General features: G+C 45.3%; 1 protein-coding gene, 4 long non-coding RNA genes and 2 other non-coding genes across 10 annotated transcripts; 6 read left to right on the forward strand and 1 right to left on the reverse strand.

Annotated features, from left to right (window-relative positions):
• The first annotated feature begins 3691 nt into the window (after positions 1–3691).
• Positions 3692–205194, forward strand: DOCK11 (dedicator of cytokinesis 11). Of its 4 annotated transcripts, XM_030306149.1 has the most exons (54): positions 3692–3900; positions 55842–55958; positions 56272–56361; positions 56776–56858; positions 58130–58199; positions 59056–59151; positions 71970–72104; positions 74851–75028; positions 75465–75544; positions 76908–76991; positions 80821–80961; positions 82146–82358; positions 89498–89620; positions 90876–90958; positions 94043–94165; positions 94366–94442; positions 96873–97057; positions 97151–97216; positions 98926–99018; positions 101938–102061; positions 105635–105756; positions 106464–106550; positions 108368–108457; positions 115252–115370; positions 117167–117236; positions 117319–117444; positions 118034–118105; positions 119413–119559; positions 123499–123582; positions 124421–124532; positions 125042–125080; positions 126713–126891; positions 133843–133959; positions 136427–136502; positions 137092–137201; positions 139234–139345; positions 145717–145783; positions 147609–147656; positions 149387–149529; positions 150895–151010; positions 153548–153685; positions 158339–158521; positions 160554–160667; positions 163154–163369; positions 163459–163516; positions 174422–174528; positions 181770–181892; positions 186759–186872; positions 187411–187557; positions 196682–196892; positions 197276–197466; positions 198302–198402; positions 199936–200074; positions 204706–205194. In XM_030306149.1, the coding sequence occupies exons 1-54, from the start codon at positions 3799–3801 to the stop codon at positions 204826–204828; spliced, it is 6264 nt and encodes a 2087-aa protein (XP_030162009.1). In that variant the 5' UTR covers positions 3692–3798; the 3' UTR covers positions 204829–205194. The 4 variants fall into 4 exon arrangements, with proteins under 4 accessions (XP_030162009.1, XP_030162011.1, XP_030162010.1 ...); XM_030306151.1 differs by lacking the exon at positions 118034–118105; XM_030306150.1 differs by lacking the exon at positions 125042–125080 and having other exon boundaries at positions 3693–3900.
• Positions 4274–8731, forward strand: LOC115507701. The gene is made up of 2 exons (XR_003966773.1): positions 4274–5260; positions 7065–8731. It is a non-coding gene; the product is annotated as an uncharacterized LOC115507701 (long non-coding RNA).
• Positions 24841–38487, reverse strand: LOC115507700. The gene is made up of 3 exons (XR_003966772.1): positions 38328–38487; positions 32192–32194; positions 24841–24851 (listed from the first exon to the last, which is right to left on the reverse strand). It is a non-coding gene; the product is annotated as an uncharacterized LOC115507700 (long non-coding RNA).
• Positions 34158–34230, forward strand: TRNAK-CUU. The gene has a single exon. It is a non-coding gene; the product is annotated as a tRNA-Lys (tRNA).
• Positions 63562–64762, forward strand: LOC115507699. Its single transcript, XR_003966771.1, has 2 exons — positions 63562–63600; positions 63834–64762. It is a non-coding gene; the product is annotated as an uncharacterized LOC115507699 (long non-coding RNA).
• TRNAQ-CUG lies at positions 146500–146572 on the forward strand. Its single transcript has one exon. It is a non-coding gene; the product is annotated as a tRNA-Gln (tRNA).
• A 12568-nt stretch (positions 205195–217762) lies between the features above and the next one.
• Positions 217763–220650, forward strand: LOC115506691. The gene is made up of 2 exons (XR_003966491.1): positions 217763–218161; positions 220033–220650. It is a non-coding gene; the product is annotated as an uncharacterized LOC115506691 (long non-coding RNA).
• Positions 220651–238985: the final 18335 nt, after the last annotated feature.

The raw sequence follows: 238985 nt of genomic DNA on the forward strand, positions 1-238985 counted from the left end.
CTTTACTATGTGAGTATAGTCATGTTCAAATCTTCCTCATCCTCAAGGTCCAGCTTAAATACTTCCTCCTTCAAGGAGCCATCCAGAGACCCTAATCAGGATGCGATGTCATCAGCCTCTTTCCCTCAAGCATGGTCTTTATTACATACTACCTTGTATCATAAAGACATTGTTTTTTTTCCTACACTTTTTTTTAATGTTTGTTTATTTTTTGAGAGAAAGCGAGTCGGGGAGGGGCAGAGAGAGGGAGACAGAGAGAATCCCAAGCAGGCTCGGCACCTGTCGGCGCCGAGCCCGATGCGGGGCCCGAACCCATCAACCACAAGATCATGACCTGAGCCACAGTTGGACGCTTAGCTGACTGGGCCACCCAGGCGCCCCTCACAAATACATTCTTTGCTAGACTTTCATCTTTTTCCTGAAGGCGATGGACAGTGTCTTTGATTCGTCCCGCTTTCTCCCTCAGTGCCTAGCATTAACGCTCAATGTTTGTGTAACTAAACAGAAGCCTGAAAGCGAAAAAGTGAAACCTACAGCCTCAGGAATGAGCGTGGAGCCTGAAAGATGACCAGATGGTGTTTGTGCAGGATCAGTGTGACAAATGCTCCTGATGGCTCACACGGTCCAGCAGAAACTGCCCCCTTGTCCGACAGCATCTCATACCACTCTTCTTCCTCTGTATTCCGGCCCCGCTGACCTTTTTATTTTGCTCCCGCCTTCGAATGCACCAAGTCCGCTCCCTTCTCCAGGCCGCAAGCCTGTTGTTCCTCCAGCTCTGGAAGGTTCTGCTTCTTGATCTCTGGTGGCTGCTTCTTCTCCATCAAGACTCACCTCTATGTTCACTTCTTCAAAGAGGCCTTCCTTGACCATCCATTCTAAAAATTTTTTTAATGTTTGTTTATTTATTTATTTATTTATTTATTTTAATGTTTATTTATTTTTGAGAGAGAGTGAGCGGCCGAGGGGCAGAGAGAGAGGGAGACACAGAATCGGAAGCAGGCTCCAGGCTCCGAGCTGTCAGCACAGAGCCCGACGTGGGGCTCGAACTCACAGACTGTGAGATCATGACCTGAGCCGAAATCAAGAGTCCGACATTCAACCGACTGAGCCACCCAGGCGCCACATCAACCCTGTGTGCTTTCTTTTCTTTTCTTTTTTTTTTTTTAATTTTTAAAAAATGCTTATTTGTTCTTGAGAGAGAGAGAATAAGCAGGGGAGGGACAGTGAGAGGGAGACACAGAACCGAAAGCAGGTTCCACGTTCTGAGCCATCAGCACAGAGCCCCATGCAGGGCTTGAACCTACGAACCGTGAGATCATGACCTGAGATGAAGTCAGACGCTTAACTGACTGAGCCATCCAGGCACCCCCAACCCTGTGTGCTTCCAATGGCTACAGTGGAGTCTGTAGTCGGAAGGATGCTTTTTGGCTGGAAGCAACAGAATATGCAACTAATAGTTGCATAAACCCAAACGGCTTACTTTTATCATGTAAAAAGGAAATCAGAGATGGGCAGTACTAGCGTTGGTTCAGCAGGTGCATGCTATTCAGATTCTGGATCGGCTTCTCTGTAAAAATCTTTCCTCATGGTTATAAAATGGCTGCCAAGAGCAGACGCATCATGAGAAAACACCCCTCTCAGAAAGGAAAGGAGACAGAGGTCTCCCTGCCCATCTCTTTTTATCAAGGGGGAGAAACTTTCTCAGGAGCTTTCTTCCCACACTTCTCTTTTATATGCCATTGGCCGAAACTGAATGGGAGTCAAGACCATTCTTCTAGTAAAGGAAAGTGAGATTATTACAATTTTTTTTTAAAGCAGTCACAATTCACTGGGCGCTGGGCCCACCTTCTCCAAGCCCTGTGGCTCTGCCCTATAGGGAAAGCAAATCCAGCCTCCCTTAGCAAAGAAAAAGCGCTATGGCTGTTGTGCAGGTAATCAACCGTGTGGGCCACGCAGGCATTCATGGAATGTAGGGCATGAATCCGTGATTGATCTACCTACACTCAACAGTGAACAAATGTTATTTTATTTTTTAAACATTTTTTTTAACGTTTGTTTATTTATTTTGAGAGACAGTGCCAACGGGGGAGGGGCTCGAACTCATGACACCGGGAGATCGTGACCTGAGCTGAAACCAAGAGTCAGAGGCTTAACTGACTGAGCCACCCAGGCGCCCCAACAGTGAACAAATTTTATATACACACTGTGCAAAGCCCAGACTGGTGATACAGTCACCTTTACAGGACTTGCAGATATCAGGCCCTCTCCCACTCTCCGTGTGTGCTTTATTGGGGCGAATGTGATGGCTGCTAAAATTGATGTGCTGCGAAGAGACTTGGCCTCTTCTGGGTTCACAGAAACCACCATCCGTGTCCTTGTTTTCATAACAAAGTCCTTTACGTAGGGGTCACTGTGATCTCCGAAGTGCAGAAAATGCCCCATGGCAGTGATAGGAACCTTCTCAGAAAGGCTGCAAGGGTCTTCAGTAAGCGTTGGTCGGTTTCAAACTCTGGACAAATGAAGTAACCAGACGGAAAATTGCCACGATCAGCAGGGCCTCTCAATTTTCACTTGGGGAAGCTTTTACAGGGTCCTCTGTACTTCAAGATTCCCATCCTTATTTCTGTCTTAAGCATGTTCGTTTGCATCTAGTTACAAGACATTCTTTGATTCTCGGAAAATAATTTCTTGGAAGGTGAATAGGATAAGGAAAGGAGTGGGCAATGAAGAGGGGATAGCTGCGCACGCACGCACGTGTGAAAGCTTCTAGAAGACCGGTAGGTCCCCCAGACTCCGGGCAATGGCCTTCCCAATACCAACCCCACCCCACCGCCGGCACACAGTCACTGCCGAACCAGCCAACCTGCCACAGGCTCAGGCCCCGCCACTCGGGTCCCGCCCGCCCCGGTGGGGGTGGGGTGGGAGAGTGGGTTCAGCCACTGCAAATTTCCACTCTCCGAAGCCTGCTCCCTCCCCGGGTCGGCCCCACGGGTGGGACCGCCCGGGTAAGAAAACGGTGTGTGTGGGGGGGTGGGGGAACCCAGGCGAGCAGCTCCGGCCAGAAAACCGCTCTCCCTCCTCCGCCTCGGGCGCGACCCCTCCCCGGCGCGGCACACAATAGGCGTCCGCTCCACGTTGTTTCCCAGCCCCGCGCCGCCTCGGCCCTGGGGGCTTGCGGGGTGGGGGGACGCCAGAGTCTCCCCCGCTCTCCTGCAGGCACTGCAACCTCTGGGGCGGGAAAGGAGCAGTGGGGTAGCACACACCCCACACTTGGAGATATTTCGTTACACCCCCCCCCCGCGCGCGCGCGCGCGCACACACACACACACACACACACACACACACACACACACGGAACACGAAGCAGCCAGATCTCCCCTCCCGGATGCGGCTGCACCAGCAAACCTCAGCTGCGGGCGGAGCCCGAGCGGCTGCCACTTCCCCCCTCTTCCCTCGTGACCCTCGCCCCCCCCCCCCTCCAGCTCTCCCTCCACCGGCACACACCCTTCCTCGCCGGACACACCCTCCTCCTGGGGCCGGTCGCGAGCGAGCTCGGGCTCTCCAGGGGAGGGAGCGGCCCCGCCGTGGGGCAGGACGCGGAGCGCGCGGGCGAGCCGGGGAGGGAAGGAGGGAGCGAGGGAGGAGCCGCGGCCGGGAGGGAGGAGCCGCGGGAGCCGCGCCGCCGCCGAGCTGCGATGTGGCCCGTCGGCCGGCGGGTAAACAGAAGAAGCAGCAGCGGCCGCGGCCGCCCCGGCCCGGGGCAGTGAGTGCGCCCGCCGCGACCTGCCCGCCGCTGCCATGGCCGAAGTGCGCAAATTCACCAAGCGGCTCAGCAAGCCCGGCACGGCGGCTGAGCTCCGGCAGAGCGTGTCGGAGGCCGTGCGGGGCTCCGTAGTGCTGGTGAGTGGCCGGGGCATCGGGCGCCCCGGGGGACGCGCTCCGGGGCGAGGGACGGGGTGGCTTTCCGCGCGCGGGGACTGCAGCGGCGCTCGCGGCGGCTGCCCGCTGCGCCCCGCGCTCCGCGCTCTCCGGCTCCGCTTCAGTAAGTTTGCGCACCAGCCGCCGCCGGCCGGGGTCTGAGTCCCCGGCGCCCGCTGACAGCGCGGCGGCCGCCCGGCGCCGCGGAGGCGTGCGCCCGGCCGGGCGCCGACGGGCGATCCGGGGCTCGGACGGCTGCGCGGCAGGCGGGCGCGCTCGGAACCGGGGCCCGAGCGGGGGAGGGGGTGTGAGCTAGGGTGCGGACCTCGCGCCGCCCTGCAGCCGGCACAAAGAGCCGGGGACCGGGGGGAGACGGGATCCCGATTCCCTCCTGCGGGCACCTGAGGCAGCCGCGGCGGAAGGATGCGATGAGCGTTTTGCACACACACACGCGCGCACACACACGCACACATCGTGTACACAAAAAAGAACCCCACCCAAAAAGCCCCGGGCTCCCAAGCTCGGGCGGGCGGTGAGAACAGAGGAAGCAGAGCGACTTCCTCCCGCCACGGGGGAGAGGGTGGTGATGGGTGTCGAAGGGGTGCTGCTGCTGCCGCGGAGGGGGGGAATTGCAAACAACGGGGTTCCGGGGCGAGTGCGCGCGGGGTCGGTCGCCACTGGGCGAGGGTGTCCCCTGGGACCCAGGAGCGCTCCGGAGGCAAGGAGATGGATGGGGCCGTGGGTTTGAAGGAAGATGGTGTGTGCCGGTCCAGGGATGGCGGACCTGGGGGTCAGACCCCACCGCTCACGGCTGGGGGTGCCTCTGAGCCGGCAGGGCTGGGGGATGGGGATTTGAAAGCGTGTCGACCCCTTGGGAGCCCTCCATTGCACCCTCAGCCTCATCTGGATTGCCTAGCTCGGATTGTCTGGCTCCGGAGGAAAGCGGACGGGTGCTAACGGGCACTTGTCCCTTCTGTTTTGAAGACACTCGTTGCCAATTTCCTGGGCTAGAGAGCAAACCCTTAAATAAGCCATCATACCGGTTAATTAGTGTTTGTTTTGTTACTTCGGGTTTTTGTTGTAAATTTTTTTTTTTTTTTTTTGGTCTCCTTTCCCTCTACCTTAAGCGTCTCATCTGCTGTGTTTAAATTTCAGCATTTCAGTGTGGGCTCTTTTTGTTAAAACAACTTATCATTGGAAGGGAACTTCACAGCTTTTCCTTGTAATTTTTCTGTTGATCTTGTAGAATCTGCGATAAAGCCAACATTAAAGGGAGGCCAGGGGCTTGATCCCAACAGTGGAGAAAGTTGACATTAGTGGGAGTTCTGGAGGAGGATCAAAGGTAAAATATGTACCTTTGAGATAAAGATCTGATCCCTAATAGCTACAACTGTGCAAAGCCAAGTGACTTTAAAGAAATCTCTCTATCGTGGCTGGACCCTTGAAAGTTTAATCCTGCTGTTTAGCAGATCTAAAACCAGACCTTTAATGTTGTTTTAATGGACTTGGCTTGTTGTGTGTCTCACTGATTTTAGAATGAGGTCCCGTTGGGGTCACATTGGAACCTCGATTGTCATCACAGCCAGTTTAGAGAGGAAGGCAAGCTGTGTGCAGGGCATTTATACCAGGGCTCTCATCTTGGGTGATTGTTAAACAAGTGATTCAATCTGCCTAGCACAGGAAACGCTTTCCTAAAATGGGGAAGAAAGAAAACCATGCTTGAGCAAGGTAGCTGGCCCCCTGCTGCAGGGTGTGAAGGGATCCTGTGATGTGGACAGATGGTCTCAAGAGAGTAAATGGGTCTCCGCACACCTCTACTAGGATTTGACCAGCATTTGACCTGCCACCCTCAGCAGCAGAACGTTAAAGTTAGCATTCTTGCCCCGGCTTTTAGGTTTTAAAAAGAATTTTGTGGGGCTCAGGGCATGATCTCGCGGTTCGTGAGTTCGAGCCCCGCATCAGGCTCTCCGCTGTCAGCCCAGAGCCAGCTTCGGATCCTGTCTCCCTCTCTTTCTGTCTCTCTGCCCCTCCCCAGCTCGCATGCACTCTTTCTCTCTCAAAAAATAAATAAGCCTTAAAAAAAAAAAAAAGAATTTTGTGTGGCACAGGTGCAGCTGTCCCTTCCTAACCATTGGCTCTGTGACAAAGCTGGAAAGACTGTTAGCGGGAGCAGATTCTTCTGGGAGCTGCTGCCAGCCTGGTTTACTTGGGACTGAGTCCACAGATGTTTACCAGGCAAGGCACAGGAACGATATTTATTTCCTACTCTGGTTTGTGATCCACGCTGAGATCTGGGGAGTCAGGAGGCGGGGGTGGGGGGACAGATTCTAGGAATCTAAATCAGTGACTATCTTTTGAGCCTCTACGTTCAAGCCATAGTGTGAGGTGCCCCCATAATTATAAGTGAATGTCACTGCCAGTTTCTTCATTTTTTATCAGTTCCAGCCCGGGGTTGGGTCTTCGTATGCGTCTGTCGCCCAGAGTATGTACACGGGTCAGTTTTGGATTATCCATAGCACCTTGGTGAATGCTGTTTCTAAGCAGTCCAGTCAATGAGGACCTAAGGAAACAGCCTTAAAGGGAGTGGACTTTCCTAACCGGCTCTTTCCTGGCCCCTGCTTTTCTGACACAAAGAGCCATTGACCAATGTTAGTAAGGCCACGGGTGGCTGGAGCACAAGTGGACCACGTTGCAGCTGCCGCCATAACTTCTGATTCTTTTCTGCTTTAAGCCCCAACGTGTTTATTAGGGACAGCTGAAGTAGGATTTACACTTGCTGCTATAAACCCCCGACCTTCGCGTTAGGGCTTCAGTGTGGCGTCACACACAGGAATCCCTCACGGGTAGTGCCGGTTCTGTTCTAGATCATTGCGGGAGAGGGACTATTGCAATAAAGCGAGGTGAGTGAAATTGTTGGTTTCCCAGTGCGTATGAAGGTTATGTCGACACCATACTGTAGTCTGTTAAGTGCGCAATAGCACTGTGTCTAAAAAACAATGTACGTACCTTAATTAAAAAAATACTTCCGTGGTAAAAAAAAAAAAAAAAAATTGCTGGCCATCATCTGAGCTTAGAGGGAGTTGTAATCCCCGATCACAGATCACCATAGCAAATAGACGATAATGGAGACGTTTGAAATATTGCAGGAAGTGACCGAAAGGCGACACGGATAAGAAGTGAGCACGTGCTTTTGGAAAAATGGTGCCCGTAGACTTGCTTGATGCAGGTTTGCAATAGATCTTCCATGTGTCAAAAATGCAGCATCAGCGAAGCACGATGAAGCGAAGTGCAAGGAAAGGAATCACGTCTCTGCTCCTAGGATTTCACTACGGAGCCGTTCCCATAGCACATCGCGCTTTCCTCTGGCGATCTCTCTCCAGAACTTGGAAAACCCTCCAAACTGAACAAATATACAGCATACATACAGTATTTCCTGTTCAGGTGTTTTTTGCTTTTTTTTTTTTTTTTTAACACAGTTTCGCCCTTGTTGGCTTGTGCTAACGTCATTCAGTTTTTGCTCACTGTTTGAAAAATTCGGAAGGCCTGGGCTATACAGAGCGTGTAGTCGTGGGTTCAAACTTTCATTCAGTTATTAGTGCTTCCGTGACTCTATTAACGGTGAAGCAGACAGAGAAAGAGACTGTTTTAGTTGCTGCATTTTCCTGTAAGTTTGACGTTTATATGAAGGTCAGTTTTAACCTGGGGAAAGGGATAATAACAGAATTAACCACTGGCAGAGATTTCCCAGGAGGGACTTGGGGAGCAGTATTATAACCTGAGAGTGTCTGTGATTAAGGGAGAAGTGTTTACATACACGTTTAAAATGCAGAGTTTTAACGCTGTTTCTGTTACATTTGGGGCTATAGCTATTTGTGCTAGCAGGAGTGGGGGCGGGGGGGGGGGGTGGTGGAAACAGGCATTTGTTAAACATGTTGTATTCTGGCTGCCCTTAAGAGGAGTCCCTGTGTCAGCCTGGGAAAGGCACCTGGTAGGTGTTTAAATACTGTTGGCCTACTGCTGGGGAACTGACCCTCAATTCCTTGTGCGGAGAAGGATCTGGAAAGAGTTGCTAGATATTACGAGGTGTAGCCGCTTGAGGCAGGATATTTCCCTGGCCGGCACCAGCTAGATTTCATATATAATAACTCTAGTAGAGGAAAACTCTCCAAAAGCTGAGAATTACTGAAGAGCGTCCGCAGCTGTTGACTCCCCCTACCCACCGCACGCAGCCACCTTGGCTCGGAATGTGTGTTAGGTTCGCATTTAGGGAAGGCCTGGAAACGAATCAGCCTTCCTGCTCTCTCTTCCCAGGGGAATCTGTGGAACGTACTTAATATAGGACCAAACAACTTAACACAGTGGAATAAAGCCGGTTGCGTTAGTTTTTTTGTTTGTTTTTTAAGTTTTATTTATTTTGAGACCAAGAGTGCAAGCGGGAGGGGGGAGGTTGGGGAGAGAGAGAGAGAGAGAGAGAGAGAGGGAGGGAGAGATAGATTCCCAAGTAGGCTCCTTACTGTCAGTGCTGGGCTGAGACAAACATGTGAAACAGATCCCTGGATTGATTCCTTTCCTGTTCTAATCATTGTTAAGCCTTCTTTTTTAAAAACTGTTTATTGCTTTGTGACACAGTAAATTCATATTTGTTGTAGAAAAGTTAGAAAAGCAGACGAGAGTAATCCTCTCATTACTCAGAGGAACTGTTAAAATTCTAGCATATGCATGTCAAAAGTCTTCCGTATATACGAAAGCATGTATATACGAAAACATGAAAAAATATCATACAAACTTTAAAATAATTTTTTTTTGCTTATTACTATTTGTGAACATTTATTTCTTCGCTTCAGCCGATATAAATCTACATAGTCATGTTTAAAGATTGCCAAAAATTCCCCTATGAGTGTATCGTAGGTAATCATCCTTTATTGCGTTATGTTTTGATCACTTCTCATTTTGTGGTGTTACAAACGGGAGTTGTACCCTACAGTGGCTACTGGCCACCTGTGACTATTTACATTTACATTTAGGGGCGCCTGGGTGGCTCAGTTGGTTGGGCGTCCGACTTCGGTTCAGGTCATGATCTCGCGGTTCGTGAGTTCAAGCCCCGCGTCGGGCTCTGTGCTGACAGCTCAGAGCCTGGAACCTGCTTCGGATTCTGTGTCTCCCTCTCTCTCTCTGACCCTCCCCCGTTCATGCTCTGTCTCTCTCTGTCTCAAAAATAAATAAACGTTAAAAAAAAAAATTAAAAAAAAAATAAATTAACTTCCAAAATTAGCTCTGAAATTGCACTTGCCACAGTTCAAATGCATAGTAGTCACATGTGGCTGGTGGCCACCACATAAGGCCGCTCAGACGTGGAACCTTTCCATCACTGCAGAAAGTTCTTTTGGACAGCATTGGTGTAAACATTAACTGGGGAACATCTTTGGGCAGGCATTTTCAAACTTGCTAGATTGTCCCTTTAGGAGAAATTTCCAGAGTTGGAATTGCGTGCTCAAACATTAGACACATTTTTAGTATAAAAAAACCCTCTGGGAGGGGTGCCCGAGTGGCTCAGTCGGTTAAGCGACGGACTCTTGATTTCAGCTCAGGTCATGATCTCACGGATGTGGGATCGAGCCCCGCTTCGGGCTCCGTGCTGGGTATGGCACCTGCTTAAGATTGTCCCTCTCCCCGAACCCCCACCCAACCCCTGCGCACTTTCTCTCTGTCACTCAAAAGAAATAAGTTTCTTAAAAATAGTAAATAGAAAGCCCTCTGAAAACAAACTGGTGGTTGCCAGAGGGGAGGTGAGTGGGGGGAAGGGTGAAACAGGTGAAAGGGGTCAAGAGTACATGTATTGTGAAGGGCACTGAGTAATGTATAGAATTGTTAAGTCACTATATTGTACGTATGAAACGAATATTACACTGTTAATTATACTGGAAGGTAAAAATTAATTAAAAGAAAAAGGAAAGTCCTCTGGAACATACTTTTTTTAAAATTTTTAAAATGTTTATTGAGGCTCCTGGGTGGCTCAGTCGGTTGAACATCCGACTTCGGCTCAGGTCATGATCTCACGGTTCGTGGGTTCGAGCCCCGCGTCGGGCTCTGTGCTGACAGCTCTATGCTGACAGCTTGGGGCCTGGAGCCCGCTTCAGAGAGTCTGTGTCTCCCTCTCTCTCTGCTCCTCCCCTGCTCACACTCTGTCTCTCTCTCAACAGTAAAGATTGATTAAAAATAAAATAAAATAAAATGTTTATTATCTATTTTGGAGAGCGAGGAGGGGGGAGGGTTAGAGAGAGAGGGAGACACAGACTCTGAAGCAGGCTCCAGGCTCTGAGCTGGCAGCACAGAGCCCGATGCAGGGCTCCGACTCACGAACCGTGAGATGATGACCTGAGATGAAGTCAGACGCTCAACCGACTGAGCCACCCAGGTGCCCCTGGACCGTGCTGTTAAATTGCTCTGCAGAACGTTGTCGCCATTTACTCTTATGTCAGAAAATGCCGGTGTTCATTTCCCCTCTCCCCCGTGCCAACACTGGTTATTAATATTTTTTAATCTTTGCAGTCCGATAGGAGGTAAATGGTACATCACTGTCCTAATTTGTATTTCTTTAGTTACTCTTGAACAGCTTTTCAAACGTTGATTAGCCATTCGTATTTCTTCTTTTGAGGATTTGAGTGAACCTTCTTACAGACTTATTTCCTTGTTTGTAAGTCTTGCAATAACGGTCTCAACCCCAAGATTCTGTTTCGATAAGTCTGGGGTGGGGCCAGGCATCTGTACTTTTACCAACTACCCAAGGTGATTCTGATGTGCACAGAAACGCTGCTCTAGACTCCTGGCCCCTGCGAGTACCCCTGACAAATGAGGACTTAGCTACTCCTTAAACACTCCCTCCCTGTTAGAGAGGGGTACATTAGAAAAGGCTCTTGAGCTGAAATTTACTCTAAGTTCCACCGTGGCCAGGCCTTCCCCTGCTGTTTGGAGCCGTACAGGCTATGTTTGCTTCCTCTTTCACATGACAACCCTTCAAATATTTGGGGACATCCACCATGTCATTTTTTTTTTTTTAAAGAGCTTTTTTTTTTAAAATTTTTTTTAACGTTTATTTATTTTTGAGACAGGGAGAGACAGAGCATGAACGGGGGAGGGGCAGAGAGAGAGGGAGACACAGAATATGAAGCAGGCTCCAAGCTCTGAGCTGTCAGCACAGAGCCCGACACGGGGCTCGAACTCACCGACCGTGAGATCATGACCTGAGCCGAAGTCGGCCGCCTAACCGACTGAGCCACCCAGGCGCCCCACCATGTCATTTTTAAACTCACTCTTCACCAAAGCCAAAGAGACTTCATTTCTTTTCCTCTGTTGCTCACGTGACTTGGTCTCGAGATTCTTCGCCGGACTGGACATCCTGTGGGCTCTTGTCCAACATGTCATTGTCCTCCTTAAAATGTGGGAGGCAAGAGCCCAGTCTCAAGAGTCAGACCTGGGCTTGAATCTGGCTTCTGTCACCTGCTTGTGACCAGATCAAGATCAGAGGCAAGTAACCAGATCTTGTTTTCCTTATCTGTGAAATGGGGCTAGATGGTTGTACCCACCTTGTGTCGTTCTCATGAACATTAAAGAAGGTAACATGTGGAAAGCGTCTCATGTCTAAGTGGTTCGTAAAGGTTTAGAAAAGGGGGCGCCAGTGGAGGTCTGACTCTTGATTTTGGCTCAGGTCATGATCCCAGCGTCCTGGGCTCAAGCCCTGCGTGCCCCCCCCCCCACACCTGCTCCCTGCTGGAGCTGAGCATGAAGCCTGCTTAAGGTTTTCTCTCTGCTCACGTGCACATGTGCTCTCTCTCTCTCTCTCTTAAGTGAAAAAATAAGGTTTAAAAAAAAGATCTGGTGGGGGCACCTGCGTGGCTCAGTCGGTTAAGCATCCGACTTCGGCTCAGGTCATGATCCCCCCGGTTCGTGGGTTTCAGCCCCGCGTGGGGCTCTGTGCTGACAGCTCGGAGCCTGGAGCCTGAATGGAGCCTGCATCGGATTCTCTGTCTCCCTCTCTCTCTGCCCCTCCCCCCCGCCCCCCCCATCCTCTGTCTTCTCAAAAATTAAAAAAAAAACAAATTAAAAAGATCTGGTGGAAACAAAGGTATTCTAGAAGAGTCTGTCACAGATGGGGGAGGGGGAAGTGTTTCTTACCCTTTCTGGATCCTAGCCAGGAAGTCAGGGGCTGTGTATTCATCTCTGTTCCCAGTGCCTCACATGTTGCCTGGGATGTGGGAAATATATTGGCAGCGGTATGTGGGATGGACAAGGTGTTAGGTGACTGGAGGCCAGGTAACTAGTTAAAATATAGTTACATAGTTCCGGAGAGAGATAAGAAAGGCTCACCTGAGGCAGTGAGAATGGAGATAAGGGAGAGGATGTAAGAAATGTTTCAGTGATAGAATCAACAGGATTTGGGGATTTTTCTTGAAGGGGGAGGATAAGAGGAGAGGAGGTGGAGTCCAGATAGTGCTGAGGTTGTTCAGCCTGGCCGAAGTGGGGGAAAAAGCGTGTTTGGTGGTAGGGGAAGGGCAAAGAAAATGAGCAACGTCGTCCTGAGAGGGCTGTCAGGACAAAACCAGATTTCAGTTGAGTCAGGTTGAACGTGGAGAGAACATTCTAGGGAATGGCTGAGCATGTAGCGTTGTGTTTTGGCAAAAGGCTAGGCCTTTTTTTTTTTTTTTTTTTTTTTAATGTTTAAGCTCTATGCCCAACATGGGGCTCGAACTTACAACCCCGAGATCAAGAGTTGCATGCTCTCCCGACCGAGCCAGCCGGGTGCCCGAAGACTAGGGTTCTTGAGGGCAGGGAAGTGTTCCAAATGGGATCAGGAAGGGGAGGAAGAGCCCAGGTTGAGATGAGATTGTAGGCAAGATTAGCTGATTAAAGAGGTTTGCACCTTTGGGGGTGATTAGGGAAGTGGGGGGGCAGGGCGTGGAGGAATGGTCTGGAGGCCAGCCCCAGACTTCCAGTTAGAACGGAGATGGGAAATTAGGTCACCCCCTGGGCGGCTCCCCCTCTGCGGGGGGGGGGGGGTTGAGTCGTGGGGATGAGGGGCTGCCTGGGATGTTTCCTGCCCTAAAGGGACTCACAGACCCGGAAGGGAGATTAGATGTATGCAAATAACCTAAATTGAGAAGGCAGAAGTTGGCAGCAGGCTAGAGATTCTGCCTTTGGTGTTCAGTTCTAGTGACTTCGCTGCCTTCCCCGCCCCACGTCCTTTTTTTTGTGATCCTTAATGTTTTTCAAGAGTTTGGCCCTTTCCGGGTTCAACAATGTTAAATAGGCCTTTGCTAATGAACACTGTTCATCTCTGTGGCCCTTGCCACGTTGATTTGACTACAGAAGCCTTTTATTTTCTTACGGGATCGGGGAAAGTCAATGGTAACGTTTAACTTTCAGAAATTCCTGTGTAGCGCACGAGTGTAATAACTCACCTTGGCACTCCTTTACTTGACCTCCAAGGGCTGGAAGGAATGCTTGCTACCTTCCCAGACCCTTAGTACTCCACGTCAGGAAACCCCCTTGCTTGTTTGTGGGAATTCAGTTCAAAGGAGTCATTTACCTACCTGGGTGTTACTTTCTTCCGAGATACAGAATCATTATTAGTAGGGCATGTTGAAAAGTTGTTAGTTTTTTTGTTTGTTTTTTTAACACAGAAAGGAAGGCCAGAAACCACGGGAGGGAGAAGGAGCTAGAGCGGTTTCCCCTTTTCTGTAAATCCAACGGTAATTTTATGATGCACATCTCTTTGGGATGTAGATCTCTTGGTTTCCTTCAGCCTTTGCCGGACGGGCAGAGGGGTTCGTGGGGGACATCGGCCTGCTGCTTTTATCAGCCTTTTTGATTCGTGCAAGGCTCCACCCTGGAAGCTCTCAGATCAGTCGCTGGGGCAAGGGGCCAGTCTCATTGAGCTCCATTGCCTGGAACCCAGGGCTTGTCAGAGCACAATGATTGCGAGTGGGATCTGGGAGGACACTGCCCAGGTTCAGAGTTCAGCTCAGCTGCTTACCAGCTGGGTCATCTTGGGTCAGTTACTTAGCTTTCTCGCCGCTTGATGACCCCTCTGGTGGGCTTGTTGAAAGGCTTAAAGGAGTCGTCACTTACGAAGCGTTTAGAGCAGGGCTTGCCCCGTGGCTCTGCCCAGTGCTTTTGGTTCTCATTAATATTCCCAGGCTTTACGGCGGGCAACGAGGCTTTTGTGTATCACAGGTCACCGGACAAAAGTAAACCGACAGATGGGAAGCGTGGACCCTGGCTTTTGTTTTTTTTAACTTCCTTGCTCCAAATGATGCCCCCAAAGGTAAGCTGCATGGCTCAGCCGAGACTCCTCCCCCTCCTGGAACGGTAAACTGGTAGACCTCTCTCCATTAGATTCTTGGCAATATCTGTTCCCAGTTGGATTTGGTCGTATTGAAGAGCCCAGTGGATGTGTGCGGGGGCTCTGGGTGTTTGGCAATTCTTGCCTTCAGACTAGACTAGTCTGATGAGTGAGTAGGAGGGCTAGTCATCTAGTAGGGAGGAGCACCCCGGCCTGTGCCTGGGGAGATGGTGCTCCCCTCTGGGGAACTCTGGAACTTGTGTGCGAGGGCTTTGGGAGAAGCACAGACCTTTATGACAGTGCGTTCAGAGTGGTTTACGCAGACGGATGGGGAGAGGAGAGTTGAGCTCTGTATGGGAAAAGAGAACTTCAGTACTCTTTCCTTTCCCTCTCAATACTTTATTGACACCCCTTTCACTCATTAATCTTCACTTTTTAAATTTTTTAATTTTTAATTAATTTAGTTTTTAATGTCCGTTTTTTAAAAACGTAAGTGAATATTGAAATTTGATTTTTTAAAAATATGTATCTATTCTGAGAGGTAGAGACAGCGTGAGCAGCGAAGGGACAGAGAGGGAGACACAGAGTCTGAAGCAGGCTCCAGGCTCTGAGCTGTCAGCAAAGCCCGATGTGGGGCTTGAACCCGCAAACCGCGAGATCATGACCTGAGCTGAAGTCGGATGCTCAACCGACTGAGCCACCGGGTGCCCTGAAATTCGAATTTAAGAGCCTTTTTAAAGATCTATTTTGGATATGTGTATTTTAGTGGAAACATGTTGAAGCCTCAGTGTCTCCTAAGAAATTAATGTACTTCAGGGGCGCCTGGCTGACTCAGTCGGAAGAGCGTGCAACTCCCAATCTCGGGGTCATGAGTTCAAGCCCCGTGTTGGGTGTCGAGATTCCTTGAATAAATAAAAACTTGAAAAGAAATGAATGTACTTTGTATTCAGCTACTTTGGTTTCGTGGTAGCAGGGTAAGTTCTATTAGGAATGGCGCGCGCAGGTTCCAGCACAGTCGATGGGATGGAAAAGACGGCAGCTGTTCCAGTGACATGTGGTTTATCTATTGTCTGTGCACGACCTCGAACAATCAGGCCTAAATTTGCTCTTAATGATTTCCTGCAATTGTGCTTCACCTTTTTTTTCATTGCCCGTTCGCGGGAAGTTGTATTTTTGCGTTTCTTGACAGCTTCTGTCGGATCGTATATGATTCAAGCTGCTGAGAAATGTCGGAATATTCTAAGAAGTGCCTCTGAGACAGAACATCTTTATTTGAAGTCTTTCAGTGAGGTGTGTCGGGAGGCCGGGGAAAATGCATTTGTATGATAATGCTTTCTAGCCGATGCCGAGACCTCGTATTTTAACAGCCCCAGGCTTACCAAGAGTTCAAAATGTTCTCATGCCCATGACTTCGCGTGTTCTTACAGGTCACTATTAAACATACACCACAGTTTGGCCACCCCTGTTGTGTAAGTGGGGGAAAGGGAGACAGGCTGTAGGCCGTCCGTATTTAAATATGTATTTTTTTTTTTTTTAATTTTTTTTTTTAACATTTATTTATTTTTGGGACAGAGAGAGAGACAGAGCATGAACGGGGGAGGGGCAGAGAGAGGGAGACACAGAATCGGAAACAGGCTCCAGGCTCCGAGCCATCAGCCCAGAGCCTGACGCGGGGCTCGAACTCACGGACCGCGAGATCGTGACCTGGCTGAAGTCGGACGCTTAACCGACTGCGCCACCCAGGCGCCCCTAAATATGTATTTTTTGACGTTTTATTTATTTTGGAGAGAGAGGGGGGACAGCGGGGGAGGGGCAGAAAGGGAGGGGCCAGAGAGTCAAGTGGGCTCTTCCCAGACAGGAGCGAGCCCCACGCGGGGCTCGAACGCACGAACCACGAGATCGTGACCAGAGCCAAATTCGGAGGCTTAACCGACTGAGTCCCCCCACCCAGGCGCCCCAGGCGATCCCTGTGGAGTAAATGACAGAACAGGTAATGAACTCCAGGTGTCTTGACTCCTTTGGTGTAATCAGGTAAGGAAGCACTAGCTTCTGGGCTGAATTCTCCCATAAATCAGGCTGTGGAAGCTCTTTTTGTGTGGTTTAGGTGCTGATCTCCTTCTCCTGGGAAGCAGTGTTTGTTTCTGAGCGAGCTTAGGTCTCCGTAGTGGGAAAGGAGGAGGTGAGGACAAAAACAAAAAAAGAGGGGTGGGGTTGTGATTGAAAAATGTGGGCAAGCTCCGTATAGATTTTTCCTTGCCAAAGTAAGCCTAAGGATTTTGAGAACCGTTTGCAATTGGCCGTTCTTCCGTTCTTTGCTATTTGAATAACTATATGGAAAAAAAAAATCTCCAGAACACTGGCTCTGCAGAGGTACCTGGGATCATATTCATGGAACTGTTTTATGATTTTTTTTTTTTTTTGCACGGGTTAGCGCTGCCCAAAAATAACATATGTATGTCTCTCCATGCCTTTGATATTAGTAGCTTAGTTTTCCCACTTGCGAAACGGCCAGCTTTTTACGCCTTGCAGGACCCGGTGTCCATGCTCCTTGTGTGCATGGAAGAGTGCTATTGGCATAACCAGTTTATTTTCGTAGGTTAACAAGTTTCTAATGCCTCACTGCGTTAAATGGTTTCCTAGAGACCTGAAGGAGGGAATACCACCTTGTAAAGTGCCTAACTTAACCACCAAGAAGTAACTTCAGTCCAGGAGGGCGCTGAATCAACTGTTGCAAAAATTGAACTGCATCATTATTAAAAGCTCCTGGGTGGTGGGGAGGGGGCGAGGGGGGGCACCTGGGTGGTTCAGTCCGTTAAGCGTCCGTCCGGCTCTTGATTTAGGCTCAGGTCATGATCTCACGGTTCATGGGATCAAGCTCCAGGTCGGGCTCTGCACTGATGGCACAGAGCCTGCTTGGGATTCTCTCTCCTCTCTGTGCCCCTTCCCCCATCACATACACACTCTCTCTCAAAATAAATAAACCTTAAAAAGAAAAAAAGCTCCTAGGGTCCAATCGCTCTCCCTCTGCCCAGAAGAGTGTTTCCATGATGCTCTATGGCTTGTGGAGCAGAGAAGGCTCTCCTCGCTAAGCTGACCCCATGGGAGAAGAGCTTCTCCACTGTCCACTACCAGTGACCGCCGTGACTGCCTCTGGAGGAATTTTGCTTCTGTCTTCCCGCTTGCAAATGAACATTCTGGCAGAATGCCCACCAGGAGAGCCAGGAGAGAATTCCGTAAGGCTCCTCACTTTGGTTCTGCAACTGAAGCCTGGCCCTCGCTCCCTGCCTCCCTCCCTCTCTCCCTCCCTCCTTCCTCTCTCCCTCCCTCCTTCCTCTCTCCCTCCCTCCTTCCTCTCTCCCTCCCTCCTTCCTTTCCTCCTGACTCCTGCTCTGCTGTCCACTGCTGGCTCAGCACCGTTCCAGGCTCAGACCAGCCTGGGCCTAAGCAGGGGACATCAGAGGATTCTCAAATCCAGACTTCAAGTTCTGGATAGGCCTCAACTCCTACGGGCTGCTGCTTCTGCTTGCTTGCTTGCTTTCTTTCTTTCTTTCTTTCTTTCTTTCAAGTTAAAAATTTTTTTTAATGTTTTTGAGAGAGAGAGACAGAGTGTGAATGGGGGGAGGGGAAGAGAGAGACGGAGACACAGAATCCAAACCAGGCTCCAGGCTCTGAGCTGTCAGCACAGAGCCCCCACGCGGGGCTCGAGCTCATGAACCGCGAGGTAATAACCGAGCTGAAGTCCAACGCTCAACTGAGCCACCTAGGCAGCCCGCTTCTGCCCTGTATTTAAAACTCATTTCCGGGGCGCCTGGGTGGCGCAGTCGGTTAAGCGTCCGACTTCAGCCAGGTCACGATCTCGCGGTCCGTGAGTTCGAGCCCTGCGTCAGGCTCTGGGCTGATGGCTCCGAGCCTGGAGCCTGTTTCCGATTCTGTGTCTCCCTCTCTCTCTGCCCCTCCCCCGTTCATGCTCTGTCTCTCTCTGTCCCAAAAATAAATAAACGTTGAAAAAAAAAAATTTAAAACTCATTTCCTGGTCCCTGGGTTTTGTCTTCTTCCTTGTCCTCTTTATGTCACTGTCCCGGTCATGGTGTCCTTGACTTACCCCATCCCCTGGATCTGAGCCCCTGCCTTGGCTTTCCAGCCAGTTGCCCAGTTGCTCTAGAAGTGAGTTCTGGTCTTCCTGCTGGTCCTGGGGAGGACTGTCCTCCCTTCCCTGTGACCCTAAAACAGCTAGAGCTGAGCACGGTGGGACCAGTGGACTGAAGGGCTGAGTGTCTGCTTAGAGAATTGAGGAGAGGCAGAGTGTCCAGGATGAGGCGGCCCAGCCAGTGGCCCTGCCAACGTTTGGACTAGACGCACGGCCGTCTTCATTTCCTATGGCTGCTGTGACAAATTGCCACAAATGTAGTGGCTCAAAACGCGAGTTTATTCTCACAGTTCTGGAGGTCAGAAGTCCTATAATCAGAAAGTCAGCAAGGCTTCACTTCGTCTGGAGGCTCTAGGGGAGAATCCATTACCTGGCCTTTTCTAGCTTCTAGAGGCTGCCTGCGTTCTTTGGCTCATGGCCCCTTCCTCCATCTTTCGGCCGGCAATGGCTGGTCGAGTCTTTTTGACATCCTGTCACTCTGGCCTCTCCTTCTCTGATTCTGACTCTCCCGCCTCCCTGTCTCACTTAGAAGCACCCTTATGATTACGTGGGTCCTGCCTGGATAATCCAAGATGGCTTCCCCAGCTCAAAATCCTTCATCACGTCTGCAAAGTCCCCTTTGCCATGTAAAGTGACAAAGACATGCGTTCCAAGGATTAGGATGTTGGACCTCTTTGGGAAGCCATTATTCTGCCTACCCCACGGGTCTTGCTGGAGGTTGAGGATCCATGTGGAGAACATGGATCCTTGAAATGGCGGAGGAGGAACAGAGATCTGCTAGATTGGTAAACTGTGAGCCAGGTGCAGACGTCTTCGCAGAATTCAAATGAGGAAGTACAATCCCTTTTGAGAATTTTGGCTGAAAGAAAGCAATACAGGTCTGCCGTCTGCGATTTCAATTTGGATGTTTTCTTAAATTCTTCATAATTAAAAAAAATTTTTTTCCCACACAAGACTCCCTCAGTCTGGAGTTCTTGTAAGTGGGCACCGCTCTCAGACTTGAGGTGTTTCAGGATACAGGCTGGCCAGACACTTAGGCACTTAGCCAGCTTAGGCCTATGGAATTTTCCACCCCCAGCTAAAGAGAAGAGTAGTGAGGTGTGTGTGTGTGTGTGTGTGTGTGTGTGTGTGTGTGTTTAAAAGAGAAAGAGATGATTTCAATCACAGAGAATAACTCTTTGGCTGACCACCCCCAAGACACTTCTCATGTGTCCTGTGTGAGAGACACTTCACTCCTCCCGAAGGTCAAGCTAGACCAGGCATGGCCTGCCTGCATATCCAAGGTAATTGCAGGACCCTTTTCCAGAAATGGGTTTCTAAAACACATGATTGGAGAAACAGAGAGGACTGGAAAATCTCTCTGGTTTCCTTCTGGTTTCGTGATGATTTCAACTGAGAGATAAATCGAAACTTCCTCTCTTCACCGAATCTAGTCGCTGCCATCTTAGAGATAGACCACAAAAACTCACTGGCTGATGGCGTTTTGCAGTGGCCCTTCTCACACCGTCAGGTAGAATATCCGTGAGGAGCTGGTGGCAGAGAGATTCACTGCTCTGAAGAAGCGCTCTATCACACATGGGGGTTGCATTTTCTATTTTTACATCAATTCTAATTGGCCACGGCTATATTTCTCTGAGGCCTGGCCTTTTTTCAGGCCCTTGGCTAACTGACCTGGCTGTAGTGCTTTGAAAAGGATGTAAAAGGTTGGGGAAACAGCCCCCCCTCCCAACGCCGATTTTGTTTAAAAATCTGTAGAGACAAAATATGCGTTAACTGTCCTTACTTTCTCTAGTTACATTCCCCGCCCCCCTTAGTAGGGAAACAATTCTAATTTTCCTTATCAGCCGTCTCAATGAAAACATTCAGATGTTCTCGGTAGCATGATCTTAAATTGTTTTTTCTAATGTGTTCCATACACTTCTATACCAATCTGTAAAATATGGAAGAGTATTAAACGGTAGTCCTGTTTAAATCTTCCTTAGAAACTGGTGTTTTCTCCAAATTAAAGGCCCTTTTCCCTTCAGCCTGGCTTCTTTTATTTTGTTTCGTATTATTTTACTGATTGACTACTTTTCTGCTTCAGGGGTTTTCCTTTGTTTTACTGGCCCTCACCTGAACCTCAGTGTGCATTCGATCAGTGAGCTTCGTGACACAGCCGATGCCTTAGCACTCTGGAACATCTGGGACTCTGGTGTATGCTAGAAGGAGCTAGAAACCAAGCATGTTGCCGGAGAGGGAGCTGGAGAGACAGAGACCGAGAGAAAGGCATGCTGAGCTGTGGAAGATAGCTGCCTTAGCCGAGAGAAAAGATAGATACTTGCCTGCCTCAGGTCATGCTAAAATCTCACGGGAAATGCTTTTAGAACAGTTGCTTGAACCGAAGCAGAGAATCTGTTTCCAATGATTTCTTGCTAAGGGATTAAATCTTAGGGCAAGGTACCGGGGGTGGAGGATGCCCTGCCGCCTTTCCGGTAAAGTGCATGGGTCTGGCTCCCTGGTCCGGCCGCAGCTCCAGAGCCGTCCCGCAGCCGGCCCTTTGCTGCTCCCTTCCACCATGCTGTGGGGAACCTCATTCCATGGTGGCCACGCTTCCACTCTCCCTTTCTCATCTGTTTCTCACCTCTTCCTTCCTCTTCTCCTCCGTGTTTGGCCACAAAGTGCTCTCCGTGGGACAGAGCCATGTTTATTTTTTTTAACCTTTTCTTTAGCCAAGGGTGGAAAATTCCAGAGGCCTGAGCTAGTGATGGCTGGGTGCCTTTTCTGGAAATCCAATGGCCTTGGATGCCAAGGACGTGTCGTGGAGCTACACATCTGGCCAGGGTGTCCCCGAAAATGTCCTGGCTTTGGGTTTAGTTCCAACTAAAAGAAGTGGAGGGTTTAGGAAATACTACAATTAAAAAAAAAAAAAAACCCAGAAATGGTGTAGTTATAGATACAGAGCCCAGTTTGCATCACTTTTTTTTTTTTTTTTTTTTTCTGCTGAGTTGAGCTGGGAAAGGGTGGCCTTTGGCTCAGTAGAGCTTCCAAAAGGGAAACCTTCCACAGGACAAAGTCCCTGTAGCTTACCTCAATGGAGGATTCTGCTCGGTTGGGGTAATTATTAGGTAGAGGCCACGTGTATTTCAGCGCAACCAGGTACATTTCAGAGTGGGTGCCTTGGGGAGCAGGAACATCCTTCCAGTCGACAGCGGGTGGACTCGAGGAAGCCTTATCCCATCGCCATATTTCTCGGCCCCTCCCCGGAGAAATCATCTAAGCAGGATTTCGTCCACATGTCCCCGGTGGTATAACGCGTCAGAGTGGATTCATTTTGACAGTAAGCAAAAACCGCTATTGTCTCGAAATAGCTAGAAACCGACCACCATTCTGCCGCCGCTCCGGAGAGCGTGAGGGAAGAGAATCACAAAATCCTCAAACCCAGAAAAATGCTACCTCTGTCTGCTTTGGCTCCACGTTACACTATAAACAAGCACCTAGATTTCCTAGTGGGCCTTCACGCCCCTTCCTGTGCACCAGTGGGGCCCATCCCACCTTTGAATTCTCTTCTCCCACCGCATCCCGTCGACTACGGTCTGAACATTGGCCATGCCAGACCCTTGCTGCTCCCCAAACGCACTGCCCCCCTTTCTCACCTCCATGCCTTTGTGCACGCTGATTTTTCTTCCTGGACTGCCCTTCCAGCCCCTTCGCTGCTCAAGGGACTTCTATCTGTCCTGCAGGGTTTAGGTCCGATGGCCATCTCCCCCCCACCACACACTCAGCCCCCCTCCCCCATTTGGAGCATTTTGTCTCTTTCGGAAATAAACACTAAAAAAAAAAAAAAAAAAAAGTCACTGGTGATGGCTTTTAGGGTCCACCCCGGTAATCCGGAATGATCAACTCACCTCAAGACCCTTGACTCAATCACTTGTGTAAGGCCCCCTTTGACATCTGCGGGTTCCAGGGATTGGGATGGGGGCAGATCTTGGGGTGGGTGGGGGGGCATTTCTCCATCCTCCCACACTAGTTCTTTGGTTTTAGAGGGAATTGATTTCCTTCTGTCCCATAACTATAGTTGTTGACCACTTCTTCTGTCCATTAGAATGTAAGTGCCATAAGGAGCTGGCAGAGAGTGAAGAGAGCTAATGCACGGTAGTCAAGAGTGCCGGAAGGGCCCAGCAATTCCTCTGACCATCTGCGTTGCCTTGGGCACACGACTGAACTTTGTGGAGATTTCTTGTGCTTGTTAGGCAAGTGGAAATAATGATAACAACCGCCGTGGGTCCTAATAGCAAAACCAACAACCCGCCCCCAAATTGAAACACCCCAAGTGTTCAAGAGTAAAGGGTTGGGCCAAGGTACATCTAAACACCGGCAAGCCATGCGGTCATTAAGGCGACATCTGTATTTATTACTGACGTGGAAAAACGCTGAGGTGGTGAAAAAGCATGATCGTATTTTTGTAAAATAGAGCATTACGCGACACGTGTGCAGTTAGTTGCTTCGTCACTCTGTGCCTCTGCTTCCTCATCTGTAGAATGGAGGCAGCGATAGTTCTGACCTCACAAGGTGGTTGTAAGGACTGAGTAAAATGACACAATAAAGCACGTAGAAAAACGTCTGGAACATCACAAGCACTAAATAAATATTATATTCAAAGAAAGCATTCTCAAGGTGGGCGTGAGAGAGTGTGTATATTTATAAGTGTGCATGTGTATCTATAATATTAACAGTACATATTTCTGGATGGTGGGACCATGAGTCCGTTTTATTCTTGATTTGTTTTCTGTGTTGAAAATGTTCATTTCTTTTGTATGGAGCATGTATTAGTTTTATAATCAGAAAAAGTAGAATTCCAGACAAGTTTCATACTTCCCTTTCAGGCTTGCTGAATTTATGTGTTCTATACTTACACGTGACTCGTGGGATCTGTTTATAGATCTCCTATTTTTTACTTAAAAATTTTTTTTCAGTTTATTTATTTTGAGAGAGAGAGCAGGGGAGCGGCAGAAAGAGGAGAGAGAGAATCCCAAGCAGGCTCCCCTACTGTCATCCCAGAGCCCAATGTGGGGCTCGATCCCATGGACCCATGGGATTATGACCTGAGCTGACACCAAGAGTCAGATGCTTAAGCGACTGAGCCACCCAGGCGCCCCTGTTTCCTATTTTTTAAAATAAACTTTGAGAGGCAGAAATGCCTACCTTGACTTTTCTCCCCCTTTGCTGCCATTAATAATATTAATCACTAGAGGGACTTAAATTTCGAGTAAAGCTAATTAATAGGCGACGTGCATTGACGCTGCAGAGATTTCTGGTTGCAGTGCTCCTGATTTTGCACATGCCGTATCTTTGTTCTTTCATTAAAAAATAATCGTAGACTTCTTGTGGCTTTCAGAACAAATGGATGGGAGAATTACTGATAAATCAGGAGCTCCGAAATGGAAGGTCTCGCCTCTGACATTTAAGATAATTAGATTACGGTGCGCAGCTTGGTGAACCGGGTCTTTTTTCGCTCTGTACAGTGTGCTTTTCTTCTTCCACCAGCATGCACATCCCCGAGTTAATTTCTTTCTCGTGCCTTCTCTCCTTGGGTCTTCTTCCCCATTACTTCTTCCCGCCCCCACTCTGGTCATCCTATAAAACATATGTAAACATCGATGTGTTGTATTTAAACTGGGTTTTGAGTATTTCTTCTTCATAACTTAAAAAAGTAGGACGGTGGGAGGCACGAGTAGGCAGAGCACAGGATTTTCGAGGCAGTGAAACTGTTCTGTATGACACTTAAACGTAGATGCATGCCGTTGTGTATTTGCTAAAACCGTGGTTTGAACTGTGGACCTTGGGTGATGATGATGGGTCAGTATAGGGTCATGGATGGTAACAAGTGTACCTCTCTGGTGTGGGATGTTGATAATGGGAGAGCAGTGTGTGTGTGTGTGTGTGTGTGTGTGTGTGTGTGTGCGCGCGCGTGCGCGCGCGCGGCGGTATATGAGAACGGAACTCTCTGTACTTTCTGCTCCCTTTTGCTTTGAACCTAAATCTGCTTGAAAAAAAGATGGTCTATTTTTTAAAAAGTGAGACTCAACGAAATCTTGTATTTTGCGTTTTGTAAGAAATAAACTTAAATGTAGGCCTTTGTGTTTCTGTGGACCATTTAGTTTTCTGCCTGTCAGTGGTCCTAATATTTTTCTTCACATCCCCGGTAGTTCTGGAAGGTTTCCACTGCCAGCTCTCGTGCCAGCTTGTTTGGCATAATTATGAAGACTAGCAAATGTGGATTTGAACACTTTGAAGGCTTCGGATGAAAAGTGCTGGGTAAAAAGCAAAGCAATTTTATCATTAGAATCGGGGAGTAGGAGTCAGAAATGTTAAGGTCGACCTCACACTGTGTGACCCCGGAGGGCATGGCATCTCTGAAATGGGTCTTGAAGCACCAAAATCGAGGCGAAAAGGTACCTGCTCATCCGACTCAGGACAGCTGTGTTTGCTCTGAAGCCCACGTGCAAATCAAATCATTTAGCATATATTAGGAGAATCTGATTTTTGAATAAACTTGATTGGGATCCTTTGGCAAGGCAAAGAATCCTTTTGTAATGCAAATGAACACCCACTGATTTATATCTTTTGGAAGGTAGGATTTAATGGTTTAGGTTTTTCTAGCTCCTGTGCCACTTAAAATCAAATTGTTTTGGTGCCTGGAAGAGAAGAATGGCTCTGGGAAGTTGCATTAACTCCTTCAGCCCCGAGGAAGCCAGTTAGTCAATTACTGTTTCTGGGAACTAAATAATACCCTTGTCACCTGAAAGATTTAAAATAGCCTCTCTAAGTGGCTCCTTAGCCTCTGGAGGAACATGACTCATTCCTTCATTGGAATCTGAAAGAAGTCCAAGTGTCCGAAGACACTTGGGGAATGCACTGGAATTATACTTGTAAACATCAATGCTAGAAGTTTTAAATATTAGGAAACCAATATGATATGGGTTAAAAGTTGATGGTTGGAGTCGGTATATTAGGATGTGGCCAAAAGAGCAAGGAGTCGGTATATTAGGATGTGGCCAAAAGAGCAAGGGGTGAATTGGCAGTCCTTTCTAGAATGTTCCTTGGGGAAATCCTTGCTGGCCAAGTGAAGAGCCTTGAGCTGCTGAACTCTGGGTAGCATAGATTGTCTTCTTCTTTTGTCCAGGGACTCCACCACCCCCCTCCATCCCGACCCCCTGCGTTTCTGACTGCTCTGTGTTTATACATGGCCTCATAATGGTGTTCCTGCCAGCTTTACTTAGGCTTGCCCCCCCCCCCCCCCCCCCCCCCCCCGCCCAAGCAGCCTTTGGATTCATCTTCTGCACATGACCAGTGGAAGGAAACCAGTAGAAGGAGTCCTGCATTAGTGCTGGGAGATAAATTGCATTCCTGCACCTCTTAAAACCCACGTTCTCCACAATATAAAATGGGGCTGGGGAGGGTGCGGTTCTCCAAGACTGGGTTAGCCTTTGCCTTTCATTGACCTCAGTGGATGCCACTTAATGGAAAAATATGATCAGGGTTCACCCTATGGAATCATTGCTTAATATTGTAGATGACTCATTGGAGCTAGTGTGTTAGAAAATCACTTCCAGATGTGTAGCAGAAGCTTTTCCAAAAGGAAGCAATAAACTCTGGAAAACTGGGTTAGTTTTCTTTTTTCTTTTTATGATCTTAGGGCCAGAATCAAACCTTCCTGTATATGGTCGGCCAACATATACTTGGAGTTCTGAGTAGCGTGATGCATCCAGTTCACTTGCTTTTAGACGGATTCTCTTTATTTTTCTATTTGTTATTTATGTTTTTCTTTGAAAGAGAGCACGGGCGACCGCCTGTGAGCTGGGGAGGGGCAGAGGGAGAGGGAGAATCCGAAGCAGGTTCCATGCTCAGTGCGGAGCCCGATGTGGGGCTCGATCCCATGACTCTGGGATCTTGGCCTGAGCTGAAATCAAAAGTCGGACGCTCAACTGACCGAGCCCCCCGGGTGCCCCGAGATTCTCTTGAAGTGGATTTTTACCAGTGTTTGATTTCTGGAGATTCTATCTGCATGGATATCACTCCAGCCAAAAAATTCACTGGCTTCTTCTGGTCAGTGAAGTTTCAGTTGGGCCCTCTTAAAAGAGGTAATGTGCTGTCATCTCCTTGGAGGCACCAGATGACAGATCTTGTAGATCACGCGACGGAGTCAAAAGGAAAATATTTGTTAAGTACCACAGCCTGGAGCCCTTAGAAAGGCTGAGCCTGCTCCAACAAGGTGTTCCTGGTAAATAAAATCTTATGTTTTCCGTCCTGCTTGGTTTTTTTTCACAATTTACCTAATACCGTATTGTATTTGTAGCTCTTTAATGAATCAAAAAATGTCTGTCTGCACGAGACTAGGATCAAAACACGTCTGAAACTTGAGAAGGCCATCAAAACAGGCAAAGATCATAACCATTACTGTTCAATCGAAACTTATGTCCCCGTTCTTTTTGTTTCTTTTTGTTTTGTTTTGTTTTTTTAATTTTTTTTAACGTTTATTTACTTCTGAGACAGAGAGAGACAGAGCATGAACGGGGGAGGGGCAGAGAGAGAGAGAGGGAGACACAGAATCTGAAGCAGACTCCAGGCTCTGAGCTGTCGGCACAGAGCCCGACGCGGGGCTCGAACTCACGAGCCGTGAGATCATGACCTGAGCCGAAGTTGGACGCTTAACCGACTGAGCCACCCAGGCGCCTCAAGTCCCCGTTCTTTTTTTTTTTTTTTTTTTTTTTTTAATTTTTTTTTTTCAACGTTTATTTATTTTTGGGACAGAGAGAGACAGAGCATGAACGGGGGAGGGGCAGAGAGAGAGGGAGACACAGAATCGGAAACAGGCTCCAGGCTCTGAGCCATCAGCCCAGAGCCCGACGCGGGGCTCGAACTCACGGACCGCGAGACCGTGACCTGGCTGAAGTCGGACGCTTAACCGACTGCGCCACCCAGGCGCCCCAAGTCCCCGTTCTTTTTGAAGAGTTAAAAATGCTTAGGGATTGGTGAAGCTGCCTCAGTGAGTCCCCTAGCGGTTAAGGGCCTGGTCGTCAGCGTTAAAGGGCGCCGCTTGGAATCCTGACCGTATTAGTTTTCTGTTGCTGCACAGCATCTTGTCCCAAAGCGAGCAGCTCAAAATAACTTATTTCAGAGTTTCTCTGGGTCAGAAACCCGGGCAGGGCCCAGCTGGAGTCTTTCCTCCCAGTCCCACAGGTGTTGGCAGGGGCGTTATCACCTGGAAGCTCAGGGGCCTTCTCCAAGCTCCTTCAGGTTGGCGCAGTTCGGTTCCTTGTGGTTGTAGGACTGACTGGTCCTGTTTTCTTGCTGGCTGTCAGCTGCAAATGGGGCTGGCTGGCAGCTCATAGAGGATGCCTTCAGGTCCTAGCCGTGTGGGCCTTTATTAGCATGGCATTCTGCTTCTAAAAAGCCAGCAGGGGGGCGCCTAGGTGGCCCAGTCGGTTGAGTGTCCGACTTCGGCTCAGGTCATGATCTCGCAGTCCACGAGTTCGAGCCTCGCGTCGGGCTCTGTGCTGACAGCTCGGAGCCCGGAGCCTGCTTCGGGTTCTGTGTCTCCCTCTCTCTCCGCCCCTCCCCGGCTCGTGCTCTGTCCCTCCCTGTCTCTTAAAAAATAAAATAAAACGTTAAAAAATTTTCTTTAAAAAGCCAGCAGGAGGGGGCACCTGGGCAGCTCTGTCGGTTGAACGTCCAACTCTTGAGTTCGGCTCAGGTCGCATGATCCCAGGCTCGTGGGATGGACCCCGCCTCGGGCTCCACGGCACGGAGCCTGCTTGAGATTCTCCCCCTCTGCCCCTCTCCCCTGCTTGCACACTCTCTCTCTCTCTCTAAAAAATTAAAATAAAAAAATAAGTAAAAAATAAAAAGCCAGCAGGTGATTCACTCTCCAGGAAGGGCCCAGTCCCTCTTCTAGGGATCACCTGATTAGGTCAGGCCCACCTAAGATCATCTCCCTTTTGATCAACTCCAAGTCAATTTATTACTCATGGAATCAGGGGAGTGCCACCTCCTAATCCTCACAGGTTCCACTTACATTCAAGGGGAGGGGTTTATACAGGGCAAGTAGACCGCGGGCAGGAATCTTAGGGGGCATCGTAGGATTCGGCCTACCCCATTGACTGTTAACACTCCTTTGGTCAAGTTACCCAGTCACACTCAGTCTCCCTTTTCTCACTGATAAAAATCTGAGTAATGATCGTATTTTCCACCTCCTAGGATTATTGGAAGAGTTCAGTGAGTTGTTAACACCGGTAGTTGAATTTAGCACAGCACCCGGGGCTTAGCAAGCTTTCAATAAAGTGTTCCAACTGTGGCAGAGAAGGGGCACCTGGGTGGGGCTCAGTCAGTTAGGTGTGTGACCTCAGCTGAGGTCACGATCTCCTGGTTCGTGGGTTTGAGCCCCGCTTGCCAGCACAGAGTGCACTTCGGATCCTCTGTCTCTCTGTCCTTCCCCCACTCACACTGTCTCTCCCTCCCTCAAAAATAAGTAAACATCAAAAAAAAAAAAAAAGAATTGTGGCAGAGAGGAGCTACTTTTCCTTTTCCCTTTTCCACCCCCCCCCCGCCCCCATAACAAAGTGGCTTTGTAGGTAGAGCATGTGAACGTAGGCTAAAGGAGTTGAGGGTTTTATTTCCCTAACGACGTAAGTACAAAAAGGGATTTCCTAAGAATAAAAGTTACTGAACACAAATTTCTTTTTAATTTTATTATTTTTTTTCTTAGAGAGCGAGCATGAGCAGGGGAGATAGGCAGAGGGGGGGAGAGAGAGAGAGAGAGAGAGAGAGAGAGAGAGACACACTTCTAAGTAGGTTCCACCCTGTGGATGGATCATGACCTGAGCCAAAATCAAGAGCTACAGGCTCAAGAGACTGAGCCACTCAGGTACCCCTTGTATTACAACAATTTTTTAAATGTTTTGCTTATTCTTGAGAGAGAGCACGCGGGGAATTGCAGAGAGGGAGGGGACAGAGGATCCTAGGCGGGCTCCTCGCGGACAGCAGGGAGCCGGATGCGGGGCTCGAACTCACAACCGGTGACGTCATGACCTGAGCCGAAGTCAGGCGCTCAACCGACTGAGCCACCCAGAGAATGAATTTAATGAGTATCATATAGTGCTATGAAGACATTTCAAGCTAACATTCTAACAAAGAATTCAAAGTCAAAAAGTTAAACACAGGGGCGCCTGTTTTGGAAGGTGGAGGCCTTCCTTCCGATATCCTTCTGACTTGATTCAGAAGTGGAGACCTATTTCCTAGTTTAAAGTAAAAGTTTCAGATCTTATTCTACTTAGGAAACAATGGCTTGGTAGACCAGTGATCTAGAATTGAGAATGCCTTTGGTGACAAATGCTTACTCGGTAGAGCAGGAAATCCCAATTTACAGGCACGCCCTGGGTTTCTACCCTTTGGAGCGAAGGTATTCAACAGTTCGGCGTCAGAATAGTCCTGAAACGTAGACTTCATTTATTCCCAGAAGCTACTGAAGCACAGCCGTATCAGGGGACTTGACTATGGTTTCAGGGTCCTCCCTGGAAGAAAATGAGTATGTGTTACTTCTTCTCACTGTCTGTAGAAATTGGCCATACATCAGAATTCGTGCGAAAATAAAATCCCACGTGACAAATAAACAGTAAAACCTTGGTTTCTGAGCACAGTTTGTTCTGGAAACGTGCTTGTAATCCAGCGCAGTTGTGTATCAAAGCGAACGTCAAGAACCATTGGCTCAGTTGTGATCACGTAACTACGCGTATTGCAAGACATCGCTCGTTAATCAAGTTAAAATTTATCAGAAGCGTTCGCTCCGTTGCAGAACACCCGCAAAACAAGTTATTCGCAATCCAAGGTTTTACTGTAGTTGTTTAGAAGCCCCATGTTGCCGGTGGGAGTTGGGGAGAAGGGGGGACGGGGAAAAGAAACAAAGGGCAGAGATACAAGAAAGGCGATGCGTACCATTGCGAAACAGTGGGAATGACTTGTGGAGAGTTTGATTCTTCAGGGTGGAACTGAACTTGGATGCTGCTTTTCACAACAATGCCTTAAATGTCCCAGTCCGTTCCGTGGTAACAACTCTGCACGTGTATCTCGTGTGTGAGAGGTTTGGAAGGTTGAGGATGTGTAGTCCGGAGCCAACCAGTGAAAGGATAGCTTATGAAGTGCCTGCCTGGTAGAACTAGGGAACCTTAAAAGTCTATAGGATTCCGGGGCGCCTGGGTGGCTCAGTCGGTTGAGCATCGGGTTCTTGATTTCGGCTCAGATCATGATCTCCTGGTTTGTGGGATCGAGCCCTGCGTCGGGCTCTGCACTGACAGTGAGGAGCCTGCTTGGGATTCTCTCTCCCTCTCTCCCTGCCCCTCCCATGCTCTCCCCCTCCTCTCAAAATAAATAAATAAACTTAAAAAAAAAAAAAGTCTACAGGATTCCGTGTCCCCACCATCCCTGCTGCCCCGACAAGGCTTACCTATCACACACCGCGTGAGTTCCGACTCTCAGCATACAAGTGTCAGGGAGAAGCCACGTTGGGGGAGGAGTAACGAGTTGTCACCTCATTGAGAGGCCCTCAGTTCCTGTTCCTGTACCCACCCGAGAGAAGTCTAAAAAGACGTATAAGGCTAACGCATTTTATCGTGTACCTTCTTTAAAAAATAAAGTGGATTAAAAACTTTTATGTACCCAAGGACACCATCGAGAGGATGAAAAGGCACCCCACCGAGTGGAAGAAAAAAAATTGCGAAGCCTCTATCGGATTAACACGGGGAACGGATGGTTTGAACATGCTCAAAGAACTTGCAGGAACAGTTCACCCAAGAAGTGGGCGCCGATGGCCCATAAGCATAGGAAAAGATAGTCGATGTCAAACTAAGTATGGGGTAAATGCAAATCAAAACCACAAGGAGATCCCTCTTCACTGATAACAAGTGTTAGAGAAGATGTAGAGAGATTGGAACCCTTGGGCACGGCTGGTGGGAATGTACCAGTGGTCCGGCCGCTGTGGAAAACAGCATGTCAAGTTGCCCAAAAACTTAAATTTAGAATTCCCGTATGATTCGGCAACTCCATTTCGAGGGTCTATACCCAAAAGAAATGAAGGCAGGGGCTCGTACAGCAGCGTTATTCACGGGAGCCAAGAGACTTAACTACCCAAATGTCCATCCGCAGATCTCCGAAACATGGTATATATGTACAGTGGAATTTTTTTTAAAGCATTTATGGATTTATTTTGAGAGAGAGCGCGCGCGCAGCATGTCGGGCGCTGGGTTCAATCCCACGAACCTGAGCTGATCGTGACCTGAGCTGAAATCAAGAGTCAAGACGCTTAACCGACTGAGCCACCCAGGCGCCCCTGTATAATGGAATATTATTCAGGCTTTGAAGGAATGAAATTCTGACACGTGCCACGACACGGATGAACCTTGCAAACGTCATGCTAAGTGAAATAAGCCAGACGCGAAAGGACAAGTGTTGTGTGTTTCTATTTCTGTGGGGTACCCGGAACAGGCAAATTGAAAGAGACAGAAGGCAGATTAGCTGTTACCAGGGCCTGGGGGTGGGGGTGGAGGGTGGGAAGGAGGAGTTGGTGTTGCATTGATGAAAAAAATTCGGAAATGGAGGGCGGTGACGGTTACAGAGCGAAATGTTTTGGGATGATAACAGTAATACTTGTGTGTGCTTGAAGACTTTGGGGGAAAAACGAAAAAGGAAGGAAAAAAATCCTCATGCCGCCACGCCGAATGCATCAGTTTTTCATGGTTTCATTTGACCGTATTTACTCTCTCCTTGTCAGTACAGATGACACTCCCTTTCTGCCACTTCCCAAATAGGGGGTACGATAACACCCAGTTATCCTCCGGCGAAATGTCAGTGCCTTGAACAACCCCATGGTGCGCATTCTGCGGAAAGCCGGTCTCAGTGCAGTGGTTCGTGGGCCATGACCACACTGTGGGACCAGCTCCTGGCCAGGGCACAGGGACCTCGGGTCAGCAGGTGTGGCTTCCAGCTACCTTTTTTTAACTGTTTTTTTTTTTTAATCTTTATTTTATTTTTGAGAGAAAGAGAGCCAGACAGACAGAGTATGAGTGGGGGAGGGGCAGAGACAGACGCTTAATCTGAAGCAGGCTCCGGGCTCAGAGCTGTCAGCACAGAGCCCGACAAGGGGCTCGAACTCATGACCCGCGAGATCATGACCTGGGCCGAAGTCGGACGCTTAACCGACTGTGCCACCCAGGCGCCCCCAGAAGGGCTTAAAGTCCTTGGACTTCCCTCCTGCTACACCGTCAGCCCCACAGCGCATCCCATTTATCCATCCATTGAAAGCCTCCTTATATAAGAAACGGTGAGGGTTCTTAAACTGCCCCCAGGGTCTTCCAGAAGCAGCTTTGGCCTCTGGTCCTCGAGGGACAGGAAGATGCCCAGGCTTTGCCAGCGGCTTTATCTCCGGTTTGCTCGCTGACCACCTTGCTCCCAGCTTCAAAGTGGCTCCTCTCAGGTTGTATTTACAAGGTAGCCGGGGCAAGCCTTTGAGTTGGCCAGAGGCGGCGGGTTCTCCAGTGGAAAGCCAGTGTGTTCTAGAATTCCAGGAAGCTCACTGGGCTAGACCCGGATTGCTCCCACGGAGAAACCTCTGACAGTCGGTCGCAGGCCAGGGGAACAGGCCCAGTAATTAGCCGGGCGGGGAGCAGGGGAGGGGGGGGGGGATGGGGTGACCGAGACAGAAAGCTTTTGAGCATGTCACTGGGTGCTGCTTCCATTCTGCAAAGAGGCTTATTTGCTCTTTGCAAATAAGTATGGGTTTAAATATCCCATATTTAAAGAATATTCTTTAAATGCAGGATGAAAATGGCATTGGAGAGAGCACACTTAAATGGCAAGAATTCTTTCAGTGGGCCCATCCTTTGCCTATATATAAAGTAGACAAGCAGTAATTCTGTTTTGCCAGAATTCTCTTGTTGGGAAATATGTAAGCAGTGGCTGGTGAAGTAATTACACTGATCTTCCTCCTTTAAACACAGCAGAATTCAACAGGCAAACAAGTGCTCTCCTTTGAATAGTCCCCACTGTAGGAGGCCACACTCACTAACGTCATTGCTCAAAACACAGGGAATGTTTCTCAGAACGAGTTTATGGGTCGAGACGATCTCCAGCCTTTACCCTGTAGCCCCATCTCACACATGTTTATTTTCTTCGTGTATGCATTTTTATTATTAGATGAGAGTCTGCGTTTTGGTAATAGAGGGAAAGAAAGCTATTGTTTACAAAAACCCGACTGCTGGGGGCGCCTTGGGTGACCAACTCTTGGTATTGGCTCAGGTCGTGATCTCGCAGTTTCGCGAGTTTGAACCCGGCATTGGGCTCTGCGCTTACAGTGCCGGAGCTTTCTTGGGATTGTTCCTTTCTCTCTGCCTCTCTCAAAATAAATAACTTAAAAAAAAACCCAAACACCTCACTTTCAATGGTTTGTGTTTCATCAATACTATAATACAATCTGCCTTTTTTTTTTTAACCAGTTGATACAGGTCCAGTCACGTTTTTTTGTTTTTGTTTTTGTTTTTTTAATTTACAGAGGAGAGAGAGCATCTTAAGCAGGCTTCATGTTCATCCCTGAGCCCAACACAGGGCACGATCCCAAGACCCTGGCTGGGATCATGACCTAAGCCCAAATCAAGAGTCGGACGCTCAACTGAGTGAGACACCCAGGTGCCCCAGATCTAGTCACTTTAAAAGGTTCACTTTCTGGGCACCCGACTGGCTCAGTCGGTAGAGCATGTGACTCTTGATTTCAGGGTCGTGAGTTCAAGCCCCACGTTGGGTGTAGAACTTAAAAAAAAAGAAGAAAAAAGTTGGCTTTCTTAGGCTGAGCTTCACATTCTCTATCGAAATCCCTAGAAAAAGGTGTTTGTAAATATTTTATTTAGTTTTGAGACAGAGAGGGGCGAGGGGCAGAGAGAGAGGGAGACAAAAGACCTGAAACAGGCTCCTTGCTGGCTCCACGCTGACAGTAGAGAGCCCGACGCGGGGCTCAAACTCAGTAATGGTGAGATCATGACCTGAGCTGAAGTCGGATGCTTAACCAACCGAGCCACCCAGGCGCCCCCAAATCCCTAGAATTTTTAACACTTTGTGTGAGAACTCAGAGAAGGATTTACTTCCTACTTTTGGAGTAGTGTGTCACACACATAGCAGGTGCTCAATTAAATGATTTATGGGTGGATGTCGCTTGGAAATCAAAGGGATTTTTGAATACTAATCCCACATTCTCTATATTCTGGCATTTCTCTTATGTTGTTTGGAAGACATTAATGATCAGAAATTAACGGTAGGGGGACTCCCAATTTGAAAGAAAAATATGGCAAAGAGGTAGAGGAATGCCAAAATAGTAACAGTGATCATCTACAGACGGTGGGATTCTAAGTGACTTTTATTTTCTCTCTTTATTTGTGGATGAAAAATTCTTCGGTGAACATGCATTTGCTTTAGAATTACGCAAACCAATAAATCTTCTATGAAAATAAAGCAACCTGTTTATATGAAGTTAGGAAGCCAGTGTATTTTTTTTATTTTTTATTTTTAATTAACTAATTATTTTTTGTTGTCAAGGTAGCTAACATACAGCGTAGACAATGTGCTCTTGGCTTCGGGAGTAGATTCCCGCGATTCCTCACTTACATACAACACCCAGTGCTCATCCCAACCCACTTTCTCCGCCCCCCCCGCCTCCCACCCCCATCAACCCTCAGTTTGTTCTCTGTGTATCTAAGAGTCTCTTATGGTTGGGCTCCGTCCCTCTCTGTTTGTAACTATTTTTCCCCCCTCCCCTCCCCCATGGTCTTCTGTTAAGTGTCTCAAGATCTCCATATGAGTGAAGACATATGGTATCTGTCTTTGTCTGACTGACTTATTTCACTCAGCATAATACCTTCCATTTCCATCCATGTTGCTGCAAATGGCCCGATTTCATTCTTTCTCATTGCCAAGTAGTATTCCATTGTATATATAAACCACATCTTTATCCATTCGTCACTCGATGGACATTTAGGCTCTTTCCACGATTTGGCTATCGTTGAAAGCTCTGCTATAAACATTGGGGTACACGTGCCCCTATGCATCGGCACTCCTGTATCCCTCGGGTAAATTCCTAGCAGTGCTATTGCTGGGTCATAGGGTAGGTCTATTTTTAATTTTTTGAGGACCCTCCACACTGTTTTCCAGAGTCGCTGCACCAGTTTGCATTCCCACCAACAGTGCAAGAGGGTTCCCCTTTCTCCACATCTGTAGTTTCCTGAGTTGTTCATTGTTGGTAACCACTTTTTTCCTACCCTTCCCCCATGGTCTTCTGTCAAGTTTCTCAACTTCCACATATGAGTGAAAACATATGATGCATGTCTTTCTCTGACTGACCTATTTCACTCAGCATAGTACCTTCCATTTCCACCCACATTGCTGTAAATGGTATGATTTTATTCTTTCTCATTGGCAAGTAGTATTCCATTGTATACATAAACCACATCTTCTTTATCCATTCATCAGTTAATGGACATTTGGGCTCTTTCCATAATTTGGCTATTGTTGAAAGTGCTGCTATAAACATTGGGATACATGTGCCCCTGTGAGTCAGCACTCCTGTATCCTTTGGGTAAATTCTTAGTAGTGCTACTGCTGGGTTGTAGGGTAGTTCTGTTTTTAATTTTTTGAGGAACCTCCACACCATTTTCCAGAGAAGCTGTACCAGTTTGCATTCCCACCAACAGTGCAAGAGGGTTCCCCTTTCTCCACATCCTCACCAACATCTGTCGTTTCCTGAGTTGTTAATTTCAGCCACTCCAACCGGTGTGAGGTGGTATCTCAGTGTGGTTTTGATTTGTATTTCCCTGATGATGAGCATTGTTGAACATCTTTTCATGTGTCTGTTGGCCATCTGGATGTCTTCTTTGTAAAAGTGTCTATTCATGTCTTCTGCCCATTTCTTCACTGGATTATTTGTTTTTATGGTGTGGAGTTTGGTGAGTTCGTTATAGATTTTGGATACTAACCCTTTATCTAAGATGTCATTTGCAAATATCTTCTCCCATTTCGTCAGTCGCCTTTTAGTTTCATTGATGATTTCCTTTGCTGTGCAGAAGCTTTTTATCTTGATGAGGAAGGCAGTGTCTCTTAACCTTTCTTGGGTTATACTTTGGAGATTCTGAAAGCTCTTGGAACCTTTTCCTACAGAAATGTATGTATAGCGTTTTCCGTGTAATTTCAGAGTTTCACATCCCATCCAAGGATCACTTAAGACCCCAGATTAGGAGCCTATTTAGGAATGGAGAAAGTGGCACCCCGAAAGGGGTTGACTGCCAAAAAATGTGGAATGATGTGGTGTTATATGTGCATTCACATCCGTGTGGGGACATCTGTTTAAGTAGGAGAGCCCTTGCGTCAGGCTATGCAAATCCACCAAGACGCCACTGTGTGAGAGAGGGGATTTTCCATTCGTGAAACCTCACGTGTCTGTTCTGGGGGTCACAGGGAACTAACAGGCAGTCAGTCAAAGCCTTGAGGGTGGGGCTGAGAACCCAGCCTAGGCGAGGATTTGTATCCCTGTAAATGAAGCCCCTGAACTCTGAGTCAGGATTTTCTCCAGCAGCAGCAAAGAAAAATAAGCAGGGGGTTTGATCCAGGATTGCGGAGTGGCCCTGGATATCGTTTTGAATGACAAGGGGTTAGTGAGGGGGCTCTTGGCCACGGGGTCCAGGTTGAATTGAAAATGAAAGCAAGATGGGAATGCACTGTCCTATTGACGGGATGGGCGAGGGTTATGCTAGTCTAGTTGAAGAATGGACGGCAGGGGTGGTGGCGGTAAGGTACAGGGAGTCTTTCCTAGGAAAGACATAGCTTTGTCATGATGATGGTGGTTCTGCCACATGCTGTGGGTACAGGTCCATGGAGACAAGGTTGTTCTAAGTCTGAGGGCTCAACGGTGGCTCTTGCGTGGGCTGAGGGTTGGCATTGCAAAATGGGGGCACTCCATTAAGAGCGTGGGGGTGTGCTTCTTGCTAGTGCTTCTTCTGGGCATGTGTGACATGGCTTTAGGGGAGGAAGCTAGAGAATACACCTGTGGGTACCCTCTGCTCACAGGGTAAGTGGGGGCTGAAACCCACGCACCGTGAGATCGTGACCTGAGCCAAAGTCGGATGCTTAACCGACTGAGCCACCTTGTACGTGAAAATTTCGTATATGACCTTATGAGTTTCCCCAAAGAGAAAGTGATGAGTGATGATTCATGTTAAGGTGTTCAATAGCAGGGCTCCTTGGGACAGCTGCTCAGAAGTGTGTATTTCAGTGAGTAGTTTGCAGATTGCGTTTGACGTCATGAAAAATTGGAAGAGGCAGAAAATCTCAATGCTCAGGGTTAGAAAGATATTGCCAATGGATTCATGGTTTGTCATTCAGTCATTCAAGATATACTTTTGGGGTGCTGGGGACAGAGCAACGAATGAGACTAAGCGCGGAGCTCCTTAAAAATTAAAAAAAATTCTTTTAACGTTTATTTATTTTTGAGAGACAGAGAGAGACAGAGCATGAGCAGGGGAGGGGGAGAGACAGAGACAGAGAGGGAGACACAGAATCTGAAGCAGCCTCCAGGCTGTGAGCTGTTTGTTAGCACAGAGCCCCACACGGGGCTCGAACTCACCAACTGTGAGACCGTGACCTGAGCTGAAGTCGGACTCTCAACCGACTGAGCCACCCAGGCACCCCCTAAAATTTTTTTTTTAAGTTTTTAAAATTTATTTTGAGAGAGAGACAGAGAGAGCGAGTAGGGGAGGGGCAGAGAGAGAGGGAGAGACAGAATCCCAAGCAGTAACGGGGGGGGGGAAGGGGGGGCCGACACGGGGCTCAAACCCATGAGATCATGACCTGAGTCGAAACCAAGAGTTAGACGCTTAACCAAATGAGCCACCCAGGCGCCCCTAAGCACGGACCTTTAATTCTAGTCGGGGGAGAGACAAAAGAGGACGTTAATGTTTATTTAAAATTTTTTAATGTTTGTTTTTGAGAGAGACACAGAGAGAGAGTGTGTGAGCAGGGGAGGGGCAGAGAGAGAGGGAGACACCGAATCCAAAGCAGGCTCCAGGCTCTGAGCTGTCAACACAGAGCCCGACGCGGGGCTCGAACCCACGGACCGCGAGATCATGACCTGAGCCGAAGTCGGACGCTTAACCGACTGAGCCACCCAGGCACCCCTGAAGGGGTTTAAACAAAGCAGTACTGTGATCCAACTTCTGTTTGGATCAAATTAGCCATTGAAAAGGTGTTGGGAACAAATTAAGTGCAGATTGGCAGCTGATTTTTTTGTCAAAATGAAATGTTTAGGCTAATTTGATGTCTGCCATGTGAGGAGGACGTCTTGTAAGCATTTCTCTCTCTAAGGGAAAATCTCTTTGCATAAATAGAACTCTCTCTTTATTTTCCTTAATAGTTTTGTATGCAGCTCTAATGAGTAGTTTTCCATAATTCAGTGTATTGCTCCTGGAAAATGTAGACAATGGGGCAAATTTTCAGCCTATGCTGTCATTTTATGGATTAATTTCCATTAGCGCTGACCTTCTGGCTTTCCGTGCATAAATATGAGTAAAACATCTGTTCGTGTCATTCCCCTGCTTCAGGACCTCTGTTGGCTCCCCATCACCTACACCAGGAAACAGTCCAACTCATTGCCTTGGCGCACATAGCCCTTCAGAAACGTGCCTTTCCAGCCCATCTCTGCCATTTCTCCCCGTTCTGTCCGTCCCCAGACTCGCTGAACACGTGCTTTTATTCCTCCATGCTATTTATTCACCTTCTCTTCTTTTTTTTATTCTTATTAAAATTTTTTTAAGTTTATTTATTTATTTATTTATTTATTTTAACGTTTATTTATTTATTTATTTATTTATTTAATTTTTTTTTTAACGTTTATTTATTTTTGAGACAGAGAGAGACAGAGCATGAATGGGGAAGGGGCAGAGAGAGAGGGAGACACAGAATCCGAAACAGGCTCCAGGCTCTGAGCCATCAGCACAGAGCCCGACGTGGGGCTCGAACTCACGGACCGCGAGATCGTGACCTGAGCTGAAGTCGGACGCTTAACCGACTGAGCCACCCAGGCGCCCCAACGTTTATTTATTTTTGAGACAGAGAGAGACAGAGCATGAATGGGGCAGGGTCAGAGAGAGGGAGACACAGAATCTGAAACAGGCTCCAGGCTCTGAGCCATCAGCCCAGAGCCCGACGTGGGGCTCGAACTCAACGGACCGCGAGATCGTGACCTGAGCCGAAGTCGGCCGCCTAACCGACTGAGCCACCCAGGCGCCCCAGGTTTAGTTATTTATTTTGAGAGAGAGAGAGAGAGAGAGAGAGAGAGCACGTGAGCACAAGCAGAGGAGGGGCAGAGCGGGAGAAACGCAGGCAGGCTTCCGCCTGGCAGCGTGGAGCCCGATGTGGGACTCGAACTCATAAACCGCAAGATCGTGACCTGAGCCGAAACCAAGAGTCAGACGCTTAACTGACTGAGCCCCCCCGGGCGCCCCTGCTTATGCTCTCTTCTTTGCCCGTGATGCCTTTATTCATCTTGTCCGCCACGGGCATTTTTATTCGGTGTTTCGAGGCTGAGCGCACACGCTGCCTCCTTTCTGAGCCCCCTTCCCCAGTGGAATTCCTCTCTCCCTTCCTTGTAGCCCCACAGCAGTCTCTGTGTCGCCCGTCCGAGCCTCTGCCCTGTTGTATTTTAACTCTGTTTCAAGGGGTCTGTCTTTTCCCCAAGCCTGTGAGTTCATGAAGGGCAGGACCCACATCTTGCCCACCTTTGTAGCCCATTGTCTGGCACGCAGTTGATGCTCAGTGACTGTATAGGACGAAGCTGTGTGTCTTGTATTTCTGTGCGTAAGAGTTCCAGAAGAGCCCTCGGGGCGTGGTGGGGCAGCTAGCCTCACTTCTGCAACGGGCCAGTCGGCGGAATCTATGGCCGGAGTGTAAGATCCCCACACATTGACACTTAACCATTTTCTAATAGGGAGCAACATGGTGGGTATACTGGGAACTCATCTCTTACCAAATACTGGAGGGATTTTTTTAGGTATAAGGAACTGAAACTGGGTATGTTATTTTTTTCTCTTCTACTTTTCTTTTTAAAACTTTTTTGGTAATTTTTTTTTTAAATGTTTTTTGTTTATTTTTGAGAGACAGAGCATGAGCGGGGGAGGGGCAGAGAGAGCGAGGGAGACACAGAATCGGAAGCAGGCTCCAGGCTCCGAGCCGTCAGCACAGAGCCCGACGCGGGGCTTGAACTCGTGAATCGCCAGATCGTGACCTGAGCTGAAGTTGGACGCTCGACCCACTGAGCCAACCAGGCGCCCTTGTTTTTTTAATAAAAAAAAAAACAAAAAAAAAAAACTTTAAGTAGGCTCCATGCCCAACACGGGACTTGAACTCACAACCCCAAGACCAAGAGCCACATGCTTTACCGAGCCGGCCAGGCACCCCTCGCTTTCTTAATAGCTTTGTTCAGATACAATTCACATACCATACAACTTACCCATTTAAAATGTGTAGTTCAGGGTGGGGGTTAGGCAAAATGGGAGAAGGAGAATGGGAGGTACCGGCTTTCAGTTATGGAACGACTAAGTCATGGGAATAAAAGTCAGCACAGGGAACATAGTCAATGATATTATAATAGTGTTGTTTGGGGACAGATGGTAACCACACTTGCGGTGAACATAGCATACGGTATAATCTTGTCAAATCACTGTGTTGTATACCTGAAAATAACATAACATTGTATGTCAACTGTACTCAAAAAAATGACAGAGAAAGAAAAAAAAAACTATCAACAAATGTTTAAAAACGTAAGTGCCCAACACTAGGTGAATCGCCTGAATATTTTGCAGTTATGAGAATTCTGCTTTGCAATACTTTTAAGTGACGTGGAAAATGCTCAGGCAACGATGTGAAGTGAAAATGTGGGACACAAATTTTACATGAAATAACTATCCCATGTGTGTGGTGGATCGCAACTATTTACAATATGCGTAGGAGAAAACACCTACAAAATTACAAAAAATATCAACAGTGGGGGAAGAAAGTGTATATTTTCAAGGCTCTTAGTGCACTCACAGATATGTGCGACCATTACCACGATCAATTCTAGAACATTTCTTCTTTTTGTTTTTTAATGGTTTTATTTTTGAGACAGAGAGACAGAGCATGAGCAGGGGAGGGGCAGAGAGAGAGGGAGACACGGAGTCTGAAGCAGACTCCAGGCTCCGAGCTGTCAGCACAGAGCCCGACGCAGGGCTCGAACTCACGAACAGTGAGATCATGACCTGAGCTGAAGTCGGATGCTTAACTGACTGAGCCACCCAGGTGCCCCGGAACATTTCTGATCATCTCAAGGCTATTTACTTAAGACCTTCAGAAAACCTTTCACAGCGGGGTGCCTGAGGGGCTCAGTCAGTTGAGTGGCTCAGTCTCAGTTTCAGCTCAGGTCACCGGCTCACAGTTCTTGGGATCGAGCCCCACGTCGAGCTCTCTGCTGACAGCACGGAGCCCGCTTGGGATTCTCTCTCTCCCTCTCTCTCTGTCCCTCCCCTGCTTGCATGCTCTCTCTCTCTCAAAATAAATTTTTAAAAATGTTAGAAAAAAAAAGAATGCAAGATATGTTATACTTGTGTTTATAAAACTCAGGAAAAAGTCAAGGATATTTCTTTTTTGTTTTAAGTTGGAAGTGGGCACCAAGATCCAAGGCAGGTTATATTTGTTGATGGTCACAAAATGAAGACGATCTAATTTCTCCTGGCATGAATGGATTTTCTGCCATAACTCTTCTTGTCCCTGTGAACTTGTTGAACTCTTTGATTTACTAGAAGGAAAGCCATTTTGTATAACGAAGGCCCATTTTCCCCGTCAACCGAGGCTTGCTAAAGAACAGAAACAAAAGGCACTTCTTGTTTTAAAAAGATACTTTGCCACTCAATTTTTTCAAGCCTTTCTCTTCATTTTTACCTCTTTTTGTCTTTGAGTCCTTTAAATGCTTCTTAGCACAAAGTGAACACAAGAAGTCAGGGGTGATTGAATTCAAATCAGTTTTCCTGTCAGCCAACCAGTGGAATAAATTTAGGATTAGTGGTTAAAGTGAAGTTATGGAGGGGGCCGCCTGGGTGGCTCAATCGGTTAAGCGTCCAACTTCGGCTCAGGTCATGATCTCACAGTCTGTGAGTTCGAGCCCCGCGTCGGGCTCTGTGCTGACGGCTCAGAGCCTGGAGCCTGCTTCGGATTCTGTGTCTCCGTCTCTCTCTGACCCTCCCCCATTCATGCTCTGTCTCTCTCTCTCTCTGTCTCAAAAATAAATAAACATTAAAAAAAATTTTTTAAATGAAGTTATGGGGAAGATAGACTATTTTGAAATTCTGTTTATTCATTTGGAGATAATCTAGATCATTTGCATAGTATTTGAGTTGGCTGTAATGAAAAACACTTGTTAATGGAGTTTGAAGTAATCATATAGTATATATACAGACTTATTTCGTTATTAAAAATTATGTAAATTCTTTGTAGGTTTTTAAAAATAGTTCTTGAGTTTATATAAATAGCTAAATAGACTTGGAAAAGGGAAGTAATTTGACATTTAGAAAGGTTTCCTCCCTCAGGCGCCTGGCTGGCTCAGTCGGTTAAGTGTCTGACTCCTGATCTTGGCTCCGGTCGTGATCTCACGGTTCGTGAGTTCGAGCCCCGAGTCAGGTTCTGTGCTGACAGGAAGGAGCTTGCTTGGGAGGCTCTCTCTTCTTCTCTCTCCGTGGCACGTAGGGCTGGACACTTAACCCTCTCCTGCTCGCTCTCTCTCTCAAAATAAATAAACTTTAAAAATAATGAAGAAATAAAACCTTAAAAACTACAAAAACATAAAAAGGGTTTCTCCCTATGCAGAAACCCTAAAAAGGGGGGAAAAATGAGTTTTCGTTTTCCTCAGTGTTTCTCTGTTGGATCTAAATACCTTTAAAGTCTCACTTTGCCGATTCTTAGCACATTAAGTTGTTCCTAAATTAAAGCCGAGCTCTGGAAATTCATTCTGAGAGTGGTATAGCTTTCCTCGTGTGCTGCCATTTGGGCTTGGAAGGCATACACGCAGCATCGGTCTCTTTGTATCATTCAGCTGGTTATCCCTCATGAACCACAGAAGCTTCTGGCTTTGTAGCTCTCAAGGCTCTCGGTCAATGTCTTACTGTTCTTTTTTTGTAATTTGATTCTTACCCTCTTGACGTTGGATCTGCCAATTCCTTTCCCCCAAGTAAAAGACCTGAGGTGCTAAAATCCCTACTCATGGATGGCAGATGCTAAATTGGGAGCAGCGGCTCGGAAATGCAAAACTCCTCATCCAATTACCTGGCCGGCTCTCTAAGCCCGTCTTGCTCAGCATCATCCAGGCAACGAGAAGGCAAGATCGCCCTTTGGTAAAAATGATCGCATAGTTTGAGTAAGCTGTAGCAAATCCTCAAACGCAAAGCCTGTCCAAGGAAATGAAACACGGTGGGGAGGTGTGTTGTTTTTGTTAAGTTCGCCGCACGTAGGTTTACGATGTGTGTCGTGGGGAAGGGCGCCGGTTCTGGGCTCCATTGGATAGTAGGTTTGAATCCTGTCTCGCCAATGTGCGACCCTCGACCTGCCTGAGCCCCCATTCTCCTCATCTGTAAAATGGGCATAATAAGAGAAGCTCCCTTGCAGGGTTTTGGAAAGAATTCCATGAGATAACAGATAGAAAAGGCTTCACTTGGTATACGGTCATGCTCAGTGTAAGTGACAGAGAAAGTACGAGGTGTGGTTCCGCCTTCTAGGTGTTTATAATCTTGCCAAGGAGACAAATAATCAAAGCGCCCACAAAGCAGTTCCGTGCTATATGTGAGTGAACGCCACCAGTGGTTGGTAAAGGCAGGAAGGGCTGTAGGCAAGAGAGGTTGGAGGTTGGGCTGTCACAGGAGTGACGCGAACCAAGGTGTGGACTAGGGATAAGCACGGCCCAATGGTCTCGTGAAAAGTGACAAATCTTCCCTTAGTTGTCTGCTTTAAGAAAGGTCGGTGTCTTGAATGCAGTTTGTATGTGGGTTTTTGTGCCAAGATTTGCCCTGAAAAACAATCTTCATTAAAATATGTTCATGTCTATTTTGCCAAGCTGGGTTGTGCTAACTGGAAGGATGGCCTTCCCTCCCCCAGCATCGTTGCCAGATTATGTTAATACAAAGCCTCTTCGGTACTTGCAGTCCCTTTTGGGAAAGAGGGCAAGAGACGTGCTGGGAAAAGGTAATCGTGTGATTTCGGAAAGACAAGGTCATAAAAAAGTCAAACCCTCTCTTCGAACCTTACGAAAACATTTATCACAAACGTGGTTCCTTGGGGCCTTGTGGGGGCCCCCCAGAGATCTCTAGTCTCCGTCGGTGGCACGTTGTCACTTCTGTTTTGCCCGCCGCTCATCCTGGCACACCACCGTTGACGGTTACCCAGTCTCTGACCTTACAGAGTTTATCAACAGAAGTAGAAGACCAGAGGAAACCGTCGGAGACCACATCCACCCACACAGGGAAATTCTTCTGATGGATTCGAATATAAATATATAGGCTTGCACGCTTGAGTGTGCAAAAACACTTGTGCAGTTGCTTTGTTGGAAGATGGGGCTGTCGGAGGGTATGACAGATGCACGGAAGCCAAGCGGGGTTTAAATTACAACAGCCTCTGCGATCAACTTGAACGTCTTGGGTCTATCTCCCCTCCCCCCGCCCACCACTGCTAAACGGTGAACTTCTCAAGGGCAGGGTCTGGTTCTTTTTCATCTCTGCATTACCAGGTGCTAGCACAGGGCCTGGACCTTGGCAGGGGACCCGATAGATGGTATGTCGCAAACTCACTTTTCTTTTCTGCATTGCCGGAAGTTACATGCCCCCAGTGGCCATTTTGAGTGCAAAGTGTTATTTTAAGATATTCTCTGTGGAGAAAGCACTCCAGACTCTGCTACCAGTGTCTCAAACAAAAGGGGAGCTGAAAGCCTTGGTGGGGGGAGGGGGGGGAATCTGGAGAAATTCCAGAGGGAGGGAGATAGAGGAAGGATGGGAAGGAGAGATTCATTGACTAATGCCCTCTTTTTGAGTAGGTTCTTCTTGCCTGAGATTGTTTTTGAGAAGAATATGTTCATTTAAAAAATATTTTTCTTAATGTTTAGTTATTTTTTTGAGGAAGAGACAGAGAGAGAGAGAGAGAGAGCGAGAGCGAGCGGGGGAAGGGTAGAGAGAGGGAGACACAGAATCTGAAGCAGGCTCCAGGCTCCGAGCTGTCAGCACAGAGCCCGACATGGGGCTCGAACTCACAAACCGTGAGATCATGACCTGAGCCAAAGTCGGACGCTTAAGTGACCGAGCCACCCAGGTGTACCTGTTCATTTTTTTTTTAAGTTTATTTATTTATTTTGAGAGAGACAGAGACAGCGCGAGTCGGGGGGCGGTGCAGAGAGAGGAAGAGAGAGAGAATCCCAAGCAGGCTCCTTGCTGCCAGCGCAGAGCCCGATGCGGGGCTCTATTTCACGAAACCGTGAGATCATGACCTGAACCGAAACCAAGAGTCAGATGCTTAACCGACTGAGCCACCCAGGCGTCCCAAGAAGAATATGTTCAGATGCCATCGAAACGGTAGTGTGATCACAGTGCCGTGGAAATGGGCTTCTGACTTTTGGGCTAAGTCATTGAATTTCCTAAACTAGTTGCTGTTATCTGTGCTCCTTCTTGCACTGAAACTTAACCTCGGAGAGTGGGGTGGTTAGTGGTGGTAATGGGTTTTGAATTCACCCAGTACTCCGCTGCTAAACTTTCTGGTCTCCCTCCCAGTGTGCTACAGGAGGGATTCTGGGAAGCCAGAAGACTTGCAGAAGAGACATTACATTCTTAGAATTCTTAAGGAGAACCGGTTGCTAAAGTAAAAGATTTACCAGTAAACTAATGACCTTTGGTTTAATATCTAAGCAGAAGCAACCCAGGCTGATTTCACATTGTAGACAGAGATATATTATGCAATTATCATTGCTTTTTAAATAAAATGGAAATTATGTGGTTACATTTCTAATGATAATATAAAGAGGCTTGCTAGTGACGTGAGCTCTTAAATACATGAGTGGTTGTATTATAGAGAACAAGCTGGTGGTTGCCAGAGCGTGGGGCGGGGGCGGGGGGGTGGTTGGGGCATGGGTGAAATAAGTAAAGGGGATTAAGAGCATTCCAGTTATAGCATAAATACCTTAGCGATGGAAGGTACAGCATAGGGAATATAGTCGGTAATATTATAATAACATTGTGTGGTGACAGATGGTGACCATACTGACTAATGTCTGCAATTGTCGAATCACTATGTTGTACACCTGAAACTGATATAACTTTGTATGTTAATTTCATGTCAGTTAAAACAAGTACATGAGTGGTTGGATGGTTGAATATATACATACACGTATATATATGTACGTATTTATTTTAGGATTACAAGCATGGTTTTATTTTTTTTTTTATTTATTTTTTTTTTTAATTTTTTTTTTCAACGTTTATTCATTTTTGGGACAGAGAGAGACAGAGCATGAACGGGGGAGGGGCAGAGAGAGAGGGAGACACAGAATCGGAAACAGGCTCCAGGCTCCGAGCCATCAGCCCAGAGCCTGATGCGGGGCTCGAACTCACAGACCGCGAGATCGTGACCTGGCTGAAGTCGGACGCTTAACCGACTGCGCCACCCAGGCGCCCCACAAGCATGGTTTTATAATGATACATACATAGTTAAGATGATGAAAGGTCAGTCACCTCATATAGTAGATGTAGAGGGAACCACCACAAAATCATAAAATCTAAGTGGTTAATGCTGTCAGTGACACCCAATAAGGAGCCGTTGTTTCCTCTCTTTGGACCAGGAAGTAGACGGTAACCAAATTTGTATTGATGAATTTCCTTTCTTTCCTGTTCTTTCTTTCTATGTTAGAAATCAGAAAGTCATCTCAGGTTGGGGAATCGTACATTTCTTTACAGTTTTAGGGTTTACACCATGGAAGTCTATTCAGATTTGGTCCTAAGTAAGCCTGGGAAAGTGTACTGTGTCCCAAACCGTACTACAAAGATTGATATTTTAAATTTTATTTTATGAGTGGGACACCTGGCTGGCTCAGTCGGTAGAGCATGTGACTCTTGATCTCGGGTCGTGAGTTCAAGCTCAAGCCCCACGTCGGGGCTAGAGTTTCCTTTAAAAAAAAAAAAAAATCCAGAAAAAATTTTATTGTATTAGAGATTAGAAAAATACGGATTTATTTTCCTTCATGGGGGTGACATACGGCTTACTGTTGGAATAAATATTTCAATGAAGGAGAGATGCGATTTGAAGAAAAATATGAAATATAGGGTAGTGCAGAAGGTGTGCCAAAGTCCTGAAGATTGTGTGTGAACGAGTTGAATTTGGAGAACACTGCTAAAAGGAGAATCCGGAGTTGGGATACCTGGATTTGAATCCTGATTCTGCCACTAGATGTAGATGGCTGAACTTTATTAAGCCTCTGAGGCTGTTTCTCCACGTATGAAGTTGAAGTGATGGTATTTTCCTTGTCTACCTGGCAGGTTGTGGTAAGAAACCGGTAGAATGTGGAGTACCTGGGTGGCTCCGTCGGTTGAGGGTCCGACTTCGGCTCAGGTCGTGATCTCGCGGTTTGTGAGTTCGAGCCCCGCGTCAGGCTCGCTGGGGTCAGGGCAGAGCCGGCTTCAGATCCTCTGTCCTCCTGTCTCTCTGCCCCTCCTCCAGGCATGAGCTTGCGCCCTTTCTCTCTCTCTCTCAGAAATAAATAAAACATAAAAAAACAAAAAAACAGGTAAAACAATAAAATAAAAATTTAATAATATTGGGTGCCTGGGTGGCTCAGTCGGCTGAGCATCTGAGTTCAGCTCAGGCCATAATCTCACGGTTCGTGAGTTCGAGTCCCGCATCGGGCTCGCTGCCGTCAGCGCAGAGCCTGCTTCGGATCCCCTGTCCCCTTCTCTCTCTGCACCCCCCACCCCCCACCGCCTTCTCAAAAAAAAAAAAAAAAAGTTACTAATATTACTAGCAAGTTATTTCAAGAGAGCTTCCAAATCAGTGAGTGAGAACTTTCAAAGGCAAACCGTTTTGGGTTTTTTTTTTTTCTTTTCTTTATGGTGAAAACGGAGTAGGTTCCAAATTTAGGTTGACGGTTTTCCTGCCACTGCTTACGAGGAGAAGGCTGAAGCATATGCTTGCTTCTCTCCAGATTGTAGGAAGGCTTTTGCCTTTCCCTTAACGCCGCCACAGAACTGTGCAGAAATTCGCGGTGGGACCTCGCTATTCTCTGAATGCTTATAAAGTACCGTTGGTTAAAACCCGGTTTTCTTGCGTTCTGAAAAAGCGCCTTCTCTGACCATGAGCGCACACACTGGCAGGAAGGAAAAATTCCGAACCTGCGAGAAAAGACCCTTTTTGTGTGTGAGGGAAGCTTTCTTAAGGGAAACCCTGTTAAGTCTAAGAGTCAAATGGTAAAAGCTGAATAGCAAAAGTTAGACCGGGGATACGTTCTAGACCACAGGGCAGAGCCACCATGAAATCAGGATAATGCTGAGAGTCAAAGGTTTTCCTTGTCTCTGATGCCAAGAGAGTTCACAACTGAATTCTACTGGAAGAGGACGGAGGGAGCGGTTCTTTGGGGGGCTGACTCCTAATGTGGCCTCTCTTTCACTTCCAATTTGAATTGTGCTTTTAACAAGCCTGTGGGAGGGGGTGGGGGAAACATGAGGATTGGAGGCCTGGTGGGGGGGGGGGAGGTCAGGTCAGTCCTTCCTTTTTTTCTTCTTGAAGAGACGAAGCCCCACTCACAGCCCCAGATCTTCCGTTAGGGTAAGCTTTGTGGGACTCAGAATAGACACCCCAACTTTTTCTACAATCCAGCTACCCCCTGGCAAATGAAGCAGGAGAATGCTTCATGCAGTGAGGTCATTTTTTTAATGTTTATATATTTGTGAGAGAGGGAGAGAGAGACACAGAGCATGAGCCGGGGAGGGGCAGAGAGAGAGAGGTGGGGGGAGACACAGAACCCGAAGCAGGCTCCAGGCTCTGAGCTGTCAGCCCAGAGCCCGATGCGGGGCTCGAACCCATGAACGGCGAGATCATGACCTGAGCCAAAGTCAGACGCGGAACCGATGGAGCCACCCAGGTGCTTCAGTGTAGTTGGTTTGAAATGAAAAGTGAAGCCTTGTTCCATAACATGAATTCATAGCCTTCAAAGCCTAGGGCATGCTGTAGGCTTCAGGTCTGGAAGGCTTATTTTATACTGAACGTTTATTTTTTTTTTTAATTTTTTTTTAATGTTTTCATTTATTTTTTTGAGACAGAGAGAAACAGGGCATGACCCGGGGAGGGGCAGAGAGAGAGGGAGACGCAGAATCGGAAGCAGGCTCCAGGCTCTGAGCCGTCAGCACAGAGCCCGACGTGGGGCTCGAACTCACGAGCTGTGAGATCATGACCTGAGCCGAAGTCGGACGCTCAACCGACGGAGCCGCCCAGGCGCCCCATATACTGAACGTTTAAACAAGTGATTCATTTTGGACCTACGCTTTTTTCCCATATCGCATTAGGAAGCGTTTCCACAACTGCATTAGGAGGCTGAAAGAAGGTTTTCTTTCTTTCTGTGTTTTTCTTTTTCCTTTTTCAGAGTTACTTGGAGCAGGTACTTGTGAAATTATTGTACAGAGAGATTAACAGATGCCAATTCAACAGGTTAAACTTTGAAATTTGAGGACTGTTTTTGCAATCTGTATTGAGCGGATAGTTGGCAAGCAAGACGAAAAGCAAGACTTGGCAATTATTGTCAGCGCCTCAGGCTTGCCTTCCTTTTTTTAAATATAATTTTAAAAAATTAATTTATTTATTTTGAGATAGAGAGAGAGAGCACGAGCAGGGGAGGGGCAGAGAGAGAGGGAGACACAGAATCCGAAGCAGGCTCCAGGCTCCAGCTGTCCGCACAGCCTGATGCGGGGCTCAAACCCAAGGACTGTGAGGTCATGACCGAAGCCGAAGTTGGATGCTTAACCGACTGAGCCACCCAGGCGCCCCCATCTATTTATTTTGAAAGAGAGAGCACAAGCTGGGGAGGGGCAGAGAGAGAGAACCCCAAGCAGGCTCCACACTGTCAGCACAGAGCCCGATGCGGGGCTCGAACTCACGAACTGTGAGATCATGACCTGAGATGATATCAAGAGTCGGGCACTTAACCACCTGAGCCACGCAGGCTCTCCAGGCTTGCCTTCTTAGATGGGGCTTTATTCACTTAACTTCTCTGAGTCCTTGATCACAGACTCTGAATGTTCGGCATGGAAGTTGCCGTCCCTTTCCTTTACCTGGGTCTGTGAAAACGTGGTAGATATAGGACAGGGGGGTCCAATTTTACTATCAGAAAATCTGAGTTCCCGAAACAGGAATTGTTTCTTCTGTTTCAACTCATTTTGTACTAGTATTCACAGACGTGATAGGGGATGATCAACTTGACTTGATCTTATGGGTCTACAAGTTCAAATTTAAGACGACGTAGATCTTTGTGACGATCTTCCCCCCCACCCAGGTTTACTGAGGTCTAATTGAAAAAGAAAATTGTATATTCTTAAAGCGTAAGGTGTGAAAATTTAGCATACGTATAGATGGCGAAATGATTACTACCATCAAATTAGTTAACACATTTATCACCTCGCATACTTTTTAAAAAATGTTTATTTATTTAGAGAGAGACAGAGAGAGCCCAAGCGGGCAACAGGGGAAGAGAGAGAGAGAGAGAGAAGGAGGAAGGGAGGGAGAGAGCAAATCCCAAGCAGGCTCCACTGTCAGCACGGACAGAGCCCCGTGCCTGATGGCGGGGCTTGATCCCACGGACCGTGAAATCAAATCATGACTTGAGCCGAAATCAAGAGTCAGACTCTTAACCGACTGAGCCACCTCGGCGCCCCTTGCATGCTTGTTTTTGATGAGAACGCTTAAGATCTGGTCTCTGAGTAAATTTCAAGTATGCGATATAGTATTCATAACTATAGTCACCATGCTGTGCATTATAGCTCCAGAATTTACTCATCCTATAACTGAAGTTTGCACCTTTTGAGTGATATCTCCCTATTTCCCTCATCCCCCAGCCCCAGCACCTACCACTCTACTTTTTTTTTTTTCAGATTTCACATATAAATGGCACCATATAGTATTTCTCTGTTGTTGTCAGAAGAGAATAATGAGAACCCAGGTACTAATCACCCATCTTTACCGTCAACAGTGATCAAGTCTATGTCCTCCTTTCGGGTCCTACCCCAATGGGAAGGTTTTTTATCTTAATTGAAGTATAGTTGACTCACAACATTTTGTTAGTTTCAGGTGCACAACGTAGTGTTTTGGCATTTATATACGTTATGAAATGCTCACCATGATAAATGTCGTTACCGTCTGCTATTAAATAAAGTTTTTACGATATCATTGACTGCATTCCCTGTGCTGTAATTTTCTTTTTTTTTTAAAAAAAGTTTTCTTTTAACATTTACTTATTTTTTTTGAGAGACAGGACATGAGTGGGGGAGGGGCAGAGAGAGAGAGAGACCGAGAGACCGAGAGAGACAGAGAATCGAAAGCAGGCTCCAGGCTCTGATCTGTCAGCACAGCCCGACCCGGGGCTTGAACTCAGGAAGCACGAGATCATAACCTGAGCTGAAGTGGGACGCTCAACCGACTGAGCCACCCAGGCACCCCTCTTGTGCTGTAATTTTCATCCGCTTGACTTCATAACTGGAACTTTTGTACCTTTTAGTCCCCTTCACCTGCCTTACACACCTCTCTACCTTCTTCCCCTCTGGCAACCACCAGTTTGTTCTCTGTATTTACGAGTCTGTTTTTGTTTTGTTTTCTTAGACTCCACATAAAAGTGAAATCGTATGATATTTGTCTTTCTCTGACTTATTTCACTTAGCCTAATACCCTCTAGGTGCATCCATGTTATTGCAAATGGCAAGATTTCATTCTTTTTTCATGGCTGAGTAATATTCCACACACACACACACACACACACACACACACACACACACACACACACACCCCATATCTTCTTTATCCAAGATACCATGCAGTTTTGTCCTTCTCTGTCTGGCTCATTTCCCTTATAACGTCCTCGAGGTTCATCCTCGGTGTTGCAAATGGCAAGATGGCCTTCTTTCTCGTGGCTGAATAATATTTCACTATATGCATACATCACATTTCTTTCTCCGTTCATCTGTTGACAGACGCTTACGTTGTGACTTGGCCGTTGGGAATAACATTGCTGTAAACGTGGGAGTGCAGATGTCTCTTTGAAATACTGGTTTTGTTTTCTTTGGATAAAGACCCAGAAGTGGGATCGCTGGATCATATGGTAGTTCTGTTTTTAATTTCGTGAGGCACTTCCATACCGTTTTTTTTTTTTAATTTTTTTTTCAACGTTTATTTATTTTTGGGACAGAGAGAGACAGAGCATGAACGGGGGAGGGGCAGAGAGAGAGGGAGACACAGAATCGGAAACAGGCTCCAGGCTCTGAGCCATCAGCCCAGAGCCTGACGCGGGGCTCGAACTCACGGACCGCGAGATCGTGACCTGGCTGAAGTCGGACGCTTAACCGACTGCGCCACCCAGGCGCCCCCCATACCGTTTTTTAAGGATCTTTTAGATTTGTTGAATAGGATGCTCTTTGGTTAAAGTGGTTTAAACTTTCTAAGGACTCTCATAGAGGAAACTCTGAGATGCTCCTCAGATATGGAACTGAGATGCAGCTGTGACTTAATTGTGAACCACGTATAAAAACTGTTCTCATTTATAGCAGCATTACTTGCAATAGCTGAATTAGGCCAACAGTCCGTGTCCATCGACTGATGAATGGATAAAGAAGCAGCAGAATGTGTGTTTATATATATGGAATATTATTCAGCCATAAAAAGAACGAAATTTTGGGGCACCTGGGTGGCTCAGTCGGTAAAGCGGCCGACTTCAGCTCAGGTCATGATCTTGCGGTCTGTGAGTTCGAGCCCCGCGTCGGGCTCTGTGCTGACAGCTCAGAGCCTGGAGCCTGTTTCCGATTCTGTGTCTCCTTCTCTCTCTGACCCTCCCCTGTTCATGCTTTGTCTCTGTCTCAAAAATAAATAAATGTTTAAAAAAAAAAAAGAACGAAATTTTGCTCATTGCGACGATATGGAGGGAGCCAGAAAGTATTATGCTAAGTGAAATAAGTCAGTCAGAGAAAGACAAATACCGTATGATTTCATTCATAGGTGGAATTTAAGAAACAAAACTAACGAACAACGGTGAAAAAAAAAACAAAAGAGACAGAGGCAAACCAGGAAACAGACTCTTAACCATAGAGAACAAACTGATGGTTACCAGAGGGGAGGTGGATGGGGTAGGTGATGGGGATTCAGGAGGGCACTTGTCTTGATAAGCACCGGGTCTTGTATGCAAGTGTTGAATCAGTATATCGTTTACCTGAATCTAATATTATACCGTATGTTACCTAACTGGAATTAAAAACAATTTTTTTTAATGTTTATTTATTTTTGAGAGAGAGAGCGCGTGTGCGCGCACACGCATGAGCGAGTGGGGGAGGGCCAGAGAGGGAGGGAGACAGAATCCGAAGCAGGCTCTGGGCTCTGAGCTGTCAGCACAGAGCCTGATGTGGGGCTCGAACTCACAAACTGCGAGATCATGACCCGAGCCGAAGTGGGATGCTTAACCCTAACTGAGCCACTCAGGCGCCCCCTTGCCTAAGTGGAATTTAAATAAAAACTTAAAAAAAACAATCTTCTCAAAGGAGTCTGTGGATGTAATATGTTGGAGACTGTCTCTAATGCTGTGTACACAAATATAAATATAACTCCGATTCCATTTTGACACTAACTCTCAGTATAGCTTATATTCAAGTTTTCTTTATGTAGTTTTTCTAAATAAAAATTTTTAAGTAATTTTAATTCGATTCGAGGAGAGCAGTATTATTAGAAAGGGGAAATCTGTGCCCTCAAATAGGCAAAGAGGTAAAGTAGATATTATATCCCACGGCGATACGTTCAGTGAAGAAAAATAGGATAGAAGTAAGTGGTGGGGTCCTCTTCCAAGTTCAGTTTCTCGCGTGTTAGTATTTTTATGTATTTCGTGTTTTTTTAATTAAAAAAATTTTTCTGAGAGAGTGTGCAGGTGCGCGCAAGTGGGGGAGGGGCAAAGAGAGACTCTCCAGCAGGCTTCACGCTCAGCACGGAGCCCGATGTGGGGCTCGATCTCATGACCCTCAGATCATGACCTGAGCCGGAATCAAGAGTTGGACACTTGACCGACTGAGCCACCCAGGCGCCCCTCTTTGTGTACTTCTGAGGGGAGGAAAGGCTGGGTGAGGTAGAAAGAACGGAGCTTTTGTAGTCCCAGACCTAGGTTCGAATCCTAGCTCTGACGGCAGACTAGTCATGTAGCGTGGGTCGCGTGCAAAGAGTCCTTGTCCGTAAGACGGTGACAAAGATTAAGCTTATTTCTATTCATTCACTCATTCATTCATTCATGAGTAAACTCTACCCCTAATGTGGGGCTCGATCTCATGACCGCTGAGATCAAGAGTTGCATGCTCCACTGACTGAGCCAGCCAGGACCCCCAGGCCAAGCCTATTTCATAGGGGGGTCATGAGTATTACGTGCGAAAACACAGAGAAGGCATCTGGCACAGTGGCTGGCATATAGAAAGGGCTTGGTAAATGCTAACTTAGTATTGCTCTAATCAATAAGTCCTATCCTGGATTTCTCAGTCACCCACCCTGCTCCTTGTAACCCTAGCCTCAAGCTGGGGCCCTCCTATCAGTAGCCAGGTCACCTGGAAGTCCCGACAGGGACCCACTGACCGTGCCACCCAGAACCTCATCCTTTTGTGCCCTTCCCGGTGGATCGAACACCTCCCTCCGATACCCAGGCTTGCCCTGGCCGTGCCTGCACCAGGCACACGGATGCTGATACCCTCTCTGCTTCGGTCACCCAGTGAGCAGAGCCAGTTCAACAAAAATCGATGGACAGCCTTCCAGATATACCAGGTTTTGCTTGACCTTACATTTTTGGATGGCACGTGGATAAACAGAGGACAGTGCTCTCTCTCCAGAGCTCTTGACTTCAGCAGAGAGACGTGTGTGTGTATGTATGTGTTTGGTGTGTGTGGGTCTAGTTATGGAGTTTATTCACTTACGTCTGTTGTGAAAGTGTCCAAGTGCCTATTATCATCAATAATCCCTTCTTTAATGAAGTCAGGTGTCTTTGGCACACGGAGAGGAACTTATCTCTTGTGAGTTTGACCATATTAACTTTTATTTTTGTCTCTTATTAAGGAAAAGACCAAAATTGTTGAGCCCTTGGACTATGAGAATGTCATCACCCAACGGAAAACCCAGATTTACAGCGACCCCCTCAGAGACCTGCTTATGTTTCCGATGGAAGACATATCTGTGAGTTCGCAAGCACTTTTTTCTTTTTTTTTTAATCTGAGAGAGAGAGAAGGCGCGAGTCGGGGAGAGGGGCAGAGGGGGGAGGGAGAGAAAGAGAGAGAATCTTAAGCAGGCTCCATGCGGAGCACCGTGCTCAACATGGGGCTCGATCCCATGACCCTGGGGCCGTGACCCGAGCTGAAATCAAGAGTGCGAGGCTCAACCGACTGAGCCCCGCCCCCCCCCCAGGGGCCCCCACAAGCACTTCTTTAAAGGAAAACCCTCGCACTTTCCAAGCTAATTCTTACGGCAAGAATGTTCCTTTGCCTTCTAGATCTCGGTGATAAGCCGTCAGCGCAGAACAGTGCAGTCCACTGTACCAGACGATGCTGAGAAAAGAGCCCAGAGTTTGTTTGTCAAAGAGGTAAGACGCTCAGAGTCCACAGAGTAATTATCACACTGAAACAATATCCTTCCTTTACTGTAAACGGGAAATAAAATTACTATAACTCGGCAGATCTCCATTGCGAGTCTAGAGGAGGCGAGAGAGGGGATGCAGCTTAAAGACCGTGCCAAATGGCATGGGTTCTTGGTTTTTCTCTTTTGGATTTGAACACCCTCTGGACTTGGAGTGACAGTTGTTCAAAAGGCTGTACGAATTGGGATTTACTGCTGCCAGTTGGGTGAGGGAGACCGTGTTCATCCCCAGAGGCAGATCCCAGTGCCGACATCTTCCAAATGATTTTTGAAAGTCTGTCAGCTTACAGCGAGACTTTAAGAAGCTGGATATGTGTGTACTTTTTAATGTTTCCAGTGAAGGATTTCTGTTTTCTTTCAGTGTATTAAAACCTATAGCACAGATTGGCATGTGGTAAATTATAAGTATGAAGACTTCTCCGGGGACTTTCGAATGTTGCCATGGTAAGTGGAGAATTCAACGGAGACTCTTCGAGAGGAGAGTTGCTCAGCGGTTTACCTTTTTTCTAACCACTTTTGAAGCTTCTCAGTCGTGATTTGTAATAAGGCAAAGCCGTAAGCAACCCGCGTGTTTGGTAAACATACTTTGGATAACTGAATATGTGTTTACTTTGCTCATTGAAATTCTTTCAACAAGTAGGAGTTTGCCTTTTGGCCTAGATGCATCTTAGAATCATCTTTATTTGATTCTGGATAATGCAGTGAGCGCTTTCCAGTGGCGTCAAGGAAAATGCTAGAAGGTACTTGGCTTAGTTCAGTGACCCCAGACATTCTCTTTCTTTTCTTAAAGTGTATTTATTTATTTTGAGAGAGAGAGAGATTGAGAGAGAGAGCGTGTGCATGAGGGCGTGCGAGTGGGGGAGGGGCAGAGAGAGAGATGGGGGAGAGAGAATCCCAAGCAGGCTCTGCGCTGTCAGCACAGAGACTGACGCAGGGCTCAAACTCACGTTCCGTGAGATCATGACCTGAGCCGAAATCGAGAGTCGAAAACTCAACCGACTGAGCCACCCAGGCGCCCCAAAAGCGTATCTCTCTCAGTTGAGTTGACTGACCGCCCTGAGCATACTGGCCCAGGAATCAGTTCAGATCTTCCTTGTTAGAGTTCAACTCCTCTTTCTGCTACTTACTAACTGGATCACCTTGGGCCGGTCACTCAGTCTCTTTGAACCTCCCTGCTCGCCCTTTCCTCATCTATACTACTACTGACCTCGTAGTCTATCTGTCCTACGGGAAATGTTTTCAAGAAATAAGCTGTCGTGTAGCCCGTTGGGGTCTTCAGAAACACTTTCCTAGAGGAGAAAACAGTCCTCAAAATGTCCTTTAAAATCGAATCCCAAGATGGACGACCAGTCCAAGTTCCTACAGCAGACAGAGGGAAGAGCCAGGATTACACCGTGTTGCTTTCTGTCCCGGCGAAAGACAAGGTTCTGCCACCACTGACAGATTCTGACACACCATCTTTGACGACTCTGCTGTCCCTGACAAAATATCTGGCCTCAGCTGTCGCTTTGCGGCTGGCTGTGCCTGTGCGAGTCCGTATACGAAAGGTAACATACGTTGAGTCAGAGGGGAACATCTGAGTTTGGCAAGGGGGACAGAATCCGTCCTCCTTGTGTCTTGGCATCTTCTTGGTTGTAAAGGAAAGTCTGCTCGTCTTGCTTTTATTTTCCTCTCGGTTCTCGTCAGCACCTGACATAATTCTCTTGCGTTTTCAGCAAGTCTCTGCGACCAGAAAAGATACCCAACCATGTGTTTGAGATTGATGAGGACTGTGATAAAGATGAGGTAAAGATGGGGGGCCCCCCTGCACTGCTTTCCTCAAGGTCGCTTCTGCCGAGAGAGACTTCCTTGGGAAAAGATGAGGGACAGAATGGTTTTTGAACGATCTGCGGCCAGCTTTCAACAAAAATTGTTGTTGTTGTTGTTGTTTTTACCAATTGTTGCATTTCCAAATGGAGTTTAGGAAAGATCAAGTGAAATGGGCTGGGATTTGACCGTAAACATGTTTCCCCACCTGTGGGACGAGCTCGTGGAGTTGGTTTTCTCCGTCTGGGCACGCGGTGTGATGATTCATCTGGACTCTTCTCCCTAATAGATCCCTCATGGGACAGATGGCCCGGATATCTGTGACATTTTTTTAAAGTTTATTTATTTATTTCTGAGAGAGAGCTCGAGTGCGCAGAGGAGGGGCAGAGAGAGAGAGAGAGAGAGAGACAGACAGACAGACAGAGAATCCCAAGCAGACTCCCCACTGTCAGCGTGGAGCCCAACGCAGGGCTCGAACCCACGATCCATGAAGTCATGGCCTGAGCTGAAGTCAAGAGTCCGATGCCCAACCGATCGAGCCACCCAGGCGCCCCTCTGTGACACTTTGAGGTGCAGCTTGACTGTTCACTTAATGCAGAAGACCTTGCCAGTAGACAGCTCCCAGGATTCAGTAAATACCGAGTACCTACTGCATACACGGCACAAAGCCTTTCATTCCCTGGTTTCCAGTTTCCAGTTTAATCGGGTACCTTTGCCGGGGTGGGGTGGGGGCTTTATGCTTTAATTAGCAAATGGGGGCAGGGCCTAGTTTGTGTCCCCCAAATGTTTGATTGGACGGCTGGCCGTTTCACTGATGGTTTCTGCCCTGTTTCAGGATTCGTCTTCGTTATGTTCTCAGAAGGGCGGTGTGATAAAACAAGGCTGGCTGCATAAAGCAAACGTAAATAGCACCATCACAGTTACCATGAAGGTAAGAAGTGCTTCTTATATTATTTCATCGTTGCAAGGATATTGTCATGAGGAGCCTGTGTAGGAGAAAAATATTTCTTTTAAAAAAATGTTTCCAGTGAGCCCTATAGCCAAAACAAAACAGAACAGAAGAAAACTTTACTGAGGGGATCCTCACAGAGGTATCGGATTTTCTTTTATTTTGTTTTTAATTAAAAAAGAATTTTTTTTAATGTTTGTTTTCGAGAGAGAGACAGAGACAGAGACAGAGACAGAGAGAGACATAGCATGAGCAGTGGAGGGGCAGAGAGGGAGAGGGAGACACAGAATCTGAAGCAGGCTCCAGGCTCTGAGCTGTCCGCAGAGAGCCCGATGCGGGGCTCGAACCCACGAACCGCGAGATCGTGACCTGAGCCGAAGTCAGATGCTCAACCGACTGAGCCACGCAGGCTCCCGCAGAGGTACTGAATTTTTAAAAATCTGCAACCTCCAGGATAAATTTAGAAGTGTGACTTTTTAAAGAAATGTAATTATTCTGAGTCAGGAAGTTGAAGAAGGAGGCTGTCATTCAAACTATACCTCAATTAAAAATAAGAGAAATTTAAAGAGGAGGCTGTCAGCTGAATGAAGATAAAAGCTTTGAAACAAAAGGGCATCGCAGGTTCCTGTTCTGGAAATGAAGGTAATGAATGGAAGGGCAGGGTAATCCGTTTATTGAGCAAATACTAATTTGGTGCAGATTATATGCTGGTCACTGAGGGGAAATATATGGACGCCTAAGAGGAGGTCCCCGGCCTCCAGTGGTGTCCAGACTGGATAAGAAGCCTAGCAAATTTACGACTCTACAAAGCGGTACCTTAGGGCTGTCAGAGAATCGCAGCGTTTTGTAGTTTGGCCCGAACAGCGAGTTTGAATACGGGCTTCGTACGAGATAAAGGTAGAAACAGAGGGAGAAAATTGGGCACGGTCTTGAATGCCTGGGGGCTTGAAGTTGGCTTTTGTTCCAGGGGCTGTGATGAGCCGTCCAAATCCAGAGGTTAAAACTAACAAGGTCCTTGGTGAGTCTGAGCAGAAAGGCAAAGTATTCTCTGATAACCAAATATAAGTGTTCGTTCAGATATTCGATATAAGATCATGTGGTTTGCTGAGGATAATTCACCCTTCCATTAAGTATCGGAGGTCACATCATGGTTCTCCCCTTTCGTTTTCAAGCCCCGAACATGATGAATCCCAGTTGTAGGATTGCTTCCTGCGTGTCCCCTGCACCTCACCAGGGGCCTTAGCGCGTGGCGATGAATCCATGCATCGAGGACTTAATATGTTCCAGGCGCCATAACGGAGTGTTTTGTGTTCTGTATCTCATATAATCCTTGTGGCGGCCCTATGAGAGAGGTCCTCTTTTCATTCTTAGGGTACAGCTGTGGAAAGTGAGCCACAAAGAAATTTAGTGGTTAACCCAAGGCCACACGGCCCCAGATGTCCAGACATGGGACTGGAACCTCGGCGGGCAATCGCCCGAGCCTGTGCTCTTAAACAGCGCACGATCAGCGCTTACTAGGATTCTTTGCAATGGTGAATTACTCTAATGCCTTTAAATTGTAATTTGCTTTACCTTCAACTTTTCTGGAGCCCATATACTACACATCAAACTGCAGTTGCCTGTAAAAAGTACATGCTTTTAATTTTCCTCCGTAATTTGTGAAGCACAGACTGGTTGATGTGGTAGGCAGAATAAGGCGCCCCCCACCCCCCGAAGACGGCCACCTCTTAATCCCCAGAAGTTGTAAATGTTTCCTTACGTGGCAAAAGGGAGTTAAGATTGCTAATCAGCACATAGGGAGAGTAGCCTGGGTTATCCAGGTGAGCTCAGTGTAATCACAGGGTCCTTAAAAGTGGAAGAAGGAGGCAGAAGAGGGACAGGGAAAGGGTAGGGGGGAACGGAAGCAGGGTTAGAGAGAGATGCTCTCTTGCCGGCTTGGAAGATGGCGGAAGGAGCCACTGGCCAGGAAATGCAGGCAGCCTCTGGAAACTGGAAAGGGCAAGGAAATGGGTTCTCCCCTAGAGGTTCTAGGAGGGAACCCAGCTCTGCTACACCCCTCGATGTAGCCCAGCGAGAGCCACGTCAGACTTCTGACCTATAGAACCGTGAGAGAATACGTTTGTGTTTTTTGAAGCCCGTACGTCAGTGGTGATTTGTTGCAACGACAACAGAAAACTAATTCAGGCAAGTGGTCCAAGATTGATGGTTTAGCATCTGTATTATCTATCCCCGAGGTTGCAAAGTCCACCACTCACAGGGGCCGGGCAGGGACCATAAATTCATGAAGCGGGTGGTGGGACTGAGGCAACTTGGTGACCACATGGCCTGGCTGAAGGGGACAGCTGCTGCTTGTCTCCAGCTAATTGTTGGGCTGTTGTTGCTGAGCGAGGCTCTTTATGTTGCCTCTTTTTTCACCCCAGCTGCTCATGTTTTGGCCACTTCTTTCTTTCTTTCTTTTTTTTTTTTTTTTTTAGTGAGCTATAATTCACATAGGCTAAAAACACTTCTTTTTCAAACTTCTACCACACAGTAGGCCAAGAAAGGAAAAGAACAATAAACCGAAGTGACATATGTGCTACACAGCTCTTAAAACAACAACAACAACAACAACAACAACAAACGAATAGGGAATAATTTGAAATCGGCCATAATGAGATTTGGGAATTGTGCCGGGTCACGGATTTCACTGATCCAAGCTAGTCTCCATTATGGATGCTGGCCTTCCATTTTGGATTTCTGGGAGCTGAATTACACATCCCGTGTTCTTCCGGTTTTACTTCCTAAGCAGTAGTATTGGATTTCAGGATTCATCACAGCTAGGGTGGGCAGAGACGAAGGGTCGGCCAGACTCCATTAAAGGTGTCTGAGGGGTTTTGCCAAGATATTTTGTTGTTCCTGTGAGAATTGTGTTTTAACTGTTATTTAGTTCAGCATCATGAAAATTGGTTGAAACTCGTAGCGTTTACCGTGCCCTCTCTATGGAAGCAGAGGGCTTATGGAGAAGGGTCATGGGGGAGGGGGGCGGCGTTGGGTGTAGGTAGCAGGTTCGTAGTGGTCAGACTGGAACCTGGAGTGAGGGCCAAAGTGGAAGTCTGGGCCTGTGAGCTGCGGCACCCTGGGGGCCTGAGGCTTGCACCCTTAGGTGGCGGATCAGACACGTTCTTCCTGGTGCGGGCCTGGACTGGCTCAGACATAGGAGAGAGTCTAAATCTAAAGATGGGGTGAGCACTGACCCAGCTCTTGGAGAGTTGGCAAAGGTCGAGACAGAGGCACTGAGGCAAAGGGCTGACAGTTCATGAGCCATTCTGAGAGGAAGATCTCTTCTGTATGTGTTTTTGTTATGTTAGCCTTTGAAGTGAAGAATACTAATGAGTCTCCTAAGCAAACGGGAAGATGAGTGGGGCATGTGATTATCTGAGTTATTTTCCTCATACCGGAGGCAGTTTCACCATCGGTGATCCGGGCTCCCCGGCCGGCTAGCACGTCTAGTCCGCACCGGCGAGAAGCTTTGGCGGCTTTAGCGATGAGCACCACAGGCCTAGAGCTTGCAGGGTTGAGAGCAAAGAACCTTTTCTGTCACACAACTCAAGCTTTGATAGCCCCTCCGACTGACAGGAGACTCACCAGGAAGCTCCAACAGAAGGATCTTGGTATGAATCATGACTCATTAGCCAATAACAGCCTATGGGAGCCATGTGCCTTCCCTTCTATTTTATCTGTGCCTCCTTCGTGTGCTGTGGCTTGACACTGGCCTGCAGATTCCACCGGGATCGACACGGATTAAAGTTAGAGCAGCTTGGTACCTCTCCGGGTGACGTGTAAATTTAAGGGGCTTTATTCATCTAAAAACTTCTGGGTTTTAAAAATTATGTAAGTTAGTCCTTTGGCAACTTTGAAATTATGGACGACAGCTGTTTTTATAAGCAAGCTCGAGTCCTTTCCCTGGATTTAAGTAGTCTCCGCGCCCAGTGTGGGGCTTGAACTCCCGACCCTGAGATCAAGAATCAGATAGCCTACCGACTGAGCCTCCCAGATGCCCCCTTTTCCCGGACTTTTTGACTATCAGAAGTAAGGGAATCTAATGGCAAGGAAGGGAGAGATGGAGTCATGAGAGAAGGTGGAAAGAAAAAAAAAAAAAAGGAAGGAAAGAGGGTTAGAAGAAACTCAGCAAGGTCCAATAGATAAAAGGGAATCAGAAGACTCCTACTTTAGGGGCGCCCGGGTGGCTCAGTGGGTTAAGCGTCCAACTTTGGCTCGGGTCATGATCTCACAAGTTCGTGAGTGTGAGCCGTGCATCAGGCTCTCTGCTGTCAGCACAGAGCCCGCTTCAGATCCTCTGTCCCCTCTCCCTCTGCCCCTCCCCTGCTCATTCTCTCTCTCTCTCTCTCAAAAATAAATAAACATTAAAAAAAGAGGCTCCTACTTTATAAGGTCTTTTTTAAAAATTTTTTTTTTCAACGTTTATTTATTTTTGGGACAGAGAGAGACAGAGCATGAACGGGGGAGGGGCAGAGAGAGAGGGAGACACAGAATCAGAAACAGGCTCCAGGCTCTGAGCCATCAGCCCAGAGCCCGACGCGGGGCTCGAACTCCCGGACCGCGAGATCATGACCTGGTTGAAGTCGGACGCTTAACCGACTGCGCCACCCAGGCGCCCCTATAAGGTCTTTTGAGAAAGCAACCACATGATCTGTCATGTGACATAAATAAGGTAGCTAAAGTCATTCATATATAGGCTGCTTCAGAAAGTTAATCCTCCCTAGCGAGCTGCTAGACAGTTTTGCAAGAACATTCAAGTTGATAGTGATGGGCTCTATGGAAAAGGGGCCGGTGAAGGAGCTAAGCTGATTTCTTCATATGCGAAGACTAGGAGACTCCCTATTTATGGAATAAAAATGTGCATTTTCCCCAACACACGCCATGCCTCCAGCTCAGGTTGGTTAAGATCGTGTCTATATCATTTTCTGCCGTTGTCATGATTTTCCCCGAAGTGCTGGCTGAGCCTCTCCGTTGTTGGCTGGGATATTAGTCGTGAGGAGCCCAGGCTGCAGGAAAGCTGGTCATGATGTGCATTAGGGCACAAGTCACAGTTCTCGGTGCCTGATCGCTTCCTTTCACCGAGGAGGCTGCTGGCGTCGCGCAGCTCTCGGGGGTTGTCTGTTCGCAGCGACTATTTTACTCAGAGCTTATGATCTGCTCTGCTCTTGGTGTTCATGTTAAAACAAGACAAGCCTTGTCATCGGTGATTAATTTCCTCAATTTGTACTTTCTAGTTAATGAGAACACACCCCACTGCCACTCTTCAATTCCTGGAAAAGTTTTGGAGAATAGTTTAAGATAGCATTGAGAATAAATGATCTCTTAGACAGAAACGCCAATCTTGACAGAAACCTGTTCATTTACATTCTCTCTCAAGTAACCGCTAGAAACATCTGCTTTTTTCAGCTCCTTTCCATATCGGTGGAGGCAGTTTAATGTGGACTAGATAGCTATGATGTTGGACTTGACCTTCCGCTGGTATTTAGAGCTATTTTTCCTAGGGGATATAATGATCTATGGAATAGGGAAGAGTCTGATCTTGAGGGTGGTTTTTCATAAAAAAAAAAAAAAAAAAAAAGGCAGATTCTTGGCCAACCCCTGGGACACCCACCTTTATGCCTCTTCTTGGCTCAATTTGGTCGCATTCCTCTAGTTCCTCCTCCCCATTCTTAGCAATTAAACGTTGAAGTGTCTTGGTATGTTATCGGGGTTGTAAGTTCAACTGCTTGATGTATGACTCACTTCTGCTGCCCCCTCCCCCTTTTCTTGTTTGCACAAAAGAGAGCCATTTGTTATATATCCAGAGTCAAAAAGTCCTCACTTATTCTTTGACTGTTACAGGAGGGTTTTTTTCCCTTCTGTGTTGAGAGAACAACAGATCGAGGGAGTTCTACCCAAGAAAGAAAGCACATACGATATTAGAAGAATTTCTGGGAGGCCAAGGTCACTATGTTTATTAGAACAAACAGATTGTAGTCATTTTATGGGTAAGGGATTTCTCACTAATTTGGTTAAAAAAAATTTTTTTTTAATGTTTATTTTTGAGGGAGAGAGAGTGACAGAGCATGAGCAGGGGAGTGGCAGAGAGAGAGAGAGAGAGAGAGAGAGAGAGAGACCTAGAATCTGAAGCCGGCTCCAGGCTCTGAGCTGTCAGCACGGAGCCCGATGCGGGGCTCGAACTCACGAGCTGTGAGATCATGGCCTGAGCCGAAGTCGGATGCTTAACTGACTGAGCCACCCAGGCGCCCCTCAAGGTGTTAGCATTGCAAAGGGTAGAGAAAAGTTTCACATGCAGAACTTAAAACCTATTCAGGGAGATGAGACACCCAATAAAAATGGCATACAGGGTGCCTGGCTGGCTGAGTCTGTAGAACGTGTGACTCTTGATTGCGGGGTGGTGAGTTCGAGCCCCACATGGGGCGTTAGAGTTTACTTAAAAAAATAATATATTGTTTAAAGGTGGTACAGAGACCAAGTGTTCTGTGAGTCTAGCTCACTGTGATCTGAAGTCACAAGAGGCTTTTTGAAGGGGGTAGGGCCTCAAAGGAAGGAAATCAGGAGGTGGGTGTTGGAGGCAATATATGTACAGAGCAGGTGTGTTAGGGGAAGTTGGCTGGTCATGGGAGGACAAATTTCATTGGATCCATTGGTGTCGCCCTGTGCCTCAGTTTCCCCTCTGTAACATGAGATGATAATAGTAATCCTCATACAAGGTCGTTAGGACGATTAAGTGCTATATAATATGAGGAAAGCACTTAGCCAGAGACTGTAAGGTAGTAACCCCTCCACAGATGTCAGCCATTTGTATTGTTTTAGATTATTTAGATTTAGATTATTAGGAGGATTGTGGGAACACCTTGGATGTGGGATCGGTCATGTGCGCCCTACCCTGTGGGTGATTGAGGGTCGCCAAAAATTTGAGCAGGGCCGTGAACCACTGAAATAAAGCTGATAAAGTAACCCGTCCGCAATGAGAAGGGCGGATTTGTAGACCTTTCCCACTAGACTTCGCTTCAGACTAAATAGTTAAAAAAAGTCTCCGGTGCCCAGATATGGTGGAGTTATTAAAAAAAAAAAAAAAAAAAAAAGCTATTTGACTCGTAACCAGTTTCCCAGAGGGTAGACCTATGTGATGTATTAAAAGCTGGTAGGACTGTAAAATGATAGGGTGAAGAGAGATAGGTGATATATTAGGTTGCCAACGTACCGGTAGGGGTTCTTCCCCAGGATTATGCTCCTGACATTCTGGTATAATTAACTGCAACTTGGTTTTCTGATAAGTCCTGGGGTTTTCTTCTCTATTGTTTCTGTCGTCTTGCTCTCCTGCCTTCTCCGCTTCCTCGCTGCCCCTTGTCTTCTGTTCTGAGACATCAGTCAAGTAAGCTTCTCCAGCCCCGTTCCCACCATCGCTCCTGGCCCACCTACTTTGCCTACCTACTTTGCTAAATCGTTCAGAGCATTCTTTCTCAGGGCTCCTGGTTCATGTAATCTAGCAGTAAAGAAATTACCCTCCAGGTAACGCACGTAGGTGAACACTCTTGAGACTTGGTGTATCGCATGATAAAAGGCTCTCCTGACCTGAGGATACTTCGTGCTCGAACTTTCCTACCCTCCATCTTTGATTCAGCTGAGTGACAGAAAGCCTTTGTTCTGGCTCCAGAAAGGGTCATGTGGTAAATGTTTAAAAGGTTGTCATCCAGACAGCTCAGGGTTTTAAGGAGACTTGGCAAGACTCGATCCCAGAGAATTACCTCTTTTGGCTTCCTTTCTGTGTTACTCTTCTGGGTGGTCTGAGTGGGCCACTGGTAGGATCCAGGCTCCTCACTGAATAAGGTGGGGCAATTTTCAGCTGTGTCCACCATCTAGGAAAAACAATAAAGGCGAGGAGGAGGAAGAATACGGACATTACAGAGAAATACCATTCTATTGGATGCAACCATTGGAGAATCTGTACTGGGGAATGAATTACTCATTCATTCATCATTTCTTTTGCAAACTTGTATTGGGTCTGCAGGTGCCGTTGTAGGTACTGGGGATGTAGCAATGGATGAGATGTGGGCCTTAGCAGACCAAAAGTGCCAGGCAGCAAATAAATAAACGGATGAAGAAGATATATTTGGATAGCGATCGCTGATTGAAAAAGATAGAATGTTGTGCCATCACGAGGGCAGGTGGTCCTCTTAGAAGTGACAGAGTGAACTGTGTGGATATGGGGAGGAAGAGGATTCCAGGCCAAGGAAACAGAAAGTGCAAAGACCCAAGGGCACTTGCGTGGGGTGTTTGAGGAACAGCAGGTAAGCCGGTGTAGCTCGAGTAGCATAATTAGAAATAAAGCCCAAGAGGTCATCTGAGGCCAGATCACGTACATCATCGTAGGCTATGGTGAGGGCTTGTGGTCTTCGATGGGAAGCCATTGGAGGGTTTGGGCAAGACTTTCTTTGTCATCCTCCTAGCCTTCTGATTCTAGTTCTTTTTTGTTTGTGTGTTTATGTATTTTTGAGAGAGAGTGCAAGCAGAGGAGGGGCAGAGAGGGAGGGAGACGGAATCTGAAGCAGGCTCCAGGCTCCGAGCTGTCAGCACAGAGCCCGACGTGGGATGTGAACCCACGAGATCATGACCTAAGCCGAAGTCGGACATTTAACCGACTGAGCCACCCAGGTGCCCCTGATTGTAGTTCTGTCCTTGACTTGCCTATGTCAACTTGAGTGAGCTCTTGGTCGCTCAGTTTGCTGTTAAGTAAAGTGTGGCTAATTAGCTTATTATCTCCAGTGACATTAAAAGAATTAGCTGTTGGTTACAAAGGACTTGAGGGCTGCAGAATGAGAGGTATGAGACAGAGTAATTGCCACTGTTTGATGTAGTCCTTATTTTATTTTATTATTTTTAATTACAAAAATTTTTCATATTTATTTATTTTGAGAGAGAGAGCACGAGCAGGGGAGGGGCAGAGAGAGAGGGAGAAAGAGAATCTCAAGCAGGCTCCGCACTGTCAGCACAGAGCCTGAGCCGGGGCTCGATCCCAAGAACCGTGAGATCATGACCTGAGCTGAAACCAAGAGCCGAACACTTAACCGACTGAGCCACCCAGGCGCCCCGATATAGTCCTTATTTTAACAGCTCCCCAGAAGTTGAAACCCGACACAGAGCCCAGACTCTTAGGATGAGAAGAGATCTTCCAGATCTTTCAGATCTGTCGTTGCAGAGCCTGATTTCCATAGAAATGACTTAAAATTCCTTCCTGTATCAATTGCATTTCGAGCCCGTGAGAAATTGCTTGGAGAGGGTGGCCCCTACCCTAGGAAGGCTGCCGTGTAACTTGTTCAGTTTCGATACAATTATTTGTAGATTGTGAAAAAAAAAAAAAAAATGGTCGTATAGATCCCGTGGCCGGATCCCATTTTACAAGTGAGGAAGCCGAGAAGCAGAGTCTTGAGGACAGCTTCATGCTGGTGAGCAGGCGTGCTGGCCGAGAATCAAGGTCGGAGGATTTGCAGGCATCTGTTTTCTCCCCGGATTCATGAGCTACCTACCTCAGTACCCCCATTTAGACGTAATTGCAATGTTACAGGAAGTGATTTACTGTAATTTCAGATCCCTTTCCCTCTCTATTGTAATGATGTGCTTTGCTAATATTGGAAGTGGCGGCTGCCACAAAACGTCTTTGCTTGGTGAGGCAGCTGTACGTGAAAAAAAATTTCGCGGGCTATAATTTGACTCCGTACCACAAGTGTTTTGCTCTGTGTTTTCCTTTCCCTTGCCACTCTCTTTGTTGCTGGCTATGGACTCTGCAAGTGGATTCTACTCGAGTTTTAGGTTTGAATCACAGGTCAGAAAGCTTTGAAACAGGGGTGTTTTGTTCCTTTGGGCACAGTGTGTCGTTTTAGGTTGTCTGGTCTCATCATTTTCATTTATTTATTATTTTTAAAAATTTTTTTGTTAAAAGTTTTTTAAATGTTTGTTTTTGAGAGAGAGAGAGACACCGAGTGTGAGTGGGGGAGGGGCAAGGAGAGAGGGAGACACAGAATCCGAAGCAGGCTCCAGGCTCCGAGTTGTCAGCACAGAGCCCCATGCGGGGCTCGAACCCATGAGCTGTGAGATCGCGACCTGAGCCGAAATCGGAGCTTAACCAACTGAGCCACCCAGGCGCCCCGATTTTTATTTCAGAGAGAGAGCACATGCAGGGGAGAGGGGCAGAGGGAAAGGGAGAGAGAATCCTAAGCAGGCTCCATGATCAGCATGGAGCCCGGGCTGGTAGGGCTCGATTCCACGACCCTGGGATCATGACCTGAGCCAAAATCAAGAGTCAGATGCTCAGCCGAGCCACCCAGCACCCCTGGTCTCGTCATGTAAATAACAGATATGAACCATTGTCATGAAAATAAGCAAACATATACAGTTGACTTGAACAGCGCAGGGAAGTGGGGAACGGGTTAGGGGTGCCGACCCCCTGCGCAGTGGAAAATCCCTATGTTAAGTTTTGGCTCCCTGAAAACTTAATTACTGATAACTCGTTGACCTGAAGTCTTATGGATAACATAGCCAGTCAGTTAACACATGTTTTGTATGTGATATGTATTATATACTGTATTCTTACAATAGACAAAAGAAAATGTTATTAAGAAAGTCATAAGGAAGAGAAAATACATTTACAGTATGGTAATGTGTTTAAAAAAAAAAAATCCATGTGTAAGTGGACCCGGGCAGTTCAAAACCACGTTGTTCAAGAGTCAGCTGTGTGTATGTATTTGTGTGCGTATAAAATCAGCACTGTGATTAACGTTTTCCTTATATATGAATCTAGGTTTCTTCAGCTATAGCTCCTGTAAACTTAAATGTAGGCGAATGAAATATGAGAAGTATACATCCTCATATTGTGAGATCACGCACACACACTTTCTGTACCTTCGTAGTAATATTTGCTTGATTGGCGTTGCAAAACAAAGTGATAATTTTCTGTTTGGACTCCTTTGCAAACCCACATGGCCGCTCCCTGAAATAGAAGCCGTAGCATTTACCAGTCTAACCTGTTAGGGTGGGTGTTCCTCGAACTGGTATATTTTTGTCATTCGTTCTAAAATCAGTGATACTGAAACAAGTCGAAATTAATTACGAGCGTATTATTTCTCTTCATTGATTTTCCTAAAAAGAAATGCCCCTTAAAATGTATATATATTTGCTTATTCATGCTATGGAAAAATAAATTGTTGGCATTTCAAATACTTGGCCAGAAGTTGTCATTTTCGAGAATGATCTTGCCAAATAATACTCTTTCCATAATTAAAGTTCTTCAAATAGTCTGAGACTGTACTGGATAATGAGATGGGTGATTGGAAGTGGCAAGCTTAAATCTTAAAGCCAACTTCTGTAAGGCAAGAAGCATAAGAAAGTGCTTCCTCAATAATCGCCAAGAGCCTGTGTCCCAGCCTCTTTCCATTCCCACCCCTTCCCACCCTGGAATGATGTTAGATCCAGCATCCTGGGGAATTTTACCAGAACAGATGCTTGACACAGTCTCCAGGCTGTGGCTTATTAAAAGAAGCATAGGCTCATCAGAGAGCTCCAAATCCCCCCTTCCACCTCTTTGATCAGGTCTAAGGCTTCGTAAGGGAGCCTAGAGGGCCAGCAAGAACAAATCTGACTGTCTACCTCCTTCTCCCCGTTCCTGTGGGTTTTGCTGTGAGTTGGTAGTGAAAGGTTCCTCCGTAATTGTTGTGAATGCCTGATTGCAAATCACAATCCCATTGGGCTTATTGACTCAGATCTCAGCATTCTGGGCACTCGGGGGACAACTGGGAGGCAAGCAGTGACTCTCCCTGTTTCCCTGCAAGTACATTCTAGGCTGGGCTTCCAGAAATGAGGACATGGAACAATATAGGCGAGTCCACTAAGGTGTACAGGTGAGATGAAAATACATCATGGGGGCTATGTGTATGTATATACATTTTGTATTTTTATGTTTTCGCCGTACATGTCTGTCTTTTTTCTTCAAACTTCCAGAATATTTTTGTATTTGTGCTTGGATTTGTGGTGATGTGAACGGAATTATGAGAACCCACTCATGGTTTTGCAATTAAATGGGGGAAAGGACGCTACAGTGAAACGGACAGTGAGCCAGATACAAAAATGCTTTATAGACTTGACTTTTTAAAAAGCTTATTTTCAGTTATTTTGAGAGAGAGAGATAGCAAGCAAGCAGGGGAAGGGCAGAGAGAGAGGGAGACAGAATCCCAAGCAGGCTCCGCGCACTGTCCGCACAGACCCCCTCCCGTGGGGCTCGAACTCACAAACCATGAGATCATGACCTGACCCAAAATCGAGAGGTGGGCGCTTAACTGAGCCACCCAGGTGCCCCAATGCCTTGTCAACTTTAAAGTGTTAAAACAGGGGCGCCTGGCTGACCCACTCAGAAAAGCACGTGACTCTTGATCTCGGGGTTGTAGGTTCGAGCCCCACGTTGTGTGTAGAGATTCCTTAAAAATCTTAAAAAAAAAAAATAATAATAAAGTGTTAAAATGTGTTAAAAAACAAAAAAAACAAAAAAAGGTCTTCTCTAGATTAACTGAGAGGAAATCCCTTGGCTTGAACTTTCTCATCTTAAGAAAGTGAAGATAATTGTAATTCCTGATAACTTCTCAGAGTTGTCTGAAGATTGTCCAGATGTAATGACTGTGGCAAGCCCTTCAAGGTTTTTAGTTCGAATAAGCTGTTCAAATGCATTGTATATGTAACAAATGTATCATTGCTGGGTTTTCCCCTTGTAGGTATTCAAGAGACGGTATTTTTACTTGACTCAACTTCCTGACGGTTCATATATTCTCAATTCCTATAAAGATGAGAAAAATTCAAAAGAATCTAAAGGTTGCATCTACCTGGACGCCTGCATCGACGTTGTTCAGGTAAGGCTATAGACGTTATCTTTTCTTCTCTTTCTTCTTCTTCTTTTTTTAAAATTTTTTTTTTTCAATGTTTATTTATTTTTGGGACAGAGAGAGACAGAGCATGAACGGGGGAGGGCCAGAGAGAGAGGGAGACACAGAATCGGAAACAGGCTCCAGGCTCCGAGCCATCAGCCCAGAGCCCGACGCGGGGCTCGAACTCACGGACCGCGAGATCGTGACCTGGCTGAAGTCGGACGCTTAACCGACTGCGCCACCCAGGCGCCCCTCTTCTTCTTTTTTTAAATGTTTATTATTTTTTGAGAGAGAAGGAGAGCCCACGCATGCCTGCGCACGTGCGCGCGCACACACACACACACACACACACACACGCACTCGCCAGGGAGTGGCCGAGAGAGGGAGACAGAGGATCAGAAGCAGGCTCTGTACTGATGCGGGGCTCGAACTCACGAACCTTGAGACCATGACCTGAGCCAGAGTCGGGCGCTTAACCGACTGAGCCAGCCAGGCGCCCCTCCTTCTCTTTCTTGAAGAGGGTTATCAATCAACTATTAAGAACGTCAGCATTTTCCTGTCTTGGCCAGTGGCATCTCCATCCACCAAAACATTTACACTAGGAACCTGTTCTCGCTCTGTGCCAGTATTCAGTCGGAGTCTGGCTCCGAAGTGCTTCTTGATCTCTTCCCTTCTTTCCGTTCCCTTCCTCTGGTTCTCCTTTTTTGTCTGCTCTTGCCTGGAGTCTTGCCTTCCTGCCTTCTGATTTGTTATCTTGTGGCAGCCCATCTTCCTCAGACATAGATAGGGTCCTTCACTTGTCTACTTAAAACCTCTTGGTTCTTGATTTATTATCTTGCAGTGGGAGAGCTGAACCTCTTACTGTGACCTTACAGGTTACAGTGATTTGGCCTCACCCCGCTTTCTAACCTCATGCCCCCTGCACCCCTTATACAGCTCATGTTATGCTTTACTCCGCTCGTGTTGGGATTAGAGGGACTGTCTCTTATTCATGTCTCTGTCCCCTGTAATAATTAGCAGCGTTGTGGACTGAGTAGAGGCTTCGCAAGTGTTTGCTGATTTGAATTACTGAGGGGGCATGGACAAAGAGGCAATGGGAGACAGGGCAGACAGATGGCGTAAGTAGGAAGTCGATTGGTCAAGAGATGGAGCCATCACTACAGAGCCAGCTGATGAAGAGGCAGGAGATGCTGGTTCAGTGTCCTCATCCTGCCTGAATCTTATTATCAATCCTACTTACTATGAATTCAACTCAAATGAGATTGTCATGTGGATCGAATAGAAAACACTTTAAAAAATAACAAGATCTGGGGCACCTGGGTGGCTCAGTCGGTTAAGCATCTGGGTCTTGATTTTGGCTCAGGTCACGGTCTCACGGTTCATGAGGTTGAGCCCCATGCCGGGCTCCGCGCTGACAGCATGGAGCCTGCTTGGGCCTCTCTCCCCTCCCCGCCCCCACCCCCCCCCCCCCCCACCACCCCCCCCCACCCTCACCCCCCCCCCCGCCCTGCCCCTCCCCAGCTTGCACATGAGTCTGCATATGTGTATGTGTGGGTGTGTGCACGTGCACGCTCCCTCCCTGTCTCTCAAAATAAACATTTAAAAAATATATAAAGATCTATGTAAATAAAAGTTACCTATATATAGAAAGCTACAGCTTTCTTATCTTACTGGAATAAAGAAGGTACGTGATTCCTAGATTTTCTCGATTAGCTCCAGTCCAGATTGACCGCCCTTTATAATGTTCCCAGCCGCTGCTTTCTCCTTGCATTTATGATTCCCCCTCCCAAATATTTTCAAATATATAAATCTTGATGATTTGCTACCGCCGTTTGATTTCATGCTTTGCTATACTTTGAAGATGAGAAGGAGGAACTTTGTTGGTTCCTTCTTGAATGATGACCACGTGGTGGAAAATGACTGATTCATGAACCTTTCTTGAAATTAATGCTGAGGTAGTGGGGAGCGGGGAGAGTGTGTCATTTCTTTTGTCATGACAGAGAAGGTGGTAATGTAAAAGAATGTGTCATCATGTTTGAGGAGAGGAGGAGGCTTTTATTTTCCTTCTGTGCTAGTATTCAGCATAGGTCATTCCCATAATTTTTACCGAGAGCCACAATTTAATGTGAACCAACCATAGTCTTCGTTTATGCTATTGTGATGCATTTCATGTTATGCACAGTAACGTGAATTAGGTATCGAAACCTCGTTTTCTGGTGTGATATAAAGCAAGTGCCAGGTTTATTTCAAAGCACATCGGAGCTTGTTTCCAAGGGCTGATTTTGAAAATCTGTAAATATGCAAGAAAAACTTTAAGCAGGGTAGGAGCTTGTTTCCAAGGGCTGATTTTGAAAATCTGTAAATATGCAAGAAAAACTTTAAGCAGGGTAGAAAGAATGAAAAACATTTGCTTATTTTGATGCTGGTGGTTCGACTGTCTAGATGGGAAAAGGCCTTAAGTGATAATCCTCAGTCAACAAGTCATGTCTTATGCCAACTTTGTGCATGTAGCACTGTGCCCAGTATAGAGGGGAATAAAAATGGCACATTTGACATGGTCATTCATCGTCTGGGAGTTTCTATTTCTTGTTGAAAGAAGCAATTCTTTCATGACAGTATTGACGTGCATATGTGCTGAGCAGAGGTAAAAAATAAACTAATGAAATCTAATATTGAAAAGGTAACTAACTGGACACATGCTTTTTCTTTTTCTTTTCTTCTTTTTCTCTAGTGCCCCAAAATGCGCCGTCATGCATTCGAACTCAAGATGTTAGATAAGTATAGCCATTATCTGGCTGCTGAGACTGAGCAGGAAATGGAGGAATGGTTGCTAACTTTGAAAAAGATTATTCAGATCAATACCGACAGTTTAGTGCAAGAGAAAAAGGAGACGGTAGAAACAACACAAGGTCAGAATTTTTAAATGATTCATTATCGAGGTAGAGCTCTTATCTTTAATCCATGGGAATGTCCTTTGTGTAGGGTAAATACAGAACTCTTAATCTTGAAGGTTGACCTACTTCCTCATTAAAAGTGACTATGGAGGTTGATAGATGTTCTTTCTTTCTTTCTTTCTTTCTTTCTTTCTTTTTTTTTTTTTTTGTTTTGAAGAGTTGATGTTTCACGGGCTCTGACACATGAAATATCACCAGACTAAAACGGATAGGGAATTCATGGCAGATTGTCAAAAGTCCATTAAAGTTTTCCCCATGCTTTCATAATCAAAATTCTTTGCAGTAAATCTAGTAGGAGAGGATGGGGTGGGAGAGATAGTTAGGATATTCTTCTTAGGTGATTAGTAATGGTCTGCATGGTTTGGAACATCTGCTTTTAATGAATTTGCAGAAGATGAAACTAGCAGCCAAGGAAAAGCCGAGAACATCATGGCCAGCTTGGAAAGGAGTATGCATCCGGAACTGATGAAGGTACATCTTTCTTATGGCAACTTGCCTTCAACTGAGACAGTGCAGGATTAGCTATTAGTTTTAATGCTGGATTCCATTTGGCAATGTCATTTCTAAGTTAAAAACCACAGCAAATTAGTGAAACAGGTAGAGATTGTAAGAGAAAAGTTACACTCCGACAGTTGGATTTACAAGGGCCTGCTAACGGTGTAGAATATCTTTTTTTTCCCCCCCTAGATGGCAGGAGGTACTGTTAAATTTTTGTGACTTTATTAATGTCACTCATGAAATAAATATTCTTCGTTCAAGGGGTATTGATGCATATTGAACGTGATATTCAGTCGAATGATCTGCATCTGTGAATTTCATGTGAAAATCACATATTCTGTCTGTATGTAAATACATACATACGCGTATATGAATAATTTCATCAGAGAAAGATTTTGGTGACCAGACATCATTTGTGTTAATTACTCCACTCTTTGAAGTTTGAAATGAGCTAACTTGGAAAGTGTAGAGGCGATTATCATACCTATCTTAGTAGGTTACATATTTTACTCTGTGGACTCTATACCATAGTAGAGCAGAAGCTTATACCCCATTTATTCATTTAAATCCTCGTTAAACCTGTTGATATTTTCACTTGATTCTTCTTCTTGGACTACTAAATTACATAAGCTTAGAAGTTATTTTTTTCTACTTGAAATTTACGCTTCTCTTAAAAGAAAAAAATTTCCCTTCTCTTAAACTTCACAGCAATTTTCCAAAACTTAGGAACACGCTCGTGAGCCCCTGATCTAGGTTTTCTGTGATTTTGTAGATTTTAATCTATCCTTTCGGAGTCTTTGACATTCCAGGCTATACAGCCCGTTATGTTTTTCCTCAAGCGATGGAATCGGAATTGTATATGATATCCCATGGCTAGCACCGTGGGTGTGGAGAAGATAGTGTTTTGTCATTCGTTTTTCTTTTGCATTCAAATCTCTCATATTCCTTTTTTGTACTACGGTGGGTTGATCAAGATTCTTGATGTTATGAGAGGCACATAGAAGGTATAAGAACCTGATCTATAGCTTATCATGGGTCATAGCAATGGTGACTCTCCACCCAGCACACGCTTTTTTATCTGCATTAAGTTATATGGAACTGGGAAATAGTATATTTTTTGAAGCTCTGTCAGAGGGTAGTTTCACAAACTAGGTATTTTTTAAAAATAATCTCTACACCCACCACGGGGCTTGAACTCACGACCCCCAGATCTGGAATCGCACGCTCTCCCAACTGAGCCAGCCAAGCGCCCCACCTAAACTAGATATTTAAATGTTATTTAATACTGTTTTGAAGGAAATGAAGTAACGTTCGGTGTGTGTATTTTTAATTTTAGTACGGCAGAGAAACTGAACAGCTAAATAAACTCAGCAGAGGGGACGGAAGACAGAATCTCTTTTCTTTTGATTCGGAAGTCCAGGTATCAATGACCTATTTCTTTAAATAATCAAAGAATCATCGCTTAGTCAGGTAAACAACATCTGTGAAATGTTGAAACCATTGATGTTTTGTACCACCGGGTCATACCTGTTGTTCTGTATTTGTCATGTTCACTTTGAACAAGTAGCTTAACAGCTAACTTCCTCAAGAGGACTGTCACATATGCAAATAGTTTGAGACTGAATACACGTGTTTGGTTTTTTTTCCCCCCTCCTTCCCTATATTCTTTTTAGTTCATCTCACTCCTCAAAAGAGATAAATTAAAGAACCCTTGAAGATGGTGCTGGTACTCTTTTAACCCATTAAATACAAGTGTGATCCAGAGACAGCAGATCTCTGCAGTATAAAGAGGTCCTATGAGAAATGTGGTTGATTTTCCACTCTCGATGTTCATGTCTGGCTTGATCCCACTTCAAGGGGAAATTAGTGCAGGGATGTGCAGGTTTACGGGCAGTCGCGTATTTTAACCTCTTTCGTGAGAGCGAGGCACTTTTTGTACTAAGATCTGTGCACTTCATGTTTAATTCCGTATTTTCTCATTCAAAGGCTGATTTGTTTAAATGGAAAAACCCGACAGTGTGTAAGTGTTACAGATATATTTCTTTTTTAAAAAATTCGTTTATTTTCAGAGAGAGAAGAGAGTGGGGCAGGGCGAGGGGGAAAGACAGAGAATCCCAAGCAGGCTCCACGCTCCGCGGGGAGCCCGATGCGGGGCTCGATCTCATGACTGTGAGATCATGACCTGAGCTGAAACCAAGAGTCGGACGCTTAACCACCTGAGCCACCCAGGCGCCCCTACAAATGTTTTTCTTAACATACTTCACGAGAAAATGGAATTATTTGGGGAAAGACGGATTCTTTTTCCACTTTTTTCTAGTGAGATTTATAATGAAAATTTTGGGATTTTTTTTTGAAATCGAAAAGTTTGCATTACATAAATAGCATTTATGTTTTTTTCTCAGTGAAAATAGATCAGAAAAATATAATTTGGGGAAACTGATTTTGTTTCTGCTTCGCACGGTTTTTTAATTTTTTTTTTTAATTTGACACGGGAAAAGTATATAGTCTATCAATAATGCAGGCATTTTTCCTTAATAAAAATACCATATGAGAAAATAATTTTGGAGGAAAAATTTTAAAACAGGTTTTATCTCCTTTTTTCTTTCTTTTTTTTAAAAGTTTATTTATTTATAAATGTTTATTTTTGAGAGCGAGCACAAGTTGGGGAGGGGCAGAGAGAGAGAGAGAGAGAGAGAGAGAGAGAGGGAGACACAGAATCTGAAGCAGGCTCCAGGCTCTGAGCTGTCAGTGGAGAGCCCGATGTGGGGCTCGAACTCACAAAACCGTGAGATCATGACCTGAGCCGAAACCGAGCGTCGGATGCTTAACCGGCTGAGCCACTCAGGCACCCCTCTCCTACTTTTTTTCCGTAGCAATATTAGATTGCTTGTGTAAGTTATGTGATTTAAATAAAAAGGGGGGGTACAGTAGGACCTTCGGAGTACTGGTTCTTAGATACTCATTCAGAAAGTTGCTGATTCCAAACAAGCCTGTGCCTTTCATAGAGCCCCGCCGACTCCCCCCCACCCCCCGCCACACGATTGGGCTCTAATTGGACATGTCAGGCTCTTTCCTTGTATACAAAGAAGCCAATTGACTGTGGTTGAAACTCAATCCAGTATCTTTAAAAAATTTGTGGTGTAGTGTTTTTGTGGTCATGGAACTGAACTCAAGCCTAAAAGCAGTTATCAGTGAGCTACAATCGTCGGTGAAGAATTCACCATTGCAGTGACATTTGGACGCCCAAAACGGTTGATTGTAATGTAGGGAAGGCAGTGTCCTTGCAGAGAAATCTGTGTCGTATGTGTTGCGTCCCTTTTCTGGGTGAAGTGCCATCAGCCTATGCTATCAGCCTTCTCTTTTGACCCCAGTACGATGTCTTGAGAGAGACTCTCTACCACCGACCTTAGAGCATAAAGACAACCTCGGCAGACCTGGGGGAAGGCTCTGTGTCCCAGCGTCTGTACTTGAAGGCCTCAGAAGGGAAAGGATTTGGGGGCTGGGGTGGTTTGGTCCAGTTTTCCTCACATTCCGCTGTCTCAGGAAGATAGAAAGGAGAGCAGATAAATGGGCGGAAATTAGAATTGATCTCCATGGCAATGACTGGCCTCAGCCGGCTTTACAGATAAGTGTTCAAGAGGGAACTGTCTAGTCCCACACATTTGTGCTCGGTTTGTAGATAAATAGACTCGGGAGGAAAAGGGTGCTTTCAGGTACGAATGTTATATGTAGGCCCGTTGAAGGAGGATTTTTTTTGGTCAGTGATGCCGGCTAGGTCAGAAGGGCTGTGATTATCCAAGATTCTTCCGGCACAATACCTGTTTTGGCTTGAATTACGTAGGCAATTGAGAAAAAGCCTTGGGTTCCTTGGCTTGAGCTATCCATATTGGCAGTATATTCTACTCCGATTCACCGAGTCCTTTCCGCCTCCCCGGTCGCCGATCTTCTGGTATAGTGAGCTGTGCCACAATCCATGCATCCCCTCCCGTTGGTGAACACAACGTTAAATCTGTTCGGATATTCAGAACAAACGGACGGACTCCGATCGCCTGAGCTGTGGGAGCCGAGGAGGAGGATTCTAGGAGTTTCTTTGAGGAGGGACAGATTCCTCCCTTGCCGAGAGGAATTCCTTGACTCCCAATATCTGTTTTTAAAACTAAAAAAAAAAAAAAAAATTTGAAATACCAGTAATTTAAGAAAAGTCTCTCTCTCTCTGGCAGCCAGGGTACAGCCCCCAGCTCTGTGAGAAGCTGAGCTCATTGTTTGTCACTTTTCGAAGCAGACGCCTCTCCCTCTGTTCGTCATTTAAACGTAGGTGGTCCCCAGGGTCTAGTTACCACTGACTCCTGAATTCACATCTCCAGCCCAGACCCCTGCTATTTTCCCAGCCACTTAGTAACCTCACTCCAACCGAACACATCCCACACTGAGCTCACCGTCTCTACTCCCCCTCCCCCCATATCTGCTATTCTTTTTTATTCCGCAGCTGAGTTCCTAACAGCACAGTCAATTAGGGACCACCGTGTTATTCTGGATGCCTCGCATGTCCATTCGTGGCACGTTTGCCCCCCTGCACACCTCATAAAAGACAACAAAAAAAAAAACCTCTATCATCCCGGAATGTATGTTTTGTGGGGAAGGCCTGTCACCACTAAGTACATACAAAAAAAGTCGTGTTAGCAAACTTAAATCAAGGAAAGGGAGTGTATAGACTGCCAGAGTGTGCAGTTCTCTATAGGGAGTGAAGGAAGGTCTCTGTGGAAATGCCAGTTGACCGGAGACATGAATGAAATTAGGGAGTAAGGCATGCATCTAACTGACAGAACAGCAAGTGCAAAGGCCCTGAGGCGGGAGTGTGCTTAGGGTCTTGGAGAAATAAACAAGGAGGCCAGTGTGGCTGGAACAGAGCGTGGGGGTGGGGGGGAGGCAAGAGTGGTGGGGGATGGGGTCAGAGGAGTTGGGGGAGGTAGGGACTCACGTCCTATAGGGCTTTGTCGGCCGTGGTACAGACCTGTAACTTTTCCAATGCCTTAGATCAGAGTCTCATCATCTCCCTCTAGGATTTCTCTGTCGGTGTTTGAACCTTAGTGTAAGAGCTCTACAAAGGCTTACCGAGTGAAAAAAATAAAATAAAAAGTTCAAATGAAGTATGAATAGAAAACTGTAGGATTCTGCGGTTTTTACTTAAAGACCTATATTCCTATGAATCCTCTTTTTAACAAAATGACTTCTTCTCCTCTGTTTTGTAGAGGTTGGACTTTTCAGGAATCGAGCCTGATATAAAGCCATTCGAGGAAAAGTGCAATAAACGTTTCCTGGTAAACTGCCATGATTTAACTTTCAATGTCTTGGGTCAAGTTGGAGACCATGCAAGAGGACCAGCCACAAATGTATGTATGACTTGTCCTTCCACCTCCCCTAAAGCAGGGCATTGAGGAAATGCTGTTTTTGCTTTGTCACTAGAACGAATTTATGGGATGAAAATTCCATTGCTATACGCTATGATAGATTTGACACGGAGGCATTTCATGTCATTTGGCATCTCTCTTTTGCCAAAATATGAATATGGTCTCGTCTTGAGAGGATTCCCGAACGTCTTGACCTATTCAAAACAGCAGATAGAGTAGGGTGTTGACGTTCACAAGGGACAGGTCCCCAGAACCTGGAAAATCCTCCTTGTTGCGAATTCTCCCAGAGAATAGGACTTCTTCTGTGACCTGGCTCATCACGGGGTGTCCCCAGGCGGGGATACGGATGCTCTGCAGTCAGCTAGCCTCACTCGTTCTCCTCGAGTGAGTTCATTTTGTTCTTCACCGAAAACTGTAATTAGCAGCTGTCACGGATCATTTGAGTTACTCAGAAATACTTGCAACTGTAAATGTTAAATCACCAAAGAGACGGCGTTTTCTGTCCATCTTTAGTTTTTGGTTCTGGCTTTGTCTTTGAAAAGTATCCACAGTGAGGATTTAGTCCCTTCCAAAGTAGCTGCAAGGCACCAGCAGACTTTGTGTGGATAAAGGGTTAATCTTTATGCCGTTTGGCACAAAATCGCTCTTTGTGACCGGCTTTCAAATGCCATCTGTAGGGAGGAATCGTGGCCTTCCCAAACTGCTGACGGGGCAAAGCTTTTGTCAAGTAATTTGATGTTGATGGATATTAGCACTTATTAAATGTATCATCAAGTAAGCGGTAGCATAACAAAAGGGAAGATTTAGGTCTATTCTACAATATTGGCATTATTTTTCAGTAATGTCAGTAAACCTACCGAGAATTACATTTTATTCATAGAGCAATTGGCGTGCTTTAAATGTGCCTTCGGAGTTGGACGCATTAGAAAAAACCTACGACTTGTAAAATTATTTACGCCTGACAAAAGTGAACATTTGATAGCCTGTTATTTTAGAATACTCTTTCTTATATGCAAACGAGCCCGAAAGCCATCGTAGCTGTTCTACTCAGAAAAGAGCCGTAATCACCGCGCCTCGAGGAATAAAAACATTGTTTTGTCGTGTGTCTTCCCTCCCGCACCCCACTGAAAGGTCTTCCCTTCAACATGCCCTTGTTTTCATTCCAGGTTGAACCCTTTTTTATCAATCTCGCTTTATTTGATGTGAGGAACAATTGTAAGATTTCAGCTGACTTCCACATAGACCTGAATCCCCCGCCTGTCCGTGAAATGCTGTGGGGTGCTTCTGCGCAACTGGCCGCCGACGGACACCCGAGAAGCTCTTTACCAGAGTCTTTTATTCATGGAATTGCAGAATCCCAGTTACGCTACATAAAGCAGGTAGAGCGCGATCTTCTAGCGTTCGGAATAAGAAACGGAAAGCCCCTTGGGTGGTTTCATCCGCTCACACGATGCTTTCGTGGGCGTCTCTTGTAAAGGTGTGTGTCTAGATGTTTTCCCCTGGGGACTGACGTTAGAGGGACAGGATGGAAACCAGCATGCGCCGGTAGTGGGTCAGCGAAGTCACCTTTTCAGCGGGGCCGTGACGGGAGTCTCAGAGGAAGTATCCTGTGAGCTGGAGAACGAAGGTGACACGGACAGGCACAGACACACGGCCACACTCGGGCACACTTCTGAGCAAGGCAGTAGGTGCCTGAAAGGCCAATTTCTCTGAAGAAAGAAATTGACCCGGCGATCATCTCCTGTCCCTAATTCCCATTTACATTAGGAGTAGGTAGCTTGTGTTTGCTTTTGGTTTTTGTCTTGGTGCGCAGTCTTTATTTCAGAGATTTCTTAAGACACCATTAGGTTTTTCCTTAGATTTTGTTTTGTTTTTTAATTTTTGAGGGAGGGAAAGAGAGACAGAGATTGCAAGCGGGGGAGGGGCAGAGGGAGAGGGGGACACTGACAGCAGTGAGCCCGATGCGGGGCTCGAACTCAAAAAATCATAGGCTCATGACCTGAGCTGAAGGTAGACGCTCAACCAACTGAGCCACCCAGACGCCCCTTCCTCAGATTAAAAAAAAATTTTTTTTGAGTTTTATTTAAGTAATCCCTGCACCCAGTGTGAGGCTCGAACTCACAACCCCGAGATCAAGAGTCACGCGCTCTTCTGACTGAGCTGGCTTTGTGCCCCCACATTAGATTTTTCCTTAGGACGTGAGCAGAGGTCACCCCCTTGCAGAAATTTAGGAACTGTGTACAGAACTTTATAGAACAGAGGATAACACTGTAGCTGAAGCCTGACTATGGATCCAAGAATGGAGTTCCCAGCAGACTCCATGAAGAAGAGGAAATTAGGCAAGGAAGGGAAGGTGCCCATCTGAATGAAACTTCGGCCACCATCAGGGCAAGTCTTGTGATGGTCACAGATTGGAGGCTCTGTTTCTGGAAGGTTCGAGAACAGCCTAGGGGTTCCATGTGTCTATCTGGCTACACCCCTGGCTGAGGTGCCATTAAGGTCAGTGTCCCTCAAATTCCTGGCCAGCCAACCCCCCTACAGCAAAAGGTCCCCACAGATTCCTCCAGAAATTATTCCTGTCGGTGGCTTGGCGGTGGATGCCCCAGAGCCAGTCTCCCATGTTGTCTGGAATCTGGAAGCTTCATTTGTGAGCTGGCAGTGTTCATGCTGACCCCACATGAATAGGTAGTTTTAATGGAGCATAAAGGGTCTTTATAACGAGGAGTTCTGGTTGCAGAGCAACGGGAGGGAGCTGCTCATGTCACATATGTAATGCTGTGCCCTTCTGTCCTGTCTGGTGCAAAGAAGCCCCTTCACAAGGAGCCTGACGCTTCCCTGCCATTTTGACCTCTGACCAGACTGGCAGCCATGAGAGGTTAGGCAGAGCAGAACTGATGGTCTTCCTTCTCGACTTTTGCAACTCAAAGGAAAATAGAATGTAGCATAGAGTTTAAGTTTCTGCTTTCTTTTTTTCAACGTTTATTTATTAGAGAGAGAGAGAGAGAGAGAGAGGGAGAGAGAGAGAGAGAGAGAGAGAGAGAGAGAAAATGCGAGCGGGGGAAGGGCAGAGAGAGAAGGAGACACAGAATCTGAAGCAGGCTCCAGGCTCCGAGCCGTCAACACAGAGCCTGATGTGGGGCTCGAACCCACGAACTGTGAGATGATGGCCTGACCCGAAGTCAGACACTCAACCACCCAGGCGCCCCTAAATTTCTTTTTGTTAATGTATATTTATTTGGTTTTGAGAGAGAGAAAGACAGAGCATGAGTTGGGGAGGGGCAGACAGAGAGGGAGACACAGAATCCGAAGCAGGCTCCAGGCTCTGAGCTGTCAGCACAGAGCCCGACTTTGGGTTGGAACCCACGAACCGCGAGATCATGACCTGGGCCGAAGTCGGACGCTTAACTGACCGAGCCACCCAGGTGCCCTTCTTTTTTTTAATGTTTATTTATTTTTGAGAGAGAGAGAGAGAGAGAGAGAGAGAGCGAGCTCGAGTCAGGGAAGGGCAGAGAGGGAGAGGGAGGGGGAAAGAATCCTAACCAGGCTCCACACTTTCAGCGCAGGGCCCGATGTGGGGCTCGAGCTCATGAACCATGAGATCATGACAGCTGAAATCAAGAGTTGGAGGCTCAATCGACCGAGCCAGCCAGGCGCCCTCTGGGTCACTCACGTCCTTAAAGGCTCTTATAGTAGTCCATTGACATACCTAACCAGGATATTTGTAATTTGGGGGTATCGTAAATAACACTGCTTTGAACGTCCACGTGCACACGTTAGCTCGCTTGCTGAGTTATCTCCTTAGAATAAATACGAGGCATCCGGGTTTCCTGGGTTCAGGATTATCCTCACTGGTACAGATTGCTGCATGCTGGGGGAAGACTTTATGTGTACAGTGAACTTCCCTCTTTGGGCTTTCCCCACGTTGCCTCTTAGTTTGTTGCTCAGATTATACTTATCACATATGTGAACATATGTTCACTACTGCAGCATATGCTTCTGAAAGAGATTGAGCAAGCGACACCTAGATGGCTCATAGGTCAGGAAGAAAAGCAGCAGGTTTTTTTGTTTTTGTTTTTGTTTTTTTTCAATATCTCTGGTATGCCAGAATTTTCCATTGGGGTCTCATGCAATCATCACAGTCTTGTGAAATAGTATCATTACTGCTGTTGGGGAGGTGAGGGAAGGACAGATCGGGAGGTGAAGTAAGCTGGCCACCATAACGTGGTCACAGAGTGGGGAAGGCAGGATTGGAACCAAGGTCGGGCCGAAAGACCCCAATCGACAATGTCTGGAACAACGTAAGTAAGGGGCTGCCGCCTCTAACGCAGTGGTAGGAGACGCATTCGGAACGCAAGGAGGGTTCAGGGGTCAGGAGTTAACGGAGAGGGGGCTGCGCGGAAGATGTGGGGCTTGACAGAAACCTCAGGAATACATGAGAGGTGAGAAGGGGACAGCGATGGGCAGTGGCCCTAAATGGCTTTATCGTCTTGCACCCTTTTCAGGTCAGCTGATGATGATACCAGGAGGCGGTCATTTACTCCAATTAGTTGAACATTCTATTTTGGAGAAGTTCCCCCCCCCCCCCCGACTTCTTCCCATTTACGACTAGGAAGCCGTGCTGTGTCAGAGAGAGACTGGATGTTAGCAGATCGGAGCCCAAATCCCAGCTTGTCGGTTCTTGAGCAGTAACAACAAGTTAAGCACTTCTTGGCGCCATTGTGTTTCTCTTGCTCCTTTACGGAGTCCCTTATTTTCACCACACCCCAGCAAAGTAGGTGGGTACTGTGACCATATCCATTTTACAGATGAGCACACTGAGGCACAGAGCCCTCCAGGAGTAGCTTGCCCAAAGTCCCAGAACTTAGAAGATGAAGGAAAGGACCCGAAGCTGGCTCTGGCCAGTTTCAAAGGCCAGGTTTTTACCCCTGTACTGTACTGCTTCCGTGTCACCCTAGAAAGAGGGAAACTACCCAGTTCCCCAGGCATTTCCAGAAAGGACTTTTGGGCAGCTCCGTCCCTTCCAGCAGGGCTATTCAGATGGCAGCATTATCTACAGGAAGAGGCAGCTCCCAGGGTTTGGTGGACGGTGGGTGTTTGGGGGCCATTCTAGGCCCTCCATTGCCATCTGTTCATTGCAGGGGCTCAGATACAGGGGATGGGGTAAGTCAAGGACACCATGACCGGGACAGTGACATAAAGAGGACAAGGAAGAAGACAAAACCCAGGGACCAGCAACTTTGGGTTGGGGTTGTGGGGGAGATGCTGACTCGTGGGGGCCTGCCTCCCTGTGGCTGTGTGGGCTCCCCCCCTGGCGGGGGGAGCAGTTGTTGGGCTGGTGAAAGGGTACGGACTCCCCCCTCCCCCAAAGCCTTGCCGTGCTATGGGGTATGTAAGTGCCGGGCACTGGGATGGGGGGACTTGACCCATTGTTTAGAGGGAGAGGGGCACTGAAGTGGGTTAGAATTACCCTGGGGCTGGGGGCCGGCACACCCATGCCTCCTTGGTGGGAAAGGATGGCTGGGCCAGAGGCCTTGTCTACAAGGGCCAGACTCGCAGCCCATATGGCATTCCCGGGCACTCTCTGGCTACCCTTCTGTGTTCTGGGGACAGGGAGAGGGCACCTCGCTCTCTGAAAGCACCTTGCTCTTCGCCACTGTCAGAGTTTTCCAAATTCTAATACCCCTTGCTGGCATCCGTGTGGGAAGATGCTCAGCGTCCTGGGAAAGGAGAATAGCAGGTGCTCAGTGAACGTTAGCTGTCACAATAACCAGTATTGCTGTTCTCATCCGGCCTCGTTGTGTGAGATGTTGGATGCGTGCGCTCCAGGGCTGAGGCAGCATAGCCTGGGCTATATGTATAGTCTGGAAGCCGTGGTTGCCAGGCTCCTGTGCCCACTCACCGCATGCACTTGGATAAGCCTCGTTTTTTCCCTCTGTAAAATGGGTATATCGTAGTGCCTGCATTCAAGGGTTTTTCTGAAGACTAAGGGATATAACGCACAAAAGCCATCCGGGACAGCTAGGTGACAACCGGGAAGGGTGAGACTGCACTCAGTGTGGTGTTGAGCATACGTTCTGCAAGGTCAGCAGGGGCTGGCTGCCAGGCGCCTCTCCACGCCCGAGCAGCATGTTCCTGGGAGTACCAGAGATCCAGGGGCGCCTGGGTGGCTCAGTTGGTTAAGCGTCTGACTCTGGTTTCGGCTCAGGTCGTGATCTCAACGGTTCGTGTGTTCGAGCCCAGCTTCGGTCTCTGTGCTGACAGTGCGGAGCCTGCTTGGGATTCTGTCTCTCCCTCTCTCTCTCTCTCTCTCTCTCTGCCCCTCCCCTGCTCGTGTTCTCCCTTTCAAAATGAATTAAATTAAAAATTAAAAAAAAAAAAAGAAACCAAGTTCTGTGACCTTGCAGTGCTTTGGGCCACTTTAGTAGTGACTGGGTACCTAACGTGCAGTACGTGGAAACCATACAGGAAATCTTTGGAATAGCTATTACCATCCTTGTCCCCATTTTGCAGATGAGAAACCCGAGGCATAGACACAGGACGTGACTTGCCTAAACCTATAAATTTTTTTTTTTCAACATTTATTTATTTTTGGGACAGAGAGAGACAAAGCATGAACGGGGGAGGGGCAGAGAGAGAGGGAGACACAGAATCGGAAACAGGCTCCAGGCTCCGAGCCATCAGCCCAGAGCCCGACGCGGGGCTCGAACTCCCAGACCGCGAGATCGTGACCTGGCTGAAGTCAGCCGCTTAACCGACTGCGCCACCCAGGCGCCCCAACTTGCCTAAACCTATAAATGGTGGAGCCAGAATTTCAACCCAGGATATTTGACTCCCAAGCAGTTTTTAACCACTTCCTTCCCTGCTCGAGGCTTGGGAATTCAAAGGTGAATCTGCCGTTCTTAGGGTCCTTACAAGTCGTTGGATTTGCGGGGGAATGACTGGGGGTCTTACACTGAGTTTTCTCCTCTTTGCTGTATGCTGTAGAGTGTTCTCTCCAGAGCAGATGAGATAATGTGTCTGAGATGTTTTGAAAACTGGAACGCATGATCTTAACACAGTTGGTAACATACCAAGTAGCAAAATAAAACTTGGTAGAGTCCCAATGATGGCTTTTTCCATTTGAATTCATTTGCGCGGCGCTCCTTGGAACAACAGACATAACCAACTAACAGGCTGTTTGGCAGATAATGTATTTGGAAGGAGCTGAGCTGGACAGCGGATGACATGGTCGTTTCACATGTATTCATAGGAAACGTAAGGGGCGCCTGGGTGGCTCAGCTGGTTGAGCCTCTGACTTCGGCTCAGGTCATGATCTCACGGTCCGTGGGTTCGAGCCCCACGTCGGGCTCTGTGCTGACAGCTCGGAGCCTGGAGCCTGCTTCAGATTGTGTCTCCCTCTCTCTCTGCGCCTCCCCTGCTCATGCTCTCTCTCTGTCTCTCAAAAATAAACATTAAAAAAAATTAAAAAGAAAAAAGAAAACGTACGTAACTTTGGTCGCGTCTGCATTCGTGTCCTCAAATGGAGCGTGCAGGAGAAAACGACATTTTGGATCCTCTGTCCCCACATTGAAAGCTGGAGCTCTTTAACTGCAGTGAAGTATTTTATTTTCTTCCTCTCAGCTGCAATTAGTATTAATTGTGAATGAATTGCTCTGGAGTTACGCACAGCTACTTTTGAAAAGGCATATCCAGTTCCACTTGAGAAGTGCACACTATTTTAGCACATGCCGACGAAGCCGAACAATATGCGCTGTCTTAATTAGGCCGAAGAATGTACCTTGCAGACACAGCCAGACACAAGAGGCTAAGCCACAATGGTGACAGCTGCCCCTCAGGGACTACTAGATGTGAAGTTGGTGACAAAATAGAAAACCTGAGGGTGCCTGGGTGGTGCGGTCTGTTAAGCATCCAACTCTTTTAAAAATTTTTTTCATGTTTATTTTGGGGAGAGAGAGAGAGAGAGACAGAGCATGAGGGGGGAGGGGCAGAGAGAGAGGGAGACCCAGAATTGGAAGCAGGCTCCAGGCTCCGAGCCATCAGCACAGAGCCCGACGCAGGGCTCGAACTCACGAACCGCGAGATCATGACCTGAGCTGAAGTCGGACGCTTAACCGACTGAACCAGGTCCCCAAGCGTCTGACTCTTGATCTCGGCTCAGGTCACGATCTCACACGGTCCGTGAGTCTGAGCCCCGCATCGGGCTCTGTGCTGGCAGCGCGGAGCCTGTTTGGAATTTTCACTCCCTCTCTCTCCCTCTCCCCCACTTGTGCCCCCTCTCTCTCTCAAAATAAACAAACATTAAAAAAAATTTAAAAATAGAAAATCTGTTTTGAAAGAAGTATTGGCAGTTTTAGAAACTGTATGAAAGGAAACGCTGTCTATTTTCAGGGTCCTGGACACGACCCTGTGTTGGATGTCAACATGCTATGCTAAACACACTACTAGGAACCATTAGCCACGCAACTATATGTATGAAGTTACATAAAAACATCTAATGGAAGCCATTTTTTTCCCCCAGGGAATTTTCTCGGTGACGAATCCACATCCTGAAATTTTTCTAGTTGCGAGAATTGAAAAGGTGCTCCAGGGAAACATTACACACTGTGCAGAACCCTACATCAAAAATTCAGACCCAGCAAAGGTATTTATAAAGATCGTTTGCGAGTGTTTCAGCCTAATATAAAAATTGCGTTTTACTGGTGTTTTTAACGGTATTGTTAACGAACCCTCAAGAAAACCTCATTCTCTCAATACACAGTATGTTCTGGAAATACTGTATGCTATGTGAGTATGCATGCTAAGCTTGAACGTGACTTTTGTCCGTTTTATGTTCTGTTTACTTGACAGTCTGATTTCTGGTTGCTTATCAAAGTAAGAGCTAAAGGCTTTTAGGCGACATCTGTTCATTGACGCCGTATCCTTGGCGATAGCTGTTCTTTATTTCCAGCCCTCACATACAGCCCTAGAATGTCAGAGCTGGGAAGTCCGGCCCCGCAGTTCCCAAACGCACTGAAATTTCCTCCTGTCTGTGATACGAAAAGAAAGACAGGAGAAGGAGTTCAACGCAGGAAGCTGAATGTATTCAGTTCGAGGGGCTGCCCTTTATTCTGAGATTTTTGTTCTTCCTACGTTTGAAACATCACGCCGATGAGTCTTTTCGTGAAATGTTGGCATTTGAAACGGTAGCGATGGTTTTTACTGCTGGGTGTCTTCGGATGGCATGTAATCATCCAAATGTCTGGATCACGAAATCCGCACTTTGGCAATCGGCGACGTGGTCCTTTCCCCTCATTTTATAAATGAGAAAACGGAGGCCCAGAGAGGGGAAGCGTTCATGGCACAGCTCATTAGCTGTGCTAATTTGTGTGTTTGGGGGTGGGGGGGAGTCTCCAGCATTTCACAGCCTGTTGAGACTCTATGGGCCGTTAATCTTTTGTCATCTCCTAGTGCCTGTGCAAACAGCAGCTCCTTGCCTAACTAAACTGATTGCATTGACTCTTGGTCACTCGGCTTTTATCTTGGGAGTAGAAAGGTCAACTGTATTGAGAACAAACTTCTCCCAAGAATAATGAATGTCTGCCTGCTCGTGTGTGAAAGGAAACACACATTAGACCTGCTCAGAATTTCCCCACTACGGGTCTTTGGTACAAAATGTGCCCTACATCTATTTCCATCCAATGAGAAAACACAAAACTTTTAAGAAAACGTTGGTCCTGGAAGGTGGGTAGCATTGTGACGCGTGTTGTGTCTTATTTGTAGCACCTTCCTTATCTCTTTGGCTGGACTTTGATGTTTTCCACCAGTAAGCGGGGGTGGGGGGGGGGTGTGTGATTTTTCGCGGCGAGTCTCTGGTAGTTTCAACAAATATGAGCGTTTCTTCTTATTTCTGACCTTAGACGGCGCAGAAGGTGCACAGGACAGCAAAGCAAGTATGTAGCCGCCTCGGACAGTACAGAATGCCCTTTGCTTGGGCTGCCAGGTTTGTGCACATATAATCCTGACCTTTCTGTTCGCCCTCCTGTGTAAAGTTCAGGGTTGTGGTCCTTGCCGGCGGCATTTAGCAGTTGGTCTCTGCCAACCCGGTTCTGTCTCGGGACGCTCATGGTGTGTCCTTCATCCGTCCGGGGCTGCGATGACAAATCATTGGAGACCGACAGTAGGCTTCAGCAACAAAACATTTCTCTCTCACGGTGCTGGAGGCTGGGAGTCTGAGATGAAGGTGCGGACAGCCGACTTCTCCTTTGTCTTGCCGTAGCGGAAAGGAAGCGAGCTTGCTTTCTGGTCTTTTCTAAGGGTGCTAATCCTATTCACGAGGGCTCCGCCCTCGGACCTCATCACCTGCCCCGGGCCCCTCCTCCTAGTACCCATCACCTTGGGCTTTCGGTTTCCACCATGGGAACTTGGGCGGGAGGGCGCAAACGTGAAATCCATAACAGGATATACGAACTCTTTCTCTTAAAATTCGCCGTGCATTCAAGACCCTCTCGTTTCTTCATACGTCCGTGCCTCAGGGAAATCTTCTTTGGCTGGGGTTCCTGAGCTGACGGACCCCACTTATTATTTATTTATTTATTTATTTATTATTTATTATTTATTGCATTTCAAAGCAGAACTTATTTGCTAAACTAAGGGAATTGTTTGCCCCAGAAAACCAGCAATTGTAGGGAATTTTGTACGGCGTGCCCACTATTTCACAGTTGGCTAGGTTTAGGCTTCGAAAAGCTATCCTGGGGTATTTCTGGAAAACGTACTAAAAATCAGAAGGCAAGAGAATGCGGTTAAGTGCAAGTGTGTAATTAATGAATCGACTTGCTTTTCTGGCTCTTCACGGGTAGTGTATCTGAAAGCACGTTATCTATACCTTCTGTCGTATGGGAGGTCACATTAGTTTTCCCCCCACATCTTCCAAGTCTACGTACAGTGACGATTTCACATGTGTTTGTTGCTTATCCCCCCTTTGAAATACAAGTTCACTGGCTTGTTTGAGGTACAGCCTGTACAGCTCCCTGGAACTTCTGGGGGAAGGGAAGGGCACCGTGTTCTGAATAATTCAATCAATTATGTTCAGTGGGTGTTGGGAAGTAGCAGAAGGGTAGGAGATTCTAAGTTAATTAACCCTTCTGTCGCTATTTATAATCGCTTCATTTTGGGGAAGGTTTCAAAACGTTTTGCGTGTCGGTAGACGAAAAGGCACATGGTCCTTGCTGCGCAGACTGGTGAAGAAAAAATGACAGCCGAGGTTAGGTGAATGGCGAAGAGGAGCAGAGGTTGTGGGTCTATTTAGGCATTATAGAAGGTGAAGCATGGCTTGTAAATCTGCACGTCCTTAGTGGTGCTGCAGCCTGAGAAGTCACTTGCTGCCGTGGTTAGTATTTATAGTTAGGCGTTAACCCTGCACAAGACAGTGGTCTAAGTGCTTAACGTGCACCTTCCTAAGAGGGGGGTACTGTTATTCCTACCCTGGAGATGAGGAAATTCGGGCATAGAACTGAAAAAAAACAAACAAAAAAAAACCCCCCAAAAAACCCTTGGGGCACCTGGATGGCTCATTCGGTTAAGCGTCCGACTTCGGCTCGGGTCGTGATCTCGCGGTCCGTGAGTTTGAACCCCGCGTCGGGCTCTGTGCTGACGGCTCGGAGCCTGGAACCTGCTTCGGATTCTGCATCTCCCTCTCTCAGCTCCTTCCCCTGTTCACACTGTGTCTCTCTCTCTCTCTCTCTCTCAAAAATAAATAAGGATTTTAAAAAAAAATTACCGAAAAATCCTTGTCCGGCTTCCCACAGCATGTAGCAGAGTAGGACTCAGCACCCACGGCCCGTGACCTCCGCCCACTCCGGCCGTTTGATGCCGTTTTGTCAGGAGGAAAATTAATTCAAAAGTCTTCAAAGTTGGGAGCTCTGATCCCCAGTTCTGATGAGGAATGACCCTCTTTTTTCCTTCTGGAATTGTTTTGCTTGTCAACAGCAGCAAAGACTCACTCTAAAGGCTTGCCTGGGATTTTAACAATATATGATAAAGCCCTGTTTACTGAAAATAAAGGAGGTATGCTTAGAAGTAGGAACAGTAGTTAATGCCTAGAACCGAATCTTCAGAGGCTCTGCCAAGGGGAATTATGTTTCTGGTTAGGGCTGCTTCAGTCGGGCTGGGTGCTTGTACATTACTTTTCATTTTAGTAGTAAGTCACTGCTTACAAACTCTATAGACCTTTTGTAAACTTTGTAAATAGATCTTAAAGATCTAGTTTTTTTTTTTTTTAAATGTTTATTTATTTTAAGAGCGACAGCATGAGCCTTGGTGGGGGGCGGGGAGTGGGAAGCAGAGAGTGAGGGAGAGCGAGGGAGACAGGGCATCGCAAGCAGGCTCCAGGCTGGGCTGTCAGCACAGAGCCCGATGAGGGGCTTGAACTCACGAACCGGGAGATCATGACCTGAACTGAAATCAAGAGTCGGATGCCTAACAGAGGTGCCCCAAAGATCGAATTTAACGGTCCTCAACTTTGAGATACTCTTTACCTTTGATTCCAAGGCACACATTTTATATATCCAACTTGATGAATTTTCACACGTGTTTACCGTCCTGTAACTACTGCTCCAACCAAGGTCTAGAACGTGTCCATCATTTCAGAAAGTTTCCTCACACCCCTGTCCGGTCTGTCATCCCACTCCCACCAGTCAGCCATCGACCGATGGTTATCACTACCGAGGGCTTTTTTTCTACTCGAGACCTTCACGCAAACGGAGTCGTGCAGAATGTACTCTTGCGTTTGGTTTCTTGTATGAATACCCCACCGTTTAGCCATTCGCTTGTGGATGACTCTCTGGACCGTTTCCTTTTGGGGCTATAACAAATACATCTGCTCTGAACATTCATGCACCATGCGGAAATATGCCCAGAGTAGCGGCATGGCAGGATCAGAGGGCAGGTGTGTGCTCAACTTCATGAGAAATGGCCGAGCGAGTTTCCGAAGTAGTTTTACCATTTTGTACACATACCAGCATTAAGTGTCTCTTCGTTTCTCAGTACTTCAGAATTAAAAAAAAAAAAAATTCTTTTGCTGTTTTAGACCCATTTTCAAAGATACTCAAGGTTCTCTGGATCTGGATGGGAGGTTTTCTCCTTTGTATAAACAAGACAGTAGCAAGCTTTCAAATGAAGACATTCTCAAGTTACTCTCAGAATACAAGAAGTAAGTGTGTTATTGTAGTAAATCAATACAATAGTTGGATCATAATTTCTTAAAGTGGTAAATGTGAGTCATATATGGGAGAAGCTGAATGCTTTGGAGCATTTTTGCATTTGGAAGCATTTGGAAGTTTGCATATAGGGCAACCGGTGCATTCCGTAATCATAGATCTTAAGTATAAAATATTCTCATTTTTCCCCTAGGCCGGAGAAGACTAAATTGCAGATTATTCCTGGGCAGCTAAACGTCACGGTAGAATGTGTTCCTGTGGATTTATCAAGTAAGAATTCACATGTTACAAATAAACCTTAAAGGGCTATGTTTGAATCTCAGGGTTTTTGTCTTTTCAATATATTTCTTAAGGTTTACGTGGTGCATTAAGTTCCTGGGGCTGCTGTAATAAAAAACTACAAACTGGGTGGCTTAAGACGACAGATTTATTCTCTCCAGGTTCTGGAGGCTAGATGTCAAAGTCAAGGCATCAGCAGGGCTGTGTTCCCCCTGAATGCTCTAAGGAAGAATCACCAGTCAGGGGATGTAGGGCCTGCCCTAATTCAGTATGCCCTCATCTCAACTAATGACATCTGCAGAGACCCTATTTCCAAATAAAGTCACATTCTGAGGTTCTGGTGGCCATGAATTTTGGGAGGGACACTAGTCCATCCAGTACACATAGTGGACAGTTAACAGATTCGGAAGAGGATGAAGTTGATTTTGTCAGATGCAGTTTCATATATAATATATAATGTTGTGAGTATTCCCTAGTCAGTTTCTGTTCTGTGCCTTGGATAAGTGTCCCCAACGAAGGGATCCAAAAGGAGGAGAGTTTCTTTTCCTCTCTAAAGCCAGCAATTTCAGATCTCGGGAGAAAAATGGACAGAAGACAGAAAAGGCACTTGGTAAGAAATAAAATGGAGTGGCTAAATAAGAACCGGGAAAATGTTCAAATCTTAGTACTAATGCCCCGAATGCAAATGAAAATCGCAAGATGCTTTTGCTCCTCTGTCAAATTTACGAGAATATTTAACGTGAGACTATCTAATGCTGGCTAGGTTTTAGCCAGGCACCCTCACCTACCGTGAGGAGGACTACAGTGTGCAGGAGTACAGGAGTACAGGAGGCAATCGACATTCACCGATGTCCGTAACTAAGGCATTTTGATTCTGAGCTGCTATCTATCCATTCATTCACTGAATCAGCATTTATTGAATAAACACTTATTGCATAGCTACAAGATGCCTTGCAATTATGGGGATTAAAGTCTAGAAGGAGTGACTGACACTAAGTAAGAAAACAAACGAGCGACTCGAATCTGTGATTGGGGCGGACTGCGTTAGGAAGGGGGGCCAACAGGGGCCTTCCTTCGGCTCTGGAACTGAAAACATAAACCACTGTACTCTTAGGTGTTCTTTTCCGTGTTGTTTATATTGGAGGGAAATTGGAAACAACCTAAGAGTCCAGCACTGTCAGTGTGGTTAAGGCAGTTACGGTCCACCTATACCAGGAGACTTTATGTAGCCCAGAGAAATGATGTTTATAAAGAACTCACTGGACAAAACGGTACATCAAATGCTAAAAATATCCCAGGGTAAAGTTCTGTACATACAGTAGGATTTTTTGTATTATTATACAGAACATGCATGGAGAGGAGACTAGAAGAAAATACGCCAAAATACTAACAGTAGTTATCTTGGGATAGTAGAGTGGTCACTTGTTTCTGTGTGCCTTTCTTCTGTATCTCCAGAGAGTCTGTTGTAAGTATCACAGTAATTGGAGGAAACCATACCCTCATCATCTATGACTCTTCCTGGGTCTCCCTGCTCTGTCAATACCTCTGTGCAGCAAGGAGAAACCATCTTAGGACTCCGTCAGTATATGAATCCCCTCTATTCTGATGGCTACTTCAATTTTTGTTTAAACGTTTATTTATTTTTGAGAGAGAGAGAGAGAGAGAGCATGAGCAGGGAAGGGGCAGAGAGAGAGGGAGACACAGAATCCGAAGCAGGCTCCAGGCTCCGAGCTGTCAGCACAGAGCCCGACGTGGGGCTCGAACTCACGAACCGCGAGATCATGACCTGAGCCACAGCTGGATGCCTAGCGTATTGAGCCACCCGGGTGCCCCGTGATGGCTACTTCAGTAACCCAGGCTGCCGCCCTTTTCTGAGCCTTTGGGTATTTCACCTTCGGGAGTGTTGAATTGATCACTGGTAGCACATCCCAAGATCTGTTGTTTCCAAAGGCCTCCGTTATTTCCTGGGTGAAAATTGCACCTGCACCAAGTTTTTCAGAGTGACTATCCATGAGCTAATTGGAGACCTACATTTGCTGTTAGTTCCCCGATACCAATAAAAATTTGCAGTGAAAGCTAAATTGCAGCCATAGGAGGAGAAATGTAATGGATTTCTCTGCAGAGTTAAATTTGTCAAAATTATGATGTGTTATATTTGGCAAATCATTCCACATTGAGAAGGAACTAGCAATCCGTGTCTGGTTTGGATGGTTCCACTCAAATCAGGCCCAGGCTATGCCATCTTGTCCTTCTGTGTTCTTACAGTGGTTGTAGGACTTTTGTCAGCCGCTCAGAAATCTGTTAAATCGCTCTTTGGGAACACAGTCCACGTATATTTTTATCAATGCAGTAATGTGTCCGTCATCTCAGTTGTTTTCTCTTTGCCTGTTTTCTTTTTTTTTTTTTTTTTTTCCGATACAGATTGCATTACTTCCTCATATGTGCCCCTGAAGCCTTTCGAAAAGAATTGTCAAAATATTACCGTGGAGGTCGAAGAGTTTGTTCCAGAAATGACAAAATATTGTTATCCGTTTACTGTTTATAAAAACCATCTGTATGTCTATCCCTTGCAATTAAAATATGATAGCCAGAAGACATTTGCCAAGGTAACGCAGCGTGAACTATACATTTTGGAGTGTAACATGTTATTTACCGTTCTCCGGTTCCAGGACTCATTTTGAATGATTAATCCTTTCTAGGCGAGGAACATCGCAGTCTGTGTAGAATTCCGGGATTCAGATGAAAGCGACGCTCGCGCTCTAAAGGTTTGTTCACGATCTTGATAAGCGTGCACTTTTAGGAATGATAAAGACCATGGTACTTGGTGGCTAAGTTTAATTCGTTTAAGCGCCATAAGGAAAATGTGCTAACGTGACAAAAGTAGTATTGCCTTTTCTGCCCTCGCACCTTGACTGCGAGGATTAAATATTAAGAAATAACAAAACGAGGTAGGAGCATATGTAGCTTTGAAAAACGGGGGAAGCTTCATATACCAGGTTTTTGCCTTTGCTCCACTTTGATTTTTCATGGCTCTGATGTGCAATCACAAGGTCATTTTCTCCTATGACCTGACAGTTTATAATGGTATCATCAGGGGACTATAAACTCCTTTCTCCTTGAAACCTGAACAGTCTTTGAGCAAACAGAAGCACAGCATGAGTGCTTTGATCTGAGATAGGACTTCTTCTCTGTGACCGGCCAAATGGTGCCTCCGTATTATCTGACAGAGCAATCCTTAAATACCTATCACTTCATAGCGCCTTTACGTTTTCACTCTTTAGCACATTCATCAGAGGCCTGAGAGAGAAGTCTGAGAACATCTAGCCGTCACGAATTGTTTATCTGGCTCCCTGCTTCTCTAGCTTGAGCCTAAATCAGACAGATGGATGGCTAGGCTTCGACTCAACCCTCCTGGGGAAAGAGGCTGGAGGCCCCTAAGTCGTTGAATGTTTAATAACCCCTGCCTTTGAAAAGAGGTGGTTTTTGTTGTTCTTGTTTTTTGTTTTGTGCGTTTTTTTGTTTTCTTGTGGGTTTTTTGTTTTTGGGTCGTTCCCCCCCCGCCCCCCCCCCCCCCCAGAAACCTAGGTTAAGAATTCGCTGGCTCAAATTAGGTATATTTTCTCTGATTTTCCTTTCACTGCAGATGAGAATAACTATTCCTTTTCTCCCCCATGCAATATCCTTTCGTACACTTCAAGATTCTTACCTTACCTCTCGGCAGTTCCTGCAAATCGCCTTCCCAACCGTGTTTAAAGGAGAATTGGCAATGCATTCACACGGGGTCTCAATTTCATTTCATAGCTGGCCTAGAGGCTGGCTCTGAAGTGACAGGGTGAAGCAGTTAGGCCCTATGGAAGTGAAAAACTCACACCAGAAATGAAATTTGATCTTTTCGTGGAACCGTAGAAAGCCTCGCATTTATTTTATTGGTATAACAGAAAGCTGGTGACTTTTAAAATGTGGCTCATAAAGTGAGAGAACAGTGAGCTCGTCTGTAGCCTCATGTATCTGCTAGTGTGTGTGTGTGTGTGTGTGTGTGTGTGTGTGTTCTAACCCCTCACCTTGCCCACCACACAAGGAGCATTCAGCAAATACTGCTAACTGGCTTAGGGGGAGCCTCTTCAGTTAAGATAGCAAGTAGCATCAGAGAATGTAAGCTTTCCAGATCTGGTTTCAGAGTGTTTCCTTTCCACATGATTAGCCATATTTGACTCCTTGCCATCGACGAATTTGGAAGTGCGTTTCTTTGATGGCCGGAAATCCGGAAGCACCCATGCAGCCAAGTTAGGTGATGTCTGGGGGTGATCGCTGGAGTGCGGATAAATGATTCGGAGTTTACAAGTTCACGGTGAAAACTGAGTGGGCTTGGCCGTGGCCTTGTGCTCACAGATGCCTCTGACTGGATGTGGTTCCATTGCATTATGTTTAAAGACCTTCTCACCGAGATTGGTGACTCGGTTTCCTTCTTTTGCAGTGTATTTATGGAAAACCTGCAGGATCTGTTTTTACCACAAATGCTTACGCTGTTGTCTCCCATCACAACCAAAATCCAGAGTTCTATGATGAGGTAAGAATGCATTTTTCTGATGTTTATAAAACACGGTGGTGGCTCTTCTTTTTTTTCATTTCCATCATCTTATCTGCCGTTGCAATCCCTTGTCCTATGAAAATAGAAAGTGTCACACCAAGATGAAGGGCCACTGCCTGCTTGGTGCCCTTTGATGACGGTAGAAGATTTGCCCGCAAATTTGAAGGGACTCTGGCGCAAGGTAACGATGTAGGAAGCAAACACGAGACTAGAGCTAGGATCGTGGCCCTGGCTTTGACAACAACTGGCTCCATGACCTTGAACAAGTCACTTCCCTTTTCTGAGTCTCCATTGCCTCAGCTTTAAAATAAGAAATTCAGGGGCACCTGGGTGGCTCAGTCGGGTAAGTGTATGACTCTTGATCTCGGCTCAGGTCATGGTCTCACGGTTCGTGGGTTCGAGCCCCGTCTCAGGCTCTGTGCTAACAGTGCGGAGCCTGCTTGGGATTCTGTCTCTCCCTCTCTCTGCCCCTCCTTTCTCTCAGAAGAAATAAATAAACTTACAAAAATAAAATAAGAAATTCAGAACAGATTTTGTTCAAGGCCCTTCTAGATTTTTCTTCCTGTGGTTTTGCATGGGGTTGGGGGTGCAGCCTCTCTGTAAGTGAAAGGCTTTGGGAGACACAGCAACACTTGAGGGCCACCAGAATCCCGCTGGCTGCTCTAATGCCTCAATACAGTGTAGACAGTGGGACCTATACCGTCTCCCAGGCTCTGTGCCCCGCTCCCCAGACTACCTCTCCGGCCCTGTCTCTGTCTCTCTTTCCTTCTCCACCTCTACATCTCTGTGTACCTCCCAGAGTCTCCCTTAGTGTCTCTGTCACAGCCTCTTCTAGTCGGCATGTCCCTGGCTTATCCAAATCTGCAGACTGGATTTGACTCCTACGTGTCTCCACGAACCTGGATACAGGCGGCGGCTTTGTGGGTTAGCCCCCCAGGGAGAGGGGAGGCCCGTATTTATGTGCAACAGACCATTAGATACCCAGATGGCGTGGACGCTGTGAATAGGCACGCTCTGGCGACATCTACCTATGACAGAAATCAGTTCTAACGCCAAAACCACGCCTTGCATGAATGATAATTCGGCCAGATGTCCCACCCCGAGCTGTTTTAATTTGGCCCCCTCTGTAATCAACGCCAGTCGCTGCAGAAAACTTGATCAGGTAGAAGTAATCCACGTTATTTTTAGGATGCCAGAAAGAAGTAGGCTTTTCAGTCATCCAGTCTGTCTTGACCAGGACCGGGAGAGGGAGAGGGAGAGGGACATTGCATGTGTTCTGTGCAGGTAAATGCACGTGCGTCGAATCAGTTAACCCGTAATTTGTCGCCGACATACTCCTGGGAGGCTTTGCACATATTTGGTTGGGTCCTGATTGGAAAATCACTTGAGGTTGGGGGTTTGTATTAAAGTCTTCATTTGAAAGGGCGCCTGGGTGGCTCAGTCGGTTGACCGTCTGACTCTTGATTTTGGCTCAGGTCACGATCCCAAGGTCATGGGATCGGACCCTACACTGAGCATGGAACTTGCTTAAGATGCTTTCTCCCTCTCACTCTCTGCCCCTCTCCCTCACTCATGGTGCTCGCTCGCTCTCTCTCTCTCTAAAAATAAAATAAATCTTAAGAAAAGAGTATTCATTTTTAGGATTAAATTCACGTGTCAAGGGTGACAATTGTTCTTTCTTTCTTTCTTTTTTTTTTTTTTTCAACGTTTATTTATTTTTGGGACAGAGAGAGACAGAGCATGAACAGGGGAGGGGCAGAGAGAGAGGGAGACACAGAATCGGAAACAGGCTCCAGGCCCTGAGCCATCAGCCCAGAGCCTGACGCGGGGCTCGAACTCACGGACCGCGAGATCGTGACCTGGCTGAAGTCGGACGCTTAACCGACTGCACCACCCAGGCGCCCCTCTTTCTTTTTTTTAAAATTTATTTATAGGTGCACCTGGGTGGCTCAGTTGGTTAAGCCTCTGACTTCAGCTCAGGTTGTGATCTCATGGTTTGTGAGTTCAAGCCCCGTGTCAGGCTCTGTGCTGGCAGCTGGAGCCTGCTTCACATTCTGTGTCTTGCTCTCTCTCCCCTTCCCTACTCACACTGTGTCTCTCAAAAATGAATAAATGTTAAAAAAATAAAAGTAAAATTTATTTATTTAGAGAGAGACAGAGACAGTGTGAGTGGGGGATGGGCAGAGAGAGAGAGAGAGAGAGAGAGAATCCCAAACAGGCTCTGCCCTGTCAATGCAGAGCCAGACGTGGGGCTCGAACCCACAAAACCATGAGACTGTGACCTGAGCCGAAAGCAAGAGTCAGACGCTCAGCCAACTGAGCCACCCAGGTGCCCCTACAATTGTTATTTCTTTAAGTAAACTTACATTTTGCTTCAAAAGATATTTATGTGAACTGTAATTGGTGCATACCATAATACCACAGTGACTTTTTGCAGGTTTATTTGCAAAGCTTAATCCACCCCCCCCACCCCACCCCCCTCGCATAAAGGAAGACAACAATTTAGAGAAAAGAAGACTTTCGAATTCAGTACACATTTTGGATAGATTGTATTCACTGGAGCAGATTGAGTTACATAGTATCCCTGGGCTGTGGTTTTGATCCAGTGTTTTAGAAAATCCTGCTGCAAAGTTCAGTCCGGGAGAATCCACTGACCTCTCCAGCAAAAGTAATAAATCAGCCCTCACAACGCAGGAGAATACTGTTTTCAAGTTGAAAGGGACTGGACAAGCCTTGAAAGTATGTTTAAACAGTATCTATTATTTGGTGACTTGGCTTGTCATTTAAAAAAATACGTCATTGGGAAAGTAACGATGCAACTGAACTAAAGGTCTGACAGTCCGGCTTGACAATTAAAAATGAAACAAAATGCTGTGTGCGATTTTGCTGTCATTGCAGATTAAAATCGAGCTTCCCATTCACCTGCATCAAAAGCATCATTTGCTCTTCACGTTTTATCATGTAAGTTGTGAAATTAACACAAAGGGAACAACCAAAAAGCAGGACACAGTTGAAACTCCAGGTGCGTGTATTCTTTAAAAGTGTCTTTCTACGGCTGTTTGAGATGGAATTGTCTAGAATGCAACAGGCCTCTTTTCCTCAGTCTGCGAACCACTTCTTAAAAAGCAGATTTCGGAGTTAAAAGGTTCATCGGTATGAGATGAATTGTATGTTCATGCGACCACCATTTCTACCACATGTCGCGTACAAATGCTTGCCTGTGTGCTTGGAGTCCTGGAAGTCACGTAAAGTGACACATACAACATAAAGTCATGCTTCTCGTGCGGGGACACATATTGTGATAGGCAGTATTTGTGCTATTTCTCTTATGTAGAATGGCCCAGCAACCAGAACTTTCCAGTTCGGCTCCCTGAGGAAGTGGGAGGTGAGCCCAGAGCTGGGGACATTGTTGAGCTTGAGGGAGATTGGGGACCCCCCTGGTTCTAGTGAGAACAGAACAGATGCCATGAACTGGAATAAACTCTAGTAGTGAAGCCCCAGTCCTGGTCCCATTCGGCAAGGCTGGAGGTAAAGCAGTAGGAAGCTTCTTTAGGAGACCATAGGGGCCCTGTAAACATTGTGTGCCACCCCCACTGTATAGATGTCAGCATGCTCTGGGATTCAGATCCAAGCTGGCCTGGATCGGCCTTAAACTCATTCATTCATTCATTCGTTCGTTCACCAACTACGTCTGCATGTTTATTATGTGCAAGAAAGACATTGTAGTAGGTACTGTGGAGAACCAAACATAGATCGCGTCTTAAGGGGGCGTATGGTCTAGCCGGGGAAATGAGACCTGTGTGGACAACTACAATACAAGATCAAAAGTAGTTACTGAGAAAGTGGTACGATGTGATCTCAGAGAATATTGAGTTACTACTTCAACTGGTGGAGGGACGAGTGGCTGGGAATCTGGGAAGGCTTCCAGGAGGAGATGGTGTTTGGGTGAGGCCTTAGAGGGGCGGGGTTGAGATTGAGAATGCAGTGATGGTAGGAAGGTAGCGGATTCGAGGATAAAGGAGCAGCCTGTACAGAGAGAGGCGGACTGTTGAGGGGTATGGCCAGGAAACCACACATAGTTCAATACCACGAGAGCACAGGGTGTTGGGAGGGGGAGCCACAGGATGTCGGGTTGATAAGGAGGCGTCAGATCGTGGAAAGCCTTGAATGCCAGGCTGTGGATTTTAATTGCATTCTGTCACCAATATGGAAATACAGAAGGGTTGTAAACACCAGGAAGAGCTGTTCTGCGGGAAGTCCATAGAAATCGCAGTTTGTTCAGGGCAGGGACCTTGAGGGTCGAGAAGAAATCTGGCGGAAGAGTAGGAACCCAAGGCCGTGCATCTCTTGAAAGACAAATGGCTACTTCCTTGTTTCCATCCTAGACAGCAGTGGGCAAGGTGCTCGGTGGAGCAGGAGATGGTTATTCTGTGGGCCACTCGTCACGTGTTCCTGCCCATCCTTAAGTGGCTCCACGCCTTTGGGCCAGATGGCGTGTGCTTGACATCGTACCTTTCCAGCTTCCAAGCGCTCTATATGCGTTTTCGCTGAGAGACACCCTTGGTCGTGCTTTTGATTAATTCACCGTGCGGAAGGTGTTGCCTAAGCAATTCCATAGAGACAGAAAGTAGATTAGCGGTTGCCAGGGACTGGGGAGAAGGGAAAATAGGGAGTAGCTTCTAAGAGGTGTGGAGTTTCTTTTCGGCGTGATGAAAGAGTTCTGGAATGAGTAGCAGTGGATGCCCAGCTTTCTGAAATAGACTAAAAATCATTGAATTGTGCGCTTTAAACGGATGAATTGATAGGGGAGGCGGGGAGAGGGGAAAATGGGTGATGGGCATCGAGGAAGGCACTTGTTGGGATGAGCACTGGGTGTTGTATGGAAACGATGAATCACGGGAATTTACTCCCGAAACCAGGAGCATACTAGATACACTGTATGTTAGCTAACCTGACAATAAATTATATTTAAAAAAAAAACAACGGATGGATTGTATGGTATCTGAATTCTAGCTCACTACAAATTTCTGTGGGGAAAAGTTTTGCCCAAGAACAAGAAAGAGATTTTCCTATTTTCTGGACTGGAAGCCTTTTGTCTCCTGTCCAGTTTTCGGTTAATTACTCTGACAGAGTCCTTTTGAATGGTTCTTGCACTCATGTTACTTTCCTGTGTTCTTTATAGGAGAACAGCTCTGGGTAAACCATTTCTGAAGCTGTACTAGTAAAGATCCCTGCGGGCGTGTTTCAGAGTCTGAGAAAGCCATTTAGTCTACTTAGAGAAAGCAACATATTTGTCTTCTTTTAAGAATTAAAGCATTTGCCAAATTAAACACGTGAATGAAAACATTCTAACCAGATTTGTGTTGACTTCTGTGTTCACAGTATAAACACGCGCACACGCGCACACACACACACACACACACACACGCTCACGCAAAGAATTTTAAAGAATCAGAAGGCAGCGGCTTTAAAAAGTGCTCTCCAGCCAACACCCTGTCTCGTATGCCAGGACTGGGTCCAGAGCAAGCTTTTTTACCGCCGAGTTATAAACACTTGAAGCCCAGAGTAATCTCTATAATGGAAATACTGACACTGTTCAACCTGAGGAATACAGATGGCTCTGACTCGTTTAGCTAGAACATGATGAGTTCTTTAATAGAAATCCAAGAGGCTTTCTTGAGTAGAACCGTTAAGAAATATAGAGACTGGGAAAAATCTCTCAGTGGATGCAAGTTGTAAACACTTATGCACTGGCTGCATTTTCCTCCTCCTGTACTCAGGAAAACCGCCCAACTGAGTACTGCCTTGTATGAATACGGACTGCAACCTTGGCTTGTGACCTTGATTTTTCCGTAGTCCCCTCCTGTTGGATTGCTGTCAGAAACTTTGGAACTTACTGCTGGTGGTCTGAGATTGTCCCAGACACAAGACTCTGTACTTCTACTAAGAATGGATGAGAGAGGTCTGAGTCCTTTTAAAAAAAAAAAATAAGTCTAGGGGTGCCTGGGTGGCTCAGTCGGTGAAGCGTCCGACCTCAGCTCAGGTCATGATCTCACAGTCTGTGAGTTCAAGCCCCGTGTCGGGCTCTGTGCTGACAGTTCAGAGCCTGGAGCCTGCTTCGGCTTCTGGGTCTCCCTCTCTCTCTGCCCCTCCCCTGCTCTTGCTCTGTCTCTCTCTGTCTCAAAAATAAATAATCATTTAAAAAATTAAAAAATAAGTCTACCACAAATTATCCCCCAAAGGGTAAACATAACGGTCCTGATGCACTTTTAAAAACTTAAAAGTATTTTTGTATATTATTACCTCTCTTTGCTCTCTCCTAACTATGAGATGGAAAGATTGTGTGTTGTTCCCAATTTATAGTCCAGGAAATTGAGTAAATAAGTCATTAGTGGCCAGGCTGGGATTAGGAAGCCATCCAAATGCATTGTTCCTTCCCGGGTATTCGGGCGCCCAACACCTGGACTCCCACATATGGACCCCACCCCCACCGCAGGAAACATCGCCACCCTGCCCTGCTCCCCAGCAGTCAGAGATTTGTGGAGCTAATTGCATTTGCGATTTCGTTTCTCACGGTTGATTATTGTGTTGGCAGTTGGCTTTGCCTGGGTACCTTTGCTGAAGGATGGTAGAATCATTACATTTGAGCAGCAGCTGCCGGTTTCAGCCAATCTTCCTCCAGGCTACTTGAATGTGAATGATGCAGAATCAAGAAGGGTAGGAGAATAACTGTCTTTGTTGAAGTAATCACAATGTCGCGTTTAAAAAGTAGAATGCTGGGGCGCCTGGGTGGCACAGTCGGTGAGCGTCTGACCCTTGATTTTGGCTTAGGTCACGATCCTAGGGACGTGGCAACGAGCCTCGAGTTGGGCTGTGCACTGAACATGGAAGTTCCTTAAGATCCTCTCTCTCTCTTTCACTTTCTTTCGCTCTCTCCTCTTTCTCTCTTTCTTTCTATCCTTCCTTCCTCCCCCCTTCCTCTGCCCCTCCCTGCACTCACTCACTGGCTCACGCTGTCTCTCTCTCTCTCTCTCTCTCTCTCTCTCTCTCTCTCTCTCTCTTTCTCAAAAACATGAAAAGTAGAATGCTGTATTCTAGAGGATAGCTTCACAAACTGTGGTCTGAGGACTGGTCCACAAGAAAGATAAGTCAGGAAAATCAGTGTAAAACTTTGATAGCAAGTTGACCCAGGTTACCTTGTGTCTGTTGATTCTAATAAGTTTCAAAAGCTGGGGCTTGAAGTTTGTACATCATCTTAAAATACTCCTTTAGTTACTAGTTCATTTTTATTGTAATTTATAAAAGTGTCAGCCTGCCAAAGATTGGAAATTCAAAATGGTTTAGGATCCATTTACTCTAAAGGCAGACTGTTTTCTCCAGGAATTCCCTATGTGTGAAACTAACACATTTGTTTCTGTTCACAGCAATCTAATGTGGATATTAAGTGGGTAGATGGCGCTAAGCCTTTGTTGAAGATTAAAAGCCACTTAGAGTCTACCGTTTATACTCAAGTAAGTTGCATCATGTGAATTTCGTCAATTTTGCTATTTGAATATTTTTTTAAAGTTCTTTGTTTGGTTGTTGTTGTTTTTTTTTTTTCCCTAGTAATCTCTACACCCAATGTGGGGCTTGAACTCAGGACCCCAAAGTCACCAGCCACATGTTCTTCTGACTGAGCCAACCGGGAGCTCCTGAATCCATTTCTTGTTTAAAATAGACTATGTTCGATTCCTGCAGCCTCAGAGAAGTTGTGGCCTCAAAGACTTTCTCATTAGCAATAACATCGTTCTTAATTGTAATAGCTCAAGTTGTATAATCCCTGTCAAATCCCCAAATCCGTTTATTCCCATTAATGGATTCATGCCTTACAAAACTCTGAAAGGAAGGTTGGAGGCTATCATCACCTTTTTTAAAAAATAAATTTAAGTTTTGGGAACAGTTTGGGATTTGCAGAAAAATAGGGTCGTACATACAATTCCCATATACCCTGTGCCGAGTTTCCCCTGTTACTAACCTCTTACATTAATTAGTATGGCACAAGGGCACTAGGGTGGCTCAGTGGGTTGAGCGTCCGACTTTGGCTCAGGTCACGATCTCCTGGTTCAGGAGTTCGAGCCCCACATCAGGCTCGCTGCTGTCGGCCTGTCAGCTCTGTAAAGAGCTTGCTTTGGGTCCTCTGTCCTCCTCTCCCTTGCCCTCCCTTGCTGTGCTCTCCCCAAAATAAATAAATATTTAAAAAAAATTAGTATGGCACGTATGTTCTAATTAATGAACCAGTAGTGATCCGTAACCATTGACTAAAGTTTGTATTTATTCAGATTTCCTTCTTTTTTACCTATGGATTCTATCCAGCGTAACATATTACATTTCGTTGTCACGTCGTCTTAGGCTTCTCTTGGCTGGGACAAGTTCTCAGACACTCATTGTTTATGATGGCCTTGTCAGTTTTCATGAGTAGTGAAGTTTTGTAGGATGCCCCTCTGTTGGAATTTGTTTGATGTTTTTCTCATAGATAGACCGGAATTGAACATAGCAATTTGAAGTCAGTGGATCATGGATGGCTAGTAGTTTACCCTTGTCCTTGGCATCCATGAAATTACAATCAAAATATCTGTTGGAGGTTCTCAAGCACAGTTTGGAAATTCACCGATGAGGAAGATGAAGTCCACGTTCCTTGGTGTGGCCTATAAGGTCCTTTTCGGTATACAATATCTAGATTCCACATAGGACGGCTGGATACTTGCTGACCAAATTGCCACGATCGCTTGGGCATTGAATGCCTGAGACTATTATTATCTGGTAACTCCCTGCTGATACCTTTTCTTCACCTATCAGTCCAGACCTCTGTTCCTACTCATTTCATTAAAATCTAGAAGCAGCCCGGGGCACCTGGCTGGCTCAGTCAGTCAAGGATCCGACTCTTGATCTCAGCTCACGTCTGGATCTCAGGGTCGTGAGCTCAAGCTCCGCATAGGGCTCCACACTGGGCACGAAGCCTGCTTAAGATGTAGAGGCTGCCCAACCCGACAGACCACACCCGTCAAAAAAGGAATTAAATGAACATTTGGCTAGCTGCGCAAAGATTGTGGCCTGCCCGGTATGCGTGGGTCCACGCTCACTCCGCCCGGTTTTGCTGCTTTTTGTGATGGCCGAGGGGACCACGGGACACGGGCACACGTGTCGGTGACTGCAGCTGCCGAATCTGGGAGTCAGAAGACCCAGATCGACCAGCTTGTGAGACGCGGATGCGGGGGGGACGGAGCGTTAGAGCGCCTGTGTTTGAGGGTGATGAATCAGATTTCTATGGCTGTGTCCATCTGTTTTGCAGGATCTACATGTCCACAAATTCTTCCATCATTGCCAGCTGATTCAGTCGGGCTCCACAGAAGTTCCGGGGGAGCTCATTAAATATTTAAAGGTAAATGAACAGCAGCTTTCGGCGGAAGGTTTGTTTCTCGTGTCTTTCTCGTTGCCACGTTTTGATGGGGGGGGGGGGGGGGGGGGGGGAAATGAAACGAACACCTTAAAAGAGTTGCTACATTAGGAAGAAACTGTTACAGCCAGACTCTGTCGACATATTTTTTGAAAATCTCATGAAAATGTTTACTTCAGTTCCATAAATCGGTTTTCTTGGCTCTTTTCTCTTCCTGCTGACTGCCCGGTGAAGGTGGCTCCTGCCGTGGGGAAAAGGGTCAGGACACATGGGAGCGCGTCCCTTTTGCTGGGAGTAAAATGGACGATTCCTGTGTCTGTGGGTGAAAGATGATATCGGCAGGGTCCACTGAAGACCGAAAAGCCCAGTTTCCGCGTGTCGCGTGGGAGAGAGTCTTAAGAAACACCATATTTTATTTAAATGTCTTGAGAACCCAAGGCTCTGTTTATTCCCTAACACGGTGGGACTGAACTGTACATCGTGGGACCTAGCTGGCAGGGACTGTTTCTGGTTACTCCTTTCGTAGGTCAGCCATGGAAAGTCTGGGGCATTTTTATTTTATTGATTTGTTTTTAATTTTTTAAATATTTATGTATTTATTTGGGGAGAGAGAGCGCGCGAGCGAGCAGGCGAAGGGACAGAGAGAGAAGGAAACAGAATCCCAAGCAGGCTCCGCACCATCAGCACAGAGCCCGATGCGTGGCTCAAACCCACGAACCGGGAGATCATGACCTGAGCCAAAATGAAGAGTCGGACACTCAACCGACTGACTCACCCTGGCACCCCAGGAATTTTTATTTTATTTTATTTTATTTTATTTTATTTATTTATTTATTTTTTTAATTAAAAAAAAATTTTTTTTAACCTTTATTTATTTTTGGGACAGAGAGAGACAGAGCATGAGCGGGGGAGGGTCAGAGAGAGGGAGACACAGAATCTGAAACAGGCTCCAGGCTCCGAGCTGTCAGCACAGAGCGCGACGCGGGGCTCGAACTCACGGACCGCGAGATCGTGACCTGAGCCAGAGTCGGTCGCCCAACCGACTGAGCCACCCAGGCGCCCCATGGAATTTTTATTTTAAATTTTTTTTTTTTCAACGTTTATTTATTTTTGGGACAGAGAGAGACAGAGCATGAACGGGGGAGGGGCAGAGAGAGAGGGAGACACAGAATCGGAAACAGGCTCCAGGCTCTGAGCCATCAGCCCAGAGCCCGACGCGGGGCTCGAACCCACGGACCGCGAGATGGTGACCTGGCTGAAGTCGGACGCTTAACCGACTGCGCCACCCAGGCGCCCCTATTTTAAATGAAATCTCTACAGGATTTCCCTTTGGATGTATGTTATTACTTAATGATGTTCTCAAGAGACCAAAACATTTGTCTCTTTTTTTTTAAAATTTTTTAATGTTTATTTATTTGACAGAGAGAGAGAGAGAGAGAGAGAGACAGCGTGAGCAGGGGAAGGACAGAGAGAGAGGGGGGGACACAGAATCCAAAGCACGCTCCAGGCTCTGAGCTGTCAGCACAGTGTCTGGTGCGGGGCTCGAACTCCACAAACTGTGAGATCACAACCTGAGCCGCAGTCAGATGCTTAAGTGACTGAGCCACTCGGGCGCCCCCAAAAATGTTTGTTTCATTTCAGAGACGTAGTATGACATGAGACCACAGGTATGGGTTCTGGAATCGTTTCACCGAGCTTGTGTCCCAGATCTGTCCCCTATTAGCTCTGTGATTGACCTTGGCCAAGTTACTGAACTACTCCAAGCCTTGGTTTCTTCATCTGTCACACAGGGATAACCTGTGATGCCAACTCATAGGGTGGTTGTGGGGCTTAAGTGAGATAGGACATCCACCATATCGTAATCACTCGGGGTACACATATTTCTTGAGTGCCTTCTATGGGTCAGAGACATCATTCTGAGTGTTTGGAATATAAGGAAAGAAAGCAAACAATAATCCCTGTTGTCAAGCGCTTACTTTCTTGTGGAGGCAGATGGAAAATAAGTAAATGAGTGTGTTTTTTTTTTATTTTTTTTTTTAACGTTTATTTATTTTTGAGACAGAGAGAGACAGAGCATGAACAGGGGAGGGGCAGAGAGAGAGGGAGACACAGAATCGAAAGCAGGCTCCAGGCTCTGAGCCATCAGCCCAGAGCCCGACGCAGGGCTCGAACTCACGGACCGCGAGATCGTGACCTGAGGTGAAATCAGACGCTTAACCGACTGAGCCACCCAGGCGCCCTGAGTGTGTTATATATATGTACATAAATCTAAATATATATAAATATGAGCAGCTTGCTTGGTGTGTCCAGTGGGACTTCCAGAGTGTGAGGACATCATATTGGAGGAACTAGGCAGCTAAGGCCTCCTAAGCCGTGATGAGGAGTTTGAATTATCCCTTAAGTAGAGGTGGGAGCGTTGCAGGGCTTTGAACAGAGGAGTGACATGGCATGATTTGGGTTTGTTTGTTTTTTTTTTTTTTTTTTTTTTTAATTTTTTTTTTTTTCAACATTTTTATTTATTTTTGGGACAGAGAGAGACAGAGCATGAACAGGGGAGGGGCAGAGAGAGAGGGAGACACAGAATCGGAAACAGGCTCCAGGCTCCGAGCCATCAGCCCAGAGCCTGACGCGGGGCTCGAACTCACGGACCGCGAGATCGTGACCTGGCTGAAGTCGGACGCTTAACCGACTGTGCCACCCAGGCGCCCCTGTTTGGTTTTTTTTTTAATGTGTATTTTTGAGGGAGAGACAGAGTGCGAGTAGGGAGGGGCAGAGAGAGAGAGGGAGACACAGAATCGGAAGCAGGCTCCAGGCTCTGAGCTGTCAGCACAGAGCCCGACGCGGGGCTCGAACCCACAGACCGCGAGATCACGATCTGAGCCAAAGTCGGAGGCTTAACTGACTGAGCCAGCCAGGTGCTCCTGTGATTTGGGTTTTTTTTTTTTTTTTTTTCAACTTTTATTTATTTTTTTGGGACAGAGAGAGACAGAGCACGAACGGGGGAGGGGCAGAGAGAGAGGGAGACACAGAATCGGAAACAGGCTCCAGGCTCCGAGCCATCAGCCCAGAGCCCGATGCGGGGCTCGAACTCACGGACCGCGAGATCGTGACCTGGCTGAAGTCGGACGCTTAACCGACTGCGCCACCCAGGCGTCCCAGATTTGGGTTTTTAAAGTATCATTCTGCCTACCATATTGGGAAGATACTGTTGGAAGGGTAGAAGCAGGGAGATGGTTGATAAACGGTGGCTATTATTCTTTAAAAAATTTTTTTTTTTTTTTAATTTTAGAGACAGAGAAGAGAGTGAGAGTGCCTGAATGGGGGCGAGAGGCAGAGGGAGACCTCAGGACAGAGCCCAACATGGGGCTTGATCCCAGGACCGGGCCAAAAATCAAGAGTCGGATGCTCAACCGACTGAGCCACCCAGGTGCCCCTGTGGTGGCTATTATTCTTAATTATCATAAGCAGTATAACTGTCATCCAGCTTTCAAATCCTTTCCTCGGGTAACGTCTAGAAAGCCAGCTCTATGTACGAATGCTTCGTCTGTTAAGATCTTTGGCTTTTCTTCCAGGGGGGAAGCTCCATAAAAGTTTTAGCAGAATGGAATGGAGTAGAGCATCATTTTCATATACTGGTATTCTTAAAATGGAGTAAAAGAAACGCACTCCTATTTGTATTTTTAAGGGTGTGGAATTTGTGATATTTATGTGACCTTTGCTCGCCCTCTAGTGGCAGTGAGTGAAATGCCACACGATTGCAGAAAGAGCGGAACTCCTGTATGGACCGTTTGCACTGAAAGGGCGTCTTGAGATTTTTTTTGATGAGGAAACTGAAGTCCAAGTAGAGGGGATTTGCCTGTGGTCACTCAGCTAGTCGGTAGCAGAGCTGAGCTCAGCCTGCGACACGTGTGTCTTAACTCCTGGTCTCATGTTCTTTCCATCAAGCCTTGCTGTCTGTTGTCCCTGTAAATGGCCTTGTTTTACCAATTCACTTAACATCTACTTATGTATGGAATATTTCCCCCGATGCTGCGAGGCTTGCAGAGAAGAATAACTGAGGGTCATCGCCCATCTTAAGACCATTTGGAGAGAGAGGACATACATAAATGAAATGACAATATAAGTCATCAGTACAAATGAGAGTCGAAAGCAAGATATGGTAGATATCAAGTGCATGGTACAGGTTGGTGTGCTGAGGGCTCAGGGAACTTAGGAACCACTGAGACTACAGGCCTCCCATCTTAATTGGTTCCTTATCTTATTTAAAATTTTTTTTAAATCTTTTTTTGAGAGAGAGAGAGAGAGAGACAGTGTGAGCAGGGGAGGGGCAGAGAGAGAGGGAGACACAGACTCCCTCTCCAGGTTCCAGGCTCCGAGCTGTCAGCACAGAGCCCGACATGGGGCTCGAACTCACAAACTGCAAGGTCATGACCTGAGCCGAAGTTGGACACTTAACTGACTGAGCCACCCAGGCGCCCCTGTTGGTTCCTTATTTTATTCATTGATCTCGTCATTCACCAAATCCTTACTGAGCACTTCGTATGGGCCAGATATTGATGAGGGCACTAGGAATATAATGGGGAACGGTTCAGACTACATACCTGCTCTAGTTGGGGTAGAGAGAGTATAAATGAGTAATTTTAGGTCAAGATAAATGCTGTGAAGCAAAGAGAACAGGTTAACGGGGTCCGACGTGACAGGAGCGCGTTCTAGACGGAGTTGTCACGGAGGGCTGTCTCAGGAGCTGATGCCTCAAGCTGAAAAGAAATAGGTGAGAGGAAGACAAGCATAGGTGATAAAGCCATGGCAAAGGAGAACAGAGTATTGCAGCAGATGTAAACATCTCGCGATGGCATGTTTGAAAGACAGAAGGAAAGAAAAGACGGTGTAGCTGGAACGCAGCGAGCAGCTGGAGGGGGCAGGTGGCATGAGAGGAGCTTGTTGGGGTACATCTAGGAATGGGGGGCCCTTGACAGCCTTTTGTTCGTGGTTGTTCTGTTTGTAACAAGGGGGGAAAAGAGCACTCTAGCGCTGTTGCATCGAGAATAAATGACTGAGGAGCGATACTGGATTAGTTTTGCATTGACTGCCCATCTCTCTTTTCTACCTGATGTGATCGCACTTGCCCTTTAACTCTCCTCCTCTCTGAAGCCTTATTGAAGACTCCGTTGTTTCTTCCTTTGTGCGTTTTGTATAGACCGCTATTTGTACACGTTGCCATTCGTATTGCAGATTTAGTCCCAGGTCTTTACCCCCCCTCCGGCCCCCCTCCCCATAGACCGTGAACTGCTTGATGGTGGGAACCAGGGCTTTTTTTGGTGTGCTTGGCATTTGGAAGTTCATTCACAATGCCTTTGTTGAATGAGTGGGATGAGCGGCTTCACCGAAGTAGGGGTTGAACTTGACTTGGAAAGGTGGCTGGGATGTGGCCACAAACTGAACAGAAGCACCAAGGCAGGAATGCATATGATCTACTCGCAGAGCAACCAAGGTACCAGTTTGGCCTTGTGAAGAATGTGGAAAGTGTTAAGGCTAAAAACACAGGTTAGGTCTCAAGTGATCTTGAACCCCAGGCCAGGGTTTCTCAACCTTGGCAATATTGACACTTTGGACAGGTTCATTGTCGTACGTGGCTGTCCGGTGCACTGTCGGATGTTTAGCAGCATCGGTGGCCCGTGCCTGCTAGGTGTCAGCAACCCCCAGTTGTGACAACCCCAAATGTCTCCAGACACGGCGGGACGTCCCGTTGGGGGGCAGAGTGGCCCCTGGATGCCAAGCACTGCCCTAGGTCATGGGGAGGCATCCCAGACAGGAGGTGATCTGCTGTAACCCAGTCGGAAGGAGATGAATTTGGAGATGAGAGGTGGGTGTGTGGGGAGTAAAGAGAACCTGTAGAGGCCTCCTAGGAAACGATTAGACTCTTTTGATTATAGGTTCAGAGGGGGTGATAGCAAGCAAGGCTGGAAGAGAGGGGGCAAAAGGAAGGAAAACCTGGAAGGCTAGGCTATGTACGGGGGCCTGGGAAAGAGAAAGAATGAGTTCCTTAGGTACAGAGACTTGTCCCCTCCATCTCTGTATTTCCCACAGCACGAAACCTTGGAGGGAGGTCAAAACAGTGAGACTTGTTTTCGCCTTCTGGTTGGCTGGTTGGTTAAACGATCGAGTGAATGCCTGAGTGAATGAAGGAACGCGGAGAGAAGGGAAGGAAGAAGAAAGAAATTTTACAGATTCCGCTGCTTGCGTCGTTTCTACGTATATGTGGGCACATGGCTTCTTTTTGCCGTTAACGCACCTACCGCCAGAGACAGGGTGTTACAACTTGGAAGAAATGTACTAGGAGGATGTCTGAATGTCGTGCGGCCTCGGTTTCGTGGGCGGGGCCAGTGGAAAGCTGATTATGTAGAGAAGTGCACTTGATTGAATCTCCCTTCTCAGCCAATTGACTGGTGGTCCCCATTCTGTCAAACACACTGCCTGCTGGGACGTGTCGGTTTACCGAGACTCAGGCGTCTTTGTTCCAAAACCCGCTTATCCCAGTCATACTTTTTTATCTTCAGTAAACAAAATATCTAATGCGAAATAAACTAACAAAATCTGAGTGCCCAAATAGAGATGTGGCTAAAGTAGCTAACCAAAGCGCCCTGTCTTACAAAGCTCACGTTTACATGAGCTTCTATTCTAGTGAGTACATCTCTCATGACTTGATTTTTTGTTGTTTCACATTGACAAGTTACGTCCTATTTCTGTTTGTTTTCATAACTAACAATGGCTTATTTTAGTGTTTGCATGCCATGGAGATCCAAGTGATGATACAGTTTCTGCCTGTAATTCTTATGCAACTCTTCCGAGTTCTCACAAACATGACCCACGAAGATGACGTTCCTGTCAACTGTACCATGTGAGTTTCAGCCCTATAATACAGAGAAGCAACTCTTGTTTCTTTTTGTGTTTCTGCATTTTAAATACAAATTTATCTTCCAAACGAGAATGCAAAAGTCAGAAATCTAATATCTGTTCTCTCTTGTTTCATGCTTCTCAGACTGGGGGACCTTGTATCCCCAGGGATAGATGGTACCAGAAATCAAAGGACAAACTGAATGTGTTTTCCTCGACCAGGGGTTCTCAAACTTTACTGCATGTTAGAACCACCCAGGGAGCTTTTAAAGATGTGTGTGCCGAGACCACATTCGTACCAGTGAAACCAGAATATCTAGGGATAGAACTCAGCGTCAGCAATTTTTTTTAAAGTTTTCTAGGTGATTCCATAATGCAACAGAGTTTGAGAACCATTGCCCTAGACCAGCGTTGTCCTATAGAACTTTCTCCAGTCATGGAGTTGTTCTACATGTGTGCTGTCCAATATGGTAGCCATTAGCCATTTAGCTACTGAGCACTCGAAATGTGGCTAGCGTAACTGAGGAACTGAGTTTTCTTTAATTTACATTTAGTTAACATGCAGTATAATATTGGTCTCAGGAGTACAATTCAATGATTCATCACTTACATACAATACCCAGTGCTCATTCCAACAAGTGTCCTCCTTAATGCCCATCACCCATCTAGCCCATTGCCCACCCACCTCCCTCCGTCAACCCTCAGTTTGTTCTCTATATTTAAGAGTCTCTTATAGTTTATTTCCCTCTCTCCTCTACCCTCGCCCCTTCCCCTATGTTCATCTGTTTGAGGAACTGAATTTGTAACTGTAGTTCATTTTAATTAAATAGCCACAAGTGGCTAGTGGCTCTCATGTTGGACCGAGTCGCCCTGAACCATGAATTTTTACTGAAAAGGATAAAGGATTATTATTTTTTTATAGAAACAAACAAGGATCTATGGTAGAGTTGAATGGAAAATGCACTGAATTTTGAAACGAACATGGGATACTCCAAAGAATTGAGAGCTCAGTGCTGGATGCTTCTGGCTTTGCTGCTTCTGCCGTTTTGCCACGACCTGTCCCAGCGGGTCTTAAGCTACGGCCCTGCACAGCGTTTGCTTTGCTCTGCCGTTGGGGCTAGTTTGCTTGAAAACTTAAGAAGCATTATTTTAGTCCAGTGGTTGTCCAATATGGCTCCCGCACCAGCACCATCAGTATCACCTGGGAGCTTAGGGGAAAACAAAAAACAAACAAACAAACAAAAAATACTGCTCATCGTTGAACTTCACCCCAGAGCTACAAAGTCAGAAACTCTGCAAGAGGGGCTGAGCAATGTGCCCTCTAGGTGATTCTGATGCACGATAAAGTTTGAGAACCACTGCTAGTCTCGTATATGGATTTTATATTTACTTCTCATCCCAGGTCCTGTCATTACACCTGTCTGGTCTCTCTCTTCCTTTTTCCCCATCTGTTGCCGTGCTTTCCATCTTTCTCTTCCTTTCCTTTTACTCCCTGGAGGGGATTTCAATATTTACGGCACCCGAGGTCTTCTACCCTATAGAAGCTATGACCATGCTTGAAACGCGTGCAGAACAGAAGCGAGGCATCTGGGTTGCCCAACTACAATGCCCTTGTTTTGACCCAGGAAATGTTGTGCAAGGCCCCGAGCAAGTTCGATGCCGAAATCTTGGTCGGACCATCTTAGGACATCCTATGCAATCCTCTGACTTTGAATTCTTCAGGCAGTGTGGGGGTCTTTGGGGGGTTAGATACTCCAACTGTGGTAACTCACATGCTGATTTCTGTGAATGTGTTTGCAGGGTTCTCTTACATATCGTTTCAAAGTGCCATGAAGAAGGCTTGGATAATTATTTAAGATCCTTTATCAAGGTTTGTGGAATAAGCTTTCTCTGGGAGCAGTGTATTTTATGTGAGGATTCTGACTTAGGGCTGCATTTTCCTTCATTTGTAGTATAGCTTCCGACCCGAAAAACCGAACGCGCCTCAGGCCCAGCTGATACATGAAACTCTGGCCACTACGATGATCGCAGTGTTGAAACAGTCTGCTGACTTTTTATCGATAAACAAACTGCTAAAGGTAAGGAACCAGGACACAAGGAACCATTTCGGTTCTAGTCTTTTCGTCATTTGCTCGTGTGACCCTCCCCCCCCCTTTTTTTTTTTAGTGTTTGTTTATTTTTGAGAGAGAGAGCAGGGGAGGGGCAGACAGAGAGGGTGACAGAGAGAATCTCAAGCAGGCTCCACGCTATCCGCACAGAGTCCGATGTGGGGTCGAACTCATGAACCCCGAGATCCTGATCTGAGCCAAAGTTGGACGCTCAACCGAGCCACCCAGGTGCCCCATCTGTAGAGAATTTAAGAGCAATCATAAGACAGACTAAAAGTTGGTTTCCTCTCAGCACCATGTGTAAGCAAATCCAAATAAGGTCTGTGATAAGATGCCCCTACCCACACGGCAAACATTCCCACCACATGCCCTTTGCACCTCACCGGCTGGTGCTGAGGTGGTACAATATTACCTTGTGCAACTTCGATGGTGAATTGCGATCACTTTAAAATGTTAAAGTTCAGAGATAAGATCCATACTGATTTGTCGAACTTTGCTGAGCTTCAGGATTTGGGTAACTATTAAAAATTGATTTTATGTATTTGTTGGTTTATTTTAGTACTCGTGGTTTTTTTTTGAAATTATTGCAAAGTCTATGGCCACATACTTGTTGGAAGAGAATAAAATTAAGGTAAGTAGGCTAAGAATAATCTATGTTTGAAAATATTTATTTATTTTGACAGAGAGAGTGCACGAGCAAGGCAGGGGTAGAGAGAGAGGGAGAGAGAGAGAGAGAGAGAGAGTCAGCGCAGGGTCTGGCGTGGGGTTCGATCCCATGAACCATGAGATCATGACCTGAGCCGAAACCAAGAGTCAGACATGTAACAGACGTAGCCATCCAGGTGCCCCAAGGATAATATTTAGCATAGGCAAAGAAGGCTAATCCTGTTCACAGGTAGCAATGATGCACAGATCCTCTTATACCGAAGGGCTCTTAGCCCTTGACTTTGTCAGTTTTGCCTAAGAAAACAAACCAAAACCAAACACCAATGGATGTATTGCATGAATCTGAGGTCTGACAGTTCATACGTTTTCAAAGTCCTCAGAGGCTTGTTCACATGCATTCTTTCCTTTTTGTTATTTGCCATGTAAAATGCATTTTCTTTGAAGCTTGCCTTTTATCTTGTAGCTTAGAAATGTCTATGTTGAAACATTCATTTGGAGACCAAGTACCAGATCAGAAATCACCTCTTAGAAAGGTCTGACGCATGTATGACGTTCAAAACACCTTCTGTAATAGATGTGTTTCTGGAATGTGGCATATACATTGAGTTGTATTTTTAGATTCTCATAAAAGTACAAAGAAATTTTCTTAGTTCTAGCAATTACAGAGTCGAGATTTGTGAAATGTAAATATTCACCTATTTACCGTTTTCGTCAGACTTTTCACAGAATGGGTTTGCTGAAATTGTGTGTCAGGAAAAAAAAATGGGATGAAAATCTGGGATGTGGGTAGATCTCAGGAACATAATTCCAAAGTTGTTTTTTTTTTATTCTTAAAAAAATTTTTTTTAACATTTACTCATTTTTGAGAGTAAGAGGGACAGAGCATGAGTGGGGGAGGAGCAGAGAGAGAGAGAGGGAGACGCAGAATCCAAAGCAGGCTCCAGGCTCTGAGCCGTCAGCACAGAGCCTGATGCGGGACTCGAACTCACGGATCGTGAGATCATGACCTGAGCTGAAGTCAGACGCCCAACCGACTGAGCCGCCCGGGCGCCCCCAAAGTTGGTTTGTTGATGATTTCAGTCAGTTCATTATAGTTCCTCTAAGGATCTGAAGTGTATGTTGAACTAGTGATGTCATCTTTAAGTTGGGAGAAAAGTTATACTCCAGTTAAGAAAAGCCACATTTATATCTAGAATGTGTTTGAAAATAAAAATAGCAATTGATTTAAACCTTTTGCAGCTCTGACTCTTTGCTATATCTGTTTGATTTAAGCTTCCCAGAGGCCAGAGATTTCCAGAGGCATATCATCATGTCTTACATTCATTGCTTCTTGCGATAATTCCCCATGTGACTATTCGCTATGCCGAGATTCCCGATGAGTCCAGAAATGTCAATTATAGTTTGGCTAGCTTCCTGAAGGTGAGTTAAAGGCAGCCAGAACATGGTAAGCAGATACTCTTCACCAATATGGTCTTTTAAAGCCAAAGGAGAAAACTACCCACTTTCTAGAGACTCAGCTAGGTCTTTGTAAAATGCGGGAGAAACTTTTGACTGAATTCATCCATCAGTTTAGTAAAACAGCCAGGTTTGATCCCTCCCCCCCCCCACACACACTGAAATGCCTAATTAATTAAATCAGAGGTCCCATACAGGGGTGGCTTAGCCAGAAGGCATGTTTTGCTTGTTTCACGGGATGTTTTTTCAAATATATTAATTTAAGTGCCTTTAGACGAGGCGTGTACTTTCTAGGTTGCCACAGGCCCCACCACTCCTTAGTATACCCTTGACTCTTTATGCATTTAAATCACTTCTCTGACCCCTGTCGGCCTTTGAGTTTGCAACTCTGGAACGAAAGCAACCTGTTTGCTGATGTAACCGCAGTCTACATGTTATTAATCCACGTGAGGGAAGATTGTTCATTTCGGTCAGCGAGATGATTCTGTTTGAGAGATACCAGAAACTCCTATATGGATGAAGAACCACGCATTTATCACTGTTCTGGTTTATCGTAGTTCTAGTTTTTTGGTACGTAAAGGGCAGTGCTAGAATGTAATTGTTCTATAAAGTGGGTGACAATATTTGAGTTGTTGCAGAGAAGGGGGCACGGGTTTGTAAATGCGCTTACTGTTTGCTTGCTCCTTTCTACTACCCCTCTTCTCCCAGCCCTTCCTCATATCTCAGCCTCACGTAAAGAACCTCACAGTCGAGACTCCATCCAAGCAGTTTTCGTGTCTGACGTACCCTTGTTGTCCATTTTTTTTTAAATGTTTACTTATTTTTTTTTCAACTTTTTTTTTTTTTTTATTTTTGGGACAGAGAGAGACAGAGCATGAACGGGGGAGGGGCAGAGAGAGAGGGAGACACAGAATTGGAAACAGGCTCCAGGCTCCGAGCCATCAGCCTAGAGCCCGACGCGGGGCTCGAACCCACGGACCGCGAGATCGTGACCTGGCTGAAGTCGGACGCTTAACCGACTGCACCACCCAGGCGCCCCTAAATGTTTACTTATTTTGAGACAGAGAGAGAAAGACAGCACGAGTCAGGGAAGGGGCAGAGAGAGAGAGAAAGAGAGAATCCCCAGCAGGCTTTGCACTGTCTGTGCAGAGCCCAACATGGGGCTCAGTGTCACGAACCTTGAGATCATGACCTGAGCCGAAATCAAGAGTCAGACGCTTGACCGACTGAGCCACCCAGGCGTCCCCACCTATCATTTTAAAGTAAATTGGGGCGCCTGGCTGGCTCAGTCGGTCGAGCATCCGACTTCAGCTCAGGTCACGATCTCGTGGTCCGTGAGTTCGAGCCCCGCGTCGGGCTCTGGGCTGATGGCTCAGAGCCTGGAGCCTGCTTCCGATTCTGTGTCTCCCTCTCTCTCTGCCCCTCCCCCGTTCATGCTCTGTCTCTCTCTGTCTCAAAAATAAATAAAACGTTAAAAAAAAAATAAATTAAGGAGGATGCTATTTGAAATGTAAACTCTCAGTTTCTCCCATGGGGTTTAAACTTGAAAGCTACTATGTAAAGGGAATAAATAGAACACAGTTGATGTCATAGCTGTATTTACTTTATTTGAGTCACCATTTGCCTGTCTTCTCTGTGAAGATTCAGAGACAGGCTGTCTCAGAAGTCACATTTCTTTTTATTTTATTTTATTTTATTTTATTTTATTTTATTTTATTTTATTTTATTATTTGTTATTTATTTTTTTATTTTAGAGAGAGAGAGTGGCAGAGGGAGATAGAGAGAGAGAAAGAATCTTTTAATGTTTATTTTTGAGAGAGAGAGAGAGAGAGAGGGAGACACAGAATCCGAAGCAGGCTCCAGGCTCTGAGCTGTCAGCTCAGAGCCTGACACGGGGCTTGAACTCATGAACTGTGAGATCATGACCTGAGCCAAAGTTGGACGCTTAACCGACTGAGCCACCCAGGCGCCCCTGAAATCACATTGCTAATACGTATTCGAAGTAAAGTGTGATGACTATTACTTGGAAAATAGAAACAAACTACAGTAGCAAGACCAGAACAGGAGGGTTTATGAGCAGGAACTATGACCAGGGCTGAGAAGAAAAGTTCTTCTAGAAGAGTTGAAGGTGTTGCATGTAGAGGAGGGTCCACGAGCAAAGACGGAGAGATACGCGTGTTCCAGAATTGTTTAGGGATGAGCAAGCCTTGTGCGGCAGAGAGTTTAGGATGCAAGGCATTGAATGTCCGGCTAAGGAGTTTTGGTTTTGATCTGTATGCAATGGAGCAAGACCAAAGATTTTTTGTTGTTCACCCGTCCTTTACATGCCCCTGTGCTACGTCTTACTGTGCTGTATTTTAATTATTTATCTTGTCTGTCTTTACCCCTGGACGGGGGTGAAGACCATGTCATATTCACGTTCGTATTTCTCTAGAACACTGTCGCAAGCACAGTGAGAAATGAGGTGCAAACAGAGTGGGTTCCTTCTGTTTCACAGGAATAGGCTAGGCGCTAGGGAGAACATAAAGAGAAAGAGAGTCTTCCTGTTGTCCTATGTAGGTAAAATCACAGGGAAATAATGAGTACAAAACAAGCTAGCGTAGAATATAAATGCTTCAAGGGGCTTGTGGGCCGGGGTGGCTAAGGAGGATGGGATTTCCCTGGGACATTGAGGAATGGGTAGGATTCGGCAGAAGAGTGCTGGAGTTACTAGCCAGGCCTGGCATGATGAGCAACTAGGAGAATGACCCGCAGGCAAGTGTGAACAGCTATTAGGCCTGTCACGGAGGAAGGATGTTGTTTGTAAACCCAAGTTAGGTAACGTATAGTATAATAATGGTTTCAGGAGTAGAACTTCGTGATTCCTCACTTACAGACAACACCCAGTTCTCATCCCAACAGGTGCCCTCCTTAGTGCCCATCACCCACCCAGCCCATTCCCCACCCACCTCCCCTCCAGCAGCCCTCAGTTTGTTCTCTGTATTTAAGAGGTTTGCCTCCTTCTCTGTTTTTTATCTTATTTTTCCTTCCCTTCCCCTATGTTCATCTGTTTTGTTTCTTAAATTCCACGTGAGTGAAGTCATATGATATTTGTCTTTCTCTGCCTGACTTCTTCCGCTTAGCGTAATACATTCTAGTTCCACCCACGTCATTGCAAATGGCAAGATTTCATTCATTTTTATAGTTGAGTGATATTCCATTGTATATAGATACCACATCTTCTTTATCCATTCATCCACCCGTCGATGGTCATTTGGGCTCTTTCCATATGTTGGCTATTGTCGATAGTGCTGCTATAAACATGGGGGTGCATGTGCCCCTTCAAAACAGCACACCTGTATCCCTTGGATAAATACCTAGTTAGTGCAATTGCTGGGTCGTAGGGTGGTTCTATTTTTAGTTTTTTGAGGACCCTCCATACTGTTTTCCAGAGTGGCTGCACCAGTTTGCATTCCCACCAGCAGTGCAAAAGGGTTCCTCTTTCTCCACAGAGGAAGGATGTTTTAATAGGCCAAGACTTCACGGAACACAGAGAGAACCTTCTCTTTGGGTCTGAAATGTTTACATAGTCAAACCCCACTTTTCGTCGCTAGCTGACCACCATATACTTCACTTAGAGCTTTTCAGATTGACCAAAATGAGTCCCTGTAGCTCAATAGATTACATATATATGTGTATGTATATATGCATACGTATTTGTGTGTATACATGCATATATATGTATATAAAGATATATGCATTTGTGCATGTATGTATATGTACATATATACACATATATGGAAATACTTACATATATAAGAAAATTGTACAGTTGGGACCCAATTCCAACAATCAATCACTTGCCTTTTATCATGACAGACTTCTAGAATTATGTCACTGTTCATTTTGTTTTGGTTTCTATAGCGCTGTTTGACACTAATGGATAGAGGATTTGTTTTCAATTTGATAAATGACTATATATCTGGATTCAGCCCCAAAGATCCTAAGGTAAGTTATAAGGACGTATAACAGCTGTCAGACATCAGAGCTTGAGACCAAGAGTGACATTTATTTTCTGGAGGGTTTGGAACTGCTGTCTTTGTTTTTGTACTTTGCGGATATCTGTACCTCAACGCAGGGGATATTGGATGGTGTTTTGGGAGTCCCCAAGACCACCCACACGCTCAGTGGTTAACTAGAAAGACTCATGGGACTCAACATATACTTAGGGCGGTCTTAGTCACGGCTGACCTTCATTAGAGTGACGCAGTAAGGCTGCTTAGCTGGAACAGTAAGATCAAAACCCAAGTGGAGTCCTTGGCAATTCTCATGCAGGCTTCCCCGAGTGCCTTCCCTCCTGTGAAGGTCACACGGAGTCTCTCCAGCCCTGAAAACGCAGCCTCGTGCGTGCCACATTTCTGTTCAGGGAAGCCCAGTTGAGACTGGGAGTTCAAGTTTTTTTTTCTTGGGGGCTGGTCATATATTGGAGACTGGTCAACCTTCCAGAGTCAGGAAAGGAAAAAAAAGCAATAAATCACATTGTTTGTACAAATAGAGCAGGCTGGCAGAGAAGGCACGACCTTATCATGTAGGGAGCATTTCAAAATCCAATTTCCCAAATGCCAGCCTGCAACCAACCTTGCAAGCAGGCATTATTTATTTATTTATTTTTTTAAGGAGAGCAGCCTTGGGCCTGCTGTGTTAACTCTTTCCTACGTAGGCCACATCTGAAGGTATACTTAAACCACTGAACACTTCCGTTTTGGAAACTAACGCTCTGTGTTTCGTTATTAAAATAGTACGTGTCGACTAAACAGGAGTTCGTGTATAATTTCTTTCCCTTTAGGTTCTGGCTGAATACAAGTTTGAATTTTTGCAAACAATTTGCAACCATGAGCATTACATTCCTCTGAATTTGCCAATGGCATTTGCCAAACCGAAACTCCAGCGAGTGCAAGGTACGTGTTTGCATTTTCCATCACTTGAGAACGTGTTTTTCTTTTCTTTTCTTTTTTTTTTCTTTTTTTTTTTCTTTTTTGGCTAGTGCTAGCATAGTGTAATGTTTTCTAGGTAAACCTGTGAATTTAAAGGTAACGTCAGAATTGTTAGCTACGTGAGGATATGTTCATTTACAGTATCTGCATTTTCTTCATAGCGTCAGTGATAGTATTCATAGTGTGGAGAGATCAGGTGTATTACATAGATCGCTGCTTAAACAGAGATGTCAGATACTAGTCAAATTGCTTTCTGTAGTAGTGTTTGGACTCTTAAATGAGACTAAATTAAGAAAAAAAAACATATGAATGCATTTCCACTGCAAGGAACGTATAAAGGCAGAGTGGAATAGTAATATGTATGTATTAAATGTTATCTCCGTTGCTAGTTTTATTGAATGCTTTGTTGTGTAGCACAATTCTTATGTTACTATGTTTTTTATTTGTCCCTTTTCTTTTCATATATTAATTAGATTTTTTTTCATTTGCGGTGGACCGTTTGACTTCAGTAGGTAGGTTTAACTCGGTTCACTCTAAAGTAGTTAACTGTCTTGAAAAACCATTGATTTGATGAATGGCTTAAGATGGACGGGGGGGCTTTGTTTGCTTATTCACATTCTCCCTAGCCACACACAGTGAGGCTTTAAGCTAACGTACTTAGAAAACCTAGGAGGTGGTGTATGAGGCAGTATATTTGTTTCCTCTTAAAATAAGCTTGAACACCGATTGCTTGCAAACAAGCTCCTGCTCAAGCCAGCAAGGGGACCGGAGGGTGTATCTATTCTTTGAGCCAGTGCCCTCTGTCCCAGGCTTCCCTCCCTCCTCTCCGACCCTGTCTAATGACTGCTTGGTGACAGTTTTGAAGGTGTGGATGAAACTACCTGATTGGATTTATTCAAAGCACTGAAGTGAAAAACCTACTGCCGTTGCAAAATCTCCCCACATAAAGCCCCCCCCCCCGCCTGCTCAGTTATTCTTGGCCCTCGTGCGTAGAAAGTGGTGGGGGTTCACAAAAGAGGGTGACCAATGGCAAGAAGAAAATCAGCTGCCTTGGTCTCCAGGGGAGTAGCTGCTGAGCAGTGGTTTCAGTCATTGAATTCTAGCCAGCGTAAATGAAGGCAACATATTTAAGAAACCAAGCATCCCCGTTCAACCACTCCCGTGTTAGATTCTGAGCATGTGTGGCTCGAATACTTCCCCGTGATTTATTGGTAGCTATGAGGAAGTCCGAGAACAGAAGGGGTGGACGTATCATCAGGATTTAGGATTGAATCTGACTACTCACAGCACTTACTATGTCCTAACTGAATACATAGCATTATATTAACTGCTAAAGAGGAGGCCAAAAAGAAAAAAAAAATAGAAAACCTATCCTTCAGCTTTATGGCCTCATTCAATTCAAGGGTAGGGTAGAGGAGAGGAAATACAGATTGTAAAAGTCTACCGTAGAAATTGCTAAACTTGATCACGATCCCTTGTGAGTAGTTATAAGGCAAGTCCCAACCAAGATATGGGCAGCGGGGATTTAAAATGGACTGAGGTCCAAAAGGGAGCGAAAGACCTAGTTCGAAGTGATTTTATGAAATCAAAGGTCTGTATTTGCTGATGAAGGGGGGTTGACATGCATCCAGGCCGGGATGGAACATCTACTAGAATAGTCGATAGTTAATCCCATTAGAACGATTCAGTTGTCTTTGCCTTCTTTTTCCTACTTTTGACAAGTGTAAACAGATCAGTAATTCAAGCATTGTTGTATGGAATCGGTCCAATTTGTAGTTGTAACTAAAGCTCTTCAGATCAAAAGAAATGTGTTAAGACATTGCCAAATATAGTATTCTTTCATTCTGGGTTCTATCTTAAGATTCCTAAGAGTTCAACAGAATGTAGGACAAAGAAATCTAGGGACTCTCTTACCCACTGACGTGATCATTAAGGCTATCACATACCCTAATTATGAGTGCGCCTGTCTTGTAAAAATTTTGCATGCTCCTTCTGTATGACAAAAGAATTGTTCACGTTTGTTAATGGCAAAATGATAGCTCTTGCGAGCATGACCACGTGTTTGCTAAGTAATAAACGCAGTATTTTAATGTTAAAGTAATTACTGTTTTTGTAAACGGGCTTTAAATTTCATTGTACTGCAGATTCAAATCTTGAATACAGTTTATCAGATGAATATTGCAAGCATCACTTCTTGGTCGGTTTACTTCTGAGGGAAACCTCCATTGCTCTGCAAGACAATTACGAGATCAGATATACAGCTATCTCTGTCATAAAGAATCTTTTGATAAAACATGCATTTGACACTAGATACCAGCACAAGGTAAGGATGTCCGTATAATCAGTATCGCATTAGTCAATTTCTGCCGAGATAATTACATTAAAGATGGAGTCTTCAGTAAGGAACGTAATATGAGCATTGGCGAACTTACTTTTGTAAGTAAGATTTGTCTCAGTATGGTTAGGTTTTAAAAATACTGTTCATTAGGAGGTTGCCTGGCTGGCTCAGTCAGTAAACCATGCCACTCTTGATCTCAGGCTTTTGAGTTCAATCCCCACATTGGTGTGTGGGTCCTCCTTTTTTTGTTCTGTCTTTAATTTTTTAATGTTTGTTTAGTTTTGAGAGAGAGAGAGAGACAGAGCGTGAACGGGAGAGGGGCAGAGAGAGGGAGACACAGAATCCGAAGCAGGCTCCAGGCTCTGAGCTGTCAGCACAGAGCCCGACGCGGGGCTCGAACTCACAGACCGCGAGATCATGACCTGAGCCGAAGTCGGATGCTGAACCAATTGAGCCACCCAGGGGGGCGTGGAGCCTACTGCAAAAAATAAATACATAAAAATAAAATAAAGTACCGTTCAGTTAACTATTGGAGAAAAACATTGGTTTCTCAAATCGTGTATAAAGAACAACATAACTGCTTCATGAACAACATAACTGCTTATGATTGGTACGTAAACTAATGATTTTTAAAAAATCATACACGGTTATGGCCACGTGCGTTCTTTCAAATATATAACTTAATATATGTGCTCAAGTCGGTTATATTATGGATTAAATGATTAGTAGTAAGACATGTTAACTATGTCAAATATGAAGTATGGACAATGAAGATTTTTCTTACTGAAAAAATGTGGATGTGGCTATAAACCTTATATATACATTACACCTTGTCTATGTGTGAAGGCCATAGCTGTAGTTGCTGTTGGCTGTACCTTTAACAAGTATTCTCTGCTCTTATTACCATTAAACCCCATGGGCTTAAAAAAGTAGGTTGCAGGGGTGCCTGGGTGGCTCAGTCGCTTAAGTGTCCGACTTCGGCTCAGGTCATGATCTCGCAGTCTGTGAGTTCGAGCCCCGCCTCGGGCTCTGTGTTGACGGCTCAGAGCCTGGAGCCTGCTTCGGCTTCTGTCTCCCCCTCTCATGCTCTGTCTCTCTTCCTCAGAAATAAATAAACATTAAAAGACATTTTTTCTTAAGTAGAGTGTGAACTCTATGGATTTAGAGTGACCTAACTTATATACCTGGAATCAAATGCCTCAAGGTAACATCCTACTGTTTCGTGATTGATAATTTGTCCCACTGCCATTTTCAATGATGGAGCTAGAATGTATTATGCTAAGCTAAATAAGTCAATGAGAGAAAGACAAATACTATATGATTTTACTCACATGTGGAATTTAAGATCAAAACAGATGAACATAGGGGAAGAGGGGGGAAGAGAAGAGAGGGAAACAAACCACAAGAGGTTCTTAACGATAGAGAACAAACCGACGGTTGACGTAGGGAGGTGAGTGGGGGATGGGCTAAATGGGTGATAGGTATTAAGGAGGGCACTCGTTGTGATGAGCCCTGGGTGTTGTATGGAAGCGGTGAAACACTGAATTCAAGTCCTGAAACCAATATTGCAGCGTATGTCAACTAATGAGAATTTGAATAAAATTAAATAAATAAGTAAAAATTTAAAAAAAAAACATTTTTTTAAATAAAAAAATAACGTGTCCCTTTGTTTTCACGTTCAAATACAAATAAAAGTTAGGAAATCATTTATTATTATAATCACTTTGGAACGCTGCCTCGGAGATAGGGCTTATTCTTTTTCTACAGTATTCCCATTTGTTCTTAATAAACAGAAAATGCCTGGGGCGCCTGGGCGGCTCGGTCAGTTCAGCCTGCGACTCTTGATCTTGGCTCAGGTCACTGTCTCACAGTTCGTGAGTTCCAGCCCCATATCTGCGCCATCAGCACAGAGCCTGCTTGGGATTCTGTCTCGCCTTCTCTCTGCCCCTCCCCCGCTTGTGCATGCGCTTGCATGTTCGGTCTCGCTCTCAAAATGAATAAACTGAAAAAAATAAATAAGTAAATAACAGAAAATGCCTGCCGGCTCCGTTCCGCTTATACTTCTTTAATTACAAAGGTTTTTTTGTTTGTTTGTTTCCTATCGATTTTGCTAATTCTCTATGTGATTCTATCTGAAAGTAAATTTAAACTCAGCTTTAGATTCTATCTTAAAGTAGGTTTAAACTCGGCTTTAAGATGTGGTTTGTTACTGCGGTTTACGTTGGTTTGGGGCACCTTATAGCTATATAGTAACATCTGCCCACTTAGTGCGCTTCACTCCATTTTGTGCCATTTTCTTTTTTTGTGAATGTTGATGGTGACGTCACGCGAGTTAACCAGTAGAATGCATCTAAACGGACAGATCTCTCAAACGTCAGCCATTCCACCCAGACTTTGTCAAGCCTTTAAAACTGCCAGTTACCCCCGCTGCTGATGCCTAGTAGTACAGAAGAGAATCTTGTGCAGTGTGGAAGAAAAGGTCTTTAGCCATGATTTCAAAGGATTCGCGGGAAAAGTACAAGATGAACTTCCCCTCCCAGGAGCAGGAAGCTGTGTCATATTTACCCCTACCTCTTCAGATGAAAGTGAAGGAACATGGGATATCACTTGTGTCTTACCTCGACGTGGGATTTCAAATACTGTCACCTATTTGGACATTATTTCCTTTTTAAAATTCTGAGAACAGTATACGTACACACATACACACGTAACTATTGTTACCTGTAAGTAAGTTCAGCACTATGCCCCTTTGAGTATTTGAGGTTTTGGAGGAGGGGAAAGGTTGAAATGCTAAGCTCATTACCCTTTCAGGAGCTTCTAAAGCCCTCTTCTCTGTGTTCAAAGGCTTTAAACAGCTATTAAAAGACTATGAAATCCTCTCCAGTAGAACTTTGCTTCATGGGCCTGGTTAGCCAAAGCTTCAGTTCCTTTCTCTGTTGGGTCCAAAGAATTCACGGGTGGCCTGAGTCAGGGGTCATTTGTCAAAGACATTCAAGTAAAACGTATTCACCATTAATGATGCCAAGGTGAAGATAGAGGGGGAAGCGTTAGGCTCCCATAACTTTTTTAAATGTGTGTGTGTGTGTGTGTGTGTGTGTGTGTGTGTGTGTGTGTGTTTCAAGAGAGAGAGTGTGAGCAGAGAGAGAGAGAGAGTCCCAAGCAGGCTCTGCTCTGTCAGCACAGAGCCTGACGTGGGGCTTGATCTCATGGACCTCGAGATCATGACCTGAGCCAAAATGAAGAGTCAGATGCTCAACCAAATGAGCCACCCAGGCGCCCGTAGGCTCCCATAATTTGGGGGGGGGGGTCTCCCAAAGTGAGCCCGAATAAATACGCAGTCAAGGAAAAAAAAATGCTTCCAACGGAAAGGCTGCTTTGAGGTCCCCTTGTCATACTTGCTACTCCTCTTCCTCTCCTCCAGTGAAATTTTCAAGATGTCACTGGTCCCTATTCTGTGCTACTCGTAAACGGCGTTGGGAGATCTGCCAACTTGTTATAATTACTACGAGACCTCTTTCCTACTCAGAACAAAAACGTCCAATGATTGACGTTTGTATCTGTTCCTGTACCCACTGCAAATGATGCTGACACCTAAGAGGATTGCAGTGCCTACCTGAGCTGTGGGCAGATTGTTTTGCTGTACTCCCTCCTCCCCCGCCCCCCCCCCCACCTTTTTTTAAGTAATCAATGTACATGGTTAAAAAAATCAAAATGCTTCTCTCCATTCCTTATCCCCATGCCCCAGTTCATCTCTCCAGCAGTAGCTACTGTTGCCAGTTTTATCTACATAGTTCTACTTTGTGCATGCACAGGCATATATGTATATGTATATATGTGTGTATGTATAATTGGAAGCCATTATGCGTTTTTCTGTTTTTATTTAATAATACATCCTGAAGAGTCTTAAAAAACCTGCATATTATTCCACCACATGGATGGATATACCTTATTTTATTTATTTTTTAAGTAGGCTCCACACCCAACGTGGGCCTTGAACTCACAACCCCGAGATCAGGAGTCTCACTTTCCACCAACTGAGCCAGCCAGGCGCCCCTGGATAACACCTTACTTTAAACCATCTTCTAGGGGCGCCTGGGTGGCGCAGTCGGTTAAGCGTCCGACTTCAGCCAGGTCACGATCTCGCGGTCCGGGAGTTCGAGCCCCGCGTCAGGCTCTGGGCTGATGGCTCGGAGCCTGGAGCCTGTTTCCGATTCTGTGTCTCCCTCTCTCTCTGCTCCTCCCCCGTTCATGCTCTGTCTCTCTCTGTCCCAAAAATAAATAAACGTTGAAAAAAAAAAAATTTAAACCATCTTCTAGTGCTAGATTCTTAGGTTGTTTTTTTTGTCTTTTGTGCGGGCAAGGCTTAATATGTTTTACACTGACTGTACGTTTCCCTGTGTTCCTGTTCCCCTGAGAGAATTGTAATTATCTCCTTCCCTAGTGATCACTCACTATCCAACCAAAGTGGACTCGCATCTAGAAGCTATAATAATAGCAGCTGAAATTTACTGAGGACTTGCTGCATGTCAGACAGTGTGTTAAATACCTCATGAATTAATACTATTATCCCCATTTTACCAAAGAGAAAACTGTGGTTCAGTGACTTGATCACAGCCTAGGAACAGGAGACCTGGAATTCACATCTGTCTAAAATCCACAGTCTGGGGCCCCCTGGGTGGCTCAGTCAGTTAAGTGTCCAACTTCAACTCAGGTCACGATCTCATGGTTCTTGAGTTCAAGCCCCGCATCGGGCCCTGGGCTGACAGCCCAGAGCCTGGAGCCTGCTTCTGATTCTGTGTCTCCCTCTCTCTCTCTGCCCCTCCCCTGCTGGCGCTCTGTCTCTGTGTCTGTCTCTCTCTCAAAAATAAACAATAGAACATTTAAAAAATGTTAAATCCACAATCTATGCTCTTAGCCACTAGACCGTACTACCTGTCAGATCCAAAGTGGGACACTGAAAAACTAGAGAACTGCCAAAAAAGAGTGATCATGATGGTGAAAAATCTTGAGACCAAAGTTATGTGAAGAATGAAGGAGGGGCGCCTGGGTGGCTCCTCAGTCAGTCAAGCATCTGACTTCAGCTCAGGTCATGATCTCCCGGTTCGTGATTTCGAGCCCCCTTGTCAGGCTCTGTGCTGACAGGGCAGAACCTGCTTAGGATTCTCTCTCTCTCTCTCTCTCTCCCTCCCTCCCTCCCCCCTTTCTCTCTCCAAATAAAAAGAAAAAACTTAATAAAAAGTAATAAGGAAAGTAACTAGGGCCATTTGGCCATGCCAAGGATGAACGAAATGATTTCGGGGTAACAGTCTTTAAATACTTAGAGAGTTGCCATGTAAGAGTGGAAGCATCCTTACTCTTTGTCGCTCCAAAGGGCAGAGCTATACCTACCGGGTAGAACTTACAAGGACTAAATCAGCTAAACGGCCTTTCTGACAGAAGCCAGGAAGAGGCTGGCGTGTTTAAGGAGAAGTGTAAAAGTTAACCATTTGTCAGGGATGCGGGTAAGAGCCGTTCCTGTCTTGGACTGCACTTGGACTAGATCATTGGTTCTCAAACCTCCGTGCACATCAGCATGGTCTGGGACAGGTTCCCAGAAATAATGAACAATATGCAACATTGTTCAAACTCAAGGAACCATGAGATACTGTTACTCTGTATTCCGTAGGTTGACTACTGAGCCCTCGAGGCCTTACCTAAGTCTCCAGACAGACGTCCCAAAGTCATGAAATGCGGAGGGCAACTTTTATGCCGTTGCAACCACAGTTTTTGCTGACTTGAGTACATCTTGGATGAGGAATGTCTAGAGCTGAGAAAAGCAGTAAATACATTTTCATAAGAGGGGCGCCTGGGTGGCTCAGCCGGTCAAGCGTCTGACTTTGACTCAGGTCATGATCTCATGGTTCGTGGGTTCGAGCCCCACATTGTGCTGTCCCCTCTCAGCAAAGAGCCCACTTCAGGTCCTCTGTCTCCCTCTCTCTCTGTCCCTCCCCAGCTCAAACGCGTGTGTTATCTCTGTTAAAAATAAACATTTATAAAAAATATATATTTTTATAAGAGGTACCACATTAAGACTACTAGTGGCCTGTGGATAAATAAATATATTTATTTACAAATATATTAATCTCCCAAGTCTTCCAATTGACTCAAGAGGCCAAGATCACATTATATATGTATTTTAATGTGTATTTATTTTTGAGAGAGAGATGGAACATGAGTGGGGAAGGGGCCGAGAGAGAGGGAGACACAGAATCCAAAGTAGGCTCCAGGCTCTGAGCTGTCAGCACAGAGCCCGACGTGGGGCTCGAACTCATGAACTTCGAGATCATGGCCTGAGCTGAAGTTGGATGCTTAACCGACTCAGCCACCCAGGCACCCCCAAGATCACATTATCTTCATTGCTTTGATCAAAACAAAAAAAAAAAATGTTTCTTTAAGGAATAGAGTAACTCACTATTTTTCACTTCTTCTGTTTGTTCATCCATTCAGCTTAACGTGTATTGACCATCTTTTCATCTGGCCAGGCACTGGGGTTGAAGCAGTGAACGAGACAGGCACAATCCCTGTGCTCATGTAGACTCAGCCCTCCCCAGCTTCAGATTCTGTGCCTCCCTCTCTCTCTCTGCCTCTCCCCCGCTCAGGCTCTGTCTCTCTCATAAATAAACATAAAAGCAATTTTTAAAGAATAAACTTTTGCCCTGTACTTTATGTAGTTACGTTTGAAGGAGGTGATTTGACTCTGTATCATGTGTAAATCCAAATACCAAGAAAGTTCGGCGGTAGTTAGTTTTGAGACCGTGAGTACAAACAGACTCCTGCTTCCCTAATTTGTTGAGGATATTAGCCCCCTTTGAGCCTTAAAACTGATAGACGGGGCCAACTTTATTTGTGATGTATGCATATTGCCTGCCTACTAAGCTTTTGGTCATTCTTTTCCAGAACCAACAAGCCAAAATAGCACAGTTGTACCTCCCGTTTGTTGGACTGCTCTTGGAAAATATACAGCGATTAGCTGGTCGAGACACTATGTACCCTTGTGCAGCCGTGCCCAGTTCTGTAAGTAGCAATGTGTTCCCGCTGATGTTTTATCCTGTTTTATTGAATGCGTTTAGAATTGGGGTCCTGTGCTCTGTGGTCTCTGTCTTCATCATCCCTTTTCATTCCATTTTTTGACTTCTGCATACTTTTTTTCTAGAGCAGCGCTCAAACTTTAACGTGCCTACGATCACCTGGGGGATTTGTTATAACAGAGATTCTAATTCAGTAGGCCTGGGGTGGCGTTTGAGGCTGTGTATTTCTAAGACCCTTTTGGCTGCCTCTGGCCCAAGGACCCCACTTTTTTTTTTTTTAATTTTTTTTTAACGTTTATTGATTTTTGAGACAGAGAGAGACAGAACATGAACGGGGGAGGGGCAGAGAGAGAGGGAGACGCAGAATCGGAAGCAGGCTCCGAGCCGTCAGCCAAGAGCCCGATGCGGGGCTCGAACTCACGGACCGCGAGATCGTGACCTGAGCTGAAGTCGGACGCTCAACCGACTGAGCCACCCAGGCGCCCCTCAAGGACCCCACTTTGAGTAACAAGGTCCCAGAGAGTACCAGGAATCCCTTGTACCCAGTGTTGGTTGTTAAGATTTGTTATTTGCCTTCATATATTTATTCAACTGGAAAACTGAATGAAAAGGTTCCTCCTTTCCCAAATGTTAGGCACCAGGGGTTAAACCATATTCCTTTGCTTCTCCCTTCCCAGGACAGCCTTCCTTCGTTTCTTCTTTAAAATTTTTTTTTTTTTCAAATTTTATTTATTTTTGGGACAGAGAGAGACAGAGCATGAACGGGGGAGGGGCAGAGAGAGAGGGAGACACAGAATCGGAAACAGGCTCCAGGCTCTGAGCCATCAGCCCAGAGCCCGATGCGGGGCTCGAACTCACGGACCGCGAGATCGTGACCTGGCTGAAGTCAGACGCTTAACCGACTGCGCCACCCAGGCGCCCCATTTTTTTTTTTTTTAATTTTTTTTTTTTTTTCAAATTTTATTTATTTTTGGGACAGAGAGAGACAGAGCATGAACGGGGGAGGGGCAGAGAGAGAGGGAGACACAGAATCGGAAACAGGCTCCAGGCTCTGAGCCATCAGCCCAGAGCCCGACGCCTTCGTTTCTTCTTGATGAGCTGCTGTTTGCTCAGCCCAATTGGTCTGTGCTTTTTCTCCCTTTAGAATCTTAGCATTAAAAGGAACTTTGGAGGGTGGTCAGTCTCCCATTTGGCAAAAGAACGTTTTACCATTGTGATAATTAAAACTGTCCTTCTCACGTTAGGCCTGAAAGGTTCTCTGATCTACTTGTCCTGGTTTTGCATTCTTAGAGTTACGTAGAACACATCTATTCCCACCTCCACATGATACCCCTTACACAAGTGCCTTCTAAGTTTTTCTCCAGGCCAGATATCTCCACTTCATCATGTGTCATTCTAAAACCCTTTACAATCTTGGTTACACGTTTCTGGATATGCTCCATTTTACTGATCACCCTATTAAAATGTGGTGCTCAGGGGCACCTGGGTGGGTCAGTTGGTCGAGCGTCCAACTCCTGATTTTGGCTCAGGTCACGATCTCGCGGTTCGTGGGATCGAGCCCCGCATCAGGCTGTGCGCTGACAGTGTGGAGCCTACTTGGGATTCTCTCTCTCCCTCTCTCTCTGCCCGTCCCCTGTACGCACTCTTTCTCTCTCTCCCTCAAAGATAAATAAACTTCGGGTAAATAAATAAATAAATAAATAAAATGTAGTACCCAGAACTGTACGCTTTTTAGCCATTAAGTCCTGCCCTGTCCCCGCTCCGTGTTCCACAATGGCCCAAGATCACCCTCACGCTTTCAGTAGCCGTGTCATTTTGTTCGGTGGCAGGTTAAACCGTGTCCTTCACAGCTGCCTTTGGAAGCCACCCCGATCAAATGTCCTAGTCGCTTTGTCAAGCCGGCCTTGGGTTCCTGAGAAAGCTGCTCGTGAGCCTCCCCGATGGCTTGATTACCTATAGCTTATTGCGGAAATGGGCTCCGTGCAGGTGCCACGTTTCGGTGCCTGGGTTCCAGGCTGCTCTTTCTTCACAAACGCAGTAACTCCTGCCCAGGCTCACGCCACAACGTTGGACAGTGATGTTGGGAAATATTTTACTTCTCTCTTCTTTTCTTCTGTGGCTCAAGCTCACCTAGGGCTTCCGGTCACGCCCGCCCTGCCAGCATCGCCCCTGGTACCAAGGAAGAGAACTGAACCGAGACTAGACTGCAGTCAGTTATAGCTTTTACCAGCCACCCAGAGTTCAAGTACCCGGCCAGAGGCCACGCTGGCCACAGTATGCTAGTGTCCCATTTTAAAGAGGTGTCCCCTAAATACCAATAGCGATACCTGACTCGGACTTCCACAGTGAGCTTTGTTTCAAGTTAGGGTCCCATCTCCTTCTGTTCATTCCGATTTCTCTCCTCCTCGTGGGCACGTTTGTTTAAATGACCTAGTTCTCACGCTGTGTTACAGGCATCCAGGGATGAGTTCGCCTGCGGCTTCACTTCACCTACAAATAGAGGGAGTCTGACCGCTGACAAAGACACGGGTACTTCAGTCCTTTAAAGATGATACATCGCATGGCTGTTTAGAAATGCACCCTGTGCTTCTCTGGGGTGGTTTTTTTTTGGGGGGGGGATATTTCATAATAAAAACTATACATAGCATGATCTCTACTGAAGTTTAATTCAAATCTGACTCACACTGGCGGCCACTCTTTTTATTTAAGTTTCCTTATCTCAGCTTGTTGAAAATGGAGCTTTGGGAGACTGACAGAAGAGGGGATAATGAGAAAAACACTGCCTTCCAATCCTCTTATCTGTCTCCAGGCTGGGACAAGACAGTTCCCTTTTCTGGGCCCAAGTCTCTTTATCCGTAAAATTATCTCTAAAATTGTGTGGCTTTCACTTATTACTTGCAAGGAACTTCTTGTAGCTTCATACATAGTAAAGTATTTCAAGAGGTAAAGAAAAATGTTAGGCTTAGGGCATTTTGATACAATATAGAAATTTTACCTTTTAGATGACCAAGATCTATTCCCTAACATCTATCTTTATTTTAATTAACCAAGTACTTACTTTTAAAAATGTTTTTTGACCGTTCTTCCTGTTGGTGATAAGGACTCGGCTTTTTTCCAGCTTATGGGGCTTTTCAAAATGGACATGGGATTAAGCGGGAAGATTCAAGAGGTTCCCTCATCCCGGAAGGAGTAACAGGACTTCCAGATCAGAGCGGAACTGTTGAAAACGTAAGAACCTAAATATATGGGATAACCCTAGTAACACGTTAGGCGACGACAGTCTTTCTTTTTATGTAAGTAAAAGGCTTTCGACTCTCCTGTAGTCCATCCTGGACCTGTGAAAAGCATCCCATAATAATTCTTGGACGTTGTGGTGGTTCCTTCCTATCGTGGCAGCTGCTACTTGGATATTTAAAACTGTTTATGGAGGAGAAGGCATTCATCATTAAGAGTTCTGACTTTGAATACCTCCTTGAATCCTCACACACCGTAACCTGTTCTAGATAGGGCAGGTTCAGGTTTAAAATATCGAATGCACCTTGCCATTTAAATCCCTTCCTGGCAGGGTTAATTCAGCCTTTCGTGCTTTCGTGGTAGAGTCGTTAACATGGGAGCAAAACAGATTAGGTCCTCAAATTGATGATCTCAGTGTCCCAGCATCACTTAATCAGAATACAGTCTCTAACATTAAAGTTTGGGGTATGTCTGCCTTGAACCAGAAGAAACCTCATTTTAGACCAATACAGCCTTGTCACACTGCTATGTAAGATCGTAGAATCATATAAAATTAGGGTTAGAATAAATTCCAGGGCGCCTGGGTGGCTCAGTCGGTTAAGCGTCCGACTTCAGCTCAGGTCATGATCCCGTGGTTCGTGGGTTCGAGCCCCATGTCGCGCTGTGTGCGGACAGCTCAGAGCCTGGAGCCTGCTTTGGATTCTATGTCTCCCTCTCTCTGCTCCTCCCCCACTCACGCTCTGTCTCTCTGTCTCAAAAATAAATGAACATTAAAAATAAAATGAAAAAAATAATAATAAATTCCAACTCAATTTACAAATGAAAGCTGGGGTCGTGACACAGCTGTGGCAGGCCAGATCTGAACCCGGGTTTTCTGATTCGAGCAATGTTTCTCCTATACCACGGCATTCTTGGTGGGCATCAGAATAACCTGGGGGGCTTAATAAAAACAGATGGCTGGGCCTCACCCCCAGAATTTCTGATTCAGCCTGGGATGGGGCCTGCCAATTTGTACTTCTAAGTTGCCAGGTGATGCTGATGCCGCTGGCTGGGAACCCACCCCTTGAGAACCACTGGAATATACTTCCTTGAGCCTTGGGGTAAATAGTATTTTATTCACAAAGGTTCCCATTTCACGTCATTTAGAATTATGTCAACAGGCGCTGTCACGGGTAAGGCAGATAAAGGACAAAGAGGTTAAAGAGACTTGTGAATAATCTTTGGATTATTAATACTCTTATTCATATAAATCCCCGAACAAGTCAGATCTTGTCATGCTTAACAACTGATATTTTAACAAAAGTCATTAAATAATAGGAACATCGCTACTCTGTAGAAGTTCTAGTTTTGAAGCATCACTGGGTTCTCCTTGGTGTAATTATCGTGTATTATTAGCTCTTTTTTAAAACTAGAGGTTTCCTGGCCTATTATTTGTAGGGTGGGTTTTAAGAAACTCTGAAAGATTCAAATGAAAGCGTTTCTATGCTTCCATATACCTTAGTTAAGTTCCTCCATGCAAAAGCTGTTTTTCCTGGAAGAGCCACATCTGATTATTTAAATGTTTTTACTACTGCTAAAACCCACAGAACTTCTGGGAACAAAACAGGGTGTTCATGGCTATTCTGTTGGTGAAGACCGCAGGGTGATTTCTAGTGCTAATATTCTACGCAGTAGCAGCAAAGATTCGGCTCATGCACCTTCTAAGTATGATAAAAAAAAAAAAACAACCTGGGGGTTAGGTTTAGAATCTTCCCAAACAGGACTGCGGATACAAGCAGTTATTGAGTTGGGGTGCCTGGGTGGCTGAGTCGGTTGAGCCATGATCTCACAGTCGTGAGATCGAGCCCTGTGTCAGGCTGAGAATCTGCTTAAGATTCTCTCCCTCTCCCCACCTCCCTCTGCTCTTCCTACCCCCTCCAAACAAACAAACAAACAAAACCAAAAAGCCCGCAAATGGTTGAGTTCAAGGCTGTGGGAAACTACAGTACCGATATTGTTTCACAAAAGTCCTGTCTTTGTGTTGCAGACCCGACAGGGCTCTACAAGGAACAGCATATCCCAGTATAACCGACTGGATCCGTATGAAATCAGAAGCCTCTTAATGTGCTACCTGTATATAGTAAAAATGATTTCTGAAGGTGAGTTGCCAGCAGATTAAGCACGATCTCTCCTACCCACCCACCCTCCCAGGTTCGTGCAATGAATACTTGATCGTCATCGGTAGGCAGAATACACGCACCGTAGAAACACATCTTCGGAGACCCTGACCTTTACGTGTTGGCTGTATTTTTAATTTCACATAGGATCGTTTGGGCCATACGGGTTTGATTCTTTGAATTAATTTTTTTCAATTTCAAGTTTAATTTCTAAGATGAGACCATCGTTTTAGACGTGCTCAGTGTGTTTCTTCAGGCAGCACTTATAACGCATTAAATGACCGATGTAAACAGAAGGAAACCATAATAAGCGGAAGTCATATTTAATACTTTAGCTTTTATTTGACCCAGGATTTGGAACACAGAAGCAAACAAAAAGACAGGAGGGGGTTTTCCGAGGGGAACGAATGCCGGTGTTATCTTCACAGAACCGCTGTATCGCACTGGACCGTGTCGAGTTCTTTTTCAGCCTCCGTTTTGTTGTCCCTCGGTGTTCTGTTGTATTATTTGCTGGTATGACCAGTTCTTTATATGATAGGGTAACCAAAGGATTTTCATAAACTGCATGTCCTCTGGAAATAAAATCAGAAGGTTATCTTATTCCAAAATACCACGTTTATTTACACAATTCCTTCCCTTCTTCCTTTTCTCAGTATTTTTACTAAAAGACCTGTATGCAGGAATGAAGAACATAAAAGCACCTGGGTTCTGATTATTATTATATCTTACTTATTTTCTATTTTTTGCTTTATTCTTAGTCAATATTACTTTAAATCTTCTTTTATAATAACTTAGGATATAAAAACACGAAATAATTTGATAGCTACCTAGCCAGAGAGACATTACAAAATAACTAGAGGGGCGCCTGGGTGGCTCAGCTGGTGAAGCGTCCGACTTCGGCTCAGGTCATGATCTCACGGATGGTGAGTTTGAGCCCCGCGTCAGGCTCTGTGCCGGCAGCTCAGAGCCTGGAACCTGCTTCAGATTCTGTGTCTCCCTCTCCCACTCACACTCTGTCTCTCAAAACTGAACGAACATTAAAAAAATAAATAAAAAATAATAACTAGATATGGGGTACCTGGATGGCTCCAGTCTGTTAAGCATCTGGCTTCGACTCAGGTCACGATCTCACAGTCTGTGAATTCGAGCTCCACACAGGGCTCTCTGCTGTCAGCACAGCTCTCTGCTGAAGCTGTCTGCTTCAGATCCTCGGTTCCCCTCTCTGCCCCGCCCCTGCTCGCGTTCTCTCATGCTCAAAACAAATAAATAAAGCATTAATAAAAATAGCTAGATATGGGGCACGGGCACCTGGGTGGCTCAATCGGTTAAGCATCGGACTTCGGTTCACGTTAGGATCTCACGGTTCATGAGTTTGAGCCCCGCATAGGGCTCTCGATGTCAGCACAGCGCCCACTTCGGATCCTCTGTCCTCTTCTCTATGCTCCTCCCCTACCTGCTCTCTCTCAAAATAGTTAAGTAAATAAGTAATCCTAAAAATAGCTAGATACTAATAACAAATACTAGAATATATTAATCAAATAACAAAACAACTATAATCCTTAAGTTCTAAGACTATATGATTTAGAATAAAAATCAAAGATTATACTGAGACTATATAGGATGTCTTCCCTTGTTTTGGTAAAGAAATCAATAAAGGGAGATCATTTTCAATGCTGGCGGTATTTCATTCTAAGAGATAATGGATCGGTTAAACAACTACAGCCACAGCTCCCTGTTTTTGTTGTCCTGCAAGGCAGAAAGTGGGCATGTGCGGATAGTGACTGCGGCTGTGTGCGGGGCTTCTGTTCAGGGTAATGACGATATTCTAACCCTGGGGGGATGGTTTTACATCTCTCTGAAAATACTATAAACTGTTGTCTTGTGCACTGTTTAAATGGGCCGTGTTATATGGCACATGAATTTTCTCAATAAATGTTTAAAAAAAAAAAAAAAAAAAGGCCCAAAATACACATGAAAAAAAAAAACCCACGAAAACAAAAAAAAAAAAAAAAAAAAAAAAAAAAAAAAAGAAAAAAAAAAAAGTCGTTGAATACCACCCCAGCCCAGGGAAAGTAAGATGGGGGCAGGGGGAGGAAGAAAAGGAGGAGGGGGAGAGGTACTGATGACTGGTTCTTCTCTCCTCCACTCTGGTAGCCAGTGACAAGCTTCTGGCTGCCTTTTTAAAGTCATGGGTAAGACCATAACTGCTTTGTTTCTTGAGAACTTCATAGTTCTTGCTTCTCTTGTAAACGTTGACCATGCTTGTTGAAAATCTGTGGTCTTTGTTCGTTAGGTTTTTCTTTCCTCTGCTCTTGCTTTTTGATGTTTAAAAGCACATTCCTCATAACTCGTATACGGTCTGTGTCGTATCTCCTCTTTATCTTTTGTACGTGTAAAGTCCTATTCATCCTGTTCTGAAAAAAATCCGCTTCTGGATCTTTCTCAATGGATGTATCCTAGTTACGTTGTCTTGCCTGGTAAATATTTTAGTCAGTCTATGTACATTTAAGTGTTGAACTCTCACAAGTCCACACTCTTCAGGTCCTCTCTTGGCTTTCGATTCATAAACAGTAGCAACTTAAGTTCAACAAAAAAGACAGTAGACCTCTACATTTTTATATGGAGGTCGAACACTTCTAAAGAATGAACGTCGTTCTCTCTTTGTGGCTGTATTTGATTTTGATTCACTGGCAATAATTCACCGTTTTGATGTCTTAGTCATTTGCCCAACTTGTTTTGTTCTTGTTGTGCATATTATTTCCTGAGAGATGGAATCAGAGTCAGGGGTAAGAAATGGAATCAGAGTCACGGGTAGGAAACGGAATCAGAGTCAGGGGTAATCAGTTACACAGTCTGAAGTGACAAGAAAATTGTCCTCTTGTTAAAGAAAAACATTTTTCTTGAGAGGACGAGGGGAGGTTACTTCTCCCTTTTTTTGGACTGTACCCTGGCTTTTCTCTGTATTCTGATGCTTTGGGTATCATCTTGAGGCTTGTTGGCACCATACCCTGCACCTGTAGGTTCATTAGTGTTCTTCACAGTGAATCGTTCAGTGGATTGTTCATTGGAAGCTGTCTGGTTCCCGCCGTCTCTTACAGGAAACCCAGTGCGGCGTTGCACATCACTAGCCATTAATCTTCTTTTCCCACCACTTTTTCCGCCAGAGTCAACAAGAGGTACATTTAAAGGGGAATCTTCCTTTGTCTCTATAAAAGAGGAAAAGATGCTACGTCTAGTATAAGTAGGCATATTTTCCTCTGAAGTTTCAGACACCAATTGAACAGGTGGGTTTTCTGAGGCAGAAGGACTGGAAAGGGCCCAGAAGAAGTCCATCGGACTTTTGCACTTCTGTGTGAAGGTCCTGTGTGTTGAGATGTGTTTCCTTTTTGGCCGGCCGAACTTTTCTTCCTGATTGTCCGAACCCTCGTGAAATCCATACCCCTTTTGAACATTGGGTGTAGGTGTTAAAATTAAACTTTCAGGGGACTTCGGGTTGGCACTGCTCTTTAAGGTGGACTTACTGCCTTGAGAAGAAATCCTCTCAGGAGAGGTCTCTGGCACCTCAAAGAGGTCCTGACTGTAAAACGGGACCGGAAACTTCGAACTCTCTTGCGATTCCTTTTGAACTCCGGATTTCGGCTGGGCGGTATCTGATTCCTGTGTCAATCTCATGGGCAGATGCACCCGAGCTCCTTGACCAAACGCCCTGTCCGAAGGAACTGGCAGAGTCGCTTGAGTACAAGGAATTAAGTCCTCGTCGCTACTGAGAGAAGAGTTACGCTGTTGCTCAGTCATTCTCAGTTTTGCAGAAAGCCTTTTGTTTTCTTCTCTTAAGTTATTCCTTTCTGCGGTAAGCTCTACAATAAAGTGAAGGTTTTGTTGCTGGATCCCATAAAACTCATGCTGCAGTGTGTTCCTGTAGGTCTCGTTTATTAAACAGCGCTTGCATTCTTTCGAGTTTAACTGGTCTCGCAAGTCACGAATGGTGCTGTTGAGGACTTTCTGTTGCTCGGTCAGCTCTTTAATTTTAGCTATGGAGCCCGACCACCTTCTGTCAGCCAATCGCTCTTTCCTCAAACTGGCTAATTTTGCCTGTAAACGGCGTAGCTCTTTGTCATGGAGCTCTCTGAGCCTTAGCCAGGTCTTTTTAAATTCGTCAGACGACAGATCACATACACTAAGCTGTAATTTCTCTTTTCCCGAAGGTTTCTTGCCACCTCCCCTGTTTCCTCTCCCCGCGTTCCCTCCCTGCATCATGTCTCACCGATTTGGGATTTAGAAACGGTTGAGACGGGCCAACGGCTTGACAGCGCCTTCGCGGCCGCCCACAAAATGGCGGAGGGGCTGCTGGCTAGAACTAGGCCGCGGCACGATTGAGGCCTTCACCCGTTTTACAGACCTTCTCCGACGCTCTCTCGGGGCACAGGGCTGGCACAGGGGTGGCTCACGACTGGACAGAAAGTTCTGGTGTTCCGGTGGAAAGGGGGCACCAGACTTTCGGTGGGAAAATCTGGTGCACGGCAGCGGGAAGATGGCGCCTCCACGCTGCCTCTTTGAGGAGAGGCCGGAAACCCAGTGGCTTCTGGGTTATCTGCGCTTCTGTGAGCGGAGACGCAACCAAACGCAGGAAGCGGGGGAGACCGGAAGTCACTGCTGGGATTATTTTTTTTTAAACAAATCTAATTTGACCTTATTTTAGCATTTTTATTCTTGAGGATCCGTGTTTTGTAGTCACTGGAAACTGTCAATACTCATGGTCTTAAAAACAGTTGGAACTAAAGGCAAAATCCCTACGTTCCTCCCTCCTCCACCCCCCTCCCCATAGCCGACAGGGCCAAGTCTTTCATCCCTATCTTGCCCAGGTTGTAGCTGGGCTGGCAATTTTGTCGTTTGCCGCTTTGGCCACAACCTATACGATTTTTACGTTGAGAAGAAGAGCTAGGGCACTATTACAGCTGAGTAGCCTAGAAAAGGAATGGAGAGGGGCACCTGCCTGGCTCAGTGGTAGGTAGAGCTTTGCCACTCTTGATCTCGGGGTTGTGTTTCCAGCCCCACCTTGGGTGTAGGGATTGCTTAAAAATAAAATCTAAAAAAAATAACGATAAAAAATAAAGGAGAGTTAAGTGGCGGCAGCCTTTCGTCTCCTCTTCCCCCTCTTCCCCCTCTTCCCCCTCTTCCCCCTCTTCCCCCTCTTCCCCCTCTTCCTCCTCCTCGTCCTTCTTCTTCTTCTTCTTCTTCTTCTTCTTCCCCTTCCCCTTCCCCTTCCCCTCCCCCTTCCCCTCCCCCTTCCCCTCCCCCTTCCCCCCCTTTTTTTTAAATCTCCCTAAGTAGCTCTTTGGAAGTAAAGAAAGCAGGCCAAAAGAGAAGTATATGCGATAGGTTGTAGGGAGTTTTATATCTGAAACAGTTTGATATATTTGCGTGGACCTATGGTTAAAAGATAAACAGCATATTTTTAAGAGTTTATTTGAGCAGAAGTTGACTAGAATCAGGTAGCATTCAATCTAGCAGATAAAATTCCTGAGGAACTATACAAAATGAAAGCCTTTTATAGGCGAAAGGGAGCTGGAACAAGAAAGTTTACACAAGGAAAGAAAATGGGTTGCTTATTGCAAAGTCACTTTTTTTTTAGGGGATGCTAGGGCTCCATCAGGCAGATTGCCTTACTAGTGCTGACCAGATGATTCCTAATTGACCAGTTTAAGACTCCATTCCTGGGAGAGCCCAAACTGTTATTGTCTTGGTTTGGTGATGTGGGGCTTAGCATAAGCAACTCCATTTTCAGCCTGTTGTTTTTTTTTTTTTAACTGTGTGTGTGTGTGTGTGTGTGTGTGTGTGTGTGTGTATTTACATATTACCAGGACTTCAGAGTTTATAATGCAAAGACAAAGAGGAAGAAAAAAATCTCTCTCCCAAAGCTTAAAGTTCTCAAACTTTTTGGTTCACAGAGCCCTCTGAGTAGCAGGCAAAGGTATTTGACCTTCCCTTGGAGAAAATACACATAAGTACACCCCGTTGCATAAAATCTGAAGAAGTCCATTAAAAACCCTAGCTCTGTTTCCCTTCCTCTGTCTCAGGAATGATATGAAGATGAGTATCGGCTGTACAGAAGAATATTTACAAAGCAAATAAAAATAATCGTTAGAAGAGTTACAGATTAAGCAATACATTTGGGATTATTTCAAACAAATACAGTGTGTGCATTGGGCAATGAGATGGGAGGGAAGGCTCTAGATGAAACAGCTGGCTGTGGGTGGATGGTTGTTGAAGCTACGTTGTTGGTACTTTGGGGTGCACTGTACTCATTGCTCTACTGATTTCAAGATCCACCACCTTATTTATTTCATTTTCAGATACTCTCTTAACTTACTGGAATAAAGTATCTCCTCAGGAGCTCATAAACATTCTCATACTTCTAGAGTAAGTCCTGTTCATTTATTTTCATAAATTTTCTCCTTATTCGGGGGATAAAATAATAACCTTTGTTTCCCAACAGCTTAATTGCTAATAATGTAGGAAATACGCGACTCTTTTGGCAACATCAAAGCTAGCAATACAGGCTCTTCACACAGATAGGAGAAAACATGGCGGTGGAATGCTTACGCCACCATAGAAATTAGCTAAGAGATAGACCGTCTTTCAGCCCAGCAGCAGTCCTTCTGTGATCTGGAAGAGTAGAGATGGCCTCAGCTGTCCGAAAGCATTCATTTGGAGTAGATGCTGGCTTAAGGGAGCAGCTTCAGTGACTGGAATTTGGAATTTGTACTCTTCTGTAGAGCTGAGTAATTCTACCAATGTCAGAACCGTGTGTGTATGTATATATACGTATATGTATGTACATATGTTATGTGATATATATATATATTACATGTATATATTCATATACGTATGTGTTATGTTGTGTATTATATGTATATATACATACATGTGTATATATCGTATCATATATATTATGTGTATATATGTATATAATGCATTTCCATTCCAAAGCTGTTGGGGGAAAATTCAGTCTTGCTTCCTAGTTCAAGGTGGGAAGTTGCCCTAGATTGTTTGCTGAGCTATTTGTACATCCTTACTCAACGCTAAAAGAAAAATTAGAATGAATCAGAAGAAATTTTCAAATAGCACACGGGGGCACCTGGCTGGCCCAGTCGGTAGAGCATGCGACTCTGGATCTCAGGGTCGTGGGTTCGAGCCCCACGCTGGGCGTAGAGCTTACTTTAAAAATAAATAAATAAGTAGCGCACATAAGTGATGTTTTTATGTGCATGTCTTTCAAAACAAAGAGAGGATAATCCACGCACGTTTATTAAAGGCTTTCAAAATTTTGCAGAAGATGTCAGCAAACAAAATGGTAGTTAAGGTTTTTGAAAAAACTATACTGGGGCACCTGGGTGGCTCAGTCGCTTAAGCGTCCGACTCTTGATTTCAGCTCGGGTCATGATCTCACAGTTTGTGAGGTCGAGCCCTGCGTTGGGCTCTCGCTCCCAAGCTGTCAGCGTGGAGCCTGCTTGGGATTCTCTCTCCCTCCCTCTCTCTCTGCCTCTCCCCTGCTCGCGCGTGCTGTCTCTCTCTCTCTCTCAAGATAAATAAACGTTAAAAAAAAAACCATACTGAAACATTTACTAATGAAAATACATGATGTTGGGGGTTTGCTTTCAGAAAAATACAGGAAGTAGGGAGAGTGGGGGGAGAGCAGGGACACTTCCAGAGTAGAGGTTAAACAAGAATGGCCATAAGTTAATAACCGTTGGAGCTGGTGGGTGCTGGGTATGTGCGAGTTCAGTATGCTGTCCTCCCAACTTACGTATGTGTTTGAGATTTTAAATAATAGAAAGTATTCTAGTGTCATTATAAAAATATACCACTTGCTCCAATTTTTAGGGCGTAAGAAGCTTCTCCTTAGGTATTAATGGCTATGCCAGAGATCTTTGCTATGAAACGTTAACAGAGCACAATGTAGAATCATCACTTACATTGACAGGTTTTTTAAATGTCGTTAGAATTGTATGTGGAGGCATGGAGCTTTTTGGTGCTAATGTAGTTGTAGCAAATAAATCTAGAAAGATACAGTATCACAAGCCCACAAGTAGTTATGTGTACATGTCTGTATACCAAAACATATTATTGTAATATGGTTTAAATGGGCCACTCTTTGTAACACCCGGGTTTTCAGCTATGATGTCTTAAAATGTAAAGCGTGGTAGTATCTTACTAACGTGCTATTTTTTTTTTTTCCTTCTAGAGTATGTCTGTTTCACTTTAGATATATGGGGAAAAGAAACATAGCAAGGTAATTCCCACTGCAATTTCCACTTTTTTCCTTCTATTCCAACAGAGGGCAGTCTTGATCATACCATGTAAAACCTAGATTGTTTATTTTGAGTTCACATGAAAGTGCCCATGATGTATGGAATATATCTCAACTCAAAGTGTAAATTAAACTAATGCGGACTGATACATTTTTTAAGTTTTCCAAAGGGTAGTGGTTAGCCCGATACGCAGAGTTTCTGTTCTAATTCCTAGAACAGATGCTTGTCTTTTCTGGAAGAGGTGAGACGGGGCTTAGATCCAGGAGAAGGCAGGAAATCATGAAGTGGGAACAGCTGTAAGATCTGTACTTATAGCAACAACCTGTTAATATTGACTTCGGCTACTAAGGTACATAGAAATCCCCAACAGTGATTGGGACGTGCATTCTATGTTAGTTATTTTCTTCTTTTTGTTACCTAAGTCTTAATGAGATAAATACTTTAGAAAATGTTTGAGGGACCCTAAGGAAAAGATTACTTATTCCAATAAGATGCATTTTAGAGGTAGAGTTAAGAAGCTCAGAGTTCTTTTTTTAAAAAAATTCACATTCCGGGGCGCCTGGGTGGCGCAGTCGGTTAAGCGTCCGACTTCAGCCAGGTCACGATCTCGCGGTCTGTGAGTTCGAGCCCCGCGTCAGGCTCTGGGCTGATGGCTCAGAGCCTGGAGCCTGTTTCCGATTCTGTGTCTCCCTCTCTCTCTGCCCCTCCCCCGTTCATGCTCTGTCTCTCTCTGTCCCAAAAATAAATAAACGTTGAAAAAAAAAATTTAAAAAAAAAAAAATTCACATTCCATGGCACTTCCAAAAACTACAGAGGCACTTTGGATGGAGTTTATTGCTAACTTTCGGGAACATCCTAATAGTAGGTAATTCAGGTGACAGTTTCCACTGTCTTTCCTGGTAACTTGGAGCTGGCGTGGTAACTACCACCATGAGCTTTCACCTCTAAGCTTCTGCCAATTCTCACAGTTTACTAGAGGACAGTCAAACTCCTTTTCTTTCTTAGTTCCCCTATGACCCAGCTGTAGTTGGTGGTTTTTTTTTTTTTAACGGAATCTTAAAACTGAAGGAAAACAAAAATTGGCACATCCATCAATAGACATGTTTACAGAGTAAAAATTTCTGATCCAGATTGAACTCCAGTCCAGAAACAGAGTAGATTGGCCTTCATTCTCGCACACCTAACCCCAGGAACTCTCCCCACCGCATTTCAATTCTGAGTATCCCCTCTCACTGTTTTCTCGGACTTCTGCCCTTCCTCACCTTTTGGGAAAAGACGGAATCTTACTGCAGTGTTGACCACTTGACTCTGAGGTTTCTGAGAAGGAGGGAAGTAAGAAACTTTTTTTCTAAGTGCTTTAATTATATGCTCATAGTAAAAGCTCTTTTAAATACACTTCAAGGGGTACCTGGCTGGCTCAGTCTGTAGAGCATGTGACTCTTGATCTCAGGATTGTGAGTTCGAGCCCCACGTGGGGTATAGCAATTACTTAAAAATAAGATCTTTAAAAAATAAAATAAATAAATACACATTAAAACTCCATACAGTTTCCAGTGATGATGCCTCATTTAAGCCAAGTAATAGTTGATAGAATATTGAACATAGTACACTGTTTATGTGGAAACCAAATCAGTTGTTAGTTTAAAAAAAAATCGAACAATGAGATCTATTATTAGAGTACTCCCTTTCCTAACTTTAAAATTTATTTTAGGGTGCATGATGCCTGGCTGTCAAAGCACTTTGGGATAGACCGAAAATCACAAACCATGCCAGCCCTTCGAAACAGATCAGGAGTAATGCAGGCCCGGCTTCAGCATCTTAGTAGCCTGGAAAGTTCATTTACACTTAATCACAGTAAGTAGAAACGTGGGTAGGATACCCGTTTGAAATACACATGTAATGCGATTTAACCTTACAGCAATTCTAGCTTAAATCACCAGCACGACTGGAAATGACTTTACGTTCGTGGATATATTTGCATACCTCTGTGATTATGTATAATCCTTTCATCATACCTGGATATCTAATAAAATATTGCATGGATTTCCAGCGATTTTAGGTAATGGTGAAAAACCACCATTAGTTCAGTATTAAAGAAATGAGCTTTTTCCCACTGAATCGCTGTTCTCATCATATTATTTTACACTGGATATCCTTCATTCCTATTGTTAAACTTCAATGCAAATAGTGGCATCTTTTTTTTTAAGGATTTTTTTTAAGTTTATTTATTTATTTTGAGAGAGAGAAAGAGCATGAGCAGGGGAGGGGCAGAAAGAGAGGGAGAGAAGGAGAATCCCCAGCAGGCTTTGCACCATCAGCCTGGAAAATGGCATCTTAATATAATAGTATATGTAATATCTGTTTAGTATATAGAATGTCTGTTCATTCAGTGATTTTTAAGGGATTACACATACTGAGCTGACTGCAGAAATCAAAGAACTGTAAATACTATTTTGACAAAGGTATATTTCACACGTGTTGGAATGTTGACGAGGAGAATCCGACCAGGAGAGAAATGTTGCCCCATCTGGGGAAGCCGGAGGGTTCTGTAAATAGACGTGATCCTCTGAAGAGCAAATATTAATAAAAAGTCAGAGAGAAAACTTTCATTTCCATACAGTCCTCTGGAGGTCACAGAAAAGGAAGCCAGCAACGCTGGCTTCGTAATAAGGACTAATAATAAAAACAAATATCCTGAGCAGATGGAACCTGAGCTAATAATAGACTCAAGACCTTTAAAAAAAAAATGCAAGTTTTACAGCCTTCAGCTTTGCTCTCATCGCTTGTAAAAATATAATGGACCTACTTCCGTTGGCCCAGATGCTTTGTTTTCCTTCTGATTTAGAAACAACGGTAGGAGGCTGTATGTGATGTAGCTGATTGTCTATTTCTCATTTTTGCGCACATAATTTCCTGTGTCATTCCTAGTTACATCACCGCAGTTCATCACTGAAATCTTGTCTCCGAAGAAGGGGGCACGCAATTCGGTGTTGCAGAGCTCTGGATACGGAGTTGAAGTTAGAATTGGCAGAGTTGACGAAGCAGGAGCGTATTTGATTAAGGGATAGATACAGCAAGACTCGTTAGGTCTGCAGGCGTCAAGAGCGTCTTTTCTTCTCGCTTGTCTCTCTCTGAGTCTTCGGGGGGAGCAAGAAGCATTCAAAACTGGCACGCGCGTCTCTGCGTTGGGCAGGTTTCATTTACTTTTTTTAATCTTAGGTTCTGCGACCACCGAAGCGGATATTTTCCATCAGGCCCTTCTTGAAGGCAACACTGCTACCGAAGTGTCCCTGACAGTTCTAGATACCGTCTCGTTTTTCACCCAGTGCTTCAAGGTAAAAATGAAAAGTTAGAATTCAGTTGGTGTCATTGCAAAGAAAACAATATACGCGAAGTAATTAGTCAGAGGAAGCAGAGTGCAGTGAAAAAGCCCCGAAGGAACAGTCTGGAAACTCGCGTGACAGACCTTGTTTGCCCGGCTCCTGCGTGACCTTGGGAATTCACAGAGAGTCACTTTCCCCTGGCCGTAGAGGGAGGGGTTGGGGCTGATTTGCCCTTCAGCTTCCTTCTGCCGCTTAGATTCTGCTGTTTGATTTTTGTGTGTTTCACAACCGCTTTCCATCACACTTTTATGAAGAACGCGTCCAGTCATTTTTAGCTCGGCTTGGGATCGAGTCGGTTTGCCCAAATACCCAGCACGGTGAGGTGCTCTGCCAGGGCTAGGTGATGTCCAGGCAGGCTGGCTGGCTTCCCTAGCCAGGCGCCTTGTGCTTTTTCTCAGATGTCCGCCTCTCAATACAAATCGTCGTTACTGGGATTTTACAAAAGGAGAAGGTAAAAAGCAGTGATCTTGCAGGGTTGTGGAGGGAGTAAAATGAGATAATGACTAGGAGAGTGCTTTGAAGAGTAAAAATGACCTAACTGTAACATAATGTAACTTTAGCGGGAGAACTCAAAATTGAAAAATCTTGCCTGCTTTCCCCTGAGTTACACAGACCGATTCTTTTCTCCCCTCTTCTCTCTGTAATTCAGTTCATTGCTTCAGCCCTCCAGATTGATTATGGAAGCCTGGCCTGGGCTTTTCAGGTCAGGGATTATGATCCTTGAAAATGGAATGATTATGATCCTTGAAAATGGAATTAGATACTAATAAGACGTAGGCTACAGAATTTCTTTATCAAGGATTAGGTTTGTTCTGATTTAAAATGCAGATACTTCTTATTTGACAAACATGTCTTGGCCCAGAGGTCAGGCACCATCTTAAGCACTTTACAACTATTAACTTACTTTTTTATTGTGGGGCCGGGGGCGGGAAAGGGGAGTGATTGCAAATGAGATCCAGGGTGGGGTTTTTTTTGAGGTGATGAGAACGCACTAAAATTGGATCGTGACGGTTGAACAGCCCTGTAAATTTCCTAAAACTAAGTAAGTCATGTATGTAAGATAGGTCAGTTTTATGGGGCATAAACTGTAACCCAGTAAACTCAAACATACAAACACGAACCCGCTTTTACTCCTTAGAATAGCTCTATGATGTAGACAGTTATTATTCCCCTTTTAATGTTTATTTATTTTTGAGACAGAGAGAGACAGAGTATGAATGGGGGAGGGTCAGAGAGAGGGAGACACCGAATCTGAAGCAGGCTCCAGGCTCTGAGCTGTCAGCACAGAGCCGGACGCGGGGCTGAAACTCACAGACCGCGAGATCACGACCTGAGCCGAAGTCGGATGCTCAACTGACTGAGCCACCCAGGCGCCCCATTATTCCCCTTTTAAAATGAGGAAACTGGGGCTCACGGGGAAAGTGATGTCGCCTAGCTGATCAGTGGCAGACTCAGGATTCAGATCCAGGCCAGTCCTCACAAGAATCCCTGCCTCAAAGTAGTGCACTAAGGAAAGAACCAGAAAAGTCTTATTAATTCAGGGATTCTGGCTCCTGATGTCACCATCAGTTAGCTCTGTCACCATTTGGTTTATTATTTTGTGTTTTTTGTTGTTACTTCGGGTCAGATTGTAACTCCCTAATTCGTTTCTTCAGGGATGGTCGGCCTAGAGAAGTCAGCCAATGCTTTAAAAAAAAAAAAAAAAAAGAAAAAAAGGTTCACAAACCCGTAGCTACTGCTCTACAGTTTGTTGTTTCTTTTATGCCTCTGTTTGCGAGGAGTAAACATTTTACAGAGTCTGTTCAGTTGTCGTGCCCCTTATGATCTCTCTTCCTGAGAGGTTTGTCCCCAGTAGCCAAACACATCTTCTACTAAACATACTTTTAAAAGTAAATTAGATAATAGACTTTTAAAATAGAAATGATATTGTCCGTAATTCTTACATTATTTAGTCTTCCCCGAAGAAATACAAAGCCTGGTTGCCTTGTGTCCATTTTTAATTTACTGATTCCTTCATTGAGAAGCAGTATGGTTAATATTGCGTAATATTAAGAGGTTAAGAGGGGCGCCTGGCTATTTCATTCTGTGGAGCACGCAACTCTTGACCTCGAGGTTGTGGGTTCAAGCCCCACGTTGGGTGTAGAGATGACTTAAAAAGAATAAAATCTTTGAAAAAAAAATATTAACAGGTTCACAGAAAATATTCTTCCCGTACTAGTTCTGTATTTGCGGTGCTACATTGGAAAAATCATTTTTTTCATCTGTTTGAAATGGCGGAATTAAGTGTAAACGTGGTTTGTGTGGTATTTCAGGATTTCCAACTTGAAAGACAGCACAAATGTCTCTAAGTTGTATTAAGCTTTTTCTTTTTCTGAAACTTTCAAGCAGTGGCTTGATAAACAGGTGTAAGTAAAGTTGGCTCTCTCATTGGGGGACGGGCAGCATAAACTATTTCTGCAAAATGTACTTTTGTTGTTGTTGTTTTGCAGAGTCAGCTTTTAAATAATGATGGCCACAACCCATTAATGAAAAAAGTATTTGATATCCACCTGGCTTTTCTTAAAAATGGACAGTCTGAAGTGTCACTGAAACATGTTTTTGCCTCACTGCGAGCTTTCATCAGTAAGGTAAGGAGAAAAGCTTTATAGCTGCTGGCGGGCTCCATCTGCCGCATGAAAGAAAGAGGGCAACGGTGATCGTTGCAATGACATCTACAAGCCTCAGATAATGAAGCTATGAAGTACAGAATAGCGAAATACACAAAGAGGACCCACCCAAAACCCCTTACAATCTGAACGTGCTTTTTGCTTTTTTGTTTTAAATTTTAATTTATTTCAAAACTTTTTTTAATGTTTACTTATTTCTGAGAGAGAGCCACAGTGCGAGCAGGGGAGGGGAAGGGAGAGAGGGAGACACAGAATCCGAAGCAGGCTCCAGGCTCCGAGCTGTCAGCAAAGAGCCTGCGCGGGGCTCGAACCTGAACCCACAAACCGCGAGGTCATGACCTGAGCCGAAGATGGACGCTTAACCAACTGAGCCACCCAGGTACCCCTATTTATTTTTTTGAGAGAGAGAAACCGTGTGTGCCCATGCACGTGTGGGGGAAGCGCAGAGGGAGAGAGAGAGGGAGAGAATCTTAAGCAGGCTCCACACTGGGCACGGATCCCGGCGCGGGGCTCCATTTCAAAACTGCGAGACCATGAGCTGAGCCCAAAATCAAGATCAGATGCTTAACCGACTAAGCCGCCCAGGCGCCCCCATGCTTTTTGAGTTTTATTTCACCTTGTCATTCCTTCCCGTTTTCAGCAGGCCCCTTTGAAAAGTATTGTTTTCAAATTACCAACTTTGCCAGTGTTTCTTCCGGTTTGCTTCTTTTGAAACTATTCTTGAGACGCTGAGGATCTAGAAGTTCTCAGTGCACTTACGTCCAAGCACGCGGAAAGGAGAGACCAAGTTTTATAGCCCCAGGGTCTCGCATGATATCCTGCAAACGGTCGGCACTCAGTATGCGTTCAGATGAATGAATTCTGCCTTTCCGTGCTAATTGTGTCTGCGGGCTTTACATTTTCAGGCTGCTTACTCATCTCAACAAAAACCTCAGACCAGGCTTTTAGGAATAAATACGACAGAAAGAGTTAGCAAAAAATTGATTTCTTGTCTGTTTTTGGTAGCTTGTAAACATAATCAAAAGCATCATAAACCAGGATGGAGTTAAAATTATGGAAAGGCACAGCCTAGGCTTCCACTCTGGTATGTAAAACTCCAACAAGACCAAGAAATTCAATTAGTTGATTTGTGTAGTGGAACAGCTAAGCATGGAAAACTTTTTTTTGCCATCATTCTTTGTATGGAAGCTTATTGCGTTTGGTTGATGGAGAACTTAGGTGGATTTGAAGGTTGTTTTTTAATTGCCACTCCTTAATATAATTTTTGAATAAAGAAGTATCCGGAGAATTGAGTTCAACAGAAGCACATTATAAGGAATTAAGGGGAGGAAAAAAAAAGAAAGAAACTAAGGGGAAGAGATTCAGAAATATTTCATTGACCAAACAGTTACTGGATAGGTAGTTACTGGTGTTGGATACTTTGTCAGGGCTTGGATACTAAGTGTCAGGATACTGGGATACTTGGATACTAAGTCTAAGGGCTTATTGTCCAGTAGAGAGAAACACACACACACACACACACACACACACACACACACACACACACGAATGAATACCATTAGAATAAAAGAAGTCTATATAGGGAACGGAGGGCTGGCTGGAGGAGGAGAAATGTTCTAATTTGGCGGAAGTTTCCCCGTAGCAGTAGCGATAGAACTTAGTATGGACTGAGCAAGAGAGGAGACTGAAGAGGTAAATGGGGACCAGATGGTTATGTACTCATCCTAGGGACTAGACTTCCTCTTTTAGGCATCGGGAAGCATGGGACCAACACAAAAAGATTTGTGTTAAGAGCAGATCGGTGCCAATGGGGAAAAACTCTCTCAAAAGTAGTGTGGACGGTGGATTGGTGGCAGTACTAAATAAAGGTGGAAAGACGACTTACTACAATAAGCTAGGAAAGAGATGAGGACCTAAATTAAGGCAGAGATGGAGAGTCAGAGGCAGACATAAAACATGGGAAGGAAATGGAATTGATAGGATTTGGTCATCAGCTCACCGATGGGATGGTGGAGTAGGGTGGGTGATGTGAAACATAGAGAAAAAACTACATTTGGGGTAAAAGCTCATGAGTTCTGTTTTGTTTTAGGCCATCCAGTTAGAGCTGTTAGGACTGGCAGTTGAATATATGGATCTTTGCTCTGGAGAGTGATCTGGGTTAGAGAGCTAGACTTGGAGTCGTCTGTCTGTCCGTCCGTCCGTCCATCCATCCATCCATCCATCCTGTATTTACCAAACACCTCTCGGTCTGGCACTGTACTAGGTACTAGAGATACAGTGGTGGAGATACAAAAGAAACATAGTCTCTGCTCTCATGAAGCTTTTAGTCTAGTGAAATAAACAAGTAAATTAACTGGTAATTATAAGTTCTAGGAAGGAACCGAAGGTGCTAAGATAGAGAATAAGGATTTGTGGGAGATCCCTTACTTTAGATAGGCTTATCCCTTTTAAAATGAGACCTGAAATACAAAAAGGGGCCAGCTGTTTGAAAAGCTCAAGGAAGAACACTCTAGGGAGAAGGACATGCATAGGCAAAGGCCCAGAAGCTCTGGGAACTGAAAGGCCCAGTTTCACTGGAACATAGTGAACTAGGGAGATCAGCAGCATAAGAGTGGTAATTAAAGCCATGGGAGTGGTTTAATTTCCCCTGGAGAACATGTAGAGGAAGAACCCTCCCCCACCCCCAGCAACCCCCCAGCCCCCCCCCCCCCCACACACACAAAGGTCAAGAGCAGTACATGGGAGAAAAACAACATGGAAGGGGCTGGAAAAGAACTCAATGGAGATGAGAGGGGAACAGTCACAGAAGTAGGAAGAAAGGCAAAAAAGAAGGATATCCTGGAAGCCAAAGGAGAAAAAAGTTTCAACGTCATTATGAGGTATGGAGCCGTCTAATAAGGTAAGGAGGAAGGGAAATCCATTGGGATTGGCAGTTAGGAGGTCATTGATGATTTTGGCCATTGCCCACTCAAAGAAGTGTGATGGAGGTAGAAACTAATGATAGGGGATTAATTACACTACTCCCATGCCCTCCCTTACACCTTTGTTTTCATACTAGAGTATCCTGCCCAGCAATATTTGGTCTAATCTGGTGAAACTGTTGATGAGATTTCCCAATTGCCAATCAGAAAACGTTCATTAAACATTCATTATCCGCATAGCATTGTACTCGGTGTTAAGGTGATTACAAAGAAATAGATTCTTGGGGCTCCTGGGTGGCTCAGTCGGTTAAGCATCCACCTTCAGCTCAGGCCGTGATCTCACGGTGGTTGGATTCAAGCCCCGCGTTGGGCTCTGTGCTGACAGCTCAGAGCCTAGAGCCTGCTTCGGATTCTCTGTCTTCCTCTCTCTCTGCACCTCCCCCACTCACACTCTGTCTGTCTCTCAAAAACAAATAAACATTAAAAAAACAAGAAGAAATACATTCTTGGGGCACCTGCCTGTCTCAGTCGGTGGAGCATGTGACTCTTGAATCATGAATTTGAGCACCACGTTGGGCATAGAGATAACTTAAAAAAAAAAAAAAAAGGTTCCTATAACATGGGTTTAAACTCAAGATTCCCAAGGAATAATTTTGAAAGGGTGGCCCTCTAGCTTCACACTCCCTGAAAAAATCCATTGTGTGCTCTCAAAGCAACTTCCTGCTTGCTTAGACATGTAAGCATGGGAGATTGTAACAAGCCTATGTTATGATGAATAGTTTATCTTCCACAAAGCAGCCTGAATACATTTTCAAAGTAATAGCCACTTGGCTGTTTTGAAGATTGAGCATAACTTTTGTACTCTCTTTCTAACGCCACAATGTATCTTACTCAACAACTATTTATGAGAAGACTCACTTGCGTATGTTTGTGGGCGTATACTTTGCCTATACCCCAGTTTGTTAAAAGATCAACTTTACTTGCTGATTAGATTCCCACTATAATTTTCTCAGCATTTGGGAGTTCGGAACATAAGGAACTCTTTAAATACACAGCAAAAGAGTAAATAATGCAGACTGTCTTTCCCATTTTCAAAGCCCAAACTGAGACCCATCAATCATTCATCATTCAGCCATTCATTAATTTAATACGTACTATCAAGAGCCTACTTATTGGGGCGCCTGGGTGACTCAGTTGGTTAAGCCTCTGACTCTTGATTTTAACCCAGGTCATGGTCCCAGGGTCATGGGATCAAGCCCCGTGTTGGGCTCCACGCCCCGCGTAGGGCCTGTTTGGGATTCTCTTCCTCTTCCCTGCTCTGCCCATCTCCCGTGCTCGCACATGCTCTCTCTCTCTCTCTCTCTCTTAGAAAACACAAAAATAACCCAAAAACCAAAAACAAAAGAGCCTACTTATCGTCTTTTCCAGACCATCGTGAGCTCTTCTCGGATCTGTAGCATTTACAGTCTGCCCTGCACATTTGTGTCGTGACCTGTCCGCTGACTTGAATTGTTCTATTATTAATGTGTGCCAGTCTCCGGTTTCTGGAGCAGAGCCCTGACCTTAGTTTGGTTTTGTGTCCTCGAGGCACTCGGTACAGTTGTGAGTGAGAAGATGGAAGGCGTTGGATGGGTGAGTGATTTGGGGGGGAGTGGGTTTCCGGATACTTACTTCCGTTTTTCCTGCTCTTTAGTTTCCCTCCGCGTTTTTCAAAGGAAGGGTTAACATGTGTGCCGCATTTTGCTACGAGGTTCTCAAGTGCTGCACCTCGAAGATCAGCTCAACCAGGAACGAGGCATCCGCGCTTTTGTATCTTCTGATGAGGAACAACTTTGAGTATACCAAGAGGAAAACCTTTTTGAGGACCCATCTGCAGGTCAGTGAACACCAAAGCTCCTGTTCTCTCTTCTGTTCCCTCTTTAGCCTCTAGATCGAGGCCTGGCGATACTCGGTCCACGACGGTAGCGGTTAGCCACCTAGGTCTCCCCTGAGTGCCTGACCGTGCCGTCAGCGTAGAATACACGTTGGTGTTGGACGGCCGAGGGCACAAAAGTAAAATATCGCCGTTGTTTTATGCTGACCTTACGTTGACGTGATAGTTTGGACATAATTGGGTGAAGTAAAACCTATTAAATTGCACCTATGTCTTTTTGCTTTTTAACGTGGCCACTGGACGCTTTAAAATTACGAATGTGGCTCACATATTTCTGTTGGGCAGTGCTGCTCCAGAGTGTAGATGTGAAGAGCCCAGACTCTGGGGCGGAGTCCCAGATTCCCACTCACTGTGCGACCTTGAGCAACTGCCTGAGTCTCTCAGTGCCTCGGTTTCTTCATAGGTGAAATAGAGGCAAGCGTCTGTACCTCCCTCATAGGGTTTCATGAGGATTAAGTGAGATAAGGAAATACCACACCGAATATTAGTTGGAGAACATGACCGGTGAGAGCCCGTACGTTACGGTAACAGGTCTTTTAGTTTGTTTTTCACGTTCCAGCATGCCCAGTTTGTAAAGGATGAGAGACGGCTCAAGGTTTAGTGGAAAGCATGGGTTTTGGAAGCAGACCTACCTGGGTTTAAATCCTAGTTCGGCTACTTGCTTACCATGTGACCCTAGGCGAGTTACTCCGTCTGCCTTTAACCGTGTGCCTCATCTGTGAAACGAGGCCAACTCAAACAGGTATTGTCGTCACCCCCCTATTACGAATGGGGAAAGTGAGGCACAGAAGGGTTCCGTAGCTTCCCCACAGCCACACGGTGAATAATTGATAGAGTCAAAACTTGAAGCGAAGGCAGTTTGACCCTAGAGCTTGTGCTCCTTGTTCCCACAAAGCCCTGCTTCCCGGGAGCGGCCATCGACAACTTAACGTGAATCATTTAGGTAATCATCCAAGGGAGCTTGAGAGATTCAAATCCCCATCAAAGGCCCTTCCGTCCACTGCTGTCTAAACTAGACAGACCCCAGCGAGAAGCCAAGAAGGGAGCCGAAGCCCTGGAGTTGGGAGTGTGGCACACGGAAATAGACCAGCGAAAGGCGGGCGAGAGGCCGTCAGAGACAAACGTCATTTGTTCCCGGCTTTGCCGGAGCTACTCCTTAGCAAAGCGTGTTTACAGTGGGGGTCTGACCGCCCCCGTTAGCAGTTCATGATTTTGAAAACCGTTTTAGATCTAGCTGTGCTATGAGTTTGGAACAGCCGTTCACCTCTAAACCAAGAAACGTCCCAATAACGTTTGTCACTGGGATCTTTGGAGCTGCTCTTACACTAGAAGAATTTAAACCCCTCACGTATGAAGAAACTCGATTATGATGGAACTGTGAGGCATTTTAAAAAACCTTTTTAAGTGTATTTATTTATTCTAAGAGAGAGGGCAAGCAGGGGAGAGGCAGAGAGAGAGAGAGAGAGAGACAGGAAGAGAGAGCATCCCAAGCAGGCTCCGTGCTGTCAGCACAGAGCCCAAGGCAGGGCTCGATCTCACAAACCGTGAGAACATGACCCGAGCCAACATCAGGAGTCCCACGCTTAACCGAATGAGCCACCCAGGCACCCCGGCGAGGCATTTTTAAAAGAAGCGTTTCAGGGGCGCCCGAGTGCCTCAGTCAGGCATCCAACTTCGGCTCAGATCCTAATCTCGAGGTTCCAGCCCCACACCGGGCTCTCTGCTGTCCGCGCGGAGCTCACTTCTGGTCCTCCGTCTCCCTCTCTCTCTGCCCATCCCCTGCTCATGCTCGCTCTCTCTCTCTCTCTCTCTGTCTCTCTCTCTCTCTCAAAAAGAAATAAACATCTAAAAATTTTTCAAACAATAGAAATAAAAGAAGCATTTCCTACGGGTGCTTATGGGCTCATACAATGATAAGGATAAGCAGCATTTGTTCAAAAGACACTCGAAAACCAACGTGTGCTTCCTCCCACAGATCATAATTGCTGTGAGCCAGCTGATAGCCGACGTGGCACTAAGCGGAGGATCGCGATTTCAGGAATCCCTGTTCATTATCAATAATTTTGCAAACAGTGACAGACCTATGAAGGTACGTCCTCACTACAAGTAATAAACTAGCACCACATTCACTGTCAGAGAAGCTTACACTCCTGTAGTCAAACCCTCATTGGACTCACAGCTTTTGATGGCACAGGGCGTATATAGAACGTGGGTTTCACGAGTCAAGGCTCTGTTTGGTACGGCATCCAGAGCACCGCCCCGTACAGAACAGAGCTTCAGTATTCGTTGACTGGACGGATGAATGACTATGTTATGTATACACAGCCGTTAGAGCTAGTAGGATTGGAATTTTTTCCTGAGCTTGATTTCCACACTTGCTCAGACAAGGCATGGATTCTTTTTTGACTGCCATTTGGCTACCAATACCATTTATGGTATTGGTTAATGAAGCACTGAGTTTGAACTTCCACAAAATGTCACTGAGAGTGGCCAACAGAGGAGGAATAACGCAGAAGGAATTCACCACTTGATGGTCTTCTGAGTTTTGAGAATTATCTTTGAGCTGATTATGGCTTGCCGTGGATATGTGTGGGCAAACCCAAGGCCAAGGCTGTCGTTCTCCGGTACCAGCTGGCTGAGGCCAAGCCTAAGACCCTGACCACCGGTCGTATTCCTTACCCACATACTCAGAACCTATGCCATTGTAAAAATTCGTTTGTCTTGTTGCACGGAAAACAGGTTCTGACCTTCAGCGATGCACGGGTACAAGGGAAGAAGAATCTTTTTGTCAGTCAAGGACTTTTCCTCCCCAGGGGATCATCGCCATTCTTGGGAAAGGTCATCCTCCAGGATAATTTGACCATATTGTGTAAAAACTGTAAGAAAAAAAAAAAAAAACACAGTCACAGCATACTTGATGTTTGGGACGTGTAGAATCTGTGTACCAAAAAATAATTCCCATAGGAACGTTGCTTAGACTGAAAAAAAAACAAAAAACAAACAACACAACAAAAAACAACACTGATTAGTGCCAGCCATTCTCAGGCTGGGAAAGTTTGCTTTTCAGCCAGTTCTACTGGTTCCCCGGGAGATCAGCGTATGCTCCAACTAATCCCATGAGCACAAAAACATTTTATGCCATTTAGGATCTCACACTCTGAGAGTTTATTTTACCACTTGTGACCATCCTTAATTCTTTGTTATATAAAAGTTGTCTTAGCATCATTTTCAAAGTAAATGAGGTCTGTATTGGCTGACCTTGGTAAGAAATCTTTTGCATGACTCATTTCTGAAACGACCTCGCTTTACTCTGGTGGGGCTGTCATTACCAATAAACCCTATGACAACAAGTTATGCCTTCACCCCGGGAAATGGGACTGCTACTGGGGTATAAGAAGGAACTTTATTATATGTAATTATTATTTTCGAAGGGATCAGGAAGGCACTTCGAAAAACCGTTTCCTCCACAGTTGGTTACATTCACATTGAAAAGCTCCCCAACCCCTGTATTGTCCCGTCCTCGTCTTCTCTGAATCCTACGGATAACTGTGATTACTCCATTGGGGTTAAGAGGAAGTGAGAATACGTTCTTAGTAGCGGCCAGGATAAAAAGGAAACTGTAGCTTAATGGGTTTGGAGGACAAAACAACATTTTGAGAGAGGCTATTCACTCTTTAGGGTTTTCTGTGATTCACAACCTTTTAGTTGTGTAAGTGGAAATCGTTACGGTACTGGTGTAAGGTTTTTACTTTAGTGTACGTGGCAGTGTTTGGATGGAAGAGTGGCTGAGATCACTAGCTCTGGAACCCGAATGTCTGGGTATAAATCCTGTCTCTACCACCTAACCAACTGTGATGCTTTGGCCAAGCTGTGTAACTGCTGTGCGCCTCAATTTTCCTCTATAAAGTTTAGAGCCTTTGAAGCCTGAGCTAATTGGACATTTTAAAGAATTCATTTACACGGCTTCAGGGGTGCCTGGGTAGCTCAGTCGGTTAAGCATCCGACTCTCGATCTCGGCTCAGGTCATCACAGTTCGTGAGATTGAGCCTCATGTCGGGCTCTGTGCTGACAGTGCAGAGCCTGCTTGGGAGTCTCTCCGTCTGTCTCTGTCTCTGTGTCTCTCTGCCCATCCCCCACTCATGCTCTCTCCCGTGGGTGCTCTCTCTCAAAATAAATAAGCGTTAAAAAAAAATACAGCTCTTTATTTTTTAATATTTATTTATTTAATTTGAGAGAGAGAGCACGAGCAGGGGAGGGGCAGAGGGAGAGAGAGAGTGAGAGAAAGAGACACTCTTAAGCAGGCTCCATGCTCAGTGCAGAGCCCGACACAGGGCTTGATCCCACAATCCTGGGATCAAGACCTGAGCCGAAATCGGGAGTTGGATGTTCCACACCGACTGAGCCACCCAGGCACCCCGTCCAAAGAAAAAAACCAAAGCTCCGTAGACACATGGTATACCAAGAACTGTAATCAGGAATATAAGTCATGGGATTCCCAGGATTGGATGCCAAGGCTTAGAGCACATGGGTAATATTGATAAACATGTCTTTTTTGTTTGTTTGTTTTGAAATTAGGCCACTGCTTTTCCCACAGAAGTCAAAGACTTGACCAAGAGAATCCGTACTGTCCTTATGGCCACCGCTCAGATGAAGGAGCATGAGAAAGATCCTGAAATGTTAATTGATCTCCAGTACAGCCTAGCCAAGTCCTATGCGAGCACCCCGGAGCTCAGGAAAACCTGGCTTGACAGCATGGCCAAGATTCATGTAAAAAATGGAGATTTTTCGGAGGTGACTGCTTCGGACTTTGTTCTAAACACCACCCTGCAGAAAGCTCTGGAACGCATTCTGACCGCTCTTCCTTTGTCATCCTTTTCCAGGCCGCAATGTGTTACGTGCACGTGGCAGCTCTGGTTGCCGAGTTTCTCCATCGAAAAAGTAAGAGATTTCTGCTCCTAGAGACGGGGAGAATTTCAGTTAGCCCCGGAGTTTTTCTCTTTGTAGCTTGAATGTGATACGATTGAGCTCTGAAATATACGTTCACCTTTAGCCTCAGTTGGTGTTCAAACAGAAGGTGTTGGAAAACTGGATTATTCACTTTGCCTTCTGCTTTCATTGAGAGTACAGGAATAAGTTAAATAGCACAGGGCCAGGCCTGATGCCCAATGTTTATTTTCCAAGACCGTCTCCCTGGAAGACTGCCACAAATTAAATTCTTCTCGGGGCTCATGAGGAGCTCTGGTGAATACAGAGCATTTGTTTTCCCCTCATCCGTCTCGACTTCAAAAATGCACACAGGTTACAGCTCCATAGCCACTTTAGTGCAACAATACTTTGGTATTAACAGGGACTCGGGGCGAGGGGGCGCCTGGGTGGCTCAGTTGGTTGGGCGTCCGACTTCGGCTCGGGTTCATGATCTCGCGATTCGTGGGCTTGAGCGCCGCGTCGGGCTCTGTGCTGACGGCTCAGGGCCTGGAGCCTGCTTCGGATTCTTTGTCTCTCTGCCCCTCCCCTGCTCGTGCTCTGTCTCTCTCTCAAAAATAAATATTAAAAAATTAAAAAGAAAACAATACGAAAAGGGAGTCAGGGGGCACCTGGGTGGCTCAGTCGGTGAAGCGTCCGACTCTTGGTTTCGGCTCAGGTCATGATCTCATGGTTCGTGAGTTCAAGCCCCTCATCGGGCTCCACGCTGCCTGTGCGGAGCCTGCTGGGGATTCTCTCTCCCCCTCTCTCTGCCCCTCCCCTGCTCTTGCGTGCTCTCTCTTTCTCTCTCTCTCTCTCTCAAAATAAATGATCCTAACAAATAAATAAAAGGGAGTCAGCGCATCGGCAAGATGGCCAAGTAAGATGCCCCTTGTTTCTGTATCCCCCCCTCAGCAGTTTGCCATCCCTCTGCGGACAAAAGTGCCTCTGTGGGAGCTGTGGGATTCAGCGCCATACAGCCAGGGACCTGGGAGGAGTCTCCCCCACCTGTGCCTCAGGCAATAGGCAGACAGACCTTGGTCCTGGACGTGGACCCTGTCGTGGCTCATGAACTGGCCCTAGCCTTTCTCAGCTGTGGTCTGAGCACACTTGGAGAGCCCCGTCTTAGATAATCATCCACAGACCAGAGGACCTTGGTGGACGTCCGGGAGGCCCGTGGCAAAGTTCCAGCATGCCGTTGGAGCAGAACAAATACAAGTTCAGATGCATCGTAGAGGGTGAAAGGAACGGTTTGACTTAACTCATGTCACCCCTTCCCCAAGGTGGCACAGCTCCGTGCCAAGAGAGACCTTCTCGCCCATGATTTCTTCTGTGGGGAACAAGTGGGAACATGTGAGTGGGCCCCTGGCATCCGCAGCAGTATAAGGCCTGCCAAAGAGACGCATTTCTCCCTTGCCCCATCCGGGGTACCTGGCTCCTGAACCGCATGACTAGGGGCAGGAAGAGGTGGGAGTAGGTCGGACTCTTAGAGGGCCTTAAAGAGACGTGGATCCTGCTAACCGCATCGCAAGCTCCATCTAGAAGCCCAAGGCACTAGGGACACATAGCTCATGGATTCCTGCCCCCACCGCCACCTAGGCCACAGGCACCTCCAGTGCTCTGTGCATCGAAACCCTGCACTCCTTTATCCTGTCGCCGGCTCCCTGTGTGTGCTCCTGATGGGTGGCTAAGAGCAAGCCTTGGCAGCCGACTAGGAGGCCATCCAGCATCTGTGGGCCACTAAGAGACCACAAGCTTGAGCTTTAGCACTTTGGCCTGGTGTGTTGCACGATGGAGAGAAGGCATACAAACCTCGGAAATCTGCCACAAAACGGGCACCTGGGTGGTTCAGTCGGTTAGGCGTCAGACTTCGGCTCAGGTCACGATCTCATGGTTCACGAGTTCAAGCCCCGCATCGGACTCTGTGCTGACAGCTGGGAGCCTGGAGCCTGCAGCCTGCAGCCTGCTTCAGCTTCTGTCTGCCTCTCTCTGCCCTTTCCCCTTTCCCACTCTGTCTCTCTCTCTCCCTCAAAAACAAACATTAAAAAAAATCTGCCACAAAAGGGAGCAAGAAGTATGAAGCCAGTGTATCCATAGGAGGTCCGTGAAAGCCACAGACTCCGTAGCAGGGCAGATGGAAGGTGTTTCTCCCCCAAAGTCAGTCAGTAAAGGTGGTTGGAGGTGACTGCTACTTCAGATGCAAAGACAGCCATGCAAAAGACAGGAAAAATGAAGGAAACATGGCACCACCAAAGGCTCCCAATAATCTTCCAGTAACCCAGGCCAAAGTCCTGGAGATCTGCAATGTACCTCATGAAGAATTCAAAATAGCTGTTTTAAGGAAGCTTAATGAGCTATGATAAAACAGAGAGTTCAATGAAACCAGGAGAATAGTACAAGAACAAGAAGTTAAACGCAGATAGGAAATTAAAAAAAAAAATTCCGGCATTGAAGAATACAATGAATGAAGTGAAAAATGCAACAGCATTGCCAACAGAGTGGATCAAACAGAAGTAATCTGTGAATTGGAAGTCAGGACCTTTGAATTTGTTTCATCAGAGGAGAACAAGGACAAAAGAATGAAAAAGAGTAAAGAAGCCTCCGGGCGTGATCTTTGGGATAGCATCAAAAGAAACAATCTGTGAATTCTTTGAGTCCCAGAAGGAGAAGAGAGGGAGAAGGAGACAGAAAACTTTTATTTCAAGAAATATAACTGAGAACATCTCAAATCTGGGGAGAGATTTGGACATCCATGTTCATGAAGCTCATAGATCCCCCAAACACTCAACATAAAGAGAGCTTCTCGGGGCGCCTGGGTGGCGCAGTCGGTTAAGCGTCCGACTTCAGCCAGGTCACGATCTCGCGGTTCGTGAGTTCGAGCCCCGCGTCAGGCTCTGGGCTGATGGCTCGGAGCCTGGAGCCTGTTTCCGATTCTGTGTCTCCCTCTCTCTCTGCCCCTCCCCCGTTCATGCTCTGTCTCTCTCTGTCCCAAAAATAAATAAACGTTGAAAAAAAAAAAAAAAGAGAGCTTCTCTAAGACCCGTTATAATAAAACTATCAACGGACAAAGAACCCCAAGGCAGCAATAGGAAAGAAGTTTGTAACTGACAAGGGAACCCCCATAAGGCCATTGGTAGGTTTCTCAGCAGAGCCTTGCAGGCAAAGAGAGAGTGCGATGAAGTATTCAAAGAGCTGAAAGAATAAAACTGCCAGCCAAGAGGACTCCAGTAAAGTTGTCCTTCAGAAGTGAAGGACCGATAAAGACATTCGCAGGCAAACAAAAGCTGAAGGAGTTCATCCCCACTACACCTGCCATGCAAGAAAGGCTGAAAGGAGTTCTTCAAGCCGAAATGAAGAGATGCTAATTAATAACATGAAAACCTGTGAAATGGATCCATAAGAATGGGTAAAGAAGATGTGGCACATATACACAATATTCAGCCACAAGAAAGAAGGAAATCTGGCCAGTTTGGGCAATATGGATGGCATAGCATAGCATGGCATAGCATTATGCTAAGTGGAATGAGTCAGAAAGAGAAAGACCAACACCATATGATCTCACTTTCATGTAGCATCTAAAAACTCGAAACCACAGAGGCAGAGCGTGCAATGGTAGTTGCCAGAGGCTAGGGGGTGGGGAAAGTGGGAAGATGTTTGTACCAAAGGGTACAAACTTTCAGTTAGAAGAGGAATAAATTCTGGGGATCTAATGTACAGCACAGTGATGACAGTGAATACTGTATTATATACCTGAAAGTTGCTGAGAAAGTGGATCTTAAATATTCTCATCTCCCCGCAAATGGTAATTATGGGGAGGGGCATTCATTTCGCAATATACACGTATCAAATCAACACACACACCTTAAACTTACACAGTGTTCTATTTCAGCTGTGTCTCAACAGAGCTGGCGGGGAGGCGAGGGAAGGAGAAACAAAAAGGGAGTCGGGGGTTTTGAAGGGCTTCAGGATCCAGCAGATCTAATTCAAGAATCTGCCTGAAAGCTTCCCTTTCCAAAGCCAGTATTGTTGACTACTATAAAACTACTCAAATAGTAAAATAGTTGAGTTAGAAACCTTCTGCTATCTATCATAACGGCCAAGCTATTTCCTTTACGGTAGTTAAATGAGTAACATCAGGGCAAAATGAAACCATCTTGTGGGAGCCTTATCACTCTGGTTTGATCTAGGAGAACACAGCCACGTTTTGTTTTGTTTTGAATTCCCACAGTTAACTATATAGCTTCCATTTTACATCTAAGGCTCAGTCGATTGCCTCATATAATAATACCACCCATGTGGGGAGAAGCTCTTTATATGTAAAGAGTCATCCCAAGCATGGTATCATGAATAACATGTAGATTCATTTTACTTCTATTTTTTTATTATTATTTTTAATCTTTATTTATTTGAGAGTGGGGGGGCAGAGAGATAAGGAAGGAGAATCCCAACAGGCTCCACGCTGTCAGTGCAGAGTCTGACGCGGGGCTCGATCTCAGGAACCATGTGTTCATGACCTGAGCCAAAATCAAGGCTCAGGCGCTCAACTGACTGAGCCACCCAGGTGGCCCTTTTTCACTTATATTTTAAATTAACACTTTCTGTTTGGTACTGAAATATTTAACAACCCATGTGTTTGAAATTGGTAGACTCTAGTGTTCTCCTTTGAGTGCCTAGACTTGGTTTTAAAATGGAAAAATAATAATTATCAAAAGAAGGCTCCATCTGAGGGGTTTTTTTTCCCTACATCACCAGTCTGCCTGTGAAATTATAGTCAAAGTAAATATTGAAATTGAACATCTGCAGTTCCAAATAAACTGATACGAGAACTCAAAACACGGTAATGCATTTTTAGGTGTAGTTTTCCGACAAACGAGGGTAGTATTATCTCCTCTCTCTAATTAGAGAAATCTGCAGAAAGATTTTTATGTCCACGGAGTATCAAACTGTACCCTTTAGATGTTGAAAATTGTTAAATATGTTACAATATTTCCCTAGATTTTTTTCCCCATAGGTACAAAGACTTAAAATTAGGCAAAAATCAAGAATTATTAATCTCCATTATCAGTCCTTAAACTTTGAAAATACAAGACTGGGCAAGATAGCAACTAAAATAGAATATAAATATTGCTGTGGTTTGTTGGACATGAGTTGGGGGCAGCTAGCCTGTACACAAAACAATGCGACCTGTTTCAGTAAGTGGAAATAGTGCTTTAAAAACTTAAATAAACTCAATAAAAAATATTTGAGTATAGTTGACACACGATGGTACATTAGTTTCGAGTGTGCAACATAGTGACTCAACTTCTCGGTTTGTTATGCTGTGCTCACCATCAGGGTAGCTACCGTCAGTCACCGTACAAGCTATTGGCAATGCCATCGACTGTACTCCCTGTGCTGTGCCTTTTATTCCCCTGATTATTCACTCCATAGCTGGAAGCCTGTATCTCCCACTCCCCTTACCCATTTTGCCCATCCCCCTCCCGCTTAAATATTTACTTCTTAATACCCCAAGGTGTTTAAGAGGTTATCCTTCCTATAAAGCAAAGAGTCCCTCTCTGAGTAGGAAAAGAATGTTTTGCATTTAACAAAACATGTTAACATTTAGGAGTTCATGTATTTATTTATAGGCCCCGTTTATTTTTAAACCTGGAAAATCCTACTTGCTTAAACTAGCCAACCTTATTCTAAGGGTGGCTCAGTTGGTTAACCTCTGACTCTCGATTTCGTCTCAGGTCATGATCTCATGGCTCGTGAGTTCGAGCCCTGTGCCGGCAGCGCAGGGCCTGCTTGGGATTCTCTCTCTCTCTCTCTCTCTCTCTCTCTCTCTCCCTCTCCCTCTCCCTGTGTCTCGGTGTCCCCCTCTCCCCCTGCCTTCTTTCAAAATAAATAAACTTAAAAAAAAAAAACTTAAATGGTGGCAGTAGTAAAATCCTCAGGGTGCCCCCACCCTTGGCTTTAGTCACTCAGATGATCCAAAACACCTTCTTTTGGTGATGAGTTGATTAAACTATGATAGTTATACCAATAGACCCTATTAATGGAAAACACAAGTTAAAAATTTAATCTGTTAACCTGTCATCTAGCCCGAGAACTTCATGATCTAGATAAGAGCTGGCTATTTACAGAGTAAATAAAACAAACATTTGAGTTCAGCGCTGAAAAAAAAAAGATTTTATTAGTACTTAAGACAGACTTCACAAAAATAGTTGAGCAGTTCCACAACCCTTTGTTTTCTACTGTTAAGCGTCCTTTGATAATGAAGACAAAAGGGAAGGAGAGTTAGAAAGTATTTTAAATCTTGGCCATAGCAATTGCAAAAATTTTGTTTTCTCAAACTCCTAAGCCATTTCTCTTGAAGTCATTATAAAGCGCTTCTTTTAATCAAGATGAAATGAAATACTACTTACCAGCTGACATATTGGAAACAGATGTTCTGATGAGAGTTTTTTTTTTTTTTAAAGAGTTTGTTCCATTGGGTGGTTGCCTAAGCGAGCAAAGGCTTGGGCCCCTGTCCCCTAGGGCTGACTACAAAACACCGGTGATGGCTTATTTCTAGATCCTTCTTTTTTCATGTTTCAAGCACTGGACTGAACGGGAAAGGGGGAGGAGGTGTGCAGTTTTCCCTGCCCTTCTTTCAGTCAGCCAAAGCCCTTGCTCTTCCTCCCGGAGAGACCTTAAGGATACCCTTCTCTTCCTTTGACCTAAGTTCCCTCTAAGTGGTGATACTTACTGGGTGTTGGGTACTCTCACCCCCACGGATCTAAAAAGAAAAAAGGTCTCAATGTCCCTATTTCGGTTCTATCTGAGAACACCTCCCTCCCCCCCCCCCGCCCGCCCCAAGTATTCTAGATCTCATTCTTTGGAGGCGAGACTTGATGTACCTCTTCCTGAGAGAGGGCACAACTGTTCTGACCCGGGGAAGACAAGAGTCAGGTGTCTGCGTCCTTCCACCACCACTGGGCATCGAAGGCTCAGCAAAGCTTCGGTCCTAGAGGCCCCCCTCCCCCCGCCAACAACCCAGAAAAAGGAATTTCCTTTCCCATAGAGTCTGTTCCTTTCATTCCTTATAGGGTAATGTTGCTCCCTTTCCCAAGTCTTTTTACCCAGGGTCTGATAGCTTAAGTTCCACAGGCTTTTTATTTCCTGACTCCTTGCCAATCACAGCCCTCCCCGCCTTTTGCCTCCCCTCCCCCTTCAGGACTTTTAACCTCTTATCCTTCTTCTGACTAGCAGTCTTATTTTACCAAGGGTTGAACTGCCTCCCCACCCTCCCAACGCCTCCCGGCTTTTATTTTTTCCTGGGACACTTGTGCTCAAGGTAATGGTCTGTCCTTGGACAGTGTGCATCTTGCTTTCCCTAGGACAGCAGTCAGGACTACAGAAGCTATAGCTTTGAAGGGCAAGGTCAGGAATCCAGGTCATATACCAGAAAGATTGACAGCAGACCCTTGAAGACCACCTTATATAATGCTACAGAGCGCCATGGGAGATCCCCAAAATGCGTGCCTCCCTCTATTGGGATATATACACTGGCCACTTCCAGATTCAGCAGCTTGTTTCATCTAAAAATCTTTCGAAGGGCACCTCGGTGGTCAACCTCGGCTCAGGTCACGATCTCGCGGTTCACAAGTTTGAGCCCCACGTTGGGCTCTGTGCTGACAGCTCAGAGCCTGAAGCCTGCTTCAGATTCTGTGTCGCCCTCTCTCTCTGCCCTCCCCGCTCGTACTCTGTCTCTTCTCTCTCAAAAATAAACATTAAGGGGCGCCTGGGTGGCTCAGTCGGTTGAGCGTCCGACTTCAGCTCGGGTCACGATCTCGCGGTTCGTGAGTTCGAGCCCCGCGTCAGGCTCTGGGCTGATGGCTCGGAGCCTGGAGCCTGCTTCCGATTCTGTGTCTCCCTCTCTCTCTGCCCCTCCCCCATTCATGCTCTGTCTCTCTCTGTCTCAAAAATAAATAAACATTAAAAAAAAAATTAAAAAAAATAAACATTAAAAAAAAACTTTAAAAGTCTTTCTAGGGCTAAGGGCAATCAGAAATTTCCCCAAGCATTTTAAAGACCCTCACAACGAAAAGGGTCCTTATGTCACTGGATAGTTTGGTGGGTGCTAATAACTTATGCAAACAAGGGGGATATATTCTCCTCTAGGTGGAGATACGTCATTAGGCATAGGACTCCAGATAACACGCTTACCACGTATAGTGGACTCTGAAGCTAACAATCCATGAAGCAGACAGCAAACTCCAAAGTGGGCATTGACCTGTCAGTTTATGAGAAGAAACATAATTTGCCCTCCTTATACTTAAAATATATACTTGAGGGGCGCCTGAGTGGCTCAGGCAGTTAAGCGTCCAACTTCGGCTCAGGTCATGATCTCGTGGTTCATGAGTTCGAGCCCTGCATCAGGTGCTGTGCTGACAGCCCGGAGCCTGCTCCGGATTCTGTGTCTCCTTCTGTCTGTCTCTCACAAATAACAAACGTTAAAAATAAAATAAAATATATATTTGAAATCTACTTAAAATTTACTTAAAATATCTCTCCCAAGATGCTTGAGCCTCATCTGATCTCAGGCACAGGAGTGTGCCCCTTTTTGTCCTCCCCTAAATCACAGCATTCTAGAAAAATCCTAGATTTGGGAATCACTTAAAAGTCTCAGAGCAGACAGGCATTTTGTTCCCTAGTCGTGGACCGAGCTGCCAGAGGCCTTCAGGGATTGACAGTTTTCTTTGTTGAGGACCGTTGGGGGCCCCCTTCCCTACCACCTAGCTCTTGACTTCGCAGAGTTGATCAAGTGGGACATTGTCTCCTAAATTTCAGAAAGTTCTCCTAACGCGCTATTCAAGGAGTGGCCGATCTGAGAACTTTGTTACTGGGTCACGACAAGCTAAGGAGTATTATCCTGAGTGGAAATCAGCTATGTCGCTGAGTGTATTTAATTTAGCAGACTTTTTTTTTTTTTTTTTCCCGTAGACTCAGTTGAAGAAGGAAATGATGAATTGATTTACGTTCGGGTGCAAGTTCCTTGTCTTGTTGTGGTCCAGCACTTTGAACAGAACTTGCCTCGAAGTCTATAACAGACCATTTTAGGCATGCTTATCTTCAGAAATGAAGCGTGTTCTGCTCTGTCTTCAGTGTCTTTTATTACCTGATTTCTTTCAACAAAAATGGCCCTGAAGGCCATTGGGTCAAAGTAAATCTCATTTTCATTTCTTTTTTTTTAATTTTTTAAGTGTATTTATTTATTTCGAGAGAGGGGGAGTGCGAGCGGGGTAGGGACAGAGAGAGAACAGGGAGAGAATCTGCCTCATGCAGGGCTTGAACTCAAAAACCGGGAGATCATGACCTGAGCCAAGATCAACGGTCGGACGCTTAACTGACTGAGCCACCCAGGCGTCCCTTATTTTCATTTCTGCCTCGCCTTTCTTCACAGAAATCCACTGACTGCTCCCTCTGTGTCTCTCCATTCTTGAAAAAGCACTTCAGAATAACCCCATCTTCCTTCTCCAGAAGTCTGTCTCTCTCTCATAGAAGCGTGGTGCTTATTTGATAACTCACGCTCTATCAAGCATCTTACAAGATGATGTATGTGTGTAGCCTTCATTTAGACCAGGGGAGCTGGCAAAACCCCAGCCCTGATACCTGACCTTTCTTTCTGCCAGAATTCTGAGAAATCTCTTAAATACGGGGAAGCCTGACTCTCTTAAACCTTCCTCCTTCTTTTCCCAAGAGTGTTTGGACACATGCACAGAATGTGTAGGGCAACCACAAAGCCTGCCTTCCATACCTGAACTCTTGCTTGACGGCAAACATTTGGTCCACGATCCCACAGCAGCTGTTCCCAGCTTCAGCTCACTTGCTACTTCCCAGGGGTCCAGCTGTAGACTCACTGTACCAGCTGGCCACAGTTGGCCAACCTTGGAAAAGCTCATTTATTTATTGGTAACTTCGGTTGTTAAGAATTCATCCAACACTCCTTAGGTGCTGGGTTCTGTCCCACACACTTTGCACTTCCTTAAATTCTCACAAAGTAGATATTCTCTCCATCTTGTAGCCGATGAAGCTTTTTACAGTTCTAGAGAGAGAATCCTGTCTAAAACCACGCCGTTAGTGATAGAACCGAGGCAATCTAACTCTGAAAGCGTGCTAATTCTCCCAGGGCCTGTCCCCTTTCTCCAAGGATGCTTCAGTCCTGCCACATGTTTTCTCCGCCTCTCTTACAAGTCCTAGGCTAGGCTTCCTCCAGCCACCCAACCCACTTCCTTTTTCCAGTTCTTCAGGAAAATTAGGAACTAGAAACGGTTACCAAAGCACATTCCCTGGCTGCCTGAAAAGTACATGCCCTTTTTGGTTAGGTGACAGACCAGAAACACACAGGATCTAAGCGGTCAGTTACACTAGGAAACATTTACTATACTAGCCCCTGAGGATGATGCATGGTCAGAGAATGAACCTGACTTGTTAGTAACTTGAGCTCGCTTTTCGGGAAAAAGACTGGTAGAATGTGTCATAGACGGGAGTAATTTGCAGAATTCTTTACAAGCTGAAAATTGCCACTATTGGCTTTGACCGGCACAAAAATATCTGTGTTTTTCAGGGTGAGCGGTCCACGTAAGGCTGTTCTTCACAAAGCACTTTTTAAAAAATAAATTTACTGGGGCGCCTGGGTGGCTCAGTCGGTTGAGCATCTGACTTAGGCTCAGGTCATGATCTCACGGCTCGTGGGTTCCAGCCCCGCACTGGGCTCTTTGCTGACAGCACGGAGCCTGGAGCCTGCTTCAAACTGTGTCTCCCTCTCTCTCTGTCCCTCCCCCACTCATGCTCTGTCTCTCAAATGAATGAATGAATGAATGAATGAATTTACTTCACTTCTTTCTATGCATACAGAATTATTCCCGAGTGGATGTTCAGCCTTCAAGAAAATAACTCCCAATATAGATGAAGAAGGAGCAATGAAAGAAGATGCTGGAATGATGGATGTCCATTACAGTGAGGTAAGATTCCGGGGCCTGCAATGCCAGTTATATAAATTTAACTTCTTAAAATTTATATTAAAAAATTATTACAGCTAACTTAATTTGGAAGGTAACCAAGGGCTGATGATGAACTGTAAGCATTAAAACTGCCCAGGGCAGAGATGTCCCTATTTGGAATGTGGAGCCTGGCCTCTGGAGCGGTTCCTGTTGTCTGGTTTTAGAGAGGCAGTATTTATCATCTTCAAATTACCATCCCAGTAACCAGATCAGGGTCCACATACTTTGGAAAAATCTCCATAAAAAATAGAGTTAACGATGCAACAGCTGAGCAGTATCCGCAGAAAAGTATTTTCTAAACTGGAAAATTTCTGCCGTCAACTTCTTATGGGTAGCAAAACGGCTTTAGTTGTCAATCAATGAATACGTATTGACTTAGGAACAAGGCTCTGGGCTTGGTGATATAGGAGCTGTAAAATAATTACATACGGCTAATCCCTGACCTCCAATATCAGCCTGAACAGCTAATATACCTACATGGAAATGGGTAAAAAAAAAAAAAAAAAAAAGACTATGCCATTTGAATAATGGCCTCAGTGTGCTCCATGTAAAGTCAAAGGTGAGAGAGATGCCTTTGAGCTGAAGTAAAACAGAGGAGGTATGATCAGAGAGGGGTGGAGAAAGAGGACACTCTGGAGGCAGTCTAACAGAGGAGGATAGTAGCAGGGACCAAAGTTCAGAGGTGGGAGGGGCACCTGGGTGGCTCAGTCTGTTAAGTGTCTTGACTTCGGCTCAGGTCATGATCTCGCGGTCTGTGAGTTCGAGCCCGGGCTCCAGCTCTGTATTGACAGTTCAGAGCCTGGAGCCTGCTTCAGATTCCGTGTCTCCTTCTCTCACTGCTCCTCCCCTACTCAGCCTCTCTCTCTCTCTCTCTCTCTCTGTCTCTCAAAAATAAATAAACATTAAAAAAAAGGAAAGAAAGAAATAGCCTTGATCCTGACTCTTTTTAATACTCTCAAGGAGATGGGTAACATTTCTTATCAGTCAAGAACTCCGATCTGTTTTGTATGTAAACACATTTGTTGGAACTCTTTTGTGTTCTACAGTAAAAATTTATACATTTTATTTGATGTATGCAGACAGAATCCTGTTCCAAAAGAGCCTTTGTATATTTCAGCTTAGGTAAGAGGGCTTCCTCCTCATGCCCTCACCAGTGGAAAAATAACCAACACTGATTTGTGAGTTTTATTGAAAAGTACAAACGTTTGTCTATTTAGTGCCTGTATTTAAACGCATGAATGAAACCAATAATAGTGAAACTTAATTTGTTTCTCAAATGACTTTTCTGACCTTTGATTTTCAATAGTTTGTAAAGATATAATTAGCATACAGTCAAATGCACATTCCTAAATGAACATTTTGATGAACTTTGACAGTTGTATGCACCCATGTAACTTCCCATCAGAAACAAGAAAGAGAACACGTCCATTCTCCTGGAAAGTTCCCTTGTGCCCATTTCCAGTCAGTCCCTCCTCCCCCACCGTCTAATTTCTCACACCATAGATGAGTTTTGCCTGTATTTTGGTGTCATAAAAGTGGACTCATTCATTGCATTCGATACATACCGTTTTGTATCTGGCTTCTTTTGCTCACCCTAATGTTTTTGAGATACATCCACGTTGTTGAGTATATCAAAAGTTTGTTCCTTTTCATTACTAAATAATACTCCATTGTATTGATATCTGATTTGTTTTTGTAATCCATTCTCCTGTTGATGAACTTTGGATTGTTTCCAGTTCAGGGCTGTTAGGAATAAGGTTGCTTTAAACATCCTTATCTATGCCCTTTTGTGGACATATGCTTTCATTTTTCTTGGGTAAATACCTAGGAGTGAAATTGCTGGATCCCCGGGAAGTTGTATATTTAATTTTCTATGAAATTGCCAAAGAGTTTTTCAAAGTGAATGGCCCGTTTTATACTCCCGCCAGTAACAGGTGAAAGTTTCAGTTGGTCGACATCCTCCCCAACATCTGATATTGCTGATTTTTTTTTTTAATTTTTATTTTTGCCATTCTATTAGGCATGAATTGGTATCTCATTGTGTTTTTTTATTTATATTTTCCTGATAACTAATGATGTTGAGCACTCTTTCATGTGCTTCTTTGCCTTTCATATATCTTCGTTTGTGAAATGTGTGTTCAGGTCTTTTGCTCATTTTTAGAAATGGCATTGTTCGTTTTTTAATTGTTGACTTGTAGACATTTTTTGTATGTTCCGGATATAAGTTCTGTGTCAGATATATGTGCTGCAAATTTATCTTTGATTTGCTTATTCATTGCTTAATTGAGTCTTTTAATTTAATTGAGCCAAAAAGTTTGGTTTTGATGAAGCCCAGTTTCCCATTTTAATGGTTTGTTCTTTTTGTGTCTGGCCTGAGAATTTTTTGCTTACCTCCAGATTGTAAAGATATTGTCTTACACTTTCTTTTTTATTTTTTTTTTTGAGATTTTATTTTTAAGCAATCTCTACACCCAACATGGGGCTTGAACTCACAACCCCAAGAGCAAGAGTCGCACGCCCCTCTGACAGAGCCAGCCAGGCGCCCCTTACGTTTTCTTCTATAAACCCTGTATATGAGTTTTATATTTAGGTCTGTAGGGGCACCTGGGTGGCTCAGTCGGTTGAGCATTCAACTTCGGCTCAGGTCATGACCTCAGGGTTTGTGAGTTCGAGCCCCGCGTCGGGCTCTGTGCTGACAGCTCAGAATCCGGAGCCCTCTTTGGATTCTGTGTCTCCCTTTCTCTCTGGCCTTCCCCTGCTCATACTCTGTCTGTCTGTCTCTCATAAATAAACGTTAAAAAAAAATTTTTTTTAATTTATTTAAGTCTGTAATCTAAAATACATTTTTGAGCATGGAATTAGATAGAGGTCAAGGTTCAAGGTAGACATTTAGATGGTTCATACCCTATGGGGGAAAATAAAACTTTCCTTTTGCCTGGTCGAATTCCTTTGGCACCTTGGTTAAATTTCAGTTCTGTGTATGTGTGCAGCCTATTTTGTCCATCTTGATATGAATATTACACCATCTCGATTGCTTTCACTTTGTAAGTCTTGAAATCAGGTAATGTTAGCCCTCTAACTGTTTTTTTCAAACTCATCTTGGCTATTCTACACCCTTTGAATTTCCATGTAAATTTTAGACTCCTCTTTTCTACTTCCTCAAAATAGCCTGCTGGAAGTTTTTGGGGGATTTCGTTAAATTTATATACGAGTACATGGAAAATGGCAAGCTTAGCAATATTGAGTCTTTCAATGAATGTTTATTTAGGTTATCTTTAATTTCTCCCAACAGTATTTTGTGATTTTTTTTTTTAGGGCAGAAGTCTTCTGCTGAATTTATTGTTAGATAATTGATGTTTTGTTGCCACTGTAAACAGTATTGCTTGATTTATTTTTCAATTTGTTGTTGCTAATATATACCACTACAGTTGATTTGTGTATGTTGATCTTGTAATGTGAAACCTTGCTAAGGATGCTTATTGGTTTTAGTAGTTTGTTTATTCCTTAGGCTTTTCTATATATACAATCATAGCATTTGCACAGACAGTTTTATATTTGCCAATCTGTAGGACTTTTCTCTCTTTTTCTTGCCTCGTGCTGCCTAGGACCTTCAGCATAATGTTGAATTCAAGCGGTGAGAGCAGGCTTTTTTTTTTTTTTTGAAGTTTATTTATTTATTTTGAGACAGAGAGAGTGTGTGAGCAGGGGGAAGGGACAGAGAGAGAGGGAGACAGAGAATCCCAAGCAGGCTCCGTACTGTCAGCCCAGAGCCCAATGCGGGGCTTGAACTCCCAAACCGTGAGATCGTGACCTGAGCCGAAACCAAGAGTCGGACGCTTAACCGACTGAGCCCCCTAGGCGCCCCGAGAGAAGACATTCTTGACTCGTTCTCAAACTTACGAGAACAGCATTCAGCCTATAGATTTCTCATAGATGCCCTTTATCAGATTGAGGAAGGTCTTGTCTAGTCCTTGTTTCTGGAGAGTTCTTTCTTAATATCACGAAGGGATGTTGAGTTTTTTCAAATGCTTCCTCTGCATCTATTACTGGAGGTACCGTGTTTCTCTTTTATTCTGCTTTGTTCTGTATATTACACTGAATTTTTTTCCTAATTGTAAACCAGCTCTACATGCCTGGGACCCAGTAGTTTGTCACAGATTTTTAATTACCCCCAAAGTTCTTCCTTCCCACTGTTACTGGAAATTTTAATTTGGCTATTAAATGTTAATATACATTTATTGAAGCAGCAACAGTTAATGACCATCTGTGCACCGCCACTGTACTGGTGACTAAAGAAACCAATAAAAATAAGATCTCATCACTACCCTTGAAGAGACCCGGCCTATTTGGAAAGTCAGGTACATAGATGAGGGGCAAGTATGATGATAGATACCCACCCGATGAATGACCAGAGTAGGATAAAAGGCATCTAGTGTCTTGCTCCTCTGTATTCGTGAGGAGGAGGATCCCAGAAGAGGTGATCTTAAAGAGCGGTCTTAAGGGAGTTAACCAAGTAAGGGGAGGAAAGGGCAGAGGGCACAACAGGAGCAAAGGCACAAAGTTAAGACAACACCGTGGTGCTTCAGGAGAACTACTAGGAGTTCATTGTTGTTGGAGCATAAAGTACAAGGCTGGGCCTGGTGAATGATAAGATTATAGAAATATCAGCCAGACTATTGCAAGCCTTGGGTGCCAAGTGAAAGAGCTTGTCCTTTGCTCTTTGAAGGAAGGGATAACAGCCATCATGAGGTTCTTTTTTTTTTTTTTAATTTTTTTTTTTCAACGTTTATTTATTTTTGGGACAGAGAGAGACAGAGCATGAACGGGGGAGGGGCAGAGAGAGAGGGAGACACAGAATCGGAAACAGGCTCCAGGCTCCGAGCCATCAGCCCAGAGCCCGACGCGGGGCTCGAACTCACGGACCGTGAGATCGTGACCTGGCTGAAGTCGGACGCTTAACCGACTGCGCCACCCAGGCGCCCCAATCATGAGGTTCTAAGAAGGGGAGAGGGATGTGGTCTGGTATGCATTTTCACCAGAAGCCTGTGGCGCATACTGAAAAGTGCCAAGGCCGGAGGCAGGAAGATCGATTAGAAAAAAATAACGAGGTCTTAAGCTTTAGCCGGGAGAGTAGAAATAGAGAGGAAGGGTCAGATTTGAGAACTGTTGAGGAAGCAACACTGGCAGAAGTCAGCGGTGAGCTGATTGGAGGGTGAGTGAAGAGAGAGCGTGTCCATTTTCCGGAACTGAGGTAACAAAGTATGCGCTCGTTCATTATCTCACAGTTCCAGCACCCAGAAGTCTGAAGTCAAGGTGTCAGCACTCCCATGTTCCCTCTGAGACTCTGGGTAGAATCTTTCCTCGCCTCTTCCTAACTTCGGTGGTAGCCGCTGGTCTCTAGGTCCCTTGACGTCATACCTGCATTCCTCCAGCTCCGCCCCTGGCGTCAGGTGGCGTTCTCCCCGCGCGTCTCTGTCTGCTTGTGTGGACATCACTCCTATTGGGTTAAGGGCCTAGCCTCCTCCAGTCTGACCTCACCTTAGCTAACTCTACCTGCAGGGGCCCCGTTTCCACAAATAAAGTCACATTCTGAGGTACTGGGGGTCAGGATTTCAACATCTCTTTTTGAGGGACACAAGTCGCCCCATGACAGGGCCCAGTCAAAAGTACTCTTAGGTTTTCTAGCTAAGGGTTCGTAGGGTGTCGCCCCCGGCTAGGTAGAAAGTACAAGCGAAAGAACTAGGTTAGGAAGAAGTTGAGTTCAGAATTGCCTAAAGGGCATACAGGAAAAACTGTTTTAGCATTCAGCGCTGTAAACCTCAAGAACATCTCTTTAAGATGGAAACAAGCTGGGGCGCCTGGGTGGCTCAGTCAGCTGAGCGACTGACTGACTTTGGCTCGGGTCACGATCTCAAGGTTCGTGAGTTCCAGCCCCACATCAGGCTTTGCACTGACCACGCGAGCCTGCTTCGGATCCTCTGTCTCCCTCTCTCTCTGTCCCTCCCCCATTCACTCTCTGTCTCTCTCAAAAATAAACAAACATTAAAAAGATAGATAGAAACAGGCTGTTGAGACTCACAGATAGTGTCAGCAATGGGCCTCATCTTTTTATTGTCGAGATGAGGGTTCATAAAGTAACTTATAGCAGCTGTTATCATTCTGGCAAGGTCAGAGATCTCTCTCTTGAGCTATTATCCTGTCCTTCTCAAACTTTAGGGCCAGCAGTCAGGAAGGAAGCATTGTTTACCAAGACTGCATCATTTTAATAAACATGTGTATCACTAACACAGCAGCTTGAAAGTTGTCCAGTCTTCTGAACACTCTATTACATTATGTGTAAATATAACTTCAGTATAAAAAGGAAGCTGTGAACGTTTATAGGCTTAGGGGAATTTACCTTATCAGACATACAGTTTGGAGCAAATAACATATCCCCTTTTAAAGATACTCCTTCTTGGGGGCGCCTGGGTAGCTCAGTCAGTTAAGCATCCAACCTCGGCTCAGGTCACGATCTTGCGGTTCGTGAGTTCGAGCCCTGAGTCAGACTCTGTGCTGATAGCTCAGAACCTGGAGCCTGTTTCAGATTCTATGTCCCCCTGTCTCTCTGCCCCTCCCCTGTTGACGCTCTGTCTCCGTCTCAAAAATAAATAAAACATTTTTTAAAAATTAAAAAAAAAAAAAGAAAACAGATACTCCTTCCTAATGGGTTACGTTTCTAAGTACAGTTAACATCCTCACTATGTGAGTAAACAATATCCATAGGTACGCTTCACTATTATCAATATTGATTTCATATTTTTAAGAGTGGTTTCAGTTTCAGACATTACAAGTGTTTGATTTAGAAAATAGAGTCACACAAGCATACTACCTTCTGTACACGTTGTTTGTTCTCTACGAACTTGAAACAGTTCAAAAGTTCTCGGGGCGCCTGGGTGGCGCAGTCGGTTAAGCGTCCGACTTCAGCTCAGGTCACGATCTCGCGGTCCGTGAGTTCGAGCCCCGCGTCAGGCTCTGGGCTGATGGCTCAGAGCCTGGAGCCTGTTTCCAATTCTGTGTCTCCCTCTCTCTCTGCCCCTCCCCCGTTCATGCTCTGTCTCTCTCTGTCCCAAAAATAAATAAAAAACGTTGAAAAAAAAAAAAAGTTCTTTGCCAAAACTCTAAAACCACCTCTAATTCCTGATTGCATTTTGCCCTTAACGCAGGAAGTTTTGCTGGAGTTGCTAGAACAATGTGTGGATGGCTTATGGAAAGCAGAACGTTATGAAGTCATTTCTGAGATCTCCAAGTTGATCATTCCAATTTATGAGAAACGTCGTGAGTTTGAGGTAGGTAATTGAAACATTCGCATCATTGGGGGCGCCTGGGTGGCTTAGTCAGCTGAGCCTCTGACTTCGACTCAGGTCTTGATCTCGAGGTTTGTGAGTTCGAGCCCCACATTAGGCTTTGTGCTGACAGCTTGGAGACCGCTTTGGATCCTGTCTCCCTCTCTCTCTCTCTCTCTCTCAGAAATAAATAAACATTAAAAAAAAAGTCTAAACATTTGCATCATTGGCCTAAACTATATTTTATTTTGGTCTCGGAAAACACGGTAACATCGTTATGTTCCTATCCCTCTACTATGTGTCCTCTGAGGAATAAAAGGTTAATTATATCATGGCATTTGTATTTTATTGTAGAACATAGATACTTAACTATGTTGTGTTGACACATTTGTCCAGTGTGAAAGTTCCTATCCTTAAAAGTCCTGTGACATCCTAAAATCGGAATCCTACCTTATATTCCTATAAATTTTCCAGGGGCGCCTGGGTGGCTCAGTCGGTTAAGCGGCCGACTTCGGCTCAGGTCACGATCTCGCGGTCCGTGAGTTCGAGCCCCGCGTCGGGCTCTGTGCTGACCGCTCGGAGCCTGGAGCCTGTTTCAGATTCTGTGTCTCCCTCTCTCTGACCCTCCCCCATTCATGCTCTGTCTCTCTCTGTCTCAAAAATAAATAAACGTTTAAAAAAAAATTTTTTTCCAAAGGAAATTGAGGGTAAAACATCCAGAATATAAATTAAATTTTAGATTATACAAGTGGTTCTTAAAACATTTTAATCTAGCACCTCCCCCTCCACTTCCCCTCAGGGCATAAAAAATTCAGTGTTGTCTTCACCAAACCTTCGCCTAATAAAGGTATGGAATCTCCTGGGCACCTGGGTGGCTCAGTCAGTTAAGCATCCGACTCTCGATTTCAGCTTAGGTCATGATCTCATAAGTTTGAGCCCCACGTCGGAGCCTGATTGGGATTCTCTGGCCCTCTCTCTGTGCCCCTGACCCTGCTCTCTCTCTCTCTCTCTCTCTCTCTCTCTCTGAAAATAAACTTAAAAAAAAAAGAAAAAAAGCTATCAAATTTCCATGTTGTCCCGGGAAGAGTCATAGACTTCTACGATTCTTTGCAGTTCGATGGGGAGACCAAAGGGGCTGGTAGCCCTACTGTGACGAGTTTTTTTCCAATTTAGTCTGTCAGATAAAGCTGTTGGTAAAGGGTAATTAATAAAGAATGTAGTATAATGAATACCTGTTGCCACCGGCCCAGGTTTTATATTCAAGTCTTGGAGTCCGAATCGTAATTTCTACGCCTATCGTATTAGGAAGGGGTGTTTTAGGATCCAAGCCTTCTTTAAAAAATGTTTATTTATTTTGAGAGAGAGAGAGAGAGCACGTGAGTAGGGGAGGAGCAGAGTGACATAGCACGAGAGAGAGTCCCAAGCAGGCTCCACGCCCGGCCCAGAATCCATCGCAGGGCTCAGTACCATGAACCGTGAGATCGTGACCTGGGCTGAAATCAAGAGTCTGACGCTCAACCAACTAAGCCACCCAGGCGCCCCTCAACCCCTTTTTTTAAAAAGCAAAGCAATTTGGGGGCACCCGGGTGGCTCGGTCGGTTAAGCGTCCGACTTCGGCTCAGGTCATGATCTCACAGTCCGTGAGTTCGAGCCCCACGTCGGGCTTTGTGCTGACCGCTCAGAGCCTGAAGCCTGTTTCAGATTCTGTGTCTCCCTCTCTCTCTGCTCCTCCCCTGTTCATGCTCTCTCTCTGTCTCAAAAATAAATAAACGTTAAAACAAAAAAAAATTAAAAAAAAAAACAACAAAGCAATTTATCCTTAAGTATAGCATGTATGCTTTCATCGTTTTCCCAGAAGGAAAACACATACATTTAATATCATCTGCATTGTTCTAATCTCTCTTCAGACCGGCCCTGATCAAACTCACTTTTTCTCCCCAGGTTCTAGGCCTTTTCTCTCTCTGCCGTAGTTTTGGGGTATGTGAGGCATGCCTGAATAATCATAGCGGAGTTCAAGTGATTCTATTAATAACTAAACCTAGGTCATAGAGGTGGCAAAGAATAGCCCACAAGATGATTGCCCCTTTTAGCAAAACATGACATCCTAAGAACTTTTGTAAAATTTCCAGAATACCCGCTTTCTTACCAGCTTGAAGATAAGGCTATTACATCCCCAGGGAAGGGGCGCCTGAGTGGCTCAGTGGGTTAAGCGTCTGACTTCAGCTCCGGTCATGATCTCACGTTTGTGGGTTTGAGCCCCGCGTCAGGCTCTGACAGCTCAAGCTCAGAGCCTGGGGCCCACTTCAGATTCTGTGTCTCATTCTCCCTCTGTCCCTCCCCAACTTGTGCTCTGTCTCTCTCTGTCTCTCAAAAATAAATAAATGTAAAAAAAAAATCTTAAAAAGAAAAAGAACCTCAGGGAGTATTTTGCTACTCAATCAACTAATAGGGAAGAAAGAAAAATATATCTACACATGAAAGGAAACGCTGTTTTCTATAGGGATACTCCTCCTATTCCCTTGTCGGCTTGTAAAGGTCTGTGCGGATCCCCTAGCGTTCCACATGAGATGTAGTCCTTGTTTCTCGGACACTGATATATCATTTTTCACTGCCTCTTTATGGGACGGGCTGAAAAAGTGTCAGAGACAGCAGCCATAAAGATAAGGAAGATTTCCCTCAAATTGAGCACAGCCTCTCTGTGCTCCCCGTTTTTATCAAGGTGAAATTCACGTAATACACAATTAACCATTTTTAAAGTGTACGATTCAGTATCATTCAGTGCATTCGTCATATTCTGAACCCGCCACCTCTCTCTACTTTCAAAACATTTTCATCACCCCAGAAAAACACGTCCTACCCACTAAGTGGTTCCTCTCCCTCCCACCCGCCCTCCTCTGGCAACACTAATCTGCTTTCCATCCCTATGGGTTTCCCTATTCTGGATGTGTCATTAAAAAAGGATTCATAGAGATGTGACCTTTTGTGTCTGGCTTCTTTCACTTAGCATAATATTTAGAGGTTCGTCCACGTTGTAGCGGCTGTCACAACTTCATTCCTTTTTATGGCTGAATGATTTTCCATTGCGTGGCTACGCCACGATTTGTTTATCCACGTATCCATTGACAGACAGTTGGGTCGTTTTCACCTTTTGGCTATTACGGAGAGTTGCTGCTGTTGTGAACATTCGTGTCGACGTTTCTGCACGGCAACTGTGTTCATTTATCTTGGGTATATACCTAGGAGTAGAATTGCTGGGTCATGGGATGATTCTATGTTTAACGTTTTAAGAAACCACTGAACCGTTTTCCCTTTTCCCTTCCCACCCACAATGTATACGTTCCACGGTCCAACCAACACCTGTTGTTTTGGGTTTTTCGTGAAAGCCATCTTAGTGGATGTGAAGTGTGTTCACATTATGGTATTTGATTTGTATTTCCTTATGACCGAGGATCTTGAACATCTTTTTATGTGCTTCTTAGCCATTTGTGTATCTTCTTTGGAGACATGCTTGTTCAAAAGCTTTGCCCCTTTTTAAATTGGGTTGTCTTTTTGTTGTTGAACTGTGAGAGCTCTTTATTATTTTCTGATACTAAACCTTTATCAGATCTGTGATTGGCACATATTTTCTCCCATTCTGTAGGTTGGCTTTTCACATTCTTAATAATGTTCTTGGCACAATGTGCTCCCTTTTTCTGGGTGTACAGATGGGGTGGCTCAGTCGGTTGAGTGTCCAACTTCGGCTCAGGTCATGATCTCACACTCCGTGAGTTCGAGCCCCACGTCGGGCTCTTGTGCTGACAGCTCATTGCCTGGAGCCTGTTTTGGATTCTGTGTCTCCCTCTCTCTCTGCCCCTCCCCCACTCATGCTCTGTCTCTCTCTGTCTCAGAAATAAATAAACATAAAAAAAATTTTTTTTAAATAAAAATAAAAGTAATCCAAATTAGGGATGCCTGGGTGGCTCAGTCGGTTAAGCATCCGACTTCAGCTCAGGTCATGATCTCACACTCCGTGAGTTCGAGCCCCGCGTCAGGCTCTGTGCTGACAGCTCAGAGCCTGGAGCCCGCTTCGGATTCTATGTCTCCCCCTCTCTCTGCCCCTCCCCTGCTCATGCTCTGTCTCTCTCTGTCTCAAAAATAAAAACATTTTTAAAAAATTTAAAAAAAAAGAAAACTTCTGTAAACTTGTATAAAAGCAGTCCTCACTGAGGCATATACTGTTATTTTTGTATCTGCATATTTTGTTTGTTTTTTTCTCTTGGTGGTCTGCTGTATTTCTGGGGCTACTATCTATGCCTCAGAATGGAAGGATCCAGATCTCTCTAGCATCCTAAATCAAGCCTTTCCTCATCACTCCACCCTATTTCTTCATCCAACAATGGGAGAGGGAAATTACCCCCAGCATCTGCTGTTTCTCTGAGCTTGACTGCATCTGCATTTATTTTTATCTCCAGAAGTTTTTGCACGAATTTTTAATTCTCGCCTTTGCCTTAAAGGCTCAAGCAAAAAAGCATCTGGCTTCTCTTTCAGTTAAACTAATTCAGATATAACGCAAATAGTAGTCAATAATACAGTAGGTTTAAAGTATGCCTTCCCATTGAGGTATGAATGAAATAAACCCACACATACGCATCTAGTAGCAATGGTTATTGGCCATTTTAATTTCTACCCTTAGCCTTGACATTGTTGAGGAATTTCGTCTAATTGTGACAGAGGGGCAGGGGAGTGTGGCTGACCCCAAAACACATTTTGAAAAGGAAATAGCGTTGCTTCTCCCCCAACCCCCTCCCCCCCCCTGCCGCTGTGTATTTATCTTAGCCATTTAGTAATTAACCAAAAGATAAAGCTGGTTTGTATATTCTCCTTTTTCAGAAACTTACTCAAGTTTATAGAACTCTTCATGGAGCTTACACAAAAATTCTAGAGGTCATGCACACAAAAAAAAGACTTTTAGGGACTTTCTTCAGAGTTGCCTTTTATGGCCAAGTAAGTATACTTTCGTTCATAAAGTTGTTTTTCTTTTTAAACATTCACCTTTGAATTATTAGATTACTATAGCAGCAGGCATTGGTTCTTGCCTTCTGTCTAGATAGAGCGGCTAACACAGCAGCCGGAAGCCTCTGTAAGTGTGACGCTCACTTTGGTTTCCCTATCTAAATCCAGTAGGTCAGAGTCCAACGTAGAAGATTTGAATTTCTCCCTCAGTTTCATTTTCTGTTAAACCTCTTAAGGTATATATTTAATACCCAGTACTGAGAGCTTTCAAACGAAAAATAGGTAAGTATGACAGGGAATGAGAAAACACTAGCGTGGAAATCTTCAGGCCAAGTACATGGCCATATGACTGTGAATTGGAAAATTCATATTTATTTGACGTTAAAAGGGTCAGTACGTGCCATGTGGCTTTTGGTACCGCTTAAAATGTATTTCAAGCATATTATTGCTAGTTACCTCGTCCATTTTCTGTAAATGCCGTGCCGGCTCGTGCTATTTGTAAGTGATTGTGTGTTTCACTTTGCCATAGTCTTTTTTTGAAGAAGAGGATGGGAAGGAGTACATCTATAAAGAACCCAAGCTCACCGGCCTCTCGGAGATTTCCCTGAGACTCGTTAAACTTTATGGTGAAAAATTTGGTACAGAGAATGTTAAAATAATTCAGGATTCAGACAAGGTAACATAGACCCTGCATTTTGAAATCATTATTTGTTCCAAGCATGCTACACTGCTCCTGACTCTTTCCTTTTCTGGCTGGTGGGGGAGAAGTTTGGAAATAGAGCCTGTCCAGATATTGAAAGAAAGGACAGGAGGGGCGCCTGGGTGGCCCAGTAGGTTAAGCGTCCGACTTCAGCTCAGGTCATGATCTCATGGTTCATGAGTTCGAGCCCCACGTCAGGCTCTCTGCTGACAGCTCAGAGCCTGGAGCCGGCTTCGGATTCTCTCTCTCCTTCTCTCTCTGCCCCTCCCCTGCTCACATTCTCCCTCTCTCTCTCTCTCTCAAAAATAAATAAACATTTTTTTTAATTAAAAAAAAAGAGAGAGAGAAAGGACAGGGGCTTTGGAGTCTGAGAGAGAAGGATTCAAATCTCCATTCTCTTGCCATTTGCCCGCTGGTTGACCGTAGGGAAGGCACTTAATTTCTCTGTGCCTCATTTTTTCTCTTTAATAAAATGGAGATGATACTAGTGCTTTTAGTGCATTTTATTATAAAATATCCTTAGTTTGGTAGTTACATTTGCAATGAAGTAAATTTAGGAGAGATCCCTTGGGACTTGCTCTAAAGGGTATCCGTCCCAGCAGGCCTTGCCAGGCCAGGATGAGAAAGATTCTAGCAAGAAAGGCTCCCTGCTAGAGACGCATAGTTTCCTCTAGGCAGACTTTTGGAAAAGCACAGTGGGACTGCCTGACCGTTCTTAGTCGCCACTGGTGTGCCCAGAACGAGAGCTGGTTTCTAAGGTAGGAAGGGGCCTACACGGTTCAGGATCTGCAGAGCACGGCAGTATTTACCGAGCGACTCTGATGCAAGTGACTTAGCAGCTAGTAGGTAGCATTGCCAGAGTGGAAAGCTCACGGCCACGGTAAAGACACGTCCTGGCCTACCCCGAAAATGATGTCGGGCACCTGGGTGGCTCAGTCAGTTAAGCATCTGACTTTGATTCAGGCCACGATCTCACGGTTCGTGAGTTTCAGTCCCACTTCGGGTGAGGCCCGTTTCTCTCTCTCTCTCTCTCTCTGCCCCTTGTGGGATTCTCTCTCTCTCTCTCTCTCTCTCTCTCTGCTGCTCGCCCACTGCGCCCTCTTTCTCTCTCTCTCTCTCTCTCTCTCTCTCTCTCTCTCAAAGGAAAAAAAGAAAAGAAAACGATGTCTTCCCTTTGTAGACTCACCTGTCTCTCTTGCTTTTATCTTGACCGTATGCTTAGACATGTAAAAGTTGACAGGCCAGTAGCTTTGGAATTCATTAATATTTGGCAAAACCTCTCCACCTCTTATCAGCTTCCCTATTTTTGTGGTGTTTATTAAGTTAAGACAACGGAAGATTTTAGCTCCTTGCAGCCAGATAGTCTTAGGCTCACTGCCACATAACTGATACTATAAATGGAAAGTTAATGGAAAGCCAGGCTTGCTGAACAGCATGTGCAGTTTTCTACTCTAAGCTGCCCGTGAAAACCTGGCTCGTGAGGGCTAGCGGAAAAGCACCATTGGGCAGCTGGGCCCCTGACGTTATTTGTAGGCACAATATTTTAGTCCTTCTCCGTAGGCAACAGACGTAATAAGCAGTTGCTTACAAGTTCCTTGTTTCTTTCTTCATGTGTGAAAGTGAAAATTAAAAACACTTTTTTACCTTGCCAAAGAACAAACTCCGCTGGAGGGCACAGACCATTTGAAGAACCGTTTGGCGAGGTTTTCTAATATTTCAAAACCTGCGTTTCCTTGGACCCAATGATGTCACCTTTAAGATTTGATCTTGTGGGTGTTCGCTACCATAAAGATGTGTGATTAAAGGTGGTCATTGCTGCAAGGTTTATGTAGCAAAAACCGGGAAGCCATCTAAACGTCCATGTGGCTAAAGAAATTGTATTATCCATATAATGGATGTGGCAACCTATGCATTAAAAAATTGAGATAGGGGCGCCTGGGTGGCTCAGTCGGTTAAGCGTCTGACTGCGGCTCAGGTCATGATCTCACGGTTCGTGAGTTCGAGCCCCGCGTCGGGCTCTGTGCTGACTGCTCGGAGCCTGGAGCCTGCTTCGGATTCTGTTGTCTCTGTCTCTCTCTGCCCCTCCCCTACTCACACTCGCGCGCTCCCTCTCTCTCAAAATTAAACATTAAAAAAAATTTTTTAATTGAGATAGATTTTTAAGTGTTGGTTTGAACCTATCAAGATACTTTATTGAGGGGGGGGAAAGGTGAGGTGCAGGATGTCATGGATAGGATGATCACATTTGTGCAAACATTGATATTCACAATAACTTGTATATACTTAGGAAATTTCCGGAATGATACATACAAAATTGTTAACCATGCTTACCCCTGAGGAGAGGGACCAGAATCTTACATAGAAAGAAATTTTCTACTTTTCCTCTATACCCTTGTGTACTGTTTGAATGTGGTTGTTTTTTTTTTTTTTTTAATTTTTTTAACATTTATTCATTTTTGAGAGAGAAAGAGACAGAGTGTGAGCTGTGGAGGAGCAGAAAGAGAGGAAGACACAGAACCCAAAGCAGGCTCCCGGCTCCAAGCGGTCAGCACAGAGCCCAACGCGGGCCTCGAACCCGCGAACCGTGAGATCACGACCTGAGCCGAAGTCGGACGCTTAACCGACTGAGCCACCCAGGCCCCCCTGAATGTTTTTACCATGTACATATTTTACTTTTATAAGGTTAAAATCAGGCTTGACCTCTTTTTTGTGTATTTCCCTTCTGTGTTTTGTCTTAGCCCAGATAATTACCTCACCTATCTCCTGAGGTGCCTCTTAGGAGAAATCTAGCTTACTTTTTCTGAGTGTGGTTGACACACGATGGTACGTTAGTTTCGAGTGTGCAACATAGTGACTCAACTTCTCGGTTTGTTATGCTGTGCTCACCATCAGGGTAGCTACCGTCAGTCACCGTACAAGCTATTGGCAATGCCATTGACTGTACTCCCTGTGCTGTGCCTTTTATTCCCCTGATTATTCACTCCATACCTGGAAGCCTGTATCTCCCACTCCCCTTACCCATTTTGCCCATTTGCCCCCCACCCTTCTCCCCTCTGGCAACCACCAGTGTGTTCTCTGTCGAGAAATCTAGCTATGTACTGGGAGAAAAAAGATTAAGATTTCCAGATACAGGCTTTTAGATATTTACGTAAGAACAGATAGAATGGATTTGGAGAAGCTAAAAGAAGCTAAGGAACTTTGTATCTCCTGGCCGTCTCCCATATATGTGGGGGGGAAAAAAAAAAAAGGATACAGAGACTGTTTCCAGAGAGGTTTTTGTTGTCTCTTTTGTTTGTTTCAATGTTTGCTTTCTACACTAAACACAGAACCAGGCCTATCGTAAATTGCAACGACACTGACAGAGTCCTCAACACTCAAGTCACAAGCCAGTTGAGTTGAGAGAACACTGAGAGACGGGCTTGGGCATAGTGTCAGGTTCATGGGGAGACTGATAGAGGGGAGGGTATCTAGAGCCCACAGGTGGAAAGTCCAGCACGGACAGTTCTGAGTTTTGCCTCCAGCAGAATATAAACATGGAATATAGACTCTTCATGAAAGGGCCCATAACTACCATAATTTTTATGTCTCTGGAAGAGAACCATTCTTTCCTGTGGTCCCCTTCGAAGGACGGGAGGACCTAAGGTAGGATTAATGTAGTCAAGGGTACGCCCTCTTCCAACGTCAGTCACTTCTTGTGGATGTACAAACCGGTAGGTTTTTCTGTAGGGTAATTGTGTAATATATATCAAAATCCTTAAAACCAGGTAAATCTTTTAACTGAGCAACTTCTAGGAATTGACCCTGAGGACTAAGTCAGAAAAAAAAAATGCACATAGTTTTAAATACAGGGATGTTCATCAGAGCATTCTTTGCAATAGCAAAACATTGGGAAACAACCAAAGACTCTCTTGATGAGGGACCGATCCAATAAATCATGTTCATTCATATATCCGTTAAAAGTCATGTTGATGGCCATATAGAACTGTGATCAGTATAATACGCTTTTTGCTGCATGTACACGTGTGTAGCATAGAATTAATTTACTGCTCTCACCATCCTTACGTGTGCCGTTCACTGGAGCTTCCGGCACCGTGTTGGATAGAAGTGGCAAAAGCAGGCCTCCTTGCTTTATTCCTGATCTTAGAGGAAAAGCTTTCAGCCTCTCAGCATGGAGTATAACATTCGCTCTGGGTTTTTCATAGTGGCCCTTGATCAGACTGTGGAAAATTCCTTCTATTCCTGGCTTGTTGAGTATTTTTATTATGAGAGGATGCTTAACTTTGTCAAATGCATGTGCTGCATCAATTAAGGTGATCATGTAGTTTTTTCCCCCTTTATTCTGTTTATGTGGTTGTATTTACATTGATTGACTTTCATATGTTGAACCATCCTTGCATTCCAGGAGTAGATCCTACTTGGTCATGGCATATAATCCTTTTTAATATGCCGTGGAATTCTGTTTGCCAATATTCTGTCGTGGATTTTTGCAGCAGCGTTCGTAAGGGATGCTAGTCTGTAGATTTTCTTTGTCTGGCTTTGGTTTCAGAGTAATGCTGACATCACAGAATGAGTCAGGGCGTGTTCCCTCCTCTTCAGTTTCTTAGAAGAGTCTGAGAATTGGTGGTAGTTCTTCTATAAGTGTTTGGTAGACTTCATCAGTGAAGACATCAGGTCAGAGCTTTTTTTCCATCAGACAATGTTTGATTATGGATTCAATCTTCTCACTAGTTATAGCGCTATTCAGAGTTTTCTATTTTGTTTTCATGGTTTAGTCTTGGTAGGCTGTGTGTTTCTAGGAATTTGTTCATTTCGTCTAGGTTATTTCATTTGATGGCATACAGTTGTGCATAGTACTCTTACAATCTTTTTTATTTCTGTAGATTTGGTAGTGATGTCCTTATTTTCAGTTCCTATTTTAGCAATTTTGAGTGTCCTTTTTTTTTCTTAGTCCATCTAGTTAAAGATTTGTCAACTTCATTGATCTTTTCAAAGAACTGACCTTTGGTTTCATTGCTTTTCTCTATTTTCCTATTTTCTATTTCATTGATCTCTGCTTAACCTTTATTTCCATCCTTCTGCTAGCTTTGGGTTTAGTTCCTCTCTTTCTAGTTCCTTAAGTTGTAAAGTCATGTTGTTGATTTAAGACCTTTCCTGTTTTGTAATGTTGTGTTTATAAGTCTCCTCCTTAGCGCTGCTTTTTCTGTGTCCTGTAAGCTTTGGTATGTCGTGGTTTCATTTTCATTACTCTCTAAGTATGTCCCAACTTCCCTTGTGATTGTTTTTCTTTGAACCATTGATTTTTAAGTGTTTAACTTCCACAAAATTATGAACTTTCCTACTTTACTTCTGTTATTGACTTCTAACTTCATCCCTTCATGGTTAGAGAAGATACTTTCTATGGTATCTGTCTTTTTGAATCTATTGAGACTCGTTTGTGGCCTAACATACAACCTATCTTGGAAAATGTCCCATGTACACTTGAGAAGAATGCATATTATCGCTGAGTAGAGTGTTCTGTGTATGTCTGTGAGTTGTAGTTGGTTAAGTGTGTTGTTCAGGTCCCCTACTTCCTTACTTCTGTCTGCTTGCTGTATCTGGTATTGAGAGTGGGGTGCTACAGTCTCCAAGTATTACTGTAAAACTGTTTCTCCTTTGCACTCTGTCAATTTTTCCTTTATATGTTTTGATGGTCTGTTATTAGATGTGTAGATGTTTATGATTGTTTTATCTTCTTGCTGCATTGAACCTATTATCACTGTACAGTGTCCTTTTTTTGTCTCTTGTGACCTTTTAAAATTTAAAGTCTACTTTGTTCAATATGAGTATATTCACTCCTGCTCTCTTTTGGTTACTGTATGCATGGAATATCTTTTTCTGTTTTTCACTTTCAGCCCATGTGTGTCTTTGGACCTAAAATAAATCTCTTGTAGACCACACATAGTTGGATCATAATTTCTTATCCATTCTGCAAATCTCCCTTTTGATTACATTTTAATCCATTTACATTTCAAGTAATTACTGATAAGGAGAGGGTTCTTTCCTTCTGCTATTTGTTTTCTTATGTGCCTTATAGCTTTTTTGTCTCTCATTTTTTTGCATTACTGTCTTCTTTTGGTTTAATTGATTTTTTTTTTTACAGTGGAATGGTTACATTTGTCTCCCATTTCCTTTTGACTATATCCTTTAAGTATATTTTTATGGTTTTCATGGGGATGATATTTAACATCCTAAAGTTATACCACTCTAATTCAAATTTATACCAGTTTAATTTCCATAGCATACCAAGAAATCTGCTTCTTTAACAGCTCCTTCCCTACCCCTTCCTGTTGGTGATGTTGTAGAATTACATGTTTTGTGTGTCCCAAAACCATAAGCTAATGATTTAATACGTTAGTCTCTTAAATTCTGTAGAAAACGAAATTTTTAAGTTACAAGCCAAACTTGCAACAATACTAGCTTTTAGACCAATAATTTTTTAATGTATTTGCCTCTTAAATTATGTAGAAAGCAAAAAATGGAGTTACATACCATTGTCACAATAACATTAGCTATTATAATCGCCCACGGATTTACCTTTACTGAGATCTTTATTTCTTCACGCCGCTTCAGGTTACCGTCTGGTGTCCTTTCATCTCAAGCTGCAAGACTTCCTGTGGCATCTTACGTAGGACAGTTCTAGTGGCAACAAACTCCCTCAGCTTTTCTTTACTGAGGACTATCTTCATTTCTTTCCCACTTTCAAGGACAGTTTTGTCAAATACAGAATTCTGGGGCGCCTGGGTGGCTCAGTCGGTTGAGCGTCCGACTTCAGCCCAGGTCACGATCTCATGGATCATGGGTTCGAGCCCCGCGTCGGGCTCTGTGCCGACAGCTCGGAGCCTGGAGCCTGCTTCGGATTCTGTGTCTCCCTCTCTCTTTGCCCCTCCCCAGCTCATGCTCGCACTCTGTCTCTGTCAAAAATAAATAAACTTAAAATTTTTTTTTTAAAAATGCAGAATTCTTGGTTGACAGATTTTTTTCTTTAGCGCTTTGACTACACTCACCCACTGCCTTCTGGCCTCCAAAGTTTCTGATAAGAAATCTGATCATCGTATTGAGACTTCCTTATTATGTGTGATGAGTCGCTTCTCTCTTGATTCTTCCAAAACTCTTTGACAGTTTGGTTTTAACGTGGCTCAGTGTGGGTCTCTTTGACTTACCCTACTCAGAATCTTCTTGGATGTTTATAGTCCTGCCTTTTATCAAATTTGGGAAGTTTTCACCCATTATTTCTTCAACTATTACCTCTGCCTCTTTCCATCTCTTTTCCTTTCCAGGAGTCCTACAGTGTGTATGTTGGTCCACGGGGTGATGTTCCTCATGATTGTCATATCTTCAGGTTCTGTGACTATTACTCCTGTCCGCTCAAGTCTGCCTTTGAATCCCCCTAGTGAATTTTCATTTTATTTATCGTGCTTTCCAGCTCCAAAAATTGGTTTGGTTTCTTGTTACGTTTCCTACCTCTTTATTGATGTTGACATTTGGTCATACATTATCTTCTTGACTTTCTCCACAGCTCCCTTTAGTTCTTTGATCATCAAGACAGTTATTTTAAAGTCTTTTTCTAGTAGGTCTGCTATCAGGTCTTTTTGGGGAGACAAGTGTCCATTGGTTTATTTTTCCCCTCCGAATGTGCCATGCTCCTGTTTCTTTAGATGCCTGGTGATTTTTTTTCTTGTTGAAAACTGTACATTTGGATCTGATCCTGTGATCATTCCAGAAATCAGATTCTCCCCCTTTTCCAGGATTTGCTGGGTTTTGTTTTAATTGTCGTAGGCTGTCTCTGTATCACGGATCTGCCTAAACTCAGGGTCTTCTCGGGTCTTTTCTGAACCTGCACCTTCCCCTGGGCATGTGTAGTGAGTTTCTCACTTCCCTCCTCTATGCAGTTGATTTTGAGTGCCCTAGTCTTCAATGTCTGGCTCCCAAAAGGGAAAAGGAAAAATAAAGGGGAGAGATCTTTTAAATCCCCTGGAAGTCAGGGGTACTTGGGTAGCTCAGTTGGTTAAGCCTCCAACTGTTGTTCTCAGCTCAGGTCATAATCTCATGGTTTGTGAGTTCAAGCCCCGCGTCGGGCTCTGGGCTGACAGCTCAGAGCCTGGAGCCTGCTTAGGATTCTGTCTCTCCCTCTCTCTCTCTGCCCCTCCCCTACTTGCACACATGTGCGCGCGCTCTCTCTCTCTCTCTGTCTCTCAAAATAAACAAACTTAAAAAAAAAAAAAACCTCTGGAAGTCAGTTCAGCCAAGGGTGGGGGATTATAACGAAAATGGCTGTATCCTCTTTGTACCTCTATAATCAGAAACAGCAGTCAGAGCACAGATCCCCAATATTTGGAAGACAGGGTCCTTCTTGCCCACCCTGGCTCCTGCAAGCTGTTTCGGGAACATGTGCACAGCTGCCTGCCATGGGGCTGAGGGGTAGGATACGGGTAGCTACCGTCGTGCCAAGAGCTGAAATTGACAAAAATCCAGCCTAACTGCGATTTTCCGTCCAGGCCTTCCCCTACAGGTTACAAGCTTTCAGTGGACTCCAGAGTTCCAAAATAGTTAGAGCAGACAGATTCTGCCCGTGTAAATGTTGCCTAAGTAGGAAGATAGATTTCTGGTGCTCTCCTGCCTTCTCAGAATCCTCTCCAGAATCTTATTTTTATGGAGGTAGAATTCAAATGTACAGTTAACCATTGTAATGTATTTTTAAAGAATCAGAGTATGAAACAGCGTCTAGTGTGACCTCAGCTTTGTAAATGTGTGTGCACAGAGTACAGATTGAAAGGAAATCCGTGAAAATGTGAACGACGGTCCTTGCTGAGTGGTAGGATTACGATTTATATTATCTTCCTACATTTCTGTAATTTCCATGTAAGTTTCTGTAACTTCTTTACAATCAGGAGGAAATGATCCTTACGAAAAGAATAAAGCTCTCCTCCAGGTGTGTATTCAGTTGGGAGCACAATCTTAATGACAGTGTTCCTCAAGTAATCTCCAAGGAGTTTATTATCTTACCTGTACCTGCTCTTCCCTTCCGTTGAATAAAAAAAAGCCAAACTTTCTTACTTGATAGGTGAACGCTAAAGATCTCGATCCAAAATATGCTCATATCCAAGTCACTTATGTGAAGCCCTACTTTGATGACAAAGAACTCACAGAAAGAAAGACCGAGTTTGAAAGAAACCATAATATCAACAGATTTGTTTTTGAAGCTCCTTATACATTATCAGGCAAAAAGCAAGGCTGCATAGAAGAACAGTGTAAACGCCGCACCATCTTGACCAGTAAGTAGGACCTCGCGAGATAACATTTGTTTGACTTGCTTCTTTCTGATACACACAAGTAGCAGGTGGCCAGCAGGGAAGTGTGAACTGAAATTTTAATCCTTCATTTTTCTGCTGTTCTGTCACTAGCTTGCACAGACATGGCAATGTTATATACCAGAGTTTCCCCATATGTAATTCACGATTGCTCTAGGGTATCTGATAAAAAGAATTTCCCCCTCAATCCTGAAGTACTGCGGTGCTTTCTGATACCCTACGGTACTTTCTAGAGAAAGCATGGTGGGGGCAATTAAGCATCATGGATTTGTTTTTTTCCTTTGACTTGGCCGTTTGAACGGATCATTTTTTAAAGATAACCACAACCAATCTGAACATTTTAACAGCTTCAAACTCCTTTCCGTACGTGAAAAAGAGGATCCCTATAAACTATGAGCAGCAGATTCATTTAAAGCCCATCGATGTCGCGACTGATGAGATCAAAGATAAGACGGCAGAGCTGAAAAAACTTTGCTCCTCTGCCGACGTGGACATGATTCAGCTGCAGCTGAAATTGCAGGGTTGTGTCTCAGTGCAGGTATGTCGGTGGCTGAATACGTCTTAAACGTTTCTCGATAGGCTTGCTTTCCTGAGGGCACAGAGCAAGCATGAACCGCAGTGTGTCTTCTGCGCTTACTGAGTGCAAACACCTGTGCGGTTTTCGATTAACCGAAAAAAATGTTCAGCGGCCATAAAATTTGCGTTATGGCAGAAGACTTTAACATAAACTCCTCTGCCTGCAGCCAAGCTCTGTATTTACAGAGCAGAAGTCATTAAGTACCTTACTGGAATATCATCTTTGCAGATTATTGGCTTTAGTCATTTTTTTTTAATAAGCTTACAGTAAGAATAGTAAATATGGTTCTCAGGTACAGATTTTTAATGCATCGAGGGGGCTTTTTAATTTTTATTTCTTTTAAGAGAGAGAGAGAGAGAGAGAGAGAGAGCACGAGCATGAGTTGGGGAGGGACAGAGAGAGAGACAACAGAATCCAAAGCAGGCTTCAGGCTCGCAGCTGTCAGCACAGAACCCTACACGGGGCTCGAACTCACGAGCTGTGAGATCATGACCTGAGCCGAAGTCAGAGGCTCAACCGACTGAGCCACCCAGGCGCCCCAGGGATTTTTTTTTTTTTTTTTTTTTTTTTTAAGGAGAAGTGCAGAGGCACCTGGCTGGCTCAGTCAGTGGAGTGTGCGACTCTTGATCTCGACTGTTGATCTTGGAGTTGTGAGTTCAAGCCCCATGTCGGGTGTAGAGATTCCTTAAAAAAAAAAATAAATAAATAAAATCTTAAAAAAATAATAGAGAAATGTAGACATTTCTTTTTGATTACATTCTAACAACTCTCTTATTTTTCTCCCTTTGTAATTTAGGTAAATGCTGGTCCATTAGCATATGCAAGAGCTTTCTTAAATGATAGTCAAGCTAGCAAGTATCCACCAAAGAAAGTAAATGAGTTGAAAGACATGTTTAGGTAAGTGCTTTGTCATTTTCCCTTTAGACCTCTATCTTTTACTCCATTTTCTTCTTCATAGAAACCAAAATATTCACCAAATGGTATCCTTCCAAAAAAAGACATTCTGTTCTTTTTTACAATAGCTAAGTGACCCTCTAATGGTACTTTATTTTTTTTTAATTTCTTTTTAATGTTTATTTTTTGAGCGAGAGAGAGAGAGAGACAGAGCATGAGCAGGGGAGGGGCAGAGAGAGAGAGGGAGACACAGAATCTGAAACAGGCTCCAGACTCTGAGCTGTCCGCACAGAGCCCAACGTGGGGCTCGAACTCGGGAACCGCGAGATCATGACCTGAGCCGAAGTCGGACGCTCAACTGACTGAGCCACCCAGGCACCCCTCCTGTCTTGTGTTCTTAGTTCCAATTGGGATTCTGCTGGTCCAGGGCTTGAGTTGAGCATCCCCAGGCATGTCTGAATGGTCTTGCATTACAAATCTGTTTAATATGTAGAGTTTATATTCAGAATAAGAGAGACAGGTTGAGTAAAACACACCAAGGAGAAAGAGAACTTATCCACTCGTTTGCTGCTGGTTTATTTCATTTACTTTTCCTGTCTGTGTGTTCTCAGCCCTTCCAGGTTGCAGAGTAACCAGTAATCACTCATTCACCAGTATTTATTAATGCCTGGCATGTGCAGAAAGATTCTACTAGTTGCTATGATAGGGATACAAAGCAAATGGGCAGTGAGGTACTTTGCCCCCTAAGACCTGCACCCCGATTGTGGGCATTTAAATATATAAACACCTGAAATGATGGAGAAAGACTTTTACAATGAGTCATCAACTGTCCCCACTTTTTTAAAATTATTGAAGTGTAGTTGACATGCAGTGTTATTAGTTTCAGGCCTATGACGCACTGATTTGACAATTCTATATATTACTCAGTGCTCCCCGCGGGAAGTACGGTCACACCATCTGTCACCATACAACGTTATTACAACATTATTGACTACATTGCCTATGCTGTACTTTTCATCTCTGTGACTTATTCATTTTATAACAAGTTTTTGTACCTCTCAATCTCCTTCACCGATTTCACTCCTCCCCGCCCCTGCAATCTTTGTCCCCGCTCCCAGCACAGGGCAGATAACTCTTACCTGTAGCACCCAGTACTGTACTAGGTACATACTAACCCCAAATAAATTACTTTTGAATTGAATGCACGACTCATTATCTGCACATGCAAATTAACGTGAGCACAATAACGTTAGCTGATACAAGATCAAGTGACTGAGCAAATAGGCTTTCTAGAAGGCCTGCGTTTTGAGCCAGGTTTTAAAGAAAGTAAGAAACCAGAAGGGAAAGGTGGGAAAGAAAGGAAAAGGTATTTCAGACTTAGGAAGTGGCATCAGCAAAGAGTAGCAGTGAGCAAATACAGGATTCTAATTTTCCTTCTAGGCAAGCCATGGTTAAAGTGAATATCAAATTGATGGTCCGTGAGACTTTGTAGGAATAAATGACGAAACCCTTATTGTCTTTGCTTTTTGTCTACAGGAAATTCATACAGGCATGCAGCATTGCACTTGAACTAAATGAGCGGCTAATTAAAGAGGATCAAATTGAATACCATGAAGGGCTAAAGTCAAATTTCAGAGACATGGTAAAAGAATTGTCTGACATTATCCACGAGCAGGCAAGTCTTAGGGTGGTTGAAAATGAAAACATGATCTGGGGCCCCTGAAGTGTTACTCAGCCGAATCTGTTAGTTCGAAATGTATTCCCTTGAAATGATCCCGTCGGTATTTTCACATTTGCTCCTACTGTCTTTAATCGTTTCAATGATATAATGCAAATGGCCTTGGAAGTCATTATCTGAAGCAGTTGCTAAAGCAATTATCGGTCATTAGCCATTTTGTTCTTTGGGCCACAGTGCTATTGGAAGTAATGAGCTGAGCAAATCTGACCTGCTCTACTGTAAACATGGGTAAGAGTCTCTCAAGAAGTGAAATGATGAGCACAGGAGGCAAATCCCTAAAAGAATATCCCTGTCTTTAAAAAAAACAAAACAAAACAAAACAAAACACCTGGGTGGCTCAGTCGGTTGAGCGTCCGACTTCGGCTCAGGTCATGATCTCGCGGTTCCTGAGTTCGAGCCCCGAGTCGGGCTCTGTGCTGACAGCTCAGAGCCTGGAGCCTGCTTTGGATTCTGTGTCTCCCCCTCTCTCTCTGCCCCTCCCCCACTCATGCTCTGTCTCTCTCTCTCTCTCTCTCTCTCTCTGTCAAAAATAAAATAAAAAAAACACTTAAAAAAAAAAGAATATCCCTGTCTCAGCCATAAGAAACTATAGTTTAGGTGACGTTCTGAGAGGCTTCCAAAACCTGAGAATTGTCTTAATGCCTGAACAGCCTACCCAAAACTCTGTTTTCATAAAACTTCTTAGCATTTTCATCTATGACTAAGTGTTCCTGACAATTGCAGCTACTTTATTAAAACCACAACCTAAAAAATAGGGAAGTCGAGACCTGTTCGCCACTTCCAGCCGCATTACGTCATAATTAAGTTGTTAGGACTTTTATACATCTATTTATCTTAAAGCCAGAGTATTCCTAGGTTATTTTTTTTTAAAGTTTATGTGTTTCTGAGAAAGCGCAAGCAGGGGAGGGGCAGAGAGAGGGAGACAGAGAATCCGAAGCGGGCTCCGCACTGACAGCACAGAGCCCAATGTGGGGCTTGAACTCGCAAACCTTGAGATCATGACCTGAGCTGAAGCCGGACGCTCAACCGACTGAGCCACCCAGGTGCCCCTAAACGTCAGAATTTTTATGCCAGAACCCTGACCACTGTATACATGGATTGTTACTTTAAGTATTTTAACATCTTCAACATGTTTGTAAAAGTGTTAGCATTATGGTCTCGTCCCTCAGTGACTGAGCCTAGTAAGCTTATTATTAAAGTCACCTTCATATCCTTACTAATGAAAACACCCAATAAGATAAATATTTGCTTCAGAAATTCTTCAGACTCTGAATTTTTAAGGAATTAAGACTTCTTAAAAGAAACAAGGGAAACTACAACCCTTCTTTAGAGAACACATTCTTTTTTTTTTCTTTTTTAATTTTTTTATGTTTATTTATTTTTGAGAGAGAGAGATAGACTGTGACCGGGGGAGGGGGGGTGGCACAGAACCCAAAGCAGGCTCTGAGCTGGACGCACAACTTGAACCCACGAACCGTGAGATCCTGACCAGAGCCAATCAGACGCTTAACTGACTGCACCACCCAGGCACCCTGAGAACACATTCTTAAAGCTGGTTCCAGAACCTTCTCTGTCCTGGTAGCTGCATTTCAGTGATTGCTTGATGAAGGCATTCCCCCAGATGAGATTGTCACACCAAGGGTGTACTTACAAATAAGCCAGCAGTGGCTAGTGTCCAAAGAACTGCATGGAAATGATGAGGAAAAGAAGAGATATTTCTAGGAAAACAGGCTAGTTGACTTTGAATCAAGCTCTGCCTCTCCAAATTTATTTTGTATGCTTCCCTTTAGGGAAGGCTGTGGGAAATTTAGTTAGCACAAGGTTGCATTGAATGACCAGGAGTCTCATTTTCTTTCTTCTTCTTCTTCCTTTTTTTTTTTTTTTTGTTTTGTTTTTTTGAGAGAGAGCTGGGGAGGGGAAGAGGGAGAGAGAATCGCAAGCAGGCTCAATCGTGGGGCTCGAACCCACAAACCATGAGATCATGACCTGAGCCTAAAGTAAGAGACGCTTAACATACCGATAACGCCACTCAGGGGCCCCTGTTGTCTGTATCTCAAGCTCAGAAGCGTAGGGATATAGCTTTCTTTACCATCACTGTTCAGAAGCGTATTTTTATCAAGTAACTACATGTTCTGTTCCTAGGAGCTGTCTAGTGTATGGGTTTCTATTCTTCATAATCCATAGAAAATCAGCAGAAAGTTCTTCACAAAAGACACAACAATGACACACGTTGCTTTAAGCCAGTGTATAGTCTATTGCGGTTACTCGATTTGCATGCAACTGCATGACTTAGCCTTGAACTCTAAATCACTCAAACTGAAAACAAATTATTCAATTTACTGCTATTACGGTGATCAAGAGATTTAGAGCAGTCACCGTAATAAAGTTCTTTTCCCCCTGAAGTATGGATCTTACAACTCTGCTGTCCTGTTTCCCATCTCTCATTTAATTCCCATAAGCCGTGGCTATTTTATTTAGTTGTAGAGACCTATATTTTAGATCCTTGACATTATACATTGATAGATAACCAAGAAAAATCTTAGTTTCTATTGGTGTATATTTACGTGAGCTGTCCTGTCCTAATGCATCATATTTAGGTGTGCCTCGTTTTGAGTAAATGTTGACTTTATAGTGAGTTTTTATAATTCAGGCTTTCCTATTAGAAGGAAAGAGAGCCTTTTTTTTCTCCATAAAAGAGAGCCTTTTTTTTTTAGTCACACTTTGGCATACATTATTTCCCAAAGGAAAATAAAATAATACAAAATAAAATAAAGTGTAGCTGTGTTGTGACATACAAATTATTCTGTTGTGCTCCATAAATGATGACTTGACAAAAGATATATGGCCTGGAGATTCCTTGGCCCTTTTCGGTATAATCTGTTACAGTATACCACAATATACAGTTATTTTTAGAACTTCTTCAAGCTTTTGACTCTGAAAAGGGGATTTATATTATCTTAAAACTATTAATTGCAGGGGCACCTGGGTGACTCAGTCGGTTAAGCCTCCAACTCATTTATTTATTTATTTATATTTACATCCAAGTTAGCATATAGTGCAATAATGATTTCAGGAGTCGAATCCAGTATAAGCCTCCAGCCCTTGATTTCGGCTCAGGTCATGATCTCACGGTTCGTGAGATCGAGCCCCCTGTCAGGCTCTACGCTGACAGCATGGATCCTGCTTGGGATTCTCTCTCTCTCCCTCTCTCCCCCTCTCTCTCTCTCTCTCTCTCTCTCTCTCTGCCCCTTCTCTGTCCACACTTGCGCTCCCTCTCTCTCTCTCAAAGTAAATAAATAAACATTTTTTAAAAAACTAAAGTTAAAAAACTATTAATTGCAAATCCATTTTTAAGTTTATTTTTGAGAGAGAGAGGGAAAGAGAGAGAGCAAAATGGGGAGGGACAGAGAGAGGGAGAGAGTGAATCCCAAGCAGCCTCTGAGCCGTCAACACAGAGCCTGACATGGGGCTCGATCTCACAAATCACGAGATCATGACCTGAGCCGAAATCAAGAGTCGGACGCTTAACCGACTGAGCCACCCCGGTGCCCGATAATTGCAGATTTCTTAACGAGTTAGAGTGCTACCAACTCTATGTTTTGTTTTCTACGCAATGAGTCCCATATTGGCTTATCACATCTGACAGGTGTGGATAAATAATTAGTCATCCCTCCAACCTCTGCTTGGCTCTCAGATTAGTGTCATGAGTTACAAATTTTGTAAGAGGAAATTATTATGGAGTTTCTACAAGACGTGATTTGTAGCAACACAAACGATGTGACTCATTGCTGTCACCAGAGACCAGTTTGTGGGCTTAATACTGAATTTTCAAAAGCTGACTTGAGAACCAAGTATCGAAAGCTTGAGATCTAAGTGGGGATCGCATAGTAAGGAGGTCAGATGTGATGTGTATGGTATTCTTTTCTTCCATCCAATCCAAGCAGGAGCTTTCTGTTGCTTTTGGTCACACAAGATGGAAAAATTTTTTAAATATCCGTATCAATATGAATATATATGTTTATATACTTATGGGATATAAAGTTTATATTTTGTATGCATGGAGTTCTTCATTTCCATGAAAAATCCTCTGCATCGATCAGCTTATGTAATTGTAGTGTATCTTTCGAAAAGAAATACGCACTTGTGACTTTACTGGATATTATTTTCCAAGTCTCTCGGGAAGGAGCACGGGTATCTGTGTGTTTGAAACGCCCTACGGGTGATTCTGAGAGCCACTGTTTAGAGCTCTTGTTATGAGTATTCGTTAAAAAATATTTTCAAGATCGCATTACCTCTCACTTTTTCTTGAATTTTGCATTTCACAGTCTTTTGTTTTTCCAAATGAGTAACCAGATCTTTTCTGCTTTTTTAATATGCGGCCTTTGTAATACAGCTTTGAAGACTTAAGTCGGTAACGTTATCCTTTGCTCTTTCTGCTTTATGTCATTTTAAATAGCTAAGTGTCAGTGACAAATTGAAATATGCCTGTAATTTCATATACACATACTTTCTTGACAGCGGCCATTATGCCTCGTGATAAACACGTACGTTTCTTTTGTTTGTTTTAGATATTACAAGAAGACACAATACATTCCCCTTGGATGAGGAACACGTTACATGTATTTTGTGCCATTAGCGGTACGTCGAGTGACAGAGGTTATGGTTCCCCAAGATACACTGCTGAAATATGAGGACGTGCAACTGTAAAGTGACAACGAGACTGACCTTTCTCAGGAATGAGCGGAGCTGTGCAAACGTTCCAATGTAAAGATGTGATACACACGGAGTGTTTCTTCCTGACACCAAAATTTTCATGCTTTCCAACCAGGGTGCTTACATATTTGTAAATATCTAAGCAACTTGAAAGTGCCTGGTAAATTGCACCACTGTGCTCGGTTTGTACTTTTTTAGGTAAATCTATATACGGAGAAGCAGAGCTCAACAACGTGAATTCAGTTTGCTTAATTATCGCTTACAGTAACCATGGTACTATGTAAAATTGTATAATGGAACACAATAAAAGGTAAAACTTATTTGTAATTAGAAGTGAAGGAAACAATACTTTGAACTTAGCATTTTTCTTGACGAGGAGCCCACGGCATGATCATGCTAGTCCTTGGAGAGCACAAAAGTGATCAGATTTCCAGAAAACATGGATATTTCAAAGTGGGGAGGGCACTTGAAATCCTGCCTGCTGGCAGTCAAGGCAAGGCTCCAGGAGACAAAATTGTTACCTAAAGCGGAGACTTGCACAAGGAAAGGCTGTACCTAGAAATACCAACACTTAACCGTTCCTTCAAGTTTTGATCCAGCGAAGCTGGGTAGGTAATCAAGGCGGGCTCTCTCCGACTTGCAGGACGAGGGTTCATATATGACATAGGTTTCCCTAGGAAGGCGGCATCTGTTGCCAGGGTTTCGTCATCGGGGGCCATCCACAAAGCTAGATAAAACATTCCTGCGAATTCACAGTGTGAGTGCACCCTATGCAACTTCAGAGCTTTCAAAGCAGCAGAGGCAGGTAGGCATTTTGTAATGACTCTTTTTTTCCAGTTTGCAAGATTGGCACGTATTTTGATAGAACTTGATGGTTGCAGCATTTTGGCGGGTGGGGGTCAGGATACATACCCACCGCAGACTTAGCGACTGCTAGCTAGGGATTACATTTCTAACCACGAAGACCTCTCAGACTGCCTAAATCATTCAAGAGAAACCAAGATGTAATGAACTTCTTTTGCTGGAATTACCCACGTCATTTTGACCGGCTTTCGTGTAAACTTCAGGTTCTAGACATATTTTCCTTATCTAGTTTAGCCTATTTTGCAGAGAAAAAAAAAAGACACTGAAATAGAAATGAATTGCATGGAGACTTGGCTTTTTTAAATGCTTTGTGATCAAGTAAATCTTAGGGATTATGCTCCTGGCTGGCCATTTTTCTTTACGTGTCCTTTTGAAGCTTTGAGGGGAGCATGAAATTATTTATTGAAGGTTAACTTTGTACTTTCATAGGGGATTCAGAAGTGTTCCAGAAGCAGTTTGTAATTCCTTCATATCTTGGAGTAACCCGTAGAGTTAGTTTCACGTTTAAAGTGATTAGATTTGGTGTGTGTGTGTAAGGAGCCGTCACCTAGAATGAGGCATCTTGGGGACATTTCAGTGGTCTTTAGTCGACAGCTGGCCCCATATCACGGCCCCCACCACAGTGTTCTGTACCATGGGTAATTTTTTAAAGTAACATAACTGGTCCGTGTGCTCAAGGAGCTTGCAGTGTAGTTGTGGAGGCAAGATACACACAAGATTACCTAATACAAGAATTGACAACCTGAGACCAGAAAAGTCCTACCTGAGCATTTGCCAACAGAGCCACACTGTCCTTACCTTTCATCACATTCAAGGAATGAGAGATCGCTATGGATTATGGTGTTCAGGGATGGCTTTGTGGACAAAAGGAAGCCCTGGACAGGCTCTTAAGGATGAGAGGGCACTCCAGGCAGAAGGAACATCGTGCACAGAAGTGCAAAACGAAATAGCGGGAGTTCAGGGGGTGTCGAGGAGACGAGTTTTTTTTTTTTTTCAACGTTTATTTATTTTTGGGACAGAGAGAGACAGAGCATGAACGGGGGAGGGGCAGAGAGAGAGGGAGACACAGAATCGGAAACAGGCTCCAGGCTCTGAGCCGTCAGCCCAGAGCCCGACGCGGGGCTCGAACTCACGGACCGCGAGATCGTGACCTGGCTGAAGTCGGACGCTTAACCGACTGCGCCACCCAGGCGCCCCCGAGGAGACGAGTTTTGTTCAAGGGAGTAGTAGAGGATATAAACCTAGAATGAAAACACGGACCTAGATGGTGGAAGGCCTTGAATGGCAGGCTGACGGTGTTTGGACTTCTACCCAGGAAACATGGGGGAGCCAGTCAAAGGTTTTTAGACAGATCGCTTGATTCACTCTTACATTTAGATATTTACAACTTTACATTGCTGTCAGATGTGTCTGAGGCAGAGGGAGATAGAAATGTGGAAACCAATTAGCTATTGCAGCAATCTAATTATGAGGCCCTAACCCCCTAGATAAGACCAAGAATGGAGAAATACCAAGTATAAGAGACCTTATGTGGAAATACCGGCCCTGGGCTATTGATGGCTCAGGGGAAAAAAGGGAAACCTGAAGGATAATTTTGTGTCCTGTGGCCAGTGAGTCCCCCCAGGTCGTGACACAGTGTCACGAGGGTTTATTTCTCCCAGCTTTCGGACAAAGGGCAGCAAGCTGTAGAGAACCAGGTGGGCTAGAGGAAGCCAGGAAAGTGTGTTTGGAATCACGATCTGTGTTAGGTATTACTGTTTATATAGTTGAATGATTTCATGAAGTGACCCGGCCTCTACAAACTAACTCGCGTCAAAAGAATACATTTCTGCTATACTGGTTGTTTTCCAGTCAAGCTTGAATCCAGTTCCCCCTGGAAGCAACTGTTTTGGTAGGTCTTTGAACACATTGTAAAAACCGGAATAAGTCATCCCTGATAGTGTTTGTTTATCGCGGCGGTGACAACCCGGAGAGAACCTAAGTCCACGCAAACTCTCCTGGTAACCAGCTGTCACCAGTGGCATCGTCTCTGTGGACGGGATTGTTATTGTGACCATGTTTATGTGATTTGCCTGCCTATATACATCGTGTAAACATCTTCTTAAAACTGAAATAGAAAGCAGCTGTGGTAGCAATAGCCTTGGAACCTTGACCTCCGTATCGTGGGACTAGAGATGAGTCACTGGTTAATCAACAAACTAAATAGGTCAGTGTAACAACCCAGGCTTCTCATGTCTAAATACTAGTTTTATCGGAGGTAAAGAATCTGAGCGGCGTTTTGGAGTAATAGGCATTTCCAAGCTCTTCAAAATATTAATAATCCGCTACGTCTTTTGGGGTTCTGACCCACAAAATGGTGGGCTGCCTTCAGTCTCGGTCTTGTGCTGAAAGTACACCACTCGAGCCATCAAAACAGCAAGGGCCAGGAATAGAATAAAAGTTGGTTGGGGATGGGGAGTGGGTTTGTGTCAAAGGCTCTTCCCCTCTCCTGAGAGTTGGCCAGCAAGAGTGCTTTGTTTATCTGGTTCCAGTTACAATAAAGGCTTTTTTTCTAGCCCTCAACCACGTAATGGTCGCTCTCTAAGTGCATGTGTGTTTATCTAGCTCCTGGTTGAAGTGGTGACTGAGTCCCACAGAGAGATTTGCCTCCATGTGTGACATTGGAAAACTTACTCCAGTGTGCTTTTTTTTTTTTATGTGTTTCCTCTTTGTCGAGCTATAATTCACATGCCTCACAACCCACTCCCTTAAAATGCACAATCCAATGGTTTTTAGCATATCCAGAGCTGTGCAACCATCAGCCACAATTAATTTTGGACCATTTTATCCCCACCCCCCCAAAGAAGACACCCCGTGTATACCAGCAGCCTCTCCCCGATGCCGATCAGTCAGCCCTCAGCCCCTGACAACCACGAATCTACGTTCCGTATCTCTGGGTTTGCCTGCTCTGGACATTTCATATAAGTGGAATCATACAATACATGGCCTTTCGTGACTGGCTTCTTTCGTTTAATGTGTTTTCAAGGTTCCTTCATGCTGTAGCATGGATCGGCACTCCATTCCTTTTTAAGGTTGGACGACATTCCTTTGTATGGATACACCGCATCTTATCTACTCCTCACTTGATGGACATTTGAGCTATTTCCATTTTCTGGCTATTATTAATGTCGTAAACACTCGCGTACAAGTTTTCGGGTAGACAGGTTTTCAGTTTGCTGGGACGTATACCTAGGAGTAGAACTACTGGGTCATATTGTAACTCTACAATTAACCTTTCCAAGAACTGCCCAGCTTTTCTCTTTTGTTGTTGTTGTTAATTTTTTTTTTATTTTTTTATTTCAGAGAGAGAGAGAGAAAGAGAATCGTAAGCAGGCTCCATGCGCAGCACTGAGCCCAATGCGGGGCTCGATCCCACAACCCTGGGATCATGACCTGAGCCCAAATCAAGAGTCAGATGCTCAACTGACTGAGCCGCCAGGCGCCCGTACCTGGACTATTTTCTCTAGTAGCTTCGGTCCTTACATCCCCAGCAGCAGCGTATAAGGATTCCCGTTTCTCCGTATTCTCTACAACACTCTTCCCTCTCTGCTTCTTTGATTATCACCTTCCCAGTGGGTGTGAAGTCGTCAGTCCTTGTGGCTTTCATTTGCATTTCCCTGATGGCTGACGATGTTGAGCATCTTTCATGTGGCGATTGGCCATTTTTATGTCTTCTTTGGAGACGTGTCTGTTCAGATCGTCACCGATTTTTTAAAAATTGGTTGTCTTTTTATTATTGAGTTGTAAGGGTTCTTTATACGTGCTAGATGCAGGTCCCTTATCAGATCTATGATTTCCATATATCTCCTGTCCTTTGGGTCGCCTTCTCACTTTCATGATGGCATCCTTTGAAGCACAAGTTTTTTTTAATTTCGATGAAGTCCAATTTACCCGTGTTCTTTTTTTGTGGCTTGTGCTGTGATGTCGTATCTAAGAAGACTTTGCCTAATCCAAGGTCATAGAGATAGATATACACCTGTGTTTTCTTTGAGTTCTACGGTTTTAACTCTCACTTTTAGGTCTTTGATCCATTTCCATTTTTGTATATAGTAAGAGGTTGGGGTCCAAATTCAGTCTTCTGCTTGTGGATAGCTGGTTGTCCTTGCACCCATTTGTTGAAAAGACTATTCTTTTCCCCCTTGTACTGTCTTGGCACCCTTATCGAAAATCAGTTGGCTATAAAAGCATGGGTTTTCCCTGGGGTCTCAGCTCAGTTCCGTTGGTCTATACGTCTATCCTTATTCCCGTACCACATAGTCTGGATTACTATAGCTTTGTAGGAAGGTTTTAAATTGGCAAACGTGAGTCTCCCAATTTTGTTCTTTCTCAAGATTTTTTGGATATCCTGGGGCCCTTGAATCTCCATGTGAATTTTAAGATCAGAGTAGCTTGTCAATTTCTGCAAGAAAAAGTGGGTGGGGGGAACTGGGATTTTAGTAGGATCTGCTGTGAATCTATAAAACAATTTGGGGATTATTGCCGTTTTAACAATAATAAGCCTTCCCAGCCCTGAACACGGGATGTTTTACCATTTGGTTAGGTCTTCTTTAATTTCTTCCAATAATGTTTTGGAGTTTTCAGTATACAAGTTTTATATTTTGTTGATTTTATTCCTTAGTATTTTATTCTTTTCAATGCTGTTGTAAATGAAGCTTTTATTTCATTTTCAGATTGTTTATTGCTAGCTTACAGAAATACAACTGATTCATTATATTGACCTTGTATTCTGAAACCTTGCTGAATTCACTAGCTTTAATACAGGGTTTTTTTGGGTAGATTCTTTGGTGCTTTCTATATAAGATCATGTCATCTGAAAGTAGAGATAGTTTGGGGCGCCTGGGTGACTCAGTCGGTTAAGCATCCAACTTTGGCTCAGGTCATGATCTTGTGGTTCGTGAGTTCAAGGCATGCGTTGGCCTCTGTGTTGACAGCTCAGAGCCTGGAGCCTGTTTCAGATTCTGTGTCTCTCTCTCTCTCTCTCTCTCTCTCTCTCTCTCTCTGTCCCTCCCCTGCTCACGCTCTTTCGCCCTCTCAAGAATAAATATTAAAAAAAAAAAAAGAAAATAGAGATAGTTTTACTTCTTTCTTTTCAATCTTCATTATTTTTATTTCACTTTCTTACTTAGAACCTGGCTAGAACTTCCAGTAGAATATCAAATAGCATCAGGGAGAACAGACATCCTTGTCTTATTACTGATTGTTCCATGAAAGAGGGGGAAAGAGAGGAGGGGGGGTAGTATATGCAAAACAACCTCCAAAGGCTGTAGGAGCCATTAAGACTGAAGAAAAAGGCTGACAAATCCAGCCTGACAGGAAATGGTTTATTAAGAGGACTTATGGTGAGATCTTAGGGCAATCCCACCTTCCCATGAGACCTGCTTTTATAGCCCTAGAGGCTAGGGACTACATGTTTGCGGACCATCCAGGAGGACCCCTATCAAGGACATTATGCCCCAAGGGTGTACTTAAGGGTATGGTTAAATAAAGAATGTGGGGGGAAAGGGACTGCTCAAGAAGGCTTCATGTCACAGGTCATCGGGGCAGATTTGTCCAAGATGGCGTTAGTCTGGGTCACACAGTAACTATAGGAGAAAGCTTTCAGTCTTTAACTTTTATTTTTTTACGTTTACTTATTTATTTCCAGAGAGGGAGAGAGAGAATCCCAAGCAGACTCCATGCTGCCAGCGTGAAACCCAACAAGGGGCTCGATCCCACAAACTGTGAGATCATGACCCGAGCTGAAATTAAGAGTCGGACCCTTAACCGACGGAGCCCTAACTTTTCTTTTTAAGTTTCTGGGTTTTTTAGTCCTCTCTACCCCGAATGTGGGGCTCGAATTCACGACCCTTAGATCAAGAAAGAGTTCCATGCTCTTCTGACTAAGCCAGCCAGTCTCACTTTTAAGTGTGGTATTAGCTGTGGGTTTTTCATAGATGCTTTTTGTCCGATTGAGGAAGTTCCCTCCGGCAGGTATTTGCATCTTTTTTGATCCAATTCTCCCAGTAACTATGTGATCCGTATATGACATACAGGGAAATAGATGACAAATGGTTAAGAAATGTACTCGGGGCGCCTGGGTGGCTCAGTCGGTTGAGCCTCCGATTTCGGCTCAGGTCGTGATCTCACAGTCTGTGAGTTCGAGCCCCGCGTCGGGCTCTGTGCTGACAGCTCGGAGCCTGGAGCCTGCTTCCGATTCTGTGGCTCCCTCTATCTTACCCCACCACCCACCCCCGCTGCCCGCCCGTGCTCTCTGTCTCTCAAAAATGAATAAACATTTAAAACAAATTTTTTTAAAGAAATGTACTCAAGATATATATCAAATTAGGGATGAGGCCAACGTAGATCACGACTCACAATCCACGGTATTTTCAACTGCTCTGTACTATTTCTTATGGTCTCCAGCTACAACTTCCTGCAACTTTCTAGAGAGACAAGAAGGTTTAGATCTTCCACTTTTTTACCGAAAAGGTAAACTCCGTAGAGGTGAAGTCCTTGTCTGATTTTTTCACCTCTGTTTCCCTGGAACCAAAAAAGTTCCTGGCACGGAATAAGTGCGTGAACAGTCTCCAGAAAATGAAGCCGGTTTAGACAAGCAGATACTTCTGGAGCCTTCGTTATATGCAAGGCAATGTGGACAGATATCTCAGCCCTCAGAGAGATTGTGGTTGAGGGAGATAAGACTTAGTCGCATAAAAAGATGATATGAAGAAGTCTGATAATAGCAAATCAGTGGCGATGATGACAAGTGCTTGAATAGGCAGAGATTTTCTATATGTAGAGCAAAAAAAGGCTTTGTGAGCGCCTGGCTGGCTCATGATCACGACTCTCACGATCTTGGGGGCATGAGTTCGAGCCCCGGGTTGAACGTAGCGTTCTTAAAGTTTTTGTTTTTGTTTTTGTTCTTTTAAAGGCTTTGCAGAGAAGACAGGGCATGAACACGGCATTGAAGGATGAATAGGAAGTATTATGTGTGTGTGTTGAGAAAGAGTTTGACAGGAAGCTGAAAAACTAACTTCTTGATTCTAATTGTCATATGAACCCTGACCCTTAAAACCGATCACTGCTGCGAGGAATGTGCAAAGAGCGCACATAAAATCAGGCAACGTTTTTCATCTTGTTTTTCCCAGGTTCTTTTATCCTCTGGCCTGAGACTCCAACAGAATGGATCAGCCTTTTGGTTGTTGTTGTTGTTCAGAAAACTCATGCTCAATTCGCTTCATCCCCCGAGAGAACTTTTTTCAACCAACCTCGGTTGAAATCTGATCTGCAAGTCTCATTCTTTATGTACTGTAGGATTTTATGATCATCACTGCTTCAGGATATCTCTTAGGGTTGAGTCTTAAAGGCCCTGGACGCATCCCGCACGCTGACTGCATGTGCCTTTGTTAGAAAACCAACAGAAGTGATCATACGAACAGGGCTGCAGTCTGGGAATCGTAGGTCATTCATTCATTACGTATGTGTTTGGTAACCCGTTGTGAGCCGGGGTGTGAGGGATCCAGGCAGTAATCTGCCGGCAGGCAGGCAGATGGGAGGTGATAAGTGGATAATCCAAGGGCAGCCTTTTTCTGTCACTAACTGGATTGAGTCTTCGGAAGTTTCTTTTTTTAGGCTCGTTTCTTTATTTTCGAGAGAGAGAGGGAGAGAGCACGATTCTGTGGCTCCCTCTATCTTACCCTACCACCACCAGAGAGAGAGAAAGAGCGAGCGAGAAGCCCAAGCAGGCTCCACGCTGTCCGCGCAGAGCCCAGTGCGGGGCTCAAATTCACGAACCGCAAGATCATGACCTGAGCGCAAGTCGGGACGCTTAACCGAATGAGCCGCCCAGGTGCCCAGCCGTGCTTCTAGATGAGACTCTTTGGTGGGGATGGGCTAGTTACAGGTCCCTGGAGCCTGCCCAGGAGCTTTGGTCGTTCTCTAATGATGATTCTCATTTTGAGAGATTGGACATTTCTTCTGTACAGCCTATGGTGGTTAAGTGCACGGACCCCGAAGGCCGGCTGGCTGAGTGAGAATCCCAGCCCTCATTTACCGAGCTGTGGGACCTTGGCTAGGTACCCAACCCCCCATGCCTTCATTTTCTCATCTCTAAAATGGATGTATGGATTGTGCCTACCTCCTAACATGAAAACTCAGTGACGTGTGTAAAGCATAGAGAATGATGTCCGGCACGTCTATACGTCATACGTGTTCGTTCTGACTACAACCTACCCCAAAGCGTAACAGGATCTTGCGAGCCACCGCATCTTCTGTGTCTCTGGACCCTTCTCTCCATTGTTAGTGCACGTGGGGCAGGGACAGTGGATGGGTCAAGGTCAGGCCCTTTTTACCATTTGATATTCCACAGATCACCTCTGGCCTCGCCAGATCTCGCTGTAGGATGGAGATCTGTGCCCACGCGCGGGGACATTATTCCCTTTGCGGTACAGGCACCAACAAATATACACGGACACTGGCCGTTAACCAGCCCTGCCCCTGTGTCTGTCCTTTCGGACACAACCTAGTTATTTACGGGTGCCATGCACATCTGAGCATCGGTGAGTGCTCCCTCCTGCCTCCCCCCCCCGCCTGCCCCCACTGTATGGCCTCTCTGCTTAGTGCCACCTTCTCCAACCTTCTTCCACTGTCAGAACTACACAAAAGTTTTTTGGCTTTTTTTTTTTTTTTTGAGAGACGAAGAGTGCACACGTGTGGGGGGGGGGCAGAGAGAGAGAGAGAGAGAGAGAGAGAATCTTAAGCAGGCTCCACACTCAACACGGAGCCTGACGCGGGGCTCAGTCCCACGACCCTGGGATCATGACCTGAGCCAAAATCAAGAGTTGGAAGCTTAGCCCACTGAGCCACCCAGGTGCCCCCACAAAAGTGGTTGTGGATAAGAAATTGAACTGGTGAGACTTGTTCCCTCGATATTCCCTCTAGAGAGTCTCTAACACACTGCCTCCTTCAACTGAGTTTTGTTTTGTTTTGAAAGTATTTGTTTTGAGAGAGAGAGAGAGCGAGAGAGCGAGCAGAAGGGGCAGAAGAGAGAGAGGGAGACAGAATCCTGAGCCCCGTCAGCGCAGAGCCCCGTGTGGGGCTCGAACTCACGAGCCATGAGATCTTGACCCGAGCCGAAGTGGACGCTTAACCAACTGAGCCCCCCCAGGCGCCCCCACTGATTTTTACTTTTTTAAAGTAATCTTGATGCCCAACATGGGGCTCGAACTCACGCTGAAGTCAAGAGCCACATGCTTTGCCCGCTGAGCCAGCCAGGCGACCCTGCTTTCCTAAGGTGCTGGCCCCTGCCTCCTGATACCCTCCTGGACCCTGTCCTCCTCCGCTTAGCTCTCTCGTCTCTTCGAAAGCACCCCCATACCCATGTGCCGTGCGCTCTCCTCACACCAGGCCTCCAATGCCCGCTGTCTGCATGAACCAGCGTCCGTAACCGTGACCCGTAACTCCGGCTCGGCTCACGTAAAGGCATTTCTCGATAAGTCTGCCGCTGCCGCCCCCCCCCCTCCCCCGGGGAGACTGACATGCAGTCGGGATTGGCCAAGTCTTCTGCGAGGTAAACCTCTCGAGCTGGAAGTATTATGGTTTCCCTTTCTCCACCCCAAACGTGCAGTTGTTCTCAGAGATGGATACCTTTTCTGCCCTCAGGTTCCCTCCCTGCCAGGCGATTCCCCGGCAACGATTTCTTCCATCAGATGGGCATGAGCGCATCGGTCTCTGCCCCTGCTCTGCTTCTGCCGTCGCTAGGAAGTCGCCTACCTGAGCATCCCTCCCCCGCCGCCAGGATGTGGCGGAGTGGGGGTGGGGTATGTCGCGCTTCCCCTTTCTAGGAGGCCAACGGGCACCGCCACCGCCGGCACCCGGCCGGCTGACCACACACGCTCCCGTCGGTTATTAGTTTGCCGCATAGGCTCCGAGACCTTGGTGCTTCGTTGGGAGTGATGTTTGCTCCCCAGGGGACATTTGGCAGCGTCTGGAGACATGTTTAGCTGTCCCAAGGGGAAGCAGGCCAGCTAGTGGGCAGAGACCGAGGATGTGGCTAAGCATCCTACTATGCACAGGCGGCCCCTACCCTCAGGCAAAAGTTTACCCAGCCCCTAATGTCAGTCATGCCGCTTAAGAAGGACCGCCTGCCTCGCTGGACTCCTCGATGGCCACTCCACCAGATGGTTTGTCCTCAGGGCCCCTTTGGCTGGGCATCCCACCAGGAAGTCCGCTGGGAGATCACTTTCCTCCTGGTGACTGCGCTTGTCCTTAGTTGCAACGATCTGCCCCCTCCCCCCATCCCCCTGCTTGCAGACCACAAGCAGTAGCCGTGGGCCTGACCTTCATTTCTCACCCGGCGCTTAGTCTGCAGGCTGGCCGTGCTCAAGGTCCGCTCCCCGATCTCTGGAGCTGTTTCTTGTACTTTCTGGTGAAGTCCTTCTCCCCCGCCAAGCCTCCCACTTGTGGTTGCCACCTATGAAGCACTTTAATTCCCATAAAACAAAACCCAAGACCTCTTAAGAAATTAGCGCTGGAGGAAAAGCACTAGGTTCAGAGGACGATTTTCTTTTTTTTTTTTTTAATTTTTAATGTGTATTTAATTTTGAGAGAGAGAGAGAGAAAGAAAGAGAGCACAAGCGGGGAAGGGGCAGAGAGAATGAAACACAGAATCCGAAGCAGGCTCCAGACTCAGAGCTGTCGGCACAGAGCCCGACGCGGGGCTCGAACCCATGAACTTTGAGATCATGACCTGAGCCGAAGTCGGATGCTTAACCGACTGAGCCCCCCAGGCACCCTGAGAGGACTATCTTCTGAAGGATGTAAAAATAAAGTCCTGAATCAGTAGAGACACATACCTTGTTATGATTCTAAAGATACGACTTCTTTCATAAATATCTGTAAATTCATTCAATGCCATCCCAATCAACATCCCCAAAGGATTTTTCATTCTTTTTAAAAAATGTTTATTTTGAGAGTGAGAGAGAGAATCCCAAGCAGGTTCTGCACTCTCAGCATGGAGCCTGATGCAGGGTTTGAACCCATGAACTGTGAGATCATGACCTGAGCTGAAACCAAGAGTCAGACACTTAACCGACTGAGTCACCCAGGCGCCCCAAAAGGATTTTCTTAATGTGACAAAACAATTCTAGAGTTGATCAGAAAGAACAAAAATGTAAAAATAGCTAAAAGAGTATCCCCTAAAAAAGAGGAATAAGAAAGGCTTGCCCTATCAGATATTAAAATGATATAGCTAATTAATCTATAGCTAGTTAAAAGTGGGCATTTGCAGAAGAACAAAACGGGAGGACCGACATTACCCAACCTGCAGACTTACTGTGAGGTGATAGGAAGACAGTGTGATATTGATGAAAAAGAGACAGATCAATGGAACAGAATAGGGAGCTTAGAAATAGACCCTCATAGGGGCCCCTGGGTGGCTCAGTCAATTGAGTGTCCAGCTTCAGCTCAGGTCATGATCTCATGGTTCATGAGTTCAAATCCCGTGTCGGGCTCACTGCTGTCATCGCGGAGCCTGCTTCAGATCCTCTGTCCCGCCCCCCTCAAAAATAGATTAAAAATTTTTTTTAAAAAGAAATAGACCCTCATAAATAGAGTCCATTAGTCTTTGACAAAGGATCAAAGGTCATACGATGGAGCAAAGATAGTCTACTCAATACATGGTTAAGGAATAACCGGACATCCACATGCAACCCCCCCCCCCCCCGCCCATGACTCTAGACACCTACCTTATACCCTTCACAAGAACTAACTCAAAATGGATCATAGATCTAAACGTAAAATGCAAAACTATAAAACCAAGAAAGTTTAGGGGCGTGCCTGGGTGGCCAGTCAGTTAAGCATCCGACTCTTAATTTCAGCTCAGGTCATGATCCCAGGGTCGTGGGATCAAGCCCCTCATCAGGCTCCAAGCTGAGTGTGGAGCCTGCTTGGGATTCTCTCTCTCCCTCTCTCTGCCCGTGCCCTGCTCATTCTCTCTCTCCCTCCCTCTCCCTCTCTAAAAACTAAAATTAAAATTAAAAACAATGAAAAAAAAGAAAGTTTAAAGCTCCTAGGAGATAACATAGGAGAAAGCCTAGATGACCTTGGGCAGAGTGATGCCTTTTTAGATACACCAAGGACAGATCCATGAAAGAAAGAATTAATAAGCTGGACCTCATTAAAATCAAAACTGCTCTTTGAAAGACCATGCCAAGAGAATGAGAAAAGCCACTGACTAGGAGAAAATATTTGCAAAAAAAAAAAGAAGAAGAAGAAGCATTTACAAAGCTATTCCACGTGATACATCAACAGGAAAATGCAAATTTCAACAACAACGACATAACACTACGCACCTGTTAGAACGGCCGAAAGACAGTTTGGCAGTTTCTAGAAATGACACATGCTCTTACCATGATCCGGCACTCTCCCTTGGTATGTACCCAAAGGAATTGAAAACTTATGTCCAGGGGCGTCTGGGTGGCTCAGTCGGCTAAGCGTCCGACTTCGGCTCAGGTCATGATCTCTCGGTTTGTGAGTTCGAGCCCCGCGTCGGGCTCTGTGCTAACTGCTCAGAGCCGGGAGCCTGCTTCGGATTCTGTGTCTCCTTCTCTCTCCGCGCCTCCCCCGCTCATGCTCTGTCTCTCTCTGTCTCAAAAATAAATAAACATTCAAAAAAATTTTCTTTTAATAAAAAAAAAGAAAACTCATGTCCACACAAAAACCTGCATGTGAATATTTATGGCGGCGTTACTCGTCATTACCACAACTCGGAAGCAACCAAAATGTCCTTCACTAGGTGAATGGATAAACCGCGATACATCCTGACAGTGGGATGGGATTCAGCGCTAAAAAGAAATGAGCCATCAAGCCATGAAAAGACATGGAAGAACCTTAAATTGCATCCTACTAAGTGAAAGAAACCAATCTGAAAAGGCTGCATACGGTCTGATTCTAACTATGGCATTCTGGAAAAGGCAAAGCTGTGGCCACAATAAAAAGATCAGTGGTTGCCAGGGGTTGGGGATGGGGAGGGATGAACAGATGAACCACAGAGGATGTTTAGGGGAGTGAAAATACTCTATGATATCGTAATGATGCACACACGTCATTACAGATTTGTGCAAATCCACAAGATGTACAACACCAAGAGTGAACCCTAAGGTGAGCTATGGACTTGGGGTGATTATGATGTGTCCGTGTAGGCTCGCCAGTTGTAACAAATATACCACTCTGATGGAAGCTGTTGACAATGGGGGAGGCTACGCATATGTGGGGACACAGGGTATGTAGGAAATCTCTGTACTTTCCCCTCAATTTTGCTGCGAACCTTAAAAAAATGCTCTTAAAAAAGTAAGTCTTCACAGACGTTTTAGGAGCTGGGCATTTGCCAATATAAAAATAGGCAGAAGGATGTCACAGAAAAGATCCGTGTGTATGTACGAATCTATATGACAAAGATTGCATTTCAAGAAATAAATCAATAAATTGTGTCGGGATTATTCAACCGACGTGTTGGAATAACTGGCTAAGTATTTGCACAATATTTAAGGGATCCATAAGGGATCCTATTTACACAAAAAAATAAATTTCAAGTTTATCAGAGTCTTATTATGTAAAAAACAAGACCCTTAAGAAATAGAATTGAACATGTATTACCATGTGCACAATCTTGAGGTGGGGAAGGTCTTGCTAAGGAAGACACAGAATCCAGAAGTCAAAAAGGAAAAGCAACTAATAAATTTGATCACATAAAAGCTAAATTAAAAACATAAGTAGGGGTGCCCGGGTGGCTCAGTCAGTTGAGCATGTGATTCTTGATTTTGGCTCAGGTCATGATCTCACGGTTCGTGGGTTTGAGCTCCACATCGGGCTCTGTGCTGACAGTGCAGAGCTTGCTTGGAATTCTCACTCTCTTCCTCTCTCTCTGCCCCTCCCATTCTCATTCTCTTTCTCTCTCTTTCTCAAAATGAATAAATAAAAAAAAAAACATAAGTAAAGTCAAAGGAAGAAATGAGTAAAATATTTGTAGCACATATGACAGATTAAGGATAAATAACCTTAATAAGAAAAGAGCTCTTACGAATCAATAAAATGAATTCCCCCATAGGAAAATGGGTAAAGGACAGGAACGGGCAGTTTGGAGAGGGGAAACTGCAAATGGTTGGCAAACATCCATGTTTACATCATTTTAGTTCAGGTACTCGCCCACATTGCTTTCTGACAGTTAAGCAGAATGGAAGACTGCAAGAAAGATCCTCTACAGCTATGGTACATGAAAATACTTGTGCTTCTCATATTTTTAGGTTCTTCACAGTATGCAGCATAAGCTACAGACGAGTTCGCTTCTTCCTTCATCTGGCATTCCTCCAGTAATCCAGTCCCAGTGGAAAGGACTACAAAAAGAATGGGAAAGACGGCTTGAGCGCACGCCGACTCTGCCTAACCTCAGGGACTGGCTGGACTGGGTCTGGCCTCTTTTTTCCAGTGGTCTCCAGATGGGACATTTGGACCTTCTTTCGCTTGGAACCACACTATCTGCATGTACCTAGGGCACAGCTAATCTGCAAAGGACCCCGGCAACATCTGCCTCTCAAGTTCTAGTCCTCTGTCCCGTCTATCCTATACAGTGCAGCATTGGACAGAAGCAGCCTTCTCTGGACACGTGACCAGAGGCCAAACAACGTGGGAGTTCAGCCTGCCTGCATGATGACAGTCACCGAGTCTTGGTGGGAGCAAGAAACAGAAATCAATCTCTGACATCACTCCTTCTATGTAAAGAAGGAAAAAGCCTTTATTTTATCATTTCTCTTTTATTCATTTGTTGGAACATAAGAAACATTTTCAGGTTTTCGATTGTTTCCTTTTTTCCTGTTGTCTAATAAGGTCAGTTTCTTAATAAAGCATCTCTTGGCTTACGCTGGATAGGATGATTTAAGTAGCTACACGCCTTTTCATTTCAAAGGATCTTTTTTTAGGACACCTGGGTGGCTCGGTTAGGCGTCTGACTCTTGATTTCTGCTCAGCTCATGATCTCATGGTTCGTGGGATCGATCCCCACATCAGGCTCCTGGCCTACTTGGGATTCTCTCTCTCTCCCTCTCTAAAAATAAAAAAAAAAAGGACCGCTTTTCCTCATAGAAGTGAGCTATGACAACAAACTGCTCATTGGATAATGCAAAACCCCTCCCCATGACAAACGCTTAGAAATGTTTTCTAAAATAGGGGTGCCTGGGTGGCTCGGTCGGTTGAGCGTCCAGCTCTCGATTTTGGTTTGGGTCATGAGCTCACAGTTCGTAGGTTCGAGCCCCACATTGGGCTCTGTGCTGATGGTGTGGAGCCTGCTTGAGATTCTCTCTCTCTCTCTCTCTCTCTCTTCCTCTCTCTCTGCCCCTACCCTGCTCTCTCTCTTTCCCTGTCTCTCTCTCTCTCTCTCTTTTCCTCTCTCAAAGCAAATAAACATTTAAAACAAAAAGAAATGTTTTATAAAATATAACATCACAGGGGTGCCGGGGCACCTGGCTGGCTCGGTCAGTGGAATATGAGACTCTTGATCTCGGGGCTATGAGTTCGAGCCCCACATTGGGCATGGAGCCTACTTTAGAAATTAAGTAATTAATTTAAAATATATATATATATATTTATATATAAAACATGAATAAAATTTTTTTTTCAACGTTTATTTATTTTTGGGACAGAGAGAGACAGAGCATGAACGGGGGAGGGGCAGAGAGAGAGGGAGACACAGAATCAGAAACAGGCTCCAGGCTCCGAGCCATCAGCCCAGAGCCCGACGCGGGGCTCGAACTCACGGACCGCGAGATCGTGACCTGGCTGAAGTCGGACGCTTAAATGACTGCACCACCCAGGCGCCCCTAAAACATCATGAATAGATATACTGTCTCCCGTCTCCCCAAACCTCCAGTTTCCTCTTCACCATCTCACCACCCCGCTGGCAAATAATCATTCTTCTGATTTCACTGAAAAAAAAGAAAAAACACCAGGAAGAATCAGAAGAGAATGTCCTTGTCCTCCTGTTGCCAAATCTATCAACCTCCCTGCTGCCTTTCCTGGTGATCTCATCCAATCTCATGGCCATGTATGTGCTGATGGCTCCCAAATCGTATCTTCAACCCAGATTTCTCTAAACTCAAACATCCGATGCCCATAAATCAAATACAACCTGGTTGAAACGGGACTCGATTTCCATCCCCCAAACCTGCTCTTTGCCCAGTTTCCCATCTCAGGAAATGGCATCGCCCCTCCACCAGTGGCTCAGGCCAGAAACCTAGCAGTCGCCTCTACTGCCTCTCTCTTTCTCTTACACCTTGCTTGTAACCCCTCAGCAAAGTTTTTGGCGTACCTTCAAAATATAATCTTACCCTTTCTCGCCCCCTCCATTACTACCGTCTTAGTTCAAATAACTTGCGTCCCCTGCCTGGCCAACCACCGTGGTCTTCTGCATCCACCATTTACCAACTCAACTCAATAGCGGAAGTGATCCTTTTAAAACATAAGGCAGATCCCGTCTTGCCTCCATTTAAACCCTCCCATGGCCTCGCTACTCGCTCCAGTAAAAACAAAAGTCTACGAAGCCCTGGCAGACCTCTGGCACACCGCTGCTATCCCTCTCCGACCTTCCCAGCCTGCTTCAGTCACACAGGCCACCTTGCTGGCCCTTGAACACGCCATGTCCACTTCCACCCCAGGGCATTTGCACCTGCTCTTATCTCTGCCCGGAATGCTCTTGCCCGAAACATCGCCATAGGTTTCTCCCTCATTCCATGCGGGGTTCTCTTCAAATGTCACCTCACCGCAGAGGCCTTCCCGAAATAACTGCTCGCTCTACTCTCAGCCCGATCCATTTGCCTCGCAACCTGCTTTATTTGTCTCCATACCAATCCACACCCTCCGACATTTCCGTGTTGCCTTTTCTGGTTCCTTTATGGTCTGTCTCCCTCAACTATGATGTAAGCATCGTGAGGGCAGGGCCCTTGTCGTGGTCCCTGCTGTAACCCCAGCTCTGAAAACAGTTTCTGGCCCATAGTAGGTGCTTAACGAAATATTTATCGGATAAATGGCTGAAAGGCACAGTTGAGAGTACAAGAAAATCGGGTGCCAGAGAGGACAAGAGAGCTAAAACCCAGGGTGGTGTGCAGGCAACTTGTGACCTACTGACTTGAGGTTTGACCCTTGTGGCCAAGACTGTTATCCCCCAACATCATTTTCCCGTACATCCACAGTAAGAGAACTCCTAATTTTCAGTTGGATACATGGCCACCCTGAATAATAGCTACTGTGACTAAGTTCTGACCAGGGACATAAAAGCAAATGTCATACGGAAGCTACTGAGCATTTTCCTTAAAAGACAGCTGCCGTGGGGCGCCTGGGTGGCTCGGTGAGTTAAGCGTCTGACTTCGGCTCAGGTCATGATCTCGCCCCTTGTGAGTTCGAGCCCCACATCGGGCTCTGTGCTGACAGCTCAGAGCCTGGAGCTTGCTTCAGATCCTGTGTCTCCCTCTCTCTCTCTACCCCTCCCCCGCTCATGCTCTGTCTCTCTCTCTCTCTCTCTCTCAAAAATAAACATTAAAAAAAAAAAAAAAAAGACAACTGCCGGGTCCCTTATTCTTAACCTCTTAGTCTTTCCTGCTGGCTGGAATGTAAAAGTGAAGGCTTGAGCAAGAGCAGCCATCTTGGACCATGAGGTGATCTGAGAAACAGAAGCCACATAGAATGGAAGAACAAGATATATGGGGCGCCTGGCTGGCTCAGTTCCTTAAGCGCCCGACTTCGGCTCAGTTCGTGATCTCACGGTTCGTGAGTTCAAGCCCCGCATTGGGCTCTGGGCTGACAGTTTGGAGCCTGAAGCCTGCTTCGGATTCTGTGTCTCCCTCTCTCTCTCTCCCCTCCCCCGCTTATGTGCTGTCTCTCTCTCAAAAATAATAAACATTAAAAAAAAATTTTTTTTTTAAAGATAATGGTACCTCTATGGAGAGATGGTGTATCAACTCTGTTTATGATGTTTTAATTCCTAGAGAGAAAGGAAACTCAGGTAAATAGGGTTACAGTTTAATAAGGCTAAGTAATGGGTATATGTGTGTTCATCATGTTGTTTCTATGCATTTCTGTATACTCGAAATGTTAACAATGCAAATATAAAGACAAAAGAAACCCAGTCATTTTGAGAAAAAAATTAGAAAGTAGCAAAAACTATAATCTCATTATACTTTTTGGATAACATTTTAATCTAATTTGTTTCATTACATTCTAGTACTAATTGAATCCCTAATTTGTGCCCAATCAGGATACTGAACATTCTGGATACCGCAAGCCAATAACACTGTGACATTCCTGAATCACACCCTGTCATATGTGCTGTTGAAATCTCTGTCCAAAGGGCCACAGCTCGGTTAAGAAGTATCTTTTAATGTATGCTTAAGGTTTTTCACGGGACAAATATTCAATATTCACCATTTTCCAGAAATAGCAGTAACTAATACTTTTCTCAAGCATTTGCTATGTGCCAGGGTCGGCTCTAAGCACTTTACATGCATTAACACATCTAATACTCACAACGACCCATCTGAAGTGGGTGCTGTTATTATCATAATCACCCCCATTTTCAAAGGAGGAAGCAGAGGCACAGAGAAGTTAAATAATTCACACAGGGTCACACAGCTAGTGAGTGATCGAGCCAGGATTCACACCAGGCACTCTGGCTTCAGATCCCTTGACCTTAACCACTCAAAGACCTTATTTTCAGTATGACTAATTTTACAGTGATACTTTCGGCTGGTTGTGTGTGGCAAGTGGGATCATTTTGTTTTAGTTATTATTTTTCAATGTTTATTTACTTTTGAGACAGAGATAGAACATGAGTGGGGAAAGGGCAGAGAGAGGGGGAGACACAGAATCCGAAGCAGGCCCCGGGCTCTGAGTTGTCAGCGCAGAGCCCGACGTGGGGCTCGAACTCATGGACCGCGAGATCCTGACCTGAGCCGAAGTCGGACGCTCAAGTGACTGAGCCACCCAGGCGCCCCGCAAGGGGGATCATTAACAAGAGTTGATAATAGAACTCCAACATGGCATCGCCTTGATCAATCTCATTTCTGGTGTGTATGGCTTGTCCCCTTAATCAGAGAGCAAGCTTCTGAAAGACACCATATTATTTTTAACTGAAATATAGTTGACCTACGACATTGCAATAGTTTCAGGTGTACAACATAGTGATTCGACGATTATATACATTACAAAATGCTCACTACCCTACGGGTAGTTACCACCTGTCACCATACAAAGTTATTGCGGTGTTATTGACTTCATTCCTTATGTGGTACTTTTCATCCCCATGACTGATTTCTTCCATAACTGGAAGTTTGTGCCTCCTAATCGCCTTCGCCTATTTTACCCATCCCCTTACCTCCCTCCCCTCTGGCAACGCCCGGTTTGTTCTCTATATTTACGAATCTCTTTCTGCTTGTTGCTTGTTTGTTCACTTGTTTTGTGTTTTAGATTCCATGTGTAAGGGAAGTCTTGTGTTTTTCTGTCTATTTCAGATAGTGTACCGGGTCCAGGCACGCTGTCGCGAATGGCAAGATTTTATTCTTTTTTATGGTTGAGTACGAATATTCCGGTGTGGGGGCGCCTGGGTGGCTCAGTCGGTTAAGCGTCCGACTTCGGCTCAGGTCATGATCTCGCAGTTCGTGAGTTCGAGCCCCGCGTCGGGCTCTGGGCGGACAGCTCGGAGCCCGGAGCCTGCTTCGGATTCTGTGTCTCCCTCTCTCTCTGACCCTCCCCCGTTCATGCTCTGTCTCTCTCTGTCTCAAAAATAAATAAACAAACAAAAAAGAATATTCTGGTGTGTGGGTGTGTGTGGGTACATATACATGCTACATCTTCTTCATTCATTTACCAACGGACACTTAGGTTGCTTCTGTATCTTGTTTTCTTTGGGTGAATACCCAGAAGTGGAATTACTGGGTCATGTGGCATTTTGATCCTTAATTTTTTAGGAGCCCCCATTCTGATTTCCATGGTGGTTGCACCCACTTACATTCCCACCAACAGTCACCAAGATTTCCTTTCCTCTACATCCTTGCCAACACTTCTTTCTTGCCTTTTTAATACTAACCATTCTGACAGGCGTGAGGTAACATCTCATTGTGGTTTTGGTTTGTATTTCCCCCGTGAACAGCGATGTGGAACATCTTTTCGTGTGTCTGTTGGCCACCCGTATGTCTTCTTTGGAAAAATGCCTATTCAGGTCCTCTGCCCATTTTTAATCAGGTATTTGTGGGTTTTTTGGTGTTGAGTTACATGAGTTCTTTATAAGATTTTAGATATTAACCCCTTATCAGATATATGATTTGCAAATATCTTCTCCCATTCAGGAGGTTGCCTTTTCGTTTTGTCGATGGTTTCTTTTGCTATGCAAAAGCTTTTCAGTTTGATGTAGACCCAATAGTTTATTTTTCCTTTTGTTTCCCTTGCCTCAGGAGACAAATCCAGAAAAGTATTACTAAGGCCGACGTCCAAGAGATTACTGCGTAGGTTTTCTTTTAGGGGTTTTATGGTTCCAAGTCTTATATTTAAGTATTTAATCCATTTTGAGTTTATTTTTGTGTATGGTATGAGAAAGTGGTCCAGTTTCAGTCTTTTGCATGGAGCTGTCCCGTTTTCCCAGCACCATTTATTGAAGAGACTGTCTTGGGGCGCCTGGGTGGCGCAGTCGGTTAAGCGTCCGACTTCAGCCAGGTCACGATCTCGCGGTCCGTGAGTTCGAGCCCCGCGTCAGGCTCTGGGCTGATGGCTCAGAGCCTGGAGCCTGTTTCCGATTCTGTGTCTCCCTCTCTCTCTGCCCCTCCCCCGTTCATGCTCTGTCTCTCTCTGTCCCAAAAATAAATAAACGTTGAAAAAAAAACATTTAAAAATAAAAAAATAAAAAATAAATAAAAAAAAAATGAAGAGACTGTCTTTATCCCCGTTGTATATTCTTGTCTCCTTTATCAAAGATTAACTGACCATGTAAGCATGGGTTTATTTCTGGGCTCTCTATTCTGTCCCATCGATCTATGCAGGCACAATATTTTAAAACAATTTTTTTGGAGATCGCTCTGTACCTTCAATAGTGTGATTTGCCCACAACCAGTTTTCGATAAATATTTACCGGATGATCAAAGGGAAATACAAGAAAACCCATGAACTTTTCCACACCGAGGCATCAAAGTTCAATTTCCTGGGTCAATTCGGAAAGATATTCCTCAAGAGAGGCTATTATTTTGGTTTTCATTAACCTTTTTGTGAGCACCCACCTTATTGAGATGTAATTCAGTCATTTAAATTGAATTCAGGGGCACCTGGCTGACTCAGTGGGTAGAGCATGTGATTCTTGATCTCAGGGTTGTGAGTTCAAGCCCCACGTTGGGGGCGGAGCCTACTGAATGACTGGCTCCTTTCGCTGAGCCTCATGTTTTCAAGGTGGTATAATCCATGCAATGAACTTTTATTTGGCAATAAGAAGGAATGATTCATTAACTCTTTTAAGCAACCTTTTACTAGTGTATTGCAAGATTTCAGACATTTATACCTTAAAACTCATTTCCATTGTTCTATTGTGCTAAAATACACATAACCTAACGTTTTCCATTTAAACCATTTTCTTTCTTTCTTTCTTTTTTGGTTCCTTTTAACTGTTTTAAGTGTACAGGTCAGTGGCATTAAGGGCATTCGCACGGTTGAGCCACCATCACCGCCCTCCATCTCCAGAACTTTCTCATCATCCCAAACTGAAACTGTATGCGTGAAGCAACGACTCCCCATTTCCCCCTCCCCCAGCCCTGGCAACCACGTGTCTATTTCCTGTCTCTATGAACCTGACCATTCTAGAGACCTCCTAGAAGAGGAATAATAATACAATCTTTGTCCTTTTGTCGCTTATTCCACTTAGCGTAATATCTTCGACGTTCAACACTGTCGTAGCACGTGTCCGAATTGCCTTCCTTTTTAAGACTGATTAACATTCCATTCCACCAATCACACGACCCTGGGATCATGACCTGTGCCGAAGAGAGTCGGATGTTGGACGCTGAACCAACTGGGCCACCCAGGCCCCCCTTTTTCCTGTTGTTTAAAAAATAATAGCCATCTGAATGGCTGTGAAGTGGCATCTCATTGAGGTTTTGATTTGCATTTCCCTAATTATTACACCTTAGTTTTTAATAAATCCTAGGATCGAGAAACACCTTAAACGATTTAAAAAATCTGTTAACAAAATGAATAATCCCCACGTGTGTCTAAAAGCTATTAGATGTAGTTTGTTCAAGGTCAAGTATACCTGTAACTGAGGAAACTAGTTGCTTCGCTGGTTTAAACACAAATGTCAGGGGCACCTGGGTGGCTCAGTCGATTAAGCATCCGACTTCGGCTCAGGTCATGGTCTTGCGGTTCGTGAGTTCAAGCCCCGCGTCAGGCTCTGTGCTGACAGCTCAGAGCCTGGAGCCTGTTTCAGATTCTGTGTCTTCCTCTCTCTCTCTCTCTGACCCTCCCCCGTTCATGCTCTGTCTCTCTCTGTCTCAAAAATAAATAAACGTAAAAAAAAAATTTAAACACAAATGTCATAGGCGCTGTGCTGGACACGTCACAGGTTAGGCTCCCCAGGAAGTAAACTCTGAGGCAGAGTTTACAGTTCTTGATAATCTTTTTTAATGTCTATTTATTTTTGAGAGATCGCATGTGTGTGCATGGAGGGGAGGGGCAGACAGACAGGGGGACAGAAGATCGGAAGCGGGCTCTGTGCTGACAGCAGAGAGCCTGATGTGGGGCTCGAACCCATGAACCGTGAGATCATGACCTGAGCTGAAGTTGGGCGCTTAACCAACTGAGCCACCCAGGTGCCCTGGGTCCTTGATAATTTTTAAGAGTTTAAAGCGGTCCTAAGAGTAAACATTTAGAGAGTCCCTGGTCTGGAGCATACTAGGGGAAGTAAAACCCACTCAAAGTCACTTCAATCAGGGGCGCCTGGGTGGCTCAGTCGGTTAAGCAGCCGACTTCGGCTCGGGTCATGATCTCACGGTCCGTGAGTTCGAACCCTGCGTCAGGCTCTGTGCTGACCGCTCAGAGCCTGGAGCCTGTTTCGGATTCTGTGTCTCCCTCTCTCTGACCCTCCCCTGTTCATGGTCTGTCTCTCCCTGCCTCAAAAATAAATAAAACGTTAAAAAAACAAGTCACTTCAGTCAAATATTTATCTGACTACTCAAATTGGAAGACTCTCTCTCCCTCCCTCTCTGTCTCTCTCATATCTCTATTCCTTTTCCCACTTTGCACCTCTACCCCCAGCATATGTTTATCTCACCTTCTACTCCATATCCTTTCTGTGGCTTACAAGAAATTAAGTTTTCCTGTTTCCTGTTTTCACGAAGACAGACCCAGTATGTTATATATCATTTGTTTTTTTTTTTTTTTTTTAGAACTTCTGAATCATAGAGAGGCATTTGGGGATCATAAATGCCAACAGCCAGGAATGTATCGCATTTCCTCTACATTGGAAGTGGAAATGGCACTTTTGCATGAAAGAGATTTCAAAAATATCAACAGCATCTCTTTAAAATTTCCTGTGAAAAGGCAAAGCATCTGTTCAATTGCTATCAAAGATTATAGTTGAGCGAGGCCCATGTAAAATATGGAAGTCCGACACCCCTGTTTATTTCAATCCAAGTGTGGAAACCACCAGAGAAGAGAAAAACACCCAAAACTCCACCAAGGGCCAATGTTCCTCCGGTGACACAATCTATCTTGAGAGACTGTCATGCTACGAAGGACACAGAAAAAGCAAAACTCTGAAGTAACAAGAGTAAGGGATGGCCAGGGCAAAGACCATATCAGAAGAGGGCTTCTTTTTTTGTTCTGGGGAGTTTTTGCTTTTCGGAAACATCTATGGGTTGCTTTCTCCAGGCATCATACAGGCACACACACACACACACACACACACGTACACGCACGCGGGAGCGCAAACAAATCCACAGCTTGCTAAATTTAGTTGCACCTCTGTCACAACGACGATGACAAAATGTTCCTCTGACCGCAATGTGTTCAAGCGCAAATGGTTCCTCTTTCCAGGTTCTGGTTTGTACATACACAAATTCCTAGCGAGGTGACACCCATGTTCCGACAGCAGTACTCCTGGGCCCCAGCTGGATTCTACAGGCGAAGGCACTGAGGAATGAGACTGTACCCGAAGTGGTGAGTTCTATGGCTTTGTACCCGTTTCACAGACGCCAATGAGCCCAGCTGACCCAATTGTACCATGGCCAACCTAGAGTGACACGTAGGGTTCACTTCGTGCCGGGCGGTGCCTCTGTCACCCTGTGGAACGGGCATCAGGGGACAAGGCAGTGCTGTCTTGCCTCCTGACCCCGCTGTGCCACCACGCCCCTCCACAGTGACTCGCTTCCCGGAGGGGCTTCGCCATTGCGTCTTGCACACAGAGAAGCCTGGGGATGAAAAAGTAAGAGGAAACAGGAAACCGAATGGTAGTAAAGGAGAAATGAAAGAAAGCGGACTGAGAGCAAATGGGACAATGTCAGCAGAAAGGAGAACAATAGAAGCGGAACCGTAAGAGACGAGGGAACCCTAAAGATGAAAGAGGACTAGAACCTTCTAATAATAGTTCCCATTTATTAGTGTTTACTATATGTTAGGCACTGGATTAACATTTGGTGTGAGCTTCTTCATCTCGTTGAATCCTTACAACTAAACCCCGAAGGTACAACAGGCTCTTGTAATGAGAAACAGACTCCCAAGGGCCCCACAACATTGGAAAGAAGTCAAGAGAGGAAAGGACAAAAAGAAACAGAAAAAAGCGGGACAAATGGCACAAAATCAGGTGGTAGAAAGAAGCATAAATGTATTAGAACTACTGTCTACAGGGGGCACCTGGGTGGCTCAGTCGGTTAAGCGTCCGACTTCGGCTCAGGTCACGATCTCGCGGTCCGTGGGTTCGAGCCCGCGTCGGGCTCTGGGCTGATGGCTCAGAGCCTAGAGCCTGCTTCCGATTCTGTGTCTCCCTCTCTCTCTGACCCTCCCCCATTCATGCTCTGTCTCTCTCTGTCTCAAAAATAAACTTAAAAAAAAATTTTTTTTAAAAAGAACTACTGTCCACAGAGAATTTGAGAAATCTGCCATCATGGTATCGTAATGGGAGATTTTAACTGGTCTCTCAGCAACTGATAGGTCCAACGGGCAAAAAAGAGCAAGAATATTAATGTGACCAACAGGATTCACAAATTTGACTTAACGGGCACAGGTAGAACACTAATAATTTGAGAATACAGTTGCTGCTGGAACAGCACAGGTTTGAGCTGCGCACGTCCATTTGTGCGCGGATTTTTTCAATTAATACGGCAGAGTGCTGTGAACATATTTTCTCTTCCTTATGATTTTCCTACAAAGATTTTCTTTTCTCTAGCTTCCTTTATTGTAAGAAGACGGTATATAATACATAAAACATACAAAACGTGTGCTAATTGATTGCTGATGTTATTGGGAAGGCGTCATATCAACAGTAGGCTATTTGGGGGGAGGAGGCTAAGTGTGGGGGGAGGAGTCAAAACTTATCTGCAGATTTTTCAACCGCCCCCGGGGATGGCGCCCCTAAGCCCCACATTGTTCAAGAGTCAACCGTATACGTTTTCCTCAAACGCTCATCCTCGAACGCGGACATTTACGGAAGTAAACGATACACTGGGTCACAAAGCAAACCTCGTCAAATTTGCAAGGATTGGTACCGTCCTGGAAACTGAGGCCGCAGAGAAGTTTAAACGACTGGCCTTCGCTTCTGTGGCTGAGAAGTGGCGGCGAGGCTGGGCTTTGGTTCTTAGCACAGAGTGCACACGGCCCCCCGCAGTGCACACGCGCCGGCTCAGCCCTGGGGGTGCCACCAAGTAGGGAGGGCTGCAGCCACGCAGGGGTCTGGTTCCAAACGGCACAATCGGAAAAGGCGATCCAGGTGAAGGCATGTGGGAGAGATCGGCCAGTTCGGGACTAAGGAGGAGTTTTGCTGTTCCCACTCCCCCTGCCCCTGCCAAGCCCAGTGTTTTCCAAGTGAACCCTGAGGCCTCAATTCCTTGCTTCTTTAGGGAAATGACAGGTAGAAAGGCAAACTGACTTCTGAGCGTTGATTCCTCTGCACTGCGTCACAGCTATGCGAATGGCCTCCTCCGAGAGGCAGAGAGAGGGGGGCACAGAATCCTACCAGGCTCTAGGCTGTCAGCACAGAGCCCGACGCGGGCCCCGAACTCAGGAACCCGCGAGATCATGACCTGAGCTGAAGTCAGATGCTCAACCAACTGAGCCACCCAGGCGCTTTGTGAACGAGGGGGTGGCTAAGAGGCCAGAGGGACTGGAGGTTTCTAGGTTCAGATGTAAATATTGTTTATCCCACATGCTTCAGGCAAATGAACAATGGAGACTTTCCAGGGCAAGAAGGTGCAGAGAACTAACATGCAAATGAAGCATTTGAATCTTTAAACCGAGGAGTCTTGAGGCTGAGATGGGAGAGACAGACACTAAGGATAGCCAAGTGGTGACGCAATTAAAGGGCTGCCCCTTAGGGGCGTCTGGGTGGCTCAGTCGGTTAAGCGTCCGACTTTGGCTCGGGTCATGATCTCGCGGTTTGTGAGTTCGAGCCCCGTGTCAGGCTCTGTGCTGACAGCTCAGAGCCTGGAACCTGGAGCCTGCTTCGGATTCTGTGTCTCCTTCTCTCTCTGCCCCTCCCCCACTTGTGCTCTGTCTCTCTCTATCAAAAATAAATAAACGTAAAAAAAAAATTTTTTTTTTTTTAAAAAGGGTTGCCCCTTGGGGCACCTGGGTGGCTCAGTCGGTTGAGCGTCCGACCGCTGCTTTTGGCTCAGGTCACTGTCTCATGGTTCGTGAGTTTGAGCCCTGCATCGGGCTCTGTGTTGGCATCGCGGGGTCTGCTTGGGATTCCCTCCCTCCCTCCCTCCCTACTCTTCCCCAACTCTCCCTCTCCCTCTCTCTCTCTCAATATAAATAAACACACTTAACAAATGCTTTAAAAATTAAAAAATAAAGGCTGCCCTCGACAGTGTGCAAAGATTAGACAGATGGTGGCTGGGCCAGGGTAGGGGGCAGGGCCTAAGTTGGGTTAGGCGCAAGGTTGGGGGAGAGGGTGCAGTGAAAGGTCGTGGGGGGTCCTGGCTGAGATGCTGGGGTAGTGGCAGCAGTGAAAACACCCCAAACCCAGAGCCAGAGGTGGGGCCCTGGATGCTGACGCATGGAGGCTCTTCTTCCTCTTTCGGACACCGAAACGTCGGAAAGCAGAACGGGGCCGATGCCAGAGAGGAAGAGCTTGCAGTCTGAAGGGAGTGACTGGAGGGGATATCGCCCGCTTTGAAGGGGTGCAAGAAAGAGCGGGGTGCCAGACCCCAAGGGCATGCTCTTTCACAGAGGAGTGGGGCCCAGGGAAGAACCAACCTCACGGCCCCTGGGGTTTGGTGGAGGAGCCCGAAGTTGGCCTGGCGGCCGGCCCTGTCCCGGAGTGCCAACCCCTCAGTCTTTCTCCAGCCTTCTTGCCTCCAGGCAAGAATTAGGGAAGTTTTCATAATTCAAGAAAACCAGATCTCCCAAGTATCACTTTTTAAAGATATTTTTTAACTTAAGAAAATTGTTTAATGTTTATTTACATATGAGAGAGGGAGAGAGAGGACAAGCGGGGGAGGGGCCGAGAGAGAGGGAGACCCAGAATCCGAAGCAGGCTCCAGGCTCCGAGCTGTCAGCACAGAGCCCGACGCGGGGCTCCAACCCACCAACCACAAGATCCCGACCTGAGCCGAAGGTGGACGCTTAACCGACTGAGCCACCCAGGCGCCCCTCCCGAATATCACCTTCACAATGTCACCACCTTGCTCGTAAAAGTCTTCCGTGGCTCCTTATAGCGTATAAGAGCCAGCCATAAAATGCTGTTCACTTTTTCTCTTTCTCTTTCTGTCTCTCTGTCTTCCTGTTTGTCTCTCTCAAGTTCTGGTCATCCTTCAAGGCCTAGTTCAATTCCCATCTAGTCCAAGAAGTCTTCAAAAGCGGTTCCCGCCACACTGGCCTGTCTTGCCTTTCTCTGAGACCCGTTTCACAAACGAACGTGTTTGCCATTTACATTTGTTTGTTTGTTGCATTTTCCTTAATTGTCTTCTATACCTGTCCACACCTGAGACTGGGAATCTCCCAAGGTCGACGGCAAGAATGGTTGCGTTTTGTTGGTTGGTTGGTTGGTTGGTATCCCTGAGAGCACTTGGCACAGTGTGATTTCTTCCTTTGTGTATTTATTCCCATCTTTATTGTGTATGAACTACGTGTCAGGTATAGTTCTCAGTGCTGGGGATACAGCTGAGAACAAATCAGAAAACACGAAGCTTACATTCCGGTGTAACGGGGCGGAATGACCCAGAAAGGGGGCTAGAAGTGAGTGTCGGTGGGGCTTGCAATTTTCCACGCGGTGGCCAGAGCAGGCCTCAGGGAGCCACCTAAATGAAATGATGGAGTAAGACTGTGGCTTTCCGGGGAGCCTGGAGCAAACAGCAGAGGAAATAGACAGGGCAAAGGCCCTGAGGCAGGAGTGCACTTGGCTCGTGTGAGGAATAGCTGAGAAGTGAGTGTGGCCAGAGAAGCTTGCATTGGGTTGAACAGTGGAAGATGAGGTTAGAAAGGGGGGATTGGGAAGGGCCTTGGAGGTCGGTGGACGGTTCTGAGCAGATGGGTGCCTTGTTGAATCCAAGAGTCCGTTTAATAGCCACTGTAAACTTTGGAGACCCAGACGTGGATGGGCTTCGGGACTTTGACCCAGGCAGCCGTCCCAGCACCACACCTCTCTGCCTCAGGCTAAAACCCAAAGGATCCTGTCACAGGCCCCTTGTGCAAACAAGCACTCTCTTGGGTGAGCTTCACCAAACCTGTAGAAGAAAAACACTTACTGGGCGCCTGGGTGGCTGGGTCATTAAGTGTCTGATTCGGCTCAGGTCACGATCTCACCGTTCGTGAGCTCGATCCTCGCTTTGGGTGAGCTCGAGCCCTGCTTCTGGTAAAATACGAGGCCTGGGTGAGCCCTGCTTCCCTACCCCCACTCCGCCTCCCACCCCCGTCTGCCCCTCGTGGGATTCTCTCTCTGTCCCTCGCTCACTTTTGCCATCTCTCTCTCTCTCAAAACGAAAATTTAAAAAGGAAACGACTTGCCGAAGAGCAAGAACCTTCAAGTCGATGAAACCCAGACGTTGAGAGCACGACACTGGCCATGTCACTTTCATCTTTACGTTCTCTGTGGTGAAATGATCAGATTCGCACACTGGGAAGATCTGGCTCGCAGAGGGGAGATTTGCAGACCCTTGCAATAGCACAAGGGAGAGGCAATAAGGACCTGATGAGAACAGTGGAGGGGAGGAAGGAGGAGAATAGACCCGAGAGATGTTTTGTGAGATCAGCGACTGCACGGCTGGAGGCAGGGCGGGAAAACCACAAGCACTAGATACAGGAAAGGGAGGTATCAAGGACAAGTACTTTTAGCATTAATCTCTCACTAATTGGTGGTGGGCATGAGGACAATGGGTGGATAGGAGCCAAGACCAAAAGAAACAAAGAGTCTGCTAGCTCAGGATTTCTCGACTCTGGTACTATTGTCATTTCGAACTGGATAATTCTTTTTTTTTTTTTTTTTGGTGGGGGGGGGCGGATGGTCCCCTGCATGGCAGGGATGTTCAGCAGCATCCCTCACCTCTACCCACTAGACGCCCATAGCACGCCCCCCCTTCCCCCCCCCCAGCCCAAGGCGTGACCACCAAAAATATCTCCAGACATTGCCAATCGTCCCCTGGGGAGGAAAAACCAACCTTGATTGGGAACCTGCGCACTAATGTCAGAAAAGGGAAGTTCCCTATTTGCTATTTCCTTTTTTTCTTTGCCCTGCAGTGGCTGTGAGCATCTGTTGGGGTTTCGCCTGATAAAAGGTGGAAGACCTTTTGTGAGATTTTTACCTAAGGGGCCAGAATTCGTAGCTAAGCCCTTGGTATGTATGCTGGTGTCTGTGTCCTTTAGAAACTCAGGAGGCCGTTTCTAACGGGCTGGAAGGAGACCTGACCGTGGCAAGAGGAACATCATTCTTTCCCCCCAGATATTTCCTGGCCTGTGCCCTTTTCTGACTCCGCTTACAAAAAAAGGGGAAAGCCTTAGGGAAAAGGGCAAAGACCCCAAAAGCCAGCTGGAGAGGCCGAGGTACATAGATCAGCCCAGAACTCCAGTCACGTCAGGCCAAGGCGAAAAGAAAGGTGATTAGCCGAATCATCAGGGCTCAAAGAATTAAGGACTAGAGCTAAACGTGATGTTGACTTCATTATGACTTTGATTACACAAAGCCCAAATAAGAGCTGTTTGTGGCCGTTCCTGAAAAGTCCTCATCTTGTCCTCATCCTCCTGCAGAGCAGAGCAGTGGCCTAATTCAGTCTAAGATGCTTTTTGAGCAAAAGTACACAGAACTTACAAATAAAACATTGATGTTGAAGAAACAGCATTCCTAAGCCTCACCACCCCCTTCAAAACATTAAAAAAAATTTTTTTTAAGTTTATTTTTGAGAGACAGAGCGTGAGCGGGGGAGGGGCAGAGAAGAGGGAGACACAGAATCTGAAGCAGGCTGCAGGCTCTCAGCTGTCAGCACAGAGCCTGACATGGGGCTCGAACCCATGAACCGTGAGGTCATGACCTGAGCTGAAGTCAGAGGCTCAACGGACTGAGCCACCCAGGCGCCCCAAAACATTTTTTTAAAATGTTTTTTAATGTTTATTTATTTTGAAAGAGAGAGACAGTGGGAGAGGGGCAGAGAGAGAGGGAGGCAGAGAATCCCAAGCAGGCCCCGCACTGTGAGCACAGAACCTGATGCGGGGCTCGAACCCACAAACCGTGAGACCATAACCTGAGCTGAAACCAAGAGGCGGATGCTTAACCGACTGAGTCACCCAGGCGCCCCCAAAACCATTAAAAAAAAAAACATTGCTTCAAGTTTAGGGTAGAGAGGAAGTAGAATTGGCTAGAACACTCGTATTTGTGGTCAGCAGGCCAGTACCATTATGGCCACACCACTGCCCTTTCTTTGTCTCTTGCCTCACAATGTTTAAGTCACAGGGATGTCTCTGGAGGCTCATGACAAATTGTGACTCTTATTTTTCTAATCATTTGCTGCCATTACTGCTCATTTCATTAAGCACTCACTCAAACTATGCCAGACAGTGCCCACGGTGGCACGAAGCCAGTGTCCAGGGGTTCCAGTTCCAAGTGGAGACTTCTTAAAAGGCAGATGACATAATCACTTTGGAAATGTTATTATAAACTTATTGTATAATGTTTATAGCAAATGTCAACAAGCGCATGTGTGTGGTGATGGGGGGGGGGTCTTAGGTTAGAGAGTGGCTGTCCTATTTGCAGGGGGATTTAGAAACAACGGTAATATCTCTCAGTTCTACCAGCTTCGATGGTTTACAGAGTGTTTTCCTAAACATTACGTCGTTCAATAACACAAGGGCTTACTCTGAACCTTGAGCGCAAGACTTAGAATTGCAAGATTCTGTGCAGGCAGGCCTGCCTTCTGGAAGCCTCCTTTGTCTCTTCTCTCCCAGAGGGCGACCCCTTCTTTGTGTCCCACAGTTCCTTGCTTTTGCCTTTACGATAGCCCCCCCTACACCGGTTGCAGCTCTTCGTTGGCAGGGCCTGTTTTTAATTAGTGGCTACCACAGGGCCTGAAAGGCCAGTAAATATTTATGGAACTCGAGGGCCACAAATCTAAGCGTAAGGCCTTTGTTTCAGATACGTTAAAATATCCCCATGACTTCTGGGTAGGGTCTAGACTAGGTGTGTTATCAGCATTGTTATTGCTATGTATTTCTTGCAACAGATCTCAGGTGCATACATTGGCTTAATTCAACCTTGGCTTAATTCAACCAGAATATACACCTAGGTTAGTAGGTCTCATCATCCATCCAGATGCGACCCTTTTGGAGGGTGGTGGTGAGAGAACAATGCCCCTCCCCAGAGATGACCATGCCCCAGTCCCAGGCAACTGTGACTGTGTTACCTTATAAGGCAAAAGTGACTTTGTAGATGTGATTAAATAAAGGATTTTCAGACGGGGAGATTATCAGGGATGATCTGGTAGGTCCAATCTAATCACAAGGGTTTTTATAAATGAAAAAACGAGGCAGGAGGGTCAGAATCAGAGGAGAGGAGACAAGGAAAGCAGTGGCCTGAGTGGTGCAGCAACAAACCAAGGAAACTGGGAAGTCTCTAGAAGCTAAAAACAGAATCTCTCAGGGTGCCCGGGTGGCTCAGTCGTGATCTCTCCATTTGTGCGTTCGAGCCCGCATCCAGCTCTGTGCTGACAGCTCAGAGCCTGGAGCCTGCATCGGATTCTGTGTCTCCCTCTCTCTATGCCCTTCCCCCGCTCAGCTTTGTCGGGGTCTCTCTCTCTCTCTCTCAAAAATAAATAAACATTAAAAAAAAAATTTTAAGCCGGAATCTCTCTCGGAACCCCCAGAAGGAACACAGCTCTGCTCACGCCTTGAGTTTGGCCCGGTGAGACTTCTGACTTCCAGAACGCTAATAAAACTGCTAAGTCACTAAATTTATGGTAATTTGTTACAGCAGCAATAGGAAAGTAACAAGGGTTCCCATTTTCCTCCATCCCCAGCCTCATTGACCTTCATAGTCACCCACTTTCTGTATCCGGTGTGTGTCCTTCGGCCTAAACCGGTAAAAAAGAATTATGTAGAAAGTTGCATGTGCGCTTTTAAAATGCAAGAACTGTACAGAGTATGGCACTGTCCTTCACATGAAAACTTTTGCTCTCCCCCAACCCCGACGCCACGTTATGCGTTACCAGCTTCCCAATACACCTTTCGGCCTATTCACCAAGCACGCCCCTGCGAAGTCCCCGCTGTGCACTTGGAGCCCAGTCCACCGTGGGAGGTGGGGTTGGGATTACTAAACCTGGAGTCAGAGTTTAGGAAACTAGGGCTCAGAGGCCGACGATTGGCAGCCGCGCCTCCCGACTCCCGGGCCGAGGCTGCTTCCCGTAGGTGGCCCTCGTCCCGGCCCCGCCACGACCCAGGCCCCGCACGTCCGCACGGAGCGGCGACGCCAGCCGGGGCTGCCTCCCGCGCGCGGAGGGGGGAGGGCGGGACCGGCGGGCGCCCGGGCCGGGCCGCGACGCGGTCG

This window comes from Lynx canadensis, chromosome X (genome assembly GCF_007474595.2).
Source record: "Lynx canadensis isolate LIC74 chromosome X, mLynCan4.pri.v2, whole genome shotgun sequence".
Classification (NCBI taxonomy): domain Eukaryota; kingdom Metazoa; phylum Chordata; class Mammalia; order Carnivora; family Felidae; genus Lynx; species Lynx canadensis.

What these genes read in the sequence shown, in the direction of transcription:
- DOCK11 (XM_030306149.1), top strand. Translation starts at nt 3,799, where the DNA reads ATGGCCGAAGTGCGCAAATTCACCAAGCGGCTCAGCAAGCCCGGCACG. An exon ending in TGCATCCGGAACTGATGAAG is followed by an intron (nt 75,545 to 76,907) that starts GTACATCTTTCT and finishes TTTTAATTTTAG; the next exon opens with TACGGCAGAGAAACTGAACA. An exon ending in ACGCCGCACCATCTTGACCA is followed by an intron (nt 196,893 to 197,275) that starts GTAAGTAGGACC and finishes ACATTTTAACAG; the next exon opens with CTTCAAACTCCTTTCCGTAC.